The sequence below is a fragment of the Sphaeramia orbicularis genome, chromosome 17 (assembly GCF_902148855.1).
Source record: "Sphaeramia orbicularis chromosome 17, fSphaOr1.1, whole genome shotgun sequence".
Taxonomy (NCBI): Eukaryota; Metazoa; Chordata; class Actinopteri; order Kurtiformes; family Apogonidae; genus Sphaeramia; species Sphaeramia orbicularis.
Genome location: NC_043973.1, coordinates 14552270 through 14802849, shown reverse-complemented (window position 1 = coordinate 14802849; position 250580 = coordinate 14552270). Strand labels below are relative to the sequence as shown.

Here is a 250580-nt window from a genome sequence, read left to right as displayed (position 1 = left end):
GTTAACTGATATCAAACTAAAACAACAAAACCCATGAATATATTAGAAAACAGATGTAGAATAGCTGTCCACTGTAGTGACCAATATGCATGAAAAGGTTAAATCAATTTGATCAACTTTTATTTCATTAAGTATCAGCAAAGCACAATGCTGCCATGTTAGAAAAAAAGTATAACATGAAAAGTTTGTTGTTGTAACAATATACTTTCACATTATTACTTCACATTATAATATCACATCTAAGCCTTTTTACTTTATAACTACATCAATTTTTGTGTAAATGTTATAACAGTAACGTCATCATTTTACACCAAAATCAGTAGTAAATCGTCAAAAGAAAAGTCTCATAACGTTTTAAGTTTATGTCATAACTATAAAATAACCAGTTATAACATGAAATCTTAATTTTATAGCCGGAGTATCTTCCTGTTATATCACAAAAACATCTTGTATATATTATTACAATAATCTTCTCATGTTATAATGTTGTTTCAATCCATTCATAGTTTCCTGGCAGTAATGCACCTCCACGAACTGAAACCATCAACGTGTTCAGCCGAACGTGTTTGCGGTCTTTCATCTGCCATATATGCCATGTTAATGCCAGCAATGCAACGATAGTAGCAATGAACCCTGGTTCCTCAGTGAGACGGGCGTGAGTCGGCAGAGGATGGAAACTTTATCGTGAACTGACTCGGAGCTGAGGCTTTGGTCGCGTGTTTTGTAGCTGTAGCTCTGAAAGCTTTCATCCTGCTCATGTACCGGTGTTAGATATGCATTTGAGTAAGAGCTTCTTGAGAAAAAAAAAAAAAAATAACAAAAACACATTTTTTCTATATACGACAAATGATCATTCAAGGAATTTAATATTTTTTCATCAGCTTTGGTACACTGTAAATGATATTTCTTGAAATGGCTACACACACAAAGCACATCTTTCACTGACTACAAAGAAACACTTATATTTGGTGTCTATTAAGGTTTGAAGAATGAGAGACATACTAGAGAATAAATATTTTGAAATATATTCTTAGATATCTATATTTTTGGATTATGTAATTCTGATTTGGACTGTGCTTGAAACAAATCAGAAAGAGGCTTTGATGTGAACATGATCTTTAGACTTGCTCCACAGCTGCTTTGTACTCCACAGGGCGAGCAGTTCTTGAAACGCAAGCATTTTTACTAATCAGCTGCAGTGAGCTTCATCGTGATCAGCAACAAACTTTGTGGTTACAGTTGATCTCCATAAATGTAATCTTTTACGCATGATTATCAGGTGCATTCAAGAGGATGAAGCAAGCTCATGTACATGTGTTAATATTTACAGAGCTGAGTTTATATGTTAAATGCAGTCCCGGCTGCTTTGCATTTATAAAATATTAGAGAGGAGTTGTTTCTTTCTTTTGTTTTTTTTTTCTTGAATATAAGAATTTGTTTTGTCATTTTTTGAAAGATTCTGGTTTTTGTGAATAGAGGCAGTGTTAAAATTTGCACCACAAAAGATACACTTAGGTTTGGCGTGAACGTGCGACCGCAGAGATCCACCACAGATCGAACACTGATTCTGAAACGAAAGTGAACCATCTTACCACTGTATGTTACTCTGGTCGATCTCTGCGCTCGTTGGTTTTATTCGGCCGGGGCTCGTGTTTTTCGGGCAGGCGAGAACGCAAACTAAAAGGTAAAAACAAAAAAATGCGAGATCTAAAAAAAGGTACGGCGGTTGGATGATTTGTGATCACTCCTTTTTACGCAGATCTTTGTACATGAAAACAATGATGGCATTAGAAAGTGTTCTTTTATGGTGCCTGAGTATATTTTTTTTATTTTGGCTTTTTAAAAAAAAGCTGATAGATTTGTCTGTCCAAGTGTTGTTTATTTTTTGTTTGTTTGTTTGTTTATATCTGTTAATGATAACCTTACAGAGCCTATAAAGAAAAAAATAAGCTAGCTTGAATTTCTCCTCCATACAGAAAAAAAAAAAAAATACAAATGTTTACAATATGTAATTAACCAAATAGTAAATATGCGTTTGAGAATCAGTCTGTCTGTCCCTCAAAGTGGTTGTGGTAGATTGATTTATATTTCTTTTATTTCCTTTGTCATTTTAAACTTGAAAATGTTACGACTGCTTGTTCTGTTCCTGTCTTCTTGGCTTCTTCTTTTTTTTTTTTTTTCATCTTGAACAGTGCTCCCTCCATTTCAACAGTACTTCGACATAATTCATTTCTCTAAAGTTGAAACAGGCCTCTTCTTCTAAAAGGTTAAAGATCTGTATTTTTTTTTTTCCTGCTGACGCACCTCACACTGAGCCCTGTTTGCGCATGACTGAATCCTAACTTAAGACTCTCTTACGTCTTTTGCTGTTAAAATTCTCTACGACGTGGTAGATTTCAGAACTCTGCCATGTGTCTGTAGGTCACAGATCCGGTACACACTGTTTACTTCCAACTACTTGGTGGAAAAGTTTGGTACAGGCGTGGGTTTGGTTAAAAATGGAAAAAACTCAGTGGCATATCTACTTAATTTTGCACTACACAGCAAATGACTCAAATGAAATACTCAAATTAGTCTCATTTCGGTTATTGTTCAAAACCAGATGGTACCCACATCTGTCCTTCTGATTTCCTCTTAAAAAATAACAAGAAGTGCTGCGCTTTCATTTCCCTCTTCTTTTCCGTTTACAACTTTCTCAGAGATTTATTTCTTAATCCAGACTAGAGAATGGCACAGGATTGGATTTTCACTCACGTCCAAGTCAACTCATAAAAATCTTCCTTTTGCATCTGAATCGATTGAAAATCATTTCTCATCCCAATCCTGGAACAATGACTCCTTTCTGTTCTTGTTCCTGTGTTGATGGGATTATGTTTGGCTAAAAAGCGAGACTTTCATCTGCATTTCGTTGCAAATTAGTTAAATCTTCTTAATAAAGAAAATGCCATTTGTATTGGGCTGTTTAATATTAATTTCATGTTTATATAAAGACTAACAGATAGCAAAATAGGCATTATTGTGAAATCCATCTGAAAGAGGCTTGAAAACAGACTTAAATTCACAATAATGACAAACTTGCTGCACATAATCATACTTATTTTATGATCGCTTATTAAACTAATCAATCATTTGGCTAAAAACAAAAATATATGTATTAAAAGGTGATTTTTAGATTAGAAATGATCTCCTGAGCAAGGTTATTATCGGTAACGAAAACTAACGAAATGATGAAAACTAGAATTGAAAAAATATTTTCGTTAACTGAAATAAAAATAAATAAACACTATAATTAATAGAAAAAACTATAACTATCTGAAACTGTATCGTGTGCTTAAAAAACTAACTAAAACGTATAAAAATTATTGATACAATTCCCTTCGTTTTCATCTTTGTCAATGTTGGATTGATATGAAATCGATTTATTTCGCTCAAGCAGTTTTAGCTGGTGGCACCATACGACATTTCACAGTCCAACACTTCTCATCACTTGTTATTTAGAGTCGTCTTCTCATCCTAACGACATGGAAACGAAAGTTAAGAGAAAACAGTCCTGTACGGGAATTTATTTGAATATGACGGTGAGAAAGATAAAAGATATGAAAAAGCTAAACTAAAACTAAGCATTTAGAAAAAACAAAAACTAATAAAAACTAGCAAACCTGCTCAAAAAACTAATTAAAACTAACTGAATTAGAGGGAAAAAGTCAAAACTCAACTAAAACTAAACAATAATGAAAAATCCAAAACTATTATAACCTTGCTCCAGAGTCTATAATCAGAACTCTGACCAAGCAACAGATTGTCGTCGTCCTAAAATAATAGTCATTTTTTAACAATTTAAGAAAACACAAAATACTTAACTAGAATATTTGATGACTTTGGCGAAAAAAAAAAGGTCAAAAAATGACTCGGGTAGATATTTTAGGAAAGTGACAAAATCCCATTATTGATTCATCAGAGTTGAATGTTCGACAAAGCCATGCACCAGACTCATCCCACAGAATTCCTGCAAAATTCTCAGCCTCTAATCTGGATTTACACCTGAAACATTGTATTGTATTTTTCTCTGGTCTATTGTCGTTTCACATTTAAGAATCACTTCAGCAACGATTCTAAAACACATTTATCCGCCACCATAGGGCGGTGTCTTCTCTATTGCTCATCAAGTTGCTCAAGGAAGAAGGAAGCAAGAATTCGGTGTCTGTTAAAGCTTAGTCAGACTGTTGTATTTGTTAAAACAGTGAGTGGAAATGAAGGCGGCAGTCGAATAAAAAGCTACTCTACACCAAAGTGCAATTGAACTCAGAGGGAGCACTGTCGTTTCAGCCAGTAGAGGCCTGTTGGTTGTGGTTTTTGTCCGACCCCTATGCACGAAAAGATGGTTATTCCTCCTCCTCTCTTGTGTTATCCTCTCTCCGTTGGTCTGTCTTAATTCAGATGCAACATTTCTTTCTTCCTCTCATGTACAGCTTGCTTCAGAGTTGTGTTTGTCCTCAGACAGGTACTCTTTCATCTGTACGGTTCTTTAGGCTGATGCAATGATTTTAAAAGACAATAAAAGATATATAAAATGAAGTGTGTTGTCCCCTTTTTTTCATTTTAATGAGCTGTTCGTCATCTGATCCTCACATTTCCATGTCAGGAGGTCTGTAAATGTACAGTAGATGTCCTACTTATAACCCTGATGACTTGACATGAGTGGGGGAATAAAATGTACACTGCAAAAATCTAAATCTTACCGAGTGTATTTTTCTCATTTCTAGTCAAAATATGTCATCACACTTAAAATAAGATAATCACCTAAAGAGTAACTTGTGAGATATAAGACTATTTTTAGACAATAGATCTAGAGCACAGGTGTCAAACATGTCAAAATTTAAATTAAAAAAAATGACATTACACTGTGAAAATATTTACATTTACAAAACTATTATTACACAATAAAATGCAAATAAATACATAAATAAAAACAAAGATGAACAACCTGAAATGTGCAGTTTGAACCATATTCTGCCTGTTACTAAATGTTTCGTGCATTTATGGATCCACTGTGATCTGTAGTTGTGTTAATAATAATAATAATAATAATAATAATAATAATAATAATAAGAGATGGAATACTGTAGAATTTGTTCAAATTTCAGTTCCAAACTCCAAAATTTTAACAATATTCTGCCTGTTACCAAATTGTGTGTAATGTACATGTATAAATAATAAGTCGAGGCATAATATTGTTACAATTTCACTAATTTTTCAAATGAAATTTCTGTTTTTTCTGGTTATTCACATCTTTTTTGTAAAATGTAAATATGTTCAGAATTTATTTGGGGTTTTTTTGTACTAAAACAAAAAGAAAAACTTGGATTTGTCATTATTTATAGGTTTTAAGTCATTATTTTACTGGACTGGCCCGCTTGAGATCAAACTGGGCTAAATATGGTCCCTGAACCAAAATGAGTTTGACACCCCTGATCTAGAAAATCTTATTTCAAGAAATCTTAAGATAATTTTCACTTGTTTCATCAGCAGATTTTTTTTGCTTGAATGAAGCAAAAAAAATCTGCTGATGAAACAAGTGAAAATTATCTTAGTAAGATTTCTTGAAATAAGATTTTCAAGATCTGCTGTCTAAAAATAAGTTCTTATATTTCACTGAAAAGTTACTCTTTAGGTGGTTATGTCTTATTTTAAGTGTGATGAGATATTTTGACAAGAAATGAGAAAAATACACTTGGTAAGATTTAGATTTTTGCAGTGTAATTGTGCACATATATCGTAAAAAGTGCTTCAATTCACTTCATCATAAAGATTTTTTCTTAGTTATGCAGAAAATCAAGTACAATGTGTGTGTATTCTATCACCTCTGTAATGAAGTGGCTGGTTGATCCAACTTCTTCACTAACCTTTAACTGAGAACTTTTAAGGAACCTCTGCACATCTTCACTTCTTCAAAGTTCTTCTCTTGAATACAGTTCACAGTGAACCACAGATGTCTGTGGTTTATTCGGAGAAACACCACACCTTTTTTCTAGAGACTTTAATGAGTCATCTTCTCAGAGAATAAACAACATAAATCAGTTTCTATTTACAAAACATCATATTGTAATACTCATAAATGTGGAATTTGAAAACCAACTAAAACTCAAATCTGCCCCACTACCACAAACTTAGGTTCAAAATCCAAAATGGATCAGAAAAGTAAAATACAAAACAACATAACAAAATCAAGATAGAAAACAAGTTGTTTCTGGGAAATTAGTCTTATTATTGTTTTTCTAAAAGAAAAATAGTCTTGTATTTCATTAGAAAAGTAATGTTATTTTATTAAAATCTACAATAAGATGTTTCAGCTAATATTGAGAACCAGTATCTGTCTTAAACACTGGGTTCCTTAAATAGATATTAAAATTAAGATTTTAACAGTGACACCATTTGAAAAAATTCTGCATTTAACAATTTTAACCCTTTCATGCATAGTGTTCACTCCAGCGGACAGCTATTCTACAGCTGTTCTCTTGCATATTCATAGGTTTTGTTGTTTTAGTTCTGTATATTCTCTCTGTAGCACTTTGAGATTCTACTGAATGAAAAGTACTTTATAAATGCAATTATTATTATTATCATTATATCAGCCAACACAGTGGACACTTATGCATCATCCCATTCACTGCAATTCATACCATTTCTGTAACCTTGCTGTTCTTGATAAACCTGATCTGAAGAAATACATTTTAAATCAATTACAAATTGTTATTAGACTGTAATTAACACTTATTCAAAAAAAAATGTTTTTTTTTCACATATTATCTCCATGAAGTTAGTAATAACTAGTATTAGAGTATGTTAAAATGTGAGAAAACATCAGATTAGCTGCATGAAGAATGTTTTTGTTTCATAGTTTTTCTTCTTCCCACTCTTTTTCGAGTGTAGATGAATGATTTTGGAATTTTGAATTTGCATTTATTCTGTAAATGCTCGAAATAAACAAAAAATGAATGAATAGTTTTCACACAGCATATCACTTTCTGATGATGGGTTTTAAATCTGTGTTTCTTTGCTTCAAAAATTAAACACATGGTGTCCAGCTGAGCAGACGTGTTTGTAACTCCATGAAAAACAGGTTCATAAAAAAAAAAAAAAAAAAATTCAATTGCATTGTTTTTTTAATGCCTAAAGACGAATAAAAACACTCAAGAAAAAAAATCTCGACTCAGGTTCTCATAATTCATGCATGAAAAGGTTAATTCTGCTTAAAATACATGTTTTCATTGGTATTCAGGTAGAACAGGCTTCATTTTTTATTATTTTTTATTTTTTTGCTTTCTTTTTTTGTAATATTTGTACAGATACTGCTATACAGTACACATTTTTTATACTTCGACTTCATTAACTGTAAAAAAAAAAAAAAAAAAAAGCTCCTGTGCAGATAAATGTCCAAATGTATTTTTTCCAGACACAACATGTTTAATATTTGTCATACAGATCCACATATGTGTATTAACATTACTTGTCAGTGTTAACAGCAGTGTTATTTGCTATCTTAATAATAATAATAATAATAATAATAATAATAATAATAATAATAATAATAATACATTTTATTTATAGGCACCTTTCTTGGCACTTAAGGACACCGTACAGTAAAACAGTAAAACAGGAGAGTATAAAACAAGCAATAAAGCAGAGTAAAAAATAAAAGGCAGGTTAAACAAAAAATTGGACAATGCAGTTGTGTTCACAAAGAGAAAGAGGTCCCAAACAGATGCGTTTTGAGTCTGGATTTGACAAGAGGGAGTGAAGTGGTGGTTCTGAGGTCATCTTGGTTGTCCCTAACACAGATTAGACTTCTATTCACTAATAAATCAACTGACTGTGAAAAATTCTATTAAAATGCAGATAGCATTAGCATTTTATAACGTATTTTTCTGTTTCGCAGTAACTGAAATCAGGGTCCTGGACAGACCACATGTTTCTTTTGTTGGTCTCAGGCCCTGCATTAGTAGAAAATCAGAAAATGTCTTTTTTCTCCACAGTAACACTTTCACTCCACATTTCGTGCGTGCCGTACAACAACAATGAAACCCATAAGCACACATTCCTGTACTTTCCAGATAAAATACTAAATACTTAACTTATGATATCACACAACAAGAAGTCTATTTTGAACATGCTTTAGCTGCGACATTTTAAGCCAGATCAGACAGGGAAGTAGAATGAATCATTGTCCTGCAGGTTCTGTCTTTTGTGTCTCTTTCCTGATTTTTGGGGGAAAACAAAGATAGATCATGTGAGTGTCATCAGGTAAATGTGTGATAACTCTATGTGGTCATGTTGTGCTCAAGTGTTTGTCTTACAACACCTCTTTACACAAGACCTATAAAGTGTGGAACTGATCTGAGACATGTCAGCGCTTCGTAATTACCAAATGATCTGTGCCAATGAGATAACACAGGCCCTGAAAGAAAAACATCAAACTAGGCTGTGATTCACAGATAGTTCCAGTTGAATTTCCTCTTTACACAAAACAAGTTTCAGGTTTCACTAAGCATGTGTACCTTTTTGGCACCTCTGTATGCGCATGATATGCAAATTTGTACTGTAATATTATCCACTTCAGTAAAAATAACACATTAAGACTAAGAGGTTTGAATTCATATGATAAATAAGTAAAGATATGTGAAGATTATTGTGTATAAAATGTACTTTCAAGCATCAAAAGTAAAGTCTCATTGTGTAGAACAGCTCCTTTCAAATGTTATACTGGTACTTAACAGTGGTTCCTTCTCAAGATCCAAAAACTGTACCTCATCTGGACCCAAATTAACCCTTTCATGCATGAATTATGAGAACCTTAATTGAGATTTTTTTCTTGGGTGATTTTATTCCTCTTCAGACATTCAAAAACCAATGCGATTAATTGGATTTTTTTTTTTTATGAACCTATATTTCATGGATTTGCAAAAATGTCCACTCAGCCGGACATCATGTGTTTAATTTTTGAAGCAAAGAAACATGTATTTACTGATATACTGTGTAAAAACTATGAAATAAAAACATTTTAATCAGGCTAATTTGATGTTTTCTCTCATTTTTAACATACTCTAATAGTAATCATTACTTACTTCATGGAGATAATATGCAAAAAGGGGAAAAAAAAAAAAACAAAAAACTTTTGTTGTTAATTAGAGTCTAATAACAATAACAAGGAACTGATTTACACTCAGACATGGCAGATCAAGTTTATCAAGAACAGCAAAGTTACAGTAATGTTATCAATTGGAGTGTATGGGATGATGCAAAAGCGTCCGCTGTGTTGGCTGATATGGAACTAAAACAACAAAATCCATGAATATACAAGAGAACAGCTGTAGAATAACTGTCCACTGTAGTGACCACTATGCATGAAAGGGTTAACAAAATTATGTAATGAATGTTGTCATCTTGTTTTGTCTTTTACATCAGTTTTGTCTCCCATTACATTTTCATCTTTGTTTTCATAATTACTTTCATCAAAATCTAATACTGTTATCAGTTAAAAAAAAATATTAAAATGTAAAAGATGGCTTGCATCTCTCTCACCACTCCTACTCAAAATCATAAAATATACTGTAAGCTGTACATTGATCCATGAGTGTACAGTGTTATAGTTTTAGGGATTTGAATGAATAAAGTAGTGGGAACAAAAGTAATATTTTTTTCATAGGATGGCACTCCTGCTAGTGCACAGGTGTCAGACATGCGGCCTGGGGACCAAATCCGTCCCGCCAAACGGTCCAGTCTGGCCCTTGGGATGAATTTGTGAGACACAAAAATTACACTAAGATATTAACAATCCTTTTAGTTCAGGTTCCACATTCAGACCAATTCAATCTCAAGTGGGTCAGACCAGTAAAATACTATCATAATAACATAGAAATAATGACAACTCCAAATGTTTCTCTTTGTAAATGTAAGTATTTTCATGTATTTACACTAAAACAAAGTATAATTTTGCCAAAAAATGTGAATAACCTGAAATGTCTTTAGAGAAGTAAGTACAATTTTAACAATATTCTGCCTGTTACTCAATGTTTTGTGTATTTGTAGATCCACTGGGATCTGTAAGTTATAATACAATATAAAAAAAAAAAATCCTGTTGTTTTTACGGAAAAAAACTGGCAGCTGTGGTTTCCAGACCAATACTGTAAAAAAACACACCCATCTGTAAACATATTTATGGAGTAACATGTAGATCTAACATTTTAAACATGTAGATTTAACTAGACAGCACTTATTCAGTGCATTTTATACACCTCTGTGGTGTCCAAAGCCACCATAGGGTTCAGTGTTCAATTTAGGTTCAGTGTCTTCTGTGGACACTTGGACATTTGGACAGTCGGAGCCAGGATTCGAACCACCAACCCTTTGGTTATTGGACGAGCCACTCTACCAACTCTACCAACCCATTAATTTACAAGTTTAAAATGTTAAATTGTCAAATGTTTACTTTTTGATAACTTTTTTATTTAAGAAAAAAGCAAATAGGCCGTTATTTCAACATAATGGTCTTGCAATTTAAACGGCACCACATTATTTTTCAATTTACAGTTTTATTTTCTAAAAACAATGCAAATACATAATTTCTACATACAAATCTGGTTTTGTTCACATACTCTTTCTGTAAAAACTACAGCTATATTTGATTCAATCGTTAACACAAGACTCTTTTCAAATAAACAACTTTGCTTTGTATTGTCACAGTTTTTTTATGTTGCAATTTTACAACTTTTTGGTGTTAATTCTACAGTCATTTTTTACAGTGTATGCATGTGTAAATGATAAACTGAAGCATAATATTATTAAAATTACACTTATTTTTTTCAGTTTGTTCATGTTATTCACATCTTTTGAAAGGTTAGTTTGTAGATGTAAACCTTTTCCAAATGTAAATTACCTTTTTTCGCTCTAGAACATAGAGAAAAGTTTGGAGTAGATATTATTTATATATTATTATGTTATTATTTTACTGGTTCGGCCCACTTCAGATCAAATTTAGTTGTAATGTGGCCCCTGAACTAAAATGAGTTTGACACTTGTGTGCTAGTGAGTCAAGTCTTTCTGAACCACTTTCATTGACTGTCATTAAACATTAACCATTTGACGCTGGCAGTAGATGATCTGCAGGATGTTGACCTAAATCTGTAGCTTGTAAAAACATGAATAAACTTCATTATGTTAACTAATTTCTGCAGAATCAGCCTGTTTTACCTCTAATACACAGGTGTCAAACATGAGCCCTGGGGGCCAAAACCGGCCCGCCAAAGGTTCCAATCTGGCCCGTGGGAGGAATTTGCAAAGTGCAGAAGATATTAACAGTCAAGGGCGTCAAACTCAAAAATAATAGCATAATAACCTAGAAATAATGATTCCAAATTTTGTTCTTGGTTTAATGTGAAAAAAATAATATGACATTATGCCTATAAATAATAGCAGCACCTATTTTTTCTCTTTGATTTATTGTAAAGAACATTAAATTCTGATATCCTTGAACAATAAAACGTCAATAATCTGAACAAATATGAACAACCTGAAATGTCTAAAGAAAATAAGTGCAATTTTGACAATATTCTGCCTGTTTCATGTCTTGGTAGATCAGATCTGTAATGCACATGTATAAATCATAAGGTGAGGCATAATATTGATCAGATTTTTCTTATTATTATTTCTTCTTATTTTTCTTCAGAAATTTCTGTCTTTTCAGGTAATTCACATCATTTTTGTTTGGATAGTTTGTAAAATGTAAATGTTTTCATAATTTAATGTTATTTTTTGCATATAAAAAACTTGGAGTTGTCATTATTTCTGGGAAGTTCTGTTATTATTTGACTGGAGGTCAAATTGAGCTGAATGTGGCCCCTGAAAGAAAATGAGTTTGACACCCCTGATCTACAGGATGTTGACCTAAATCTGAAACTTGTGAAAACATGAATAAACCTCATTATGTTGACTAATTTCTGCAGAATCAGCCTGTTTTCCTTTAATAAACCCACAGTCCTCTCTGTGTGCCCCAGCTGTTCTACCTAGTTTTAGATGACGCAGTTCTGACAGCCAATCAGAAAACAGCCGGCGGATACAAGGAAGCATCGGCGCAGGATTAAAAGTTGCTGTGAACTCTGTTGTTTGCATCAGTTTTTTGTGGCTGTAAACTTCTCCTGTTGAGTTAAACTTGAGTCTGAAGATGAAGGTCCTTCTGCTGGTCGTCTTGACTGTTTGGTCCAACTTTGGGTGCGGTTTTTCGTATTCCTGCTCCCATTCTCCGTCTACATGGTGCTCATCTTTAAACTCAGCTATCGAGTGTGGGGTAAGAAAAGACAAGAAACTAGGAAAATAAACATGTTTAGTCTGCTTCACTGTCCTCTGTTACAACAATATGATATAGCTTTTATAAATATGTCTAGTCTGCTTCTGTGTGCTCTGTTACAACTATATAATATAGCATTTATAAATATGTTTAGTCTGGTTCACTGTGGTCTGTTACAACAATATAATATAGCTTTTAAGCTAGGTGTTGTCTGTCATTTTCAAATACTGTTTATAATACAGTTAAATACTCCTCCTCTGCACTGGCTGTTTGGATTTATTCTGGTTAATTTAGGTTATTTTAACCCTTTCATGCATACTGCTCACTACAGTGGACAGTTATTCTACAGCTGTTCTGTTGTATATTCATGGGTTTTGTTGTTTTAGTTCCATATCAGCCAACACAGTGGACACTAATGCATCATTCCAAACACTGACATTCATACCATTACTGTAAGTTTGCTGTTCTAGATAAAGCTAATCTGTAGTAACATGTTTGAGTGTGAATCAATTACTTGTTATTAAACTACAATTAAAAGTTTATTATTATTATTATTATTATTATTATTATTACAGTACAGTTCATTTCAATGTGCAAAATTTTAAACAAGTCAGACCCTTTTTGACCCTTCATGCTGCTAAGATGTTTTTACACTCCATGATTTTGTCTCATATTGAATAAACAAACCCATAGAATCACTTTTTTAAAAAGCCATAAAAAATATTTGATTAAAAAAAAAAAAAAACACATGAAATTTTCACCACTGCATTGTTTTAGATAAATAGAAATTTCTTAATTTTAATAATTTTGTGAATTTTAAAAATGCTTGCCAGATATATAAAGTCTTGCATGGACTTGCCCCTCCTCCCTTGGCAGATTTTATCAAATCCCGCTTGGTCAGTGGGATGGTCACCAGGGTTACAGCTCCAGGAGACTGTGAGGTGCTGCGCAGATGTGCTACTTTTGGTCAAACTACACTTTCAGTCACTGGAACTGAATATTGGAACAGTTTACCGCTCAACATAAGAGACTCACAGTCATACGCCTCCTTCAAATCACAACTTAAACATTGCATGAAGGAAAACCAAGCCTGCGACCATCAGTAGATTGTCCTCACTGTGTTGTTCTGTGTGTTGTTATAATGTTTTGCATTTTTGTCTACTGTCTTTTTATGATGTCTTTTATGATATTTTGCCTTTTTGTCAGCTGTCTTTCCTGTCACCTGCCTAGGGACTACAGATGGAAATTAGCACTGCTGCTGCAATCTGGCATATTTACAGCTACAATTGTTGTAGATGTTCATTAATATGCACTGTCCCTATTAAGTAAGTAAGTAAGTAAGTAAGTAAATAAATAAATAAATAAATATTATCTCCATGAAGTTAGTAATAACTAGTATTAGAGTTTGTTAAAATGTGACAAAATATCAGATTAGCAGCATTAAAAATGTTTTTATTTCATAGATTTCACACAATATATCAGTAAATACATGTTTCTTTGCTTCAAACATTAATTACATGGTGTCCAGCTGAGTGGACATTTTTGGAACTCCATGAAAAAAAGGTTCATATAAAATTTTCAACCGCATTGATTTTTTTTATTTCTAAAGACGAATAAAAACACTTACGAAAAAAAAAATCTTGATTAACTCTTTCATATATGAATTATAAGAACTAATCAAGATTTTTTTTTTTTTCCTGAGTGTTTTTATTCATCTTTAGACATGAAAAAAACAATGCGATTGAAAACTTTTTTAAGTACCTATTTTTCATGGAGTTACAAAAATGTCCACTCAGCTGGACACCGTGTGATTAATGTTTGAAGCAAAGAAACATATTTGACTGATACACTGAATGAAAACTATGAAATAAAAACATTTTTAATGCCGCTAATCTGATGCTTTCTCACATTTTAGCATACTCTAATACTAGTCACAACTCACTCCATGGAGATAATATGCAAAAAAAAAAAAAACTTTTTGTTTAAAAAAACAACTGTTAATTACAGTCTAATAATAATAACAAGCAACTGACTTACACTCAGACATGTTAGTGCAGATCAGGTTTATCAAGAACAGCAAAGTTACAGTAATGGTATGAATGTCAGTGTATGGGATGATGCATAAGTGTCCACTGTGTCGGCTGATATGGAACTAAAACAACAAAGTCCATGAATATATAACAGCTGGAGAATGGCTGTCCACTGTAGTGACCAGTATGCATGAAAGGGTTAAGTTCACTAAAGCACCTTTTACAATATGAGGGTTGAGAGGGGGAAATATGGAATTCTACTATCTTTTCTGGCTGTAGAAAGTCCACTCTGTGATGCAAACTTTGACCAATCAATCATGGGCGACTTCAGTCACGTAGGCGGGGCTAAATATTTGATTTGACAACTTTAACTGTCAATCACTAATCAATCACAGATTCCGTCAGATGTGACTCTACTGCACTACTCCTATCTTTACACAGAAATTTGGAAAAGTTTCCTCTCATTGCCACAGTAACATGGAACAATGACCTGTGGAGATGTTTGAGTCAATCCTTAGACCAGGGGTGTCAAACTCATTTTAGTTCAGGGGCCAGATTCAGCTAAATTTGATCTGAAGTGGGCCGGACCAGTAAAATAATAATAAATTAATTAGTTAAATACTGTCAACTCCAAACTTTCCTCTATGTTTTAGAGCAAAAAAAAGTGAATTTACATTAATTAATTACAGTAAGAATTTGATTTGTTGGGAGGAAAGGGATTAATTGACCAAATCGAATCTCTTAACCGAGATTCACTCACAGAGGAACCAGAGATGTGGTAACTCACAGGATCCGCTGCAATGGAAATCATCTGTTTATACAATTTCAAGTACATAGACGATATAACACAATGTGAGTCCTCTGATTCAAATGTGTCCTTTTGAGTGTGGTTAGGCTAGTCTGGCTCAAATGACTCAAGTGACTTGCACAACCCAAATCTTATCAATGGTTCAGAGTGATCCTTAAGTGATCCCATCACTAGTGAGGGGTCATCAATGGCTGGGCTTATGTGTACACCAGTATCAGGATATGGGGTTCACATGACACATGGAGGAACCTGGATACTCATATCCCAGTTTAAGTAAATATTAGTGTCCCCCTTACTCATAACTACTGCTGTATGTGCAGGTACCTGTGATGTTTACAACATAATGTGTTGATTTAATCTCTTCATTCCCACCAGATCGCTGTGATCCAGTTGCCACTTTGTATGAAATACATTAAAGTTTATACAATAAAACATTTGTTCATAAATGTGTTATAATAGAAACCAGTAAGCTGGCCCAGAGTGACTGAACATAGTGTAATTTTCCTCATGTTTGTGCACAAATCTACTGTGATTGTGTACAAAATGATAAGTCCAGAGCATGTAGTTTAAATCCATCATACACATTAATGCAGCAGTAATATGAATCCACAAACATTATATATCATAGCAAACATGGACCATTATACTGCACTATGACTTTTATTTGTAAGTAAAGTTTTAAATACAAAACTTGTACTTGTAGTACTTTTGCCAGTGTGGTAATAGTTCTTTAACTTTAGTATAAGATGTGAGGCTTCTTCCAGCACTGCTCAGTTTTTCTTTGTATTGGTGGTAGTATGTAGATAAGGCAAGATGAAAAGTGTATTGGCACAGTCATTTTTTTTATTGTACTGTACACTTATGTTTCAGTCAGAACACCAGATTTTTTCGGTATTGTTGTTCTACTTGGTCTGGTATTTAATTATTAATTGAGGAAGTTGTCACACTGCTGTGTAATTGATAGTACCTCCCTGGTTTTGGAAAGAACCTAGAAACTAAAACTTCCCTGTTGTCAAACCACATAGTTCGCACAGAGGTCTATTTACAAAGTAGAGGAGTAAGTTTGAGTGCCAGATATGTTCAGTGGCATTCTGGGGTTTTCCAGGTACCAGTACCTTTCTTTTTCCTTTTGCCTTTGTGCAGGTGTTGAAACAGTGCCTGGAGACTAACTTCACCAGGTCCCGTCAGACTGAAGACCCGGTCCATGTGGCGCTTTACTATGAGAGTCTGTGTCCTGGTTGCAGAAACTTTTTGGTTGGCATGCTTGTCCCCACCTGGATCATGCTGCAGGACATCATGGACGTTTCCCTGGTACCCTTTGGCAATGCAGTGGTAAGCAGTAATCCTAGTCTGGTACCCAATTATCCAAATGTCCATGAAGTATCCACTGATTTGTTTTTAACCTTAAGTCATTTGAGTTTTATTTATATATTCTCTTGTGGAGAATTTAATATTGATTGTTTTACTTGTATCTAGGATTGTTTAACTTCATTGTCTCATCTCACAGCTTTAAAATATAACTTCATACTTTGTCACTCCTTACTTTTGCGCAGAGCTGTACAGACGACTCATTCATATTGTCAGGACTCGCAGGTTCAGGTTTAGGTAATTTCTACAGGCTTTTTTCTTTGTTGAGTGTTGTGTCTAACTTAGATTGTCAAACTAAAGTACTTGAACTCTATGTAAGCTCTACATGAAGCTAGGTTAATCTGGCCTAAATGTCTCTACTTGACTCTATTAGTTTATTTTATTTCCTTGTTTACTCTGTACTTTGTTTTTAATACTTATGTGCATACCTGTTTCTAGAATAACACAATACTCGAAAGTGTGATTTGTCTCCATCTTTTTTGTGTGGTTCATGGGTAAATTAAATTGTCTCAAATGTTTAAAATGTCTTAAATGTCCTTCCTATCCTTTATGTTACTAATTAAACTAATTAAACCAAGTTATCCTGAGAAACTGTTTATCTATTTGGTTTTAGCTTTATATATTAGAGAAAAAGACTACGAGGAAGTATGGAGTTTGAACTTCACCGTCTAACGTCTTATGAAAGCTGTTTGCACTAAACATTGCACTAACACATTTGCACTAAATCTCTAAAAGCTCTGTACTCTTCGCTGGAGTTGGTTTTCTCTCAGAAATTTCAAAGAAAGTCTCAAATCATATATTTGGCTCAAGGAAGGAACATAACTTTCTGTCATTTGACAAATTCCATTTTAACAATGAAAAAAGCATCTGGCATTTTATAGGCAACAACAATGGCTAATGACATGTTTAAGTGACACATTTGAGTAATTTACTATGTTGTTTGTATCCTCCTAGGAAAAGTTTGACGGAAAGAAATATATTTTTGAGTGCCAGCATGGAGACGAGGAATGTTTGGGCAACATGATCGAGGTAAAGCTTCAACTATACAACAAACAACTGATGGATACTTTGTGGTTGTGGAAGCAACCTACGGTCACGGAAAGAGACCAACCTTGTTTTCTTCAATTTCCTTGATCATTTTAATGTTTGGTACAACTAAAGGTACACTGGTTTGGACAAATATAATGGTAACAAGAAAAATAGCACATAAGAGTTTAATTTAAGAGCTGATATCTGTCCATTTTCCATGGTTTTCTTGATAATAACCAAAATCACTTAAGTTCTTACATCAGTATCTATGGCATTGTACTGACAAAAACAGTGCTTTTAGGCATTCCATGTTTTCTTTTCTGTCTGTTTTAGTCACATGATACACACAGGAGTTAGTACTTGACTGAATAACCATTTTTTTAATGACTTTTGATGGTCTAATATTTTTTTTCCACAACTGTTAAGTGCTCAGTGAAATTTTGGATTCAACTTTTTTTCTTTTTTTTTTAGTTAATGTTTCTTAATTTTCATGTTCCTCGTAGGCCTGTTTAATGAACATGACTGAAGCAGCCCCTGAAATCATCTTCTGCATGGAATCTTCACCAAATGTCATCAAATCAGCTCAGGCTGTAAGAAACTCCTTGTCTGTGTGGCTGTGTTTGTTTCTTTTTCTGGAGTATTTCTATATTAATATTTGAGTCCATAACATTGTGTTGGTGTTTACAGTGTACGAGTGTCTACCATCCAGACCTGAGTTTTGACAGCGTGATGAAATGTGTGAAAGGAGATCTAGGAAATCAGCTGATGCATCAGAATGCCATGAAAACCAAAGCCCTGAACCCTCCCCACCAGTATGTGCCCTGGATCACCATTAATGGGGTAAGGTGTTTATTTGACTTTTTAGTTCCTCCTTGTAAAATTCCCTAAGCTGCTGCTGGTATATCATCACTTTCAATCATGATATGATCACTCTGACGTATCTGAATATGAAAGAAAGCTGTCACTGATGTGTGTGAAGCAATAACTTCATGTGATTCTAGAGCTATGCAAAAAGGTAAAAGGTGAAAATATCTTTCATGTCCATATGTGTTCTATTGCCAGACTACACACTGAAGTCAGGAATTATAATATTTTTGTTCAGTGCTTGACCATTAATCAATACCAAAGCAAAGTCATGCAAGAGAACCAAATGGAATGGTTAGAGTTGTATTAAAAAATAAGATGCAACTGATTCACATTATCTCTTAAACAGAGAACATCAAGAAAACATTCCACCTTAAAATCTGATAAAATAATGCGGTCATAAGAATAATTGCAGAAGAGATCATTTATTTACTGTTTTTTTAACCCTTTCATGCATAGTGGTCACTACAGTGGACAGCTGATCAAAGGTGTTTTCTTGTATTTTTATGGATTTGTTATTTTGTGCATCATCCCATACGCTGCAATTCATACCATCACTGTAACTTTGCTGTTCTAGATAAACCTGATCTGCAGAACATGTTTGAGCGTAAAAACAATTGCTAATTGTTACTAGACTGTATTAAACATTTTTGGGTTTTTTTTCTAAACAAAAAGTTGTTTAGCTATGGGTTTTCTGTCCACATTTGTGGACAAGAGTTTCACAACTTTATACAAAAAAAAAGAAAAGAAAACTGTCCACCACAAAGGACATTCCATAAAAATTTTAAAAACTGCATCTGACAAAACTGTTGCATCATGATGTTTCCAATATAGGCACTTATTTAAGAAAAAAACAAAAAAAGCTTGTACTTTGCTGACATTTCCTGGGTCTCAGGAGTTTAAAATGTTTTAATTTCAGTTTTCACACAGTATATCAGTAAATACATGTTTCTTTGCTTCTAAAATTCAATGCATGGTGTCCAGCTGAGTGAACATTTTTGTAACTCCATGCTTAAATAGATTTGTAAAAAATCCATCGTATTGTTATTATTATTTTTTTTTTTTTCATGACTTAAGAGGAATAAAAACACTCTGGAAAAAAAATCTTGATTAAGGTTCTTATAATTCATGCATGAAAGGGTTAATAAGCTATATGCAAGTCAAATTAAGCTCAGTCTAGTATCCAAATGGGCTTTAACATGGGCATAAAAACACTCAAAACATTAAAAACCCCAAAAGCAGTGCTCAAGTAAATCACATAAATGACATTTCTGATTAAACTTCATTAACCTTTGTCACAATTATGCATTATGTCAAAAAATGTTGAGATTTCTCATTTCCAGGGACATAAAGTTATGCATTTGCACATTATGAATGACAGATGTAAACTGGGTGCTATAATAATTTGTTGGCAGACACCAATAGTTATGAAAAATGGTGAAGGTATTACTGTTCATTTATATAATTTTTATTTTTTTAACCATGTATGTTAAAACTTAAAAATGGACTGTAGAACCCAATAATGTAATAACAACCAATAATGTAATAAATTTGCCATTTTTAAAATGTAATAGGCCAATAACGTAATAACTGGCCTTTAATGTAATGAAAGTCCTGAACCGATAATGTAATAGCTTTTGGCCACTAATGTTATTACTTATTACGTTATTGGCTAAGTTATTACATTTGCAAAGGATATTTTTTTACCGGGCCAATAATGTAATAACCAGCCAATAAGTTATAACGTTATTGGCCAAAAGTTATTACGTTATCAGTTCAGGACTTTTATTACGTTGTTGCCAGATATTACGTTATTGGCTTATTACATTTTAAAAATGACAAATTTATTACGTTATCGGTCTTTATTACATTATTGGTTGTTATTACATTATTGGCTTCTACATGGACAAATATGTACAAATCTGGATTTTGTCCAGTTGGTGGCCCATAGTTTTGCCAGTGAAACAAGCCCTTGGAACATATAAAAAAGCTTGTAATAAAACATGGAAAAAAGCATATTGACCTCCTGTTTCCTAATCTGAGGTGTTCAGCCTTTGAGGACTTGTTTATATTAACTTACAGGTTCACACGGAGGATCTCCAGAACAAAGCCATGGCTTCTCTGTACACTCTGGTGTGCAGCATGTATAAGGTACAGTCAGAGCTGCTCATTAACCCTGTCTGCTTTATTCTGCCTTTTAATGAAGTGACACAGCAACATTAAATGCAACACGTGATAATACTCTTCTGTTTTCGTAGTCTTGACATGTGATAAGATGTATTTTTTACAATAAGCCCAGTGGAGGAAGGTAGACTTATTCCTTCACATCTAATAACAACATTTATTTGCTTACTTATTTATTTGTTTAGGGTACCAAGCCTGAGGTGTGTGGTGGAGCCCAGAGACACTACAGAAGTTACTGCCGTAATGAGTGAAGGGGCAGAACCGCACTGACACCTGCCCTGTTCCAGGTGTGGCCATTAAATAAGGAACACTGAGGACTGTCAACAAACATGTTTTCAATATGTGGTTTCTAATCAGTTTTTATAAAGGGAAATTGTATTGATTGATTCATAAAATAAACTTGACAACAAAAACAAAACGATCAACTTTCTCAATAATGGTCATTACTGAAATGCTCTTTTGATAAATAACTAAATGCCTGCACTGTCCTTTAGATGGCGCCATATCTCATGACTATCTTTTTTCTCCATGTCATCAGTGATAAAACACATGCATCGAAGAGCAATTTATGCTTTCATTCAGTTTAGAAAGACAGCTGCTAATAAATGGAGCTATTTAATGATACCTTTTTGGTTCTAATTTCCACGATATTTGATGAAAAAAGATTAGATTAACCCTTTTATGCATGAATTTTGAGCACCTTAATCAAGATTTATTTTCTTGAGTGTTTTTATTCCTCTTTAGGCATAAAAAAAAAAAAACAGTGCGATTGAAAATTTTGTAATGAATCTATTTTTCATGGAGTTCCAAAAATGTTCACACAGCTTGACACCATGCATTTAATTTTTGAAGCAAAAAACAAACAAACAAACAAAAAAAACAAAACAAAACATGTATTTACTGATACATCATGTGAAAACTATGAAATAAAAAAAAAATTAATGCTACTAATCTGATGTTTTTTCACATTTTAACATACTCTAATTCTAGTCATTACTCACTTCATGGAGATAATATGCAAAAAAAAGAAAGAAAAGAAAACTCAAACCTGTTTTAAAAAAAAAAAAACACTGTTTAATAATAATAACAAGCAATTGATTTAGACTCAAACATGTTACTGCAGATCAGGTTTATCTAGAACAGCAAAGTTACAGTAATGGTGTGAATTGTAGTGTATGAGATGATGCATAAAAGTCCGCTGTGTTGGCTGATATGGAACTAAAACAATGAATCCGTGAATATACAAGAGAACAGCTGGAGAATAGCTGTCCACTGTAGTGACCACTATGCATGAAAGGGTTAAAAAAAGATTAACATTATATTCAGTGGTGGAGATGCTCAGTACACTTTTAATGAATAATTATACACACAATAGGGATGAGTAATAAAACAATAATTAAAATCAACTTTGAACAATTAAGTTATTGAATAAGGCTTCTAAAAAAACTAAATTCATTCAATACATGAGAAATAATGTGTCGGGGTTATAAAAGTGCTATTTAAAGGGAACAAGTTATTGTGAATAACTAATAAGTAAATGAAGTCTTGAAAGTTAATGTAAAAGAAAAGATGTTGTAAACCAGGGGTCTCAAACTCATTTTCTTTCAGGGGCCACATTCAGCCTGATTTGATCTCAAATGAGCCGAACCAGTAAAATAATGGCAGCATAACCTATAAATAATCACAACTTCAAATTTTTGTTTTTGTTTTAGTGCAAAAAGCCCCATTCAATTATGAAAATACTTACTTTTATAAACTATCCAAACAAAAAAGATGTGAATAACCTGAAAAAACTGAAATTTCTTAAGAAAACTAAGTGCAATTTTAACAATATTATGCCCCAACTTATTTATATATGTTCATTATGGATCGGATCTGCAAAGACACTAAACACTTAGTAACAGTAAGAAAATAGTTAAAATTGTGCTTAATTTTCTTTAGACATTTCAGGTTGTTCATATTTGTTCAGGTTATTCACATTTTATTGTTACAGGATAGTTTGTAAATGTAAACATTTTCATAATTTAATGTTATTTTGTGGACTAAAACAAAGAAAAATTTTAAGTTGTTAATTCAAGATTTTTTGTTTAATTCAAGATTTTTATGCTAAATTTAAGATTTTTTTTTTTTTGCTTAATTGAAGATTTTTTTTTTTTGGCTTAATTGAAGATTTTTTTTTTTTTTTTTTTTTTTTACTTAATTGAAGATTCTTTTTGCTTAATTCAACATTTTTTCCTTAATTTACGCAAATTTTATTTTATTTTTTTGCTTAATTCAATTCAAGACTGTGGAATTTTTGACTTGGCAAAAACATCCCACAGGCCGGATTAGAACCTCTGGCCAGGCTGCATGTTTGAGACCCCTGTTGTAAACTGTAGGGATAGATCAAACTGTTACACAGCATCTGAACCATATTCAGAAAATACTGCACTGCATGACGTTATTTATTGTATTATATGATATGATGGAAAGACATTATAGAAAATTATTAACAAAGGAAATGGAGCATTATAATCCTCTGAAGTGGAGTCGGTGTATATGACTTCTGTGCAGTGGAAGTGCAGGGTCACAGTATCTCTTTAAGGGTAATTACAGTGTTCTATACATACTCAAACCTACAGTCGTGGAAAAAATTCTTAGACCATCAAAAGTCATCATAAACAATGGTTATGCAATCAAGTACTGTTATAAAAGACTCATGTGCCTTCTGTATTGACTCATCAATCTCTCTGCTCAGTACCCTACCCATCAGCCACCACTGCAGAGGTGACTAAACAATAAGAAACAGGCAAAAAAATTATTAGACCATCACAAGTCATCAGCAACAATGGTTTTGACAAAGTTCAAGGTTTGAGTTGCATTTTAGTGACATTAAGGGCAAAAATTCAAGTTCTTGGTTATGGACTGAAAATACATCAGTTTAGGGTCAAATTTTCTCAGGAATCTGAAATCATTTATGCAAAATCTCTGCTTAAATTGGCTTCATCATTGACAGAGTAAGTCAAAATCTAATAAATTGGTGGGCAGTTTCAAAAAGGAATATGAAAATTTGGTTGTAAAAAAAACTTGATCTCCCTTTAGGAAAGTAAATGCACCTAAATAATATAAACTAATTGTCGCCCATGTAGGTGGGCATAATTGATTAAATTTTGGAGGCTAGATATTGAAAATTGAGTGAATGCAAGTTTTTTTTTTTTGTTTTTTTTTTTTACAATGGTATGTATTTTTTCACAAACTAAAAACTGACGGGGTTAGGGTTAATAAAAGTAATGATTTGACTTATCTAATATTAGAATATACTTAATTGTCAGGTAATGCTTTATTCACAACAGAAAAAGAAAGAGATTGGTGTCTAATACATACAGATTTATGATAATATCAACTCTACATAAAGAATTATAAGGCAAATTCTTACGTAGAAGCCAAAAAATCCAAACAAAATTGTCACAGGACGTCTTCTGAGGAACTGGCTGATATGATGTCATTGACTTTGAACTGAAATCACTGAAACTGATCCTCATTCAAAAGGCCAGACCATAAGCTCTTTTTCTAAGGTTAAAAGTAAGCAAGTTCAATGAAAATTTGCAAGCAGCAACAGGATTAATTTGGGTTTTCAAATTATTTGTCACTGAAAAAGGGTAATTTTTGATGTTATATTCTGAAACTACACAATTTTTCCAATAAATTCAACACAACACACAGCGTGAAAGGTATACATTTATTCCACAATATTTTTTCAAAATAATGTCAAAATAATGATACTCAAAGTTTCAACCTTGTCTTATGCAATCCAGTACTAACTCCTGTGTGTATCATGTGACTAAAACAGACAGAAAGAAAACATGAAATGCCTAAAAGCACTGTTTTTGTCAGTACAATGCCATAGCTGTTGATGGAAGAACTGAAGTGATTTTGGTTATTATTAAGAAAACCATGAAAAATGGATAGATTTCAGCTCTGAAATTAAACTGTTATGAGCTGTTTTTGTTATCATTATATTTGTCCAAACAAATGTACCTTTAGTTGTACCAGGAATTAAACCTTTCATGCACAGTAGTCACTGCAGTGGACAGTTATTCTCCAGCTGTTCTCTTGTATATTCATGGGTTTTGTTGTTTTAGTTCCATATCAGCCAACACAGAGGACACTTATGCACCATCCCATAAACTGACTTTCATACCATTACTGTAACTTTGCTGTTCTTGATAAACCTGATCTGTACTAACAAGTTTGAGTGGAAACCAGTTGCTAATTGTTATTAGACTGTAATTACCAGCTTGTTTGTTTTTTAAGCAAAAAGTTTTTTTTTTTTGTTTTTTTTTCATATTATCTCCATGAAGTGAGTAATAATTTGTATTAGGGTATGTTAACCCTTTCATGCATAGTGGTCACTCCGGTGGACATCTGTTCTCCAGCTGTTCTCTTGTATATTCATGGGTTTTGTTGTTTTAGTTCCATATCAGCCAACACAGTGGACACTTATGCACCATCCCATACACTGACATTCATACCATTACCGTAACTTTGCTGTTCTTGAGAAACCTATTATAGCAATTGCTAGTTGTTATTAGACTGCAATTAACATTTTCTAAAAAAAAAAAAAAAAAAAAAGTTTTTTTTTTGTATATTATCTACATGAAGTGAGTAATAACTAGTATTAGAGTATGATAAAATGTGAAAAAAACATCAGATTAGCAGCATTAAAAATGTTTTTATTTCATAGTTTTCACACAGTTTATCACTTTCTGATACTGCGTTCTAAATACATGTTTCTTTGCTTCAAAAATTAGACACACGGTGTCCAGCTGAATGGACATTTTTGTAACTCCGTGAAAAAAAGGTTAATTAGAAAAAAATTCAGTCACATTGTTTTTTCACACCTAAAGAGGAATAAAAACTCTCAAGAAAAAAAAAAACTTTTCTATAGTTCTCATAATTCATGCATGAAAGGGTTAAAATGTGAGCAAACATCTGATTAGCAGCATTAAAAATGTTTTTTATCTCATAGTTTTCCATGTCACTTTCTGATACAAGGTTTTAAATACATGTTTCTTTGCTTCAAAAATGAAATGCATGGTGTCCAGCTGAGTGGACATATTTGTAACTCCTTAAAAAAACTAAAACAAACCAAAAAACTTAATCACACTGGTTTTTTTTCATGCCTAAAGAGGAATAAAAACCCTCAGGAAAAATATCTTGACTAAGGTCCTCATAATTCATGCATGAAAGGGTTAAAATGAACGAGAAACTGAAGAAAACAAGGGTGGTCTAATAATTTTTTCCATGACTGTATCAGCGTATTCCGTAGCTGTATTTTTAATTTTTTATTTTTTTTTTTGTAAAAGTCAAGCATAGGTTTGTTATCCTGATCCAAATCTAAACCATGAGTCTGGCCTAACCAGATGGTCTGGTTGCAGGAGCCTCTGGTTCTCATTGCGATAGTCACACCTGAATAACAGCCTGTCATGCACACAGCTGCACCCCTTCAGCCTCTTCACCTTTTACCAGCTTTAGCCTCATTCTCAGCTCTAAATCTGATTTATTTATATTTTTCCAGAATACTAATTAACTGTGGGACACTGTAATCGGCTATTCACTAAGTAAAGGCCCTGTGGGAATGTAAAGATGTCACCTCAAGGATGCTCAGGATTTAGGTCTTTGTTGAAGAAATGACCACTAATGATGTTGAGGAGGTGTGGAAATGGTTGTTCTTGTGACACTGTGACAGGACAGTGAAGTATTTGTGTCACAGAGCACTTCATATCTGATAAATGTGGTTCCTGTATCCTCCTCCCTGGCATTTCCTTTGTAGTTGTTTTGTTCCCATGATACACAAGCTGAAAATATGAGAAGAAGTAGCTCCTCCAAATTTTTCATCTTCACAGAGGTAAGAATAATAAACAAACATTATACAAAGAAAATAGTAGTTTGTGAATAATTACACTAAAAGGCCTAAGATTCATGTGACTTAATGTTTTGCTTTATCTTTTTAGCCTTAAATAGACAAAAACTGCACAGCAACTAATATTACAGATCTTACATATTTACTAGTTGTCTAGAATCTACAGTTCGATAACATAAAACAGATATAAAAAATAATGCGGCTATTTATGCTAAAATGAGCAGATTGTGAATAGATTAAGCATTTAATTTACCTTTGGTTAATTATAATAGTTACTGTGAAGAAGAATATTGCATCTCTCAGCTAGAATCTCCCAAAAATTCAGGTGAAAATTCACAAAAGTCTATAAAATACTCTAAATTCAGAATTTTTGAAGTCAGGTAATACAGTTTATCAATAGAAAGTGTATTTTAAGCCTCAAAAATGTAAAAGTTTTGCTGGATTGAATTGAATTGTTTTGCTATCTTGAAAATTTTTATCTATTGTTGCCCATTAAATTAGAATAATTTGGTTTTCAGACAATTTATTCAAGAATAAATTACATCGTCACAATCATTTCATGAGAAGAGATAAAAAAAATATTTATTCGACCTTCATAGGCAGCTGTATATCTGCAGTTAACATGAATTTTAATCGTGGGAAAATGTGGGTTTTTCCATCTTTGAAACTATATTCAAAAACTGCATTTGTTTGTTAAAGAATTAAAAATATGACTAAGAAAGTAACTAAACTAACGGATAGTATTGTTGGAAATAACACTTTTTTTCTGTTTCTGTTTAACAAATGCCTTGGATTAATTTTATTTCAGTGACTATTTACATGAATGAATGTTAGTGATGTATCCTCAGGGCTTCTTAGGTGGACAAACTAATTTTGAAAAAAATTTGAAATGAAAACACATTAGAAGTAGCATTTTAACTGTAAAATGCGGTTTGTCATCTTTTCATGGTCATCAGATATGACCCACTTGGACGTTCAGAGGTTCCGTAGTGAACATGAAAACACTGTCATCTTCTACAACATTCATTCACCAGAAAAACCCATGGAATTTGATTAACGACAGTGGATGGAGACACTTGTTTTATGTTCAGTTAATGATATATTTTGATGAAAAAGTCACTTTTTCTTCAGTTTTCTCTATTTCTGATATAATAACCCCTCAACTTTGATCTGAGCTTTTTCGAACATCTACATCACAGGTGTCAAACATGCGGCCCGGGGGCCAAAAACAGCCCGCCAAAGGTTCCAATCTGGCCCGTGGGAGGAATTTGCAAAGTGCAGAAGATATTAACAGTCAAGGGCGTCAAACTCGAATATAATAGCAAAATAACCTATAAATAATGATTCCAAAAGTTCTTCTTGGTTTAATGTGAAAAAAATAATATGATATTATGCCGATAAATAATGGCAACACCCATTTTTTCTCTTTGATTTACTGCAAAGAACATTAAATTCTGATATCCTTTAAGAATAAAACAGCAATAACCTGAACTAATATGAACAACCTGAAATGTCTAAAGAAAAATAAGTGCAATTTTAACAATATTCTGCCTGTTTTGTGCCTTGGTAGATCTGATCTGTAATGCACATGTAGAAATCATAAGTTGAAGCAAAAATATTAATCACATTTTTTTTTAATTATTATTATTTCTTCTTATTTTTCTTCAGAAATTTCTGTCTTTTCAGGTGATTCACATTTTTTTTGTTTGGATAGTTTGTAAAATGCAAATGTTTTCATAATTTAATGTTATTTTTTACATATAAAAAATTTGGAGTTGTCATTATTTATAGGCTATTATGCTATTATTTGACTGGTCTGGCCCACTGGAGATCAAATTGGGCTGAATGTGGCCCCTGAAAGAAAATGAGTTTGACACCCCTGATCTACATGATCAGTGAATTAAATACAGGAAAACACATGAATTTCACTGTAAAAAAAAAACAAAAAAAAACAGAGAATAATATTATGATAAATGGTGATAAATCACTTAAAGAAAGGTTAAATAGAGGGGAACTGACACAAAAATAACACTGGGTCTTTATCCTCCTGAGACTCAGGAAATGCCAGGAAAGTACAAGTTTTAGCTTTTTTTCAATTAAATAATTGCCTGTATTGGAAACAGCATGATGTAACAGTTTTTTTCAGATGCATTTTTTTTTTTTTTTAATGGAATGTCCTTTGCGGTGGACAGTTTTTTTGTTTTGTTTTTTATAAAGCTGTGAAACTCTTGCCACAAATGTTGACAGAAAACCCTTAGCTAGGTCTTAGCACAGGAGTGTCAAACTCAGTTTAGTTCAGGGGCCACATTCAATCCAATATGATCTCCAGTGGGCCGGACCAGTAAAATAATAACAGTGAAAAAGTCAAATTAAATTATGATAATGTTACCATCTACAAAAATCGAAATAACATGAACAACTGGAAATGTCTTACGCAAAACAACTGCAATTTTAACAATATTCTGCCTCAGTTTATCATTTACAGATGTGCATTACAACTTACATTACAACTACAAACACACACAACATTTAATAACAGGCAGAATATTGGTAAAATTGCATTTACTTATCTTAAGACATTTCAGGTTTTTCACATTTTTTTGTAAAATAACATTTTTAATATAAACATTTTCATGTAATTTTGCTTTTTTACACTAAAACAAAGACAAAATTTGCTGTTTTCATTATTTATACGTTTAATATGTTAGTATTTTACTGGTTCTGACCTACTTGAGGCCTAATTGGTCCGTATGTGGAATCTGAATTAAAAATGATTTTGACATCCGCAATTATTGATATCTTCAGTGTAATTTTTGTATTTCACAAATCTATCCAACGGGCCAGATTGGATCCTTTGGTGGGCCGGATTTGGCCCCCGGGCCCCATGTTTGACACCTGTGTCTTAGCAGGTTAAGGGTTAGGATTTGTAGAAGTTGGTGAGTTAGTATATAATTATTACAAGGGAGCATTAGAAATCCTATTATATCACAGAGAATAATTCATTGATTAACACAGTGTTTCTCAAAAAGTGGGGCAGGCCCCCTCGGGGGGCTGTGAAGGCTTGCCGGGGGGGGGCATGGGATCATTCCTAGGTGTTTATTTTTTCTTCAGGTTAGAACATGTAGCAGGTGGAACTAATGTTGTAGTGTCGGAGCTCCCTGGACTCATTTTAGGGACGTACAACAAACAAATCTACTGCCATGGTGATCTGTCACTAGACTAGATAAAGAGTTTCGGTTTGGAGAGTGGACAAGGATTGGACTGGAAAAGAAAAATGTGCAATGTTTCTGTTTTTGCACAGTTTGTACAATTTGCACTTTGATGTTCTGAGATGTGCAACGTAAACGGGCTCATTGCAGCCACTGATATTGTTAATATTGTTCATCTTTGTTACCAAAATGTGTTTGTTGTTCTAAAAAAAAATTTACCGTCTTGTCATAGTTGTAAGATAATTACACATTTCCTATTTTTATTTTGAAAAATAATGTCTCAGGGAGCAGTCTTGTTGAGTTCATTTGCATTGCTCAATCAAAAATCTACGTTATTTTTAATTTACACAACAAATTATTTAGGGAAAAGCAAAAAGTATTCCTACAATACTGATGTTTCTTTCAATAAAAGTAATAATTGCACCACAGGTACAATGTTGTTGGGGTTGAGGGGGGCTTGGAGAATTTTCGTGCTCCAAAGGGGGGGCCCGACAGGAAAAGATTGAGAACCACTGGATTAACAGGAGATGGTGTATTGTCATAAAGGAGCCTAATGAATGAGGTTTGTGATTCACCGAACACTGGTCAGTCTGATGCAAAATGTTAAACAATAAAAGCCGTGTGTGTGTGTGTTGACAATTGTTTATGAGAAGGTGGCGTCTTTAGCAGATTGAGAGATAAGGTCACGGGATACAGCACAAAACAAGGACTCTTATCTGTTTCTCCTCAACACTGACGCTGAAGGAGAGACGCCCAAAGCGTTAAATCCCAAACACTGTCTCACTGTGAGAACCGTCTATTGTGTCCAAGGTGATAGTGTGTGGGTCTCAGGACCTGATATCAGATAAAAACTTCCAAAAATAAGGCCCGAGTGGGCTTTGTGAGGCTCGTCACATTTTTGGAAACGGCACAAAAACAGCCCTGTCTGGAGGTTACCTTTAGATCTCCTCAACCAGTGTTTTGTTTCACAGAACGGCTTTTTAAGAAAATGGAAAAAGGCTCAGATTGACCCCACGTTAGGGCTAATCTATACCTGTCTACTTTAGTTCATGTTATTAGTGACGCCTGCCTCATCACCTTCTATGAAAATGTGTTTGTTGATGGTTGTTATTTGATATAATGTGAATAATTTTTTTTTTTTTTTTTTTTTTGTCATTTACCACTTCAGTAAGATGCACCCACTATTCTTGCATCATGTTCTGTTTGAGTACTTCTCTCAAATTCTTGCAATATTAGCCAGAAATGTGTTTTTTGAGGTTGCAAGGATGTTGATCTTTGGCTATTGGGTACCAGATATATAAACTACCCTATATGAAGAAAAATCTCCCTTTAAACTTCAAAGAATTATTGATGTTTATAAGCTATATGGACAAAAATATTGGGACGCATCATGTCTACAGCTCGTAAGATGTCCTCTTCATGCTGATTGGAGACAGATACATCAATATTTCCTTAAAGTTTAATGGGAGATGTGAAGAAAGTAGATGGTTAGCTGTGGTAGAAAATTATTATTTACACCAAAAATATGTTAGAAATTTACAGGGAGAACCATTAACCCTTTCATGCATGGCGGTCACTACAGTGGACAGTTATTTTACAGCTGTTATATTGTATATTCATGGGTTTTGTTGTTTTAGTTCCATATCAGACAACACAGTGGACTCTTATGCATCCTCCCATACACTGACATTCAGACCATTACTGAAACTTTGCTGTTTTTGATCAACCTGATCTGCAGAAACATGTTTGAGTGTAAATCAATTGTCATTTGTTAGACAAAACAGTTTTTTTTTTTTTGCATATTATCTCCATGAAGTGAGTAATAACTAGCATTAGAATATGTTAAAATGTGAGAAAACATCAGATTAGCAGCATTAAAAATGTTATTATTTCATTGTTACCTCCGCCAAGGAGGTTATGTTTTTGCCAGGGTTTGTTTGTTTGTTTGTTTGTTTGTTTGTCTGTCTGTTTGTCTGTCCGTTAGTGTGCAACATAACTCAAAAAGTTATGGACAGATTTTGATGAAATTTTCAGGGTTTGTTGGAAATGGGATAAGGAAGAAATGATTAAATTTTGGTGGTGATCGGGGGTGGGGGGGCCCACGGGGGGGCCCATTTCCAACAAACCCTGAAAATTTCATCAAAATCTGTCCATAACTTTTTGAGTTATGTTGCACACTAACGGACAGACAAACAGACAGACAAACAAACAAACAAACCCTGGCAAAAACATAACCTCCTTGGCGTGGGGGGGCCCACGGGGGGGGCCACTGATCAGCCTTGGCGGAGGTCTGTGCTCTCCGAGTGCTTCTAGTTTTTATATCACTTTCTGATATTGGGTTTTAAACATGTTTCTTTACTTCAAAAAAGAAATGCGTGGACATTTTCGTAACTCCATTAAAAAAAAAAAAAAAACTTGTTCGCATTGTTTTTTCATCCCTAAGGAGGAATAAAAACACTCAAGACAACAAATCTTGACTAAAGTTCTCATAATTCATGCATGAAAGGGTTAAAATCATAGTCACGGATAAAAAAACAAAACAAAACAAAATCAATCAATGAAGTAAAAAAACATGTCTGAGGCATTTTGGAAACAAAGATAATTTAAATAAAACTAACCAATGCAATGATATTTATTAGGGGTGTCCGATATTGGCTGTTTTGCCAAAAACCGATATGCCGATATTGTCCAACGCTTAATTTCCGATTCCGATATCTACCAATACCGCTGCCGATATATGTGGAATATTAAACTAATTTTAGGTAACACATCACATTTCTCCTGTCATGGAATTAACACATCATGCCTAATTTTATTGCGATGCCCCATTGGATGCATTCTCAAATGCAACAAGGCTTTCAAAATGTAAACTCTGTCTGTGCAAAGAATACATACTTCAACTTAAGTTGTGGAAAAAATGCCATATTTATTTATTTTCTCTCCCTCCCTCCATTTGTCTGTTACAGTGTGGCAACTCTACTGTACAATTTTGAAAACTGCACATTTCTTTCAGCTACAAACAATGCGTCATTTACGCGTCAGTTAAATGCTGGCAAAATCAAGGCATTATTTTATTGGTTTTAATGATAGGCAAACAAACCGATAACGATATTCACTGATATTACATTTTTATGCCTATTATTTATCAGAATATAAAACTATATTGTGACGTTTATCATTATTGTTTTGTATCCCAGACCCCTGTTAGAAAAGAAACACCTGAATTCAACGTGTCCAAAGACTTTTGTCCATATAGTGTATCTGTATATATAATATAATCTACACATCTTTGAGACCATTTGCCCCATCAAAAAAAAAAAAAAAAAAAAAAAAATTCTCATTGTACTTTTACCTAAGTAGGATTTTTCATGCATGATAATTACTTTTTATTCAGCAGGTGCAGTAGAAAAGATCATTTTTGCTCACTTTCTCTCCTCTTTTTACCCTCCTCATTTCCTCATTAACCTGATTAAATTTACCTGTGCACTCCTCATTTAAAGGCTGCACACAATCTTATTTAGTTTTTTTATGTTTGTATGAGATAACTCTTGTGGTAAGTGGATTCTCTCTAGTTTTTAGTTTAAGCTTTAGGTATTTCAATTACAGTCATAGTTCAATGAATTCACTTGACAGGTTTATTATGGTTTGACCGATATCCCCTTAAAAATCACACATGCTCTTAAGTTCTGACAAAACAAACTTTCTTTGGTGGACTAAAGTTGAAGTTTCTTAGCTTTTTCCCCTTTATCCTGATGATGATCAACATTTAATTCCCACTTCCTTGTTAACGCCACTGCAAAACCAAAAACAACATATTCCACTCCGTCTGCTGTACAATCACTGCGTAAATGGAAAACTACCCAGTCCTTAAAAACATTCTTCTAATCAATATGAGCTGAAAGATTAGAGCCGTTTTTCTTGAGCCAAGTAAGCAAAGTGTGCAATCTGTACGCCTTAAGGAGCGTGCAGATTCAAGTTCATGGCATCACAGAATTTGGCAAGTGGACCTTGAGGAGATTGATTTTTTACAGTTGTCTGAACACTTAAATACTAACAGTGATTCCTAAACCACTTTCTCTGAGACCGTCAACTCTTGTAGCCAATGAATTTGCCTAGTGTGTAAACTGAATGTACCTCTGCAGCAGAACTCTGAACATGACCTGTCTGCTTTGCTCTATGCCAGAGGTGTCAAACTCATTTTAGTTCAGGGGCCACACACAGCCTAACAGAATCTAAAGTGGGCCAGACCAGTAAAGTAGTATAAATAATAGGATAATAACTTTTAAATAAATAATGTCAATGCCAAACTTTTTGCTGTGTTTTTGAGTGAAAAAAGTAAAATTCCATAATGAAAATGTTTACATCTTGGAACTGTAATTGAACATAACTTGAACAAATATGGACAACCTGAAAATTCTTAAGAAAAATAAGTGCTATGTTAACAATATCATGTCTTAGTTTATCATTTATAAATGTGCATCGTAGCTTACAGATCACAGTGGAACTACAAATACACAAAACATTTAATAACAGGTAGAATATTGGTAAAATTCCACATACTTCTCTTAAGACAGTTCAAGTTCATATTTGTTCAGGTTATTCACATTTTTTGTAAAAAAAAAAACCCAAAACAAAACAAAACTTGTCTGTAAATGTACTTTTTTTACACTAAAACAAGAAGGAAAATTTGCGGTTTTCATTATCGATAGGTTATTATGATAGTATTTTACTGGTCTGACCCACTTTAGATTGAATTGACCTACAATGATTTTAACATCCTTGATTGTTAATATCTTCAGTGTAATTTTTGCATTTCATAAATTCATTCCACGGGCCGGATTGGACCCTTTGGTGGGCCGGTTTTGGCCCTTGGGCCGCATGTTTGACACCTGTGCACTACGCAATTGAAGAATCATTTGTTTCCAAATTGACAGTCTGTACCTGTAGCCTTATGTGACATTTAGCCTGATCCTTTTCCCCTGTAGCATAAATGTTTTCCCTTTGAGATGATAAATACCCCCGCCCCCCCCCAGACTCCTGTATGTGCTAGTATGACGTCATTGCAAACTGCATATGTAGAAATAAAATATGTTTTCACTGGTATCAGTGCCCAGCTGGTTGTCTTGAATATGGTTAGCCTCATGGCATAATTGCCTTAACTCTGTGTAACTTTACTCTCCTAACACTGCTGATTTATTACCCCACCACCCAAAGGGGAGGCAAGAGGTATAGTTTTTGGTTCGGTTTGTTTGTTTGTTTGTTTGTTTGTTTGTTAACACTCTAGCATCAAAACTATTTGTTGAATTCATACCAAATTGGGTTTATAGATTTCCAGTGACCTGGAATAGATCTGATTTCATTTTGGGAACAGTGGATCAAATTTCTAATTTTTAATGAATTTTTAACCCTTTCATGCACAGCGATCACTACAGTAGACAGTTATTCTACAGCTGTTCTCTTGTATATTCATGGGTTTTGTTGTTTTAGTTACATATCAACCAACACAGTGGACACTTATGCACCATCCCATAATACACTGCAATTCATACCATTACTGTAACTTAGCAGTTCTTGAGAAACCTGATCTGTAGCAACACTCAACATATTTGAGAGTAAATCAGTTGCTAATTGTTATTAGACTATAATTAACAAGGGGTTTTTTTTGTTTGTTTTTTTTAAACAAGAAGTTGTTGTGTTTTGTTGTTTTTCGCATGTTATTTGAGTGCGTAATAACTACTATTATAGTATGTTAAAATTTGAGAAAACATCAGATTAGCAACATTAAAAAAAAAACATTTATTTCATAGTTTTCACACAGTATGACAGTAAATACATGTTTCTTTGCTTCAAAAATTAAACGCATGGTGTTCAGCTGAGTGGACATTTTTGGAACTCCATGAAAAATAGGTTCATAAAAAAAATTTCAGTCACATAGTTTTTTTCCTAAAGAGGAATAAAAACACTCAGGAAAAAAATCTTAATTAAGGTTGTCATAATTTATGCATGAAAGGGTTAAGTCTTTTTTTCTCCCATTTTCTTATAATGGGCAAAACTTCAAATGTCTGTTGCAGCAAAACTGTTGGTTGCATTCATACTAAATTGGGTTTATAGATTGCCAGTGACCCAGAAAAGGTGTCATTATGTTTTGGGAAAAGTGTGTCAAAGTTCTGATTTTTTATGAATTTTTAAAATATTTTTTCATCTCCCTTTTACTTATAATGGGCAAAATTTCAAATATCTATAAAAATCATAATTTTTTTTTTATTTTTCAATTTATTTCAAACTTGGCACATATATTGAGGCAATTGATATGCTGACATCAGCACATGCATAGACATGATGACATCAGCTGGATTGATGCCAAAGTAAGCTACAGTACATGTAAGGGGCGGGGTCTGTTGTGCCTGGAACCACTTGTTTTCTGCAGATATAATTTGGCCAAAAATATCACTTAGATAATTATGTTACATAGCCAACAATATCTTTTTTGTTGTTCTGTGCTGGTGCAAAAATGTCTATTTATTGTGTTTGGTGAGTTTTTCAACAGGTGTGAGATGTTCTATACTAAGGTTTTGTGGTTGGTGTGAAGGGTTTTGCAAAAAATGTCATGTAGTTTTAGATTAAACCTATGAGCAAACAGAAAACTAATGTACACTCTTGTTTGTTTCCACACCCAGAGACAGTGGGACAGTCCATATGAGAACTCCAGCAATGAGGATGGTAAAGACTGTGACATCCGCTGTGCTGTAAAGAGGCTCTTCTCCGGGACCCTGCAGCTTCCCAGGCTCTCCTGCAGACCCTCAGTGCAGGATGGACCTCAGCAGCCCACCTGGACCTCTTCGGCCCCCAGCATTAAACCCTCCAGAAGCCTCGGGACCCTGACCAGCTGCATCTCCAAAGCCCTGTGAGTCAGTGGTTCTAGTATTTAAACTGTAAGAAGCGCAGATATCAAAATGTCTCAGTTTTCTAGAAGTCGGACGCTCCTTTGAAAAGATTGTACATCAGAGCAGTTCATCTTATTTAACTAGTTCTAAGTTGGTGACTTTACATAACCCTAATATTATTTATCCTTCATCCTCAGCTTCATTTCCTTTTAGCTCAGTTATGTAGAATTACTAAAAACTTATTAAAACTAATTTAAAAAATGTAATATTTGTTTGAAGAAAGAGTAAAAAGAAGTAAAAAAGTAAATCTGTCAATAAATGAATACTTATCATTTTTATATATAACTGTATTTGAGTGTCAAAATATGGAAAAGATATAAAAAGCAAAACTAGAGCTGCACTGTAAAAAATGACTGTAGAATTAACACCAAAAAGTTGTAAAATTGCAACATAAAAAAACTGTAATTGACAATACAATGCAAAACCGTTTATCTGAAAAGGTTTTTGGGTCAATGATTAAATCAAATATAGCTGTAGTTTTTACAGGAAGAGTATGTGAACAAAACCAGATTTGTATGTAGAAATTATGTATTTGTATTGTTTTTAGAAAATAAAACTGTAAATTGAAAAACATTGTGGTGCCGTTTAAACTGCAAGACCATAATGTTGAAATAACGGTTTATTTGGGTTTTTTTTCTCTTTTTTTTTTCTCAATAAAAAAGTTATATACAAAAGTAATCATTTGACAATATAACATTTTAAATTAGTAAATTAATGGGTTGGTGGAGTTGGTAGAGCGGCTCATCTTATAACCAAAGGGTTGGTGGTTTGAATCCTGGCTCAGACTGTTCATAGGTCAAAGTGTCGATGGAAGACACTGAACCCTAAACTGCTCCTAGTTGGACCTGGTGGTTTTGGAAAGTGCGTTGGACCCCATGAAGGTGTAGAAAATGGGCGAAATAAGTGCAGTCCACTTACCATTTAAATGCAGTGTTAAATCTACATGTTTAAAATGTTAAATCTACATGTTACTCCATAAATATGTTTACAGTTGGATGTGTTTTTTACAGTATTGTTCTGGAAACCACAGCTACCAGTTTTTTCCCGCAAAAACAACAGGATTTTTTTTTTTTTACAGTGTGTTTAAATTTCTTATAAACGAAAAAAAAAAAAAAGGCTCATAACCAGGGCCGGACTGAGACTCATTTTCAGCCCTGGAGTTTCATACCTCAGACCGGCCCACTTTAGATCCCGACCGATTATTATTAAAATCATGCAATTCTAACCTTACATGTTAGGTCTACACACTGTTCTGCAAAGCCTTCTAATTCAGTGTATTTTCTAAAATATTTCCAATTCAGCGCAAGTAAAGGTTGCTTCACAATGTGGATTTATTTCAACAGTGAGTGCACATTGACATCTCCAACATTATTATTCCTCACAACACAACAATAACAAAATCTATATTTTTTTTCTTATAAGTGTTAACATTTTTCAAACCTTTAAAATGTTTGAAATGAAATTAAAGTATAAAAATATTAAAAATTAAAAAAATAAATAAATAAATTAAGCTTGCTGCACTTTCTAATAACTATTATTTTGGTATCCTCTGCAACAAAAGATTTCCATCACAACTTACTTGCGGTTTGTTCCATCGATGCTATTGAAAACTTTTGGTACAGTGATATTAGGGGTTTGATGAGGATGATAAGAAAAAAATATGTGTATCCTGTGACTGAGGGTGAGCAAAGCAATCAAAGCTAACAACAGACTCCTCTTCATCTGTGTCATTTGTGCCTAGTGGTTCAGGGTTGTGCTGCTGAGCTGCTCCTCTGTCATCAGTAGACTCTGCTCTCCCTTTCACTCTTCCTCCAGTTTCTCTAGACTCGCCTGCACCTGGATCACAATAAAAAATAATATCTACAGACATTTTGACTTACTGAACCAGTTCAGATCTTTACACTGGCTAAATATGCAGGCTTATTTAATATGACTTTATACTATTGCCTTTCAGTTGTGGGCTTTGTGTATTTACTGTCTCACTTTTAATAATAAAAATTAAAATAGGTCAGGACTATGGTTTGGGTCTAGAAAGTGGTTTTACGGGAACTAATGCTTGTTCACACAGTCTGTTCTAACAGCTCACCTTTTCCTTCCATCCTGACAGGAACAATCCCCTCATCACTACTGGCTCCTGGCTCTGCTTCTGACACTACAGCACAGTTTAAAAATGCTCAGAATTCTCAGCACAAATCTTCTTATTTTGCAAAGCCTTGGTGTCAGTTTCATTCATGTAGTGCTGAATCCTGGAGCATCTCAGAGCACCTTTCATACTGAACAGGCCTACACCATACTCTTCATTGGAGCCTATTTCTTCTAATCCTCTTCCCTCTCTGAGCAGTCCTACCTGCCCACTCTGGACTTGTGGGCTCATGGCAGGTGCTGGATCTGGTTTCTGAATCTGAGAAGCTACAAGACAAAGTTTCCCACTTTCGTGGCGTCGCATCATACTATTATTTAAATGACATAACGTTATGTTCCACGTCACAATGCCACACAATTCACTGACTCGATAATTAACTAACTTGAAAGGTGGTTTACCCGGTTCATCGTCCTTATTAGTTGTTTCCAACCGGGAAGTCGTTTTTGTGAAAAAGTTGCAGATTTTGTCACATTTGGCTGCGTTTGCTTCCAGAGCTTTCCTCTTTGTAATTCTTGCCTTCTCCACACCACCTTTGCTCTTTCTGTTATCCATGTTTCAAACAGCAAACACAGCTGACCATCGACATAGCCTACAGAGCACAGATCGTAAAAGCTCCACAGCTACAGTATAGAGCTACTAACCGTATGCAAGGAGATGTTACGCCAGGTCACGGTGTGTCCGCAAAAAAAAAACAGGAAGAAAACAAACAGTTTACTAGTAGAGGGGGTGGGGCCCAGGAACAGCAGCTGCAGATTACGTGGTCAACTCAGTGCTATGACTGAACACCGGCCCCCCAAAAATAAATAAATAAAATATTAAATACATATTTAAAGTGAACTCCGGCCCTCATGGCCCAAATATTATACCGGCCCACCGGGAATTGTCCCGGTCCTCCTGATTAGCCAGTCCGGGCCTGCTCATAACCTTTGGGTAGTTTCATATACATTCAGTTTATCGATTTATTTGGTGCTGAAAGAACACCTTACAGTGGTTTGGAAAACACTGATATGAATATGTGCCAAACATACATTTACAACAGTTACTTCCCCAAATGAAAGCCATAAAATATGACAGAAGGGTAAATCATTCTTATATATTGGGTCAGCGAGGATAATAAGTAGCAAATTTATCTACAGGACAATATGTAAATGCAACTCTGGATGCCTGAGAGTCTTAATGCATCATATTTTTATATTTGTTACCTGATGTCTGATATTAAAGCCCAAATTAGTGCATAAAAATCCAGCACAATAGAGGAAGTGTTTGACGCTGAAAAATTGTAAGTGAGGAACCCTGAAGCCCTTTGAATAAGCTCCATATTTGTGGTCAGTAACTAAAGTCTGAATACATTCCTGTTTCATGTGCGGTCACTTTACATGTAAGTTTTGAGCTCTTATTTGTTGATGTCTAAGTGCCTAATTTATCTAGAAAGCTTCTTTTTGCTTCTTGAGCATATGATCCATCTAAGTGTGCTGCTTTAGGCTCTCCCAGACTCCCATGCTCTCCCCTCTGTCGCGCTGCTGAACAATTATCGCCCAAAGAGATCAAACAAACAAGGCTCTTATGATTGTTTCCACAACAACATTCAAGCTGCTGTTGCAAAAACTTTTATTTTTTTATGACTCCTTAAACAGTTATAGTATTTGTAGGTCTGGGTACATATGAGTCTTTTCAGTCCTCTTTGACTTCTAAGAAATGCAGACAGGCCTGTTGGACTACGAGAAGGAATAATAAACTGCTCCGTATTTCCACAGCTCAACTTATTTTCTTTGTATTATGAGGTCTGAAGACAGTGCTTTTTTCATATTCTGCAAATAAAGGCTCTATTTTTATTTAGAATTTGGAGACATTTTGTCTGTATGGAGGATAAGCAAACTTTATTTATATTTAAACTAGTGAAAACTCTATAAACTTCATTCTAAAGATGAATATCTGAATAGAGGCAGTAATTTATCCTAGATTATCCAGTGAAAGCTTGCAGCTCTGTACAGTGAGACTGAAAAAACACATAATTTTCTGATACATTGGTTATCAGTAGAAATTTATAGTATAAGGAAGCCACCTATTGACCATAGATATTTATGGTCTGTAGTTTGGCTAAAATTTGCTTAGAGGTCTTATTTATGTCTTTGTCCATAAGAAATCAATATAAGTGAATCCTCAAAGGAACTTTGTGTTGGTAAATGCAAGTTATGCAAATGTACAGGATTTCAGTTCTGTTGCAACATGTTGATGCTCATATGAACTATGTTTTCAGGTCAAAAATGTCCAATTTCATCACAATTAATGCTATATTTTCATGTCACAAATGGCCAAGTTATATTTTAACTGAATTTACCTGAAAAACAAATATTCTATTCTTTTAGATTCCCCAGTTTTTCTTACAAGATTCTATCCTACATATGACATGTTTTATTTTTACAGGTTCAATATGGAGTATGGTGCTGATCCATCCTGCTTATGTTACGCCAATACATACATTAAGAATGTCACACGTCACTTTTTAAATCAACTTTTCTAATAATAAGCATTTTTATCAAGAAATAACAATTCTATATTGTTATTTACTCTTTAGTATGATGATAAACTATACAATAAATAATTCTGATCCTAGTTTTTGCACAGGGATCATTTGTGGAAACGGTGACATGGCTGCCGAGCATCAGTATGATGGGATCTGTAACAACCATGTCACATCCGTCCACTGCCACATTTTGTGTTTTTGTGTCAGCTGTTATTGTTTTAGATCCACAATACTAACATTTATGAATAAGAGAATTAGCAATAATAAGTCTATAAGTTTATTCCTAATAAAGTACTGGTACTGACCAGAGCATCATGGGTAATGTCACGTCCGTCCACCAGCAAAAGTTTTCACATACACGTGCTATTCAAAATCCAATATTTCTGAAAATATAACTTCCACTGTCAAATAATATCAGTAGTCTGAGCACAAATGTATTAGCATTATTTCAACACAGTTCTATGCATTTCTTACAACTTTTTTTTTTTTTTTTTTTTTTTTTTACAATAATGGCATTTTTGGCAAAAATTACATTTTGGTGGTGATCCGGCCTAGGGCAAGCCCCCACCCCCCCACCCCCGATCACCACCAAAATGTAATCATTTCTTCCTTGTACCAGTATCAACATTTCCTGAAAATTTCATGAAAATCCGTCCATAACTTTTTGAGTTATCTTGCTAACAAACAAACAAACAAACACGCAAACACACACGCAAACAAACATGCATGCACGCACGCAAACACACGAAGCAAAGCGATCACAATACCTCCTGGCGAAGGTAGTTAAAGCTGTAAATGCATTACACAACAGAATGAAACTAGGTCCATTTTGGAGGTGGATTCATCATGTCCTAGGCTCAAACGGGAGGATGTGAACCACTGGAAAACAGGTTCATCCTTTGTGATTATTAGACTCATTTATTCAGTCCGTGTTTATATACCAGTGGGCATAAAGCATCACTGCCAAAGACATGACTCCTGCAATGGTGATGAACTTAAAAGCCTCTCATTGTGTTCCTCTCTGGGAGGAAAGCCATGTGCTTCCCTGTTTACAAGTTGGTAGTACAGTTTTGATGCAGTGCCAGAGAAATAGTTTAGAGTAGCATTTAAAGCCAGAGGTTGTTAAAACCTGAGTGGTTTCACAGGAATCTAAACAAAAATGACTTGAATTGATATAATGAATTTCTCTTATATGCATTTATAAAACTAATAGTAAATTCCTCTGATTGTATTCATGAGAGGTATCACTGTATGGCTTATTTCCATATATGGCTGTGTTGGGAGGCAGAAACCACACTGTGATCCTGAGACTTATGTCAGCTTAAAGACGTTGATGGCGAATGACGTCAACAGGGTACTTTTGAAACATGATAGGTCACAAATCACTACTTATCCTGTTATTTTAATCAGTAATTTAACCATTATTTTGTCCAGCTTGGACACTCAGGTAATGCAAAGCTCTCCCTAGGCTTCTAGTCCACAAACATCTGCAAATAATGACTGTTTTTTTTTTTTTTGTCCAGTGGTTCTACTGGTCAGGTTTATAGACTATTGTGGTGGTAACAAAGGTTCTATGTTACATCCAAAGATGCTGGAAACAAAAAGAGAGGTTTTAATACAATCCACAGTGAAGTGTATTTTGGTAAAATAGTAATTTCACACACAGCACACAAGACAGAAATAGGTATGAAAAAAGGTAAAGTGGTAGCTCTTGTATACACATACATACAGTACTGGAACTGTGTCAGTAAGGCAGTGGTTCCCAACCTTTTTTGGCTCCTGACACCATTTTAACATCACTAATTTCTGGCTTTTTGATAAAATTAATTTAGTTCTGATCATGTAATAGTTTGCAAAACTATGTTGTAAATAAATATTAATTTTAGATGACATTTAGTCTATATAATGTATATTATTATGGAAGGAGGCAGAAAAGCCAGGTGTAGATTACTGCATAAAGTGAGAATTTTATTTTCCTTGGTCAGGATATGTACAGTCAGTTCAGCTTGGATTTACAAGGCTGACAATTAATACTGAACAAACAAGAACTCAAACTATGAATTATGAAAGAGCTGCAGCATCTGAAACTGACCACAATGAATATTTGAAAGATAAACAGTACCACAGTGTTTCAGTTTCAGCTTCAGAGTTTGTCATGTTTTTTATGTATTGTGATTGTCTCTCTCAACCCACCATGTATATATATATATATATATATATATATATATATATATATATATATATATATATATATATAATTATTATTATTATTATTATTTTTTATTTTTTTTTATCAGTTACTATAAATTTCAGGCGACCCCATTTGAATTCCAGGCTTGGGGTCCCAACCCCAAGGCTGAAAAACACTGCAATAAGGTGTGTATTAGAGGGACAATATCTGACATGAATAGTCACACATTGTCCTTGGCTGGAGTAATGTAACCTAAGTTGATGTTTCTAACAAGAGCAATGTTTGACTACTTGTCCACTATCAAATCAACTACAATTGATGTAAAAAAAAAAACCAAAAAAACAATCTGTTTGTAGCTTAAATTCAACTATTTCTGGTTGCTTACTTCCTATGACAGTATATCTTTGACTTGGGGTCCAAAAAAGGACATCATCAGGACCACATCTCGAGCTGTGGAAAACATTTATCATTATTTTACAGATCAAATACTTAATGGAGAAAATCGCTTACAGCTTAATCAGCAATGAAGATCAAATCAATTGCATTCATGTTTCTAAATAAATATTTTAAACTGAGTAGCTGAGCTGAAAAGTCCCAACATTCAATAATGTTGTCTGTAACCTCATAACACTGAATACTTCTTATCAAATTTATAGTAAACTGTCAGTGAGACTTTCTGCTTTTCCGTGGAAAACACTGAATTTCCAGCTCTAATTGATTCAGGCAGCATGTTGTGACAAACACTGTGATTGAGAAGGAAAATTTCTTAGTATCAGCAATGGATTGTATTTTTATTATCGTTATATAACTTGCTATTTCACAGCACAGAATTGTATTGGTCCAACTGCAGAAAATATTGTGAGCTGTGATTAGTCAACCTCTGTGAATGAGTGAAATTGTTAGCCGTACATCTATGGTGTGAACATCAGTTCTGCCAGAACGCTATGTGCATTATTTGTCAAAGCCCAGCCAACATTTCTTCTCCACCAAAACTCGATGAACTCCATCATGCCCTCTGCAGAACCTGCAGGCCACCGCAGGAATGTACCCTCTGTTCTTGCTTCACTGGATCAGACTTGGATTTGGGCAACCCTTACCTCCGTCTATCACCCACATGACTGCAAAGATGATGTGCTTCAGGGCCAGAATTGGTTTTGGTCCAGGATTATCCATAGTGGGTGCTATTACTTGATCCTAGATACTTGAAAGTAGACTTGGTGATTAAACAGGACAAATTTGCTTCATATATTAGAAACACAGTAAAGCTTGTTCATAAAGTTTGTGAATATAATAGAAAAAACTGCCATTTTTGTCTTCAGTTTATTAATAATATGGACAAAAAGCAGCATTCAGGTTTTTGCCGACATCGGAACAGCAGAGCGTTGAGTATTACAGTAGGTTTGGAAATGCATTTCAGCCATGTTATACATAAAAAAAGTGTCATAACCAAATTTTTTGCTCATCCCCAAACTGTTGAGGGAAGCATTAGACTTCTTGGCTGTTAAAACCACTGTGTCCAATACTTACTTTCTAACTGTGATGGATGTCTTTCTGTTCCTGGGAAATCACCCCTGATGCCCTTCTAAGCCAGACTGATGTGAGCTGTGGTGGCAGACCTAAGCCTGGATAGTCCAGTTGGTTAATGTAAAACTGAAACAGTGAGAATGGGTTCAAACACGGTCAAATGCACTACGAAGACTGACTCTAAACAGGATGTCTGTAGAAAACCTCACAGTACAAAGTCACTTGACCAATAAAAAATTAAGTTCAGCTTTAAAGTTTCAACTTGTAGAATGAAGATTCAGAAGTAACTCCTATCAACAGCGGGGGGCAGTATTTTACCAGACAGTAATGTGACCAACATGTTAATGCTGAGTAATATTCTACAGCAGGGGTGTCAAACTCATTTTAGTTCAGGGGCCACATTAAGCCAAATTTGATCTGCAGTGGAATGAACCAGTGAAATAATAACATAATAGCATAAATAATGACAACTCCAAACTTTCCTCTATGTTTTAGAGCAAAAAAAGTAAAATTATGCAATGATAATGTTTGCATTTACCAACTATCCTTTAAAACAATGTGAATAACATGAACAAACGGAAATTTATTAAGAAAACTAAGTGCAATTTTAACAATATTCTGCCTCAGTTTATCATTTAAACATGTAAATTACAACTTACATATCACAGTGGATCAACAAATGCACAAAACATTTAATAACAGGTAGAATATTGTTAAAATTACACTTCAGACATTTCAAAATGTTCATATTTGTTGAGGTTATTCGTGTTTTTGTGAAAAGTTAGTTTGTTTTAGTGTAAATACAGTAAAATGACATGAAAAGGTTTACATTTAAAAAGGGAAAAATGTGGAGTTGTGAGTATTTATAGGTTATTATGATAGTATTTTAGTGATCCGACCCACTGCAGATTGAATTGGTCTGTATGTGGAACCTGAACTAAAATGATTAACATCTTCAGTGTAATTTTTGCATTTCACAAATTCATCCCAGGGGCCAGACTGGACCCTTTGGCGGGCCGGATTTGGCCCCCAGGCTGCATGTTTGACACCTGTGTTCTACAGTTTGTATATTAAGCTCTTTTAGTCTGAGATATAATTCTTATACATGAAAATTAAACAAAAACATGAAGCATCCACAGTCTGGACCTGGATGATATGGTTTTTGTTGCTTCATATTTGACGCCTTTGACAGACTGTCAGAAGTTATTACAACACTTAAAAACCTCAGTATTTTAATCACCTTTTGCTCTGCTTAGGCACAAGTCTGACTTAAGTTCATATATCTGGAGGTAACTTGCAGGTCATCTGTTCAAACTGGTGCAGGGTCATGGAAGTCATCACATGATAATGACAGATTACATCCGGTTTTGTACACAGACGCTGAAGTCCTTGAGACCTTTTCTGTTGATGGACATTGATATAAACAATCTGGACTTCCATTCGACCTTTAAATTACATTATAATTTGAATGACGTCATGTTTCTCCTTCTCCTACAAACACATGCGTGCATTCCCTCCAGAATACATACAGTGCAGTATCTATTTATTTCAAACCATAAAAATCTTGTAACCAAAGAATCTTTCTTCCTTGTGCTCCCTACCATCTGTTGGTCATAGGTTCAGCCCTATGTCAGATGTTCCAGCTCCCTAGGTTATTTGAGCTGCTCTAGACAGCACCGGTGTTTAGCTGTGAGTCCTTAATCACAGGAGGACCTTTTCTTACTCTCCAGTGATAAACAAAGATCGGGCGGGGGGTGAAGATGATGCCTCTGGTCACAGATAGAGAGCGCCATCGTGACAGCACCCATGCTCTCTATAGCTTTTATCTACCTCTGCTTTTTATAGTCTGAGGCCCTTCATGTGACTCTTCCTGATACACTTGGAGCATGTGAAAGGCAAAGCGGCAGTCTCTGAGGAAATAGGCAACTTCACAACAAATGGCACCCTAGGGAACGGAGGAAAAGCCTGAGTATGCAAAGTCAGAGTGAGAGTAAAAGAAAGCGGAGCTGGAGGGCCGAGCCAGGCTACGGCTTAATGTTTATACACTGGAGGAACTTAGAGGAAGTAATTATGGGGCGCAGTTTGAAGTTGATGAACAATATGCTCTGTAGGATTAGGAGTGAAGCAAAGAAGAGGGGGGGGGGCAAAGGGGTTAGAGAGGCAGAAGGTGATCAGTCACGCTTCTCCTCCCTGTAAATCAGACGTCCATATTTAGTTGAAGAGAGGGAAGGCCTAGCAGTAATGTAAACAAAGCACTGGGAGAGGGAGGGAGGCAGGGAGAGTACATCCACTAACATTTGAGTCTATTGCCCAGCAGTCACTCAGAATGCTCTATAGAGACCAGAAATGGAAGGAAAAGGGTCATCAGCTTGAAAATAATATATAGTGTTGAACTGCGGAAGCGGTTTTAGCTTTCTATGCGGATTTCTAAAACAGTTTCATTCGGGTTTAACATGGATCGGGCCTAGATTTTGTTGGAATATGAAGTGAGAATTAGACCAAAGGCAGTAGCTTCACCTGGATTTGGAGAATCAGGACAGTTACAGAGACCGAAGAACCCCTGGCCATAGGTCATGTCACCTCTAAATCCCATCTGAGGTTTCTTTGAAGTCGCCTAACATCTACCTGTCAGCCTACCATCATCTGTAACCATCATGAGCGCGCTGTCGTCCGAAAGCTCAGAAGAGGAGCAGTCTGATGTGGAGGAGAGGCGACGGGACCCAAAGGTGACCAGGCTGCCCATCATCCAGCTCATGCCCAGGTCAAAAACAGGATCTCCAGCAGGATCCCCAAAGCATTCGCCCAGGGATTCCCCACGCGCGTCTCCTCGAAATTCGCCGCTGCTCTTCAGGAAGCTGCTGATGAATCGCAGCATCAACCTCCAGAGGCGCCGCTTCACCTTAGCCCACACACCCAGGTAGAAAATTAAAAAAAAAAAAAAAACACAAGGGAAAGATGAGAGTGAATGAAGGATGTGAATGTGGAGGGAAAATATGGAGCTTTTCTTGACATTTAAAGCAGCATTTTTAATTCAAATAGCTCTGTCATTTCAAAAAAAAAAAAAAAAAAAGTACAGCTTTGACATTGCCTCTTGGCTGTAACTGTTACTGTTACTCAACTGCAGATACATTGAGTTTATTTTTGTGCAAGTTTCAGCCTTCCACACCATCACACAATGCCTGTCCTGAAGCTAATGTTCAGAAATGTAACTTGACCACAAAATGCTGAACTACTGCTGCGTTTCAGATAATTCTACCATATCTACCATCACAAAATCAACCTTTGTTTCCAGAAAAGTGAAATTCCCATAATGTGAGAATTTCATAAACGTACCAGCTGATATTGACTTTTACTCAATTTCTCTTTGTACTTGTGTGGTTACGACTTTTAATTATACACAGCTGCAAAATACATGTGATTCGCAACATACCCCAAGTGGTTTTTACTGAAAAGCATTTTCAGATTTACACATGCATTAAGTCCTAATCCTTATTTTCCTACAGGTGTGAGTGTTTTTCCAAACCTTTTGTTCCTCAGCTCAGCAGTTTAATCTCAGTAAACACACAGCTCAGCGACATCCCTGTCCTGGCTGGATGAGCAGTTTGTTGTTCCACTTGGTTGTCAAGCACATGCTTTAATCTGTCAGCGATAAATATCCTTTTTTTTTTATTACCCATGTGACAATTGAGTACACCTTGTTTGTCCATACCAGCTTGTTTTCTGCGACACTGTTCATCTCTTGCCATTTTAACTCCTCAAATAATCTCAGACTTTAAAACCGTTGTTTAACGTTGCCGCGCTCATAAATCTTGTTTGCGAAAAGAGCAGCTGTGTTTCAGTCTGCAGGCTCCACTCTTGTACTTTATAATAGCTTTAGTTTTATGGGCTGTTGCTGCTTCAGGCTCAGCCCCATCAAGTTGCAAATGCAAATTAAACATTTACTTGTTTAACCATGTCAAGATGTGAGCTGTGTGATCAGTTAATCCACACTTGACCTTAAATAGAGTACAACCAGGGCTGTACACGGGGCATATTTGTCTTCTTTTGATTGGAGGAGACAGTGGCGTTTCCTGTTTGGTTTGTTAAACACGCCTCCAAGTCTCTTCACAAGGAGAGGTTGTTGTGGAAATTTGCTAAGTAACACCAGTTTTATACAGTAGACATAGCCTCAGCCGTATAAACTTACACTATTACAAGGTGACTCTAACTAGTTGCAGTGATGACATCCACCTCTGTTATATAAAATCAAAAACCTTTAAAGAAACTTAAACCTTACTTTAATTGGCAACAAATAAGAATTAAACATTTATAAAGGATCCAGTCCCTACTTGGAGATTTATGATGTTTACAAGTTCATTCACCTCTATAAACATCTAGTGGAGGTCGGGAGTTCTTTTTGGAGGTTTACTGTAACACTCCAGCTGATCTGCTTCATAAATTTCAGTGTCTGTTGAAAATCTAAATACTTGATGGCAGTCAGGATGAGACTCAATTTGGAAAGTCAAATGCTTACAGTCCAGCAGATATTCAACATGTCAGAGCTTTAATATTGTACAGGTTCGGGACCGGGGTCATCTGAAGTGTTCCCTCTGTCGGGTACATGCAGTGTCCCATAATGTCAGAGCTGAAATAAATGGACGGAGGTGATTTATCGCAGGATGGCAGGCAAGGAGCAGGAATTAAACAAACTGGGGGTCTAGCGGAAAATAAATGTCGCTGCAGCTCAAATATAGAACACACCCTGCCAGTTATTTTCACTTAGTGTCAAAGTTGAGTAAGAATCTTTTTCCATTCCAGACAATGTCAAATAGATTTTTTTAAAAAGTGAAAACCATTTCATCAGTTTGTTTTCGTTAGTCTTTCCTGCGTTGACAGTTTGTCTTCCATTATGTCTCTTATTAAAACAGTCGTCCGGACACAAACACTAATCATCGCTTTATTTAAAAGTATCTCACCTCATCTGGGATGTTAAACGTTTAAGTGCATAGAATGTTTCTTTCCATTTTCTCTGTTGTCTTTTTTTTTTTTAACCCTTTCATGCACGAATTATGAGAACCTTAATCAAATTTTTTTCCTGAGTGTTTTTATTCCTCTTTAGGCATGAAAAAACACAATGTGATTGAAAAATTCCTTCTGAAAAATAAATAAAATAAAAATAATTTTAAAAAATACATAAAAAATAAAAAAATTCTTATGAACCTATTTTTTTTTTTTTTATGAAGTTGCAAAAATGTCCACTCAGCTGGACACCACATGTTTAATTTTTGACGCACAGAAACATATATTTACTGATAAATTGTGTGAAAACTTTGGTGAGGGCTTGTGATTCTGGGTGTTTATGCTCAGGAGAGATCTACATAATGTTACCAATTCATGTCAGAAAAGATATGTAGTGTCTTAAAACTTTAATAAAGACATGTGTAAAAAAAAAAAAAAAAAAAAAAAAAAGAACAACAAAATCCATGAATATACAAGAGAACAGCTGTAGAACAGCTGTCCACTGGAGTGACCACTGTGCATGAAAGGGTTAACAAAATAGTACTTGTAGTGAAACTGGAAGCACACTGCGCCCTAAATGAGTTCATATGAGCTTTAGAAAACAAAAGAAAAGAGGTGAAATGATGGAATATTATCATGGTTTTATCTAGATTTACATTCAGGATTATGATTATTGTGGACAATATTGGTATGTTGGTTCTATTTAGTGTTCAAAGAGAACACACCAAGCATGCATGACTCTGAAATATGTTATTTTTTCTAACTCAAACATTAATTTAACCCAAAAAGACCCAAACGGCCACTGGCAACCAAAACCAACTACTGATCAAAACTGTTTAATACCTGTTGATCCACTAATCCTGTCAATACATGTAAATAATTGGTGTAAAATGCCGTTTCTCATCTTTTCATGGTCATCAGATATGACCCAGCTGGACGTTCAGAGGCTCCGTAGTGAACGTGGAAACACCGTCATCTTCCACATCATTGATTCACCAGTAAAACCCATGGAGTTGGATCAATGACAGTGGATGGACACACTGGGTTTATGTTCAGTTAATGATAGATTTCACTGAAAAAGTCACTATTTCTTCAGTTTTCTGTTTTGATATGATAACCTTTGAATTTACTCTGAGCTTTAATGAACATCAACATGATCAGTGAATTAAATATAGGAAAATACAGGATTTACACTGAAAAAACTCAAACTACAGAGGATAATATTACAATAAATGGTGATGCATCATTTAAGAAAGGATAAATATAAAGAAAAAATCATTTGGGAACTGACACAAAAGTACCATTGGGTGTTTATGGGTTAAACTAGCATCTAAAGTAAATGTACTGCCTTTCATTTTGCATATTTTCCAGTGCCTCTATGTTTACCATAAGCAAACCACAACCAAACACAAAGGGTTTGCATGTCAACAGACTTTTATAATACTAAAATTTTACAGGCTGACATTGCTGTTAGATCAGAGTAACCATGCAGCTCTAATTAGAAAATAGCATATCAGATAATTGTAAAACATGTTTTGTATTTGAAATCATCCAGATGTAGCAGTACTGTCATCTACAGCAACTATATCCCAGACTGAATGTATCACATTAAGATCAGACTCTCAAAGGGAAAAAACCAAACCAAACATGAAATAAAAATGTAAAAAATTCAATTTGGCTGTGAGTGAAATAATAAAACATGCTTAAAACGACACATACACATTATTATACTATTGTTTTTGTTTTTGTTTTTTTTAATCTTTATGAACATTCTTATCTTTTTTTTTTCCTTCTTGCTCCCAAACTCTGGAATCAAGCTTTGGCAATTAATACATTGATAATAATCACATCAATAAATCAATCTTTCAAGCAAAAAATGAAAAGACTAGTGATTAAAATGAATTGTATTTGTAGTGGGGATCCAGTGCTGACTCATACTTCACATTCTGCTTTAACCAGTTTACTCTAAACTACTGAAACATACCACTGGTCAACAACAAATTTATTGTTTAAGTTTTTTGAGCTGATTTAGGATAATTTTGGTGTGCTGAATCCAAAAATCACATTAATTTTGCTCAATCAGGTCAACTTTCTGAACTATGCAACATATTGGCTTTTTAACATTTTTGCTTACATTTATGGGCATTTTCACATCATATGATACAAAATTCTTTCATATTTCTTGCAATAAACGAGTTCTGAAGATTTTACTTTTGCCAATTTATGATAAATGTTTTTTTTAATATTACAGGTGAATGAAATGGCTTCGACTAGAAGATCTTGCAAAAATAAGCCCGACGTATTCTGCTACATCTGTGCTGAATACACCATTGTACCTAACAGGAATCAAGTCACAAGTTTCATAAAGTGTGCTTACCAATCTTATTTTGGTATTAATTATTATATTTTGTGAGAAGATCAAATTTTTCAAAATCAAATTAGCAAAAAAAAACCTGACCTGATTGAGAAAAACAGATGTCATTTTTGGATTTAGCGGTGCAAAATGGTCCTAATTCAGTTGAAAAAACCTAGACAACTTGCAAAAAACATTTTTGTAACCCAGTGTAATGCAATGAATAATAATAAATATATGTCAGTTGAATTAACAAATTATAAAGATAGAAAATTAAGATGAAGTTTGTGAAATAATGCATGGTCAGTCAATGCATTACTGCTGTCAGTCGTGAAAACTGTTAAACTGTACTTACAGTATTCTGCCACTAGAGGCTGCTGTGTTGTGTAACTTGGTCACAAAGCATCAGACAGATGTCACTGTGGTAACAAGAACCATCTTTAACTGAATCTGATAAAAAAAAAAGTTCAAATAAATATAATCAGAGGCTGTTTAGGAGTAGTCATTATACATTTATAGCAGCCTGAAAGGTCTGATAGCTTTTTTGAATAAATGTGTGTAAAAGTAGGTTTAGGATTTGGAAAACAGCATTTTCATTAAAACTCAAAACCACTGACGTGCCCACATTACAGTTGCATAGGTTTATGATGAAAATTACAAAATAATACGATAAAAAGAAAAAAAACTCAAAGTAGATAAAATACTACATAGAAAAATTCATGGAATTGGTGGAAATTGTGTTTGTATCGTAAATGAACATGTACAATAAAGTTATGTATACGAAAGCAACAGTCACAGAAGAACTGCAATGATTAAAAAAACATAAAACACAAAGGATGAGATGTAAAAACAGGTAAATTGAAACTTAAAGTGGAGCAATGCGAAACAGAAAAGCAACATCAAAATTAAAAACAATCAGACTCATAAAAAGTAAAAAAAAAAAAAAATTTTACTAGATGATACCAAAACCTAGCATGTGTTGTAACAGATGCCGTACATTTCCCGTCTGCACCTCCCTCACATGATGAAAAATGAGATGTTTCCATTCTTCTCTAATCATGTATTCCCTGCAGTATTTTCATAGTCACGTCTTTGACAGCATCAAATATTTATTCAACACCAAAAAGGATATTGTGTGAATCCAATGGATTATATCGTGGCAGGAGAAGAGACGGCTCAATATTAAAAAGGAAAATTGAGTCAACTTTTTTTTTTTTTTTTTTTTTTTTAAAGCTGTATACATGTGATATTGAAGTATTGATTGGTTGGTACAGTAGTGTTGCTGTTGCTGCTGCTGGCATGAAGCTGAACCGGAGCTGATCACACGCTCATTGACATGGAAAAAAAACGTTCTTGTATTTGCCAGATGTGGGAAATAACAATCGCAAATACTCCAGTTTTGGACTTACGTGGAGTTTTCAGCATTTGTTGCTTTAGTATTTCTCTGACCACTTCACCTACCCCTACATTTTAATATAACTATGTATATATTCCATCCCCTTGAACTTTCCAAATAGTCGCTTTGATTTAGTTTTAATGCATTAGAGGGAAATAATCAATTATGTTTTCATGATTTTCCACTTTTCAAACACATTGACTGTTTTAACTAAATAGATATGTCAATAACACATTGAAAATGATGATCCCTTATTTCCAATGGTGCATATCATAAATGGACTGAGATGAAACAGACGATACAGGGAGACCGGACCAGAGAAAAGACGACAAGTTTTATCGCAGACATTAAACCAGTGGTTTTCAACCTTTTTTGGCTCATAACCCCATTTTAACATCACAAATTTCTGGCAACCCCAGACATTCAAAACAGAGACATTTTTTTGGGCTAAAATTAATTTGTTTTGATCATGTAATAGTTTGCTATACTATGTTGCAAATAAAGGTTAATTTTAGGCAACATTTAGGCTATATAACAGTGTTCTTCAACCTTGGGGTCGGGACCCCATGTGGGGTCGCCTGGAATTCAAATGGGGTCACCTGAAATTTCTAGTAATTGTTAAAAAATTAAAACTTACTAATACAAATTTAAATTATATAGCCTAAATATTGCCTAAAATTAATGCTTATTTCCAACATATTATAGCAAACTATTACATGATCAAAAACAAATTAATTTTAGCAAATAAAATGTCTCCATTTTGAATGTCTGGGGTCGCCTGAAATTTCTAATAATTTATTTTTAAAAAAATTGAAAAATTAAAACTTACTAATAAAAATTTACATTATATAGCCTAAATGTTGCCTAAAATTAATATTTATTTGCAACATAGTATAGCAAACTATATTATACAGGCCGGACTGGAATCTTTGGCGGGACGGTTTTGGCCCCCGGGCCACATGTTTGACACCTGTGGGTTAAACTGAGAAAAATAATTCAAGACATTGTATCTAAAATGCATCATATATTGCTTTTCCTTTCTTGAATTAGAAAAAAAAGTCACTTCATTGGACAACTTTTTTTTTTTTTTTTTTTTTTAGAAGAATATCCTCTTGCATCCCATCAATGCAAGTTTCACAGATTTACTTTAACCCTTTCATGCATACTGGTCACTACAGTGGACAGTTATTCTCCAGCTGTTCTCTTGTATATTCATGGGTTTTGTTGTTTTAGTTTCATATCAACCAACACAGTGGACACTTATGCATCATCTCATACACTACAATTCATACCATTACTGTAACTTTGCTGTTCTTGATAAAACTGATCTGCACTAACATGTTTGAGTGTAAATCACTTGTTATTTGTTAGACACAAAGGGTTTTTTTTGCATGTTATCTCCATGAAGTGAGTAATAGCTAGCATTAGAATATGTTAAAATGGGAGAAAACATCAGATTTGCAGCATTAAAAATGTTTTTATTTCATTGTTTTCATATTACTTTCTTACAGAACAGGATTAGGGCCACTGGACTTTAATCTCAGAATTCTGGCTATTTTCTCAGAATTCTGACTTTTTTTTCATAATAATAATAAAAAACATACATATATTGGACCTTATTTTAATTTATTGTATTTTTTTCCTGTTGCCCTAATCCTCTTCTGTACTTTCTGATATTGGGTTTTAAACACATGTTTCTTTACTTCAAAGATTAAATGCATGGACATTTTTGTAACTCCATAAAAAAAAAAAAAAAAAATCGATCACATTTTTTTTTTTTCATGTCTAAGGAAGAATAAAAACACTCAAGAAAAAAAATCTTTACTAACATTCTCATAATTCATGCATGAAAGGGTTAAAAAAAAAAAAAAAAAGAACCACCCCAAAAAAACACTGTCCACTGCAAAGGATATTTAATTAAAAAAAAAAGGTAAACAAAAAAATAAAGGGATCTGAAAACCGTTGCATTATGCTGTTTCCAGTCTAGACAATTATTTTATATAAAAAATCCAAAACTTTTACTTTCCTGGCGGTCTCAGGAGGTTAAAATTTTAAATTTTTTCTTGAATCAGTATGTTTATTCTTTTGTTTTTTATTATGATCTGTACTTTAGCACCGACTGTATACTTGTGCCACCTCTTCTTGCTCCCATTTGTCTAATTTTGTTTTTTAACCCCCTTTGACTTCACCTCCCCAGCCTTGTTCACTTTCTCATGCTGCATCTGTCATTCCCTCCGTCATGTTACTCGCTCCCTCTCTCACTCGACCACCCACCACCCACCACCCCACCCCACCCCTTCACCCTCCCTCCCTCCTCCCGTTCACTCTCCGGGGAGATAGTGTTGTTGTTTGTTGTTTTAAGCCTGAGTTTGGTCCCACCACTCTCAGGAGAGAACAGAAGAGAGAGCAAGAAGTCTGTTATGGCCCGCTGACAGGGAATACATGGGACGGCCCACTCCAGGGAGCATCTGATGGGATTATAACACTTTTTTTTTTTTTTTTCTTTTCTTCCTCCCCTCACTCTTTCCAGCTCACTTTTTTTCCCCCTCACTAAGAATAACTCTGCTCAGTGTGGTTTTAGCATCACAAGGGCAACCCTATGTTCAAATGGACAGCTCTTTGTCAGGGTTATTGGACCTGATTTTTAACAAATATCTGGCTTTCACTGAGGAATCCAGTTAGTTCGCAGCTCATTTGGAAGAATTCGACCCTTTCCTTTTGACGAGCACGGATAGTTGGGAAGACAAAAAAAAAAAAAAAAAAAGCAGAGGAGAAAGAAGTGTTTATCTTGGCACGACAGTGGTGAGGAATTAGTCCCAGATGAGCACTGACAGCTGACACCATCCTCAATTTCATTTGATTTGATCCGGGCTCCATACGTCCAATGTCGGTGAGATGATGTGCAAACTCTCCAACAGCACAGACTCTTTGCCTTTTTAGGCTGTTCACACATGTGCACATAAAGTTGAAGCTTTTTCTTTTCTTTTTTTTATAATTCTTTTTTCTGAAAACGACTGGGCATATCCTTAACACCCGGACCAGAAGCTGAACTACAGTGTGACTGAATTTCCACTTTGACGCTCTTTGATTTTGCACTGAACTGGAACAATTTCCAGCTAAAACATCTGATCTAAAACGCAGACTGGATCTCAGCAGGCCTGACAGTGGTTTGAAGACCAGTGACTCACTGTTGCACCGCTGTGATTCACTCCTGCTTCAACCAGGTGCAGTTGATGAGACTTGTTTTTTTTTTTTTTTTTTTGCTGTTTTGCATCTGCGCTCTGTTTTGCATTTGTTTTCCTGCATCATTCCAGTCAGAGTGGACCTGTCTGTGTTTCTAGTGGCCTCAGAACTTTTTAAAGGATTCACTCAACTTTCCTTTCTGATTCATGACAGCATGGAGGTTCTGGTCACGCCACAGAGGTTCTCTTTGTCCATCCGTCCCTTTTCAGAGCTGCTGTTTTGATGCTTCTCTGAACTCAAACTCTTTTTTGAACCTGTCTGTGACATGATGAACAAAGATTCTCGACACTCAAGGAAGATGCACGGCAACTTCTCCACCCGCAGGCACTCGTGCATTGGGTACGTATCCAAGAGTGTTGAAAGCTTTGATTGTTGGAACTTGTCGTTGAACACAGTGTGTGTGTTTGTAGAGGTTAACCCTGGTATCTGCATGTGCCTGGCACTGATGAATCGGTGGGAAATGCTGCTGCTTTGTCACTGTGTTTGCAGTAGTATTGTGTTGCTGTTTATAGCATTTTTATGACTCAGCATCTGCTGAATTCTGGGGAGCTGTTTTGTAGACATGTTTCATCAGTCTAGTCTCGTTTAGTTCCGCAGAAAACCCATGCAAATCCATCTGTTTGATACTCATACTCAATTCTTCCTCATGCTGCTGCTTTCTGAATGATGAAAAGGTGATCTGATGGTGAGATTTTTTTTTTTATGTCATTGTATTGGGTGATGTGGATGTGGCAGTGGGCCTCCGGGTGGCTTTGTGGATCAATGGCTTTATCCACTGATGTCCCTCCTTGGCATCTGTGGACTCGGGCCAGCGTTAGTTTGGCACATTATGACTTATCATGTGGCTCACAATGGTCTGGTTTTGTAACAGGAATGAAAAAAATATATATCAGCGTGGTGTGGAGAGGAGATCTAATCTTGTGTTTTCTGTCTTGTCCTCTAGGAAACAAAACAATGTGTCAAGTGAACTAATTTCAAACAGTTTAATCACACTCTCGTCAGTGTTACTGCATTGTCCACACACTGATGAGCCTAATTGTCTTAAACATAGCTGTAACATGATACAACTGTGCAATCAGGAAAAACTAAATCTACTACAGCTGTCATGAGATCCCTTCAGGACACACTGTTATGCAACTAGAGACTAAAAAGACTCTGTACATAAAAAACACAAATACACACAGATGGTTAGTATACACACAGGACATCATAAAGTTCTATCTTTTGCAATAAATTATGTATCTGCATTAATTTATAGAATGCTATTGGTCTCCTAATGCAGAAACGGGAGAGCAGCTGTGGCTACAGTTTGTGAACTCTGGGCATAAGGCATGTGCCTTGTCATCCGAACTCCTCCAGCCGTGAGCCTGTTTGGATCATATGAGGAGATCAAAGCAGCAGATTTTAGACCACAGCCAGAAATACTGAAGTAAGGAAGGAGAACAGAACAAGCCTCTATTCTTACTACCTGATTTGTACATTGAGATTCCTGGCTGAGAAACCGTACTGAACTGGAGTCAGTGATGGGAGCATCAGATCAAAGTGAAGTTCAACTCTTGTTTTTCATTTTCAGCACCAGACAAAACAAGGACCTATTGAATAATGATGGGGAAAACATACCACCCATGTGCACTCGTAAGAAGTACTAATACCACAATGAAAATACTTAGCGGCTAAAATTTGCTTAGAGGTCTTATTTATGTCTTTGTGCATAAGAAATCAATATAAGTGAATCCCCAAAGGAACTTTGTGTTGGTAAATGCAAGTTATGCAAATTTACAGGATTTCAGTTCTGTTGCCACATGTTGTTGGTCATATGAACTATGTTTTCAGGTCAAAAATGTCCAATTTCATCTCAATTAATGCTATATTTTCATGTCACAAATGGCCAAGTTATATTTGAACTGAATTTACCTGAAAAACAAATATTCTATTCTTTTAGATTCCCCAATTTTTCTTACAAGATTCTATCCTACATATCACATGTTTTATTTTTAGAGGTTGCAATATGGAGTATGGTGCTGATCCATCCTGCTTATGTTACGCCAATACATACATTAAGAATGTCACGTGTCACTTTTTAAATCAACAGTTTTCTAATAATAAGCATTTTTATAAAGAAATAATTCTATATTGTTATTTGCTCTTTAATATGATGATAAACTATACAATAAATAATTCTGATCCTAGTTTTTGCACAGGGATCATTTGTGGAAACGGTGACATGGCTGCCGAGCATCAGTATGATGGGATCTGTAACAACCATGTCACATCCGTCCACTGACACATTTTGTGTTTTTGTGTCAGCTGTTATTGTTTTAGATCCACAATACTAACATTTATGAATAAGAGGAGAATTAGCAATAGTAAGTATATAAGTTTATTCCTAATAAAGTACTGGTACTGACCAGATCATCATGGGTAATGTCACGTCCGTCCACCAGCAAAAGTTTTCACATACACGTGCTATTCAAAATCCAATATTTCTGAAAATATAGCTTCCACTGTCAAATAATATCAGTAGTCTGTGCACAAATGTATTAGCATTATTTCAACACAGTTCTATGCATTTCTTACAACTTTTTTTTTTTTTTGACAAAAATGGCCACTCATTTGACCCCCTAAGTAAATTTTAGCCGTAAGAGTAAAAGTTTAACTGTGCGAGCAAAATGTACACTACCTTTATTTCAGATTAAATATAGAGGTAAAGGCCTCATATGGAACATAAATAAGTAGATGAAAACAATATACAATGGAACAAAAGGCAATTCAGTAAAATGATAAAACCTTTAGAATTATTGCCGCCATCCAATGTAAAACAAATAACTCCGCTAAAGCATTTTTTTTGTTTGTTTTTTTTTTTTACTGCTGTAGACGTTTCGCTCAAGTGAATTCAACTGTATTTTCTGTACTATTTAGTATAATCAACAACAATAAATCTTTCTATAAAATTATCTTTAGTGTCACTGTCTTGGGAGAGCTCTAAAAAGAATAAAACCCATAAAATCAGATAAACAGCCTGTTTTTGACTTTGTGACAATAAATTTTCCAGCAAATCAAAGATTAGCTGGTCGATAATTTTTTTTTGAAATGATCTGCCTCAGAGGTTAAAAGTACTAAATCTTGCGTATTTTGATAAGACGAACTGGAAAACAAATGACAAAAGTACAATTTATCTAATGTTTTCAGTGTGTATGATAAAGTGTTATTACGCTATATATTAGTTTACGTACATTTATACAATAGATTTATAGATGTTCCCGTATTAAGAACCTGTAAAGTGAATGTATTGTAATGTACAGACAGTGTTTTGAGGCAGATCTGTCAAGGCAAGGCAGGTTTATTTATATAGCACATTTCATGTACAAGACAATTCAAAGTACTTTACGTAAAACATTAAAAGCATTACAGCAGAGACACTTCTTCAAGAACATGGAGGGAACATTGCTGAAAAAATATAATTCGATTTTTCACAACTCCTAAAATTACAGCTAAATGTGTCCAGAGTTCAACCTTGTTGGAGAGAATGTGGACATATCAATGTAAATCATGCATATGTCTTTTGGCCATGTCCTACACTTGCATCATTCTTGGATAATGTATATTCAACAATTGTTAAGATATTGGGTTTTGCAATTCCTAAAACATGTTTGGTGATGTATTTTGGATGTATTATTGGTAATAATGTAAGAAAAAATGATAGATATTTGTTTAAAATACTATTAGAAGCCTGTAAAAAGGCTATTACCAAAAAAATGGTGCAGATTAGAACCACCTACAACTTACGACTGGATACACACTGTGATTGGAATATTTGAGATGGAGATTCTGACCCATAGACTGAAACTGAAGAAGAACAGTGTCATGATAAATGGAAGACATGGACAATTTTCACTTCAGTGTCACACCACTGAAAACAATTGTTAGTCACAAGATTTACTGTAGTCTATGTGTCCCATATGTCCCCCATGTTTGTCTTGTTTTGTAATGTACATAAAATAAACAATAAAAATAAAGTTTAAAAAAAAAAAAAAAGCATTACACTATAGAACACAGGTGTCAAACATGCATCCTGGGGGCCAAATCCAGCCCGCCAGAGGGTCCAGTCCGGCCCTTGGGATGAATTTGTGAAATACAAACATTACACTAAGATAATAACAATCCTTTTAGTTCAGGTTCCACATTCAGACCAATTCAATCTCAAGTGGGCAGGATTCAGTAAAATACTATCATAATAACATAGGAATAATGACAACTCCTAATGTTTCTGTGTGGAATGTGGAAATGATAAACTGAGGCATAATATTGTTAAAATTACACTTATTTTTTCAGTTTGTTCATCTTATTCACATCCTTTGAAAGGATAATTTGTAGATGTAAACATTTTCATCATGTAAATTTACTTTTTTCGCTTGAAAATATAGAGAAAATTTTGGAGTTGACATTATTTATATATTCTTATTTTATTATTTTACTGGTTTGGCTCACTGCAGATCAAATTTAGCGGAATGTGGCCCCTGAACTAAAATGAGTTTAACACCCCTGGCATAGAAGCAATGGGCATGAAAAAAAAAAAGCACCAAAAAAAACAAAACAAAACAAAAAACTGATAAATGGTAGCTTTGAGACAAATATTCCTTTTGAATAAAACCTATTCTCTCATTAATTCTTGAATTTCACATTTTCACCCAAAGCTGTATCTTGGAAACTACAGATAACCAGCATTTTTGACTGGTGAATTTATTCAACCAATAACAACACTTAATCCCTCTAAAGCAGGGGTGTCAAATTCATCAGGGGCCATATTTAGCCCAATTTGATCTCAAGCGGGCCAGACCAGTAAAATAATGACTTAATAACCTATAAATAATGACAAATCCAAGTTTTCTTTTTGTTTTAGTACAAAAAAACACCAATTAAATTATGCAAATATTTACATTTTACAAAAAACGATGTGAATAACCTGAAAAAACAGAACTTTCATCTGAAAATTAGTGCAATTTTAACAAAATTATACCTTAACGTATTATTTATACATGTACATTCACACACAATGTTACGTAAACATTTGGTAACAGGCAGAATATTGTTAAGTTGGGAGTATTTATAGGTTATTATGACCCACCTGAGATTGAATTGCTCTGAATGTGGAACCTGAACTAAAAGGATTGTCAGTATTTTAGTGTCATTTTTGCATCTCACAAATTCATCCCAAGGGCCGGACTGGAACCTTTGGCGGGCTGGATTTGGCCCCCGGGTCACATGTTTGATACCTGTGTTCCAAAGTGCTCAAAATCAGCACATTTGGAGACAGGAGGATGAAAAACTCAAATATGAAAAGTAACTAAAGCTATAATGGAGGAAAAAGTGAGTTGTTAAGTCGAATAAAATACCTAACTCCATTCTCTCCCAGCTAACACTGGTAGAAGGAATGGTTACATTCTCTTTAGGCAACACACACTCAGACAAAGCGTCCTCTTGTAATCCAGATGCATCCATCACAATAGAGACGGCTCTTATCCTGAATTGCACTAAACAGTACCAGGGCACCATTCATCCCAGACTGTACCAAACAAAGACCAAACTCCTCAGGGAGGCTTTTTTCTGGTGTGAGACGTGTAAACACAGTCTCACTGCTTTAAGATGAACAGGCCCGGGACCGGTTGACTCTTGTATCATGAGAAGATAACTGGTGCTACACTTCCATCAGACAGTTGGAGACGAGCCTGGTCCAGTGTGTATCTGTGAGCTGAAGGAGAGAATGATGAGGAGAGGGAGGGAGGCCGAGTGGAAAAGAGAGATAATTTAGACAAAGTGTGTGAGGGGCGCAGACGAGAGGGCGGTGAAGAGGCGATAGAGGGGATGCGGGTTGAGATAGGGCTGCTTTTAGTGCAGAGATAATGACCCAGGGCTGAACTAAGAGACTGGAAAGAGGAGGGGGTGGGGTGGGTGTGGGTGTGGGGTGGGGGGGGTCTACAGGGAATTAAAACATGTTTGTAAAGGAAAGAAAGGAAAATGTGACTGAAAAAATAACCAAAAACAAACAAGTGTCAAGTGAGGCCGCTCAACCAAAGGGCACCAGTGTCAATGTCAGAGGTCCCAATATAGCCAACACCACCCCCGCCCCCTCTTCCCCCAAATGCACCCACCCAGATTAGTCAATAGGGCCTGTGTGGCTGTGGCGGGCTGGGTGCTCTGTGCGTCACTGCTGTACTCCATATTTTCAGCATGACTGATTTCCCCAATCGCCTGCAGAGCCTCATCGATTGGTGAGGCCGGCAGCAGCCTGGGACCAGGCTAACGCTGCCCAAATTCAAGCCCAACAGCTCTACTGTATTTACCAGGAAGTGTAGGAGCAGATGCATCTTTAACCTTTCAGCAGAGATGAGGGGTTTACTCATGTTTTGTTTGTGCGTAACACTGTAACTGCATGTGCAACTTATATGTGTGGTAATCACAGTATCATTAGATTACAAGAGATGGCTTATGTTTTGGATTATTTACTCAGAAATGTTAAAGATAATTCTAATTTCCCATTAACTCTTAAAAATAAAGGTATATGCACTGTAGTCTGCATGTTTAGTCTACATATTTAAGTTGTATTTTCATTTCATGTAGTGGGCAAACTACATTTTTGCTCAAATTTTAGAAATTGTAAAACGGCTAAAATTTGCTTACAGGTCTTATTTCTGTCTTTGTGCATAAGAAATCAATATAAGTGAATCCCCAAAGGAACTTTGTGTTGGTAAATGCAAGTTATGCAAATTTACAGGATTTCAGTTCTGTTGTAACATGCTGATGCTCATATGAACTATGTTTTCAGCTCAAAAATGTCCAGTTTCATCACAATTAATGCTATATTTTCATGTCACAAATGGCCAAGTTATATTTTAACTGAATTTACCTGAAAAACAAATATTCTATTCTTTTAGATTCCCCAGTTTTTCTTACAAGATTCTATCCTACATATCACATGTTTTATTTTTACAGGTTGCAATATGGAGTATGGTGCTGATCCATCCTGCTTATGTTACGCCAATACATACATTAAGAATGTCACACGTCACTTTTTAAATCAACAGTTTTCTAATAATAAGCATTTTTATAAAGAAATAATTCTATATTGTTATTTGCTCTTTAGTATGATGATAAACTATACAATAAATAATTCTGATCCTAGTTTTTGCACAGGGATCATTTGTGGAAACGGTGACATGGCTGCCGAGCATCAGTATGATGGGATCTGTAACAACCATGTCACATCCGTCCACTGCCACATTTTGTGTTTTTGTGTCAGCTGTTATTGTTTTAGATCCACAATACTAACATTTATGAATAAGAGGATAATTAGCAATAGTAAGTATATAAGTTTATTCCTAATAAAGTACTGGTACTGACCAGATCATCATGGGTAATGTCACGTCCGTCCACCAGCAAAAGTTTTCACATACACGTGCTATTCAAAATCCAATATTTCTGAAAATATAGCTTCCACTGTCAAATAATATCAGTAGTCTGAGCACAAATGTATTAGCATTATTTCAACACAGTTCTATGCATTTCTTACAACTTTTTTTTTTTTTTGACAAAAATGGCCACTCATTTGACCCCCTAAGTAAATTTTAGCCGTTAAAGATATCAGTAATTTCCCATAAACCCTTTAAACAAAAGGTATTTGGACTATAGTCTGGATGCAATTTGTATTTTTTTTTCATGCTGTGGGAAAATAGTGGATGCAAACTACATTTTCTGCTCACATTTTAGAAATTGTAAAAATTTAATATATTGTCATATTTTAACGATGAAAAATCTATTTTAATCTCTCTTTAGTCATTTATCCTCTGACTTCATGCAGTGGAAATTTAAGAGTCAAGGAAAATTTGGGTCTTTCTTGACAAAACATCTATTTTTTCACTGTTTTTCATATATTTGTAGCTTGAAAATATTGTTAAACATTCAGTAACTGCAGTTTTATGTCAGTTTTGCTTTCATATATGATACGCTGTTATATGCAATAATTAAGGTTATGTAGAAGAAATCCAAAGAGTGCATTAAAAAAGTAGGGGCTATTTTTAGAGCCACTTTAGTTCTCACAGGACGATGACACAACAAACATGTATTGATTTTAAGCATATATTACATTGCTGTAGTTTAAATTCTAAATTAAAAGTATATATAGTTGTTCAGATAAGTTTAACCTCAACATCTACAACAGTCACATACATACTGATGGAACAGTGTAAATAATAATAATAAAAAAGATAATTTTACAGCACAATGACGACTATTAATCTCTATTTTAAGTGCATTTTTAGTGTCAGTTTTAAAAATATATTAACTTTAATAAAGGATCTGAGTACTTCCTCCTCTGTCCACATTGTTGCAGCTTAAATACATCAGGATCTGTCAGTTCTCAGTTTGACCACTAGAGGGAGAAACTGTCTAAGTTTTGCAGGGACACAGTCAGAACAGTGACAGGAACACAGTGGACTGTAGCTGTGGAAAACAGAACAGCAGCAGTTTTTTTAATTATATTTAAGCTGTTGGAAAAGGTCATTGGATGTTGTAGATTGTGTAGTGGTGTAGCTTTATAGTAAAATGATGTTTTTGAAGCAGCTCATCCAGTTTCACATTGTACAGATACACGCTTGTGTTCATTTTGTGAAGTTTTAACACGACAATCTGAGCTTCTGTTTGCTTTTATTGATACATCTGTTCATTTTTTTAATCAACTAAATGCATGTATTTTATTCATTTTGTCCATCCATCAGAATCCATTTTACTCTGAGTTATTAACTGTTGTAATTTAGTCTGAATTTGATTCAATTTGGTTTCACTCTACACTCAGAATTCACTTTACACATGGGAGACGTGCACAATTTTTGTTAGATACTGCATAGGAAAATGGAAGAATTAAACTGTTTAATTAAATGCACCTTTCTAACATTAACCCTCCGGTATCCCGTCCAGTAAGGCCCTTACCAAGCACCAAGTGTGCCTTTTTCGCATACTTGTGGAATAATGTCAAATAAAATTTTCATTCAGTTTGTTTTAATTCTTTTACACTTTTTTCTATTTCATCAACTTGAACCATAAATAAAAATACTAAATACTCAATAATTTTCACATTTTTTAACCCTTGAAATGCTGTGTTTGTAATGTAAACAAATATTTTTTAATGCAAAAAACACAATTTTTTTTTTTTTTTCAAAATACTACATAAAAATTGGATCACATATTATTTAATTTTTGCAGCCTGGCATATGTCAATGATTAACTCCAACACTGGTTAATTTGCATTATTATTTTTGGTGTTAGGTCGAATGTTCAAAAATACTGGCATTCGTCACCAAGTGTGCGTAAAATGCACACCTATAAATCAAGCTATTAAATATTATATATTGATTTATTTTTCTGCTCTAATTTGATTTTATTTTTGGTAAATCAAGGTCAGCCCTAATCATACATATCAAATGGAAGAAATAGTGCGTTTTAGGCACACTTGGGAGACAGATGCTAGTCTTGTAATTTTCTTTTGTTTACAATGTGCACATTTTAGTTGGTGGCCAGAATTTTAAAGATCATGCAAAAATGAACAACTTTTGAATTCTAACCTTATTTAAATTGTGAAAAATAATACGAAGTTTTTTAAAACGAAGTGCAAAGTGTGCCTAAAAGGCGCACCCGGATACCAAAGGGTTAATATAATGACTTTTAACGGTTTCTTTTTAGTTTATAGATGAACTATGCAGTAAATTCCAGCTGACATCACCTCCAGTAATTCAGTTTAATTCAGGTTTAGTATAAAACATTAACATGATCTTTTAAGCATAATATTTTTATCTTACGTTAGAGGAATTTTATGCAAACATGAAGTAATAGTTTTATTGTTATTTATTTGCTCCATTCTTTCCAATATTTATTAACACAAGATAAAACATTTGAGTTTTATGTTCTATTTTTTATTCAGTATTTTATTTTGTTCTTCATATTTTTGACATCTTACTATTTTCTTAAGTTGAGTGAAACTAGATGCTTTATAAATTAAGACACTGAATTACACAATAACATGTACAGTATAATGAAAACAAACATAAGAGTCACAACACAGACAATATAGTGCAGCTGTTTTTGTCTTTTTTTGTGACAGCCATGAATCTATTAATGATTAGTTTGGGCTGAATTTACCCTTTAGTGCTTTTACAGTTGGCAGCAGCGTCAACATGTGATGCACAGTGAGTCTAAGTTTGATTATTCTTAATGTCTGTGGTCGAGAGATTCAAGGAATGGAAGTGGTTTACCAGTTATTTCTCTCTTGATTTGTGTTGTGAATCTGAGAGGGTGTTGACACGTCTGATAAGGTTTTATAAAACCTTGAATTTCTTGAACTGCTCTAGAAACAAGTGTCTCAGTACTTTTATAAAACAAGCCTGTCCTTTTAGATAATTCTTCTGTGATTTTTATTGATTTTATCAAGGTTCTAAATTTTCAATAAATCCAATGAAGCTGTTAACACTTAAGAATAGTGACCTGTTGCTTCATCTGATATTAAGTTACTATAGTTTAACTTCAGCCGACATTTATTATTATTATTATTATTATTATTATTATTATTATTATTAATAATAATAATAATAATAATAATAATAATAATAATAATAATAATAATAATAATATGAATTTTGACAGCCCTACCTTTTTCATACAAAAACCAAGAGAAAAATTTGGAGTTGTCATTATCTATAGGTTATTATGATAGTATTTTAGTGTTCTGACCCACTTTAGAGGGAATTGTGCTGTATGTGGCCACTGAACTATACTGACTTTGACCCCTTGATTGTTAATTTCTCAGTGAAATTTTTGTATTTCATAAATTCATCCCATGAGCCAGATTGGACCCTTTAAGCCAGGGGTGTCAAACATGTGGCCTGGGGGCCAAATGTGGCCCGCCAAAGGGTCCAGTCCAGCCCTTGGGATGTTTTTGCAAAGTCAAAAATTCCTGTCTTGAATTGCATTAAGAAAAAAAAAAAACGAATTAGCTTGAATTAAGCAAAAAAAAAAAAAAAAAAAAATCTTCAATTAAGCAAAAAAACCCCCAAAATCTTAGATTTAGCAAAAAATCTTGAATTAAGCAAAAAATCTTGAATTTACAACTTCATATTTGTTTCTTTGTTTTATTGCAAAAAATAACATTACATTTTGAAAATATTTACATTTACAAACTATCCTGTAACAATAAAATGTGAATAACCTGAACAAATATGAACAACCTGAAATGTCTAAAGAAAATTAAACACAATTTTAAGTATTTTCTGCCTGCTCCTCAGTGTTTAGTGTCTTTGTAGATCTGATCCATAATGCATGTGTAGAAATGATAAGTTGAGGCAGAATATTGTTAAAAATTGCACTCATTTTTCTCAAGAAATTTCAGTTTTTTCAGGTTATTCACATCTTTTTTGTTGGATAGTTGATAAAAGTAAATATTTTCATAATTTAATGGGTTTTTTTTTTTCTTTACCCTAAAACAAAGACAAAAATTTGGAATTGTCATTATTTATATATTATTATGTTATTGTTTTTTTACTGGTCCGGCCCACTGGAGACCAAATTTAGCTGAATGTGGCCCCTGAACTAAACTGAGTTTGACATCCCTGCTTTAAGCCGTATGTTTGACACCCCTTTTGTGGAGGATGATGGTGTTTCTATGTGCACTACAGAGCCTCCAAACATAAAAAACCTCACCTGTTGTCAATAAAAGCTGAAAATCTGCATTTTACCTGAATTATTTACATACATTGATTGGATTAATGGTGCAAAAGTTACTAATCAGTGGATACTTTGGTTGCTGGTGGCTTAGTATTAAATCCTTTTATAAGGCAGTTGTATTGTGAAGTAGTACCAGGCTTTACTTGGCTTTGGTGATGTGTTTACATAGTAACGTGCACACGGGGCCAGCCTTTAATAAATAATAAATAAATATACAGGGTGGGGAAACAAAATTTACAATATTTTGAGGCAGAGATTGAAAGACAGTGTATGACCAATTAGTTTATTGAAAGTCATGAGAATTTATTTGCCACAAGAAAATGTACATAATAGAAAATGTTTTTATTCTATGTGTCCTCCTTCTTTCTCAATAACTGCCTTCACACGCTTCCTGAAACTTGCGCAAGTGTTCCTCAAATATTCGGGTGACAACTTCTCCCATTCTTCTTTAATAGTATCTTCCAGACTTTCTCGTAATAGTTTTGCTCATAGTCATTCTCTTCTTTCCATTATAAACAGTCTTTATGGACACTCCAACTATTTTTGAAATCTCCTTTGGTGTGACGAGTGCATTCAGCAAATCACACACTCTTTGACGTTTGCTTTCCTGATTACTCATATGGGCAAAAGTTTCTGAAAAGGTATGGATAATAGTGTTAGGTATGATTATGACATCAATATATGTTTGGTTTCAAAAGAATTGACGTAGTGCCTGCTGAGAAAAAACAACTAAATGTTCATTGTCAATTTTGCTTCCCCACCCTGTACTTAAATAAATATTCAATTTTTTTTTTTTTTGCGTAACTCAAGGAAAAAAATCTGGAATTAAGCAAAAAAATCCAATTTGATCAGCCACAGGGAACGGAGACTGATGCACTCTCAAAAATAGAGGTACCAGCTTGTACTTAAAAGGGTACAAATGCTTGTCGCTGGGGGTGTACTTTTTTGAGAGACATTTCTGTACCCTTTCAAAATGGTCTATTTTTGTAAATTAAGTACTTTACATAGAAAGAAAACTCTCATATAGTTGATAATGCCATGATGTTTAAAGTTTGAACCGGTGGCCTAATTGAGAAAAAAAAAACAAACAAAAAAAAAACAGCATAGGCAGCTACGACATCAAGACATGGAGGTGTGAATGACAACTTGATGAAACAGAGATTATGGCAATAATCAGAGGTTCTAATGAGCTAAATAAATTATTAGGCTATTATCATTGAGCTAATTGGGCTATTAAATTAAAACACAAATTATTATTAAATATAATATAGAGTAATGACAGTATGATATATAATAAATAATGCGCTAAGGCTAAGGTTTAACTATAATTAGTCCTACTGTTCAGTTCTCCTAGCCTATAGCCTTTTCTCATGGTCTACACACAGTTTTGAATGCTGCAGGGTACCTTATAGTACACATTTGTACTTTACATAACTTTGGACCCTTTTTCATAGTCTAAAGGTGCAATTCTGGCCTCCTAAAGACCAATATTGTACTTTTGAGAGAACATTCTTGAAAAATGTACTTATAGGTACATAAATGTTCTGATCTCGTACCTCTATTTTTGAGAGTGTGAGATCATCAAAGACACACCACACACATGCACAAACAGAAAGAACCCCCCGTTTTCTATGCTCTTGTTTGTTTGTGTGAACCCTCAGTGCAAAAATCCAAATTTTACCAAGTGTATTTTTCTCATTTCTAGTCAAAATATCTCATCACACTTAAAATAAGACATAATGACCTAAAGAGTGACTTGTAAGTGAGACATAAGAACTTATTTTTAGACAATAGTTCTTGAATCTTATTTCAAGAAAACTTACCAAGATAATTTCACTTGTTCCATTGGAATTGTTTTTTTTTTTGTTTTTTGCTTAATTCCAGATTTTTTTCCCTTGAATTAACCATTTCATGCATGAATTATGAGAACCTTAATCAAGATTTTTTTTCCTGAGTGTTTTTATCCCTCTTTAGGCATAAAAATAACAATTCTATTGATTTTTTTTTTAGCCTATTTTTTATGGAGTTACAAAAATGTCCACTCAGCTGGACACCATGCGTTTAGTTTTAGAACCAAAGAAACTTGCATTTACTGATATACTGTGTGAAAACTATGAAATAAAAACATTTTTAATGCTGCTAATCTGATGTTTTCTCACATTTTAACATACCTGCATGGAGATAATATGCAAAAAAAAACCCTGTTAATTACAGTCTAATAACAATAAGCAGTTTTTTTTTACTCTCAAACATCTTACTGCAGTTCAGGTTTATCTAGAACAGCAAAGTTACAGTAATGGTATGAATTAGAGTGTATGGGATCCACTGTGTTGGCTGATACGGAACTAAAACCACAAAATCCATGAATATACAAGAGAACACTTCTGAACAGCTGTCCACTGGAGTGACCAGTGTGCATGAAGGGGTTAAGCAAAAAAATCTTGAATTAGGCAAAAAAAAAAAAAAAAATCTTGAATTAAGCCAACAGATCTTGAATTACCTGAATTACTTATATATATTAATAGGATTAATGGTGCAAAAGTTACTAATCAGTAGATGCTTTGGTTGCCGGTGGCTTAGTGTTAAATCCTTTAGTAATTCAGTCATATTGTAAAGTGGTACCAGGCTTTACTTGGCCTTGGTGAATTGGATTTTTTTGCTTAATTCCAGATTTTTTTCCCTTGAATTAACCATTTCATGCATGAATTATGAGAACCTTAATCAAGATTTTTTTTCCTGAGTGTTTTTATCCCTCTTTAGGCATAAAAATAACAATTCTATTGATTTTTTTTTAGCCTATTTTTTATGGAGTTACAAAAATGTCCACTCAGCTGGACACCATGCGTTTAGTTTTAGAACCAAAGAAACTTGTATTTACTGATATACTGTGTGAAAACTATGAAATAAAAACATTTTTAATGCTGCTAATCTGATGTTTTCTCACATTTTAACATACCTGCATGGAGATAATATGCAAAAAAAACCCTGTTAATTACAGTCTAATAACAATAAGCAGTTTTTTTTTTACTCTCAAACATCTTACTGCAGTTCAGGTTTATCTAGAACAGCAAAGTTACAGTAATGGTATGAATTAGAGTGTATGGGATCCACTGTGTTGGCTGATACGGAACTAAAACCACAAAATCCATGAATATACAAGAGAACACTTCTGAACAGCTGTCCACTGGAGTGACCAGTGTGCATGAAGGGGTTAAGCAAAAAAATCTTGAATTAGGCAAAAAAAAAAAAAAAATCTTGAATTAAGCCAACAGATCTTGAATTACCTGAATTACTTATATATATTAATAGGATTAATGGTGCAAAAGTTACTAATCAGTAGATGCTTTGGTTGCCGGTGGCTTAGTGTTAAATCCTTTAGTAATTCAGTCGTATTGTAAAGTGGTACCAGGCTTTACTTGGCCTTGGTGATGTGTTTACATAGTAACGTGCACACGGGGCCAGCCTTAAATATGTCCGGTGTATTTTTGTAAACTACCTCAGCTGATGTGACCGGACACTTGGTGGTCTCCTGTTTTTCCCTCCAACACCTCCACCTCCCTGCTGCCACCTGCTGCACACAGGCCCGTACACATGAAGGCTGACTTTTGGATCCAACCTGTACCTCTGAGTGTAACCCTGTACGTCTGTGTGCGTTTGTAGACTCCGGGCCTCTCTGGACTGGCGTGTGCACATTTGCATGTGTGCGTACAAGTCTGTCATCCACCCAATCCCCAAATCAGACGTGCCCCAAACCCCGTCGTCATGCTACAGATGGCGGCCTAATGAATCATGAGGTGACACACTGATAGCCTCTATGCTCTGTAACATGAGGTTTGACATCACAGACTCGGTTAAATATAGGCTGTAGCAGCAGCCGCTCAACGCCACCTGGTGTGGCCGCTTTGTTACCTACAGTTTACATGACACTGGCACTGTGGGCAAATCTGTCTGAGCTGGTTTACATTTATTCTGCAGGTTCACCAAAATGTAGTCTGAAACTGACCAAAATAGCACACATGTATAGACTAAATAAGCTTTTTTTTGCGTCTTTAATCGTAAAAGTATCTATACTTTGATTCAAATATGTATTTTTTTCACTCATTGTATGGAGCACTTTGATGAACATTTTTATCAACCCATAAAGACCCAGAGCTACTTTTGTGGCAGTTTCCAAGTCAAAATCTCTCTTTGTTTAACCTTTCTAAAGTGACTTATCACCATTTATTATAATATTATCTTCTGCATTTTGCTCTTTTTCAGTGAAAAGCAGGTATTTTCCAATATTTCATTTACTGATCATGTACATGCTCATAAAATCTCAGATTTAAGTTTAGGGTTATTGTATCAGAAACCAAGAAAACTGAAGAAAAAGTGACTTTTTCAACAACATATATCACTAACTGCACATAAACCAAGTGTGTCCATCCACTGTCATTGATCCAACTCCATGGGTTTTACTGGTGAATCAATGATGTAGAAGATGATGATGTTTCCACAGTAACTACAGAGCCTCTTAACGTCCAAATGGATCATATCTGATGACCATGAAAAGATGATAAACGGCATTTTACACCAATTATTTACATGGATTGATAGGATTAGTGGATCAACAGGTATTAAACAGTTTTGATCAGTAGTTGGTTTTGGTTGCCAGTGGCTGTTTGGGTCTTTTTGGGTTAAATTAATGTTTGAGTTGGAAAAAAATAACATATTTCAGAGTCATCCATGCTTGGTGTGTTCTCTTTGAACACTAAATAGAATCAGCATACCAATATTGTCCAAAATAATCATAATCCTGAATGCAAATCTAGATAAAACCATGATAATATTCCATCATTTCACCTCTTTTCTTTTGTTTTCTAAAGCTCATATGGACGCATTTAGGGTGCGGTGTGCTTCCAGTTTCACTACAAGGGTTTTACTGGTGAATCAATGTGGTAGAAGATGACAGTGTTTCCACGTTCACTACTGAGCCTCTGAATGTCCAAATGGGTCATATCTGATGACGATGAAAAGATGACAAACTGCATTTTACACCAGTTATTTACATGGATTGATAGGATTAGTGGATCAACAGATATTAAACAGTTTACATCAGTATATGATTGTGGTCAGTGGTGGCTATTTCGGTCTTTATGGGTTAAACCCTTCCAGTAATACTTTTGCTGTGACTTCCAAATGAAATTTTCTTACATTTAACCTCCTCTAAGTGATTTATCACAATAATCTCCTTGGCATTTTGCATTTTTCAGTGAAAATCAGGTATTTTCTTAGATATAATTTACTGTCCAAGTAGATGTGCATAAAAACTCTGAGTAAATTCAAAGGTTATTATATCAAAACAGAGAAAACTGAAGAAAAAGAGGCTTTTTTTTCAGCAAAATACATCATTATCTGAACATAAAAACAAGTGTCTACAACCACTCTCGTGCCAAAAATGTTTTTTCTTCATGACTCAGTGTTGCAGAGGATGACGGTGTTTCCATGTTCACTACAGAGCCTCTGAACATCCAAATGGGTCATATCTGATAACCATGGAAAAGATAACAAACTGTATTTTACCTGAATTATTTAGTTGCATTGATAGGATTAGTGGTTGAGAAGTGACCCTCAGCAAAATATGTCATTAAATGAATGTAAAAACTGTCTACACCCACAGTCATTTGTCGAATTACATTAGTTTTTCTGGTGAATAGTGTTGTAGAGAAAGTTTCAACATTTTTACCTGAATTATTCGCATGCATTGATGGAATTAGTGGTTCAAGAGTTATTAAGCATCTCAGATCAGTATATGGTTTAGGTCTTTGAGGGTCAAAACATAACCTAAATAATGTTCAGTTTGAGTACTATAACTGTACTGAAATGTGAGGTTAAATTTCTGAAACGCAGTGTTATATGTTGAGTGTCCAGTGTTTACTGTTCACTTGAGGAGCAGAGAAGGCTTCCATGTTTTACTTCCACACAGGCGCAACACTCACAACACAATGCAACAGTAAGAGTTTAATGAGTCAAGACAATAAAACAGTTGTTCTGTTCATTTTAGAAAACGGTCCTGGTTCACTTTAGATGCACCTGCTGACTGTCTTCACTGTGGAGGACATTTGTATTTGTACATTAATGAGGTGGTGCATGTACAGGGTGGGGAAGCAAAATTTACAATGAACATTTAGTTGTTTTTTCTCAGCAGGCACTACGTCAATTGTTTTGAAACCAAACATATACTGATGTCATAATCATACCTAACACTATTATCCATACCTTTTCAGAAACTTTTGCCCATATGAGTAATCAGGAAAGCAAACGTCAAAGAGTGTGTGATTTGCTGAATGCACTCGTCACACCAAAGGAGATTTCAAAAATAGTTGGAGTGTCCATAAAGACTGTTTATAATGGAAAGAAGAGAATGACTATGAGCAAAACTATTACGAGAAAGTCTGGAAGTGGAGGAAGCAACAAAAAACGTACCAAAGCTTTTATTAAAGCTCTCAAATCCAAAATCCTAAAGGATCCAACCAAATCCATGAGAAAAATGGCAACTGAACTTGAGGTAGACAACAAGACCGTTAGAAATGCAGTAAAATATGATTTGAAGTTAAAATCTTACACAAGAACACCAAAACACTTGTTGACAACAGCAACAAATCCAACTTTAGCAATTTTTGGGAATCATGTTTATGGCTGCCTTCTAGCCCAGATCTAAACCCTCTGGATTCTGCTGTTTGGGGCGTTTTAGAACATGCTACCAATAGAACATCACACAGCAATGTCGACTTTCTTAAAGATACTATTAAAGAAGAATGGGAGAAGTTGTCACCCGAATATTTGAGGAACACTCGCGCAAGTTTCAGGAAGCGTGTGAAGGCAGTTATTGAGAAAGAAGGACACATAGAATAAAAACATTTTCTATTATGTCAATTTTCTTGTGGCAAATAAATTCTCATGACTTTCAATAAACTAATTGGTCATACACTGTCTTTCAATCCCTGCCTCAAAATATTGTAAATTTTGCTTCCCCACCCTGTACTTATACATGTATGTATGCATGTATATAGGGATGTAAGGATTACCGGTATAACGATAAACTGTGGTAAAATTGCAGACGGTTAGTATTACCGTTTAAATTCTAATTATCATGATAACCGTGTTTGATTACTGCACTTTAAGGGGAAAAAACCCTATGTAAAGATCTGCTTTTATGTCAAATATTTGAGTATAGTTTTTATTTATTACAATTTTGATTTTCTATACCTAATATTTGGAACCAATATTCACTTTTAAAGTCTTTGAAAAGGTTCGTTAAGCATCTGTGTGTTATTTATGCAATAAAGTATATACATTTTTCAAATCGGATTGTATATTTTTTTGTGTTTTATGGCCTTTTATGTTGATATAGTAGGTTAAAGTGAAAAAAATAATAGGCAGATGAGACAGATGAAGTTGTGCTGAAAAAAAAAGATACTAAACATGGGTATAGTAAACATTTGTTTATTTAGTATATAAAGACAAAGTCAAAAGTACTGAAAAACGGCCAAAATAGGCTCAGACCACTAAGGGTTAATACTTGAGTGTTTCTGCCAACAGACAGTACATTTTGCCCATTATTTTATTTTTTTTTATTTTATTTTTTTTTTTTTAATACAACTTGGTTAAATTATTTCAGTGTGTGTATAAGTTCTTTTTGAAAATTTTGAGCACAATTTCAATAACACCACAAAAATAATGATAACCGTGATAATTTTGGTCACAATAACCGTGATATGAAATTTTCATATCGTTACATCCCTATATGTATGTATGCATTTATTTATGTATTTATTTACTTAGCCACAATAATATAAGTACATCAAACTTCAGTGTGTAGCCTGAACAGAATGGACTATCAGTGTCATTTTCCGTCTTACATAATGAACATTTCTTCTCTGAGCTCTTGGATTCCAGATGCAAAACACGACAGAAAAAATATTTTAAATAAACACATATTTTTTATGAGCTTTTATTTCATTTTAAAATATACTGAGGTACAGCATAGGACTCATTATGCAAAACATTGCATGCAACTCAGGTGACAATAAAATCTTAATAACTGGAGAAAAAGGAAAAGAAACATAGATAAACACCAGTGATAAAGAAACAGAAGACAAGTCAATAAAAATAAAACCATCAGCCTGAAACTGGAGCAGAGGAATCAACTAAGGCATCAGTAAAATATAATCAATTTTAAATCCCCTTAAGCATAAAAAAACTGAAATGGGTTTCAGCTTACTCTCCGTACTTTTACTGTAGTCACATGACACTGGTCGACTGACTGACTTTCCTGTTTCCTGTTCAGAATCATCCTTGAGGTATGACCTTTTTCTACCTTAATGTGGAAAATGTTAAATGTAGTGAGTCAAAAAATTAAGTCTAATTTTTGATGCTCTAGATTCTTGGCTGAAAAAAGGCAAAGCTTTAGAAAATGCATGTTATGTGTTTGTTGGCTTAAACCAGGGGTCTCAAACTCATTTCCTTTTAGGGGCCACATTCAGCCCAATTTGATTTCAAGTGGATCGGACCAATAAAATAAAAGCATAATAACCTATAAATAATAACAGCTCAAATTTTTTGTCTTTGCTTTAGTGTAAAAAAAAACCCCTTTAAATTATGAAAATACTTACTTTTATAAACTATCCAAAAAAAAGGTGTGATTAACCTGAAAAAACTGAAATTTCTTAAGAAAAATAAGCACAATTTTAACAATATTATTCCTCAACTTATCATTTCTACATGTGCATTATGGATCAGATCTACAAAGACACTAAACATTTAGTAACAGGCAGAAAATTGTTAAAATTGTCCTTAAGTTTTTGGTTTTTTTTTTAGACATTTCAGGTTGTTTATATTTGTTCAGGTTTTTCCACATTATTGTTACAGGATGGTTTATAAATGTAAAGATTTTCATAATTTAATGTTATTTTTTGCACTAAAACAAAGACAAAAATTTGAAGTTGTCATTATAGGCATAATGCATTTTTTCACATCAAACTGAGAAGAAAATATGGAGTCATTATTATTTGTAGGTTATTATGCTGGTATTTTACTGTAGATCAGGGATGTCAAACTCATGTTAGTTCAGGGGCCACACACAACCCAATATAACCTGCAGTTGGTCGGATGATTAAAATAATAACACAATAATACAAAAATAATATCAATTTCAAAATTTGTATGTCTAATTTCTGTGTTTTAGAGTGAAAAAAGTAAAATTATATTATCAAAATTTTTACATCCTTTAAAAAAATGTGGAAATAATGAACAACCATGACCAAAATGAAATTTATTAAGAAAAAAAGTGCAATTTTAACAATTTATGCCAGTATGTGGCCTCAGCTTCTCATTTTCACATGTTCATTACAACTTTCAGATCGCAGTGGATCTACAAATACACAAAACATTTAATAGACAGGAATATTGATACAATTACATTTAATTCTCTTAAGACATTTCAGGTTGTTCATGTTCAGGTTTTTCACAGTTTTTGTAAAAGGCTAGTATGTAAATGTTAACATTTTCGTGTAATTTCACTTTTTCTTACACTAAAACAAAGAGAAAAATTTGTGGTTTTCATTATTTATGGTTTATTATGATAGTATTTTACTGGTCTGACCCACTTTAGATGGAGTTGACCTAAAATTATTTTTGACATCCTTGATTGTTAATATCCTGGGTTCGATTCCAACACCAATCGATGGGGGGTGGGACCTTTCTGTGTGGAGTTTGCATGTTCTCCCTGTGTCTGCGTGGGTTCTCTCCGGGTACTCCGGCTTCCTCCCACCATCCAAAGACATGCGCTAATAGCTTAATTGGTTAATCTAAATTGCCCATAGGTGCGAATGTGAGAGTGATTGTTTGTCCCTATATGTTCAGCCCTGCGATGAACTGGCGACTTGTCCAGGGTATACCCCGCCTTCGCCCCTATGTAGCTGGGATAGGCTCCAAGCGACCCCCGTGACCCTAGTGAGGATAAAGCGGGTTCAGAAAATGAATGAATGAATGAATGAATGAATGATGGTTAATATCATGACTGTAATTTTTGCGTTTCACTAATCCATCCCGCGGGTCGTATTGGACCCCGGGCCAGATGTTTGACACCCCTGCTGTAGATCATACTGGTCTGTATGTGGAACCTGAACGAAAATGAGTCCGACAGCCTTGACTGTGGAATTTTTGCACTTTGCAAATTCATCCCACTGGCCGGACTGGAACCTTTGGCAGGCTGCATTTGGCCCCCGGGCCGCATGTTTGAGACCCCTGGCTTAACCCATAAAGACCCAGTGCTAGTTTTATGGCAGTTCCCAAATTAATTTCTCTCTATTTAACCTTTCTTAAGTGATTTATCACTATTTATTGTAATATTTTTTTTATCTTTATTTAGCTGTTTTTTGTGTAAATCATGTATTTTCCTATATTTAATTGAGTAATCATGTAAATGTTCATAAAACCTCAGATTAAAGTTGAGGGTTATTTTATTAGAAACAGAGAAAACTGAAGAAAAAGTGACTTTTTCAATAAAATCTATCATTAACCTATAAAGACATCAAACATCCACCATCTACCAAAATTATCTATTGATGTAATAATAATAATAATAGTAATACATTGGTTTTATATAGTGCTTTCTAAGTACTCAAAGACGCTTGTAAGGTTTGTAAGATTTAATTCCTGTTGATCTACTTATCCTATTATAAATAATTGGTGTAAAATGCAATTAACTTTTCATGGTCATCACATATGACCCATTTGGATGTTCAGAGGCTCCGTAGTTACCGTGGAAACAGTCATCTTCTACAACATTGATTCACCAGTAAAACCCATGGAGTTGGATCAATGACAGTGGATGGACACACTCGGTTTGTGTTCAGTTAATGACAGATTTTGCTGAAAAAGTCACTTTTTCTTCACTTTTCTCTATTATTGATATAATAACCCTCAACTTTAATCTGAGCTTTTATGAACATCTACATGATCAGTAAATTAAATGTTGGAAAATACCTGATTTTCACTGAAAAAAAAAACACAAAATACAGAAGATAATTTCACAATAAATGGTGATAAACCGCTTAAGGATGGTTAAATATAGAGAAAAATTAATTTTGGAACGGACGCAAATGTCACACTGGGTCCTTATGGGTTAAACTGAAGGACACGGTTCTGTCTTCAGGATCGATTACCTCTTAGTACAAGTACAGTTATTAGTTTTTTTTCCAAATGAAATCACAAATGTAAAGCTTAATCCAACCGTCCTTGTGTACTAGAGAATGTCAGCCCCTTCCCCTTGTTGGGCAACATTACTCCGTCTTGGGTTCATTGTACCTTTTCTATGTTTCTGACAAACATAATTGGTTTTGGCGGACAGTGTGGTGGAGATTAAGGGGTGTCAGCTGGCTTTAGAGACGCAGTGTGTCCGCTGACAGGCAACAGTCTGACACACAGCGCTCCTCGCCGACTTCAAAACAGCTTGTTATCCAGGAATGCTCGCCATGTCTCCATGTAGCCAACACATGATGTCATGAGGCCCCGTTGCAAATAATGGGCTATTAAAGCCACAACTGAGGGGTTAGCCAGATTTTATGATGCCTCGCTGCTTTATGCCTTTTAAAGATTACCTTTCTACACCACCTCAGCTTTGGCGTACGGTGCTTTAGAGCAGATATGAAGAGCAGAACCCAACATTTTCATGCCTGTCTTCCTTCAAACACACGGTTTTCCACCAAGGTGATGCAGATGCAGATACATGGAGCACTGTCAGATCCTCTGGTACACCGCCAGCTGATGAGTGTGTGTATGTGTGTGAACATGTCCACTTTAGATAACAATGAATCTCTTCAACCATTTTTTTGTTTTTTACACTTTTTTTCTCTAACTGCACATGAAAACAATTTTCCCATCATAAAAGCGTATCAGTAGTGCTATAAAGTTTGAAGAAAAACATTCATTCATCAGGTTTGCATCCCAACTCTGGGGATAAATTCACCAATTTTACAAGTTTAAGGTCAGATCACATGCTAATATTTGCACAATTACACAATATTTACACACCAATGTAATGTATAAAGCAAAGAATAACTTACTGCCGGGCAATATTCAAGAAATGTTTTGTGAAAGAGAGGGAGGCTATGATTTAAGAGGAAAGTTAAATTTAAAGATTCATAAAGTACGCACTATGTTAAAAAGTTTCTGTATCACCATCTGTGGAGTAAAATTGTGGAACAAATTGTGTGTGGAGATAAAACAAATATCAAACATAATTCAGTTTAAAAAAGATATTTTAAAAAAATGATTCTTGAGAGGTACAGTATTTATTAATGACAATGAGGCCTGTTTGTTTATGGATGATGTTGTATTGATAAATCTGCTGTAATTATTTAAGAAAATGGTTGAATTTTTGAGTCTGTTTGTATGACTGTACTGCCATGATCATATTGTTGTGTGTGAGTCAGTTACTGCATTATGTATTTGTTGTGGTTTGATGCTAAAATTAGGAAAATATTATTGTTCGATTCTTGTATAAAGTTAGTGATCAAGGTGTAAAAGCACTGAGGGGTAGGATTTTATAAGTTTATACTTGTTCCTACTCCTTTTCGACCATGCAAAATTCAGACTTGTATGCGCTTGAAGATAGATTCTGTCCATTTAAGTGTTTTATTTTGTTCTATCTTGTTTTATTTTGTTTCTTTGCATGTTCGAAATAAATAAATAAATAAATCAAAAAACAGTATTATGCACAAAGTGAAGGTAGAGCCAGAAAGTTGAACAAATCATGGCTGCAGAAGCATTTACTTAAAATCAGATGATGACAGTACTGACTGGGACTCTGCTCCTACACTTGCATCATCCTGTTGAAATCAGAAACCTGCTGGTCGGATGTCGAGTGCTTTGTAAAGTAGCTCAGGCTGCAGAAAACCCCAGTACAGAGCTGTATTGTACTGTGGGTCTGTTCAGTTTGACTGTGTGCACCTCTTCAGATTTCCTTAAATGGTATTTTAGTTCCACTACTGCAGTCACAGAATTTTTCGATTATATTAAAGGATTATATACTCTGAGCACAAACACACCAGTTAGAAGCTATCAGGATCGCAACCAATGTAAATATGGAGTTGGAAAACCAAGCCATGTGAAAAAAAAGGAAGTCAGGAACTTTTTTCATGTACAGAAACATGATTTGGACGTGCACAGTGATGCAACATCTGTACTTTCATAAAAGGTTCATTTTATAGATGCACATTCAGCTGCTTTTTCATTTTCTCCTATTGTCATCGCTCAGTTTAATGTGTAATTCCACAGTGATGAGGTGGTGCTATTGATTGACTTGCCTGTTTAATTGAACCATGTCAAACTGCAGATTGTAACTTGAACTGCAGATCCATTTATGGACATGTTTTTGCATATAGAACGTGGATGGATATCGACTGGTCGATTACTTGGATATGGGACGTTCTACCAAATTAGGGCAAACTGCTGTTCCGCAATAAAGCATTTCATAATTATCTGAAACCCAAAGTAACCGTCATGAGAGAGAAGCAACTTCATTTTGTTATTAACTACAATGATAATAAAACTTCCTTATCCTTAATTTTTGGGATAGCTGTAAGTTTAGTGTATATAAAATCATCATATAATAGGATCCATTTGTTCCATTTGACAGTTAATGGCTGTCCTGAACCTTAACCCCGAAATTTCAACTTATGAAAGTGATACTGAAACTGTTGTCATCCTTTTTCCATTGCCTAATAATCATGAAATTGATCCAAATTTACTTTAACCCTTTCATGCATAGTGTTCACTCCAGTGGACAGTTAATTCTCCAGCTGTTCTCTTGTATATTCACAGGTTTTGTTGTTTTAGTTGCATAATCAGCCAACACAGTGGACACTGATACACCATCCAATACACTGACATTCAGACCATTACTGTAACTTTGCTGTTCTTGATAAATCTGATCTGCAGTAATATGTTTGAATTTAAATCAATTGTTAATTGTTAGATTTTAATGAACAGTTTTGTTTTTTTTTTTTAATGTTTGGGTTTTTTTGTTGTGTGCATATTATCTCCATGAACTAGGAAGATTATTACTGTTGTTAATAATTTAAGGAGAAGGAGTGGGATTTTATAAGTTATGCTTCTTCTCACTCTTTTTCGAATATGTATTATATGTCTTATGCTTAAATGTTTTGTTTATTTATTTTCTTCTGTTTTGACAGTCATATTCAAAATTAATACATCAAGCAATCAAATCAATCCGGTGAGTCATAACTAGTATTAGAGTGTGTTAAAATGTGAGAAAACATCAGATTAGCAGCATTAAAAATGTTTTTATTTCATTGTTTTCATATCACTGTCTGATATTGGGTTTTAAATACATATTTCTGTGCTTGAAGAATAAATGCATGATGTAGCCAGGTGGACATTTTTGTAAATCCATGAAAAAAAAAACCCTCAATTGCACTGTTTTTTCATACCTAATGAGGAGTAAAAAACACTCAAGAAAAGATATTGACAAAGGTTCTAATAATTCATGCATGAAAGGGTTAATATTTATTTGTACATCCATTTATTTTTAAATATTCATAAGTCACTGTGCTAGTGTCTTAATAGTTTTTATACTGTCTTTATGTTTATATTTTTTATACTTTTATACTGCTTATATCTTTGACTTTTATTTGATTGTATCTTTTAACTTAATCCTAATCCTTTAATCCTATATTACTTAAAGTGTACAAATGGTCTATCTATCTATCTATCTATCTATCTATCTATCTATCTATCTATCTATCTATCTATCTATCTATCTATCTATCTATCTATCTATCTATCTATCTATCTATCTATCTATCTATCTATCTATCTATCTATCTATCTATCTATCTATCTATCTATCTATCTATCTATCTATCTATCTATTTTTTTTTACATCTTAAAACTGACTTTATCCAAGGTCCTATATTTTTTTTTGTCACATCTCAGCATCCCTCTCTCATGGCTCATGTTGAATAGTCCTGCATATCCAGTTCTGTCTCCACAACTAACACTCTTCACCCTGGCATCATTGAATCACTCTGGAATAGGGGTGAAAGTTATCCGGGTAGTTTTTTTAAAAAAATTTTTATTGCCCTTTAGCAGCGCTGAGCACAGGATGCTATGGCAGTGCATTTGGACGCTGTAGAGCAGGGGTGTCGAACTCATTTTTTTGTTCAGGGTCCACATTCAGTCCAATATGATCTCAAGTGGGCCGGAGCAGTAATATAATACCAGTGAAAAAAGTAAAATTATATTATGAAAATGTTTACATCTACAACGTTTCCTTAAAAATCTGAATAACATAAACAACCTGAAATGTCTTAAGAAAAACAAGTGCAATTTTACCAGTATTCTGCCTCAGTTTATCAGTTTTTCATTTACACATGTGCATTACAACTTACATTATTATTACAAATGCACAAAACATTTAGTAACAGGCCAAATATTGGTAAAATTGCATGCACTTCTCTTAAGACGTTTCAGATTGTTCATATTTGTTCAGGTTATTCACATTTTTGTAAAAGGATAGTTTGTTAATATAAACATTTTCATGTAATTTTACTTTTTTTATACTATAACAAAGATAAAATCTGGTGTTTTCATTATTTATAGGTTATTATGATAATATTTTACTAGTCTGACCCAATTGAGATCTAATTGTTCTGTATGTAGAACCTGAATTAAAATGATTTTTATACCATTGATTGTTAATATTTTCAGTGCATTTCATCCTACGGGCCGGATTGGACCCTTTGGCGGGCCAGATTTGGCCCCCGGGCCTTATGTTTGACACCGGTGCTGTAGAGGCTCTGAGTACCTCCTTCAGCACCAGACTTTTACACCCCAAGAAGTAGCGATACCACAGATACATACTAGATCTTTCACTCATTTATAGCTTTTCTACCCATTTTTTCTCTGCACTTGCTTGTTGTATGCTGCTGCTGTTAACCCTCCGGTATCCCATCTAGCTAGGCCCTTACCAAGCACCAAGTGGGCCATTTTGGCACACTTGTGGAATAATGTCAAAAAAATTTTCATACAGTTTGTTTTTAATTCTTTTACATTTTTTTCTATTTCATCAACTTGAGCCGTAAATAAAAATACCAAATACTGAATAACTGTCACACTTTTTAACCCTTTAAATGCTGTGTTTGTAATGTAAACAAACCATTTTTTGGATGCAAAAAACACAAAAAATTAATTTTTTTCAATATACTACATAAAAAGTGGATCACATATTATTTGATTTTTTTTTCATCCTGGCATATGTCAATGATTAACAGCAACATTGGTTAAGTTGCATTATTATTTTTGGCGCTAGGTCACATGTTCAAAAATACTAGTATCTGTCACCAAGTGTGCGTAAAATGCACACCTATAAATCAAACTATTAAATATTATATATTGATTTATTTTTCTGTTCTACTTTGATTTTATTTTTGTAAATCAAGGTCAGCCCTAATCATACATATCAAATGGAAGAAATAGTGCATTTTAGGCACACTTGGCAGACAGATGCTAGTCTTGTAATTTTCTTTTGTTTACAATGTGCACATTTTAGTTGGTGGCCAGAATTTTAAAGATCATGCAAAAATGAACAACTTTTGAATTCTAACCTTATTTAAATTGTGAAAAATAATATGAAGTTTTGTAACACAAAGTAAGTGCAAAGTGTGCCTAAAAGGCGCACCTGGATACTGGAGGGTTAACTGTGAAATTAGCCCATGGCAGGATAAATAAAGTCATAACTTATCTAGCAAAATAGTGTCAGGAGAAAGTTGTTTTAGTGGAACATTTGCTCATGAGGAACTGCTGTATGGTGTGAAAATGATTAATTCTACCCAAACAAAAATGGCAAGAAAAAAAAAAAAAAAAAAAAAAAAAAAAGGGTGTGTACTTTCAAAACAGAAAAAGCGTCCTAATACTACACTACAGAAATAATCATCTTATTTTATATTTTATTTTCCAGTGATCACATGCTGAGTAGGGGAATTCCCTTTGCCTTTAAGTCTGTAAATGAAGATTACACACAGACTTTCACAGTTAAAAGTCTGCTGTGTGAGATTTTAAAAGGATTTAAGAGGATCTAGTTGTAGATGTGACGTATTACAATGTGATCTGTGTAGAACTGTGTGAACACTACCTTAGAATGAATTGTTATATGTCACGTCCACAATTTATCCTGTTTTTGCAGTAGCTTAAAACAGACTTCAGTTTAGAGTTAGTGGCCCCTAACGTTGAATTACTGTGCATTACTGTCGCCATGATTATAAATATCCACTCAACTAAAAGGCCCAGAGCATATGAAACAAACACTGGCTCTAGAAAGGTCTCATTTTTGCAGCCACTGTTGAAAGGTTTGGAAGGAGTCAGGTTGTCAGAGTTCACCTCTAGACCTCACTAAATATCACACGCTGAAGCTTCACGCAAACATTTTTAGTCATTGCTGCAGACAAATGTCTCGGCTAACATCTGTAACAGAGATTAAAAACTACACAAATTATCACCACTGACAATCATGACTAGGCTGACTCACAATGCAGGCATGAGAGGGAGGCACTGACATGAAAGTGTGACAATATGATGAAACATGGGGACAAGTGGGAAAGCACCCGGTCTTATAATGTCTCACGAGGACATTTGTCTTTATTTTAGTGCTGCTTTACATTGAAATAGTTCTGGAGTGTGAAATGAAAGTGCAGACAGGACTGAACTGAAGAGTGATGTTCATGAATGGATGTAATTATATAGCAAACATGTCTGAAAAATGCCTATATATAGCATTTACAAAGGCTTCCCTCGAGTCTCTTACAACAGTATGAGCTCTACATTGCCCCATTTTTGACAGTATGTTCTAGTGTTAAATTATATTCAATTACTTTTACTAACCTACGCTGTAAAAAATGACGGTAGAATTAACACCAAAAAGTTGTAAAATTGCAACAACAAAAAAACTGTGACAATACGATGCAAAGTTGTTTATCTGAAAAGATTTTTGTGTCAATGATTAAATCAAATATAGCTGTAGTTTTTACAGGAAGAGTATGTGAACAAAACCAGATTTGTATGTACAAATGATGTGTTTCTATTGTTTTTAGAAAATAAAACTGAATTGAAAACATTGTGGTGCTGTTTAAATTGCAAGACCATAATGTTGAAATAACAGCATATTTGCTTTTTTTCTCTTTTTTTTTTTTTTTTTAAATAAAAAAGTTATATAAAAAAGTAAACATTCACAATTTAACATTTTAAATTTGTAAATTAATGGGTTGGTAGAGTTGGTAGAGCGGCTTGTCCAATAATCAAAGGGTTGGTGGTTAGAATCCTGGCTCCGACTATCCATATGTTAAAGTGTCCATGGAAGACACTGAACCTTAAACTGGTCCCAGTTGGACCTGGTGGTTTTGGAAAGAGCTTTGAGCACCATGAAGGTGTAGAAAATGTGCTAAATAAGTGCAGTCCACTTACCAGTTAAATCTACATGTTTAAACTGTTAAATCTACATGTTACTCCATAAATATATTTACAGTTGGATATGTTTTTTACAGTATTGTTCTGGAAACCACAGCTGCCGTTTTTTTTTTTCATAAAAACAACAGGATTTTTTTTACAGTGTACTATCAATGTGAAAATAATGATGAGTCTAGGGTTCCTAGTGCTGTTTTTTTTTTTTTTTTTTTTTTCCTTTTCAATAAAATGAACTGTATTTTTAACAGTTCTTGGGCAGCGCTAAGCACAAGATGCAAAATAACGTCATTAGCAAAGTTGTTTCTGGATCGTGCACAATGAAGAAACATTCTGTGGTGCTAAAATGACTGAATCCCTAGAAAAGAAAACGTCACAAAGACTGATGTATTTCACAAAACTTGCAGTTTTCAGCCTGTACTTGCAGCTCAGAGGTTCTTATGCTGCAAGGGGAGCAACAACCCTGCTACTGAACGACTGAAATATTCACTTTATTCCAGTGTAGCCAGACTAGTATGTGTTTATTTTAGTGCTGTCAAACAATTAAAATGTTTGATCAGATTAGCAAGGTTATCATAGTTTTGGATTTTTCATTATAGTTTAGTTTTATTTAGTTTTGACTTTTTTCTCTCTAATTCAGTTAGTTTTAATTCGTTTTTAGAGCAGGTTTGCTAGTTTTTATTAGTTTTAATTTTTTTCTAAATGCTTCGTTGTATTTTAGTTTTAGTATTAATTTTAGTTTTGTCGTATCTTTTCTCTTCTTCACCATCATATTCAAATAAATCCCAGACAGGACTCTGCTGCTTTCTCCCAACTTTAGTCTCCATGTTTCCAGGTAGAGTGGGGACCAGAAGACGACTGGAAACCACAAGTGATGAGAAGTGACGGACCGTGAAGTGTCGTATGGTGCTGCTAGCTAAAATTGCTAGTGAAATAAATCGATTTCGAATCAATCCGACATTAACAAAGAGGAAAACTAAGGGAATTTTATCCATAATTTTTATCCGTTTTAGTTAGTTTTGTAAACACACAATACAGTTTCAGTTAGTTATCATTTTTTCTTTTAATTATTGTTTTTATTTATTTAAGTTAACAAAAATGTTTTTTCAATTCTAGTTTTCGTCATTTTGTTAGTTTTCGTTAACGATAATAACCTTGCAGATTAGTCACAGGTTTGCTGTGGATTAATTTTGATGAATTATGATTAAATATTCATTTTAATCTATATTGATTGAGTTTAATTTTGCATGAGCAGACAGACTCAAGAAAGAAGGGAATTTATATGCACTTAATGTGTTCGTTGTTAGCCGAAGTGCTAGCAGAATCCCCAACTAACGTATGCTTCATGTTAATGTAGTATTTTAAGCTGGAAGTGCTTTGGTGAAAGAAAACTCCTTCCTGCAGAGTGTGTATAATACTTTATGTCGTTTGACTGTTCCATCTTGGGTTTTGTTTGTACTCTACTTTCCCATCCAGAGGGCCAACGTGCTGTTTAACGTCTTCCATCTTTATGGGTTAGTTCCGCTGCCTGTCACTACTGGATCAACTGTCCATTTGTTCATGCATGACGTTAAATCTACTTGGACAAACTGCCTGAAATGTGATGGCAGAGACGTTCAGAGCAGTGGCGGCTGCTTGTCTTTCAGAGAGGGGAAGCTCATTGTCAGCTTACATAAAAAAATGTCAAGTTATTTAAACATAAATTCAGCCCTCCGTTCCTTTTTAAGAAAATGGTCAGTGACCTTATCGTACCAAGTAAACAAGAAAATGCTGAAATTATGTTAAATTGAAACAAGGTAGTACAATGAGTGTGTTTTATTTACAGTGCAAGAAATGAACAAGTAATTTCGTAGTGGTTTCTCTCTCCATTTCACAGCAGAATGTGCGACGGTATTAAACTGAACTCTGTCAAGTGAAGGAGTAGATCTGAAAATAGCTGTCAATCAAACGGGATTCAGCCTTTCAACTGAGTCAATCAGCATGTGTAATCCTGGCGTCCAGTCCAGCCGAGCTCCGCCCACAGCTCCATTCACCCCCAGAGATGCCGAGCGTCCAGGGGCAGGACAATATCATGGCACTCATCCAATTACCGTCCAGTTTTGAGGCAATGAAAAAAACTGTTCCACTCAGTCCCATTGAAGTGCATGGACACTGAGCGTCTACGGGCAAATGCACTGAGCAGAGATCGTATGAGAAAACAGCGCAACGGGAATGTATGAGAAGTGAACAACACTGAGTCTGTTGATTTGTGATAAAGCTGATTCTGAACGAACTCGTCTGTGAGATGAACGTGTTCTAACACATTTGTAGTCAATAAAATGTCAACACAACCGTACATATTTGACCATTTAATTTTCGTAATTTTAGGGGAAGCCGGGTTTCCCTTGCAGTCTATGAGAAATCGCCACTGGTTCAGAGTCATTCTGTGCTGCAGATGGGTTAAATGCGTTAAAATTTTTAATCAGATTAATCATGATGATGGATTAATCCATGTTAATGTGTTCATTTTGACAGCCCTAGTGTATGTTAATCAATAACATCCCTGATAAGGATATAACATAAGCTTAAGATGAACTGAGAATGGTTTACTAAAGAAAATGGTAAATAGAAAAATATAATCTTGCTAAACATTTACATACTTAAATATTGTAAGACATCAGTGAAGTAAGGAACCCCCCCCTTCAGTTTCCTCAAACATCCTCTCGATATTCATCCAAAAGCCCAGACATGGACTCGGTCTCTGGGAACATAGTTTGCAGAGTCGCGCCAGTCGTCTCATTTTGCTGATCTCTTGTCAAATATTTCCTGTTTAAGTTTTCATACGAAGAACACAGAAGTTCAAGCAGCTTGGGTTTCATATTTACTTTTCACATTTCTTGCCTTCAAAAATACACTGCCCCTGGCCATGGGTGACCTTGCATATTGGTGCCTAAGCCTGTGCGTGAGTACATACTGTATACGGGTAAGTGTGTGTTTGTTCATGTTCTCAGCAGCCTGTGTCCCGAGAGCTACTTACTATAATACCCTGTCATACTCATCCGGTCATCAATCTCTACCTGACACAGATGGGATGTGTCTGCCACTGCTGCTCACTCTGTTTGGAGGTGATAATACTCTACATGATATTAAAAACATGTCTGAATTTTATTTCCAACAGCTCTATTTGTGACACAAATCACAATACAGACATAAAATAAAACTAAGGACAAAGATCCACACATTATTGTTCCACTCCTACATAATATTTAACCCTTCAATGTAGACTGTTTTTCAAATTTTGTTTTTTCAGATTATGTTAATTTGTGGAACATGGTCGGCTCCTTTATGAACGTTTTTTTGTTTTTGTTTAAAGTAGTGGAGAAACATGTGTACCATATAGTGTTAAATACTCCAGAACGCCTACAAATGTAGAGGTAAAAATATTGTATATACTCACAAAGACCTGAGACAGTAGAGAAAATAAACTCTGACAGGGTGCCATCCACATGTACAGCTGAGATAATGACAGGCTGGAAGATTATGGTTTATTATGGCACAAAAAGCTCAACCAAATACAAGTCATGAATCCTAACTTTAACAATTTTTGTCTCAAGATGCCAATTTCTAATGTTGTTTCGAGTACGCAGTGGACTGAAATCTAATATGGGCTTTAAAAATGAATTTAAACATGCATTAAATGAAGTGTATGACATGGAAGGATTAAAAAAGACACTGCTTTTAAGGAGGAAAATACTACTTTTGAGCATTACAAGCTTATTATGAGACACAACTTCACAATGCTGGTAAAAAATAGTTAAGAATAAGTGAATCTGGCGACCTTAACCTCCTAAGACCCAGAAAATGTCAGCAAAGTACAAGCTTTTTTTGTTTTTTATTAAACAAGTGCCTGTATTGGAAACTTCATGATGCAACTGTTTTTTCAGACGCAGTTTTTAAATTTTTATGTAATGTCCTTTATGGTGGACAGTTTTCTTTTCTTTTTTTTTTGTATAAAGTTGTGAAACTCTTGTCCACAAATGTGGACAGAAAACCCATAGCTGGGTCTTAGGAGGTTAAGAATAGTTAAGTTAATATTCAGGGACTTAAATGTAAATGTTATTAGCTATGAACTCACTTGTTCCATTGGTTGAATCTTTTTGCATAAAAAAAAATCATGTATTAATTCAGTTTTACTTCTTTTGGAGTGCCATTTTTTCTAGTGTGTAGCAGATTTTTTTTTTTTTTTGATCAAGGTCCTTTTTTTATTTTCAGTTTTCAAGTCAACAAAAAGAAGCATACAACTTAAACATGAAATTATTATATTCAATTCCCATCCACCTGCCCTCCCACCCATCCCACCCACCCTAAGTAATGGACCTTGGATAAATTTATCTACAGCCAGATATAATACACATACATAAAGAAATATACAAAGCCCCTTCAAACACATACATGTTGAGACACATATATACATACATACATATATATGTACACATATGCACATACGTAAGTTCACATACACTTAAATAAATAAATAAATAAGGAGAAAGACGATTAAAAATAAATAAAGTAAAAATAAATAAATATGACAAAGCCAAAAGGTACACAAATATTTAAGTTACCTAGATATGTTAGTAGCTTCCATACCTTCTGCAAAGCTGTGTGTAGCAGATTTTAACAGAATTTTCATGCTTGTACAGGGGTTGGACAAAATAATGGAAACACCTTCACCTCAAGATGATAATGCCCCAATCCATACAGCTAGAATTGTTAAAGAATGGCATGAGGAACTTTCTAATGAAGTTGAGCATCTCGTATGGCCGGCACAGTCCCCAGACCTCAACATTATTGAGCATTTATGGTCAGTTTTAGAGATTCAAGTAAGACGTCGATTTCCACCGCCATCGTCTCTAAAAGAGTTGGAGGGTATTCTAACTGAAGAATGGCTTAAAATTCCTTAGGAAACAATTCACAAGTTGTATGAATCAACACCTCGGAGAATTGAGGCTGTAATTGCCGCAAAAGGCGGACCTACACCATATTAAATTATATTTTGTTGATTTTTTTAAGGTGTTTCCATTATTTTGTCCAACCCCTGTATATTGATTAGAACTCGTTCCTTGTTAGTTTTTGTATTTTGTGCATTAGCATAACCTGAGCTGTTGACTGAGGAGCCTGTACATGTGAGGACTGCTGGTCTGGATCTTCACATATGGTGGCATTTAATTGCAGTTTCCAATCTAACATTGCTTTATTTCTGCTGGATTTTCACAAATGATGCACCTAATGTGATCTGTCCAGGATGGTGCACACCTTCACACCACTTAATGCAACAATGACTCTGTGCCTAAAGGGAGTGTGTTGTAATAGGACTGTGCTTTTTTTAGAGCAGGAAAGGGTTAAACAAGCTAAACCATTTGGGGAAGGCAGGAACCATGCTGGCTCCAATCCCGCCCCCTTTCTCAGCTCTGACCTCACTCTGAAACTTGTTCCCCCTTGTGTATGATACACACAGACACTTGCTGGGTCACATGCCTACACACACGCCTGCTCACTGACGCACACGCTCAGTTGATCACACTCACACACACATATGCATACACACGCACACACATGTACACATAGGTGTTGTTCAGATCTGTGCACATTCTATGGGGGCACCAGGGCTAAAAGAAAACACATACACACACAGAGCACGGGGCTGCTGTGACAGACTGGAGCAGGAGAGCAAGTTTGTCCAAGGAAAGGAAAGGAAAGGAAAGGAAAGGAAAGGAAAGGTCTGTTTGCTCTGTGATTAAAGGTATAGCAGCCAGAGGGGAGAGGAGGAAGCTGAGAGGGAAAGGAGAGAGAGCAGACAGACAGACAGAGAGGCGAAGGGGCAGCTATGTTGCGCCACATTTAGACCCAGAGCAAAAGAGTACAAGAGAGAGCGATTAAAGGAGCTCTGCTGAGAGTGATGAAAGGCTTTTTCTACTGCCTGCACTGAAGAGTGTGCACTGCAGCTCTCGCAAGAGGAATCCAGGTGCTCAGGAAGGACTACACTTCCAAATCCATCCAAGGGAGAAAGGCAGATTTTCCACAGGGCGTACATGGATTGCATTTCCACGCTCCTCCCGGCTTCTCTGTGGAGCCGCCGGTCCTAGAGCTGGTGTCCGGTCCTGCGAGGTGGTAATGAGAACTCCTGGGAAGCCGTGGAGAAGCCGACAGCCTGACAGAGCCAGACAGACGAGGAAGCGGGCCGGGTTTTACAGGGATGAAAGCGGCCCCAAGCTGAGGAGAACCAAGAGAGGGAGAACAGCGGAGCGGCCGAGAAGAGGAGGGTGAGGACGAGTTGTTAAAGAGTAGAAAAAAGATGAGTGTGCCGACGAACTGTGGGTTCTGTTACTCTGTGGAGCGGAGTATCACTGTGCGGAGTGGGAACATATGGGGATCACCGTGCGCTGTCAACAGGCCTATTGACATCATACAGAAACGCAGGCGGTAATTAAGAGCCATCTCATTTGTTCTCGCTCAGTCTTTTTGTCTTTCTGTCTCCTTTCATCTCAGTGTGGAATGTCTATCAACAGCATCACAGCATGAAGTCAGTGTCTATGACGAAATAAGGTCATCACTCTTAAAAATATAGCTTTTATTCTGACGTCACTCTGGTTTTTGTGTCTCCTGCAGCAATTTTAGATTTTTTTTTTTTAGACGTTTTAAGTATATGTTCAGATGTTAATTTATTTAACCTTTTCATGCATAGCGTTCACCACAGTGGACATCTATTCTACAGCTGTTCTCTTATATATTAATGGGTTTTGTTGTTTTAGTTCCATATCAGCCAACACAGTGGACACTTATGCATCATCCCATACACTACAATTCATACAAATACTGTAACTTTGACATTGTAACTGAGATAAACCTGATCTGCAGTAACATGTTTGAGTGGAAATCAATTACTAGTTGTTATTAGACTGTAATTAACAGTTTTCTTAGACAAAACTTTTTTTTTTTTTGCATATTATCTCCATGAAGTGAGTAATAACTAGTATTATAGGGTGTGATAAAAAATCAGATTAGCTGCATTAAAACTGCTTGTATTTCATAGTTTCCACAAAGTATATCACTTACACTTACATGTTTCTTTGCTTCAAAAATTAATTACGCATGGTGTCCAACTGAGTGGACGTTTTTGTAACAATAAAAAAATAGATTCATTTAAAAAAATTCAATCACATTATTTTTTCATGCCTAAATAGGAATAAAAACACTGAGGAAAAAAATCTTGACTAAGGTTCTCATAATTCATGCATCAAAGGGTTAAGTAAATCTACTGTCACCAGCCTGTTAGCAGATTTGACAGTCTGGATGTCTGACTAATGGACAGTTATTCAGGCGGAATATAGGTTTGGTTTTTAATTTAGTGTAAAACTGGTTCAAATGCAGTGTTTTACAGTGTGGGCCATCATTTATATGGAAGTAATAGTACTACGTAGTTGAAAAATTAATAACACTTGGAAGAAGGATATTTTCTTTTGCATGAAATGTTGAATCCTACTAAGCACAACCTCTGTCAGGCCTCAGAAAACATCATTAAAAGACTGAGAATGTAAATGTCTCTGCTGCAAATGCAGGTTAAACTGCAGCAAAACTAGTGAGTTAATAGGTTTTAGACAAACACAAATTATTTACCATCATCATTAAAGCTTCTGGTTGTTTCCACAAATACTTGAAATTCACTTGCATGAGTTAGATGCAGAATTTTTCTTCTTCTGGTAAAGCAGTGCATTTATTACACACATCATGAATCAATCAACTTTCCTCAGGATGGATTTTCTTTATATTCCTCCTCAGACTCAGCTAATTCAGGTTTATTTAGGTCTTTTGCATTAACTTAAGTTCCCCTCTGGCATTTTATCTTAACTGAGCTGCTGTCTTGGTGTAGGAGATCACATCATTTTTTGTTGTGTGGCTCATGACAATGTTTTTTTTTTTTTTTTTAAACTCCATAACAGACATGATTTCAAGAGCAAAGTAAAATGTCACTGAATCTCTTAGCTCTAATTTTACTTAAGTATTCAAAGATCTTGTGCTATAGTTACAATAGCAATTCAATGCTTCCATCCTTACATAGTTTAGCAGTAGATTTCCTGCGCTGTGATTTAACTCTTTGTCTTTTGTAACTGGATGTCTGACGTTTGTGTACTGCATAATCATTTTTATCTGCAATATTTACAGAAACATTCCTTTGTCCTTATCAGTTTGCCCTTATCAGTTGTTTTTGTTTCATATCTGCATGTACAATTTTTTTTTATTATTTTTTTTTATCACATTTCCTTTTGTTGGACTGGGCACTGGTCCAATCAAAATGTCAAACTCCATGAAAATAATAGCTTTTGAGTATTTTTAAGGATTTAAATAGACATAGTATCCAATGAACTTGACTTCAAATAAGCACCAACTAACAAAATGTTCATGTGAAGTTTGACAGTTTATGAAAGCAGTTCGTAATATACTAGACATGGTTGTGTGATTAATATTGCGTGATGCGTATCAGTACAAATGTTCTCATAGGAAAAGTCCCCCTTTAGTTTTGTAGTTTCACATATAATCCTCGATGCCACAGGGGAGACTGTGAGGGAGGACTCTAGAGATAAAGTTATGTTTACATTCTGCTCCTCTGTCCTTTCTCATGCTGGATATATGTTTATCAGATTTAATGTAAAACAGTTGTGAGGGGGCATCGAAAGGGGACTCATCATTTTTCCTTAATTAATTTTTATAAGACGTTGCTTCTGTTCTTTAAGTCCAGGGGTAATGAGAAAAGCATGGAGATGTCACTTTCATACTTAGCACCGCTCAGATTACTTCCACCTGTGGACATAAAACTGTCTGAAAAGCAGTCCTGACATTTTTCCTGCTTCATCTGTCTTTGTTAAACACACTCGGTTAATATGGTGAGTCAGACAGAGGCAGCGAGCAGGGAGCTTTATTTGGGTCGGGGTATTGATCCTCCCCGCGCTCTGATGATCACAGTCTGTTACGGCTAAACCACAGGTTTGTTCAGTGGAGAAATAGTACAGAGAAATTGGAGGGAGATCATCAAACATCTGTTAATATCACAGTGAACAAGAAGACATTTTTAATATTTATAAAAGTAGAGGGTTTTCTATTTGAGGGTATTTTGACCATAAAACTTATCCCTATTTACATTAAAATATCTAAAAATGACCTGTTACAATTTGATGACTTGTTCTCATAGCAAATATTTTGAATGTTCAAATTCAGGACTGGCAGAGAAATTGTTACTGATGTGCCCTTGAGCGAGGCACTTAACAAACCCATTTGCCAGTCAGGTACCTAACATGGCAGCCCACTGTTCCTAGTCTGCAGTGTGTGGTATGTTCCTGCATGTTCAGTTAATGATGGGTTAAATACAGAGGTTCATTTTGGTGTGTGCTGCATGCCCAAATATAAAATATATACTGACAAATAAAGGTTATTCTTCATTTCATTGTCATCTGATAATGGTGTTGTACCCTTGTTGGAGGGAAACCTGATCAAGAAAAACCAGATAACACATCAGAGGTCTACAATGTGACAGAATCATACTTTTGGTTGGACAGCGTTTTTTAAAAACTCATTGTATCTCCTTAGGGAAATTCATGCTGCGTTCCAGGCAACCCGTAACTCGTGTTTTTCCAACTTCTCTGGAAAAGAAATCTGGTACCTGCTGAACTGAAGAAAAGGGAGGGTACCAGATGGGTAATCTAGGATAAAATGTTCTCCAGTGAAAGCCCTGAGTGCATATCTTTGAAATAAGACTAGGCAATAAAGAAATCTGCAAAAATGTGTGATTTTACCCATTTTTCAGTGTCAAATGACCTTGATCTTGTCTAAAATCATGTGACCTTGACCTGTACATGATTTGAAACCTTCATAAACGACAGTAGCATCCCCCAAAACCTCTAATATGACATTTGCATGAGCAAATATGGCATAACTAACCGACAAATGCATGATTTTCCATTGAAAAATGGGCTTTCTGCACTCGGCTGACGGGCACCCTAAAGATGGCAGTAGGGGGAGTCTAAAACTTTACGGATTGGACCGAAATTTTTTTTTGGAGTTACTAATATATAAGAGATTAACTGGTAAAATTAAGAGCTTGATCGGAAAAGAAGTCCAAAAAATGGGACGCCCTATTCCACTGGTGAGAATGCACTGAAATGGCAGTCAAACCCATGACTTGCCACCCGTGAACTCGTACTAGATCGATTTACTCCCAGTTCTGAGCTCTGACGTCACGTAGCCCATGAAACAACAATGGCGGCCCCCATAGATGCGGTGTTTATGCAAATTGTTTATTAAAACAAGGTATTGCTCTGACATTATTTATCTGCAAATGTTCTACATAATCAGCAGCTACTCTAGCCTTAGCTAGTTTTCAGTCCATTGAGTGCAAGAATAAATTAATACAAAATACGTAACCAAATATACAAATAACATAACTTAAAAGGTATAACAGCCTCTCTTGCCTTATGGCCATTTTTACTCCTCTGTTTCCCTCAAATAAGCAAAAAATAAGCACCTTTGATGATAGAAATGATTGTAAATGAGCATAACGAGCGGTCCGCCATTCTGGTTTGTTTACATCTAGCTACCACAATTCCTTGTGCTCGGGCAGTTTGGTGTGACTTTCCTGGAACATTATGAAGTCATGAGTTGTGGTTTGAAATTGTGACTTATGGGCTCAAAAACCGGCTTGGAATGCAGCATCAGTCTCTGTGTTTTACCCATCTAGTACACAAACACAGTACCTAGCATTAGCATTAGCATGTAGCCCATTAGGAGCAGTCAGCTACCACTGAAGGCACTTATTGACTAAAGATCTTCATCAGTACCTTGGTTTAAAGGTGCTGGAAACTTTCGTGACCAATTTTTCATCAACTCTGTAAAACCTCAGTCATAGCCTACGTATCATGAATCTGTAAGTCTTTCTGTGATTACTCACCTGAATCTCTTGCATTATAGTGAACAATTTCGTAGTACCATCCACCATAAACAGACCATATGTTTACAAACAGAGCCGGGAGGTAACTCGGGCATCTTCAGAATTTTGTCGCTCCGTGCACTGTGGGAAATGCCGGTTTGCTCCGCTGTCTGGCAGCTGCTACAGACATGAGGCGGAAACGGCAAGAGCTCCCTTCTCTCTATGCATATTCCTCCAGCTGTTTCCGCATTCAGCCGTTTCCGCGTGTGTTTTTTTCATCCATATAACAGCATATGGTCGTGCTGCCGCTGCCACTGTCAGGCAGCGGCGGGAGCCTTCACTTCCCACAATGCACGTCGCGACAAAATTCTGAAGATGACTCTGTAAACATATGGTTTGTTTATGGTGGATGGCACTTCAAAACTGTTCACCGTAATGCAAAAGATTCAGGTGAGTAATCACAGAAAGACCTATAGATTTGTGATACTTAGGCTATGACTAAGGTTTTACAGATTTGATGAAAAATTGGTCACGAAAGTCTCCCGCATCTTTAAGGCACTGACTGGAAAATGAATCTACATATACCTGTTTTTAAAGAAACAGGCAAACTCAATCAGGGAATTGAACCTGTGAGCGAGCTGTGAGGTAGAAGCACTAACCACTACACTACCACACATATTATTTATATCATGAGTAGAGGCTAATTGATTATTTCAGTATTGATCTAGTTTACAACGATCTGTGACCCCACTCATCACCTAATGTTAACGCTGTAAGAGTTGAATTCATGGGGGAAAAAATACTAGAACCTGAAAATATTTCCTTTTGCAATTCTTTCCTCTCAGTCCAAAATGGAAGATGTAGTAGAGGCGAGTCTGACGGAAGCTTAACAGTGACTGGTTACTACAGCTGTCAATCACTACCTATCTGAAAACAACACACCTGTGATTAGTTGATTTTCTATGGCCCAAAAACAGTCCAAGAAAGCAGGTAAAATTCTTTTTTCTCTCAGAATGAAAGTGAAATATGTAATTTTTTTGCTAAAGCTGCAACAGTAATCTAAGTATTCACATATTAAATCAAACAGTGTTATCCATTATTACTACTGGCATTTTATGATGTGAATGTGCGTCACTAAATGTAATATAAATCAGACTTTAAAACTTTATTTTATCTGGAAACGTGAGTCATGTTCGACTCCTATCGGCAGCAGCAGCGAAAACAACTGATCCAATCCTCCTAGACGTCACAAATTACTTTTGTTTTTGATTTAGAGACCCCATAACAGCAGAAATTACATACTAGGCATTTAAACTCTAAAGCTTGTGCAATGCTTCAGACCTTCTGTGTCTTTTCTCCCGTCTTTCTCTTCATGAAGAGAAATAAACTGGCATCCAAAAAGCTGATGTAAGTGCTAACGTATGAAGTCCAGAGCTCCTCTTGTGAATATAAAAAAACGATCTGCGTGACTGCATCCTCATATTTAGGAATGAAGAAAGCTGATGACTTGAACCTGTAGGAGGAGGAAGGGTATAAATCTACAGAGTTTGACATCAGACACTGAACACGCTGCCTCGCATGCCTCTGATGTGTGATTTAAAGTCCAATTATCTCAGTAAACCACAGAAGACAATATTCAGATAACAGCAGCCCCTTCTCCATAGATGGATATGTAGCAAGGTGATGCATGTCTTTTAAGTGTCTGTGTGTGCAACAGGTACCGTACAAATTGAAGTGTCAAATACATCTGCTCTTAATACACTCCATACTTTTGTTTTTAGTCTCTAGATGAAATACCAACTGGTGGGTGTTGGTTTTTCTTTTCAATTCGGGGCTTAAATGTAACGCAGATAAGATTCCCTCTGCATTCCTTGGACAGAAACGGATTTGATGCGTTACACTGTGTTCATTTGTTCTTTAATTTCAGTTTTATGATACTGAAATCCAGGTTTTGGCTTTGAAAGCATGTCTGTAGGATACATTAACCCAATGTTTTTCAACCTTGGGGTCGGGACCCAAGTGGGGTCACCTGGAATTCAAATGGGGTCACCTGAAATTTCAAATAATTGATTAAAAAAGAAGACAAAAAATAAATAAATAAATAAAGTGGCAAGGATCAACGTTATTACAATGCAAACTTTGGTGCTGCTGGTGGATATACACCCCAGGTGAGCCTCTAAATAAGACCCTCTTTCCTCCTCATTTCAGTTTAACCCCTTGAACACTGTTTTCAGACGTTTGTGGTGCAAGGTTTTATCAGTTTGAGAACGAATAGACTTTGCCAACCAACTTAAAAAGGGGATTGGGAGCAGTTAATGCAGTGTTTTTGAACCTTGGGGTCGGGACCCCACGTGGGGTCGCCTAGAATTTCTAGTAATTGATAAAAAATGTAAAAAAAAAAAATGTAAAACTTAGTTGTAAAAAATTTACATTATATAGACTAAATGTCATCTAAAATTAATGTTTATTTGCAACATATTATAGCAAACTATTACATGATCAAAAACAAATACATTTTAGCAAAAAAAAGTCTCCATTTTGAATGTCTGGGGTCACCAGAAATTTGTGATGTTAAAATGGGGTCACGAGACAAAAAAAGTTGGGAACCACTGCATTAACCCGTAAAGACCTACATCTACAATTACATTTAACCTTTTTTTTTAGTGATTTAGCACCATTTATTATAATATTTTCCTCTGCATTTTATATTTTTCATTGAAAACGGGGTATTTTCCTATATTTAATTTACTGATAACGCAGATAAGAAGTGCAAATTCAAAGGTTATTTTGCGAAACAAATTTTAAAAATTCAGTACTGTGCCAAAGTCTTGGGCCATATTTACCTTTGTTGTTTTTGCAGGGTTGAAATGATCATACATATTTATTTCTCATTCTCTTTTCTTCAGATACAACTAGAAAGTACAGGAAATATGTGCACAGCCTTAAAAGACACACAAAAAACTCAACGAAATAGGTTCTAAAGATTGAAGTCAGTATTTAGTGTGAAACATCTGACATGTGCTGAATGAAACCTGTTATAAAACATCAGAAAAATAATGCAATAAATCTCATATTGTCTGAACAATCAATACAAATACTAAGTACAGCCGCTTTGGTCTATAGAAGCTGTTTGTGTCTCTGAAACTTGGTTTTGCTGCTGTACGTACTACAGGGTGTCCCATTAGTCTCCATACATAGGAAAAATAAACGTTTCTTGACATAAACCATTTTTATTTATATAATATGCTCTATATGACTGCCATTTTGTCGGGAACACACTTCCAATGCATGTCCTCCACTGCTGAAGAACTATAAAGAAGAAATATAAAGAAATACATGTTAGAACCATATGTATTATGTCTCCTATGTATGGAGACTTATGGGACACCCTGTACACATATATCCACATTGTATCTTAATACAGAGACTGAGTAATGCATTTGTGTGGTCATTCGAACTTTACTAAACCAACAAAGATAAAAGTGGCCTAAGACTTTTGCACAGTACGATATTTAACGAAAATGAAACTGGAATCTGCAATCAATGCCATTTGTCAAACTACATTGGTTTTATTAATGAATTTTGCACAAGATGACAGGGTTTCCATGTTCACTGCAGAACCTCTGAATGTCCAAATGGGTCATATCTGATGACCATGAAAAGCTGAGCATTTTACTTGATGTATTTACATGATTTGATAAGATTAATGTTTCAAAAGCTGTTAAACATTTTAGATCAGTAGGTGTTTTCGGTTGCTAGTGGCTGTTTAGGTATTTTTCATGCACAACTTCTACTCATAATGGGATTTTTCTTGAATATATCAGAACAGATGCTTTAGCAGACAAATACATGTAAAGTATTTTCTCTAAAAGTACTGTTCTGGTCCCTCTGGCTGATATTAGACCTCATTAGATTATTATTGACGCATCATCGTTATCACAGCATGTTACTGATGAAACTGGAGCTGGTTTGGACTGTTGTATCTAGTTTTATTTACAGGAACATCAAATAAATCTTAGGGCTGTTCCCGTGATTAACTGGAGAAGAAGAAAAGATCTGATGCACATCTGTTTTTAGTTATTTTAACTTTAATCTTTGATTTTTGCTTATATTGGACCATTTGAACATATGCCGTATTGAAGTGAAACCATGTGATAAATTCAGAGGGAAAACCCACTATTTGTTGGAGTTGTTAACAACTCATACACAGCAAAAATGTGATCGGACAATAAACATTTTCATCAAGAAAGCAACTTAATTACTATATAAAATACTGGTAGAAATGGATTACATACAGCATGACCTAAACACCGTGAGTGGTTGTGGAAAATAATTTGTTGTGTAGCTGGAAACACTTATCCAACGGCCTCGTTCAGATTTTTGTTTACTTGAGAAAAAGTAAAAAGAAAATGTAATGTGAGCCACACCTTACACAACTGTTTAACTAAAATCAACAATTAACTGTAATCTAAAGTCTTCTTTTATCATCCACTGCTTAAGATCTTCATCTGTCAGACAAATGAATGTGGAATAAAAAGTATATTTGCATTTTAACCCCCTCAGACCAAAAACGCCCGGTGATCTAAATGTTTAATGACCCTTAATCCTATCAATACATTTCAGTAATTTAGGTGAAAACCCTTGCAGTTTGATAAATGACACTTGTTTTTTTTTACATTCAGTCACATGCATTTAGCTGAAAACCACTTTTTTCTTCGGTTTTCTGCTTTGATATAGCAATCTTTGAATCTTCTCTGAGCTTTTATCACCATCTACATAATCAGTAAATTAAATAAATGAAAATAACATAGTAGGCTGGTCAACGATTTTAGATTAAATATCATCATTTTTACTGTCACTGTTAAAGGAACACTGAAAATGAGTTTATCTGTTCTGTTTAGCAGTAGATTCTTAAAGTGCAAAAAGACAATATATAAAACTGTCACATAAACATTGTAGTAAAAATATATACGGAAAAATACTGACAATATACAAAAGGTGCTAAATTGACTAAATCTTACATACTTTATTATCATGAATTGGAAAAAAAATGACATGCTGGTTAGCTGATATTTTCAATGTATATGATAAAGAAGTGTTATTACACACACACACACACACACACACACACACACATACTGTACATATACATATATATGTGTGTGCGTGTTCGTGTGTTTATGTACATTTATACAATAGATTTCTAAATCTTCCACCAGAAAAAGCCTGTAAAATGAATATATTGTGATGTGTAGACAGTGTTTTGAAGTAGATCTGGTAGCTCTGAGATAAACATCCCTTTTGAATAAAACCAAATCTCTCATTATTTCTCACAATTTCACATTTTGATCCAAGACATTTTTACATTTTTGACTTTTGTTTTCATGATAATGAAAAATTAAAAGTTTGGTGAAGTTTCGCTATTTTTATTCTGGAGGCATTTTATTTGTAGACCTGTGGAAAATGCAAAGGGCAGAGGATAATATTAGAATAAATGGAAAGATTAAATATACAAGTCACCATAAAAATAGCTAAAGGTCTTCAAGGGTTAAGACATAAAATGGTATTAAATATAAACGCTTCACATCATTGCACTTGGGGAGTCTTTAATTGTATGTATAAAAAAAGTTCTTGATATTAAAAGTACATTAATAAAATGTACAGGAGTACAGATGTGAGGAGTACAAGCTGGTTTCTCTGCTTTTAGAATTAAACGCTCCATTAGTCTGAGCCATGTAACTTCTCTGTGGCTCTTAAACTGTTTATAGCCTGCTTTGTGTCCACAGGCTATTGATTTAATTTCCCTCAACGCTGGCTGCAGACCGCCGAGTGCAAAATGAAGTGGCAATGACATGGAGCATTATGCAAGTCATGACAGCCAGGAACGGGATGGAAAAATCCCTCGGAGCCTGTAGATGATTTCTAAATGAACCACTGACAGCAAATACAAGTAATGTACTAGTATGAGCTTTGTTGGGTGTTTGGGAGTGAAGCAGTTTGATTTATACTCCGAGTAATTTAATATGAATTAAGAGTCTTACGGAGATGTCAGTTTTGGCAGGTTGTTTGAGAGTGAGGTAACAGTTTGCATTTTTTTTAGAAACTTAATGCTCTCCCCTGTCAGTTCAACATGACAGAAGAGGAGAGGAAATCTTTATTTGCACGATTTATCAAAATCTCAATGTGTGAATATTGGACTCGGTTGATATTTCTGATGCCAAATCCTGCTGAGATGCTTTTTCATTTTTGTCCGTAAAGTCTTATCTTCGCGTTGGGTTCGTGCCTGGAGTCGATTATTATCCAAATCTGCCCGGTCAGTGCATTCAGGATCAATTTATCTGTGATTTTAGTTTCATTCGTGAACCTCTTCATTTGCAGAAACGATGGAGTTCAACGTTCACTCGTCCTGGCAAAGACTGGCAGACGTGACAGCCAGAAGACATTTTGTTATAATGAATGTGTCTGAAAGTGTTTCTTAAATCATCAGTGGCTCCTAATGATGGTCTGGACCACAAGGAGCATTATGGACCTTCACTTAAATACCTCAGATGGTGTAGGGGTCCAGATCTCACACAGTTTACACATTTTCATTAGTTTTTTTTTTTTTTTACATAATCTTTCAAGGTGAATTTTGGTTTTAGTTTTAATAATTAGTTTTTTATCATGTGGAACTGAATAGATTCAGTTTAGTTTCTGTTTAGTTTAATTTTCAAGCCTGTTCATCAAATATGCAGATGTGAAACCTCTCCCAGACTAAACAGCTGGTCTTCGGTTTAGGTTCAGATGAAACTGAACCAAAATTTGGTCCATGTGTGGTGGGAAACTCCATTTGATCATTTCGACTTTTAGACTAATTACATTATAGCTATCATGGAAAAAATAACAAATTAAGATGAGATTAAATTAACCCATAAAGACCCAGTGTGACTTTTGTGAAAGTTCCCAAATGACTTTTTGTCCATATTCAACATTTATCACCATATATCATAACATTATCCTCTATATTTAGCATTTTTTCAGTGAAAATCAGGTATTTTCCTATATTTAATTTACTGATTATGTACTTTAATCATCATGATGAGATTACATTTGAGGGTTATTCTATCAAAAACAGGGAAAACTTAAGAAAAAATGTACTTTTTCAACAAATATATGATTCATCGAACATAAAACAAGTGTCTCCATCCACTGTCATTGATCGAACTCCATGGGTTTTACTGGTGAATCAATGTTGTAGAAGATGACAGTGTTTCCATGGTAACTACAGAGCCTCTGAACGTCCAAATGGGTCATATCTGATGACCATGAAAAGATAACAAATTGCATTTTACACCAATTATTTACATGTATTGATAGGATTAAAGGATCAACAGGTATTAAACAGTTTAGATCAGTGGATGGTTTTGGTCGACAGTGGCTGTTTGGGTCTTTATGGGTTAAGACGCTGACATCAGACTAAGAAAACTGACACAACGCACATAAATGATGACAGCATCAGAATCTGAATACTTTAACAATCCCTGTTAGACATTAGGTTTGTTACAGTTGCTCTAGTCATGATCAGATCCGAAATATAAAATATCTACATGCAAAAAAATTACATTAGAGTAGAACAAATATGACAAATATAAAAAAAATAATATAAAAAATAAATATAAACTGAAAGGTAGTTAAAATGGTTGTCCATCCAGTGCAGAAATTATAGCAGATTCAGTAAAAATGTTTGCAGTGTAAAATCAAAACTACCAGGCTAAACATAATGCTGTATAATCTGAAAATTCGCTATGGTTTTAGTTTTAGTCTTAATTTGCAAACACTAAAGATCGCTGCATGAATTTATGATGCCAAATAAAATGAACAGATCAGTTTGTGTAACTGCTTGGTCTAAAATGTCAGTGCTTTACACAATCCAAAGTCTGTTTGTTTGATATAAAATAGGAAAACCCATACAATACTCAAATTTAAGAGGCAGAAATCAGAAGCTTAGGACTTTTTTTCCCTTTATTTTTACTCACAGCGATTAACAAAATGGTAATTAAATTAGGATCTGGTAATGAATCCAATGACTAATTACAGTTGTAGTCCCATAGTGTGCACTGTTAGCTTGACCCACATTACTGAAAAAAATATAAAAATACAGTACAATTTAAAATAGAGTATTGCATGTACTTTACAGTTGAGTTTAACTTTATTTGAGGTAATTATTTTTCTCTTGTTAGTTTTATTTAGTTTGTAATAACCCTGTGTTGGTACAGAAACACTACTTATTACTTTACAATAATCACTGGCTCATATTTTGACTTTGACTTAGTGTTGTATGGTTTTATTCCAGACACAAGTGAATAGAAATGTATATTGCAATAATTGCCCACAAAGTGCCAAAAAAGTATCATAAGATGTGGATTTTGTTTTTGGATTTGCCGTCAGGACACTGTGACCTTACCTTACAACATGAAATAAGAGGATGACATTTTGAGTCTCTGTGAGCCAAAATTTTGACGACATAATTCAGACCATGTGTGTTCCTCTCTTACTCAAATGGCCCGGCAAACATTCCTCATTTCTTCTGTCAGTACGTGAATGACACTGTTGGCCACAGAAAACATAAACACCCCACTAAGATCAGTTATCATTGTTTTTAGAAGGAATAAGCTGGTGCATTTTTGGTATGGAAACATCACAACTTGATGTACAATGCACACAACTGATTTGTCATGAAATCCACTAGAAAAAGATTCGATATGAAGTTGAAAGTGACAATAACAAATTATTTCACAGATATTTACCGGAATATTTGTCAGAATCACAAAATGTTTTAACTGGATTATTCTGATAAAACTTTTACATAGAATAGAATAGAATACAATACAATACAATACAATACAATACAATAGAACTAAATAGAATAGAATAGAATAGAATAGAATGCAATGCCATGCAATACAATACAATACAATACAATAGAACACAATACAATACAATACAATACAATACAATAGAACTAAATAGAACAGAATAGAATAGAATACAATACAATACAATACAATACAATACAATACAATACAATGCAATACAATAGAACTACATAGAATAGAATAGAATAGAATAGAATAGAATAGAATAGAATAGAATACAATACAATACAATACAATGCAATACAATGGAACTAAATAGAATACAATACAAAACAATACAACTAAATAGAATAGAATACAATACAATACAATACAATGCAATAGAATAGAATAGAATAGAATAGAATAGAATAGAATAGAATAGAATAGAATAGAATAGAATAGAAGTACAAAGTGCAAAAAGAAAAACTGTATATAAAAACTATCACAAAAAATTATACTGAAGATATATACTGAAAAATACTGAATATACACAAAAATATAAAGAAATGCTGAAAATATACAAAAGGGCAGATCTATATCACAGATAAGAGAAATATATGCAACATATAAAGCATGGGTTGGCAATCTTTGCAATCTAAAGAGCCATTTTAGGACAGAAAAAAACAAAAGAAAACTGTCTGGAGCCAAAAGATACCCTTATACCTTTCCTCAAACTGGTGACCATTTAAGAAGCTCTTTGGAATTAGTTTGTACAGAATATGTGGAGAATAAATCAAAGTTTCAGTGCATTTACAGAACTATAAAGAAATGACAAAACTAAAGAAAACAGTGACATTTGTCATTATTTTTGATTTCATGCAAAAATCAACTGGTAAGTGAAAGCTTTCTTTGCAATGGAGAATGCAGATAAATGCCTTCAGGGTTAGAAAATTAAAATATAGTCTACTTTTGCTACTATTACTATTTTTTAACTCATTTAGTGAAGAGTCTACATTTTTACAACTGCAAAACATCAGAATCACTTTATTGCTATGTCAAAATGTGTACAAAAGATGTGTTTATTTATTTCCATATGGTTTTTGACAAAGCTGCATTGAGCCAAGGCCCCGAAACCCCAGGTTGCCTACCCCTGGTATAAAGGATATATGGAAGGCAATAAAGTATATATACAAGATAAAACTAAAAACAAGGTGTGTAAGCCATGAATATGTCATTTAGATTGACATTCAGCAGCAATTAGGGTGTTATAGTCTCTTAATTTAATTTCAGATGACCATTATTTGTCATACAGACAATTATATGTATTATATAACAAGGCTCATAATATTAAAATAGTTCACACACATTATGAAGAAGCAGTTTTTGACAATGAACTTTCCAACCTGTATGTAAAAAGTACATTTCGGCTAAAATTTGCTTAGAGGTCTTATTTATGTCTTTGTGCATAAGAAATCAATCTAAGTGAATCCCCAAAGGAACTTTGTGTTGGTAAATGCAAGTTATACAAATTTACCGGATTTCACTTCTGTTGCAACATGTTGATGGTCATATGAACTATGTTTTCAGGTCAAAAATGTCCAATTTCATCACAATTAATGCTATATTATCATGTCACAAATGGCCAAGTTATATTTTAACTGAATTTACCTGAAAAAAAAAATCTATTCTTTTAGATTCCCCAATTTTTCTTACAAGATTCTATCCTACATATCACATGTTTTATTTTGACAGGTTGCAATATGGAGTATGGTGCTGATCCATCCTGTTTATGTTACGCCAATACATACATTAAGAATGTCACATGTCACTTTTTAAATCAAAAGTTTTCTAATGATAAGCATTAAAAAAAAAAAAAAAAATCTATATTGTTATTTGCTCTTTAATATGATGATAAACTATACAATAAATAATTCTGATCCTAGTTTTTGCACAGGGATCATTTGTGGAAACGGTGACATGGCTGCCGAGCATCAGTATGATGGGATCTGTAACAACCATGTCACATCCGTCCACTGCCACATTTTGTATTTTTGTGTCAGCTGTTATTGTTTTAGATCCACAATACTAACATTTATGAATAAGAGGAGAATTAGCAATAGTAAGTATATAAGTTTATTCCTAATAAAGTACTGGTACTGACCAGATCATCATGGGTAATGTCACGTCCGTCCACCAGCAAAAGTTTTCACATACACGTGCTATTCAAAATCCAATATTTCTGAAAATATAGCTTCCACTGTCAAATAATATCAGTAGTCTGTGCACAAATGTATTAGCATTATTTCAACACAGTTCTATGCATGTCTTACAACTTTTTTCTTTTGACAAAAATGGCCACTCATCTGACCCCCTAAGTAAATTTTTTGCCCTATTTTCCTTTTACAGTTATTTTAATATCAGTAGATGCTAATTAAAATGCAATCAGGTGAGTAGAAGTTAAACGTCTCTATGAACAGTCGTCTCCAGTCTCCACTCGGATTTCATGAAACTAAATGAGCACCAGTTGAACCGCAAATGGTGGAAAATGACGTGGAAGCAGTGGTGGGAATGTATTCCTTTCATCCAGCCTTTTTTTTTATAGAATGTGAATAGAAATGATTGTGATTGTGCAAAGTGATCACAGTCAATAGTAGTAATAAGGTGATTACTGGAGAACTGTGACAGTTCCACTAGCAGATAAAGCAACTTTGAACTATTGTCATTGTCTGGTTCCCAAAATTAGCTGGACAGCAAGTTACAACTGTCTGAAATGGTCAGTTCAACATTTTCCTCATGACATAGCTGTATATGAGTGTTGAATAATCTCCTACTACTTCCCAGTTTATTTCCCAACGGATGTCTGAAAGCCGTAACATGATCAGTATGAGGCAGAAATGGTAACAATCCCTTCAATGAGATGAAACCACAGACATCACTCAGGCCGGAGTCTGAACTCTGTTCTTCGTTTTCACTCACTTTCACTCATATTCTCTTCTTGCCTTTCCCTTTTTCTTTGCCGTCATATGATCCTGGAGGAGAACTTACAGCTCATAGTGTGTGTTTTATTACACAAGCACTACTATTTCTATGGTTTATTACACAATATATTAATTGTACATGCCTTATAGCAGACTTTCATACTTTGTCTGCCTTTAAGATGTATTTTATATATTCAAGTATTCAGTTTCAGCTTAGATCAGGGGTGTTCTACGTGGGCCAAGCCCGGACCAGCCCGCCAAAGAGTCCAGTCAGGCCTGTGGGATGAATTTGCAAAATGCAAAAATTACTCTGAAGATATTAACAGTCAACAGTGTCAAACTTGTTTTAGTTCCGGTTCCACATACAGACCAATGTGATCCAATGTAAAATAATAGCATAATAACCTATAAATAATGATAAGTCCAACATTTCCTCTTGGTTTAAAGCAGTGGTTCCCAACCTTTTTTGTCTCGTGACCCCATTTTAACATCATAAATTTCTGGCGACCCCAGATATTCAAAACGGAGACTTTTTTATTTTGCTAAAATTAATTTGTTTTTGATCATGTAATACTTTGCTATACTATGTTGCAAATAAACGTTCATTTTAGACGATATTTAGTCTATATAATGTATATTATTATGGACGGAGGCAGAAAAGCCAGGTGTAGATTACTGCACAAAGTGAGAATTTGATTTTCCTTGGTCAGGATATGTACAGTCAGTCCAGCTTGTATTTACAAGGCGGACAATTAATACTGAACAAACAAGAACTCAAACTATGAATTATGAAAGAGCTGCAGCATCTGAAACCGACCACAATGAACATTTGACAGATAAACAGTACCACAGTGTTTCAGTTTCAGCTTCACAGTTTGTCATGTCTTTTATGGATTGTGATTGTCTCTGTCAACTCAAGATATATTTTTTATTAGTAATTTTATTTTTATCAATTACTGGAAATTTCAGGCGACCCCATTTGAATTCCAGGCGACCCCAAGGTTGAAAAACAAAACCTGAAATAATGAAAAATAAGTGCAATTTTAACAATATGATGCCTGTTACTAAATGTTTGGCGTATTTGTAGATCCACTGTGATCTGTAAGTTGTGTTAATAAGCTGAGACATAATATTGATTCAAGATTCAAGACGTTTATTGTCATATAAACAGCAGTACTGAGCAATGAAATTCTTACTTTGCGAGTTCCCTTCACACGACTAATGTAAACAGTTAAGCTAAACCTAAAATAAAATAAAGGAAATAATCTGTACAGTTAAAACAATTTAAACTGAGCTAAAACACAATATAGGAAATAAAACTGTACACTGAGCAAGGAAAGAAGGAAACTGATGAAACTGTACTTAATATTCTTAATAATTACAGGTTGTACACAGGTGTTGATGTTATTCACATTTTTATAATGTAATAAAGAAAAATCATACTATTACAAGGAGAAAAAAAGTTGTGATTATTTATAGGTTATTATATTATTATTTTAGTGATCTGTACGTGCCCCCTGAACTAAAATTAATTTTTTCTCCCTGGTTTAGATAATCTTGAATGTGTGTGGGAGGGAAATACATATTGTACAATATATAGTGTAAGTAATTAACCTGACACTATTCTGCAGTTTGTCTCACTCTGACAAAGATGAACAGTTGTACTCACACCTCAGCAATACTTTTACAGTGAATGATTTGTTATGTGAGTGTAACTTTTCTGCAAGAATTTCCCAACAGTTTGATTGCACTAAAATACTTGGAATTGTTGCTGCTGATAAGGGCTGGAAACAAAACGTTTTACCGTTGCTTTCAGGAAAAACAGTTAAAGCAAATGTTTCTCTTTGGCCGTGCTGCATAGATTCTCGAACGTTGACTTTTTGTGTCCTGCCACCGAAAAGAAGCACGTCGACAGTTTCCATTGTTTTCCCTGCTCATGATACTGTGATACCGTATCAATCGATGGCTGATTATGAGCCTCTTTACACTGTTGAGCACATCAGAGCTCAGACGTCACAAAGGCTTTGTGTTTTCCAGAGGAAAGTTTTGAGGAAAGGGTTTGGCTCGGTGATGCTGATTACGGTCGTCAGAGCGAGAGCACAGAGACAGCGAGGATACGGCTCACATCTAATAATAAATGCACACCTTCTGCAGACTCTCTACTGCTGGCATTTGATTTACAACAAATAAACACACTTCTGAGGTCAGCGGTGGATGGATTATGTTCTACACTTTGGTCTGTTCAATGCTAATAGTGTCTGTCTGATCATTTTCCTTCTAAAAATCAAATTCAACCTCACACAAACCAACAATTACAACTTAGTATTTTCTTTTTTCTTTTACCTTTAGTAATGGAAGCTAACAAATATCCTCTTAAATTCATCGTCTTTGTTAAAATGATCAACTCCTGTATCATCATCATCATCAAGGAAACCATTAGTTTCCTATTTCCTATTGCAATCACATCCTGTCCACAAAAAAACAATCAACAGGAGAAACAATACAGTGGGTTTCACCTCACTTGTCCCATTATGTACCCCATAATTCTGTTCAGCGCTGAGTTTTATAAAAAGGTCAGCGAAATGATGCAGTGTTCCTGCCTTTCTCTTGTCAACTGAACCGCCACCTGCCTGTTTCTTAACAATGGACATACATCTATAGTTGTGTAGTATTTTTGTACTTGAACACACAGGCTGCATTAAGGAAACCTCACAGGCACAGCTTTGTAAAATGTCAGCCAGACCTTAATGTTAAAATGTTACTCACATAACTTTAACCACTGCAGATGAATGTCGTTAAAGTGTCTGCAAAGAACTGCAAAATGTACTTAAATTAGGAAATTCATAGTTCATTACTCCAAAGCACGTTGGCTGTATTTCTATGGTACAGTGACAGCTGTTAGTTTGTAAATATTATAAATATTGCTGTTATTTTCTTAACTTGTCCATTCCCACTGGATCGTCGGCAGTTCAGTCACCATTTTGCATTAAATCCCTTAGTTTATACAGGGTGGGGAAGCAAAATTTACAATGAACATTTAGTTGTTTTTTCTCAGCAGGCACTACGTCAATTGTTTTGAAACCAAACATATATTGATGTCGTAATCATACCTAACACTATTATCCATACCTTTTCAGAAACTTTTGCCCATATGAGTAATCAGGAAAGCAAACGTCAAAGAGTGTGTGATTTGCTGAATGCACTCGTCACACCAAAGGAGATTTCAAAAATAGTTGGAGTGTCCATAAAGACTGTTTATAATGGAAAGAAGAGAATGACTATGAGCAAAACTATTACGAGAAAGTCTGGAAAATACTATTAAAGAAGAATGGGAGAAGTTGTCACCCGAATATTTGAGGAACACTTGCACAAGTTTCAGGAAGCGTGTGAAGGCAGTTATTGAGAAAGAAGGAGGACACATAGAATAAAAACATTTTCTATTATGTCAATTTTCTTGTGGCAAATAAATTCTCATGACTTTCAATAAACTAATTGGTCATACACTGTCTTACAATCCCTGCCTCAAAATATTGTAAATTTTGCTTCCCCACCCTGCACATTAAAACTTCTGTCACAATACACATGCTATACATTTTTTCAGGGTTCCCGCTGGATCTTAAAAAGTCTTAAAAGTCTTGAATTTACAAATCTGCATTTAACCCTTTCAAGCATACTGGTCACTACAGTGGACAGCTATTCTAGAGCTGTTCTCTTGTATATTCATGGGATTTGTTGTTCTTTTTGTTTTTTGGGGGGTTTTTTTGTTATTTTTTTACACATATCTTTATTAAAGTTTTAAGACACTACATATCTTTTCTGACATGAATTGGTAACATTATGGAGATCTCTCCTGAGCATAAACCCCCAGAATCACAAGCGTTACCCATAGTTTTCACAGTTTATCAGTAAATACATGTTTCTTTGCTTCAAAAATTAAAGGCATGGTGTCCAGCTGAGTGGACATTTTTGCAACTTCATGAAAAATAGGTTCATAGGAATTTTTTTTTTTTCGTTAGTATTTTTTTTATGTATTTTTTAAATTTTCAAATTAGTCTTATTTTATTTTTTTATTTTTCAGAAGAAAATTTTCAATCACATTGTTTTTTTCATGCCAAAAGAGGAATAAAAACACAGGAAAAAATTTTGATTAAGGTTCTCATAAGTCTTTAAAAGGTATTCAATTTGATATGGTAGGTCTTCAGTTATGTTGCCATAAACTTGTTGGCTGTGTTGTGTTTAAATGTGTCTGTTAAATGTTCAAACTGCAAAGACTGTAGCTTTGGTCGCCTCAGTTCCATCCGTTCCAACCTGATAATTTATACTGAAATTAGGATTACAATTATCGTTAACTTTGCAGCCCCCAGTGAGGAATGACTTAGAACAATGGGAATCAAGGCATTGGAGTAAATAAATACATTTTACTAAATTTTAGGTGTCACAAATTTTTGCCAGTATGGCTACGAAATAGGCTTTAAATTCTGTTCTAAATAATCTTAAAAAGGTGTTAAAAAGGCTTAAATTTAACTCGTAGAAACCTGTAGGAACCCTGCTTTTTACAAAGCTTAGATTCTCTGCAGTCTAAGTTTATTTTACAGTATTCCTGAGCACTAGAACATACAGTAGTGGAAAAAAGTTTTTGGACATCCCATGCATTTGACATATGTTGCATTAAGAATCACTATAAAGTAACTGACCTCTGCCAAGTTTTGTTCCATTCTCCAAACCCACATGCTTCCTCCTGCATGCGCACTGTTCCGTTGAGGTCAAAACTGGATGTTTTAAATAGATAATGAGACACTTCCAGGGTATGACATGTTGAAACTGTCAAAAAAATGTTGTAGTTAAGATTAAACTAATAACAAACTGCATTTGTTTGTGTCTGTCTGATGCAGCCACACCCTTTGAAAGACAAAAAAGATTTTCCCACCAATATTTCATGATAATATTTGAGTTATATAAAGTTCTAAGGGAGTCTGAAAACTTTTTCTCCACTACTGTATTTCGTGAAAGAACCGCCTTGTTAGCGATCAAAGCTAATCGGGTGAGTGTATGAGCTCAGGTTGTATTTTATCCTCATACTGTTTTCTGAATCTAGAGGTTATTACCTTTCGAATGTGGCCTTTTGGTTCTTTAGTTCTAAGCTCTGGAACTTGGTGTGGTAAATTGACAAACATCAAGGTCAAGTTTATTTCTATAGCACATTTACCACTACCTTAAACTGCCCAAAGTGCTGTATAAAGATATAGGTAAAAATATAAAATATGATAAAACTAGTAGAAATATACAGAGATATAAGATATACTAAACCTGATCAAAACAGATAATTGAATAAACAGAATCTAAAAACCCAACCAGAAGATAAAACAAATAAAAGTCACACACTTGTATTAAAAGCCAGTGCAAGTCTTTAAAAGAGATGTGAAATACTCAATGAACTGTGCACATGTGATATGTTAATTATTAATACAAATTAGGTGGGAAGGAAAATATTAAATGCATCCAGAGGTTGAAGATATGTCCTTAATGTTCCTTTTTTTTTTTTTTTTTTTTGTGGGGTGGGGGGTGGGGGGGGGTGGGGGTTGATGTTTTCCTGCCATTTATTGTGAATTAGAATAACTCTATTGAATTATAATGGTCAATTCATGAGCTGCAGTAAATTGTGAAAGACTGGAGTCAGCCGTGCAGCTGTTAAATAGTGTATAAAATCGTGGTGATCAGGTTGAGGAGTGGCCATAAGCTTTGATGTCACAGGAAAACGGAGGAAAGCCAACACAAACAAACAGGGTGGTTCTCCCACTGTGCCACAGAAGCCACAGCACTAACAGAAAAAACATCCACACAGCTTTCATCTTACGACAGCTGGGACTCGTGACTAAATGCAATTTACATAAAAAAATTCATTAGAAGTTTTAATGAAGTACATAGTAAAAGTTGTCATTATGCAGGAAAGCATCTTATGTTTTGGATTCATTAATGTATGTTTTACTGCTGAGCTCATTTTAAGTATTTGATTATTTGTTGGAAAGAAATGCATTTTTCTGTAAGTTCACTGTAGTGTCATTCTCCTGTAAGAACTATCCAATCCAATCCAACTTTATTTGTAAAGCAATTTTAAAATAACTGCAGTGGACCAAAGTGCTGTACAGAAGAACAATTAAAACCAAAACAGAAGAATAAAATACAGAATAGATTTAAAGACATAGAAACTGTACAAAAACGAAAAAAGTGCTATACAGAAGAATAAATAAAACCCAAATAAAAGAATAAAATACAAGAATAGATTAAAAAGCCATGCAATAAAAAAAAAAAAATATATATATATATATATATGTATGTATGTATGTATGTATGTATATATCTGACATCCAACTTTTCATTATGTCAAAAAAACAGGCCTGTGTTCAGTTTTGACAGTGCATTTTTTCCACTAAACCCAGGGTTTACATAGCAGAGTTTTCAACCCTTAAAGCAGTGGTTCCCAACCTTTTCTGGCTCGTGACCCCATTTTAACTTCACAAATTTCTGGCGACCCCAGACATTCAAAACAGACACATTTTTTTTTTGCTAAAATTAATTTGTTTTTGATCATTTGATCACTTAATAGTTTGCTCTACTATGTTGTAAATAAACGTTAATTTTAGACAACAGTCTATATAATGTATATTATTATGGACGGAGACAGAAAAGCCAGGTGTAGATTACTGCACACAGTGAGAACTTTATTTTCCTTGGTCAGGACATGTACAGTCAGTCCAGCTTGTATTTACAAGGCTGACAATTAATACTGAACAAACAAGAACTCAAACTATGAATTATGAAAGAGCTGCAGCATCTGAAACCGACCACAATGAACATTTGACAGATAAACAGAACCACAGTGCTTCAGTTTCAGCTTCACAGTTCGTCATGTCTCTCTCAATTCACCATATATTTTTTATAAATAAGTTTTGTTTTTGATCAATTTCTAGAAATTTCAGGCGACCCCACGTAGAGTCCCAACCCCAAGGTTGAAAAACACTGCCCTAAAGGAACACTTACTCTTCATGGAAGAGTAATGGAAAAAAGTCAACAGAAAACTTACAAAAGCTGTTGGAGAAATATGGTAGAGGATGAGCGAATGCAAACTTTGGAGCAGAAGTATAAAGAGGTAGAAAGTTGAAGTACTTGCGATGTAGAAATAGTCAAATGGGTACTTGTAAATGCAGTATTGTTGTAAAACTACATTCCACCAAAGACAGGATTAAACGCTCAACACTAATGACGTCTGTTCTCTTTTTTTCCACTTGTGAAGTTCATTGTTGGTTCACATTATTACAAGTTTAGTTTCAGGGTGTGGACTGAGTTTTTTCGCGTCATTAAGTCAAACCTTATAGTTTCTCGCAGGATATTTGTCATGCAAATTCAGCTTAGGCACGTACAGTTTTTACACCTTTACATGCAGTTGGTTTTAAATTTTGTGTTTAATTCATAGGCCGGTGATCGTAGATGATTCCAAATGACGACGAAACCTGACGCAAATACTGAATGACTTGCATGTAATGGTGCTTGCTCTCTGGCTTTTAAATGCCTTTAGAATAAATGGCCGGGCCGGTTCTGCAAGTCTGTGCTGGTGTAACTAATTCTACCTCTGGCTGTGTCACTGCAAAAGCCTGGGAATGATGAATGAAGGTTCAGATGACAGCTTGCCCTCGTTTACAGGCCCATCTCCTCTCTCCCCACCTCCCTCTCTCCGCCGCTGCCCTGTAGCTTCTGTATTTTAATGCTCCCCAGATGGGATTGACGTTGCTGTGACAGGCAGTGACGCAGGCGGGGTGTTGAGTATCAGGACCACTGACAGCCTCCCATCAATCACGCGTCTTACCAGCTAGCCACTTAAATAACAAACGCTCCAACACACCCCTTCTTTTGACACTTTTTTTCTTTTGTAAAGGGCTTTATGGAGTCGAGGAGCGTTGGCTCTGGTTTGGTCTTTAGACTGCAAAGACTAATCAGGTGTGTGTATACAGTGTGTGCATGTCTGGATGCCTCTGAGGCCAACGTGTGAATGCACCGGCCAAATTAGCATGGATCTGTTTAACCAAGTCCAATCCTAATTAAGTGACGTCTTTCAGCTCGCTTGCTGTCCTCTGTAATGGATTCTTTTACCCTCAGGTTTACAGTGTTGTCATCTGTCATTTTATAAACATCTACTGCTTAAAAGAATAATTGTGACTGCTCTGCAACTCAGCGCTAACATTAGTCCTTTAGTCTAATTTCTACAGTGTACTTTATATCAAATCCTGTCGTCGGGATATGAAAAAATACATGAGATTTCACTACATGACTCAAATAGCGGTAGGTTCTTAGATGGTGCCAAAGGCATCCCAACTAGTTTTTTGCTCTGGGTGTCATTCAGACTCGGCTTTGCACTTGTCCTGCAGAGCTTTGATGTCGATTTAAGTGATCAGACAAGTTATTTGTGTTGCCTCGTGTTGTGGCAACAATCATAAGACACGTTTGACAAAGCAGTTTTAGCAGTCATTATCCGTTCTGACCCACACAGCTGATGTGTCTTGTCTTTTTTGCAACAAAATCTTTTCTTCCTGTTTGTCATTTTCAGGCTGTGGTTGATAAATAGCTCAGCAAAGTCCAAGAATTATTGTGATTGTTCATTGTGTTGAGGCTGCATGTCACTAAATAGGGACGGTTTAAATCACTTAATGTAAAAAAGCTTAATGTAGTGCAGGGGTGTCAAACTCCTTTTAGTTCAGGGGCCACATTCAGCTAAATTTGATCTGAAGTGGGCCAAACCAGTAAAATAACATAACATATGTAACATAATAATACATAAAAAATGTCAACTCCAAACTTTTCCCTATGTTTCAGAGCAAAAAAAGTACATTTACAATATGAAAAGGTTTACATCTACAAACTATCCTTTCAAGAGACGTGAATAAAATGAACAAACTGAAATAAATAAGAGTAATTTTAACAATATTCTGCCTCAGTTTATCATTTACACATGTTCATCATAACTTACAGACACACAAATCATTAAATAAAAGACAGAATATTGTTAAAATTGAACTTACTTCTCTTAAGACATTTCAGGTTGTTATTCACATTTTTTTTGCAAAATTATACTTTGTTTTAGTGTAAATACATGAAAATATTTACATTTTGAAAGTGAAAAATATGGAGTTGTCATTATTAATATGTTATTGTGATCGTATTTTACTGGTCCCGCCCACTTTAGGTTGAATTGTTCTGAATGTGGAACCTGAACTTAAAGGATTGTTAATATCTTAGTGTAATTTTTGCATTTGACAAATTCATCCCAAGGGCCGGACTGGACCCTTTGGCGGGCCAGATTTGGCCCCCGGGCCGCATGTTTGACATCTGTGATGTAGTGTTATGCCCGAAAACTGCGATCAGTCATCACCAAATTTCGTGTGGGCTTTTCTAGTCATGCCTACTTTCACTTCTCCAAAAATCTAAACGATAGCCCTTCTTTTATAGATGCTGTTTGCATTTAAAGTTTTCCTCTCCATAGGCACACATTATAGAGAAAAAGCGTATCATAGCTTATTGTCCAAAAACAGTCATCAGTCAACCCCATATTATGCATCAGCATTTCTAGTCATGCCTACTTTCACTTCTCCAAAAATGAAAATGATAGCCCTTCTTTTATGGATGCTATATGCATTAAAACTTTTCCTCTCCATAGGCACACGTTATACAGCGTTATTTAAAAAAGAATGAACCGATTTCATTACAGAATACTTTAATAAGGAAAAGCAATAGAAAACTCCAGCCAAGTCACAAGTATTCGACTCACAATCAACTTTTATTTCCTGTCTTACAAGTGTTCAATGTGGCCACCACCTGCAGCACAGACAACATCAATATGATAAGAGAACTCCTCCCAGACGTATATCAACATGTCACAATCCACTGAGTCGATTGCTGTTGTTATTCGATGTTTAAGGTCATCGAGGCGGCCATTCAAAACTTAGAAAACTCCTCTTTCAAATGGTCGCTGACTCATTCCATGACGATGCTTGAGACCTGAAGCAATGCGTCATGAAATCAGTTCATTCTTTTTGAATAACCCTCTAGAGAAAAAGCGTATCATAGCTTCATGTCCAAAAACAGTGATCAGTCATCACCAAATTATCCATGGACATCTCTAGTCATGTCCACTTTCACCTCTCCAAATATCAAAACAAAAAACCCAATATTATGGATGCTGCCTGACTGACTGATCACTGTTTTTGGACATTAAGCTACGTTCAGCTTTTTCTCTATAATGTACGCCTATGGACAGGAAATAGTTTAACGTAGACAGCATCCATAAATCTGTGGTTTTAGCTTACGGGCTGATAGGCTGTAAGCTATTGTCGTCATGAAGCGTCCAGCAGCAGCGGCGTCTGTCGTCGTTGTCGTCTGTCGTCGTCTGTCGTCGTCTGTCGTCGTCTGTCGTCGTCTGTCGTCGTCTGTCGTCCGTTACAAAACTTTCAATTGTCTTCTTCCCCGAAACTACAATTCCGATTGACTTCAAACTTGTGATACAGCTTCTTTATGATGATGTCAACAAAAGTTAGTGAAATTATTTGGATCCGGATCTGATTCTGGATTTGGTGTGACTTTGAAAAATGTCCCCATTATAAGAGATAGGAAGTGGACCGATGCAATAACTCAGTAAATATAAACGATATCCAGTGTAAATTTCTACAGTCCAGCCCTGATGGGGAGATGACCAAAACATAATGGCCACATGCTGATCAGGATCTTCTTCTGGATCCGGGAACTTACGGAAAATTTAACATGGGCTCTTATGGGGAAAAAAATTAAATTGTTTTCTTCTCCGAAACTACTGTTCTGATTGACTTCAAACTTGGTGTACAGCTTCTTTATGATGATGTCAACACAAGGTATTGAAATTATTTCAATCCGGATCTGATTCTGGATTTGGTGCCACTTTGAAAAATTTCCCCATTATAACAGATAGGAAGTGGATTGATCCAATAAATCAGTATCAATGATATCAAGTTGGAATTTGAATTTTTTACAGATCTGATTGGAATATGACCAAAACATGGGCTATTTCTTTAATATAATAAATACACATAACTGGGTGATAATAAATGTCATCTGGATACATTTCCCAAAGCTTTTCATTTGGCTGGTAAGCTACAGGGCCATTGGTCCCATTTTTGTTTTGATTTTTGGAAAGGTGAAAGTAGACATGACTAGAAATGTCCACACAAAATTTGGTGATGACTGATCGCAGTTTTTGGGCATTAAGCTACGTTAAGCTTTCTTACATTAAGCGTTTTAGACTGTCCCCATTAAATAGCAACAATTTGTGTACTGAAAAATCCTTAACTCTTTAAAACCTGACATGTCATCTCTGACTCACCCTGCACATATGCAGTTTGGATGGCTGTAACTCTTTTACTGTTTGTGCAACTGGAAAAATTCCAACAACTTCTGAAATCTGAGACATTGCGCTTTATAGGTTTTATTGGGTCATTATGATAATTTCACTCATGCTTGTACTAGAAGCTGGCGAAGAAGCAATTTTAGCAGTATTATAACATGCACTAAACTGTAAATGACTACTAGATTTTGAAATTTCAAAGTGCTCTAGTAAAACGGGCAAAAGGACTCACTCACAATATATTTTCTAACCTTTTTATAATCAAAATAAGAAAAAAAGCTCAGATTAGGTTTAGCCTTAGGGTTTAAAGGGTTAAAGCCACAGTAAATGCTAATCGGTCAGACTTGTTGGTTAGTTATAAAATGACTGATGTTTCTTTTTTTATATTAAGCAGCAAAATGATTGAGTTAATTTGCTTTACTTGACATTGCATGTAGCATAATGTGACGACTGCACATGCTTGCATTGCAGTAACAGCTTTGAAAGAATATTTTGCAGCCACACTCTTCCTTGCCCTGTTGCAAATGCATAGCAAAGAGAGGAAATAATTATGTATAGTTTATAATATGATTTTGTTGATAATGATGTATGGTTAATGGAATATATTTGGGCTGGAATTTTAACTTTGCCGGTAATTTTGTCTAAAACGGGTGTCAAACTCATTTTAGTTCAGGGGCCGCATTCAGCTAAATTTGATCTGAAGTGGGCCGGACCAGTAAAATAATAACATAATAATGTATAAATAATGTCAACTCCAAACTTTTCTCTATGTTTAAGAGTGAAAAAAGTAAAATTATATGATGAGAAGGTTTACATCTACAAACTATCCTTTCAGACAATGTGAATAATATGAACAAGCTGAAAAAATAAGAGTAATTTTAACAATATTATGCCTCAGTTTATTGTTTACACATGTACATTATAACTTACAGATCACAGTGGATCTACAAATACACAAAAACATTTAGTAATATATTTCAGGTTGTTCATATTTGTTCAAGTTATTCAGATTTTTCGTGAAATTATACTTTGTTACATGAAAATATTTACATTTACAAAGAGAACAATTTGGAGTTGTCATTATTTATATGTTATTATGATAGTATTTTACTGGTCCGGCCCACTTAAGATTGAATTGGTCTGAATGTGGAACCTGAACTAAAAGGCTTATTAATATCTTAGTGTAATTTTTGCATTTCACAAATTCTTTCAAAGGGCCGGATTGGACCCTTTGGTGGGCCGGATTTGGCACGTATGTTTGACACCTGTGGTCTAAAAGCTGGGTTTTTCAGCCTTTATTTTGTCAGATCTTTTCTTTAGTATATTTACTATTTTGCTTGCATGTACAGAGAAAAGGCACAGGTTGACGACCATAAAGAAGAGTCTTTGATAGACATTAAAAAGTCTAGGATAGACACTGAAGTTCTTGTGACCAAAGTTTAGGGATTTGTAAATGTTGAAGCTTGAACAGACTTGAATAAATTGCAAAAACCGATCAGGTCTCCACTTTTAATATTGGAATGCTAGTCTAAGCATTCCACTTTCCTGGAGAGTCAGATTCAGAAATTGTTTTTGGAGTTTTACCCATACAGAGTTAATGTAATGTATTCAGAACATCTCCAAATCCAAAAATACAACCATATGACAAAGCTGAGGAATTGGTGTATCTTCTAAGCTTTCTTTAAAATCCCTTGAATATTGAATCATTCTGCTATTCTTTTTTTTTTTTTTTTTTAATTGAAGTGGTGATATTTCCATATCCATGCTGGTCTCCACTTGCAGTTTCATCATTGTCCAGCAGAGGGCCTCTGTCCTCAGACCCTCTCCACCAAACACAAATAGTATCATCATTCACCAACAAGTTTATCTGATAAAATTCTCAACACAATCCCACTCAACAGGATTATTTTAAAACCTTTCCTTTCTGTTGTCTTTATTTTTGTCACTTGTGGCTGAGAAATGCAGTGTGGGAGGGTGTCAGTGATGGAGAGAAGGTGGGCGGGTGTAACTGTTGGCATGTGAAAAAAACCAAGACAATGGATCAGTTTTATAAAGATCAGCCATCCAAACAGCCACGGGGCTTCTGTGGGAGCTTCCTGTCCAGACGACATGCACACTAAGCCTGAACGCTGAACTTTGACCTCTTAAAAACACAGAATGCCTGACTGACACATTTAGTAAAGATTTTTGTAAAACGGTATGCTGAACAGTATACAATGGAAGAATCTGGTTACACACCAGGATGTAGTTGAAAGTTCACAGCATCGAAAAATGGCAAATAATACAGGCATCAGCTCTGCAGCAGAGTACGAAATATCACTGAGATTTAAGATTTCATGTTTAGTATTGTTTTAATGAGCAAAGGCATTGATTAATGGGTTTATTTTTACATATTTTAATCATTTTTAGGTTGGATGTTTACAACCTGAGTAAATGCCGTCAAACTGTTCAATTCATGTTAATGTTCTTTACAGAAATTTCATGTAAAATAGTGGCTAACTGCATTAACAAAGTATCAATAATGGTATATTTTCACTTTCTTAGAGAATCCAAATTTGACATGCATTTCCTGTATTTATTCAGTTCTCACTTCAAAATGGATTTATTTGCATGTAAATCTATTCAACTCACACAAGGAGCCCTCTAAAATGACTTAAAATACTATATACCAAAAAGCAGCTGCACTAATGTACATTTTATTGCCTGTGAACAGAAAGTAACTGCTTACTTCAGTGCAGAGGTGATGGATAGGGTTAAACCTTTCCTCACCCTCAGGAAAAATCAATCTCTAGATTTTATTGGATTTCTACTGGAAATCTATTTTTTTAAAACCCACTCCTAGTTTACAGCCTTTAAACATCCTTGAAGCTTCTGGAAATTGATGTAACTGATGTGGAAAAGTTAAGAGTGGCTAATTGTTATTATTAGGAACCGGCCGTCGGCTGTAGCTTCAGTTTGGGCTCCGTTCAGAAACAATGTCCTTTTTGTCTGGTGTTTTGGGAAAGGTAGGCTAAGAATGTAAAAAAAAAAAAAAAAAAAAAAGAAAAAAAAGACACTTACGCAAGTCTAGGTTCTCGTTTGGAGGAATTTCCAACATTTCAAGGTACCTTTTTAGATTTGACTGTTATTACCTTATAGAAGATAATCCTTTATTAGTCCCACAACCAGGATATTTGCAGGACCATGTAGCTGTTAAAATGTCCTTGAAGGAGACAAGTTCTGACTCCCAGAGATGAACAGATTCAGATGTAGTAAGTCCAAAATCATCTTAAGACAATGTTAGAACTGGTAAAGGGAGGCAACTGGTCCGAAATTACCCCCACACACAGCAAATAGTGTATTGTCATAACCTATAACAGGGTGCTTGTGCAGGTCTTGATAGTCTTAAAAAGTATAGAATCTTGAAATAGTGTTTTTCAGACCTTGAGAAGTCTAGAATTTTGTGTGAAAATCTTATTAAAGTATGGAAAAAAGTTTCTCTCATAGTTGAATTTTAGAGTATGCTCAAAGGCACATAATCTTGTAAGATAAGAAACACATGAGAAAAGCATATAAAGCTGGATCTAAAATAATTCTAGTGAAACTTGTTGGTGTGATATCCATGCACTTTTGGCATTTTCATATGTTTTGAAAAAGTTTCTGTCAGTAAAACATGATTTACTGCGAATTAAGCATTCATTCATTCATACATTTATTAAAATGAACTTTTCTACTACACACAACAGGTACAATCTCAACCAAAAAAGTAGACACGCAAGTATGAAAGTACATAAAGTCAAGTTCTTGGGGGGAAAAATAGCAGTTTTGAAAAAGTCTGAAAAACATCTGTAATTTTTATTTGGATAAAGAGCAAACACCCTGCTATAATGATGAACCCCATGTTCTCCACAACCAGTATAAAAATCAAGACTAAAAAAACATCACTCTGAATGTGAAACAACGAGTAGAGGTTCATTTTGTGGAGTTTTGCTGCAGAGGCGCTGAAGCTCTTCATAAAAGTAGCTTTAAAAATAAGATTATGTGGATGTTTTGTAAGTTCACCTAAAGACATCGGCCAAAAAAAGCCGAAGCTCGGACACCAGTGTATCTTTGAGCCGCATAATATCTCCAAAATGGTACTAGCATGGTTTAAGGCAAGGGTCTCAAACATGCGGCCCAGGGCCAAACGCAACCTGCCAAAGGTTCCAATGCGGCCCGTGGGATGAATTTGTAAAATGCAAAATTCCACAGTCAAGGCTGTGGAACTCATTTTAGTTTAGGTTCCACATACAGACCAATATGATCTCAAGGAAAATAATAACAGCAGAATAACCTACGAAAAATATTAACTCCATATTTTCTTCTCAGTTTGATGTGAAAAAATAATATTACACCATGCCTATAAATAATGACAACTTCAAATTTTTGTCTTTATTTTAGTGCAAAAAATAACATTAAATTATGAAAATATTTACATTTACAAACTAACCTGTAACAATAAAATGTGAATAACCTGAACAAATATGAACAACCTGAAATGTCTAAAGAAAATGAAGCACAATTTTAGCAATTTTCTGCCTGTTACTAAATGTTTAGTGTCTTTGTACAGGGGTTGGACAAAATAATGGAAACACCTTAAAAAAATCAACAAAATATAATTTAATATGGTGTAGGTCCGCCTTTTGCGGCAATTACAGCCTCAATTCTCCGAGGTATTGATTCATACAACTTGTGAATTGTTTCCAAAGGAATTTTAAGCCATTCTTCAGTTAGAATACCCTCCAACTCTTTTAGAGACGATGGCGGTGGAAATCGACGTCTTACTTGAATCTCTAAAACTGACCATAAATGCTCAATAATGTTGAGGTCTGGGGACTGTGCCGGCCATACGAGATGCTCAACTTCATTAGAAAGTTCCTCATGCCATTCTTTAACAATTCTAGCTGTATGGATTGGGGCATTATCATCTTGAGGTGAAGGTGTTTCCATTAATTTGTCCAACCCCTGTAGATCTGATCCATAATGCACATGTAGAAATGATAAGTTGAGGCAGAATATTGTTAAAATTTCACTTATTTTTCTGAAGAAATTTCTTTTTTTTTTCAGGTTATTCACATCTTTTTTTGTTTAGATAGTTTATAAAAAGTAAGTATTTTCATAATTTAATAACAAAGACCAAGATTTGGAGTTGTCATTATTTATAGGTTATTATGCTAGTATTTTACTGGTCTTACCCACTTGAGATCAAATCGAGCTGAATGTGGCCCCTGAAAGAACATGAGTTTGAGACCCCTGGTTAAAGGCCTACAAATAAACATTGTGGAGTTGCCCAACATAAAAGCCCTGGCCTTAACCCAGCAGAACATTTAAGATCTGAACTGAAAGTAGTTGAATCAACATAGTGTTTGGGCTAAATGAGCTAAGAAAATAGTATAATTGAAGTGTTGGAATGCATTTACTGGAGGTATATGTGAACTTTCAACCTCAGCTGATGGTATGTGTATGTTATTTGTGGGGGAAAACTCTGCAGTATTGTGTCTGGGTGTTGGAAGTAAAAAAATAAATAGCCCATTGTTGTCATAAATAAATAAAACTGGACCAACTTCACTTCCCAGCACTGCTCTCACAGCTGAGATGAGAGAAAACTGAAAGTGAAAAAGCAGCGAGGGAAAGACGTGGGCGATATTTTGATCCGTGATCTAATTTTAGCTCGGCTTCTGCTTCAAATAGCAACGTCTCCATAAATATTCATGAATGGAGGGACGAATCTGCTGCTCTGTGATGCAGAGGGAGAATGAGGAAGAGAGGGAAAGGGAGGGGAGAGCTCTGAATTGTACCTGAAAGCCTATTTTTAGCTTCATCGCCGCCTCTATTCCCCATGCTTGGGAAGGCTAAATTTAGCTGCATAGAGACAGAAGCGTAGCGTGGAAACAAAAATAGAAACAAGTTTATGGTCGGAGCACGGAGGAACAGCCAGTGGTGTAGCATCATTAGGGAGGACAGAATGAGATGGAGATGTTTAAAAGGAAAAATAAACACTGGGCGGAAGCTACATGTGTAATTACTGGAAAGGATGATGTGTATTCTTTAATGATTGAGCTATTGACTTAATACTGTGAGTGTGGGGAGTCACGATGCACATTTGCACACTAATAATAGCTTCGATGACTGATTTTTCTAATGGGAAATGACAAATCTACACCAGATGGACACAAAATACCTTGAAAACTATGAGATCTTCTGGTTTGTGACTCAGAATAAAGTGTACTCTTTATCCATTCGGTCTCTTTTGCCCTATTTTATCTTGTCAGTGCTCTCTCCACTCACCCCACTGTCTCCACTCTACTCCTCGGCTAAATGTGGTGCAGTCAGTGTGTCTGAATCTGTCACATGAATGGGGGGGACTGGGGGGCTTCTTTTCGCTGGCGGTTACGTAATAGCCAGTAACACACCAACCTCCTGTACTCATGCACCACATTAGGAGGGAGGGGCACACTAGAGGAGGCAGGAGAATAAGGAATGAATGGGATGTGTGGATGCTGCAGCTAGTGCATTCCTACTATTAGGACTGCAGCAGTAAATAGTTTGTTTAATAACCCTTTCATGCATGAATTATGAGAGCGTTATTATGAGTGTTTCTATTCCTCCAGGCATTTAAAAAAACAAAGTGGTTTAATTTTTTTATGAACCTATTTTAGACTTAGACTTTATGGTCGTTCAGATATACAAGCTTATACAGAAAGAAATGTTGTTGCATTTGCTCGCTACAGTATAAAATAACAGAATAAAAATATAGAATATAGACAGTATAAATGTAAAATATGTACACAGTGCAATACAGGCCGTGCAAAAGGCAAAAAAACAGTGCATTTTTCATGGAGTTGTAAAAATGTCCACTCAGCTGGACACCATGGATTTAACCCTTTCATGCATAGTGGTCACTACAGTGGACAGTTATTCTACAGCTGTTCTCTTATATATTCATGGGTTTAGTTGTTTTAGTTCCATATCAACCAACACAGTGGACACTTACGCATCATCTCATAAACTGCAATTCATACCATTACTATAACTTTGCTGTTCTTGATTGGTTCTTGAGTGGAAATCAATTGTTAATTGTTATTTTTTGGCATATTATCTCCATGAAGTGAGAAATAACTAGTATTAGAATATGTTAAAATGTGAGAAAACATCAGATTAGCTGCATTAAACATGGTTTCATTTCACTGTTTTCATATCACTTTATTATATTGGGTTTTAAATACATGTTTCTTTGCTTCAAGAACAAAATTCATGGTGTAGCTGAGCGGACATTTTTGTAAATCTATAAAAAAAAAACTCAATCTCATTGTTTTTTTCATGCCTAAATAGGAATAAAAACACTCAAAAAAAAAAATAAAATAAAATAAAACTCAACTAAGGTTCTCATAATTCATGCATGAAAGGGTTAATTTTTGAAGCAAAGAAACATATTTACTGATAAACTGTGTGAAAACCGTGGAAGAAAAACATTTTTAATGCAACTAATCTGATGTTTTCTCACATTTTAACATACACTAATACTAGTCATTACTCACTTCATGGAGATAATATGCAAAAAAAAAAAAAAAACCCAACTTTTTGTTAAAAAAAAAAGAAAAAAAAAAAAGGTGTGTTAATTCCAGTCTAGTAACAATAACAAGCAACTGATTTACACTTGAACATGTCACTGCAGATCAGGTTTATGAAGAACTGCAAAGTTACAGTAACAGTATGAATGTCAGTGGATGGGATGGTGCATGGGCGTCCTCTGTGTTGACCTTAGCTGTACACCTTAAAAGATTTTGTCATTATCTCAGCCAAAGTGTATGCACATTTTTGTAGTTGGACAATGTAAGAATAGATTTTGGCCTACAACAATGTTAAAAAAAATATGGATTCATTCAGTTAATTTCAACATGTTCCTTATGTTTTGTGACAAAGCCACAGGGAGCCATAGAGAGAGGCTGAGGAGCCACATTTGGCCCAGGAGCCATAGGTTGCAGACCCCTGATTTAGGAATTACAACCATCACTGTCCAAATACATATGGATCTGACTGAACCCTCATTATTAATGTGCATTGTTGCTGTAATGTACACTGGGAGAAAATACTAGATTTGAATCTTAATTGAGGTTTTCCCCAAGGATGACTCAAATACTTGACTCTCAGGGTACACACCATGTTCCACATTTGGTGACATTACTCTTGTACTACTAGGACAGGAATAGTCCACCATGACATGGATGGATTAGCTGAAATTAACCTTAGATTAGCATTTCTGTGCCTTTTAATGAAGATCTGTCAAGTTAACTCATAAAGACCCAGTGCTGCTTTTGCGGCATTTCTCATTTCTTCATTTTTCTCTCTATTTAACCTTTCTTAAGTGATTTATCACCATTTATTATAATATTATCCTCTGTATTTTGTATTTCTGCAATAAAAAGCAGGTATTTTTACTGATTATGTAGATGTTCGTAAAAACTCAGATTAAAGGTAACTGTCATAATATCAGAAACAAAGAAAAATTAAGAAAACTTCACTTTTTCAATAAAATTCATCATTAACTGAACATAAACCAAGTGTCTCCATGCACTTTCATTCATCCAACTCATGGGTTTTACTGGTGAATCAATGTTGTAGAAGATGATGGTGTTTCTATGTTCACTATGGAGCCTCTGAACGTCCAAATGGGTCATACCTGATGACCATGAAAAGATGATAAACTGTATTTTAAACCGGGCGACACGGTGGTGCAGTGGTTAGCACTCGTGCCTCACAGTAAGAAGGTCCTGGGTTCGATTCCAACACCAGTCGATGGGGGGTGGGACCTTTCTGTGTGGAGTTTGCATGTTCTCCCTGGTTTCTCTCCGGGTACTCCGGCTTCCTCCCACCATCCAAAGACATGTACAAATAGGTTAATTGGTTAATCTAAATTGCCCATAGGTGTGAATGTGAGAGTGATTGTTTGTCTCTATATGTTCAGCCCTGTGATGAACTGGCGACTTGTCCAGGGTGTACCCCACCTTCGCCCCTATGTAGCTGGGATAGGCTCCAAGCGACCCCCGTGACCCTAGTGAGGATAAAGCAGGTTCAGATAATGAATGAATGAATGAATGAATGTATTTTAAACCAATTATTTACATGGATTGATAGGTCCAATGGATCAGAAGTCATTAAAAAGTTTATATTGGTAGATGATTTTGGTCACCAGTGGTTATTTGGGTTAATAAAAGGCATTGAGTTTATTTTTGTTGAGGTGGGGGGTCAATATAATGACGCATGCTTTCCGTGAGAAGCATGTTGTCTTCAGACTTGTTTTCAAACCTACGCTTGACAGGTTGGCAGGTTTACAACTGTGAGGCTGGAAACGTAGTCTTTGGTGTTAATTAGTTTCATTTGTAAGTAATGTGTTGTGAACAGACGCACTACAGTATATTTATTGGAGACCTTGGCCTACAAACCTAAACTAACAACACATAGATGAGATGCGTCATACTGTTTTATATTTTTAACAGACTCTCTATGGATGACGCTGCTGTGTTCATACAGTTCCAGATTCTGCTCATCTTCGGTTTCAGATATTTTTATTTTTAGATAGAATTTCCCCTGCTGTATTTATTTGACAAAGATCGTATGTGTGTCTTAGCGTCTCCTCGTCCAAAATCCTCCACGTTTCTACAAATGGTTGTTTTTGCTAAAGCCTGAATTTCTCCTCTGGATTTTCTCAGACTGTTTAGAAAAGGAGACGCGTTGCCAAACGAAGCTGTAGGCTGACGGAGTCTCTTCGTGTCAGCAGAGGGGTTGTGGGAAAATAGAGATGTGGATCAACGCAGAAACGTGCCCAGACTGTAAAGGACTCTGTCGTGCCTGTATTTGGTGTTTTTTCTGTGTAGCTGTGTCGTGTTTGATCAGAAGGAACTCCTCCTCACCTGAACACCAGGCTATTTTTAGACACACTCACATGACCCCACGTCAATACTCTGATGCTAATTTTATACCTCGCTGTTCACTCGCAGTCCTTCAGTAAACACATTGTGGTGTGTTCTTCCACCCAATTCACCTGCAAGAATTGAGCCATACATGCTATACACCTTTGGATGTTGTGCATGTGATGCCATCATTATGTTGTAACCAGTCAGATACATACAGACACGGGTTTGTCTTCTAGAGTTGGACATTGTCCTCTATTAGATTTAATGATGCTGTGTTTCTGAGGTGAATGAAGCAGTTTCTAAGGGAATATTTATCTTAAAGAGACATTCACTATCTACCCTCTGCTCTCAACCTACAGTTTATGGAATCAAATTTATTTATTACCCTCTGGTCAAACAAATTCTGATGCAGTGCTGATGTTTTTTGTTGACTTTTTTTTTTACTCTTTGTGGTTTGACCATATACACCCTCCTAAATGTCGCTCTAAAGCTCTTATTCTTATTGCTGATACCGGTTTGTAACATTTACACTCCCTACTTCCTGCAGGAAATAAATGGCTGAATGTTTTCACACAGTGAGAGCCTGTGATATTTTTAAGCTGTTTTTTATAGAATATCTTTTTCTCCTGTTCATTGTTACTGCAACAGTTCCAGTTTCTCAGCTTGAAATAGAATGGCATCACTTTTCTGTGTGATATTGGAAAAACGTCACTTAGGGACTGGAATAGCAGTGTTTGGACAGAATTAAACACACAATGATTGGGGGGGGGTTTAGGGGAGTGTCTCTGCATAGAAACTGAACTTTATACCTTACTTTACTTTAGAATTTTACACAGGTTTAAATGCAGCAAACTCAGAAACAGGACAGGGTTGTGACTGGCTTCATTGTCAGCCAAGAAATGAGTTAAATGGTTTAATTTCAGAGGAGTACTGTTGACAAAGTACCCATTTATAATCATTATCCTTTTTGTAGCCACCATATCCTATATCTAATGCTACTTAACATTTTGTAATATATCATCCCATTCTGTGTTCTCCTGTTTCTCACTCATGTCAGTCATGAGATACACATTACAGCAGTGTTTTTCAACCTTAAGTCAGTACCCCATGTGGGGTCGCTTGGAATTCAAATAGGGTCACCTGAAATTTCTAGTAATTGATAAAAAAAAAAAAAAAAAAAAAAAAAAAAAACTTACTAATAAAAAATATATTATGAGTTGAGAGAGACAATCTCAATACATAAAAGACATGACAAACTGCGAAGCTGAAACTGAAGCACTGTGGTTCTGTTTATCTGTCAAATGTTCATTGTGGTCGGTTTCAGATGCTGCAGCTCTTTCATAATTCATAGTTTGAGTTCTTGTTTGTTCAGTATTAATTGTCAGCCTTGTAAATCCAAGCTGGACTGACTGTACATATCCTGACCAAGAAAAATAAAATTTTCACTTTGTGCAGTAATCTACACCTGGCTTTTCTGCCTCCAACCATGATAATATACATTATATAGACTAAATGCCATTTGAAATTAAGGTTTATGTGCAACATAGTATAGCAAACTATTACATGATCAAAAAGAAATTAATTTTAGCACAAAAAAGGTCTCTGTTTCAAATGTCTGGGGTCGCCAGAAATTTGTGAAGTTAAAATGGGGTCATGAGTCAAAAAAGTTTGGGAACCTCTGCATTACAGCGATGCTGAAGTTATATATTGTCCAGCTTTGTCTTTTTAAATCTTCCAGAAAGAGTTAATTTGACATAGTTTGACTAGTAGTTTATAGGTAATTTGCTGAGATGTCTGAAAACAGGGCAATATACTTCATTTTGCATGTGACCTGTCCTTTGACCTGGATGTGTTGTTGCTTTCATTTCCTTTCCATCTTTAATTTGACTCTTTCTCTCACTTTCTCAGTCACTAAAAAACATAACAGACTTTTTCTCTTCTCACCCGTCCCTCTTCAGTTTCGATGTGGAGAATGGGTTGTCGGTGGGGCGCAGTCCCCTGGATGCCCAGGCCAGCCCTGGCTCCGGTCTGGTCATACAGGCCAACTTCCCTCACAGTCAGCGGCGGGAATCCTTCCTCTACCGCTCGGACTCGGACTTCGACCTGTCGCCCAAAGGTCCTTCCAGAAACTCCTCCACTGCCAGCGACCTGTAAGTTCACTTCCATCACAGCTCAAAAACACTGGTGACATGATACCTGGAGATTCATGGCATCATCTGTGCTGGATGCATTGACCCTCAAGTCATCAGTTTATACATATTCAGTTTATTGACCGTTTTTCTAAAGTTGAGCAGTTCATTTCAGTTTACATTTCTGAACACCATGGATCAATAAAACCTCAGCAATATGTACATCCATAAAAGTCATTGCATAGCTGTAAATAAAAGGAATTTCATATGAGTAGTGTGTAAGCATTTGTGGTTTACACATTAAAATACGTACCCATGGTTTGCATAATATTCTGGTGACTGGTTTGCATATGCTATACAAATCCACTCTGGATATCCTCAGTTCCTCCATGAACAAAGTGTACGACACCTTGTCACATTAACTTTCGCGATTTCTCAAATTTTGCAAAGTGTTATTGTTTTTTTCTAATTTTTTTGAGGCTCATTTGTTTTTTATTATACTTTGAGTCAAGAAATGGCTCCTTTTTTTTTTTTTTTTTTTTTTTTTTTTAATGAAAAGCTGCTGTAAATGGTCTTTATGTTTTGTTTGTTTTTTTGCAATTCCTACAACAGGGTCTTCATGTGAAGGGTCTTTTGGATTCTTCCATCTTGTTGCTTTACATTTCTTTTTTTTTGGAATTCAAGTTTTTATTGGAGTTTTCACTTGGTACATGACAATCATACAATGTTGCTTAATGTTAACAAACAGGGTTTTTATACATAAATAAAAAGTACCAAAAATGCTACAAAGCATGGAAGTTCTTAAAAATAAATAAATAAATACATACATACATACATACATACATACATAAAAATAGATAGATAAATAAATACTAGAGGGAAATAGTTCAGCAGTCATCCTCCTGACTGGGAGTCATAGTGATGTAAGACCAGAACGGCTCCCAAACTGGTGCTGTGGTTCCATCCCTATTGTTAAACGTATGAAGCATACATTCATATGAAGCAGTCTTTGTCATCATGTTTACCCATTCTTTAAACTGTGGTGCTTTTGGGGTTTTCCAGTGTTTAAGAATAACCCTCACTGCCAATGAGACCCCAACCATAATAACAGAAAATTTCCCGTTTGATACGGTAGCAATCTGTCCTTTTTCACCCAGTAAACACAGCCTTGGACAGAGTGGTACGATTCCGTCCAACCAGTTACTTAGAGCAGTGGTTCCCAACCATTGTGCCACAGCACATAAGTGTGCCGTGAGAAATCATCAGGTGTGCTGTGGAAGATTATCCAATTTCCCCTGATTGGTACTTTAAGTAAACAGCAATCTCTACAGTTCCCACTATCTGAGGAGGGCGTGGAACATTATCAGAGATGCAACCCACCCTGGCTTTCCACTTTTTGAACTTTTACCCTCTGGCAGACGTTTCCAGACACTAAAGGCCAGCACAAACCGTTTAAAAAACAGCTTTTATCCCAGGGCCATAATTGCACTGAATACTGCTGGACATTAATTAATTGTGTGGAATGCTGAATGTTTGTCCAGAGTATATGATGATGTTTTATGTGTCTTTTATATTTCTAGTAACACTCTTTTTTATGCTGCTTTTTTTTTCTTTTTTTTTTTTTAGATATTTATGCCATCAGGGTTTTTCTTTTATATTTTAGTTTTTTTACTCTTTTATATACATTATTTATACTTTTTTTATGGCACCAAGGACGATTGCACTTTTTTAAAATTTCATTGTACCTGTACAATGACAATAAAGACATTCTATTCTATTCTATTCTATTCTATTCTATTCTATTCTATATAGATACATACGAGTGCAATGATCCATTTAACAACAACAGTCTCCTGTTTCCCTTTGCAAAGTGAAAATGAAAGTGAATCAGGCCTGATGTGGTGCATTCTGTTGATAAAACCCCCCTCACTAGTGATGCACAGATCAGTGGGTTACCCGCAGGGCCCACGGATCAAGTTGGAGTGGGGTTTTTTTGCCTCTATTGTACTGTTATATGATGGACCTCAATCCATAAGCCAGGGGTTCGTCTGGGGGGTCGCTGACCTACCCCCCTCAGCTTTCTCATTAAAAACGCCCCACATCTTTCTTCAATTCCTGCAAGAATATCAGCTTTGTGTTCAACTAAACAGGCCCTAGGTTTCGCATTGAGTAAGTAAATTGAGACTAGATTTGCATTATATTTTAGTAAATATACTTTTTGTGACATTTATTTGGGGGTGTGCCTTGTGATTTTTCTACTGTAAAATATGTGCCGTGGCTCAAAAAGGTTGGGAAACACTGACTTAGAGTATGTACAACGACCATCCAGAAACCTTTGATGATTGGAAGTTCCTAGAAACAGTGTATCAGAGTACCATTATCATTTTGACATTTCCAACACAATGAGTAATTCATCAGACCTAATCTATTCAATCTTACAATGGTCCAAAAATATCTTTGTATTATCTTATATTGTATAAATTTGCCTTTACCTTCCCTTAAAAATTTCCCACATTGTGACAATTGCTTTACATTTCTGCAGAACTTCAGTCCTATCGTGGCTGTATTTGGGACACATTTAATGCGTTACTTGCCCCTTTCTTTTCCCTTCAAACAGCTGAGGCAGTTTAATAACACTGTGCATTGCTTGGGTCCCCCTTCCCTGATGTCTAAGCACCGTTAAATCTGTAAAGTTAGCAGTCACAGGTCTCCTCATCTATTCTCTGTTTTTGAAGGGAAGAAAGCTTGAAGCACTGGGAAGTCAACTGGTTGTCATCTCGGTGAGAAGCACAAAATGAAACAGAAATAAGATTAAAAAAAAAACCCACTGACTCTGTCCCCTGAAGTCCTCCTGTGTTCCCCTCAGATGGTTCCATGGCCATCTCCCACCTCCCTCCTAACAAACAAGACTAAATACTATATCAGACACTTTGTTTTTCACCTGTGAACCAAAACACCCCGTTCTTTTTTTTTTTTTTGCATGTTAATCAGAGACAGCCAAGTATAATAACAGTTTGTGTAGTTCTTGTGTTCCAGCTCATACTTGTTATCACCCACCCTTCCACCCACCCAGTCTGTTTCCTCACAACCCTACTATACGTCATGCATGACCAGTTTATTTTTTGGTTATAAGTGTCCTGCTGGCGAAAAACAAAAATTCTACAGATTACAACAACTGGTAACACTTTACAATAGCAGTACATTAGCAGAAGTCAATGCAGTAAAAAATATTAAGTAAGTCATTTCAGGATTTTGAGTTCTCAATTCTGATTGGTCAAAGATGCCATTCAGTCTTTTTTCTATTTAACCCTTTCATGCACAGTGGTCACTACAGTGGGCAGTTATTCTGTTCTCTTGTATATTCATGGATTTTGTTGTTTTAGTTCCATATCAGCCAACACAGTGGACACTAATGCATCATCCCATACACTGATATTCATACCATTACTGTAACTTTCCTGTTCTTTTATCTAAATCAATTGCTAATTGTTATTAGACTGTAACTAACAGAGTTTTTTTTTTTTTTTTGCATATTAGCTGAGTGAGTAATAACTAGTATTATAGTAAGTTCAAATGTGAGAAAACATCAGATTAGCAGCATTAACCTCCTGAGACCCAGGAAAGTGAAAATTTTAGCTTTTTTCCATTAAACAATTGTCTTGATTGGAAACCGCAAAATGCAACTTTTTTTTTTTTTTGCCCAGATACATTTTTTTTAAATTATTTTTGTTTATTTATTTATTTTAATGGAATGTCCTTTACAATGGACAGCATTTTTGAAGTAAAATTGTCACACTTTTGTCCCCTACAAGGACAAAAATGCATTGCTGGGTCTCAGGAGGTTAAAAATGTTTGGTTTTTTTTCATAGTTTTCACACAGTATGTCAGTAAATGCATGTTTCTTTGCTTCAAAAATTAAACGCATGGTGTTTAGCTGAGTGGACATTTTTGTAACTTCATGAAAAATAGGTTCATAAAAAAAAAAAAAAAAAAAAAAAAAAAAAAAAAAATCAATCACATTGTTTTTTTTCCATGTCTAAAGAGGAATAAAAACACTCAGGAAAAAAATCTTGATTAAGGTTCTTATAATTCATGCATGAAAGGGTTAAACAAACCATTATAATGTAATGACTTTGCAACTGCAGACACTAACCAAGTGGCATCCTCCAGAACTGAAGAATACCTACATGAATCTTCCAGAAACTGCAGTTCCTTGAATGGTCACTTTGACTGATGGATGATTGTGTGAAAACATCCATCTTTACAGCAGAAATGAACACTTTTATGGCCTGTTTTATAGTCAGTTTTATCCTTTTGTTAATTAACCGTCCATAACAAATGTAGACAGCGAGTTTGATAAGATAGGATAAGATAAGATAAGATAAGATAAGATGAGATAAGATAAGATGAGATAAGAGTGGAAAAGACAGGCAGAACATTTAAGAGTAAAATAGGAATATAAAAGAGTATCCACTAAATAGTGGATAAAATTTTAATTTAATTTTAATAATAAAATATATTTAATATATTTAATATATTTATTTTATTTTATAAAATATATTTTTATATTATATTATATATTATATATTATATATTATATATTATTATATTATATAATATTTTTAATAATTTAATTTTAATTTTACTAAAAGTAATTTAAATAAATTACTTTTTGCACTGTACACTTCTACAAAAATATATATATATGACATACAGTATAAATATTATAGCACACTACAATTATTATTGTCTTGAATAAATGAAATATATGTGACATGATATAACAAACATATAACATTTATAGCCTGTTTTATAGTTAGTTTTATCCTTTTGTTAATTTCCCTGATAAGATAAGATAAGATAAGATAAGATAAGATAAGATAAGATAAGATAAGATAAGATAAGATAAGAGTCCAAAAGACAGGCAGAACATTTAAGAGTAAAATAGGAATATAAAAGAGTATCCACTATTTAAATTACTTTGTGCACTGTTCACTTCTACAAAAAATATATATGACATACAGTATAAATATTATAGCACACTACAATTAATATTGTCTCGAATAAATGAAATATATATGACATGATATAACAACACAGAGCAGACATTAGAGGATCCAGTTATGAAAGGGAATGATACTTGGTTACAATCAATGTATTAGTACAGGGGTGTCAAACTTATTTTAGTTCAGGGGTCACATTCAGCTAAATTTGATCTGAAGTGGGCTGAACCAGTAAAATAATAACATAATAATATATAAATTATGTCAACTGCAAACTTTTCTCTGTGTTTCAGAGCAAAAAAAGTTCATTTACATTATGAACAGATTTACATCTACAAACTATCCTTTCAAAAGATGTGAATAACATGAACAAACTGAAAAAAATAAGTGTAATTCTAACAATATTCTGCCTCAGTTTATCATTTACACATGTACATTATAACTTACAGATCACAGTGGATCTACAAATACACAAAACATTTAGTAACAGGCAGAATATTGTTAAAATTGTACTTACTTCTCTTAAGACATTTCAGGTTGTTCATATTTGTTCAGGTTATTCACATTTTTTTTTGCGAAATTATACTTCGTTTTAGTGTAAATACATGAAAATATTTACATTTACAAAGACAAAATTTTGGAGATGTCATTATTTATAGGTTATTATAATGGTATTTCAATGGTCCTGCCCACTTGAGATTCAATTAGTCTGAATGTGGAACCTGAACTAAAAGGCTTGTTAATATCTTCAGTGTAATTTTTGCATTTCACAAATTCATCCCAAGGGTCGGACTGAACCGTTTGGCAGGCCAGATTTGGCCCCCGGGCCGCATGTTTGACACCTGTGTATTAGTACTTGTGAAAATTACTGGTTTCATTACTAAATGTAAAGCGCTTTGGGTGTCTAGAAAAGCGCTATATAAATCCAATCCATTATTATTATTATTATTATTATTATTATTATTATTATTATTATTATTATTATTATTATTATTATTATTATTATTATTAAATTTCCTTGTAATAGAGTCCAACATCACTGTCTGGGTTTATGAACATCTTGCTGTGCATTATTCCATTAGCTATAAATTACTAGCTTAACATGAGAATATTAATAAATGACACATCAGTTACTTATTAGCAAATGTTAATGTGTGTTTATTGGAAAGTGTTACTGAATAATTACCACTATCTGCTCATTAGGTGAATGGTTGCACAAACTGTTCAACCACTTCATCAGAAAGTACAAATTTTTCACATTCAGGTTTTTGTTTTGTTTTTTTAACCAACAACCATTGTGTTGTAACTTTAATACCATGTATTATCTCTGTTGAGTGATTTTAATGCATTTCCTTTGTAATGTGCTCTAATTTGCAGACATACAGAAGACATGATTGTCACACCATTTGCACAGGTGAGTCCTCTGAAAACTTGGGAGGTAATTTGATATCTTTTTGCAATCGGAAAATGGGCCAGATGGTGTCAAATCACCATAAAATCCTATTCACTTGTCAGCTGAAGTCTATAATACACTCCAGATGGTATGAGACAGGGCTTTAAGGCTTCACCGGAACAGCCCTCGAGTATAATACTGGCCCTGCGACAAGATCAGGCATCCCACTGGCCTCTCCTGCCTCTTGCGTGGGATGTGCGTCACACTTGTGCTCATTTTACAGTGAAAGAAGCGGCGAATCCAACACTGCTGGATCATGCTGGCTGATAAGACTCCTACATGAGTTAGCCCAGGACACCGGATACTCTGTGGGCTTTCACTGTGTGCTGAGTCAGTGTTTGGCTGCAGATGGAGTGACAGACATGACATAGAGAGGTGTCAGTGATGCCATCCAAACATGAGACAGGGAGAGGGGATGCCTCTGCGTGGCACTTTAACTAGAAAGATGAAAGCCTCAGTATCTGCTTTCAAAGGCTCTTCAGGAATTTCTTCTGAGAAATCCCTAGTCTGGTTAAAGATGAATTAAAAGAAATATTCGAGTCTGTAGTTTCACCGCATCACACATCTGACATCTACATCACATCACAGCTCAAGTTGTACACTCCGTATCTTTGGTTTTGCAGGTCCTTGCCAGCCTGAGGACAGTCCGGAGTAATTTTGCCGTCATAACTGGACAGCAAGATCGCCCAGCCAGCAAGTAGGTTTTTAGAAAGTCACTAATGTCAAATCATCCCTGATGTTCACAGAGACTCCTTCACTCACTCACACACTGCAGTTATTATTGCCTTGACATGTTCATTAGTTAGTTTTTCAATTAAGTATGACACATGCATTAATAGGTATTTCATTTGAGTAGCTAACTAGCTTTTTTTTTTTTTTTTTTTTTTTTTTTTGTAATTCTATGAGAAAAGTCTTCATTTATGAAGTGTTGTGTCAATTCAATATTGGTTTTTACATTACATATTTTTTGATCAAAATGTCATTTCATTGAAATATGAAAAACTCAGAATTGATACTATGAATTGAACCACTTAACTGGTCCATTAGTAAAAAGAATATTAAATTAACATTACATTTAAAATTTACTCTCTATTTAAGCAGAGGCAGACTAAACTTATAAATATGAAAAAATGGAAATACCCATCTCTGGATCCAGTGAATGTTAGGGTAAAGTTAAGCTAATTTGACCTGCAGTTCTATGTCATTATTTTTAAATTGTACATTTTGTTTAATTTAATATTTACTGCTTGTTTTGCTCTTGGATTTCTTTAACTGTAATAACCCTGGGTTTTTGTCAGGACACGATCCTCAGGCAGCAACCCACCATCCATGTGCAAGACCAGCCTCGCAGGTCAGTACTGGTATTATTTACTAAATAATCCCATTTGGAGAGAGTCTGCAATGACATTAACATGATTGAATTTGTGAATCATGTAACTAATGGGTTTGTAGTATGATGTCACAGAATTAAATGTCATTCACAAATCATCAAATCTTATTATTTGCTCCAGTTTAAATAAAACTTTTTCAGCTTGAGATGTGAGAGACATTAACAGACTGTTGGACTGGTAATGAAGCCATCAGTCTCATAATGCCTCTTTATTTATTTTCATTACAGAGGAGCCTCACCAGCAGCTGGCAATAGAGACTCTGGATGAGCTCGACTGGTGTCTAGAACAACTAGAGACGCTGAAAACTAGACACTCTGTCAGTGAGATGGCGTCCAACAAGGTAAATATGTGGATGGTCTATAATCCCTGTTTTCTACCTCTGGGAAAGGGTTAAAACTATACAAAGCTACACAGTACAATAGCAGTACCCTTGTACGTTGATCAGCCATAACTCTCTGACCACTGACAGGTGAAGTGGTAATAATATTGTTTTTTTCATTACACTGGTACCTTTCACTGTGTTGGATATATTAGGCAGCAAGTGAACATTTAGTCCTTGATGCTGATGTGTCTGAAGCAGCAAAATATTCAACATAAGGAACTAAGTGACTCTGACCAGGTCCATATTGTAACTAGGGCTGTGTATCGGCAAGAATCTGGCGATACAATACAAATCACAATACTAGGATCACGATACGATATATCATGATACTGTTAACAAAGCAATATTTTTTTATTTTGTTTCTTTTTTTAAAAGATTATTTCCTGAAAAAAATTATAGTGCAGCATTTGGATAAATAAAGTTTTAACATGCAGCTTTACCAGTACAAAAAAAACACACAAATAAATAAATAAATAATGTTTTACAGACATTACAGTTTGAGTTCTTGCTTAAATGTTCGTATTTTATTGTGAAAAGAATCCATAGAGTTCAGTCCCTGAATCATCCAACATCAGAACATTATTTTTGTGCATTCCCAATAAAAAAAAAAACAAATATTTGCCTCTTTCAGACAGTAATAAGTGCTTTTGGGATGCATGAATTATCCCTTATTTATTACTTCACAATAATAAGGTTCATATGGATATTCTTGGTATCTATGGACATTTAAAGACCTCACAGAATCTATTCCCATTGTCTAAAATATTGTATCTATTACTATGCCTGAGTAAACTGTAACAAACTAAAAGAGAAATTAGAATTTTTTTATCCTCGCCTGTTTTTTTTCGGCTGGATTGACGATGATATGCATAAATTAATTGTTCGTGTTGGAGATTTTTAATAGCGTATATTGCACCACACAAAGATTAAAAATCATGTTTGAACATTAAAGTTTGCACTAAAATACACTTTTGATGTACTTTTATTAACATTAGGGTCTAAACTTTGAGCAAAAGTTGAAAAAAACATCCATTGTCCTGATTTGTTATATTTTTATAGTAGATGAATATTAATATAATTTTTTAGGCCTGCGGGCGGGTCGATAGGGCTAAAGGGGTTTTAATATCAATGCAGTATCTTGAAGTGAAATATTGCGATATATTGCGTTACCAATATTTTCTTACACACCTGATTGTAACGGTGATGACTGGGTCAGAGCATCTCCACAACTGCAGGTTTTGTTGGGTGTTCCTGGTCTACAGTGGTTAGTACTGACCAAAAATGGACTAAGGAAGGATATCCCAATCTCACGACAACTGAATCAATCATCTGTGGGAGGCTGGAAGGCTGGAAGACTTGAAGTCGAAACGAGTTGATTTGTTTTTTAAGGTCTATATATGACCATACCATGAGAATAAAAGCATTTTAATGCTTAAAGAGAGTGCCTCGGAGTTTTCTTCCTGTTTGTCATCTACTTTATGAACCCCTTTTTCCAAAGAGCACCTCGAACTAACTCTTTTTTTGGTCCTAGAGCAGGGGTGGCCAACTCATTTTCTTCTGGGGGCCACATTCAGTCCAATTTAATCTGAAGTGGGTTGGACCAGTAAAATAATAGCATGATAGCCAATAAATAATGACAACTCCAAATAGTTTTAATGCAAAAAATAACAGTCAGTTATGCCAGTATTTACATTTGAAAACTATCCAAACAAAAAGGTTGTGAATAATCTGAAAAAATGAAATTTGTAAAGAAATATAAGTACAATTTTATCAATATTCTGCCTCAATTTATCATTTATAGGCTACATGTGCATTACAGATCAGATCTACGAAGGCACAAAACATTTAATAACAGGCAGAATATTGTTCAAATTTCACTTAATTTTCTTCAGGCATTTCAGGTTGTTCATATTTGTTCAGGTTATTCACATTTTATTGTTAAGGAATACTTTCTTAATGTAAATATTTTCATAATTTAATGTTTTTTTGCACTAAATCAAAGAGAAAAAAATTGGCGTTGTCATTATGTTATTATGATATTATTTTTGAGTTTGATGCCCTAACTTGCACTTTGCCAAATCATCCCACGGGCCGGATTGGATCCTTTGGTGGGCTGGTTTTGGCCCCCGGGCCGCATGTTTGACACCTGTGTCCTAGAAGCATTCCTTCCCGTGATTTTTTCATCTGTGGGAGGTGTTGGATAAATAAACTAGAAGCACTCGGAGAGCGCAGACCTCCGCCAAGGCTGATCAGTGGCCCCCCCCGTGGGCCCCCCCACCCCCGATCACCACCAAAATTTAATCATTTCTTCCTTATCCCATTTCCTACAAACCCTGAAAATTTCATCAAAATCTGTCCATAACTTTTTGAGTTATGTTGCACACTAACGGACAGACAAACAAACAGACAGACAAACAAACCCTGGCAAAAACATAACCTCCTTGGCGGAGGTAATCAGATTGATGGAGGTCCACCTATCTACTTCCAGGACTTCAGGGATCTGCTGCTAACGTCTACCACAGCAGACCTTCAGAGGTGTGGTGGAGTCTAGGCCTCGGGACTTACACAATATTAGACAGGTCACAATGTTCTGCTCCCATAGATGCTCGATGGGTTGAGATGTAGTTGTTTTTTAGATACTTTTGGTAGGTTCTAACCACTTTACCCAGGGAATGAACAGGATCTGGAGATGCTCTGACCCAGTGATGTATCTCTTGTCAAAGTTATTCTGATTCCTTCTCTTGAACATTTTTGCTGTTTGTAACACATCCACTACAAGTACTAAATGTTCACTTGCTGCCTAATATATCCACCCACTGACAGGTCCCATTATAAAGAGATAATCAAAATTAATCCCACTTTGCCTGGCAGTGGTCAGAATGTTCTGGCTCATCCATGTATATGGTGCTTGTACTTTAACCAATACTGCTATAATAAAATTCATACTTAGTGGCAAGAAACAAAGAACAAAAACCATCCCAATGCAGTAGTATAGTGGCAGAAAATGGCACTAACATGCTTTGAAATTGTTGATCCAAAGTCCGTTTAGTTTCCTCACATGACTCAACATTTCTTCGTCCTGCTGCTGAAAAGAAAAAGAACAAGAAAGTTGTAGATTTAATGCCTTTGCACTTGGGCTTTGACAATATTCAGAGATATTAAAACCAACTGAATACATGACCTGGACCTGTTGTGGGTCCCGAGCCCTATTGCCATGTCCTGACTAGACATGACACCTGGGACCGGTCTACATCTGGACTGGTCCTATTCCGCTGGTCTCTCTCTCCTGGTCTGCAACAAAAATTATGAACGAAATAAACAAAAGACCCAAAAATAGAGAAAATTATCAGCAAAAATACACAGTGATGAGCAAGATACTCAATAAAATGAACCACAATTTCCAAATGACCCGATTAAATGTGTCACCTGGCTGCTGGTGTTGCACAGCTTTTGCCTGGTCCGTCCTGGGTCATCTGATAGCAATACTGCTATAATAAAATTCATACTTAGTGGCAAGAAACAAAGAACAAAAACTATCCCAATGCAGTAGTATAGTGGCAGAAAATGGCACTAACATGCTTCCAATTGTTGATCCAAAGTCCAATTTGTCTCCTCACATGACTCAACATTTCTTCATCCTGCTGCTGAAAAGAAAAAGAACAAGAAAGTTGTAGGTTAAATCCCTTTGTGACATGTGTCACAGCATAGATAGATTCACCACACTAAGGTTCATATTAACAGGTCATATTTTCAGTATATTCAGTATATTCACAGGTAGTACATTCACTCCAACCTGTGTTGTGATTTACATTCAATGACCCTGAACTCAATGAACCTGCCTCATCAAACCCAATGATTCTGGACTCTACAGTAAATTAGGGTTTGACTATTAATTTCTGGATCTGATACATGGCATTTTTCCAGTTATCTATGTTTATTTATTCAATATCTCCTATCTGGTTCCATTCAGGATACTATGAATGTTGGTTCCTTCCAAGGAACACGCCTGCTTCCACAGTTTGGAGTGAAATCTAATCAAGGATTTGTCATTGATGCACAACAGACCATGATATTACTCCACCCAGCTTCACATTTTGACATTGTTTGGTTTATGATTTATCCTGTGTTTAAGTCTGCATTTGTTGCACATTCTGTTCTCCACTTGTTTCTCAGTTGTTTTGTCCTGTTTTCAACCTGTAGAATATGGCATGGGAACAGCAATTCACACTTCATTTTATGGGAATACCTAGTTTTTTTTTTTTTGTTCCAACTGAAAACAAAGTGGTTTCAAGCCAGTATGTTTTTGGTTGAAAAGCCAAATTCCTCTTTAACAATCACCACCATGTGCATAAAATCTGAACTTTAAAGATCAGTATAAACACATGCATCCACTATTCTTGCATCATAATTTAAAATCCCTGGTTTGAGTCAAAGATGTATCACAGCAACCTTGACCTCTGCTCACAAATTTAATCCATTTTTTTTTCTTGAGTCCAAGAGAATGTTTGCACCAAATTTGAGGAAATTCATTCAGGGCGTTCCGAAAGTATTGGGTTTTCAGACTTAATAGGGACCAGGCAAACATTCTTATAGAGATACATGAGCACATCAAAAATGTACTTTCCCCACTCAAAACAGCACAATGGGCACTTAATTTATCACAGTTGTGGAAGCATCATCACTGCTATCTAACAACATAAATGTACACACACGGTCAATGAAAACTTTGAGACCATATTTTTTGACATAAGTTTTATTTTGAAACCCTAAACTGGAATTTTTTCATATGAATCATTTGTTTAGGATATTGGCATACAGAAACAAAAATCTAAAGTTTCAAGAATAACTTCAAAACAAAAAAACTTAACAAAAGAAAACGGCACCTGCCAAACACAAAGTCGCAACAGTCAATACAGGGTATGGCCTCCGTTTGCTTCGATGCAGGCAGCGATCCGTTGGTACATGGTTCGGACTAGGCGTCGGATGGTGTCCTGCGGAATCCTGGTTTCTGATTGTGGGTTGGGAACAGCCCATACATAGGCCTAGCTATATCACTGTAGCTCAAACCGGCCTCCACCATACCCAGTGCCTGGAGACGTTGTTCACATGATAGGTGTGGCATGATGCCGTTCACTGGACTAACAATGGTGGCCTTTTTTTGGGCCTTTATATAGGCCTTCCAAACCAATCCTCAAATTGTGCAGATACCCACTGGGTATTGCTCAATGTGTGTTTGGTCCACTTTTGCAAAGAGACCAACCCATGTGCACTGAACCGTGACAACATGACAACTCATCATTATCTCAACTACCCAAGCACTAAGTCATCAGTCAATCCGCAATGAATAATTACAACCCCCCTACAAGTAGAAATATGCATACATTTCTACCTCAAAGTTTCTATTGACTGTCAGTATACAAGAAAACAATACCTAAGAGTTGGCTCTAAAATCAGTTGCATCATTACTAATAATTACTGCATCACCGTACATACATTTAAGAGCTGCAAAATAAATTGAAAATGAAATTCATCCTCTTTCTAAATATCATCTCCTCCTTTCCTTCACTGATGTTTCCATGCATTTGTTTCCATTACAGTAGCTGCTTTGTCTTACTTCCCAAAATCCTAAAATCAAATCAATTTAATCAAATTGTTTCCATTTTGAGGTGAACTGCATCCCCATTGTTTTTATTAGAGCCTATAATGAACCCATAAGACATGTTAATAATTTTCATCAGCGTCTCATTAAGGGATGGTCGAATTTGGGTGCGTGCAGATGTTTTCCACCCAAATTAAATGTACGACAAAAAGCCATGTGTGTGCAAGTGCAGTTAGCCTTTACAGACCCTGAATACATCTGAAAGCTCAGTAATACAGAGAATCAGTCAGCGTTGATGAAAACATGAATAGAATCTGCCATCCATCAGCGGATACGAGAGGAGCTTATTCCATGAATGAGCTTCATGCATGCAAGTAAAGACAAGACAGACACACCCTTCCCCCACTCATGTGCAGAAAAATGTGAATGAGCTAGTGGGAAGTGGAGATAAAACGGCATCCCCCCCATCCATCCGTCCACCGTGGATCCTTCTCCTCCTCTTCCCCCACCTCTTCTTTCCTCAGACTGGACGCATGGCACTCGGTGATTCCACGATCAGACCGCCCACACGACATCCACGTGCTCTTCATACTAACAACACACAAACACACTTCTCCATCCCATATATATATATATATTATATACATTGCCAGGCTTGGCCTCCATCACATACAGTAGAATACCCGCCTGGATACATTACCCTGTGCTCACGTGGCTCTGGCCAGAGTTTCATGGGAGGCATCCCCACCACCACCACCACCACCCTCCGCCCCATTACTGCAGATCAGTCAATGAGCAGCTTCAGTCAGTGGAAAGAATATCTGTGATGGGAACAAAAGCAAACACATAGGAGGCCAAAGTAACATTAATTCCACATCACTGACAACCTTGTTTTTGTTTAAAGTACATCAGGGTTACCCGAAAGCAAAGTGTTCTTGAGGAACAACGAGATCTCTGCGTGCTTTTTAGATAGCTAGACACCTGGTAAGCAAAAAATATTATCTATGTGGCACCTCTTAAAACCAGTGTCACAAACTGATTTTACAAAGTGAAGCATTATGATGACATGCACTGTAGATGTAAAAAAAAACCAAAAAAAACATCAAGATCCATTTTCAGCTATGATTTGAAGCCCGTCTCTCTGGGGTGGAATACTCCCTGACCTAGAGCAACAAATGAGTAATAATTCATCCACTCAGGAAACATCAGCTGTCAAATAGCTGACAATAATAAAGACAAATACAGCATTAGATACAATACACTACAGAATGAATAAGTAATGCATTATGCTAAAAATAAAACTGAAAAATCAAAACATGATAACACTAAATGCACTGCAAATGTTAATGTTTGCAGAACTGCTATTTGCAAGATGCATCCTTTGATAGATTTTCTTTATGCAGCACGACAAAAACAAGTCAAAGAGGTGAACATCAGACAACACATTCTGATATCAATATTTGTTGTCAATATTTCTGGAATTACCATTGCTCATTTCACACCATTAGATATGGAATTACCGCTGTGTTGTGTCCATCTGTTGTTTATCTGTTGTTTCTTAGCTATGTTTAAGAATTATATGAAACAGAAATTTAGTGTTTTCATAAGCAGTCATCAGAAATCTGTAAGTAAATCTAGAGCAGAATAAACTGGGAATGATCCTAATTTAATGATAAAACAGATAGCATAGAAACATGAGCAGAGTATAACTTGTTTATTTGTACTCTGTATTATTTGTTCACTATAGATGTGTACTAACAAGAATGTCAGGTACATTATGATACAGGGTTTGCAGATCCTTATTATATGTTGGATATGCATGAAATAAAAGTGAGATCTGAATCTACATTTGTTGCACACACTGCCAGTAGGGGTTTACAGGACATAAAATGAACCACTGCCACATGTTTTCATCGACATTATTAAATGTGCATTGTTTTTAGAATTCATACAATATCACAAAACACATTATTGTGATCCTGAATACCATTTTCTTACACCACTAGTACAGTGTGATGAACCAGTAACATTGCTATCATATTTTAACATGGCCTCCCAGATAGCAAAATCATTATGGCTTAAATCTGGCCCAAAACTGGTATGCCATTTTGGCAAAGTTCTGGGCAGATGTATGGGCCCTAAATGGCCCAAAATAGGCAAGCCAAAATCAAACCAGAAGGAAGCCAAAATTCACCCAAAAGTAATTGTGGACTTCCAAAATATAGCGATGATTGTCCCAGAAAAGCCCCAAATCCCCATAATCCAGCCAAAAAGTAGCCAAAACTGACCCAAAGAGAGGCCAAAATTCGTGTTGATCATGCTTTTAAAATGCAGTGGGGTTTTCTTCTGGGTAGAAATTGCCACTCTTTGTGCAGTGTTTTGGCTCTACAGAAATATGCCAAAACACAACCAAAACACATCCATATATGGAATAAGATGTTACTGCTCTTTAGTCAGTCTTCTGCTTTGCCATAAACATGCCATACCATCCCTATACTTGATCCCGCTCTTTGCCCAGTCTTTTGGTTAACCAGACATATGCCAGAACTCAGCCATATATTGCTGGTGCCCCCATATCTATTATGGATAACCTTAATCATACCACAGTTAAGCCTAAAGGTTTTCATAATGCCAAAAGAAAGCCAAAAATGTCAAATGTATGCCATAATACTACCAAAATATTTGCTATCTGGGCTGTGTTTTGCCTGCCAGGCAGTTGTTGTAATTTTACGTCAAAATATTTTGGGTTATCTCCACTGTCACATTCATAGTAACAGTTGATGTACTCGCAGTCGTGGTACATGATGTACTGCTTTTATTTTTGGCTACATGAATGAAATCCCCCTCCCCATCTCGAGTCCATTCAAAGTATTTCCTTCATATCTTCTTCAAACTTGGTGCACATGGTGTACCTCACAACCTCCGCCCCCGACACACTCGGCTCCACCCACTTTGTGCATCTCCCAGCCAATGAGCAGCCACTGTCTCTCCATGCCTCTGCTGCAGCAGGCACTGGATTTGCTGCTATTCTTAGATATTTTCAGTAGAAGGCGGGGATTAGAGTTCCTCGTTCTGCCTCTGTTTACACTCAGCAGAGCAGGCAGTAACAGAGTAAATGAGGGAGAGTCAGAGGAGCGAGGGAGTGCAGCTGCTCTGCCTTGCATCCTCGCATCCCACAGTGATGTTTCCACTGTCGTCCTCTTCCGTGGACCTCGACGGCATTTTTCCCCCTCCAGTTCAGCTCGTACCCATCCAGACCTGTACCCAGTGGACTGTCTGCTTGCAGTGGATTTTGCTCAGGCAAGCAGCATAGGAGCACAAAGTGTCCAGACTGTCCTTCTTTGGAGAGCAGACTGAAAGCCCAGCTCTCTCACTCAGTTTTATTTTGCACTCATGCTTCATTTTACGCTGAGATGCCAGAAGTGAATTATTTCATCTCTGTGTCGTGGATGTTCATTCAGGTAAGGAGGCAAAGGGATGAACTGAGTGAGGAGATGAGATGCTCGTGGTTCACATGTTGCTTCTTTTATGAATGAGTGTTGATCTATTCCCCTGCTGCTACAGACAATGGACTTTGCTTAAAACTCTGTGCAATCTTAAATTAGATTTGTGGTTTGTTAACTCAATAAATATGATCCACATGCATAATGTGTGCAGGCTTGTGAGTAAAGTGAGCCATGCGCTACCCTCTGTCCAATCACCAGCCTCTGCATTGCCTGTGACGTGAAACTCACTCACAAGCACAAGCACATGCAAATGCATGCCTTAGAAATGGAGTATAGTATTTGATAGTGATGCCATTCTGGGTATGTGGGTTTGTAGGTGTGCTTTTTCTTCAGAATGATCATTGTGATTAGATTTGAGATGATGTCTTTTTGATGCATTTTGTTGCTGTTGCAGAAAAGTGAGGTAGTAAGTAAATGTAGTGCTCAATCTATTCAGGAGTTTCATTCACAAATGCTTGAATTCCATTAAAGAACTGCAAGAATCTCACATTAAATGGCTCTAATGTCAGTACTGAGTCTTCTTAATGTATGTGTTGGATCATACAAATAGATAGTCATTTAATTGTGTTCTGGATCCAACACCCTGACCTCAGTGGCTGTTTATCATTGATCTAATCAGGGGTCAGTTTCAGACAGTCTGACTCAGGCTTAGATCTCACTAACTTCAGATAGACATCAAAATGTGTCGGTTCTAAAGTAAGACTAACTAAACTAACAAACACGGCAAGCCACTCGGCTCAGATCACTGCAGCAAACATTGTTATCATCAGGAAGACTTAATTTACTGATGGTGAAAGAGAAACGGTTATAGTTGCTGTTTGTGTGATCTTTAAAATATTTCCCTTATTTCTTGTTCCACAATTATGAAACCACAAACCACCAATTATGAAATGTCTTCTCCTTTTTATTAGCTGGTCTGCCTGTTTAGTATAACTGACTGTTACCACGGTAACAAAGGTAGCATTTCCAACTTGTGTGCTGCCAAAAGAGAAACTGTTAAACTTGCTGTAAACTGAGTAAGAATACTGAATGACATCTAATATAAAGCAGGGGAATCAATGGCATTGAGGAAGCATATATCAATAATCACTTCTCATACAAACACCTTTCATGACAATTCTTTACTGTGTACCGATGAGAAATGAACAGATGTTTGTTTTTCAGACCTTTTGAGTGGTTCAGTTTTCACGTTTTTCTGATGCATGTATGTTTGCGTTCCTCTACAGTTCAAGAGGATGCTGAACCGAGAGCTCACTCAGCTGTCAGAAACCAGCCGTTCAGGGAACCAGGTGTCAGAGTTCATCTCTAGCACCTTCCTAGGTAAAACACCTCAACTTTGTGCAATAAACATGATGCAAAGGAGCAGATTCTATACGAAGGAACTGTCATTTATCTTTAAAGTAGGGCTGAGACCTGAAAAAACTAACAAAATTACAACATGATTATGTGCGATATCTATTTCTGTCAATATAACCACCCTTATTACACACAGTTCACTCTACATTAACCATTTCATGCACAGTGGTCACTACAGTGGACAGCTATTCAAAGTTGTTCTCTTGTATATTCATGGATTTTGTTGTTTTAGGTCCATATCAGCCAACACATTGGGCGCTCATACATCATCCCATACACTGCAATTGATATCATTACTGTAACTTTGCTGTTCTTGATAAAAATTGATCTGCAGTAACATGTTTGAGTGTAAAGTAATTGCTTATTATTTTTATTAGACTGTAATTAACACCAAAATGTTTTTTTTTCCCATATTATCTCCATGGAGTAATGACTAGTATTAGGGTACGTTAAAATGTGACAAAACATCAGATTAGCAGCATGAAAAATATTTTTATTACATAGTTTTCACACAGCATATTAGTAAATACATGTTTCTTTGCTTCAAAAATTAAATGCATGGTGTCCAGCTGAGTGGACTTTTTTGCAGCTCCGTGAAAAATAGATTCATAAAAAAAATTTCAAACACATTGTTTTTTAAATCCAGTCCAATCCAACTTTATTTGTAAAGCACAGTGGATTAAAGTACTGTACAGAAAAATAATAACAGAGTAAAATACAAGAATAGATGAAAAGACATAGAACAACTGTAAAAAATAAATAAATAACAATAATAAAATAAAATAGATAGATAGGTATAAATACAGAAGAATACATAAAACCTAAAAAAAAGAATAAAATACAAGAATAGATTAAAAACATTTTTTTAAAAAAAAAGCTGTACAATTAATGCTAAATTTAAGAGGAATAAAAACACTCAGTAAAAAAATCTTGATTAAGGTTCTCATAATTCATGCATGAAAGGGTTAAAGTAATTTTTAATCTGATCAGTGCTTAGGAGGTTAGATAAAATTAAAATGTTTGAGAACAACTGGATATTTAGATGTTTTCTTTCTTCATCTGACAGAGAAACAACATGACATGGACATCATGTCTCCACCCACCAAAGAGAAGGACAAGAAGAAGCGTCCCATGTTCCAGATCAGCGGTGTGAAGAAGCCGACCCACAGCCCTAGCCTCGCCCCCTCCACAATCCCACGCTTTGGGGTCAACACCACCCAGGAGGGACTTCTGGCCAAGGTACGAGGACTGGTTCATAATGAGTCTCCCCAGGTTTTCCCCCCCGATAGCTTCATGTTATAAAACTCTAAATATGATCTCTTGTCCAATGGCAGGAGTTGGAGGACATAAACAGATGGGGAATCGATATCTTTAAAGTCTCTGAATATTCTGGGAATCGGGCACTGACGGTCACCATGTACACTATTTTTCAGGTAAGTTTTTAAATGTTTATTTCAATGAGTGTTTAAACCAGGGGTGTCAAACTCCTTTTCTTTCAGGGGCCACATTCAGCCCAATTTGATTTCTAGAGGGCCGGACCAGTAAAATAATAGCATAATAGCCTATAAATAATGACAACTCCAAATTTTTTAGTACAAAAAAATAACATTAAATAATGAAATTATTTCTATCCAAAACAAAAAGGATGTGAATAACTGGAAAAAACTGAAATTTCTGAAGAAAAATAAGTACAATTTTATCACTATTATGCCTCAACTTGATTTATACGTGTGCACTACAGATCAGATCTATCAAGCCACAAAACAGGCAGAATATTGTTAAAATTGCACTTATTTTTCTTTAGACATTCCAGGTTGTTCATATTTGTTCAGGTTATTGACACTTTATTGTTAAAGGATATCAGAATTTAATGTTCTTTGCAATAAATCAAAGACAAAAAATTGGTGTTGCCATTACTTACAGGCATAATGTCATATTATTTTTTTCACATTAAACCAAGAAGAAAATTTGGAGTCATTATTTCTAGGTTATTATGCTATTATTTTTGAATTTGATGCCCTTGACTGTTAATATTTTCAGGGTAATTTTTGTATTTTGCACTTTGTAAATTCATCTCTTTGGCGGGCTGGTTTTGGCCCCCAGGCCGCATGTTTGGCACCTGTGGTTTAAACAGTGTAGCTGCCTTTATGACAAAGGAATGAATGGGAAAATGAGCAATTGTAGAATTTGTTGTTGTATATATAAAATCGCTAACTAACATATAAAACTGATCTTAATCTGTTTGTTGGAACATGTAATTATGCATATGTCATAATACTTTTAAAGAAATCTGCAAAAATAAAAGCATTTTATGTGGGTTGCATTTTATTTAATAGGGGTAAATTTTATCTGTGTGCAATTATAAGTATAAATATGCACGTTTCTTTATATAGAGGATGTGCTGTGTAATTCTAGGAAAAACATTACCTGGGAAACTCACTTTTATTAAAATGCTGTGATGTACAGTTTAGCTGCAGATAAGTTTTACTCAACCATTCTGGTGTTGATAAATGACTGACCTTTCCTGTAATTAACCTTCTACTTTGTGCTTTTCTATGCTGCTGCAGGAACGAGATCTGCTGAAGTCCTTTAAAATTCCACCAGACACATTTATTACCTTCATGATGACTTTAGAGGATCATTATCATGCTGATGTAGCTTACCACAACAACATCCACGCTGCAGACGTGGTCCAGTCCACACATGTGTTGCTGTCTACACCTGCACTAGAGGTAGATGATGACTTTAATACTAAATTATAGCAGAAAAGTCAAATGTGTACATATGCTTACATCCCTTTTTGTGTCGTTGAAGGCTGTGTTTACTGATCTGGAGATCCTCGCTGCCCTGTTCGCCAGCGCCATCCATGATGTGGATCACCCCGGAGTTTCCAATCAGTTTCTCATCAACACCAGTGAGTTAAAAAGGGATTATGTGAATCTTCATGCGTGTTGAGTATGGATGAGTTATCTGCACCTATGTCAGTAGAAATTGGTTTCTTCACCTATTTTTGCAAAAGTAGAAACTTTGTACCTGTATTTTTTTCAGACTCGGAGCTTGCCCTCATGTACAATGACTCGTCGGTGCTGGAGAATCATCACCTGGCTGTTGGCTTTAAGCTCCTGCAGGAAGAAAACTGTGATATTTTCCAGAATCTCACCAAAAAACAGAAACAGTCGCTGCGCAAAATGGTCATCGACATGGTAAGACACCACACAGATTTGACGATTTACTTTGACAATTTGACGATATTCTTATTTCTCCTCAGGTTATGAGTTTATGAGTAAACATGTTTAAAATGTTCTACCTCCAGGTACTGGCCACAGATATGTCTAAACACATGAACCTACTAGCAGACCTGAAAACCATGGTGGAGACCAAGAAAGTCACCAGTCTAGGAGTCCTACTGCTGGATAATTATTCAGACCGCATACAGGTTGGTTAAATTCATATTTCATACTATTCATACATTCCAACCCAATATGGAACGAATGAATGCAAAAGCTATATTTACTCAATAGCATTTAACTCAGCTGTATACTGTACTTCTACCGACCACATCTCCAGTATTGTACTTTTGACTACAATGGCAGCTTTAGTTACTTTTCAGATTATTTTTTTCCACTTCCTGTCTAGTGAAAGTCTCCAAAAATGTTATTTATGTTTGTGATTTCGGTTCAAGTAGGTAAAATGAGCTCAACCTTAAATATCTACAGCAGTAACATGATTGCAGCACTAATGCTAAACCAAAAATAACATATATTTACACACACACACCACCCCGAAGGGGAGGCAAGGGGTATTTTTTATGGTTCAGTTTGTTTGTTGGCTTTGTTTGTTTGTTTGATTGTTAACACTCTAGCAGTAAAACTATTGGTTGAATTCATACAAAATTGGGTTTATAGATTGCCAGTGACCCAGAATAGGTCTGATTACATTTTGGAAAAATAGGTCAAAGTTTCTATTTTTTATGAATTTTTTTGTCCCCCTTTACTTATAATGAGCGAAATTCCAAATGTCTGTAGCAGCAAAACTATTAGATGAATTCATACCAAATTGGGTTTATAGATTGCCATTGACCCAGAATACATGTTGTTACATTTTGGGAAATATTGGTCAAAGTTCCCATTTTTTATGAATTTTAAATCTTTTTTTTTTTTTTTTTCTCACATTTACTTATAATGGGAGAAAAAAAAACTTCAATTTTGTTTCAATTTACTTCAAACTTGGCACATATATAGAGGCAGTTGATATGCTGACATCACCACATGCATAGACATGATGACATCAGCTGGACTGATGTCAAAATAAGTTACAATACATGCGAGGGGCGGGGTTTGTTGTGTATGGCACCACTTGTTTTTCTTAATTTCATTGTACACACAATGACAAAAAAGGCTTTTCTATTCTATTCTATTCTATTCTATTCTGTTCTATTCTAAAATGCTGATAGGAGTACCTTTTGTACATTTTTCCAAAACTTTAAGTTGTTGATTGGACTACTTGCTTACATGGAGTATTTTCAGTGTGCTATTATCAAAGTAAAGGATGTGAATATTTGTTTCACCAGTTCATTTGTGTTTCCTGCCTCTAGGTCCTTCAGAACATGGTTCACTGTGCAGATCTGAGTAACCCCACTAAACCCCTGGAGCTGTACCGGCAGTGGACGGACCGCATCATGGTGGAGTTCTTTACTCAGGGGGACAGAGAGCGGGACAAGGGCATGGAGATCAGCCCCATGTGTGACAAACACAACGCCTCCATAGAGAAGAACCAGGTACACACTTTGTACAGCTGTGACCAAAGGGTATACATGCATTTATCTGACTGAGACTTTTTTTCAGTTTCAGACTAACTTGAATTAAAGGTGTTCTAGTTCAGTAAATTTTTGCTAGTCCAATTTGTCCTAGGTTTTTGTATGAAATGAATTAACGAAGATGAATTTTTTTTCATGAGCCTAATTTAGTACTTTTTTCACACTAAGTTCTCATTTTGTTAACAATAGGTTTTGTGTGATGTTGGATTAATATTACAAATCATGCACAAAAGGGGGTAACCCAGAATAATGTGAATAGTGTTAAGACTGTTTCTAATGATAACTCTGTGTTTCTTCTTCCAAGGTGGGTTTTATCGACTACATCGTTCATCCTCTTTGGGAGACGTGGGCCGATCTTGTCCACCCAGACGCTCAGGAGATACTGGACACACTGGAGGATAACAGAGAGTGGTACCAGAGCATGATCCCTCACAGCCCCTCACCAAACCCAGAAGGCCACAAGGAGGCGGCTCTTTCCGGTGAAGCCTCTGCACTCACCGGGGGAGGAAACTCCACTTCAGCCGACAAGTTCCAGTTTGAGCTAACCTTGGAAGAAGAAGGCGAGTTTGATACAGAGAGTCCGCCTGAAGAAGAGGAACTCTCCAGAACTGATTCGACTCACCTGCTTCCAAACATGCTCAGTGCTGATGCAGGCAGGACGTTTTCTTTAGACTTTGACCAACAAATGGCAGAAGATGGCGAAACGGTGCGAGAAGGCGTTTCTGAGGTAGCACCCTTCAGAATGGGCACATAGCATTAAGTCAGAAGTTGTTTCCTTTTGGCCTTTTTTTGTTTCTTCTTGATTTCGGTGCCTCATCCTCCGTCACACCCCTTCTTCCACTCCCAACCAAACACCACCACCTCTGGTTTCTGTGGACAGGATGAGTGGAATATGGGAGTGCATGTGGATGTGGAAGGGTGTTAAAGTCTGCAATTTTACACAGCAGTCACTTGCACTGGAGAGAGACAAACAGACTGAGCCACTGTTCCAGAAGAGGAGAGGAAACCTAGTTTCTGACCAGTCCCCTGTACTCTGTGTCTCAGTCAGACAACTGTGGATAAAACTCTACAGGGACAATGAGAAGTTTAAGAAGAACTTCTCCTTTTACCAGCCAACCTAAGGTCTACTGCAGTATAACTAATGACAGAACTGTCTTCCTCTTTAAGAGTATTCGTGAAGGAAGTACGAGAGTGAACGATGACGCAGGCTTCTTAGAAACCTTGCCAAATTCTGCAGGGACAATGCAGATATGCCTGCCGTTTTTAGGCTTTTTATTTGTTTTTTGTTGTTTTGTCATCTTTTATTTAGTTCATGCATAGTAAAGCAGTACATGAAGATACAGTATAAGCATAGCCGATGCAATTTAAGACACACAACTGCAGAAATGAACGGGGATGGAGCTATGCATGATTTTTATGCAGGAGATTTTACATGTAGCAGACATTTTCAGTGACTTGGTCGCTATTATTTGAAATGAAGCACTGCTTTCCAGTGGTGTTTCACAGTCCATTCAAGATCTTAATTATTCAGTAGTGCATAATACTATTTTGGGGTTCATTTTTATCTTTATTCTCCCAAACTACTATATTCTGAGCAACTAAACTGAGCAAGGGTCAGTATAGTGTTGGTGAAATTCATTCAAAGCAGCGTGGACTGTGCACATGGTGCCCCCTAGTGTTGACAAGAGAAACTGCAGCTCTGTCACAGGAGGGCAATGATAATAAATACATAACATTAAACATGTATTTACTTGCAAGACTACCCAAAATATCAGTTAAAATTTAGTTGCTTCTTTTCTTTTTATTCAAACTCAATACTTTTTCTTTATGTTTTGGCACCCTTTTTATCAGTTTGCCTTCGAGTTTAGCACTTTAGAGTTTTGTTCATAGCTGGCCCTCATTGTGTTTTAAGGGCTTGAGCCAAAACATGAACACATTGGAGGAAGTTGACTGAAGAGAGTTTGTTGTTGGCTGTCAGGCTACCAGCACAGACGTGTAAACACCTCATGTAAATACATGAACACAACCAGACAGCTATGAATAATACTAATCACTAAAACCTCATTACTCAGGGTTCCTACAAGATATGGGGGAAAAAATAGCAAAATGGGTGGAGAAATGCTTGTTTCCAGACTACTGACTCAAAAACAAACTGATCACACAAGCAGTTTTGGCAGCAATGTTTCCCACTTTGATCGGATGAATCACAAGACCTGACAGCAAATAATGAACCTGCACAAAATCAGAATGTAACATCCATGTTCATAGCTGGACATAGTACACAAATATGTAGCTGTTTGTTCTTAAATATGGTCTAAAATTATGCAATGGAACGTGTGTAGGAACCCTGGTCATTATAGTAGTCAAACAGCTTCAAGTACAGTTTTTAGTAACTTACACTTGGATAAATAACTGAACAGATAAAAGATTAGAGGAGTTGGAAAGAAGGATGTTAGCATCAGTGTAACTGTAAAAACCCAGGAGGTTACCCAGAGACACCATCCTGTGCCAAATTTTTTTCATCTTTTTCCTCTCGTTGATCAATATTTCACTCTTCACAGGGACATAGTCAATGACAAAACAAGTGCCAAGCAAGCATGACACAACCCGTACTGTAATTTCCATTTTGCCACTGGCTACTTTCCATCAGTGACTGATAAAGTTGGTTGATTGTAGCACCCTGTGTGCCAATCTGACCCTACAGTGTCTGTTTCTTTTTTAATAACTCTTGCTATAGCAGTAACTGAAACTGATATTGTCTTAAAACAGTGATGTGTTTGTGTGTGACTGAATGACTGGGGTGATTTTTTTTTTTTTTTTTGGTTTTGACGTACGTATTTGCTAAGAAAAACCAAAGCACTTTGTATTGTACTTTTACAGTCCTGCACTTCCAGTACAGTTGAATACGGTGGCTGTTTCACTGTCTTTCTATTGGCGTACGAGCTTTGTGGTTGATTTCAGTTAAAACAGGCTGGACCACTACAGCTCTTGCACTGCAAAAAAGAAACCTTACCCAAGTTGTAAAAGCCTTGTTTCTGGCAGTCTTCTCAAGAATGTTTTTAATTAGAAAAGTAATCTCATTTTGATAAAAATATACCTAACTTTGTCATAAGATATCAGCTAGCACTGAGCTAGATTTGACAAATAACACGCTAAAACAGCGGTTTAATATCCCAGCAGAGGAATAAGATCATTTTCCTTATTATAAGAGACCATTCGCACGATATGTCAAGTTACCAATATGTAGTCTCTTAAATGACTGCTTTCATTGCTTTTAATAAGCACAATTTACTTAAATTATGGCATTTTCTTTTTGGCTCTATTGCAATTGTTCCATGGCTTCCCTTTTATTCTAATAGCCAAACAAAGTTAAGACAATTTGGTTTTATTTAAGAATATCTGTTATCTGTTTCTTTCTAGTCGGACTGTTTTTGCAGTGTAAAGGTTGGACGTTGGAGTAGTTTTTTGTTTCTTTTTTTATAATTGACTGTACAGAACTGTTTTGTTGAAATGCATGACATTGGCTGCAAGATCCAAACAATATGAAGAGTATATACAGTACTTGGCCTGTGGAGAAACGTGTTTATTTTATTACAAAAAAAACTGAGTAAATTGTTTTATTGTGTGAACGTAATTTTTTTTTTTTTTTTTGACGCCTTATTTTCAACCTTGGGATTTTCTTTGGTCATACATGTGTTCACTGACATGCTGGAGTCAAACATGTGCAATCCTTTCTGTAGCCCAAACACTCAAGGATGCCTTCAACACTAAGGACTATTTACCAACAACTTAACCAGCACAAAATGCAAAGATTCAGTCTGTTTTAGGCGCGTCACTAAGTCTTTTGTTTTTGTACATTCTCCTCATCGTGCTTCATGTACAGTTTATTTATTATTTCTATGTTATCTGTCTGATCGGAACACTAGGCTTTTTTTTTTTTTTTTATTAGTCTGATGTGTAGTACTTGTGTAGTTTGATATGTGAGAAAGTCTAATGGGACAGATTTCAACATTACTCAGCTTTTTTTCCTCTTCATTTCTTCATGTCTGCAGATAACACAGGCAAAAATATTCTTTCACTCTTTTTTTGCTGTAAAAATAGTCAACTCACACATTTCTGTCTTGGTTGTCAGAAGCATCTTTCCTTGCTTTCGTGTTTCCACTGATCAGGTCATCTGTCTTTTCTTTGTTTTCACGAGTCATAGTGGTGATGATATAGTCATACAGCGTCAACAGTCATTATGGATCAGTATTTCTTTTCTTAGATTTTCTAAATATGGGTCAAGACTCTGCAGCTTTGACAATCTAAACTCTGCTGTTTAACTGTGGGTGTTTGCCCTCTATCCAACTAGAACTGTATGCCTTGCCAATAAAGGAAAAACTCTTCACTCCTTCATGTCTTTCTCTGTTTTTATGACAATCCTTAAGATGTATTTTTTTAATTTAAATATGACATCTAATAACAAGTCACAGATGATGCAAAGAACAATCTGATCATGTTTATTACAACCAATACTGGAACTGCAGCAAATATTTAATCCTGAACTCTTCCCAAGTAAACCATAATTATTATGGCGTTTAAAAATGTATCTAAACTTGTTTTCTTTACCTTATTCAAACTCCAAAAAGACCATGTTTTGTTATTTGACCACTTGTCATTTTCTGCAAATAAATGCTGCAAATCATACAGTTTTTAATCACAGTATAAGAGAAATGTTGGCAGGATTTTCTAGAATAAATGTATACTTTTACAAAAATAAATAGTGAAACTACTGGTCTCAACTTTTTTCAGGCACAGTAAAATACTATGATCCAATAATATACATGGCATATTTAATATGTCCTGTTTTTTGTACCTGAACATTATGTTTAATGAATTTTCCCACAGGAATGTCACTCACTTAGCCTAATGTGGTTTACAAAATACATTTAAGTCTAATTAAGGTTCACTTTAAATCACTGTGCCCTGAAATGTGTAAATACTGTACGCTGACAAAACATTTTGTTTTCTACAGATTTTTAAATTAGAAGTGTTTTGTTTACAGTATTGTACAGGAAGTTTTTTTTAGAGTAAGTTTTTTAGCAGTTTTTTAGAGTATATACCACAGGTGTGAAACATGCAGCCCGGGGGCCAAATCCGGCCCACCAAACGGTCCAGTCCGGCCCGTGAGATGAATTTGTGAAATGCAAAAATTACACTAAGATATTAACAGTCCTTTTAGTTCAGGTTCCACATTCAGACCAATTCAATCTCAAGTGGGTCAGATCAGTAAAATAATATGATAATAACATATAAATAATGACAACTCCAAATGTTTCTCTGTGTAAATGTAAGTATTTTCATGTATTTACACTAAAACAAAGTATAATTTTGCCAAAAAATGTGAATAACCTGAAATCTCTTTAGAGAAGTAAGTACACTTTTAACAATATTCTGCCTGTTACTCAATGTTTTGTGTATTTGTAGATCCATTGTGATCTGTAAGTTATAATGTACCTGTGTAAATGATAAACTGAGGCATAATATTGTTAAAATTACTCTTATTTTTTCAGTTTGTTCATGTTATTCACATCTTTTGAAAGGATAGTTTGTTAATGTCAACCTTTTTCTAATGTAAATTACCTTTTTTTGCTCTAGGACAAAGGGAAAAGTTTAGAGTTGACATTATTTATATATTATTATGTTGTTATTTTACTGGTTTGGCCCACTTCAGATCAAATTTAGCTGAATCTGGCCCCTGAACTAAAATGAGTTTGACACCCCTGGTATATACAAAACTTAATATCAATGGTAATCTGGCTATTAACCTGCCTATTATGTTTTGTCTTGTTGTGCTCTATCTATCTATCTATCTATCTATCTATCTATCTATCTATCTATCTATCTATCTATCTATCTATCTATCTATCTATCTATCTATCTATCTATCTATCTAATTTTATTTTATTATTTATTTATTTATTTATTTATCTTACAGTTGTTCTATGTCTTTTCATCTATTCTTGTATTTTACACTGTTATTATTAAGATATATATATATATATATATATATATATATATATATATATATATATATATATATATATATATATATATACATATATATATATACATATTTTTTTAATTTTATTTTTTTTATTTATTATGTTTTGTCTTCTTGTACTCTATCTATCTATCTATCTATCTATCTATCTATCTATCTATCTATCTATCTATCTATCTATCTATCTATCTATCTATCTATCTATCTATCTAATTTTATTATTTATTTATTTATTTATTTATCTTACAGTTGTTCTATGTCTTTTCATCTATTCTTGAATTTTACACTGTTATTATTAATATATATATATATATATATATATATATATATATATATATATATATATATATATATATTTCATTTTATTTTTTTATTTATTATGTTTTGTCTTCTTGTACTCTATCTATCTATCTATCTATCTATCTATCTATCTATCTATCTATCTATCTATCTGTACGTTTAACAATTCATACAATGAGAGGGGGCGGGGTTCTGAGTGGCTGCTCTTCTCTGATTGGTCGATATTCCTGCCTATCATTCTTACACCATGTTTGTACCCGCTTACGCCGGAGCTGTCAATCAAGAGGCGCAGGAGCTACTGCAGGTGCAGAGTAGTGCACTGAGGCTAGCCACCGCAGCGAAGCCGAGGATAAAACACACACTGCAAGGTAAACACTGCGCCTATTTGCTACTATGGGGGCTGAGTAAAGCGTGAGAAAAGCAACAGATAGCATATGTGTAATTTATTGCTTATCGGATGCTGATTTTGATTGAAATTTTAATCGTAAATAAGGAAGAGTAACCTTCATTTGACATAGCTGGGATGCTTAGCTAGCTCCTGCTGCCACTAGTAAATACTGATAACGGTTTTAATGTGCAAGCGTTAAAGGTAGAATTATCACATATGTATTAAAATGTTTTCTTTACCAAACGCTCAATTGATGGTTGCTTTACAACATGTCGCCTTCTATCGTGTTCGTTTCTATTCGCTTCCAGCTAATGGTCCGCTTCAGTCAGATCAGTGTAAGCTAACGGTGGATAAGCTCGGATCCATGATGATGTGTTTGGGTCCCTTCAATCAGAGACATGTTGTGTTCAAAGACAGTCACACTACAGGCGTTGACAGCTTATATGTTTTCGTATATGTGTGTGTAAATTCACTGTGGCCCACCATGCAAATGTTGACTAACCATATGGTCATTCATAATTGGCCGGAGGTTCTCTGCCCTCCCTGGATGGGAAGGGATCGGCAGTTTAACCGATGCTTAGCCCGTTAAGCCCCGGTACTTCCGTCCTCTTATCTCGCGTTGGTGTGTATTCCACGTCTGGACAGTATTATTGACATGAAGAGGTGGAGAGCAGTCAGGTATTGACATTACCTCCAGGCTAAACGACTTCAGCATCTGAAGTTGTGAGAGTCTGTGTTTTATCTGTTCAGCAGCAGATACTGGCTTTTAACTCTTACCAAAGGCTGTTTTTTGGATGTTGTTTATTTACAGCAGGGGTGTCAAACTCATTTTAGTTCAGGGGCCAGATTCAGCTAAATTTGATCTGAAATGGGCTAAACCAGTAAAATAACAACATAATAATATATAAATAATGTCAACTCCAAACTTTTCTCTATGTTTTGGAGCGAAAAAAGTTAATTTACATTATGAACAGGTTTACATCTACAAACTATCCTTTCAAAAGATGTGAATAACATGAACAAACTGAAAAAAATAAGTGTGATTTTAACAATATTCTGCCTCAGTTTATCGTTAACACATGTTCATTATAATGTACAGATGACAGTGGATCAACAAATATGCAAAAACATTGAGTAACAGGTGGAATATTGTTAAAATTGTACTTGCTTCTCTTAAGACATTTCAGGTTATTCAAATTTTTGGCAAAATTATACTTTGTTTTAGTGTAAATACATGAAAATATTTACATTTACAAAGAGAAACATTTGGAGTTGTCATTATTTATATGTTATTATCATAGTATTTTACTGGTCCCGCCCACTTGAGATTGAATTGGTCTGAATGTGGAACCGGAACTAAAAGGATTGTTAATATCTTAGTGTAATTTTTGCATTTCACAAATTCATCCCAAGGGACGGACTGGACCCTTTGGTAGGCTGGATTTGGCCCCCGGGCCGCATGTTTGACACCTGTGATTTACAGCAAGAAAATGGGACCAGATTCATTAAAGACGACAGTTTACAAACATAAAGTCTGGCTTATGTTAACCCTCAAAGTATTAAACAGTTTTCTACATTTAACTTCTTTCTTAAGTGATTTATCACCATTAAAGTATTTCCTTACATTTCAGAATAGAATAGAATAGCCTTTTTGTCATTGTGCACATGATTTCACATGATCGCACAATGCAGTCAGTGTAGGATAACCCAGATGTACACATAAACACTCAATATAATACAATAAATAAAATATCAACAAAGAAATGCATAACGGCTAAAATTTGCTTAGAGGTCTTATTTATGTCTTTGTGCATGAGAAATCAATATAAGTGAATCCCCAAAGGAACTTTGTGTTGGTAAATGCAAGTTAAGCAAATTTACAGGATTTCAGTTATGTTGCACAATGTTGATGGTCATATGAAGTATGTTTTCAGGTCAAAAATGTCCAATTTCATCACAATTAATGCTATTTTTTTCATGTCACAAATGGCCAAGTTATATTTTAACTGAATTTACCTGAAAAACAAATATTCTATTCTTTTAGATTCCCCAGTTTTTCTTACCAGATTATATACTACATATCACATGTTTTATTTTTACAGGTTGCAATATGGAGTATGGTGCTGATCCATCCTGTTTATGTTACGCAAATACATACATTAAAAATGTCACACATCACTTTGTAAATCAACAGTTTTCTAATAATAAGCATTTTTATAAAGAAATAACAATTTTATATTGTTATTTACTCTTTAGTATGATGATAAACTATACAATAAATAATTCTGATCCTAGTTTTTGCACAGGGATCATTTGTGGAAACGGTGACATGGCTGCCGAGCATCAGTACAATGGGATCTGTAACAACCATGTCACATCCGTCCACTGCCACATTTTGTGTTTTTGTGTCAGCTGTTATTGTTTTAGATCCACAATACTAACATTTATGAATAAGAGGAGAATTAGCAGTAGTAAGTCTATAAGTTTATTACTAATAAAGTACTGGTACTGACCAGAGCATCATGAGTAATGTCACGTCCATCCACTGTCATGTCCGTCCACCAGCAAAAGTTTTCACATACACGTGCTATTCAAAATCCAATATTTCTGAAAATATAGCTTCCACTGTCAAATAATATCAGTAGTCTGTGCACAAATGTATTAGCATTATTTCAACACAGTTCTATGCATTTCTTACAACTTTTTTGACAAAAGCGGCCACTCATTTGACCCCCTAAGTAAATTTTAGCCAGTAAGTAAAGTGAAATATTAAAAGCATGCAAAAAAACTGTCCATATTATTGCACATCACACAGTCCCATGATTACACCGGTCTGAGTAAAATACCTCCAGAATAAAAGTAGTGAAACTTTACCAAGTTTGAGTCACTGATGAGGCCACAAGCTGAAACACCTTGGTCTAAATTAAGAGAGGAGAAAAAGTTGTTCTGTATGGCAAGTGTGACAAGAAAAATAGTGAAATTTGTGTGAAAGTGTTCAGATTGCGCTTAGATGTAACCTGGCTTGCATTACATCAAAATCACCAAAATCAATAGTGAGTTAAAAATATTTCTTTGGAAACAAAATGAATGGAAGCTATAAGAAATGAATTGGACAAGTTTTGGTACACATAGAACACTTTCTACAACTTTCTGAGCAATTATAATGCATGAGGACAATGCACACATGGACAAAATGATGATGAAATAAACAGAACTTCTTTTCTTCTCTTGCAAATGATGTGTATCATTCTTCTGGATTCAAGAGAGATCTAAAAGTTCAGATTCAAATATTATTTTAGTTATGTTTTAGCTTAATTTCCAAGTTTGGAAATGACTCTTAAAATAAACCAATATAAGAATGTAGGTTACTTTAGGTTACTGATAGAAATGCTAAAATATCCACATTATGTATTACTTTTTTAACAGTGTGACTAGTAATCTGTAACCTGCTCCGTTTCATAAGGAACTTTCACAACACTTCTCCTAATAGTCACATCACAGTAGTGGATGGAAATGGACAGAAATGGACATTTTCTTTTGCTACTTTTTTTCAGTTTAAAGTTGTGATAGATTTATTAAAAAATTTGACTGAAAGATAATGTTTTAATTAAACCCTGTGCGAATTGTCACATCTTAAGCAGTCAGGTAAACCTGAGCTCCGTTTATGTAGAAAGTCATAAGATTACATCAGACTACAACAGTGTGAGCTGCGTGTCAATGCCAGTATCTGTGTGACCATATTCACCACATAACCACAGAAACGGAACATGAATTCTGCACTGCATAATAAGTAGAATTGTTAATATTCAGTAATGCATAATTCAGTTATGATGTCCAATGTCATGATGCATTTTTGAGTCAAGAAATTTCAGATACTGAGCAACTTAACTTGGCAACAACCAAACTTAACATTGTACTTAGTCTGTGACAACTAATACAGGATGTCTCTGTAGTGACATGTTTCCTGAGTGACATATAGGCTAGTATTGAGCATGAGTCCAGGCCCAAAATTAGCTTTGTTGGTTTAGTACAGTTAGAATGACCACTTATTAGCATTTCTCAGTCTCTGTATTAACATCCAATCTGGATATAGCCAATGTGAAGTATGTAGAGCAGTAAAAACAAGTTTCAATGGACAAACCCAGCTTCTATAAACCAAAGTGGTCATATTTAGTGTGACCTCCCTTTGGACTTAACATGTCTTTAACCCTTTTGTTCAGACAATATGAGATTTATTACATTAATTTTTCTGCAGTTTTATACCAGGTTTCATTCAACACATGTCAGGTGCTTCTAATTGTTTTTGCTGCTTCCTGTCATGGGGTCAGGGGTCACATAAAATAGTCACTTGAACCTTTAGAACACATTTAGTTCATTTTTTTGTGTGTCTTTTAAGGCTGTACACACATTTCCTGTATTTTCTTGTTGTATCTAAAAAATATATATATAATGAGAAATAAATATGTATGGACATTTCAACCCTGAAAAGACTTTTTAAAAACTGTTTTAGTACTGTATATGCATCTCACACTGTTTCCTTAGTCATGTCTTCATGGTTTTATATTCCTTATTCATCACACATCTCTTTGGGAACCTCTGCTAAAAAAAAGTGTTTCAAAGAATGTTTCTACAGTCAACTGAGTGTTTGATGTCACCAGAGTTTCACATCATGTCTGTGTCTAAGGCATTCGTTTCTGTTGATGTGGCTACATTGTGGTTTGTGAATCAATTGATGTTTTCTTTGTTTTACAATGAAATGCAATATGGTGATGTGATACACAAAATAATTGCCTAACTACATGTGATTCTGTCATATGTTCTAACTCCCAAACCAAGCAGGTAATATTTTATAAAATGACCTTTGTCACTATTTTGCTTTGTGACTGACAAATGTTGATCTTTGTCTTTGTATAGATGGCGTCTGCAAATGCCACATATGGACAGAAAGAGTCCACGGACCAGAACTTTGATTATATGTTTAAAATCCTCATTATTGGCAACAGCAGCGTAGGAAAGACTTCCTTCCTTTTCCGCTATGCAGATGACTCCTTCACACCAGCTTTTGTCAGTACAGTGGGCATCGACTTTAAAGTGAAGACCATCTACAGGAACGACAAGAGGATAAAGCTTCAGATCTGGGTGAGGAAGTGGATTCACGTGTGTATTACATGAAGATGTGCTAGGTATTAGGGCTGGGTATAATTTTAAAAAAAGAAAATACTGGCCTTTTTGTGATGTTTTTTTCTTCCATGGTATTACAAAGAAAGCTGCAAATCACCAATACAGTCAAAATCTTCAATATAAACATATTTACCACAGTTTGGTTTAACTTATTTGTTTTGTCTCCTCAGTTTAATACTTTATCACTGTAGCATTTTCTAAAATCAGTTCTACAGCATAAAAATAATTATATTTTCCACAGCTTTAAATTCTCTGAAAATGTAATCTCAGAAAATAAGAGTGTATTAAATCCATACAGGGGTTGGACAAAATAATGGAAACACCTTGACCTCAAGATGATAATGCCCCAATCCATACAGCTAGAATTGTTAAAGAATGGCATGAGGAACATTCTAATGAAGTTGAGCATCTCGTATGGCCGGCACAGTCCCCAGACCTCAACATTATTGAGCATTTATGGTCAGTTTTAGAGATTCAAGTAAGACGTCGATTTCCACCGCCATCGTCTCTAAAAGAGTTGGAGGGTATTCTAACTGAAGAATGGCTTAAAATTCCTTTGGAAACAATTCACAAGTTGTATGAATCAATACCTCGGAGAATTGAGGCTGTAATTGCCGCAAAAGGCGGACCTACACCATATTAAATTATATTTTGTTGATTTTTTTTAAGGTGTTTCCATTATTTTGTCCAACCCCTGTATTTATGTCTGTAGTGGCTTTACCTTTAGCCACTACCTCGGTGTGGAAGGGTTCAACCTGTTGTATTTTTGACGCGTCCATGAATGAATGTCCGGCTGTTTTTTTTTCGTCTTTGGATTATTCATTAGCATTAAGCCCAAGAGCTCATTATAGTTAACAATTTTCGTTCCATATACTTTTTACAAATAAACAAAATAGGCTCCTTAACATAAAAGAAAACACTGAAAACGCCAACCAACTCAATCCACTTGTCTCACAGTCAGAAAATTGTTTGGGGCTGTCCTCACACACACACACACTGCACCTCACACACCAGGTATATGTAAGTTTGCCACACCCATACCAACACCCATGATAAATTGCACCTGTGACAGTCATCACAGCCACACCCACTAAACAATTATTAAATTAAGGTCAAAATAAAAAAGAGGAATTAACAAACAAATATGTATTTTGGCTCCAACAACGTCCATTGTACAATTTATTAGGTGCTACCAAAACCTTTCTACCTTTCTAATACAAATTTTTGCTCTATAAAATGTGAATTCATGTGTAGTTTTCAGCCTCATATCTAGGTTATTGAATAAATTTAAGTCGGTTTAGAGTCTTAGAGGAGTAAATTGTGCAGCCCTGTTTTACTCAGATGCTTCTACTGAAGCAAAATGACACAAAACACAAGGTCTTTTATGCTATTATAAGAAATGTCCAAATATTTTAGGTTAACTGAAACTGCCAGGAGGCCTCAGACTCTGGTGCTTTGGAAATAAAATGTTTGTTTTTTCATCTTAATTTAGACACCAAATATATTGTTGCAAGCACGCTGTGTGTACGAATGCTGATGAGATTCACTCCTTAGCTATTGACATTCTGTGGCAAATAAGGCTTTTTTCTAAACTTGATAGTATCTGTTGGTGCCATTAAAGTATCAAAGTGCATTACTCAACCTGACAGAACTAAAAAGCCAAAGTTATTTAATTGAGGTATTTTTTTTTGTTCTTTCTCCTCCTCCCCATCTGCGACTCCGATATCACGTCTCTAATGCTTTCCAGCTGTTGAACAGACCCCTCCAGTCCACAGAATCACTTCATCTGCTTTGTAATGGTAATACCCTTGAAGTGTACTTAACATGAGCCATAAAGGCTGACCCTGGGTCCAACTGCTTATTACATGTGACACCAGAGGAATACCTAATGCTCTTGGGAGTTTAAAACAAGGCAATCAGAGGCACACGTACTGACATAAATTTTTTGCAGGTGCTGTTGCTGGGTGACAACTGTCTTTATAGAAGGACAAACATTACAAGCATACTGCAGGGTTTTCCTCTGTTCTACATGGGTGTTACATCATGTAACTCTGAGACTGACATAACAGCAGTGTGCACTTAATATCAGATTGTAAAATTAGATGCTTTTACTCGTGTAACGTTAAATATAAACCGCACAACAAATCTGATCTGATGTGTGTTGCATTTGTACAGGACACTGCTGGTCAGGAGCGCTACAGGACAATCACCACAGCGTACTACAGGGGGGCCATGGGCTTCATCCTCATGTATGACATCACCAATGAGGAGTCCTTCAACGCTGTGCAAGACTGGTGAGGAACGACTGACAACTGTGTTTTCACATGTGTGTGTCTGTTCACTGAGGCTAGATTGAATGAGCCTGCTGTAATTGGCTGTTAACATTTATAGAGCTGCAACATTCATCACGGGACAATTACATCAGCAGAAAGATGTGCTGTGCAAAACACTCAATATTTGTATTTTTTGTAATGGTTAAAGTTAATATATGTGGAGTTAAAAAATACACAGTTCACTAATCAGTAAATATACTCAAACTTAAACATTGTCCACAATAATACGGTGTACAAAACGGTGCAAAAGTCCTAGGCCAACACTAGGTTTGTTGGTTTAACCCTTTCATGCATGAATTATGAGACCCTTAATCAAAATTTTTTTTCCTGAGTGTTTTTATTCCTCTTTAGGCATGAAAAAAAAACATGCCCAAAGAAAATTTTCTTATGAACCTATTTTTCATGGAGTTGCAAAAATGTCCGTTCAGCTGGACACCAGGTGTTTAATTTCTGAAGCAAGGAAACATGTATTTACTGATATATTGTGTGAAAACTATGAAATAAAAAACATTTTTAATGCTTATTTTTGGTAATTCATTTATCAGACAGGGGTAGTTGTTTGTTTACTCTCTTTACTAGTTTGTCTGATAAATGAATTACCTACAATAATTATATGTGGAAGACAGTATGAACCTTTACCAGACATTTATTTTTAATGCTGCTACTCTGAGGTTTTCTCACATTTTAACTCTCTAATACCAGTCATTACTCACTTCATGGAGATAATATGCAAAAAAACAAAAAAACCCACAAATTTTTACAAAAACTACAAACTAATAACAACAATTGATTTACACTTAAACATCTTACTCTAGATCAGGTTTATCAAGAACAGCAAAGTTACAGTAATGGTATGAATTGCAGTGTATGGGATGATGCATGTGCAAGTGTCCACTGTGTTGGCTGATATGGAACTGAAACAATAAAATCCATGAATATATAAGAGAACAGCTGTAGAATAGCTGTCCACTGTGGTGACCACTATGCTTGAAAGGGTTAATAAAGTTCTAATCACCGCACATGTGCATTTCTCAGTCTCTGTATCAAGATCTAATCAAGATATATGAGCACTATGAACACCAGGGCGATACGGTGGTGTAGTGGATAGCACTCGTGCCTCACACAAAGGTCCTGGGTTCGATTCCAACACCAATCAATGGGGTTCTCTCCGGCTTCCTTCCACCATCCAAAGACATGCGCTGATAGGTTAATTGGTTAATTTAAATTGCCCATAGGTGTGAGAGTGATTGGTTGTTTGTTTCTTTATTTCAGCCCTGTGATGAACTGGTGACATGTCCAGGGTGTACCCCGCCTTCACCACATAAGTAGCTAGGATAGGGATAGGCTGCAGCGAGTTCAGCGGGTTCAGATAATGAATGAATGAATGAATGTACAGCAGTAAAAACAGCTTCTATAAAGCAAGGACATAGTATTTATTGTGACTTCCCTTTTATGCTTTTGTTCAGACAACATTCATTTTCTGACGTTTCATACCAGGTTTCATTCACACACATGTCAGGTGTTTCCAACAGTTTGTCATGGGGTCAGGGGTCACACTAAACAGTGACTTTAGCCCAGGGGTGGGCAATCCCGGTCCTCGAGGGCCAGTATCCTGCACATTTTAGATGTTTCCCTCTTCCAACACACCTGGTTCACATGATAAGCCTGTCATCAAGCTCTGCCGAAGCCTGATAATGACCTTCAGGTGTGCTGGAAGAGGGAAACATCTAAAACATGCAGGATACCGGCCCTCGAGAACCAGGACTGCCCACCCCTACTTTAACCTATAGAACACATTTAGTTCCCTTTTTTGTGTGTCTTTAAGACTGCACATATTTCCTGTATTTTCTTGTTGTATCTGAAGAAAAATGAGAGATGAATATGTATGTTCATTTCAACCCTGCAAAAACAACAAAATTAAAGGTGGCCTAAGACTTTTACACAGTACCGTACAGCAATATATGATTTTCTCAACAAAGTAAGAACTAAGAAAAGGTTTGTGACATTTTCTGCCAGTTACAGTTCACATGATGCTCTGTGCCTTGAATGTGTTTGTTATGGCTGTAGTTCTAACACATTAATATCAGTAATGTTTATTGTAATATTGGCAACCTTGTTAAATGCTGTCCGTATTTATTACCCCAGACATACTAAATTCGTTTAGGTGTGCTGGAACTATTTGTCAATCAGCAGTAAAACAGTTTTACAACATATTAATCAAGCAGCTCATCCAAGTCTACAACTGACCCGTTTATTTAGTGTGGACATTTAGTTATTGTGCAACCTTCAAATGCCCAGAACATCACCATCGTCATCGTAAGAGTGCAACAACCAATCACAAAAGCCTCCCTTGGCTGATTCAATATACCACAAACTGTTCAGTAACACATTGTAATTGTGCATCTGTATGATAAACCTGTATCTTATTTATATCTTCACGTGGGATATGATCACATTTTATTATCCGGGGTGCAATCGAAGCAGTTTTATGGCTTGTTGTTCATGGGTCCATCTATGTTTGAACATGATGAACATGTACTGATGTGACTGATAAAGAAGGGATTAGAGTTTGGTGCTTCTGGCTTAAGAATTAACCAAATGACATTCAGTTTTTCTCATTATAATAGATGGATACTTCTGTTTGTGCAGGGTTTGCATCCCCTTTTGGAATGCATTTCATTGACAGCTGAATTTATGCGCTCCAAGTTCCACTGACTTATCATTCCTATAAATGAGGCCAACGGGTGCACCGACATGAAGGCCTCTGGCACAAAAACGCCTTTGCCAGATTGTAGTTCAACATTATCCAGCAGTGCTTTGCATGGGTTCACTGAATACATGCAAGAACACATTCCTGGTCGATTACACGGAGACTGTATTTCTACTGTGTAGCCTCAGATCGTTTACCTTTCTCAGCTTTATTAACTTATTGTGCAGGGTTAGATAGTGATCATCACTGTTCACCCATGGACCACTTATGGCCTTGAAAAGCCTCCTATCCAGCTTGTGCAATATTGATAAATTCACAAAATGTGAGAATGATTTAAAAACAAAAACAAATTTCAGGTGTTTAGAATGTATTGCATTTTTCCTTCCAATGTTGAAACAATCCCAAAAACAAATGAGATGCAAGTAATAAGGAATGATTTACTGACTCCAGATATGTGCCAGTTCTAAAGGCTGTAAATATATTATGTGTCATCTTATTATTAGGGAGTAACCACAAAACCCATCCTGCTGCAGGAGAAACACATAACACCTGCATCTGCAAAGAATAGCAGAAGCTGTAACAAATCTGGTCTTTATGAACAGAATGAGGACAAATACATGACTCATTTACAGAATTTTATAGGTTTTATTTATATCAGTTTATTTACTGAACTTTAAAATAGCATGGCAAAATAAAATGTTCAGTAGTTCAACATAAACCTGTTAGTGGAATGTTAATAATAATTAAATACATATTCATTGTGAATATTATAACTGAGGCATTTCCTACCACTGGTGCTTTATTTTTAGTTTTCGTGAAGTAATCCACAGAGAATCACGTGCCAGGGCTGCTGTTTTGTCAACAGTATTATTATTGATGTTGTACATATATGTCATATAGTTTTGGATTAAGTTTTGTCTTGAGATCATATGGTGACAGAAAAAAATCATCCATAACACTAGAAAAAGTTAAGATTCAAGGTTGTTTTAACCATATTGTCCAGCCCTAAATGTAAGACTCTACTTTGATTTCTGAATAAATAAATTATATAATGGCATTGAACATGACTTGAAACCTGTCTGGTCACCTTATTGCACTGTAGGCGAGTTATATCTCAATATTTGACAAGTAAACTGAAGTTAAATTTCCATCCACAAAATGCAGACAACTTGTTTTTTTGTTACTGCATCAGTGTTATCAATAGACTCATTCACCATTCACACCCTAGTGAAACTTACTTGTTTGACTTGTTTCTTTACAAACAGGTCGACTCAGATCAAGACGTACTCGTGGGACAACGCTCAGGTCCTCTTGGTGGGCAACAAGTGTGACATGGAGGATGAGCGAGTGGTGGCAGCAGAGCGAGGCCGACAGCTCTCAGACCAGCTGGGTATGTCCCAGTACTAATGTTTAACATTGTTTCTGTGGATCATATGGTAAAATGACATTTCATCAGTAGCAAAAAGAAAGTTGTTCAATAAAATGCATGTTTCTTTGAAATGGATTAAATGTAAATTGTGATGAAAACAAGTAACCAAAGCAAAAAGTTTGCAGCGCAAAGCCCAACATTACTTACTTATTTATAGTTTTCACATCTTTTTTTTTTTTATTTATGTTTTTACATAATTCATTCAATCTAACAATAAGATAAGATAGTTTCTTGTCATGTTCCATTTTTCACATTATAATTAAGAAAAGGGAGTAAGGGGAGGAAAAAGGTACATTTAAGTACCTTAAGTACACTGATGAAAGTAATATATAGTAGTAATTATCCACAAATATAGACCAAACTGACGATGTTGAAAACTAAGGTATTTATGGTACAAGATGTAAATGGGAGAGAGAGAAATAAGAATCTGAAAATGAAGTAAACATGTTTTTGTAACATGCATTCAACAACATACACCATACATAATTAGGGAGATGAGGGGTGATTGCAAACATGTACACTTAACTTAAATAAAATGTAAAAAACAACAAAAAAATCCCAAGGAAGGAACAGTTGCTTGGCTAAATGAAGAGGATTCATTAGCTAAATCATTCTTGATTCCACAAGCACTAGTAATATCTGCGAGTAATATAAGTCAATAATTTGCACACAGCTCCAGCACATTCATAATAATCACTGGAAAATATTGGCATTGCTTTGTAATCCAAGCTGCGGTAGCTACATGACAGGGCACGGGTTGCCAAAACAGGAGTAGACATGCAAATCCAGCTGTAGTAATGTACCAACATGCCGCTTCACCTCCAAACATCAATATAACCCATTAAACACACACACCAACTCTGAACATACCATACCGCATTCACAGCTTTGTGTGAGCCAGGTGGAATATTAAACATTATCAAAGGATGCAGTGCAGGCTCTTTCAGGCAACTCATTTAATAACAATAGGATGGATTAGTTCAAGATATATTGTGTAATTAAGAAGCTGACTTGTAAGAATTTGGCAAATTATTATTTTTGTGGTGTTGTAGAGAGTCTCGTGTGAAAGATAAAGGTTTAAACAGCACCATTCAGACACACAAAAATTCTTTTGTAACTCACTTTTTTTTTTTTCTTTTCACCCATTAAACATTTTCCAGTGATACAACAGGATATAATTATAAGAAAATCTATCAATAAAAATATGAAAAATCAAATGTTAATTAAAAAAAACAAGAAAAAACAGCAACTAAAAAAAAACCCCACATATTCACAAAAAAACAAACAAACCAGCAGAAAACAAAAAAATTACAAAAACATTAGAGTACTGTCAATTTTTTTATACAGGATTTGTTGTTACAGTATAACTCTTTCCAGGTGAAATAAGTCCTGTTCAGGACAATAAGATATTTATCATAATACATTGTGGTATCGTGCGCAAAAATTCTTAATAATTAATAAGTGTTTAATAGAAAGTAGGACATTAAAAACTGGAAATTATAGTTTTACCTGTAAAATTGTATACCTTTCTCATCTGGCCTGTATTAGAGATTAGATTTTATTCTGATGAATGTTGTAGGTATTTGTCTCCGCCCAGTTTGTGTTCAATGATTTCCAGTTGAACATGAATCAGGTCTTAGTCCAGGCGGCCCCCGACCGTAGCCTCACTGTGTCCTGACATGACGAGATAAATGGATTAACCGGATAAGCGTCACACCGAAATGATAAGCTTACTCTCAACCCCCCCCCCCCGCCTCTGTCACCCCCCCTGGCAGGTTTCGAGTACTTCGAAGCGAGCGCTAAAGACAACATCAACGTGAAGCAGACCTTCGAGCGCCTGGTGGACATCATCTGTGAGCGGATGTCGGAGAGTCTGGACAACAACGACCCGACCGTCACCGGAGCCAAACAAGGGCCACAGCTCACCGAACAGCCGCAGAGGTCCCATCAGGATTGTGCTTGTTAAACATCAACACTAACGCACAATCACTGTCCACCGTCCTAAAATCTCAGTTTATCTATCTCTTCTTTTCTTTCTCATACAGAGACACACAGGTGTATACGTACAAACACTGCCATACAGAGATACACGATGCACCCCTGTCACTAAACCCACTCTGCTGTTGTCAGATTCACATCTTCTGAAAACTTCTGTTCATTACAGTTTTGTCATATGTCAGAGGGGTGAAGAACATGTATACCAGGTAGTTTTTCCTGTCATACTCGTGTACTGTACACACAACACTATAACTTCACAGAATAATATAGTTACACAGTAAGCCCCATTTTCACGGGTCTGTTATTACTTTGGAATGTTTGTAATTTGTAAAGGAAAAGTTACTTACCTATCATATTCTACCAGACAAAGAGGTTATTTGATCATATCAGTCCTGTTTGAGATCTACATGTGATTTCATGTGATTCTTGTAAGGTTTTTTGGTTTCTCAGCGCCTTTATTTTGCCTCTTTTTCCTGTTGAGGATTACTGAGGCCGCCTTGGGAATTCTGAGAGTTGGAGACTCATGGCAGCATCCAGTAAACAACTTTGAACTACAATTACTATTCAACATCTAAAGCTATTATACGGTAGCCTTTTAATTGCAACTTTTGGCTGTACTCTGCAAATATGCTGCACATAACGCAGCCATGAGGCGTATTTTGTAATAAATTTCACCTGAAGTCCATTGGTAATACCCGTCCTGTGTGAATAGGGCTTTAACTGATCTTTCCGTCTATAAGTCGGGGTTAAACTCCTCTCCTCCAGCCCCATGTCCCACTTGGCACCAACGCCTCAAACATGAATGCATTCAGATAATTTTAATTGTTTGCTTTAGTCTCACGTGTGTTGCTGTGATAGAGTTGCTGGGTGTGGTTTTGAGCATGTGAAATCACCTGTCCTTCCCAGTGTCGTGACTGAGCATATGATCCGAGTTCCAAAGCAAAGGAGGGATTTTAGGAATAAAAAGAGCAGAGTATGTTTGATTTGCACGTGTTTGTGTACTTACATGGGGTTTGGGTTTTGTGTTTGTGGTGGGAGACAGTTGTTCGTTAACATTAGCAGCGTTTCTAAGCTAACAGTAACTGTGGTTCCATAAAATGCCAATGGAATTAGAAGTTACAACAAAGTAAATGCGTTACCATAAATGGGTACAGTTGTTATCACTATCGCTTCACAACAAGAAGGTCCTGGGTTCAATTCCAGCACCAGTTGCGTGGGTCTTTCTGCATGGAGTTTGCATGTTCTCTTCAGGTTTTCCAGCTTCCTCTAAAGACATGCACCTTATTAGATTAACTGTTCAATCTAAATCACCCATTGGTGTAAATGTCAGAGTAAATGGTATAAATGTAGCTGGGATAGGCTCCAGTACCCCTGTGATCCTCACGAGGATTAAACGGCTCAGAAAATGGATGAGTGGGTTTGAAGGAAGTAAAATAAGCTGTGCAGTATCATCATCCTGTTGCGACATAGGCCACATTATACACACGGCTATAATAAGCAGAACAGAAGGTGAAGATTTTTTTTTCTTTTTTGTCAGACAAATGGATAAGAGGTTGATTTTTTTTTTGTTTTTTTACCTTGACATGTTTTAAATCAACTTTTTTTTCCATCTGACAAAAAATAAAAATAAATCTTAAGAAATTCAGAGAACAGTAAGAACCTAATCGGACTAGAATAGAAGGTGTGTTCGGTTGCTGTTGTCAACCTCAAACAGCCATAGTATATTTCGCGGTAAGGAAGATTTGGGAGTTATGGACAGATTAGTAAAATAAATGTTTAAGCATCTTACAGGAATATCATAGACAGCAGCTAATCAGTAATGTGAGATAAATGATTAGAAATGTGAAAAAGAAGGATCCCACTTAAAAATATGCCTCAAATGTGTTTAAGGAAATGCAGTTATGGTTACTGCTGAAACAGAAGAGACCCAATAAGGAGCTGAGGAGCACTTGTGGAGAAATGACTCCTCATTTTTATTAAAGGTGTTATCGTAGCTGTAGGCCTATGAAACCGTTTTCAGCTTAGAAACGAGTTCGCTGATGTAACCACTTCCCTCCCAGCGCAAAACAAAACCAAACACACTTCATTCAACACATTATCACATTCCAGTTTTACATATTGAACCTTTAACTTCACTTTCCCCATTTTTTTAAGCATTCTTAAATTAATTTTAAGCGAGAATTCTCTGTGGAAGGCGATGCTTTTTACTTTGGTCTATATTTAGAAGCTGCGTGTAGTCCTTAAAGGCCACCAGATTTTAGATTTTTAATTTTTTTTTTTTTAACTTTTGTTATGATTTTTTAACAGATATAATATTAATAATAATAATAAGGGATGTCGTTTACAACATGGAAGAAGAGTGTATAAATGTTTAAACTGAGAAGAGCACATTTTAAAATGCATATATAATATTATATAAATATATGATCAACATAAACCATATCAATGATTCGCTGAATTCCTACCTGTGCTTTAGTGAGAGGTGCATGTCGATGTTTCTTGATGGTTGACTGAACGGTTATTTATACGAGCTGTCGTCTGAACTTAAACCCCATTAGTCCCACGATTTCAGAGTTCAAAGTGGGTCCAAGGATTTCACATTAAACCTGTGGAACTTTGTCATTGTGTTCACTATCATTCACAGAATACAGTGTGCAACATGCAGTCACTAGAAAGGCATGTGATTCAGCGTGAGCACTGATACACCACAGGGCTGCAGCCTCCATCCACACTGTCGATGGTTGATGATATTTTCACTTTTGGTTTTGAGGGAACACAATGTTTTAAGCATGTTAAATGTCAAATAGTGAACAGAATTCTCTCATGTTAAGGTTAGGGATGTGTCTGCTTGTGTTCTAAACCTCCTGTAAGTCATGCATTCGAGGTGCTCTGAGGCATGCAACATATTTTAACACCTAAGTTATTAAAAAAAAAAAAAAAACAAGCTTCTAATTTATTTTATATTATTTATATAAATTATCTTTGAGTGTTCTTCCTAGATTATGCATTGCGATCTGCACTCTACTTTTTAAAGAGATGTTCAGTAGTATTCAGAACGTCCCTGCTTTACAGTCAAAGTGTATGTTTACAGCGAACTGAAAGCTTCACTCCTCGACAAGAAAGTAAAACATTCCAGCGTCCGAGCCTCTTATCACATCCACACGACTTCGGTGGGAAGTTTGTTTGTCTTTTGATATCAGTTATGTAACTCCTAAAACTCTGTTGTGTAAAGCAGACTGTTCTTAACAGAGCAATACTAGCCCTCTCCGTCCACGCCCAAATATTAGCAACGTACAGCCCTGCTGAAGGTTTGTAACTCTAACAGACTGTTAGTGGGTGTGAGATTGTACAGTGTGTATAAAGGCTTTAGGCAGTCATGCTCAATGTTCTTTCCAAAGAGATCTTACCATTAAATAAAAGCCAAATAGAGTTATTGTTGAACAAACCTGACTAACCTGCCCGGTAGTGTTTTCCTGTTCTGCTCAGTAGCCACAAAAATGGAAATGTTGTTCGGAAAGCAAACTGAATACTCTGAACACTTCATTTAAAAAAAGGACTTTTACTGCATCGGTTCACTTTTGATTGTTTAATTTTTGTTACTTTATTTATTGCATTTTGCTACAGTTGTAAACTTGCTGATGACTTAGGAACACGAATCAAACCTGTCCGTCTTTGTCATAATAACCCTGACTGTAAATAGGACTTTTCTGCCCGTTGGGTATTAGTTGTGTGAATTGTGCTGTAATTCTATAATGCCAGATTTGCTAAAATAAGGGATCAATCAATAAAATCTGAAAGCTGGAGTTTTGTGTCGGTGTAAACATTATTCCCAGATATTATTGATACGTCGGAGGTATCTGGTGTGTAGTTAAATAAACACTCCAATACAGTGTGGCGGTATGTGTGTTTTGCGTCACCGTTAATATTTAAGTAAATTTACATTGGTGTTCATTTTTAGTCTTTCAATATTGATTTTCAAGGTTGTTTTTATCACAAGTGCATTAGTAGTTTTCTTTTTTCTTTGAGAAGTTGCCACTTGTTTCTCTTTAGTTTTAGTGATAGAAATGTACAGATATTATGAGTAAACTATAAATCTACTGAAGCTGAAAAATGTAGAATGAAACTGTTGTCAAATATAATTTACAAAACCAGTTTTTTTCTCTGCCATAACGAGGTTTACAGGCAGCAACCAAACCACTTTGAACACTACCTAAACTGAAAAGTAAAATCTGCATTTTGGAATCTGTTTATTTATGATCAAGTTTTTGCACATGTGATTTTGGTCTGTGTATTGACAGGAGTAGTATCTTGTAGCTGAATCTTCCATAGACTTGATAAAAAACATGCTGAAATCCAACTAAGCTATTGAACACCTAGGTTTGCATTGGTGTCTAGATGTTTTTCAGGTTTCAGGTTTTCAGAAACTTCTATTTTATTTGATGAAATTATTTTAATTAATTTGGAATAAATTTAGTTCACTCTAATAATCTACAACTCAGATGCAAATATTGCACTCTTTACCCCACTGCATTTGTCTTGAGGCTTTAGTTCACAGGTGTCAAACATGAGGCCCTGGGGCCAAATCGTGCCTACCAGAGGGTCCCTTGGGATGAATTTGTGAAATGCAAAAATAGATATTAAGAAATTAATAATCATTTTAGTTCAGGGTCCACATGCAGACCAATTCAATCTCCAGTGGGTCAGACCAGTAAAATACTATCATAATAATCTATAAATACTCACAACTCCACATTTTTCTCTTTGTAAATGTAAATATTTTCATGTATTTACACTCAAACAAAGTATGATTTCACAAAAATGTGAATAATCTGAACAAATGTGAAGAACCTGAAATGTCTTAAGAAAAATAAGTGCAATTATAGCAATATTCTGCCTGATACTAAATGTGTGTATTTGTAGATCCACTGTGAGCTGTACGTTATAATGAACATGTGGAAATGATAAACGGAGGCAGAATAATGTTCAAATTACACTTATTTTTAACAGTTTGTCCAAGTAATTCACATTGCTTGAAAGGACAGTTTGCAGATGCAAACATTTTCATTGTTTAATTTTACTTTTTTTTCCATTGTAAAATATAGAGAAGAGTTTGGAGTTGACACTATTTATATATTATTATGTTATTATTTTACTAGTTTGGCCCACTTCAGATCAAATTTAGTTGAATGTAGCCCCTGAACTAAAATGAGTTTGACATCCCTGCTTTAGTTGGTTCTAAGATGATTTTTTTTTTTTTGTGGAAAATACAACCATAACCTCCTGAGACCCAGGAAATGTCAGCTAAGTACAAGCTTTTTTTGTTTTTTTATTAAATAAGTGTCGGAAACATCATGATGCGACAGTTTTTCCTGATGCAGTTTTTAAAAATTTTTATGGGATGTCCTTTATGGTGGACAGTTTTCTTTTTTTTTTTTTTGTATAAAGTTGTGAAACTCTTGTACACAAATATGGACAGAAAACCCATAGCTGGGTCTTAGGAGGTTAAAAATGTGACACATTGTTAAAAATAATCCAGTAGCTTCCAATCCTTTGTCTTCTGATGTCCTCCAAAAATCAGTAGTTTCCCCCACTCTAAATTTATTACATTGTTTAAATTCAGTAAATGTGCAAGTCATTTAAGACATTACCAAAAATCAAGTATTACAGAAGTCCTAAATCTCAATTTTATTTTTTTTTTAGCAGAACCTCAGAACCTTTCCTCTGTTAATAATGTGATGAGCACATTTATCCAGTATATTTGTATAAAAATGGAAATAAACGTATTAAAATGGACACCGCCTGCAGCAGTTGTAACAGAATCGTGCTGCGTCACTGATGCTTTTCTATTAATAATCTAAAAACATGTCATAAGGAACCAATGATTAGTTTTACTGAAAACACTTTAACCCTTTCATGCATGAATTATGAGAGCCTTAATCAAGATTTTTTGCCCGAGTGTTTTTATTCCTTTTTAGGCATGAAAAAACAATGTTATCGTAATTTTATTTTTTTATGAACCTATGTTTTTTACAGATTAACAAAAATATCCACTCAGCTGGACACCATGCATTTAATTTTTGAAGCAAAGAAACATGCATTTACTATCATACTGTGTGAAAACTATTAAAAAAAAAAAAAAATTAATGTTACTAATCTGATGTTTTCTCATATTTTAACAGTCTAATAGTAGTTATTACTCACTCAAATAATATGCAAAAAACAACAAAACACAACTTTTTTTTTTTTTTTTCAACTGTTAATTACAGTCTTATAACAATTAGCAATTGATTTACACTCAAATATGTTGCTACAGATCAGGTTTCTCAAGAGCTGCAAAGTTACAGTAATGGTATGAATTGCAGTGTATTATGGGATGGTGCGTAAGTATCCACTGTGTTGGTTGATATGCAACTAAAACAACAAAATCCATGAATATACAGGAGAACAGCTATAGAGTAACGGTCCTATGCATGAAAGAATTAACTTCATTTGCTTCTAATGCTTACGTTTACTAGTATTTTTCATGCAGGATACATGTATTTACTTGCAAAAGCACATTCTGTTTTAGTGTTTTAACTCAAATGAATACCTGTTGCGCCACTCTTCATGTGATGTTGAAGTGGTTGTTCTGATATGTTTACACTGAGCTGTAATGTGCCCACCAGAGGGCATAATTCAGCAAAAATGTGTGTTTTCTGCTCTGAGTAGTTTGACCATCTATGGTTTGGTTTAGCCTCTGTACTGCATTATACATACACCCACAGTCAACAAAACAAGACAAATGCACCATAAAACTGAGTGAAACCTCCATCCTTGTATAAAGCCACAAAACACAAGAGCTGTAGTAACGTAGTGAATTTAATAAATGTCAGGTAGAGACTTGTAAGTCCATTACACATGGATACATAGGTTTCTCAGCATGTACACATACATTCATGGAAGTTTGGTGACTGACAGTCTACACAGCAGCCACCACAGTAAAGAAACAACGGTTACTGTAAAGCTACAAGACATGCAGTGTTCATTTTTTTGCAAAAAACAAAGGAGAAACAACAAGAAATAAGACCATATGTAAAATAACAAATGTTTTCAGTAAATAAAATATATATATTTGTCATTGCTAAGTGCTTGTAAACAAGTAAGGCGTTATATTACACAGTGGATGCCAGCACTTGGTGTGACACCCAGGGGTTTGGTTGCACTCTGTTGAGATTGTCCAGCTTACACACACAGTTAAATGCTATCGAACACCAGTCCACTGGATAGCAAATGCTACATGGCTTCCCAAAGTTTGAGGGCAGTAAAGTCAGTTTGAGTCTGTTTGTTTGCTGCATGTGATAATAAGACCGGCAGACTGTCAGGATCAGCTGCAGCTCAGACCTGCTGCTGTTAACCCAGGGGTGTCAAACAGGGGTGTCACATTCAGCTAAATTTGATCCGAAGTGGGCTGAACCAGTAAAATAGTAACATAATATAATATATAAATAATGTCAACTCCAAACTTTTTCTCTATATTTTACAGTGAAAAAAGTAAAATTAAACAATGAAAATGTTTACATCTACAAAGTGTCCTTTCGAACAATGTGAATTACTTGAACAAACTGAAAGGATAAGTGTAATTTGAACAATATTCTGCCTCAGTTTATCATTTCCACATGTTATATTACATTATAATGTACAGATCACAGTGGATCTACAAACACATTTAGTATCAGGCAGAATGTTGTTAAAATTGCACTTATTTTCCTTAAGACATGTCAGGTTCTTCACATTTGTTCAGATTATTCACATTTTTGGTGAAATTATACTTTGTTTTAGTGTAAATACATAAAAATAGTTACATTTACAAAGAGAAAAATGTGGAGTTGGGAGTATTTAGAGATTATTATGATAGCATTTTACTGGTCTGACCCACTGGAGATTGAATTGCTCTGCATGTGGAACCTGAACTGAAATGATTGTTAATTTCTTAATATCTATTTTTGCATTTGACAAATTCATCCCAAGGGCCAGACTGGACCTGGATTTGGCTGCATGTTTGACACCTGTGTGTTAACCTGTTACTTTCCAGTTGAAATGCAGCTTCTGTCAAAGGCCTGTGGAAGTGACAATACAGTCTTTTTTTTTTTTTTTTTTCTGGAGGACGTGTTTCCCCATGGCCTCTGTTAACAGTCTGTGCATCCCCAGAGCTGGGACACTTCCATCCCCTTCTCCATCTCCATCTCCATCAGCAGCACCATCATGGACTTCAATAAGCCTGCACCTGGTTTGGTAAAAGCTGGCACCCACTGCTCACATGGTTCATCACCTTCTGCTTCAGCTGGGCCACTTGTTCCCTGAGCACACTGGCGGTGGAGGCCAGCTCGGTGTTTTGCGTCTTCAGGGTTTTGACTTTGTCCTCCAGCCTGGAGATGCGCTCCAGTTTCCTCTTGCGGCATTTGGACGCGGCTATTCGGTTCCGCAGTTTTTTCCTCTCCGCTTTGATGCGCTCCTGGTTGTCCATGTCTATAGGGGACAGAGGGGGGCTGTCCCCGAAGCTCTGCATGTCCGGTACGGTTTGCGGCTCGTCTTTAACCGAGCCGGCGGACTGGAGGCGGGACAGGGCTGCAGCAGCGGCGGCCGCCTGTTGCTGCGCCAGATGGGCCGGAGGCGGAGGGAAGGGGATGGTGTCCGTGGAGTAGTTGATGTTGGTGGCGGTGCCTCCGAGCGGACTGGACGCGTATCCGTTCAGGGTCGTGTACACCGGTAGATCGGACGCTTGGAGCCCGGTTGAACCCACCGCGTTGGATCCGAGCAGCTCCAGCCGGTCCACGGACACGCAGCCGGCCTCGCTCAGCTGGTTCTGCTTGTGGAGGTCCTCCAGAGCTTTGACGAAACCTTCCGCGAATTCCTGCTCGTCGCTGGCGGATTTCGGATAGAGGAACTGGGAAGTGGCGTTGGCGGTGGTGACCAAGCCGTTGGACTGGATGATCAGACGCTCCAAGTCTGGGGAGGTTAGTTTAAGGAGTCCAAGGTCCGGGGAGTTGAGGAGTCCATCTGTTTCTCGGAGGGGGTTTGCTTTGAGATCGGAGTTCTGCTCGTCTAAGTTCAGGTTAATTTCCTTCTTCATCATTGTGCCCTGGGAATAGATGCTGTAGACCCTCGGAGTGTTGACCACGGTGCCTGGGTAGAGGGTTGTTTCCATTCTACACCCTCACATGAGGGAGTGGAGCTTTACGCACTGTCCAACGCACTCATCCAAACGCGCGGAAATCATGTGATCCTTCTGTTTAACGCGTCCTGTTTTTTTTTTTTTTTTTTTCTTCTGAGATCCCCCCTGTTCTTGTTGTCTCAAACCTTTAATCGATCACTTCGTCTGATGAGGGAGTTCTTGGTGTCTTGTTCCCTCTGCGCGCCGATGATATTGTCTTTTCCCGATGGCACGACTGCTATGCGCACAGCCAGACCTCGCTCGCTTTCTAGCCCTAAAAATTCCATTATGTCACTCCAGAGCGCTGAGATTGGCCCAAAATGACGTTGGTTTCCGGTTCAATTTGAATAAGGGGCCGAGCCGGTCTTTATTGCCATGGAGACTTTAGGTAAACTACAAACAGTGCAATGCATTGTGGTTTGATGTCATAGCATAAATAAGCTCAGGGTCGCTAAAAGAGAGCAGAGACTGGGCGGGGAAGGTGTAAGAGGCGAGGGCCAGGGAAAGGAAGAACAGAAGAACAGGCCTGACAGTAATAACCCTTCATCTTACACTCTATCACAATAGAATAGAATAGAATAGAATAGAATAGAATAGAATAGAATAGAATAGAATAGATCTGTGTAGAATGTGCTGAAGTATTATCTCCAAAGCCACACTTCTTATTCACCCTCTCGCTTTTAGAACCAAACAGACTGCATGGAGTGATGAGGTGTTTTAATGCCTCTAAAGTGTTCTGAAAGTGTTTCTGGGGAAACTCTGCATCAACAAGAAAAGGGAAGGAAACAGTGACCATAGAATGAGGAAACCAACTTTTTTTTTTTTTTTTTGAAGATTGAAAGTACCACATGGAAAAGTTACATGTCTGCACAAATAGAACCATCATGCTTCAAAGTATTAATAGAAGAACATGTGCTTAAGTACACATTTGCAACTTTATGTTTATAATTCACCTCATCTCACAGGCTATAGTGTACATTTTATTTTTGCTTGAACTGCTTTCCAGATACAGTTTTTCATCCCTTTCCTGTCTTTGAAAGCCACGTATCTTCAAATTCACTGAATATTTGTGATAAACTGAAGGATGAACTGTTCCTTAGGGGTTGGGTTGGAAAGAAGATTGAAAGTACTGCGTGGAAAAGTTACATGTCTGCACAAATAGAACCATCATGCCTCACAGTAGTAATAGAAGTACATGTGCTTAAGTACACATTTGCATTTGACTTGAATATATCAGTTTTATGCAACTTTATATTTATCATTCACCTCATCTCACAGGCTATAGTATACACTTTATTTTAGCTTTAGTAGCTTCCCAGATCCCCTTCCTGTCTTTGAAAACCACATATCTTCAAATTCATTGATTATTTGTGATAAACTGAAGGATGAACTGTTCCTTAAGGGGTTCGGTTGAGAAGAAGATTGAAAGTACCGCGTGGAAAAGTTACATGTCTGCACAAATAGAACCATCATGCTCCAAAGTATTAGTAGAAGTACATGTGCTTAAGTACACATTTGCATTTGACTTGAATATATCAGTTTTATGCAACTTTATGTTTATAATTCACCTCATCTCACAGGCTATAGTAAACATTTTATTTTCGCTTGAATTGCTTTCCAGATACAGTTTTTCATCCCTTTCCTGTCTTTGAAAGCCACGTATCTTCAAATTCACTGAATATTTGTGATAAACTGAAGGATGAACTGTTCCTTAGGGGTTGGGTTGGAAAGAAGATTGAAAGTACTGCGTGGAAAAGTTACATGTCTGCACAAATAGAACCATCATGCCTCACAGTAGTAATAGAAGTACATGTGCTTAAGTACACATTTGCATTTGACTTGAATATATCAGTTTTATGCAACTTTATATTTATCATTCACCTCATCTCACAGGCTATAGTATACACTTTATTTTAGCTTTAGTAGCTTCCCAGATCCCCTTCCTGTCTTTGAAAACCACATATCTTCAAATTCATTGATTATTTGTGATAAACTGAAGGATGAACTGTTCCTTAAGGGGTTCGGTTGAGAAGAAGATTGAAAGTACCGCGTGGAAAAGTTACATGTCTGCACAAATAGAACCATCATGCTCCAAAGTATTAGTAGAAGTACATGTGCTTAAGTACACATTTGCATTTGACTTGAATATATCAGTTTTATGCAACTTTATGTTTATAATTCACCTCATCTCACAGGCTATAGTAAACATTTTATTTTCGCTTGAATTGCTTTCCAGATACAGTTTTTCATCCCCTTCCTGTCTTTGAAAACCACGTATCTTCAAATTCACTGAATATTTGTGATAAACTGAAGGATGAACTGTTCCTTTAGGGGTTGGGTTCAGAAGAAGACTGAAAGTACCGCATGGAAAAGTTACATGTCTGCACAAATAGAACCATCATGCTCCAAAGTATTAGTAGAAGTACATGTGCTTAAGTACACATTTGCATTTGACTTGAATATGTCAGTTTTATGCAACTTTATATTTATCATTCACTTTATCTCACAGGTTATAGTATACATTTTATTTTAGCTTGAGTTGCTTTCCAGATACAGTTTTTCATCCCTTTCCTGTCTTTGAAAACCACGTATCTTCAAATTCATTGAATATTTGTGATAAACTGAAGGATGAACTGTCCCTTTAGGGGTTGGGTTGGGAAAATTCTCCTCAATCTTAAGCTAAATAAATTCCTTTAAAAGCCTCCTGGATTTACCAGAAAATGCACAAAGCTGACAACAAGCCTGTTTGAAAAGTTGACTTTTTAAAGATACATGGTTGTCATAGAACATTGCTATGAACATAATGTTTTAGAACAGGGGTGTCAAACTCATTTTAGTTCAGGGGCCACATTCAGCTAAATTTGATCTGAAATGGGCTGAACCAGTGAAATAATAATATAATAATATATAAATAATGTCAACTCCAAACTTTTCTCTATGTTTTAGAGCGAAAAAAGTTAATTTACATTATGAACAGGTTTACATCTATAAACTATGCTTTCAAAAGATGTGAATAACAAGAACAAACTGAAAAAGTAAGTGTAACTTTAACAATATTCTGTCTCAGTTTATCGTTTACACATGTGCATTAGAACTTACAGATCACAGTGAATCTACAAACACTTGAAACATTTCACAACAGGCAGAATATTGTTAAAATTATACTGACTTCTCTCAAGACATCTCAGGTTATTCGCATTTTTTGCAAAATTATACTTTATTTTAATGTAAATGCATGAAAATATTTACATTTACAAAGAGAAAAAAATGGAGTTGTCATTATTTCTATGTTATCATGATAGCATTTTACTGGTTTGACCCACTTGAGATTGAATTAGTCTGAATGTGGAACCTGAACTAAAAGGATTGTTAATGTCTTAGTGTAATTTTTGCATTTCACAAATTCATCCCGCAGGCCGGATTGGACCCTTTGGCGGGCCGGATTTTGCCCCGAGCCACATGTTTGACACCTGTATTTTAGAATTTAATTTATTGCTTAAACTACCAGTACTATACTATGATCAAATGAGCTCAACCTGTACAATATACAACACAAAAACTGAAATATTCACATAATTGCAGCTGCAAAAACATCATATACTGTATGATAGTGAAACACTTACAGGGATGTTTTAATGCACAAAAGCTATGTTTATTCTCATACTTTAACTACATGTTGTTGATAATATTCACACACTTTTACCTAATTTAGGTTTTGAAAGGTGACTATTTTACTGTGTGTATTATATTGTAAAAGCACACATTTTAGTAGAACAATGGAGCCAAACTGTGTAGCTTTTATGCATAAAAATGACTGTATATATGGATTTTAATGACACAACAGTCAGTGAAGTGGACACTACAAGTAAAAGCCCTAAAATTTCATTAAACCTTTAATGAAACTCAAAAAATGTTTTGAAGGGGAGGACTCATTTAAAATATATAATTGATAAAAGCAAAACAGGTCAATTTCCAAGTAGAATGTGATGCAATTTCAAAGAAATAAAATGTCCAAAGGATTAAAAAGAAGCAAGAAGAATAAAATACCATAGTTTTAGGACAGTGCATTATGAATTTATATTACTCGAGTATCTGAAGGACTGGGTGCGGATGATTATTGAGGACCGGTGATGGAAACTACTGTAGAGTTTTGTTATTCCGCCCATACACAGCGAGGACGTCAGCAGACTGCCTGCATCAGCACCACTGAACAGAGAGGGCATCATTAGTTTCCATGGCAACACTGACATAGCGAGTGACGCAGGCGAGACAGAGAGTGAAAGGTGAATGGGTTTCAGGAGGAGGAGGAGGAAACACTGTTAGTGACTGCAGTGCAGGTTGTGTAGGTGGTCAGCGGAGGCGTTAAAGTGTGTGTTTGCATATGAGGATAGAGATACAGTTCAGAGACAGAATCCGAGTGGGTTTGTATCCTCAGGGGAACAAACATGAATAAAACACCGTTCACCTCATAATATTCTTCCAGGAAGAAAAAAAAAAAAAATCTCCACCCTATGGAGAACATATTTTCTCCTCCATGCCAGTTCAGAGCCACATAGGATGCAGTGTCCAGAATGTGTGAGTCATTTCACAACCCAGGGGTGTGGACACCAGAGTGCACAGAGAAAGAAAAAAGGGCTAGTCCTGTTGGGCGGTATTAGATTAGCTTTGCATTCATGACAACAAACTGAGAAGGCTTGTCCTCCAAAGGTAATGGAGTCTGTCAGCAGGGGTGTTATACTCACTTAAGGCTCAGACGTTTTCATTCACGTTGGCTAAATGCCTTAAAACTATTTTGTTTTTTTTACATTTCTGAACATTTTATTCCAGTGTCTGTTCCCTCTGTCAGGTCAGCTCACTGGACTATTTTATACTGATGATGTGAATTTCATAATAATAGCACTGAGATGTGTTTAACCCTTTATAGAACACTCATAGAAACACTCTGAAATTCAAAGTTTCAACCTTAGTGTGGTATTGGAGGACAGAACAAGACTTAATTACTTTTGTGAGATTTTTCTCATTTTTTTACTGTCATGTGGAAAATCAAGGTCAGTGAAGTTACCGTATTTGGTTCCATTCCCGTAAGAAGCAAAAAAAAAAAGAATTGAAAAAGTATATATAGAAATACAGGAAAAACACAAGTATTGTTGAAGGAACATGAATTTTGAAACATTAGAACAGTGGTTCCCAACCTTTTTTGGCTCGTGACCCCATTTTAACATCACAAATTTCTGGTGACCCCACACATTCAAAAATGAGACATTTTTTGTGGCTAAAATTAATTTGTTTTTGATCGTGTAATAGTTTGCTATACTATGTTGCAAATAAACACTAATTTTAGACAACATTTAGACTATATAATGTAAATTTTTATTAGTAATTTTTTATTTTTTTTTTTTTTTTTTTAATAAATTATTAGAAATTTCAGGCGACCCCAGACATTCAAAACGGAGACATTTTATTTGCTAAAATTAATTTGGTTTTGATTATGTAATAGTTTGCTATAATATGTTGCAAATAAATGTTAATTTTAGGCAACATTTAGGCTATATAATGTAAATTTTTATTAGTAAGTTTTAATTTTTTATCAATTACTAGAAATTTCAGTCGACCCCATTTGAATTCCAGGCGACCCCACGTGAGGTCCTGACCCCAAGGTTGAAAATCACTGCATTAGAACATCACTTTTAGAACATTAGACCAACATAAGTGCTGATCCAGACCCCTGTCCACATCTACATTATCCCTTTGAACATCATTCCTTACATTAGTACCATTACTTCATGGTACCTAACAAAGCAGGTCCACTCACTGTTCATGCAGAGGTGGACCTTACAGACCCTGTAGACCACACTGGACCTGAGATTGTTGACTCACTGTCCTCACTGTAACTGTTGCTGTCATTGTCTTGTAATGTGTGTGGAAATGACCAAAAATAGTCACTTAACCCAATAAACTGTTATTTTGGGCTTTCATTTGTTTACCACATTCTCAGAGGGTCGAAGTTCACATGCGCTTTGTTGAAGGTTCAGTGTGTACTGTATAGTGACATCTAATGGTACAGCTGCAGATTACAACCCCTTGAGTCACTTCCTCAGGCTAAACCCTCCAGGGAAATGACAGTACGGTAACATTAACACTGCATGCAAAAGAGGCCCAAATCTGACTTTTTTGTCTATATGTGACCCATATCTGAATTTTTTTCTTTCATATACAATTCTAAATGTTATATATACTACCGGTCAAAAGTTTTAGAACACCCCAATTTTTTCAGTTTTGTACTGAAATTCAAGCAGTTCAAGTCCAATGAACAGCTTGAAATGGTACAAAGGTAAGCGGTGAAATGCCAGAGGTTCAAAAAAAAAAAAAAAAAGGTAAGGTTAAACAAAACTGAAAAATAATGTGAATTTCAGAATTATACAAAAAGGCAAACAAGAAATGGGTTAACAACTTAAAGCAGTTCTGCAGCAATGGAGGTTGATCAAGCCTCGAAAGTTGGTGCTACCGAGAAAAGACTTCCAGTTGGAGGTTTGATCAGTCCAGGTTTTGACTGGTAGTGTATATCTGATGTTTTGCAATGCAATTTCAGTCTGAATGGTCACGTCACATTCTCATCCAATCCATATTTCCTTCTGTAAACACAGTGTGCTGTGTGTGACGTCACATCTGCTTCAGTGCATGCGGGTCACTTCAGGATCATAGACTGTTCACACATGAGTCTAATGATCACTACTGAGCATTGTTATGACCCAGAGTCGTAATTTATGTTTATACAGGGTGACACAAAAAAACGGGAACTTTTTAACAATCCAATAAAACCAAGAGTGATGGAAGAAAAATATTTTATTTATAGTAATTGAAACTTTAAAACATGCCATTTAAGAAACAATGATGGAATTTTCATTTTTTTTAAATTACAGGGTGACCCAAAAAAACGGGAATTTTTGAAGTGCGTATTGGCAGACATGAGCAAGTGGCAACACTACGAGACAGTGACCTTGAGCAAGTAAACACACCCCCATTTTAGTAACCACTGGAGGCTGTGCGAGAATTGTTCGGTAACCGTATGATCTCAAGATTCGGTAACGTTCCCTGGCCCCCTAGATCGCCAGATTTGTCCGTTTGTGATTTTTTCTTGTGGGGCTATCTCAAGAGTAAAGTGTACACGACTTGACCAAGAACTGTGGATGAGTTAAAACAGAGAATTCAGGATGAAATTCACAGTATCCCAGCTGAGATGTTGCAGCGGTCAATGAGGAATCTCAACAGCAGATTTCAAGAATGCATTCGTACAGGAGGACGCCATCTACAGGAAGTAATTTTTTAAAAATGAAAATTCCATCATTGTTTCTTTTTTTTTTTTTTTTTTTTTTTCATCATTGTTTCTTAAATGGCATGTTTTAAGGTTTCAATTACTATGAATAAAATATTTTTCTTCCATCACTCTTGGTTTTATTGGATTGTTAAAAAGTTCCCGTTTTTTTGTGTCACCCTGCATGTGTTCTGATATAGGGTTGTATTTTCCCCCCAGTCCTGCAGGGGTGCTGTGCCTTTTTGTTGTTTTTTTTGTTTCCCATGCAGGAGGAAGCTGATTGGTGGCGCCAGATTAACCCACCTTTAAAAATGACCCTGGATGCAGCAGCTTAGTCTCTCTCTAGTCTCTGCCCAGTTCCCATCAGAGATCCTGTGTGTTCTTGGTGGCCAGCAATTGTGTTTTACATTTGTGTCTGTAGTAGTTTGTGTTGTAAATAGATGTATGTAGTATTTTTGAGTCAGTCTGAATTTCTGGTTGGCTCTTGTGTTACCTCTGCCAAGGAGGTTATGTTTTTGCCGGCGTTGATTTGTCTGTCTGTCTGTCCGTGTGCAAGATAACTCAAAAAGTTATGGACGGATTTGGATGAAAATGTCAGAAAATGTTGATACTGCCACAAGGAACAAATGATTAACCCTTTCATGCATAGTGGTCACTACAGTGGACAGTTACTCTACAGCTTTACTCTTGTATATTTATGGGTTTTGTTGTTTTAGTTCCATATCAACCAACACAGTGGACACTTATACATCATCTCATAAATTGCATTTCATACCATTATTGTAACTTTACTGTTCTTGATTGGTTTATGAGTGGAAATCAATTGTTAATATTTATTTTTTGCATATTATCTCCATGAAGTGAGTAATAACTAGTATTAGAATATGTTAAAATGTGAGAAACATCAGATTAGCTGCATTAAACATGGTTTCATTTCACTGTTTTCATATCACTTTATGATATTGGGTTTTAAATACATGTTTCTTTGCTTCAAGAACAAAATTCATGGTGTAGCTGAGTGGACATCTTTGTAACTGTATGAAAAACAGGTTGATTTAAAAAAAAAAAAAAAAAATCAATCACATTGTTTTTTTTCATGCCTAAAGAGGAATAAAAACACTCAGGGAAAAAAAAATCTTGATTAAGGTTCTCATAATTCATGCATGAAAATGTTAAGTTTTGGTGGTGATCGGGGAGGGGGGGCTCTGATCTGCCTTGGTGGAGGTCTGTGCTTTCCAGGTGCTTTTCTAGTTTTAACATGTTTCTCCTATTTTTTGGTTAAGGGAGTTTAAGTTACTTTATTGTATTTTTATTTCTTGAATTTATTTTGGAGTAGGAAATTTTGTTTGGCTTTGAAGATGACTTGTTGTTGCTTTAGCTGAGCCCTCCCTGAACCCCTTTTTGAGTTATTTAAAAATAAATACATTTTGAAAGGTTTTGGTCTGGCATTGTGCTTGGGAGTTGGGAGAGGACAAAGGGAGCCCATTATGTGTGTCCTGGTTAACCCCTAGGCCGGGATGTAACAGCATTAAGACCTACAGAGAGAAACATAGCCTATGGGTTTAGTTAGAAAGTGGAGTAAATGACCTGTATTTTCAGATTCAGAGAACATCTTTAGTGGTGAAGCTGCAGATTGAAACTACTGATCCATCCCTAAAATAAATAAATATTAAATACGAAAGAAAACAAACACGTCTTGGCCTGGTTTCAGACACATTTTTCATTGTGTACTAAGCTAACATCAGCTAGTGTCTTACCTTTGAAAAGGGATAACCATTAGAAGGATGTGGTGGAACAACAAAATCTGTTTGTGTACACACAGGAGACGAGTGTTCATGTATTATCCAAGCTGAAGATAAATGCTGTGGTCATTTGTCTCTCATTTTGCCATATTTTAGAGATTTTCTGACCCATTTTCATCCTTAATCAAGTGGTTAAACCTAAGTAAACCATAACCATACCATTACCATAACAATGACAAAGCCTAAATACAACAGATACATTGTACAGGGTGTCCCATAAGTCTACATTCATAGGAAAAATAAACGTTTCTTGACATAAACCATTTTTATTTATATAATATGCTCCATATAACTGCCATTTTGTCGGGAACACATTTCAATGCGTGTCCTCCACTGCTGAAGGACTATAAAGAAGAAATATAAAGAAATACATGTTAGAACCATATGTGTTATGTCTCCTATGTATGGAGACTTATGGGACACCCTGTAGTTTGTTTTTTGTTTTGTTTTTTTGATCTGGGGTAATTTGCACATATACAATATTGGATGTTTGGGTCTGATCAGAAATACACTCATGCTATCATTTTGTAGTGAGGACATGTTACCTTCCCCTACTGTGGCCTGGAACAAATGTGAAAAGTCCTGTTTGTTTGTTATGGCCTGGGCATTTTAGTTAAAGGGATATTAACCCTTTCATGCATGGTGGTCACTACAGTGGACAGCTGTTCAAAGGTGTTCTCTTGTATATTTGTGGATTTTGTTGTTTTAGTTCCATATCAGCCGACACAGTGGACGCTTATGCATCATCCCATATACTGCAATTATTATTATTAATAATAATAATAATAATAATAATAATAATAATAATAATGGATTAGATTTCTATAGTCCTTTTCAAGGCACCCAAAGCACTTTACATTATTGATCCAGTATTCATTTGCTCTCACATTCACACTCTGGTGGTGGTAAACTGTGTTTGGTATCCACAGATGCCCTGGGGCAGACTGATGGAAGCATGGCTGCCAATTTGTGACAAACGGCCCCTCTGACCACCACCAAACATTCACACCGTGGCAAGGTGGGTGAAGCGTCTTTTGCCCAAGGACACAATGTCACATGACTGGGACAGAGCAGGGTTCGAACCGCCAACCCTTTAGTTATTGAACGACCCACTCTACCTTCTGAGCCATGGCCGTCCCTGTTGAAACCATCACTGTAACTTTGCTGTTCTAGATAAACCTGATCTGCAGTAACATGTCTGAGTGTGAAAAAAATACTTATTGTTATTAGACTGTAATTAACAGTTTGTCTTTTTTTACACAAAAAGATTTTGTGTTTAATTTGCGTATTATCTCCATGAAGTGAGTAATAAGAAGTATTAGAGTATGTTAAAATATGAGAAAACATCAGATTAGCAGGACTAAAAAGGTTATTATTTCATAGTTTTCGCACAGTATACCAGTAAATACATGTTTCTTTGCTTTTAAAATGAAGCGCATGGTGTCCAGCTGAGTGGACATTTTTGTACCACTATGAAAAATAGGTTCATAAAAAAATTCATTTGCGTTGTTTTTTTTTTTTCATGCCTAAAGAGGAATAAAAACACTCAGGAAAAAAATCTTGATTAAGGTTTTCATAATTCATGCATGAAAGGCTTAACTTTGGTCCAAAGTAATCTAATGATAACATTAGTAAGCAGTGGTGACACCGAAGTCCTGTCTGAGCTACTATAGCAACGTGGTGGACGAAAAACAGCTGATTCTAAGATAACAACAACACAACTATTCTTATTTTCAGTGTACATACTAGAAAAAAATGTAATTATGAAAACATGTCTTACTGACTGAAACTTTACAACTACAGTAATCACAAACACAAGCACTGTGCTAAAATGAGTGAAGATAATTACAGAGGAAATATATTGCAAATAGTGAAAAAAAAAAAAAACCAGTCTGAATGCATTTATCCATGCTGTTCGTAAACTCCTGACCTCAGCTGCACAATGTCTCCTTCCTTAGCCATAGGAGTGTCCTCTGACTTTAATCCTCACGGGAAATGCATGTTCATGAACACTTAAACTACCACAGAACATACATTCACAACTGGCTGCTGCCCAGTAAAACCACTGAGCAGTTACTGGAGGTTCAATACTCAACAGTCCTCATTCAGGGAAAAGACGTTACTTGGTTATGCGTCTAAGCTGCCCGTTTCCTTCACCTCTAATCTTTGGATGCAGAACAGATGCTTGGTTTTATTTTCTGAACACATGTGGCTTGAATTAGTTTCTACTGCATTAAACACTTGGATTAAAAGGTTTGTTCCTTTCTGCCCTGTTTCCACTGGGAATTGTCTTCTAATGCTCGATGAAGAAAGGCTTTTTATTTTTTTTCACTTTGTGCTGCTCATCAGTCAGTAAATTGCAGTTTTACTTTCTTTGATCAGAACCTGGAGTTGCATATCCCAAACCTCATCCATCTGTTGTAGATCATAATATTAACCCTTTCATGCATGAATTATAAGAACTGTAGTCAATATTTTTTTTCTTGAGTGATTTTATTCCTCTTTAGGCATGAAAAAAACAATGCAATTGAAATGTTTTTTTATTAACCTTAGCCTGACTTACAAAAATGGACACCATGCATTTAATTTTTGAAGCAAAGAAACATGTATTTAAAACTCATCATCAGAAAGTGATAGACTGAGTGAAAACTATGAAATAAAAAGATTTTTAATGCTGCTAATCTGATGTTTTCTCACATTTCTCAACATACTCTAATACTAGTCATTACTCACTTCATGATAATATGCAAAAAAAAAAAACTTTTTGTTTAAGAAAACTTTTAATTACAGTGTAATAACTAAACTAAAAGATATTACTGCAGATCAGGTTTATCAAGAACAGCAAAGTTACAGTAATGCAGTGTTCTTCAACCTTGGGATTGGAACCCCACGTGGGGTCGTCTGGAATTCAAATGGGGTCGCCTGAAATTTCTAGTAATCTATAAAAAAATAAATAAAATTACTTACTACTAAAAAATATTTTTAATGATTTAGCATATGTTTCATTATAATTAAAACACCACACAGTTTTCCTAAAAAACAAAAAAAAATATCCAGTTCAAATAAAATGCAGGATGTAATAACTGAGAGGGCATATCGAGGTTTCAAAAACTGTTTGAATTTTTCCATTTGCACAAACAATGAAAGAGTTACAACCACATGGGGTTGCCTCAAATTTCTAGTAATTGACAAATATAATAATAAGAATAAAAAAATAAATGAATAAATAAAATAAAATAAAAAAAATAAATAATAATAATAATAATAATAATAATAATAATAATAATAATAATAAAGCATTTTTAATGATTCAATATATATTTCATTCTAATTAAAACACCACACATTTTTCCTAATAAAAATCAAGTTCAAATAAAATGCAGGATATGATATCTGAGAGGGCATATCTTGATTGAACTGATCATGTGACCGCACGCGTTACTACACTTCAACCTGCCCGGACACAGTCACAGTCAGAAAACTGGACCAAACAGAGAACGGAAAAATTTCTTGGCCCACCTAAGACATCTCCAAGAGAAACTGAGAAGCAGACACCAAAAAGGTGCATTATATACATTATATAGCCTAAATGTCATCTAAAATTAACATTTATTTGCAACATAGTATAGCAAACATGATCAAAACAAATTAGTTTTAGCAAAAAAAAAAAAAAAAGTCTCCGTTTTGAATGTCTGGGGTCACCAGAAATTTGTGATGTTAAAATGGGGTTAGGAGCCAAAAAAAGGTTGGGAACCACTGCAGTAATGTTATGAATTGCAGTGTTTGGGATGATGCATTTAAGCGTCCATGGTGTTGGCTGATGTCCAATTAAAACTACAAAACCCATGAATATAAGAGAACAGCTGTAGAATGTAGGTCCACTGTAGTGACCACTATGCATGAAAGGGTTAATACACTGCGTATTGTTTTCACTCAATATCCATTTTTCAAAAATGCTTAAATGTAATTTCCCTCAGCTTATTCAAAACCAAAATAATCGATCTTATTTGCAAATGGTTGCACAAACCATGTCAGAGATGAAAAGTGAATATTCCAAGCATCTATTTGTGCAGCAGCAGCATGTCAAACACCACATAGAAAGAGCTGATAAGCATTTTAGAACGAACGGAGCAGAGCATTTTGCTGATTTAAGTAATATGAAATAATCAATCAGCCTCTTTTTACACTCAAGAGATCTCTGAAGGGTGAACTTGATTTGCAATGATATAAAATCCTACAGAAATGTAACAACAAAAACAGAAAAAGATCAATTTAACAAATAAAAAAGATTAAAATAAATAAACACGAAGTAAATAAAAGCACAGTTATACAAGACAGTTACAAGTCGATGATTCAGATGCACTGACAATAAATTGTGATAAAACAGCTGATTCCAGATGTCATTTACATAATTACATCAACTTTTCTGATAGATAAAACACATGGTGCAAAGAGACAAGTAAAGAATCTGTGAACACTGGAAAAGAAAAGGGGAAGATGTGCTGAAAATATGGTTATAGGAGGATGACTGAGGGTTTTACTGCATTTGTGTATTTTATTTTTATGCTCAGGGCCATGTATATTGAATTTTTCTTTCGCTGGCAGCAATAAAAAAGCTTTTACTACTGAAATTAATTTTCAGTTTTCAAGTGCAAATGACTCATTCACTTTCACATTGATAAAAATACACACATTTAACCAGTAAACTGAGTGATTTACAGTAAAAGGAAACAGAATGTGGAAAACACATGGTATGTTTTTGCCAGTAGAAGTGAAACGTAATGCAATTTTTACACCATCCGCTGTTGTATTTTGAGGTTGAGTTATGATTGTGTTCCTGTGAAAGAGAAAATGTCAAAACGTGAAGTGTTTTGGAAGAAGGATATGATATTGATTCAGGTTTGCTATAATTAGATTTTTTTTTTTTTTTTTTTGCATTTTTAATTGTACAGTAAAGATGATATTTTATTCCATTCATTCATTCATTTACCTGTCATTTACTCAGCAGTGACTCAATCAGCGTATCTTTCTGGAAAAAAAAAAAGCAGAGGACTTTTTTCTTGAACCGAGTTTGTTTTACTTCCAAAACATGAATGTGAATTATGATCCATCATGATAAAACATAAGTTCATGGTCTCTGATAAATTAAATTGATATTTTTCTTGATTGTAGTCATTAGTTTGCTGATATTCAAGGGCAGACAATGTGACCTGCAATTAAAAAGATATGCAAGATAGAACACAATGCATTGCCACAAAGTAGATTTATTATAATTTTGAGCAGAAACATTTAGACAAGTGAGTGGTGTGGGTTTGTTAATGTCTCAAAAAAAATAAAAAAAAATCTATTGTGATGTACTAGTGTGGTTTTCTGTTGCAGTGGTTCCTAAGACTACAAAAAAAAAAAAAAAAAAAAAAAAAAGGTCTTCTCTGGGCCCAAATTTACAGAAATACATTTTGAATTCTCATTAATGCTTCTCGACATTCCACTGATTTATCACCACTTACTATAATATTATCCTCTGTGCTTTGCATTATTCAGGGAAAATCAAGTATTTTCTTATTTTGAATTTACTGACCACATAGATGTTCATAAAAGCTCAGAGTAAATTCAAATGTTATTTTATCCAAACAGAGAAAATGTGATATTTTCTGCAAAATATATCATAAACTGAACATAAAAACAAGCATCTACAACCACTGTTGTTTATCCAACTACATGGGTTTGATTGGTGAGTGAATGCTGCAGAAAACAATGATTTTTTATTTTTTTTTCTCCACTGCACATTTTTTGAGTTGTACCTCTTGCCTTAAATGTTTATACACTTTTTTGTACAAAAGCTTTTTTGCTTTTTTATACTCTGTTTTAGTTGTGGTTTTTTTAGAGCTTGTTTATTATTTTGTACAGGGACAGTATAGTTTAAAAAAAAAAACGGAGTAAAATTCTTTGTATTCTTTTGAAGATACTTGGCAAATAAAGGTGATTCTGATGTCCATGTTCACTACAGAGCCTCTGAACATCCAAATAGGTTATATCTGATGATGATTAAAAGGTAAGAGACTGCATTTTATATGAATTATTTAACTATATTGATAAGATTAATGGTTGAAAAGTTATTGGACATTTATATCAGTGGATACTTTTGGTCTCTGGAGCCTGTTTAGGTTTTTGGGTTATGAAATGCCACTTATTCACTTCTTACATTTTTAAAGGAATCAGTGCATGTGTCTTTTGTCAGGTTTTTGACTCACATTACTTCAGGGGCGCTCCATAATGTGCGACTCGAGTGGCTTATCAATGTGTGTGAGTTTTTTTGGAGTTAGTTCATGGGCCAAGACCAGATATTTGGGATATTGGTACCACCCAAGGGGGTAAGTTCTAGTGATGCATTTTGAAATGGCCTTCATCTATAGATAATATTTTGCTAGGATAGCCATTCCAGAGTAGAGGCTTAGTCCTAGCTATCAGCCATTGAATAAACCCACTGTAAGGGACAAAATCAGAGGTCATAAAACGTCATTTGAATGTATAGAATGTTAATACCAACACAGGTCCACCACATTCATGGCCAGTTCTTTGTTGTTATCAAAGATCTGAGCTACATATAAATCAAAATAAACAGTTTAGACAGTAGATAAGTGCATACTGCAGCATTACACATATAGCAGTCTTGTTGATGAATAGTCTCTCCTCTAAGCTAAGTTTAATTAAGGTTAAGTGAAGTAAGGTGGTAAAGTAAATGTGAGAGAAAGTCCTTAAGGTTAGGAGAAAATGTAAAACGTATATCATAGTTTTGCAGTTACATTATGAGCATAATTAACCCATAAAGACCCAAATATACGCATGCAACCAAAAGCATCTACTGATCGAAACTGTTTAATACTGATTGATCCAATAGTTCTATCAATACATGTAAATAATTGGCATAAAATACAGTTCTTCATCTTTTCATGGTCATCAGATATGACCCATTTGGACGTTCAGAGGCTCCTTAGTTACCATGGAAACACCTTCATCTTCTACAACATTGATTCACCAGTCAAACCCATGGAGTTGGATCAATGACAGTGGATGGACACACTGGGTTTACGTGCAGTTAATGAGAGATTGGACAGAAAGAGTCACTATTCCTCAAGTTCCATGATGATTAAAGTACATGATTCATAAAATAGGGAGATAAATATTTATTATTAATAATATTTTCTGGAGAGGGGGTGGGATTAAATAAGTTGCACTTCTTCCCAACCCTTTTCGGGGATGTAAATGAAACTATTGTGCTGTTCTTCTATCTAAGATTGTGTGAGATTATAATTGTTGATGTTTGTATTATTATTTATGTTTTGCTTGTTGCATATATGTTAAATTTCATTGCATGTTCGGAATAAAACACTAAATCAAATCAAAATAAAGGAAGACTCTGGTGCTAAAAGTACCAAAGTCACATTTTTGGACAATTCAAGTTGAGCATATAAACATGATGTATTTGTTTGGCTAAGTCCACCCTCTAAATATTTTTTAACACTTTTTTTTGTGATATCAGTACAGGGTGAGTCAGAAAAAACGCTCTTTCCATTTAAAGAAATTGTACTGCTAAAACGGAAACACTGATTTTCCTTTTGACCATACAGTCATATTGATGTGGTTATTGAGCATGTCTGGTGATGTAGTCATAGATTTATAGCATTGCATAAGAGAGAGAAGGTCCATTGTTTATTGGGCACTGAAATACCTGCCAACACAATGTATGCCACAGTGAACAAACTTGAAATTGACAACAATTACAGGAGTCGGGGCTTTGCTTTCACACTCAGGACATAGGCCTACATGACTGTTCCACAAACTCTTCAGGAACTCCGAAATCGCATCACGGCTGAAATCCAAGCCCTACGACGAACACGAATGGTGAGAAGAGCTGTGTTAGAGATGCGACAACGAGCACAGATTTGCATCAATCTGAATGGTAGCCAGGTTGAAGGTCGTGCCGGACGACTTCGTTGAGACAAAACATTTTGATGGCGAGTAAACATGCTGTAATGGTTGACAATTTCAATTTCATTCACGGTGGCATAAACTGTGTTGGCAGATATTTCGGTGCACAATAAACAATGGACATTCCCTCTGTTATGCTATGCCATAAATCAGTGATTCAATTGCCAGACATGCTCAATGACCACATCAATATGACTGTATGATCAAAAGAAAAATAAGCATTTCCATTTCAGTGGTACAATTTCTTTAAATGAAAAGAGCGTTTTTTCTGACTCACCCTGTACTTTTAGCACCAGGGTCTTCAAATACAGGAAAATACCTGATTTTCACAGAAAAAAATGCAAATCACAGAGGATAAAATCATGATAAATGGTGATAAATCACTTAAGAAAGGTTAAATAGAAAGAAAATTTTATTTGGGAACTGTGAAAAATGGCACCACAAAGGTTTTGCCCCCTTTGGTTATACCACTACCTGGCCTGGCCTATGGACTGAGTGTTGCTGGAGTGCTAGTGAGTTGGGTCATTCACTCAGTACACAAATATGAGGCCTGTTGCAGAGTCATTTTTATTAAATGCATTTATTCATTGTTGCTTCCAATGATCTTGTATTCTTACACTGATTTATTTATGTTTATCACATTGCACTTTGGATGTGGACTGATGTCTGTGGTAAACTGCAAATGAATTACCCATATGAGATAAATAAAGTTTTCTGAATCTGAATCACATTTGCACACAAGAAGAAAATCCTGATGCCTTTACAAGTCACACTAGTCTATCTTTTTTTTTTTTTTTCCAGAACTACATGTGATGACCTGTTGTGGAAGATCATACTTCCAACCACTAGATGGCACCATATTCCATCCAGGTTTGGTGTCCTGCTCCATCATCTCAGCCTCTAACCTGAAGAAGACAGCGGCAAACACAGACAATCCTGGAGGACTTGTTTTGGGGGATTTTTTTTAACCCTTTATTTCAGATCTATGACAAATCCTGCCTTAACTACCAAGGATAATGGCCACTAAGAATAAAGTCATTGTAACAGGTGAGATATTTCTACTGGAAACAGACTTGTTTCTGTTATAATACTGTACATTTTTTACACCTGTCTCTGAGCTACACATTTAATATTAATAATAACATGTAATAACGATGCATGTGTTTTTATTCTAACAGCTTATGGCACAGGTTTTAAAGATATTAAAGTGTACCTGCAGAAATGTGAATAACTGTAAATCAGATCATCTGTGTCTATATTAAAAATCATGTGACCAAAATTAAAAATTAACTCAATGCAACCTTTAGACTTTGACATAACAACTGTATTCACATCCATCCTTATCACTTATCTCCTGACAGATAAGCATCCTCATTCACTGTACCTACTGTTATCATTCCTGCAGTTAAAAACCATGCTTGATCCTCATTTACTTTATGTTATTTGCAGGGTTTGAGCCTTTTGGTGAGCACACAGTGAACTCCAGCTGGGTGGCCGTCCAGGTAATCACTAACCTGCATATTTACAAAGGGAGATGCAGCTGTAAAATCACATGTTCTGATAAAATTCGTCTCAGCACATTCATCAGGCTATGTCACATTGTACATCCAAAAATACATATATGAGTATAAAATGAATTTTAGCAATAAAAATAAGTAAGTCCTTTTAAATTTGAATATCGGCTAAAATTTGCTTAGAGGTCTTATTTATGTCTTTGTGCATAAGAAATCAATCTAAGTGAATCCCCAAAGGAACTTTGTGTTGGTAAATGCAAGTTATGCAAATTTACAGGATTTCAGTTCTGTTGCAACATGCTGATGGTCATATGAACTATGTTTTCAGCTCAAAAATGTCCAATTTCATCACAATTAATGCTATATTTTCATGTCACAAATGGGTCAAGTTATATTTGAACTGAATTTACCTGAAAAACAAATGTTCTATTCTTTTAGATTCCCCAATTTTTCTATTCTACATATCACATGTTTTATTTTTACAGGTTGCAATATGGAGTATGGTGCTGATCTATCCTGCCTATGTTACGCCAATACATACATTAAGAATGTCACACGTCACTTTTTAAATCAACAGTTTTCTAATAATAAGCATTTTTATCAAGAAATAACAATTCCATATTGTTATCTACTCTTTAGTATGATGATAAACTATACAATAAATAATTCTGATCCTAGTTTTTGCACAGGGATCATTTGTGGAAACGGTGACATGGCTGCCGAGCATCGGTATGATGGGATCCGTAACAACCATGTCACATCCGTCCACTGACACATTTAGTGTTTTTGTGTCAGCTGTTATTGTTTTAGATCCACAATACTAACATTTATAAATAAGAGGATAATTAGCAATAGTAAGTCTATAAGTTTATTACTAATAAAGTACTGGTACTGACCAGATCATCATGGGTAATGTCACATCCGTCCACCAGCAAAAGTTTTCACATACACGTGCTATTCAAAATCCAATATTTCTGAAAATATAGCTTCCACTGTCAAATAATATCAGTAGTCTGAGCACAAATGTATTAGCATTATTTCAACACAGTTCTATGCATTTCTTACAACTTTTTTTTTTTTTTCTTTGACAAAAATGGCCACTCATTTGACCCCGTAAGTAAATTTTAGCCGATGTATGAATATAAAATGAAATTAAGCAATAAAAGTAAGTCCTTTTACATTTGTATATACAGTTCTCTGCACAAGTCTTTTGCAGGGTTGTAATGGGGGTGTGTCTTAATTTCTAACGAGAAATGTGCAGGAAATATGTGTAAAGCATTGAAACACACACATTAAAACAGAAACCAGAACTAAGCATCTTCTGCGGGTAAAGTCAGTATTTAATGTGACCTCCATTTGGATTCAGTATATCTTCATCTCTCTCAGGTCGAATGTCTGGATGTTTTCTTAAATGATCTTGTGTTATATTACACACTTTCAGACATGGTCTTTTATGCTTTTTTCTGTCCTGATTATCCTATGTGGCTTCTACAATCTTCATATTTTTTTCTGAAATGCATGACCACACATACACATTCTCAGTTTTTGTAGTAATATATGTTCAAGTGAAGTATACAGCAAATATGTAATCAGTGTTAAAAACAAATGCATGAAGGTGTATGATATAACAATTTTTTTTTTTAATCAATTTTTTTTATTTGTTTTCATTGTGCATCTCAGAAGTACAATACAAAAGAAAACAAAACAAAAAAAAAATCACATTTTATAACACAAGATTCTGTGACACACAAAGTATAAACCCCACCCCCCCAGAACCAGTGGCGACCACCATACTAACCCAGTCTGGATCTCAGAATACGAAAACCAACTAATAAAGACAAATACATGTATATAGATGAAAGAGGATAGAATTTACAGATATAAACAGAACAGTGATCGGGAAAGTCGTAGACAATTATGTTGCACTCTTTCTTTAACCATAAAATAAACACCATCCCACATATTAAGCGTTTTTCGACTGGCTGCATGCATCCAGGCCACTGACCTCTCCATCATAACTATATCTAGAAAACAATTGATCCGTTGTTGCCGTGATAAAGTATGAGCCGGCTGCCATCTCAATGCCAGCATTTTCTTGGCAGCAGTGAGAGCAGCCCATAATATACGCCTTTGCTGAAGAGAAAGTTCAAAGGTGGAGTCATCATTAAGCAGAAGTAAAGATGGTGATAATCTCCAGCATATCACTCAAAGTGACAGAGATTTGCTTCCAAAAATCATACACATCAGGACACTCCCAATACATATGATAACATAAGATTATTGAAGAAAACATCCAGACAGTCAACCCAAGAGAGTTGAAGATTTACTGAATCCAAATGGAAGTCACACTAAATACAGAATTTGTTTCTGATATATTTTTGTGTGTGTTTCAATGCTGTGCATATATTTCCTGCATATTTCTCAACAGAAGTAAAGACACACAGCCATTAAAATTCTACAACAAGAACAAAGCTAAAAGCTGCTTAAGACTTTTGCACAGAACTGTATACAAATTTGACTTTAAAATTATTCTTGACGACATTTCAGTCCAGGGTACAGACAGAGATTCTAATATTTTTGCTATATTAATTCAATATGCATACCTTTGTAATATCTGCCTCTGCCAAACTTGAGGTGCTGTAAAAATACATTCCCGCATAATGTCTGGCAGTGACTGAATGTAACCATATTTAAAAAACAATTTTTAAAAAAAGCATTTTTTTAATATCTTTATAGGAAGATTATTGAGTAGATGTGCCTCATTTAAAGCTTAGCTATATTAAATGTACTGTAAAAACACACCCCTACATGATTTCTGACAGCAAATGGTAGACTTTAATGCTAAATAGCCGCTATACTGACTCTTTCCTGTTTTGATGCACTGTATATGGTCGCGGAAAAAATTATTAGACCATCAGAAGTCATCAAAAACAATCGTTATGCAATCAAGTACTAACTCCTGTGTGTATCATGTGACTAAAACAGACAGAAAAGAAAACATGGAATGCCTAAAAGCACTGTTTTAGGCAGTACAATGCCATAGATATTGATGTAAGAACTGAAGTGATTTTGGTTATTATCAAGAAAACATGGAAAATGGATAGATATCAGCTCTGAAATTAAACTCTTATGAGCTATTTTTGTTGTTATCATTATATTTGTCCAAACAAATGTACCTTTAGTTGTACCAGGCATTAAAATAAACAAGAAATTGAAGAATACAGATGGTCTAAAAATGCAGAAAATACGTTTTATTTCACAGTTCTTTTAGTACAGTATCTTTGCGAGTTTGCTCCCTCGTGGTTAAAACATAACCATGTGTGCAAAAGTAACAGCAAAACACCAGTAATAACAAATTCCATTGTGTGTCAGGAGGTATTTGTTCTAACTGCTGAGGGTTCTCTTGGTAAATGTTTAATGTGTGTCCTCAGGAACTGGAGCGATTAGGACTGGGTGAGGAGATAGACCTTCATGTGTGTGAGGTTCCTGTTGAATATCAGGCTGTTCAAAATCTGCTGCCTTCCATGTGGAAAGAGCACCAGCCTCAGGTAATAAAAAATATACAGTATCACATATCATAAATGAGGCTAAACTTCACACTCACTGTAAAAAATATCCTGTTGTTTTTACAGAAAAAAACTGGCAGCTGTGGTTTCCAGAACAATACTGTAAAAAACACATCCAACTGTAAACATATTTACGGAGTAACATGTAGATTTAACATTTTAAACATGTAGATTTAACACTGGATTTAAATGGCAAATGGACTGCACTTATTCAGTGCATTTTATAAACCTTTATGGTGTCCAAAGCCACCAGGTCAATTTAGGTTCAGTATCTTCCATGGACACTTTGACATATGTACAGTCTGAGCCAGGAGTCGAACCACCAACCCTTTGGTTATTGGACGACCCGCTCTACCAACTCTACCAACCCATTCATTTACAAATTTAAAATGTTAAATTGTTAAATGTTTACTTTTTTGTAACTTTTTTATACATATATATATATAAAAAAGCAAATATGCCATTATTTCAACATTATGGTTTTGCAATTTAAACGGCACCACATTGTATTTCAATTTACAGTTTTATTTTCTAAAAACAATAGAAATACATAATTTCTACACACAAATCTGGTTTTGTTGACATACTCTTCCTGTAAAAACTACAGCTGTATTTGATTCAATCGTTAACACAAAAATCCTTTCAAATAAACAACTTTGCATTGTATTGTCACTTACAGTTTTTTTATGTTGCAATTTTACAACTTTTTGGTGTTAATTCTACAGTCATTTTTTACAGCGCTCTTACCACTACTCTGCTTCTGTGTTGTCATCAGTTAGTCGTCCACGTCGGTGTTTCTGGATTAGCCAAAAAGGTCACTCTGGAGCAGTGCGGCCACAACAAGGGCTACAAACGTCTGGACAACTGTAATTTCTGCCCAGCTTCAAGTTGTTGCATGGAGAATGGTCCAGACTGCATCAGCTCAGTGTTGGACATGGAGACAGTCTGCAAAAGAGTCCGTGAGTCTGGCATCGATGTGGCTGTGACTGTATCAAAGGATGCAGGGAGGTAAAGCACTGAATTCATGCTTATTCTACATAAGGGGTGTCAAACTCATCTTAGTTCAAGGGCCATATTTAGCCCAACACAATCTCAAGTGGGCCGGACCAGTAAAATAATAACATAATAACCTATAAATAATGACAATTACAAGCTTTTCTCTATGTTTTAGAGTGAAAAATTTTAAATTACATAATGAAATGTTTTTAAATCTGCAATCTATCCTTTAAAAAATGTGAATAACATGAACAACCTGAAATTTCTGGAGAAAAATAAGTGCAATTTTAACAATATTATGTCTCAGTGTATCATCTACACATGTGCATTACAATTTACAGATCCCAGTGGATCTACAAATGCACAAAACATTTAATAAAAGGCAGAATATTGGTTAAATTACACTTATTTGTCTTAAGACATTTAAGGTTGTTCATGTTATTCACATTTTATTGTGAACGGATAGTTTGTAAGTGTAAATATTTTCAATTATTTTAATTTTTTTTTTTTTTTACAGGAAAACAAAAAGAAAAAATTGGAGTTGTCATTATTTATGGGTTATAATGATAGTATTTTACTGGTCCAACCTGCTTGAGATCAATTTTAGCTGAATGTGGACCCTGAGCTAAAATGACTTTGAAACCATTGACTGTTAATATCTTCAGTGTAATTTTTGCTCTTTGTAAATTCATCTCACGGGCCGGATTGGACCCTTTGACGGGCTGGTTTTGGCCCCTGGCCCGTATGTTTGACACCTCTGTTCTAAATGATCATATTTTTCCTTTCTTCTGTTATATTATAGTGCTCTACAATTTCTTAGAAAATATCTGCTTCAGACATTATATGTGCTAAATCTTACATACTTGAATAAGATGAATCAGACAACAAATTAGAAAAGTGCTGGTTAGTTCATGTTTTCATATATATAGTGGTGTGTTATTACACATATATGTTGGTTTATGTACATTTATACAATAGATTTATAAATGTTCCACTAGAAAGAACCTGAAAATTTAATGTACTGTAATGTGCAGACACTGTTTTGAGGTAGATCTGGTAGCTCTGAGACAAACATTCCTTTTGTTTTGAATAAAACCCATTCTCTCATTAATTCTCAGAATTTCACATTTTGGCCCAAGACTGTATCTTAGAAACTACAACGAACTAACACTTTTGACTTAATTTTTCTTTATTAGTGACTTAGATTAGGTCAAGTTTAACTACTTTTCTTCTGGAAGCAGTTTACTTAAAGACCAATGTTATAATATATACAGCAATTACGCTAGATCAAGGTTATAATAGTTTTGGATTTTTCATTATGTTTAGTTTTATTTAGTTTTGACTTTTTTTTCTCTAATTCAGTTAGTTTTAATTCGTTGTCAGAGCAGGTTTGCTAGTTTTTATTAGTTTTCGTTATTTTCTAAATGCTTAGTTTTAGTTTAGTTTTAGTTTTTTTTATATCTTTTCTCTTCTTCTCCATCGTATTCAAATAAACCCCAGACAGGACTCTGCTGCTTTCTCCCAACTTTAGTCTCATGTTTCCAGGTAGAGTGGGAACGAGAAGATGACTCTAAACCATAAGTGATGAGAAGTGATGGACTGTTGAATATCATATGGTGCCAGCAGCTAAAATTGCTTGAGGGAAATAAATCGATTTTATATCAATCCGACATTGACAAAGACGAAAACGAGGGGAGTTTTATCCACAATTTTTATACGTTTTAGTTAGTTTTGTAAACACACAATACAGTTTCAGTTAGCTATCGTTTTTTTCTTTTAATTATAGTTTTTATTTATTTCAGTTAACAAAAATGTTTTTAGAATTCTAGTTTTCGTCAATTTGTTAGTTTTCGTTAATGATCATAACCTTGCACTAGATACAGTGTTTTGAAGTTACTATGAAAACACGGTTCTAAACTACAGCAAAATACTGAAGAAAAATCCAAAATAGAGAAATATAGTGAGCCTTTGTAGAAAATAAATTAGATTTCAAATTGCAGCAACCTACTCTACCAGTTTTGTTAGGAGATCTTCCTGATGATTTGGCAATAAATGAGAAATAACTTCTAAAAATCTTTGGTGCTGCAGCAAAAAAAACAATCACTTGAAAAATGGCTTCAACTTGATCCACCTGTGCTGGAGGACTAGTTGAAAATTGTTGATGAAATTCACAAAATGGAGAAATTAACATTTATGCAGAGGCTGCAAGCTGAACTTTATGTTATAAGGTGGGGCGAATGGATTCATTTTTCTAAAGAGAATTAATGTGTGGTTTGTCTCATCGTCCTGTGAAGTGTTGTGTGAACTGCTGCTCTAAAAATTAGAATGTGTAACTTGATTGCTGTTTCATAACTGTAGCCTGAATTATCCTTTCCATTAGATTAGGACTATTGTCTATTGTCGATTGTTGTTTGTTATGTTCTGTATAACAAAATATAAGTAACTAATAAAAACTAAGTGTCAAAAAAAAGAAAATATATTAGAATTAGTTTGTAATAAATTATCTGATTGACAGTGGACCTGTGACGTAAAATTCTAAGAAGGTTTAAAAGACAAAAAAGTCATATACCAGCAAGAAATGTCAGTTGAGTTTACTGCAAAATTTCAGATTTCAGTGTTTTTCATGATTAGTTTAGAAAATTTATGGGAAATTTCCTACAGATCAACAGTCAAAAGGGTAATATTTAACTTGCACCTTTAAAAAAAAAAAAAAAAGCCTGTCTTATTTGTTATTGTTGCAACATTTCACTTGTATAGTCTTAAACAGTTTGAAGAGCTTTTTTTATTTTTATTCTTTATTTTTTTTTAAATTTACTTCCAGTGCATTTTTATTATTTTTGTTTCACCGCATTTTTATTTCACTACCACACAGAACACAATTCTTCCAATTAATATAATACATATTGTGGTAATAAATAATTTGCTTTAAATAAACTACTGACATCCAAATACTGCACTAATTTCTATTTTCATGTTGGAAATACAGAAATGACTATTGTTTATGTCTTACAATACATTCAGAACAGACAGAGGTATTTAGTATTTCACAGTTGACTCACAGGTTTTGCCACGAAATTCTTGGTTTCACCTTTTTAAAAGTGTAAATATAATAATAAAAAGCTGATAACGTCTTTCTACCTTTGGCTTCCTGTCAGGTATCTGTGTGACTACACCTACTACACGTCTCTGTACCTGGGCCAGGGTCGATCCGCCTTCATCCACGTGCCTCCGTTAGGAAAACCCTACAGCAGTCAGGACCTGGGTCGAGCCCTTCAGGCCATCGTCCAGGAAATGATGAAACTGCCGGAGCTGAAAAACACTGAAGAGGGCCCCGAACACAATGAGCACTGCAATCACACACATTAACACCACCATGATAAATAACTAAGGAACAAGTGGACTTGAATACGGGGCTTAAATATTTATAAAACCTGTGAGTTTTTAATAAGTGAAGACAATGGATTACTTACTCCAGAAAATAATGGCATGAATTTAATACTAGTGGTGCAAAACAGGGAGTTGTTGTGTCTGAAATGGGTGTTTTTAATAGAAATCCTCCGTGTTGTTGTAGTTCATAACACGCAGAAGGTTGCAAGTCTATTTTGGACAACACACTGATTTCAAAATGTGGTTATTGTAGATTTAATCAGACATCAGCTTCACAGATAGACTTTGACCAAGGCTGACTTCAGATGGATACCGACCTAAATGTATCTGTGGCACAAAGCAACAGTTCTTGACTAAAAAGGATTGAGTTAATCTACACATTTTTCCACATCAAAAAACATGGCCAATTGTAGTTATCTCCACCCAAAGAACTTTTATTTTCAGGACAACTTTATCAATTAACAGGACTTTTTTACTGGTACAAGTCAGTATTGACGAAGAGATTTTAGAAAAAAAATAAAAAATACTGCTCCTTATTTTTGCAGATCTTGGCTTTTAGCTATGTAGCTCAGAAAGGAGGAAAAGGTGTTGGGTCATTCCATATGAAATCAACAGATTTTAAGAAAATTTCCCACCTGACCCTCTCAGATTTTTCTAAATTTTTACATACTTCTAGTACATTATATATGATGGGAAAATCCAAAATTTCAAGACTTAATTTTAAATAGTTCCAAAGTTATGACCATTTGAAGTAGGTAGGGGATACCCTAAGATTGCGACCAAAATTAAGACTTGAAATTTTCGGCTATTTTCAGGCTTCTATAACTTCTGAACAACAAGAGCTAGAGGTCTTAAAAGTAAAAGACACCCTGTGAAAGTACAGGAATTGCCCTAAATTTTGACACCAAGCACAACTTGCTTCTATAAATCCTTCTATGTTAAATGTTCAAATTAAATATGGACGTTTTCACCCCCATATTTTAGCCATAAACGGCTAAAATATGGGATTTATAGAAGCAAGTTGTGCTTGGTGTCAAAATTTAGGGCAATTCCTGTACTTTCACACGGTGTCTTTTATTTTGTGACACTACCTATCCCACAGGCTGATATTGACCTTTGAATCCGAAGGTCGGATAGATATTTTTGATTTTCAGCTGTTCATATATCATACATAACATAACATAGGACCTTCATTTTACACAGATCCATTCCCTAAGTAGCCAAGTTATAGCACATAAAATTTCTAATGAATATGATGATTAGTTTTTGTGTAATGAGTGGCCAAAAGTAGCATTGTAGAAGTTTGCGATGGATAAAATTTAAACTTTGTCATTCTCTGTAACATGCAATTATAAATTTTAAGTAAATATTTTCACATTTCTTAGGACTATAGACTCCTGTGAAATGATTCTGAAAATATCAGACCTCTAGCTCTTGTTGTTCAGAAGTTATAAAAGCCTGAAAATAGCCGAAAATTTCAAGTCGCAATTTTAGGGTACCCCCTACCTACTACAAATGGTCATAACTTTGGAACTATTTACAATTAAGCCTTGAAATTTTGGATTTTTCCATCATATATAATGCTCTATAAGTATGTAAAAATTTAGAAAAATCTGAGAGGGTCAGGTGGGGACCATTTGATGAAATTAAATGGAATGACCCTATTGTATGTCAAATAAATAAATGCAGTTTGTCTTGGAAATTTGAGATATGTAACCTTCAATTAATTTTTTCTCAATTCAAGATTTATTGTTGAAGCCTGGCCTATACCTATAGTCAGGCTCAGAATAGTTATCTTTGACTAAACAACTCCTCAAACACTTAAAATGAGTGCTTACTGCTGTCTTTTCTCTTCTCATTTAGTCCCATAATATTAAATCACAAACACGCCACTTTTTAAGGCTTATATTTTGTTGCCACTAGTCACAGTAACTGACTGCTACCATAGCAACAGAGGTCTCATCCCAATGAGGGGATGTTAATATTTTCGGCCTAACGTCTTTATATTTGTGAACCTGTCTGATCAGAACAATCTAAACCACCTTCCTGAAACCGACTCTTGGGTCTCTGGGTCAAGTGTGTGTCTGCAGTGCATGGGGGGGGGGGGGGGGTCATAAATTATGTTTGTCATGTTTTAGATCTTCCATAGGACTGTGAAGAGGGAAATTACGTAAAACAGTAATAAATGCAGACACACGGTTACATTTACCTTCTTCTATTTACTTTTAGTGTCATGTACCCTCCCTTTCAGCTGTTCACTCCACTATAGTCTATGCTCTTGTGTCACTGAAAACCTCTATGTATGTTTCTTAAATTTGCTGTCATTCCTTTGCTTCCACTGTATTTACACTAGAGAAATGTAATCTCTGTAAAATGTCTTACATGCAAAGTAATCATTTATCTCAGGGACTATGTTGCACAAACAATCAGTATTTGCAGTTTGATTATTATTATTATTATTATAATTATTTTTGTGTGTGTCCTGTGAACTGTATATACTTACTGTATCCTTACAAGGCAAAGACAGCTCAAAGCTCTGTATGATTAAAGCTGTGATTAAAACATGTTAAGACACTTTTTAATTATATTCCACCGTCAATATCCAACATTCCAGCATCTGTCAACAGGAATGTTAGCATTTGGAAGAATACACTTTGTTTATTAATTTATTTATTTATTCATAAATAGTAATAAATATGGATGCTACAAATATATGATAATCTTGCAGACTATCATACATTACTGTCGAAAAAAAAAACAGTATGTAATGTGGTAAATGAGTTCTGATTTACACATTAACAGCACTACAAAATACACATTAATGCAGAAGAAATATGAATCCAAACATCATATAAATACATTCATTCACTCATTCTCCTACCATTAAATTTCACGCCAGTTCCATAAGAAACTTACAAAAAAATCCAGTTTGAGTATGACAAAAATTATGTTTTGACAAATGGCTATAATATTTGGAGAATTAAGTATATTATGATAATAAAACTATTACGTTTTGAGGAGGTAATTATTAAGGTGTAATAAGGCTACCCTATGAAAAAATAAGAATGAAGTTGTAACATTTCCAATCAATCAGTCAATCTTTATTTACATAGCGCTCTTCATTCATTGAGGATGTAGCACAAAGTGCTTTGCATATAAGTTTAAAAATCAGTAAAATTGTGAGAGTTAAGGAAAATTTTGAGGACAAAGTTAAAATATTGTGAGAACAAATTTGTAATATTTTGAGGACTCAAAATTTACCAGAATAAGCTTACAATAGTTTGAGAAAAAGCAAAAATATTATAAGAAAAAAATAAATATTTCAAGAAAAAGGTGTTTTTTAAGGACAGAGTTGCCTATCAGGACCATGGTGAGGATGTAAAGTCAATGTTTTACAAAGTCAGAATATTATGGGGGGGGGGGGGGGGGGTTTCTGTTGTTTTTTTTTTTTACTTATTTCTCTGCATAATATAACTTGATTCTCGTTAATTTTAAGACACCATTATAGCCTAATTATGGGTTATTTACACATATACAGTACACAAAACAAAGAAGAACGGCTATTTATTGACATGTACTTTAACACATGAATATTTTCTTTTAAGGATTCATAAATGTGCGTGTGTAATATTATTATATCATCCCATACCCAGAGTTGATACTACATCTGTATATTTATATAGTAATATCCTACTGCTTTGTACTTCCAGTTGGATGCAATCTATTTTTTTTAGAAAAATAAAAATTTTAGGAAAAGAGGGCCATGCTGAGGATAAAAAGCCAATATTTTATAACCCATAAAGACCCGAACATCCGTCACTGACCAAAATCATCTACTGATCTAAAACATTGAATCCAAGTTGATCTACTAATTCTATCAATACATGTAAATAATTGGTGTAAAATGCAGTTTGTCATCTTTTCATGGTCATCAGATATGACCCATTTGGACGTTCAGAGGCTCCGTAGTTACCGTGGAAACACTGTCATCTTCTACAACATTGATTCACCAGTAAAACCCATGGAGTTTGATTAATGACAGTGGATGGACACACTTGGTTTATGTTCAGTAAATAACATATTTTACTGAAAAAGCCACTTTTCTGCAGTTTTCTCTGTTTTAGATACAATAACCCTCAATTTTAATCTAAGCTTTAATGAACATCTACATGATCAGTAAATTAAAAACAAAAAAATACCTGATTTACACTGATAAAATACAAAATACAGAGGATAATATTATAAATAAATGGTGATAAATCACTTAAGAAAAGTTAGATATAGGGAAAATTTCATTTGGGAACTGCCATAAATGTAGTTCTGGGTTTTTATGGGATAAAGTCATGGTGTTAAGTCATATTTTGACCTCTTGTTCAATATGAACAACCTGATTCTTGTAATATTATGATTTTATTCTGGTTTTTTTTGTTTTTGTTTTTTTTTTTCTTAAATGTGGCCCATAATGTCTCTGGAAGCAAACCATTGACATATATTTTGGGAATGCCCTGTGATTCGACCCCTCTGGAAGAAGGTTAATAAAGCTTTGCAAAATATATTTAAATTTGACTTACCCTTGCAATTCCCCACATTATTTCTAGGGAATGCTGATTTTAGCAGAGGGCGATCTGATGAATATTTGTTTAATATTTTGATAGTGGCCTACAAAAAAGCACTCACAAAATGATGATTGCTTCCTGAACCCCCCAGCACACAGGAATGGAGGGATATAGTGAATGACATTTATTTAATGCAGTGGTTCCCAACCTTTTTTGCCTTGTGACCCCATTTTAACATCACAAATCTCTGGCGACCCCAGACATTCAAAACAGAGACATTTTTTTTGCCTAAAATTAATTTGTTATTGATTATGTAATAGTTTGCTATACTACGTCGCAAATAAGTGTTAATTTTAGATCAAATTTAGTCTATATAATGTATATTATTATGGATGGAGGCAGAAAAGCCAGGTGTAGATTACTGCACAAAGTGAGAATTTTATTTTCCTTGGTCAGGATATGTACAGACAGTCTTGTATTTACAAGGCTGACAATTAATACTGAACAAACGATAACTCAAACTCCGAATTATGAAAGAGCTGCAGCATCTTAAACCGACCACAATGAACATTTGAAAGATAAACAGTACCACAGTGCTTCAGTTTCAGCTTCACAGTTTGTCATGTTTTTTTATGTATTGGGATTGTCTCTCTCAACTCACCATATATTTTTTTATCAGTAAGCTTCTTCTTTTTTTTTTTTTTATCAATTACCCCACCCTAAGGTTGAAAAATACTGATTTAATGGAAAGGATTACTTTTTCTCTTCATCTTAAGAAAACTGCTTTTTTTTTTTTTTTTTTAAACTTTGGACCAAATGGGTCATGTATCTTTAGCCTTTACAACCAGATTTTGTGGAAGCCTGAACTGTAACTTTGACTTTACCTTATTCTCATTGTTTCGGCATTTATTATAGTTTTTAACCTCATCTAACCCCTCTCCCTGATTTTTTTGGTCAATTTGTACACATATTTTCTCTCCCAATATGTATATAGTTATTAAAATTCATAAAATATGTGCATGGCAGTTGGTCCAAAACTGCTCTTGATATTATACATGTTATGCTCTGCAATATAAACTGCTGTTCCAAAATGAACCCTTTCATGCATAGTGGTCACTACATTGGACAGTTATTCTCCAGCTGTTCTCTTGTACATTCATGGGTTTAGTTGTTTTAATTCCATGTTCTCCTGAGACCCAGCAATGCATTTTTGTCCTCTGTAGGGGACTAAAGTTTGACAGTTTTAATTAAAAAAAAAAAAAAAAAATGCTGAACATTGCAAAGGACATTCCATTAAGAAATAAATAAATGAAAATAATTTTAAAAATGTATCTGAAAAAAAACTGTTGCATTATGCAGTTTCCAATCAAGATGACTGTTTAATGTAAAAAAGCTAAAAATGTTCACTTTACTGGATCTCAGGAGGATATCAACCAAAACAGTGGACGCTGGTGCATCATCTACACTGACATTCAGACCATTAATGTAACTTTGCTGTTCTTGATCAACCTGAGCTGCGCTAACATTTTTGAATGTTAATCAACTGCTAATTTTCTCACACAATTTTTTTTCTTTCGTATTATCTCCAAAACTAGTATTAGAATATGATAAAATGTGAGAAAACGTCAGGTTAGCTGCATTAAAAATGTTTTTATTTCATAGTTTTAACACAGTATATCAGTTTATGATTATGGGTTTTAAATGTATATTTCTTAGCTTCAAAAAAAAATTATTTTTTTTTCATACTTTATTTACAAAATATTGTATACACATAGACCAGAACATGGCATGGAGGAAAAAAAAAAAAACACAACAAAACGTAATGCTTGAGGTGAGGCAGGAAGAAATTAAATACAATTACATAAATAGGTAAGTAAATTTAAAAAATTAATAATAATAAAATAAAAAAAATAAAATAAAAAATAAAAGTAAAGGAATAAACGAGAAGAAAGAAAAATTAATTAATTAATTAATTAATTAAAAATAAATGAATTACAACTTAAATTCGTTACATAAGGCTTTAGTCTTCACAGCTTTAGGGTTGGTGCAAAAGTTGAGTGTGTCTAAATAGGATAGCTTCAAAAATTAAATGTATGCTGTCCAGCTAAGTTGACATTTTTGTAACTCCATGAAAAATAGGTTCATAAAAATAATTCTATTGCATTGTTGTTGTTGTTGTTTTTTTTGTTTGTTTTTTTTGTTTTTTCATGCCTAAAGAGGAATAAAAACACTCAGGAAAAAAAATCTCGACCAAGGTTCTCATAATTCATGCATCAAAGGGTTAAAAAAAGAAAAAAAAAAAAAAAGGGAAAAAAAAAGTGCCTTAAAATAATATGACCAAAGCGGAAACATCCTTCAGACCAGTTCCATTCCCTGACGTCTCCTTGTCTCCTTTCCTTGCGGCAGGCTTAGGTGATAGGAGGAAGGATAGGAGGATACGAGCATAGCGGGGGAGGAAGGAAACGGTACGCAGCCGCAGTCGAGGTTCTCCATATATCTGGCTCACCACCAGTGTTTGTCATTTTATCATCAACACTCAGCCTTCGTTTATCATTTTTCTTTCTGGAAAAAAGCAGCAGTTTGCGGGATATTTGTCCGAAGAAGGTAAAATACCGTAAAGGGAACGGCAGAAACATGAGTGTTGAGGCGTACGGGCCGAGCTCGCAGACCCTAACGTTCCTGGACACCGAAGAAGCCGAGCTGCTGGGAGCGGACACCCAGGGCTCCGAGTACGATTTCACCGATTTTACCCTGCCGAGCCAGACCCAGACACAAGGCCAGACTCAGAGCCAGCTGGACGGACAGGTGTGTTGGCTTACGCGTCTCAGTTTGGTGCTTAAAATGCTTCCTGTTGTGTTGACAAAATGTGAATCAGTTAGCTAGCTAACAGTGTCGGGCGCTACCTCCGGTTAGCATGATGACGCCTTCCATCTATTACCATGCTGTTATCCCGCTAATTGGCTAGTCTGCTAGCTAACTTGCTGATACAGTTTTGCTAGCTATCAGCATGTTATCACAGCCAGACTATTAATATATAGAGTTTATTTCAAGACGCACTATACAATGTGGTGTTGTAGCACAGCTCGTACATCTGTATTTCCCTGCATTATCAACAAGATGTGCTAAGTACTTAATATAATATCCATACTGACAACAACAACAATCACTAAGCTCAGGTTCACAGATTGGACAGAGGTGGTAGAACAGCAAAAAAAAACTAGCTACTCTTCCATATAAAAACAAGTACAGGTTAAAAAAACAAAAAACAAACAAAAAACTCTTAATAGTACATCACAGTAATGCCATTGTAGTTAATTATTAACTGTCAGACAAACAGTGTCAGTTAATTGTATTTTTATTGCATAGAAAAAAAGTTCAAATATTATGAAAATGTAACATATATTGACTACAAATTGGACACATTTGACCTAAGCTGTATATGCAAAGCCTGTTATTAAAATGCACAAACAACTGACACTCAATTAATGTGAAAATATAATTGAATTATTACACTACTCGTAGTTTATTCAGATAAATGGAGAGGGTTATCACAGCCAGTCTATTAATATGTAGACTTTATTTTAAGACGCACTATACAATCTGGTGTCGTAGCACAGCTCGTAGATCTGTATTTCCCTGCATAATCAACAAGATGTGCTAAGTACTTAATATAATATCCATACTGACAACAATAACAATCATTAAGGTCAGGTTCACAGATTGGACAGAGGTGGTAGAACAGCAAAAAAAAACTAGCTACTCTTCCTTATAAAAACAAGTACAGGTTAAAAAAACACTCCTCTTAATAGTACATCACAGTAATGACATTGAGGTTAATTATTAACTGTCAGACAAACAATGGCAGTTAATTGTATTTTTATTGTATGGAAAAAAAGTTCAAATGTTATGAAAATGTAACCTATATTGACAAAAAATTGGACACATTTGACCTAAGCTGTATATGCAAAGCCTGTTATTAAAATGTACAAACAACTGATACTGAATTAATGTGAAAATATAATTGAATTATTACACTACTCCTAGTTTATCCAGATAAATGGAGAGGGTTATCACAGCCAGTCTGTCAATATGTAGACTTTATTTCAAGATGCACTATACAGTCTGGTGTTGTAGCACAGCTCGTACATCTGTATTTCCCGTCATTATCAACAAGATATGCTAAGGACTTAATATAATATTCATACTGACAACAATAATAATCATTAAGGTCAAGTTCACAGATTGGACAGAGGTGGTAGAACAGCAAAAAAACTAGCTACTCTTCCTTATAAAAACAAGTACAGGTTAAAAAACAAAAACTCCTCCTAATAGTACATCACAGTAATAACATTGTAGTTAATTATTAACTGTCAGACAAACAGTGGCAGTTAATTGTATTTTTATTGCATAGAGAAAAAGTTCAAATATTTTGAAAATGTAGCATATATTGACTAAAAATTGGACACATTTGACCTAAGCTGTATATGCAAAGCCTGTTATTAAAATACACAAACTGATACTGAATTAATGTGAAAATATAATTGAATTATTACAGTACTCGCAGTTTATTCAGATAAATGGAGAGGGTTATCACAGCCAGTCTATCAATATGTAGACTTTATTTTAAGACGCACTATACAATCTGGTGTTGTAGCACAGCTCGTACATCTGTATTTCCCTGCATAATCAACAAGGTGTACTTAGTACTTAATATAATATCCATACTGACAACAATAACAATCACTAAGGTCAGGTTCACAGGTTGGACAGAGGTGGTAGAACAGCAAAAAAAAAACTAGCTACTCTTCCTTATAAAAACAAGTACAGGTTAAAAAACAAAAACTCCTCCTAATAGTACATCACAGTAATGACATTGTAGTTAATTATTAACTGTCAGACAAACAATGGCAGTTAATTGTATTTTTATTGTATGGGAAAAAAGTTCAAATGTTATGAAAATGTAACCTATATTGACAAAAAATTGGACACATTTGACCTAAGCTGTATATGCAAAGCCTGTTATTAAAATATACAAACAACTGATACTGAATTAATGTGGAAAATATAATTGAATTATTGCACTACTCCTAGTTTATTCAGATAAATGGAGAGGGTTATCACAATTATGTTAAACAATAACCAGCAGTAATATTTGTAATACTTGTGACAGCATTACACGAGTTAAAGTGTTTTTTCCTTTCAAAAAGCAGATATAAGTAAAATTAGTTAGAAGCAGGACTGTCACAATAATGTCACTGTAGCTGACTTTAAACTGTCGCACAAATCATTGCAGTTAATTGTATAGATAAATGTCCTGATGTTATGAGAATAAAGTTCTAATATTTTGGGATGAAATTAAGATATTACAGAAAGAAAGTTTTAATATTTCCTATATTACTAGAAAAAATGTTTTGAGAGAAAAAAAAAAGTCAAAACACATGTGAAACATAATATTACTATTGCTATTGTTTGTTTTTATCAAGGTGTAATGGAGTTACACTAATGTATAAATAAGAATCAAGTAGCAGCCTTTTAAGAAAAGTCCTAATATTAAAAGAAGAATTAAGCAATAACCATTACAAGTCTTGTAATACTGTAAAACTCTTTACATGAATAAATGTGAACTCAGGAGTCATAATTTACCAGAATAAAAATGTGATGTAAGTAAAATTTTCCACAAAAATTTCTAATTTGAGCAAGAAGTCAAAAACAAAAATCAAACTATGTTCATATTTTATTTTTGTGAGGCTGTAGATGTACTAGGACTATACCGAGTAAACATAAGAGTCATGCTCCAGATTTCAAGAAAAGTCATAAATCCTGTAAATACGATTTATCATCCCATACTCAATATCTCTGTATATTTATACATTAATGTCCTACTGCTTTCCACTTCTGGTTAGATACAGTCTGTATTTCAGTGCCTTGTACTTGTGACATGTGACAATGACATTAAAGTTGAATCTAATCTAATGTCATGGATAAAAATGGGATATAATTGACATAAACTGAATGTACAAAGCTTGTTATTAAATATACAAACAAACAAAAGATACTGAAAGTAATGTGAAATAGTGGTGGAAATAATACATTTCTCTTAGTTTATCCAGATGCATGGAAATGATCACAATTATGTATAATACTTACAGATAGTAATACTTGTGATAGGACTACACAAGTTAACATGTAAGTAAAAATGCTCACTTTAGTAATACTTGAGAAGTAGTTGAAATAGTAAGTAAAACCTTAACCAAAGAATTAGAAAATGATTTAACATTACCACCTTTTTCCCACATTTTTTTTTTTTTTTTTTTGTAACTCATTATGAGGAAAAAAGTGATTCCAGCTTCTTACTGCTGAATATTTTCTGTTTTCTTCTGACTTTTTGACAATAAACTAAATGTATTGGACCAAACAAGACATTTGATGATATCACTTGGCTTTTTATGAGAATATTGTCCTTGTCAGAACAGAAGTAATTTCTCTTTTTTGTCTTTAGTGCAGATGAAGTGTTCAATATTAGCTTTAATACTTGTATGGCTACATGAGGATATAGTGGCAGAAAGCATAAGTAGTAATGTGTGTATGAACTGGGGCTGCACAGTTTGGTGAAAAAAGCTATGTTGCGATTATTTTAACCAATATTGCAATTGTGATTTGATACTACGTGCTTGGTGAGTTAAGAACAATGCACAGATATTTATTATGAAATTTTAAGTCAAAATGCAAACATTGACTAGCATTAAAAAAGTTGAAAAGGCTTGAAAAAGTAAAAAGATTACCATCATTTTTCTTTCTTTATTTTTTACACAGTGCCTATCTCTGTTCAATGTCACTTGATCCAATATGTCACTATACAGCAAAGATTGTTTTTTCTGCAAATTGACTATACAAAATTCCATTTAATTACATGCTGATATTGCAATTATAATTGTGATTACATAAGTTATGCAGTTGTATTAAGTTGCATGATATACGATATGTTAAACTTATTGGTAGGACTATATGATGATATTCATTGAGTGATGATACACTGTCACACACCAAATGACACTCTTTAAGGTGATGTGTTTTTTTTTGTTTTGTTTTGGGGGGGGGGGGGTTTGTCATTGCCTTCTGCTACATGGTATGCAGGGTTCGCACATGGTCTTAAGTCATGTTGTCATAAATTTGGCTGTATTGTTACCTCCGCCAGGAGGTATTGTGATCGCTTTGCTTTGTGTGCGTGCGTGCGTGTTTGTTTGTTTGTTAGCAAGATAATTCAAAAAGTTATGGACGGATTTTCATGAAATTTTCAGGAAATGTTGATACTGGCACAAGGAAGAAATGATTAAATTTTGGTGGTGATCGGGGGGTAGAGGGCAGATCTGTCTTGGCAGAGGTCTGCACTCTCCAAGTGCTTTTCTTGTTTTTAAATGTGTCCGGTAAATGTCCAAACTAGAAAGAAAGTAACAGTCGACTCAGTTCCACTCGTTCTAACCCGATAATTTATATGGAATTTAGGAACCAATTATCGCAAACTTTGCAGAAATGATCACAGAACATTCAGTTCTCTATACAGTATGTATGTAATATTTAATCTCTGCTGATGTAAATTAATAAATTTTCCTAAATTCTAAGAGTCCCCAATTTTTGCCAGTATTGCAGTGAAATAGGCTGTGAAATGGGCATTAAATTCTGTTCTAAGTAGTCTTGAAAAGGTCTTAAAAAGTCTTAAATTTAATTTGTAGAAATGTGTTGGAACCCTGGGCAGGCAGGAAATGTGCAATACAGCAACACAAACTAATACACACAAATGAAGAAAATAACCCAGAAAATAGTAATTCTGAATAGAATTTGTTTGAAAGTTCCAAATAAAATGAAACACTCAGTTTATTTAAATCCAGGTTAAAGACCCACCTGTTCTCAGCTGCATTTAAATAGAGTTTTTATTCATCAGTTCAGATCTGCACTATTCCTTTTAAGCTAAAAGTTTTTATCTGTTTTATCTGCTTGTCTCATTTATCTGTTTATCTGTTTTATCTATTTATCTGATTTTTGTTTGTTTGTTTTTCTCATGCCTTCTGCTGTAATGCTTTTAATGTTTTATGTAAAGCACTTTGAATTGTCTTGTACATGAAATATGCTATGTAAATAAACCTGCCTTGCCTTGCCTAAAATAACAAAAATAGTTTCTTAACTAAATTTACCAGTGTTGTCTTGTATTATTCCATTACTTTGATATGAAATTACATATATTATCATGCAGGATTTTAAATATCACTCACCCCTGTTTAATTGGATTTAACACAACCAACATACTCACTGCTTGGTATCAGGATTGTTCTCTGATGCACTGACTTCAGATCAGTGGAGCCCGCTGTGCCGTGTGCTTTTAACTCATTTGTAAATATTAGCTGCCGGCGCTGTTGGAACAGAGTCATGTGGAGGCGTGTGTCTGTGATAGGATAACAGCAGACCTTGGACCAGCTCATCACCTGCATTTTACTGGAATGTGTATAAAATGTAGAAAATAATAAATAAATAAAAACAGCATGATAAGTCGGTCCAGATGTTCAGAGTAAAAGCAGTGATTTTTTTTTCTCTTGAAACCCATTCAGTCTGGTGCAGTTTAAGTATTTTGGCAAGTACAGTTTGCGTAAAAAAAAAAGTAACATAACTCACATATTTGTAATAGGTTAAATGCACATCACTATTACAGACCTGTGTAAACTATAACCATGTGGAGTATAAGCAATTTCTTAACCTAGGTATAAACTTGATGACTAGCTGGAACATTTTAACATGGGACACAACGCATTTTAATGATCTGATTTTAGTCGGTAGGAGCACAAACCTAAAAAAATGAGTCAGTCCACTGCACACCACAACACAGTTTACAAATGGACATTGTGTAGTGCTAGTCAAATAGCCAGTGGCCGTCTTCCTCCGTTTGCTTTATTTGTTAGATAAACTCTATTCAGAAAACATGACTGGGGCTACTGTTCATTAAGATGCCCCCTTCCTTTGCAAACACATGTGTACACAAACTGATAATAATAATATAGTAGATAAAAATGAAAACATTATAGGAAACGATAATAGCAAAAGAAAAAACTTTAGCAAAAGAAAAAAATGCTAGTTTCATTGCTGACCCAGTACATTTGAAGCTCCCACTGTTATTGCTTAGTTTATGTCCTTATATTCTATATGTTTTATAGACACTGACTCTTGTGCCAATATTGAAGCAGCTTCTCTCCTGTGGCAGTTGTCAAGTATCATACCTTTACGAAAACTGAATGTCCACAGCATCAATTATGTATGGAATCTTTGCTGTCTAACCTTTATTTTTTTATTACATTCACTTGGGTATAGCCTGGGAAAACAACACACTTCGTTGCAGTTCACTCAGGCTTACTACGTCAAGAACATGCACTACTACAGTACGTTCTATATGATTTCAACATACTGGTTTGTTGGTTGTAAGAAAATTCCAGAATGTTACCATACGTAACTTTTTACTCTTACTCAGAAGATAACTTAGTAATGCAGGGATACCACATCCATTCAGTGTACTTTTACCACAAACAGTTTTGCCCACCTCTTCTCGTTTTGTGTATTTATGTCTCTCATGTAACATTGAGTTCAATAGTTGACGGTGACACTTACGGAGATAAAAACACCTTTATGAAGATGACTGGTCATGATCTAAGACTGCCATTGTTACACAGAGCGGGCCTGACTCTGTCAAGTTGGACCAGATCAGTTGCCTTTTTAAAATTAAACAAAAAAAAAAAAAAAAGACTTGACAGTCTTTAACAGTGTCCTCAGCTTCAGGCTCTAAGAACATTGTGTGATGATAAAAAGTTACTGAACTTTCATTTAACAATTGAACTAAATATCAGTGTAAATGTCTTAAATATGAGCCTGTCTTTACAGATTAATGGCCCAGATGGAGTCCTTCAGAATGGAGATGACCCTGTGGTAAAGGCCAGTCAGCTGCTGGCAGAGTTGAACTTTGAGGAGGATGAGGAGGACACCTACTACACCAAAGACCTACCTGTGCATGCCTGCAGGTAATGGATCAGGCTAATGTAACAGTGCAGTGACTATTATCATAAAAAAAAGGATTTTTATTATGCAGGAAATGGTTGTTCTTTTACACATGATCAATAAAATTGGAGTCATTGTTGCAGTTTATCTAATGTTAAGAAATTACTTTTCCAGTTTTATTCACACATGGTTTGTTGAGCCGTTCCTTTTTTTCCCTTTTACTAATTTTGACTTCACTCTGGTTTAGTTACTGTGGGATTCATGATCCAGCCTGTGTGGTCTACTGCAACACCAGCAAGAAGTGGTTTTGTAACGGCCGTGGAAACACATCCGGCAGGTAAGATTCAGTGACTTATCTCTTTTTTATTGACCTTCTCAGGTGACATAATTACCTCAATGAAGGCAGAGGGAATCCTTTCACAGCTACAGTATTGTCAAGGCAGGAGTGAAGTGTACTTAACTTTAATAATGAGTGTCCATTGTGTTGAGAAAATAGATATTGTCTGGTTTTGGAGTTTAAAGCATACTCTTAAGAAACCCTAAGGAAAATTTGCAGAAGTTGAAGTTGCAAGTAGTTGCTATCATAGTCGGGCTTATCATTTGTATCATGTCTTTAAATGGGGTGATACAGAAAAACTACTTTTAAATCCCATTTTAATGATCTCATGGTGAAGGTATTTTTATTCATAGAAGCTTTTTGGTGAATATTTATTTTTAATTAAATGTATTTATTTATTGGCATCGTTCCTCTGCATATCACAAGACATATACCACAGGTTGAGAGACAATGAATTTACAGTATTTTATCTTCTAATCACTTAAACACAGCTACAACCACTTCCTCTCCTTGAACTGACACTATTTCTTTTCACTGGAGCGAGTGTAACATGTACTCATACCTCATTTTAGTCCTGTTGCTAAGGACACAGCAGTAGTGTACAATACATTCACCAATGATGACTTTTTCTCAAGGTTGTTTTTTTTATAATTTAAGCCATATTGTAAACCACCTGGTGAGGGCAAAGTCCAAGGAGGTGACCCTTCATAAAGATGGCCCGCTAGGGGAAACTGTCCTGGAATGTTACAACTGTGGCTGCCGCAACGTCTTCCTGCTCGGTTTCATCCCAGCGAAGGCGGACTCAGTCGTGGTGTTACTGTGCAGGTAAGGTGACTTTCATATTAGCGGGGCTATTAACAAGATTGCAGTGTTGTTGAGTAATAAACTGACATTTGTGCGTTGAATGTACCACAGGCAGCCATGTGCCAGCCAGAGCAGCCTGAAGGACATCAACTGGGACAGCTCACAGTGGCAGCCTCTCATCCAGGACCGCTGCTTCCTGTCCTGGCTGGTCAAAATCCCGTCAGAACAGGAGCAGCTCAGGGCTCGTCAGATCACTGCCCAGCAGATCAACAAACTCGAAGAACTCTGGAAGGTATTTCCCATCACATCTGCCCCTATAAGCACCTGACACTGTGTTATGTGAATATTCTAAAGCCACATAACATGAATTTGGGTTACATCTTATCTCAAGCTGCCAGATGTACTCAGACGGTCAGGTCAGATGCAAATATCCCTACAGCTGAGCTAGTTTTTCTTTGCAGTTTCAGCATCGTTGCCTGTTTTTAATTTACCATTTTTTTGTTATTTCCTGATGTATTAAAATCTTGCAGACATGCAGATTTTCCTTAATAAATCTAAAATTATGAATGTTAGGCCTAAAAATTTTTAAATCGTTTAGAACTTGTCTTAAAACTGGTTGGATTATCAGGTTAACGTTACTTTTTGCTCTTCTCCTCATATCTCCATTACATATATCTATTTGTCCTCATTTTGTTTCTAGAGCATAACTTAAAACACATTCAATATTTTCTCCACTAAACCTATTAGAATTTATTTGTTGGGCTGATGCCTTTCAGTGTTTGGGAATCTGTAAACCATGAAGGGGCGCTATATTAAATGTAACAGTTATTTGTTGAGGTGGTGCCCTTTGTTGTTCTGTCTTTCTATCTGTCTATTTTTTTACACTGCTGACTGATTCAGGGCACTATTTTCTGTCACTACTCAACTCACCTGAACATGAAGTCAGTGAAACTAAGTGAATGTCAGAAACAAGTTAACTTTTTTTTTGGTTTTGTTGGAGCCTGGGGATGTGGCAGTGTCTGATAGCTCTGTCTAAAATTGCGTATCTACAAAATACATATTTTGAAAAAAATGGTATTCATCACAGTGAGCTGATGATAAAACTGCACCATGTTCCCGGTTGTGATTTTTGGTTCCGTAAATAAACAGCCACATTATTGAGTACCTGCTCCTCCTTTTAATCAACTCTTTATTTTGATTTTTTTTGTATTTTGATTCAGTTTAAGACCCTTATCTAATATTGATAAGTGCAAGAACAAGATCTGGCTTAACATTTGGTTGAATTATAATGCATTAAAACCTGCAGAAATCCTGAGAGATTAGTTGTATTTGGTTTTTTGGGGGTTTTTTTTTGGGGGGGGGGGGGGGGGGGGTTTGCATCTTTATCCATGTTTTTTGTGTATTTCCTCCCCAGGAAAATCCCACTGCAACCTTGGAAGACTTGGAGAAGCCTGGTGTGGATGAAGAGCCTCAGCATGTCCTCCTGCGCTATGAGGATGCCTACCAGTACCAGAACATCTTTGGTCCTCTTGTGAAGCTGGAGGCAGACTACGATAAGAAACTCAAAGAGTCCCAGGTCATATAGACTAGAAAAAGTCTTTAAATGTAGAGACATAATTGTTGAACATTTGAGTAAAGTCTGCAATATTCATTGAATTTATTTTCAATCCATAAATTAGTTGACTAATCCTTATCATATTTTTTTTTATAGTTGTATTATCATTTTTAATTGTGTAAACCATTAATAATTCATTGTAAATTCTTCTTTACAGACTCAGGACAACATTACGGTCAGATGGGACTTGGGACTGAATAAGAAAAGAATTGCTTATTTCACACTTCCCAAGACTGACTCAGGTAACTGTTTATATTTCTCACTTATTTTCAGTCGTTTTTTTTTTTTTACGTTCCATTTTATCTTCTGTAGTCCTGTGATGTAAATTAAAAGTCATTGATGTATATATGTCATTTTGACACACATTTACATTCAGCTCTATCTTTTTCTAATTATTGTTGTTTTTTTATGTTTTTTATTGATGGTTTTTGTACTCAATGAAGTGTATAAACAGAATGATCATTTTTGTGTTTAACTCCAGACATGAGACTGATGCAGGGAGATGAAATCTGCCTCCGGTACAAAGGAGACCTGGCTCCTCCATGGAAAGGCATTGGACATGTCATCAAAGTTCCTGACAGTATCCTTGCAACTGTTAAAATGAAATCAGATGTCACCTGTATTATTATTCACACATGATTATTTTTGTTTTATGCTTTCCACAAACCTGCTCTAATTGAAATATGGATCTTTACTAACATCTTGTGGCTGATTTGAGAAACTACAACAACATCAACACAAGCATTTTCATCCAGTCTCCAGAGGAATGGGTAAAGCAAGTTCTATATTTAGGTTCTCCTCATGAGACTGATACAGTTCTGTTAGAATCCAGGCTGCATGCTGGTATTTAGAAGAAACCACCCACAGAACAAAACAGCTTGAGACAAAATCAGAATACAAAACAATTCTAACGTTTACTGGTTCTTAATTAGTTTTATCCTGAAGTCATATCGCTGAAAATATATGCAAAGTAAACCCCAGTAATAACGACGTTATGATTAGTTTTACATTTTTCAACCCTAAATGAACAAATACTGTAAAAATAAGTTGCTCATAGTCTTTGTTTTGGCTTTTTTCATGTTCAAGGCTGTTTCTGTTTGGACTTTGAAATCCTTCAGTTCAATTTAATATAAAATAAATTTTATTATCACTAATAAAATTGAGTATTTCGGCATGAAGACAGCAGATAATGCACTTATAAGGATCAGTTTGACCCAGACAGATGGCACCGCTATTGTCACTCAGTTTTTGAGACTTTTAATGCCTCTGTTCAGTATTTCAGTGTTATGTACAGTATGTTCCCCTTCCTTGACTCACTGTCACAGATTATGGTGATGAGATTGCCATAGAGCTCAGAAGCAGTGCAGGGGCCCCGGTGGAGATCCCACACAACTTTCAGGTCGACTTTGTGTGGAAATCCACTTCCTTTGACAGGTATTCACAGGACACAAACTCTTGTCTGTTATGATACCAGATGTTAATAAACTTTTCTTTTTTTGAGTAGCGTCAAGTGCTTCAACTCTGTAAATTGTAGTCTGTGCTGTGTTTCCAGTAATGATTACTATTGAAGCAGTTCATTGACAAAGTTAGTAAATATATTTTCAATAATAATATGTTCTGATAACGTTGAACAGTGGATCTTGGAAAGTCTCAGAACATTCTATAATATTTCTAGATTTTTTTTTCTCTGTTGTGTAGGATGCAGAGTGCCCTGAAGACCTTTGCAGTCGATGAAACCTCAGTATCAGGTTACATCTACCACAAACTGCTTGGACATGAGGTAGAAGACGTGGTCATTAAGTGTCAGCTGCCCAAACGCTTCACAGCTCAAGGGCTGCCAGACCTTAACCACTCGCAGGTATGTTAAAAAGAGGTGAAAGTTTTCGGTCAGGCTATGTATGATTTGGTCATTTGATTAGATTTTTTTTTCCCACACAAATTGATAAGATAAAATATTACTTGATTTTTCTCACTGTGGGGAAATTTCACATTTTAACAGCAGCAACATACGACATGCAAGTGCAGAGAAAAGGCAGGTAGAAAAACAAAAAACGAGTGAAAAATGAAATGTAAAGAGAAAAATAAGAAATTTGATTTTCATACAAATATTTATTTAAATTTTGAATCAAAATTAATAAATAAAAAAAAACGAACAAAATACAATAGGGCCTTGCTTCAAGGCAAGGCCTCTCACTATGTGAGAGGACCTTACCTTTTGGCTCGGTCCCTAATAAATAAATAAATAAATAAATTTATTTGTTTGCTTGCACCTGATGGTATTTAGGTAAAGATTTATGTCATTGTACCTTTAGGAGTTGACCAGATCTTGTTCTCCCTGGTCTCATGTGAATTCACTTTATATTAATGTAGGTGTATGCAGTGAAGACCGTGTTGCAGCGTCCCCTCAGTCTGATCCAGGGTCCTCCGGGCACAGGGAAGACCGTAACCTCTGCCACTATCGTGTACCATTTGGCACGACAGGGCAATGGGTATGATTTTTTTTGGTTGCTGTTTTGTCTATTTAATTGTTGCTATTGAAAGGTGACTTTTAACCCTGATACCCTTATCTTCCCACTATTCATAATTAAATACCGTATTGTGGCAGCAGCAAATGGAAAAGAAATGTTCTTTTTGTAAGGTTTTTGGGTCCCTAACAGCTGCCTCATGACTGTAACTTGTGTTTGTCCAGGCCAGTGCTTGTGTGCGCTCCCAGTAACATCGCAGTTGACCAGCTGACAGAGAAGATCCATCAGACAGGACTGAAAGTGGTGAGACTGTGCGCCAAGAGTAGGGAGGCCATCGACTCACCTGTATCCTTCTTGGCTCTGCACAACCAGACCCGAAACATGGACAGGTGACACATAATACTCCCTTAACAGTTACATTTTCAGGATTGTTATTTATGACTGAACTTGTTTTCACAAATTATCATAAAGCTGAGAGGTTTGTGCACATTACTAATGATAAAGTATGTCCAAATGATTTGTACCTACAGCATGCCTGAGCTTCAGAAGCTCCAGCAGCTGAAGGATGAGACTGGAGAGCTGTCCTCCTCAGACGAGAAACGCTACAGGGCTCTGAGACGCACTGCTGAGAGGGAGCTTTTAATGGTATATTTCACTGAACTTACTCTTGGAAATATAGAACACATCAACTCATTGAGGCCAGGTGAAAAAGAACGTGACGTTTAATTTCTTCAATATCTTTACTGTGCTGTCCAGAATGCTGATGTGATCTGCTGTACCTGTGTCGGGGCCGGCGACCCTCGTTTGGCCAAGATGCAGTTCCGCTCCATTCTGATCGATGAGAGCACTCAGGCCACCGAACCAGAGTGCATGGTTCCTGTTGTTCTGGGAGCCAAACAGGTAAATAGGTCGCATAATTGGAGCTTTCATTTTGTTGTCAAGTATATTGCAGAGGTGGATAATCCCAGGTTCATCAAGTCAAAGTCCTACCCATATATTTGTTCCAACCATTCATTAAACCAGCCCATTTTGATGAGCACAAATCCTCATCCATGTAGATGGGATAATTAGTGGAATCACCGGTGTTAAGTGAACAGGTTGACTTTGACTTGATAAACCTGGGACCTCTGGTATATTGCATATAGTATAATAGTGGTGGTAAAGCTACTTGTGCCATGTTCTACTCTGTTATGTCTTTATTTATTCAAGGAGACACTGTACTTTGTTTTTTTCAGGGCATCGTGCAGCATGTTTCTTTAGACATTCTTGAAGCCAATATGGATCTGTCAAAATTACTTTGTTTTCTGTAGTTGATCCTGGTGGGCGACCACTGCCAGCTTGGCCCTGTGGTGATGTGTAAGAAGGCAGCCAAAGCAGGTCTATCTCAGTCTCTTTTTGAACGTCTGGTCGTTCTTGGGATCCGGCCAATCCGTTTGCAGGTCCAGTACCGCATGCACCCAGCCCTCAGTGCCTTTCCCTCCAACATCTTTTATGAGGGCTCTCTGCAGAACGGAGTCACTGCCGGTATGATGAGAAACTTCTTGGAATCTAATTTTGTTAATTGCATTTCCTTACTATTTCACTTTTTGGTTAATCCTTTGAAATGTTTGTGTCTTTCACCAAGTATCAGTGTTATTAATACATCTAAAGTGTCTGGAAAGAACACATGGAACTAGTGCTGCCACTAATGACTAATTTTCTAACAATTAATCTTTCAACTAATTTTTCGATTAGTCGACTAATCTAAGAGAGTAATTTAAAAACAATGAAGTGTTTGTTATTTTGTTGTGTCTGTTTTATTTTGAATAGAACTCAAGGGCCAAAACATGAAATGTCACCTGTATCATGACAAATGTAAACAATATAAATAATAATATAAATAATTACCAAACAAAAAATTACAAAGGGGGGGCTGGGAGAGGCAGGATGAATGGGTGCGCACAGATCTGCGGAATGGGGGGGTGGGAGTGAACCGCAAGAGCGAGGGAATGAAACTCAAGACGCTTATAGCTTATAAGACGGGGGTCTCTCTCTCTCTCTCTGTCTCTCTCTCTCTGTCTGTCTCTCTCTCTCGCTCTCTCTCTCTCTCTGTCTGTCTCTGTCTGTCTGTCTCTCTCTCTCTCTCTCTTACTCTCTCTCTCTCTCTCTCTCTTTGGTACTGCAGGCGCCAATGCCAGCATGGATTCCCTTGGTGCCGTGACCAAAAATAAATAAGTAAACTAAGTCGACTAAAAAAATTGCTGTCGGTTTATTTTCATGGTCAATTACATCAACTAAGTCAACTAATCGTGGCAGCACTACATGGAACGTAGTTGCCCTCATATTTCTTGGTGGTTACTTTGTATGCATCCATATGAACAATATAGTTTGTCATGGACACAGCTGTAGAAGAAGAAAATTAAACCAATGCAAGAATAGCTCAGTCAATGCACTGTGCTTTCCATCATCTATGTGTGATATGCAATTTTTTTTTTCCCACTCCACAGGGGATCGTGTGAAAAAAGGCTTTGATTTCCAGTGGCCACAGCCCGACAAACCCATGTTCTTTTATGTCACACAAGGCCAAGAGGAAATAGCCAGCTCCGGAACATCCTATCTGAACAGGTTACAACTTTTGTGATATTATGTCGACTATGTGTTTGCCCTTCACTGTCTGCACAGCAGTTTGTGTAAACCCACTTTCTGTTTCATGTCTATAAATACATGTCCTGTCATATTAATGTAGGACGGAGGCGGCTAATGTAGAGAAAATCACCACAAGGCTGCTGAAGGCTGGAGCGAAACCTGATCAGATTGGTATCATCACCCCCTATGAGGGGCAGAGGTCCTATCTGGTCCAGTACATGCAGTTCAGTGGCTCCCTGCACACCAAGCTCTACCAGGTACAATGGAATATGCTTTTGCAGATAATTTTTTTGTTGTGTGTATTGTGCACCTTACTGTGTATCAGAACCTTTTAAATACATCAACAGCTCATGTCTTTTTTGTAATGTTCCACTTACCCACCATGGTTTAATGCAAAACCACTTTGTAACAGCACTAAGGATTATAGCTTTAAAAACATTCCTGAATAATGCATACCCAATGTATTCCTCTCACAAAATCATTATGTGTGTGATTTTTTTTTCCCTGTGTAGGAGGTTGAAATTGCCAGTGTTGATGCTTTCCAAGGCAGAGAGAAGGACTTTATCATCCTGTCCTGTGTGAGAGCCAATGAGCACCAGGGTATTGGCTTCCTTAATGATCCCAGACGTCTCAATGTGGCGCTAACCAGGGCAAGGTAAAATAACACCTGTTCAATTTACATTATGGCTTCCTGTGATTAACAAATGGACTCCACTGTCGTGTTACAACTGGGTGACACTGTTGGTGGAGCAGATCACAGCCACTCTACACACCCCTCTAGACGTACTGAAAGTCGTTTCAGAAACTTCCCAGAAATGCACAGAACCGCTCACGTAGTGGAACATAGGGCAGATGAAGGTTATCATTAGGGAGTTAGTTAACATGGAGCTCCAGATAGCTCAGCTTAGAGACTTGACAGATGACAAAATGTCAGTTACCATACTGACAGTTTATTCTACATAAATCAACGCTGACCATACCTGTCTGTCATGCTTAAGTAGAACATGAAAAGAATAACCTGCACCCACTTGTTACCATAGAATTCTCATGTGGACATTGTGCATTCTAAATCACATTTAACATAACTAAATCAATAATGAACACAGTATTGAAATAGAGTTATAATTTTGGGGTTGAATATATTTTCAGCAGCTAAAACAGCTGTAAGTATTTCATCTGTGTTATTTATTATAAGACCTACATGGGTTTTATTGATGTGTTACAGACAAAATGAATATAGCAGACACAAAAAAGGCAAAAACATTTACCTGCGTTGCCTAGTTCCACTTCCGAGCAATACATACAATTCCAGTGTGTCGTAAATCCATACAAAGGTTGAAAAATAACACATTGCAGCCTGTGATGGATCCCTTACCTACCACAACCTTGTGTTAGTTTTTGTTATTTCATGAGTTTTTGTTTCTTAAGTTGCAGTTAATAATTACATCACACAGTTTAGTTTAAGTATTTTATTTAAACATGCTAATTTGGGTGCACACATATTAGTTGATGTTTGAATTATTTACTTACATTTGTTCTTCAGTTCCCAGACAAAAGACTAGACTAAAGGGCTTGGCCATCATTTAAGGAGTGGGAAGGAACTACTACCACAAGACTGGGGGGGGGCCGCACTGTTTGTTGCTTTGTGTTAATTTAGTTGCTTAAATTCTTGGTTTAAATCACATTTATTTCACACAGTATTTTGTGTCTAGTTATGATCATTTGTTTTTTATGTTATTTTGGCTAAGTTAACGGTTTGGTTTAATTTCATAGTGTAATGCCTCCCCCTTGTGTTTGATTTGGGTTAGTCCCTTTCCATTTAAGCCCACCTTTGTTGATTGTCTGGTTAGGTCAGTTTTTGTTCTGTTGCAGTTATGGTTTAGTTGACCTCAGTTGGGCTCATCTTTGTTCATTTTGTTAATTGACAGTTTTTGGAGCTTGCGTTAACATTTTTCTAACTTTATTAAATAATCATTTTTCCTAATTTTACCACCTTTGTCCTGGTCCTTATGTTTGGTCCTCTACACAGCCGTAACACAACACAGCCATCCTTCAATGTAACGGAGATACTAATGGTTCTATAACTACTTGTCCTATACTGTCCTAAACAATACCTAACTTAACTTTCATAATCTTTTGCTGTAATCACATAGGTATGGTGTGATCATTGTGGGGAACCCTAAGGCTCTGTCTAAACAGCCTCTGTGGAACCACCTGTTGAACTATTATAAGGAGCAGAAGGTCCTGGTTGAAGGTCCTCTCAACAACCTGAGGGAGAGCCTCATGCAATTCAGCAAACCCCGCAAGCTGGTCAACACCATCAACCCCGTAAGTCTGAGGTTTTTTTGTTTGTCTTTTTTTGGTCACAAACGGCTTATAAACTGCTGAAGTAAGGGTTTCTTAAGTGGGTCATGAGTGTCGTTTTTCTGGTGGGGCATGTGAAGGATATGCACTTTAAGTTTTACCTAGACATGTTATTTGAAGGGTAATAAATCATTGTGGCTGTAATATATAATGCCCTAAAAGCATTCCCTGAAAAAAGCTTTACCTCTGTTTTTTTTTTTTTTTTTTTTTTTTAATAGGGAGGTAGATTCATGAGCACAGCCATGTATGATGCCAGAGAAGCCCTTATTCCTGGATCTGCTTACGATCGCAGCAGCAACGGTGAGGAATCTTTTATACAAATCTCTCATTTTAATACCAGTATTGCTCCCTGGGATGTTTGTGCACTGATTTTGCAAGTTTATAATCAAGAACTTCAATTAAACCATGGTATTTCAAACTGAAAAACAGGAATCATAATGTCACGTGTCACAGTAAGCTCTGCACACTAAAGTAAGATTAATCTGCTCTCGTCTCCAGGCCGTACATCCAACATGTATTTCCAAACACACGACCAGATCGGTATGATTGGCACTGGCCCAAATCCAATGACTTCCATGAACATCCCGATCCCCTTCAACCTCGTGATGCCGCCCATACCTCCGCCTGGGTACATGGGACAAGTCAACGGGCCCACAGCAGGTGAGAACAACAAACAACAATGCATTATGTATAATAAATACTGCATGTAAAAAGTAATGTATTTATATCTACCTGTAAATTAGTATAATAAACAATCTGAAGGAAATGTATAATAACTTTCCCCTCATGTTATAATGAATTGTTACATATTATGGTTGTTATTACAAAATAGAGACAGCAGCTCTCGCAACTACATTTTGAATGGGTGTACTCTATATGTTTGTCTTTTTGGGGAGCTTTGTCAAAAGACCATTGCAATTGTCAACCCTGCTAAGAAAAAAAAAAAAAAAGAAGTGTGATTATACAGTTAACTTTTTAGTCCCAGACTTTGACTATACTTGTAAGAATGGCTGTTTACTAATTAAAAATATTGATGTAATTATGTAATGAAGTGAAAATATATTCCATTTCAGTGAATATTACACAGTGCGATGAGCTACCTTTGTTACTGTTCTGTTTGTCCTGTAAAGTTTCTGTTTCTCAGAACTATGATATGTGATTTGACTTTGTTTCAGGTCGCGGTGGAGGTATGAAAGGAAAGACAGGAAGTGGAGGAGGAGGCGGAGGTCGAGGTGGTCGTCAAAGAAATCGTGGCAACATGGGAAGCGGCGGGAATGGAGCGGACCGTGGACAGCATGGAGGCCACATGAGCGGCAGTCAGGCCAGTCAGGACCTGGGCTCCCAGTCCTTCTCCCAGGGGCCGCTGACCCAGGGCTACATCAACATGAGTCAGCCGTCACAGATGAGCCAGCCTGGCCTCTCCCAACCAGAGCTGTCACAGGTTTGTTCACTGAAACATTACCTGTTTCAAAGGAATTGAGGGCTTTCTAAAGAGCTGAGTGCTGTTTGTAGTCTGCTCCTGCATACCGGCCCTGTTTATCCATTTGTCCTCTTCAGTTACAAGGTTATTTAGTCAGTTTTAATGTAATCATACTGACGGGAAAAAATGTTATCAAATTACAGTTTTCTAGTCAGAATCACTTCTCTAAACTGAATTTTACTACAGTCAGAGGCACTGTTTCTACTTAATTTTAAAACATTTTTGGGCTTTCCAGATATTAGTGGATAGAGGAGGCATTGCCATTCATACTTGTGTCTATCACTCGTCTGTAAAGAATCCTCTCAGCCTTTTGTTTTCACATTTTGTCAAAGGACCCTGTGCAATTACTGTCACAGGGTGAATCTCACATGGGCTTATAAAAAACAGTCCATAAACTAATAAACAGGGACAGATTATTCCAACTCTTCAGACTCTGTCAGAATTTCCTCATTCAACCACACAACTATAATATCCTGCATTAACAAAGTATTTTCCCATTTTCTCGTGTACGGATCAGGACACATTAGCATTCACACAACCAAATATACGTGGTCAAACATGCACATTCAGCAAGTGTTTTGCATTATTCATTTCAAATGCACCTTGGTGGTTGTTTGTACTTCTATTTAGTGCTGTCTTAGATCCCGGGACACATTTTAAAGCCAAGGACATAGTTTGACAGTAATGAGTGTGGAGTACTGTTGTGATATTTACACTGCCTGGTTGAAGTTTATGTGTTAAGGACTTTTCAGCTTCATTGGTGAAAACTTTGTTGCCTAATTAATAAAGTAACCCAACAGTAACAGGTTCTATTACATTTTTAACATAGAAATCTGTCCGTCGTAACACTACTGCTCTTCATCGTATTCTGTCTGGTTGGACTTGAATAGTAACTATTGATTTGTCTTTCTGTTCGTCTATTACAGGACAGTTACCTGGGAGACGAGTTCAAGTCCCAGATTGATGTGGCTTTGTCCCAGGACTCCACCTACCAGGGGGAGCGGGCCTACCAACACGGTGGTGTAACTGGACTGTCCCAGTACTAGACTGTAAGCAACACCACAAAAACTTAAGCTGAACTGGATGACTCACGAGTATTTCCTCAAACAGGTATTAATATGTACATGTTATTTGTCTTCCAGGTTTCTGGAAAGGAGCTAGGCTTGTTTATGCTTAGTTCAATGGAATTTTAATCTGGGTAATAACAAAAAAGAACAAACATGGATACCCGTTTTCCACTGCTACAACCGAAGCACCACTGTGTGAAAGTAACAGGAGAGAGACCGTGAGAAACCAACCAATCACAAGAGTGAGAGCAAAAAAATGGGAGTAGAGCTGGACAGGAAGAGAGCAAGACAGCGGGAGACTGGAGGAGCGAAGGTGCTGCCGCTCGCACACGAAGACAAGGCGAAGGTGAAAGCTGTCGTCGTCGGAGCAGGGCAGTTGGCGAGGCGAGACCTTCGACAGGTCGAGGAGGGCGGAAGGTCCACGCGATTCTGCAGGTGGAAAAGGGGTGGGGGGGTTGGGCGGCTGTGTCACCTTGTCCCTCATGTGCCCCCACCGAACCCTCGAGGATCTCCAGGAGGATGGTTGGGAATCTTGCTCCAAAAGCTGAGAAGGATGGAGAAGAGGTGTCTCACACAAATGTCCTCCAAGATAACTCAACAGGACGTCTTCTGTGACTTGGAGAGAGAGAAAACAAAAAAGGGGACACAACTCTTGAAGCAGTTGACAACTTTTTTAAACTCAAAGCTTGAACTGAGGCTCGTGCATCTGATCACATCTAAGCATCTAGGAGTAAAGAGAGTCAAAACACTGGCTATTCAAGTGAACTCAAGTGTCTGTGGTTTTGTGCCTCAAAGAATTTACATGAAATTTGAGGATTATGCAGCCACGGACTATTTGCTTTTCTTTCTCAGCTTTGAGTTGGAAAGTTTTCTGAATAAAAGCTGTTTTCATTGAGGTTTTCAGCGATAAGTGAAAGCTAGCATAGTCGGCCGTCTTTGGAGGAGGTCTTTCTCAAGGTGGTCTGCAAAGTGGTGGAATTAGCTCTTAAAAATATACAAGTTAAGGAAAAACATGTTTGTCTCCAGATCTAAGGAGGTCGGCTCCAAAGATCTGCGCTTAGCGAGACAATATTGTTTTTGGTTCTTCTAAATGTATCTGTGCTTGTGCGAAAAGAGTGAAAAGACGTGCATCTTAACCAGTTTATAACTGACTGAAGCTGTCATTCTTTGAACATTTGGAAAACCGCATTCCTGATTCACTGCTGACCCCGACTCACTAAAGCTAGCAGAGCATATAATGCAAAATGCATCAAATAAGCCAAATCAAGAGGGTAGTACTCCACAAAGACAGCTGCCTGAGAGTCACGCGTTGGTAAAACATGCATACGATGAGTTTCTTTATGTACAGTCGAAGCACCAGTTTATCACTGTGAGGTGAAGCAGGCTGTGGTTACATGGACGATATTTCCTCAACCTGAATGATTATGAGATTCACTGTTTACATGACTGATGTATGTTTACACATCCCGGAGCTTTTAAAGCCTCAGTTAGCAGAAATTTTAATGGTGTCACTGGGTAACAATTCCATTTTATCCTCTGAGAGTAAACTTGATTTATGAACCTCCTCTTGGCTTTGTTTTTAGAAGCGGAGGGATGGATAAGCAGGTGATTGATGGTTCTTTTTTGGTTTTACTATTTTTACATGAGGAGTAGCTGTGTTTTCACCACCTGCTGTTTTCTAAATCCTCCCTACTAAAGTTTTATCTGTAGACGGTTACGATATTCACAAAATGGTTCATCCATCTGTGAATCGTCTAAATGGCCAGAAATATAATGAAAGAAGCAGGTTTTGTTTTCTTGGTCCGTGGTCCTATTCATCTTGTAGGAACAACCCTTTGATCTAATGTTACCTGCACAAAAAGAACATATTATCTCCAGAAAGAAACAATTAGATTAATGACCAGGTATGATAATTGTGTATCATTATGTTCCTGTTGACTGAACTGACAAGGCTCACATTACCTCTCTAAACCCTATTGATAATTCCTTCCCGTTGGGTCAGTGACCTTAGTTCGAAGTGGTAACGTGAGGTATTTTTCTTCTGAATATTAGTGGAATATTACGCTCCATGTAAACCCAGCAAATGGTGTAAGAATGAGCTTGAGTTCCTGTTGTGAAGTGCTCACTACACAGGATAGTAAAAGCTAAAGTGCTGTGTAAAACAGACTTTCACCACATTCCATTGAGGTGAAAGATCCTGGGAAATGCATTCTGAAACGTCTGCTGATTAGAAATTCAGAGGTGACGCTGTATTTGGCTTAAAATAGCTTTAATTACCTACACAAAATGTCATGAATGTTAATATTTATTTATGAAGGACTAGTCTGGTGAATACCTACATTTCTTCCCCATAGTATTCTGTTTGTACGTTGTGTCTGGACATCTGGAAGTTTTAGAATAGAGAAGAGTGAAACTGACAATAGAAGTAGTGAATCTGATAAAAATACCTATGTCAGCCTTGTGTTTAACTTTCAAGGTGGATGTGTTGTAAATCTTACCAACACTACTGATGCAGCTCGATCTATCTTGTTTTGTAGTATAACCCATATAAAATTTAATGTTCATGTCATTTAAGTGCATATGTTGAAAAATCTTAAAACTGCTGTAAAGTAGTGTAGTAAGTGCTCTGTCCAAAGCAGCCAAATACCAGTAATATATTAAGACTAGGTTCAGCTTCAAGCATCTCTTTAAATCCATAGACTGTCGGTGTGAGTGAATTTCCATCATCTCTAATGTCTGTCATCATTAGCCACATGTTCACGTTTAGTACAGTATGCATAAAAAAAAATAGAACTATTTCCTTACCAACAGTTTTTGCATGTTCTATGACTTCAAGGGTAGTTTTTGAGTTGTATTTTTCTCTTTTCTGTATTTTTTTTTTGCGTATATAATCTTAATTTGGCTTCATTTGCTGTTTGAAACTGAACTGAAAACCAAGCTGAAGTTTTGTGTTTGCCACATTTTGTTGTTGTGCCCGCTATTTGATGTTGGTAGTTTATTATTAAAGCTTATCCTCACAGAGTCCTCCTGTTAATATTAATAATAATTAAAGTTTGTTTCTTTTTCTCAAGCCATCTGACTTGATTGGTTTTATTTTCCTTAAGTGCTGGAAACTAAAAGCATCTACTTATTTAAAATGTTTGATCCTATCAATCCATGTCAATTATTCAGGTAAAAAACAGTTTCTCTTATCAGATATGACCCATTTGGATGTTCAGAGGCTCTGTAGTGAACATGGAAACACTCATTTTTGGCAACAGATTCACTTATAAATCTCATGTAGTTTCACAAAAGACGGTTGTATATGCTTGTTTTTACATTCAATTAATTCTATTTTTAGCTTTAAAAATGTCACTTTTTCATGAACATCTTCATGAGAAGATTCAGTTTCAATTGCCATGAAGAAAGGGGTCAGAGATGAAAAATATATCAGTTTATTACAGTTCTTTATAATCAAGCCTCATTCCAAAACAAGGACATCTTAAAGTTTTTCTTCATGAGACGTCATTGAAAAGTCCTTGTTTGTCCATTTACACAAACTGTTACTTCCAATGACATTTCATATAAACAAATGAAATTAAACACTTGTGTAACTTTACCCTTAAATACATAAACAGCCACCATTAAACAAAAACATCTACTGATCTAAAATGTTTAATAAGTGTTGAACCACTACTTCTATCAATACATGTAAATAATTGAGGTAAAATGCAGTTTCTCAGCTTTTCATCGTTAACAGATATGACCCATTTGGACGTTCTGAGACTCCATAGTGAAAAGTATAGATGCCTGTTTTTATATACAGTTAATGATATATTTTGCTTCAGTGTTCTCTGTTTTGAACAGCTATATAAACAGATTCAAAACTTAAGTAAAAGAAAATACCTGATTTTTGCTGGAAAAATGCAGAGGATAACATTATAATAAATTGTGATAAATCACTCAGCAAAGGTTAAATGTTGAGAAAAATGCATGTGGAAGTCACCACAAAAATAGTTCTAGGTCCTTAAGGGTTATGTTGTTAAAGTGGTTTAGTCTCAATTAGATTAGTCTAATGCAAGTGAGACTGTTGGACAAAAATAAACACTGGATTATTTTAAGCCTCAAGGGCTGGCAACACTACACCCAGGCCAATGTAAAACTACAGGACCGCAAAAGTCTGAGGCCACCTTTAACTACATGAACCTAATATCTATTCAGTGGCGATTTCTCATAGACTGCAAGGGAGGCCCGGCTTCCCCTAAAATTACGAAAATTAAAAGGTTAAATATGTTCGGTTGTGTTGACATTTTATTGACTCCAAATGTGTTAGAACACGTTCATCTTAAAGATGAGTTCGTTCAAATCAGCTTTATCACAAATCAACGGACGCGATGTTGTTCACTTCTCCTCCATTCCCGTGTCTCTGTTTTCTCATCCATCTCTGCTCAGTGCATTTGTCCGTTGACTGCGGGCGTCTGTGGGCTTCAATGGGACTGAGTGGAACAGTTTTTTTCATTGCCTCAAAACTGGACGGTAATTGGATAAATGCCACGATGTTGTCCCGCCCCCGGACGCCGGACGTCTCTAGGGGTGAATGGAGCTGTGGGCGGAGCTCGGCCGGGCTGGACGCCAGAATCCCACGTGCTGATTGGAGGATCAGTCAAAGTCTGAATCCCGTTTGATTGACAGCTGTTTTCAGATCTACTCCTTCACTGACACAGTTCAGTTTAATACAGTCACACATTCTGCTGTGAAAGAGAGAGAGAAACCACTACGAAATTACTCGTTCATTTATTGCACTGTAAATAAAACACACTCATTGTACTTCCATGTTTCAATTTAACATAATTTCAGCGTTTTCTTGGTTCGGTTTCATAATTTAATCATTTCTTGTACGAGTTTAATATCGTTTTGTAGATAGTTAAATCAATCAAACTGTCGGCTAGGTCGGAGTGAAAGAAGCATCTGTAGTTTAAAAAGGCTGAAGTCTTACACCCACAACACAATGGGCCAAGGCAATCTGAGCAGAGAGGACACTGGTCCAGTCTCTGGAAGAGACGCCTACTTGGTACGATAAGGTCACTGAGCATTTTCTTAAAAAGGAACGGAGGGCCGAATGTATGTTTAAATAACTTGACTTTTTTTTTTTATGTAAGCCGACAATGAGCTTCCCCTGTCTGAAAGAGGAGCAGCCGCCACTGGATAGCACATATTCTTCATTTACTGCTTCTAACATCTTATTTTGAAAACCGGAAGTCAGACTGCCTGTTCGCCGGTTCGGGACCGTTTGAATGCATTTACTGTAATGCTTAGGATGCGCGGGTGTGCTAATGTTAGTGTCCGCTGTTTTGACCACGGAAAAACGAACGTCCGCTGGCTTGACCGCAGTCGGATGGGAGCATGCGCACAATTCTTACAGGGTACAAAAAATGATGTCACACCGGACTACACTCTCCACTAGTTGGGATAACACCACCAGTAGCCGAGCTACAACCACAGCTAGCCGGGACAGCACCACGCCGAGCCGGGAGATAATCACAGCTACACGGGATAATACCACCGCCAACCGGGTTATAAACACCGCAAACCGGGAATACATCGCCGTTAGCCGGGATTGAACCATTGCTAGCCGGGACAACATCACCGCCAGCCGGGCTACAACCACAGCTAGTGTTAGCTAAAATACCCCCGAAGAAAAGAGCAGAAGCTAACAGGAGGATGAGTCTGTATCACTCGCACAGGTAAGTGGACTGCTTCAAAAGTAAAAGGAAATGTTTGATCAACTGCTAACACAAAAGAAAGACATTTTTCGGGGATTTATCAACACAGTTATGGGTAAAGCAAACACTACAACGGATAATTTACAAGGGAGCTGTAGCAGTTAAAAATAGGACCAAAGGCCCTGTAGCTTATCGGCCCAATTAAAAACTTTGGGAAATGTATCCAGATGCCATTTATTATCACCCAGTTCTGTGTATTTATTATATTACAGAAATAGCCCATGTTTTGCTCATATTCCAATCAGATCTGTAAAAAATTCAAATTCCAATTTGATATCATTGAAACTTACTGATTTATTGTATTAATCCACTTCCTATCTGTTATAATAGGAAAATTTTTCAAAGTCACACCAAATCCAGAATCAGATCTGGATCGAACTAATTTCAATACCTTGTGTTGACATCATCATACAGAAGCTGTATACCAACTTTGAAGTCAATCAGAACTGTAGTTTGGGAGAAACAGACGATTGAAATGTTTTCCCCTTAAGAGCCCATGTTAAATTTTCCGTAAGTTCCCGGATCCAGAAGAAGATCCTGATCCGCATGTGGACATTATGTTTTGGTCATCTCCCCATCAGGGCTGGACTGTAGAAATTTACACTGGATATCATTTATATTTACTGAGTTATTGCATCGATCCACTTCCTATCTCCTATAATGGGGAAATTTTTCAAAGTCGCACCAAATCCAGAATCAGATCCTGATCCAAATAATTTCACTAACTTTTGTTGACATCATCATAAAGAAGCTGTATACCAAGTTTGAAGTCAATCGGAATTGTAGTTTTGGAGAAGAAGATGATTGAAATTTTGGTAACTGATGACAGACGACGATGGACACCCCATGACGACAATAGCTTACAGCCTGTCGGCCGGTAAGCTAAGAGTCGGTCTGCAATTTACACAGAAGGATGTGGATGATACAAAGACGCAGTTGGGCAATCCAAAACAACAGAATAACACCATCTAGACAGACTTGTTCAAGGTATGTGACAGTATGCTGGTCGTGTCTGATAAAATAGAGTATCTGGAGTCTCAGTCCAGGAGAAACAACCTGATGATAGATGGCGTTACAGAGTCACCTGGAGAAAGCTGGACGGACACAGAACTAAAAGTGAAAAAGCTTTGAAGTGAGAAGTTCCAGTTCCAGAAGGATGTTGAGATGGAGAGGGCTCACCGTGCTGGAAAACCTAAAGGAGACGGACCAAGGCCCGTTGTAGTCCGACTTCAGAAGTTCAAGGATAAATCCGAGATACTACAGAGAGCCAAATGCCTCCGAGGTACGAAAATCTATATTAACGAGGACCACACAGATGCTGTTTAGATAAAAAGAAGAGAACTAATGCCAAAGCCAAAAAAACACTGGACTACATTGAAACTACAATGGATCCACATCTAGAGATGGATCCTGATAATAACTTTCTTTCTACCATAGCAACAGATTGCAATTATTTCACCCAAGAGCAGTATGAAAATGATATCAAATCAGTAGATAAGTATTCAATAATATATTTTAACAGCAGAAGTATGTATAAAAATTTTAATTCCATCAAAGAATATTTGCAACAACACTCATCCATTCAGTTTCATTGTCATTTCAGAAACCTGGGTTAACACTGATAAAGGTATTGACTTTTGTCTAGATGATTATGAATTAAGATATATGAACAGAAAACAGAAAATGGGGGGTGGGGCCGGGCTATATATTCATAAATCAATAAAATGTATGGTCTTAACAGAGATGACATTAGAAATAGATGAAACAATGGAATGTGTGACTGTAGAGATCCACAATGAAAAGAAGAAAAATGTAATTCTAAGCTGTGTATATCGATTACTTGGTTCAAGTATTGAACTTTTCAGTGAATGGATGGAGAAACAATTTTCTCCTGTAAAAGAAACTAAACTAAAAACTATAGATGACTTCTTGGACATAATGTACAGTATGTCCCTTTATCCATCAATAACTAAACCAAACAGAATAACATCACACAGTGCCACAATTCTGGACAATATCTACTCTCACTATCACTCTGTTTGACTGTGACATAAAGAAAAGTAAAGAAGACATGAAAATTATCTGTAAACCAATAAGAACTGAAGAAACGATCAATGCCTTTAACAACAGTCTAATGCTCCAGGATTGGAGTACAGTCTACAGGGAATCAGACGTGGAGAGTCCATATGGTAATTTCTTAGATGTATTTATTTCTCTGTATAACACACACTGCCCTGCCAAAGAACTCTGCATAAAGAAAAAGAAAATAAAAACACTCATGGCTTATTAAAGAAATAATAAATGCTTGTAAAAAGAAAAATAATCTCCATAAATCGTTCATTAAGTTAAAAACTAAAGAAGCAGAACAAAGATATAAGACTTACTGAAATAAATTAACAAACATAATCAGAACTATCAAAAAGCAATATTATAATAAATTATTATATGAAAGTAAGAATAATATAAAAGGAACTTGGGATATATTGAGCAACTTAATTAAACAAGGACCTACTAAAGCAACATATTCTGACTACTTTATTGATAAAAATAGTGTAGATCACAGCATGAATAACATAGTCAACTGTTTTAATAGTTTTTTTGTAAATGTGTGCCTGGAGTTGGCTGCAGATATTCCCAACCAAGGTAATGAAACCATTAAAAGGAATCCATATTCAATTTTTCTGTGTGCAACAAATGAGCAGGAGGTGATAAACACTGTTCTAAAGTGCAAAAGTAAGCTATCCACTGACTGTCATGATATTGACTTGATTGTTAAAAGAGTCATAAATAACTTTGCAAAACCTCTAACCCATATCTGTAACTTATCATTCCATTCAGGTCGTTTCCCAAATAAAATGAAAATAGCAAAAGTCATTCCACTGTACAAAAATGAGAGTAAACACAGCTACACAATGTACAGATTTTCCAGGTCATATGAAATCTGGAGTTTGTAGACATTCGTGGAGGGGGCATGTCTACGATGTCCAGATTTTGTACAAACGCATCGTTTTTAAGAATCTTTGTGACCTAGGTATTAGCGCTCTTTCCTTGAAAATGACAACATCCGGTCTCAGAAAATGAAAAAGACAGGCATTTTTGGTCCATTTTTCCATTTCTGTCAGGTAATAACTTTCTTTTTTGTTACTAGAAAGAGAAAACGAACATCTAAGAAGTAACAATAAATGAACAGCATTATGGTTCTTTGAAGCACCGACACCAGCGCCACCACCTGGAGCTCCTACAGTATAGAGGGTCTGCACATACATCACTTCTCCCCCGGGCCACGCCCCCTAAGTCAGACTGAGTGTCTTAAACCAACCTGCTCAACATGACAGAGTATAGCAGTAAACACAGCCAGAGAAAAGGGAAAATGTGAAATCTGAAATTAAATGAAGGACAGTTGGACTGGACGTGGATCTGTACAAGCGACCAAAGAACAAGTGGTCCATGAACACTGACATGTGGACAGAAATGGAGTACCCGGACATACAGGGTGGAGGGGATTGGCGCTATTTTTACATGAAGCAAATATACATGGTTTCATCATGAGTGACAACCAGGCTCCAAAACTAGGGCCCAGAACCGGCTGATCCAAAGTGCATTTCCAGTAGACCGTGGACTGACCCCAGTGAATATATGCATGATCTACTGGGACTGAGGAGATTTACTGAGTCTAGTTCAGATCAAGTACTTTATCCAACACAGATACTACTGTGGACCAGCAGGGCACCACTGGATTCTGGGAAATTAGCAGATTTAAACCACCTATTTTTAAATTGCGACATTATTCTTGTAATATTATAGTTTTATTGTTGGAATATGACGACTTTAATCTCATAAACGAATGACATTTTTATGAGTTCTTTTTGTAACTACAACTTTATTGTCATAACATTGTGATTTTTTTTTTTTTGTATTCGACTTTATTATCATAAAATTACGGGTTTTGTATCGATGTTTTATGACTTTATACTCGTAGTCACAAGTGTTTTTATTTTCTTATGTGGTCCTACTACTCCGTCATAGCTTTATGCTCCACTACCCCCGTTTTTGAAAAACTAGGTTAGCCTCAGTTTAAGTCAGTTTACTAATCATGTAGGAGCACAAGGTTCAGAGTCACAAAATGAAGACAAAAACCATGAAAGATCTGGTCATGAAACCAAGAGCTTTACAAAGAAGAAACGTTAGCCAAAACAATACGTCATTTAAGGTATAATTTTACCCAAAAATACAGCATCAAT

General features: G+C 35.6%; 6 protein-coding genes across 10 annotated transcripts; 5 read left to right on the top strand and 1 right to left on the bottom strand.

Moving 5' to 3' along the window:
* Nucleotides 1-12114: 12114 nt before the first annotated feature.
* ifi30a (IFI30 lysosomal thiol reductase a) lies at nt 12115-21042 on the top strand. Its single transcript, XM_030161459.1, has 7 exons — nt 12115-12341; nt 16323-16511; nt 17502-17576; nt 18080-18166; nt 18264-18416; nt 20523-20591; nt 20810-21042. Exons 1-7 carry the CDS (start codon nt 12219-12221, stop codon nt 20873-20875), a joined length of 762 nt encoding a protein of 253 aa, XP_030017319.1. The 5' UTR covers nt 12115-12218; the 3' UTR covers nt 20876-21042.
* A 5357-nt stretch (nt 21043-26399) lies between these two features.
* pde4ca (phosphodiesterase 4C, cAMP-specific a) lies at nt 26400-161487 on the top strand. 5 transcript variants are annotated; one of them, XM_030160808.1, is made up of 17 exons: nt 26400-26511; nt 36413-36639; nt 133418-133609; nt 136324-136368; nt 139969-140005; nt 140668-140741; nt 141343-141395; nt 141663-141775; nt 152149-152242; nt 153345-153517; nt 153613-153711; nt 154846-155010; nt 155093-155192; nt 155327-155481; nt 155592-155714; nt 156873-157055; nt 157399-161487. In XM_030160808.1, exons 1-17 carry the CDS (start codon nt 26470-26472, stop codon nt 157846-157848), a joined length of 2325 nt encoding a protein of 774 aa, XP_030016668.1. In that variant the 5' UTR covers nt 26400-26469; the 3' UTR covers nt 157849-161487. The 5 variants fall into 5 exon arrangements, with proteins under 5 accessions (XP_030016668.1, XP_030016669.1, XP_030016672.1 ...); XM_030160809.1 differs by lacking the exon at nt 136324-136368; XM_030160812.1 differs by lacking the exons at nt 26400-26511; nt 36413-36639 and adding an exon at nt 56185-57390.
* A 2207-nt stretch (nt 161488-163694) lies between these two features.
* On the top strand, nt 163695-181279 carry LOC115436833 (ras-related protein Rab-3A-like). The gene is made up of 6 exons (XM_030159791.1): nt 163695-163805; nt 168740-168964; nt 171182-171300; nt 175315-175439; nt 177254-178985; nt 179158-181279. The coding sequence occupies exons 2-5, from the start codon at nt 168740-168742 to the stop codon at nt 177442-177444; spliced, it is 660 nt and encodes a 219-aa protein (XP_030015651.1). The 5' UTR covers nt 163695-163805; the 3' UTR covers nt 177445-178985; nt 179158-181279.
* A 4245-nt stretch (nt 181280-185524) lies between these two features.
* LOC115437942 (transcription factor jun-D-like) lies at nt 185525-186966 on the bottom strand. The gene has a single exon (XM_030161344.1). The coding sequence runs from the start codon at nt 186658-186660 to the stop codon at nt 185725-185727; it is 936 nt and encodes a 311-aa protein (XP_030017204.1). The 5' UTR covers nt 186661-186966; the 3' UTR covers nt 185525-185724.
* Nucleotides 186967-204635: 17669 nt separating this feature from the next.
* Nucleotides 204636-213759, top strand: pgpep1 (pyroglutamyl-peptidase I). The gene is made up of 5 exons (XM_030161396.1): nt 204636-204816; nt 205219-205271; nt 208715-208831; nt 209625-209857; nt 213001-213759. Exons 1-5 carry the CDS (start codon nt 204786-204788, stop codon nt 213209-213211), a joined length of 645 nt encoding a protein of 214 aa, XP_030017256.1. The 5' UTR covers nt 204636-204785; the 3' UTR covers nt 213212-213759.
* Nucleotides 213760-220234: 6475 nt separating this feature from the next.
* Nucleotides 220235-243649, top strand: LOC115437075 (regulator of nonsense transcripts 1-like). Its single transcript, XM_030160165.1, has 24 exons — nt 220235-220593; nt 227707-227843; nt 228068-228157; nt 228815-228982; nt 229073-229253; nt 230376-230537; nt 230734-230818; nt 231058-231156; nt 231902-232010; nt 232275-232434; nt 232947-233065; nt 233266-233430; nt 233572-233686; nt 233798-233941; nt 234352-234565; nt 235528-235645; nt 235767-235923; nt 236179-236321; nt 237820-237994; nt 238249-238330; nt 238529-238690; nt 239206-239471; nt 240437-240559; nt 240653-243649. Exons 1-23 carry the CDS (start codon nt 220423-220425, stop codon nt 240554-240556), a joined length of 3342 nt encoding a protein of 1113 aa, XP_030016025.1. The 5' UTR covers nt 220235-220422; the 3' UTR covers nt 240557-240559; nt 240653-243649.
* The last annotated feature ends 6931 nt before the right edge of the window (nt 243650-250580 follow it).

Bases quoted from the DNA above. Each gene is read 5' to 3' on its own strand.
- LOC115437075 (XM_030160165.1), top strand. From the start codon at position 220,423: ATGAGTGTTGAGGCGTACGGGCCGAGCTCGCAGACCCTAACGTTCCTG. The intron at 232,011-232,274 runs GTATTCACAGGA...TCTGTTGTGTAG, and splicing joins AAATCCACTTCCTTTGACAG to GATGCAGAGTGCCCTGAAGA. The intron at 233,687-233,797 runs GTATATTTCACT...TGTGCTGTCCAG, and splicing joins CTGAGAGGGAGCTTTTAATG to AATGCTGATGTGATCTGCTG.
- LOC115437942 (XM_030161344.1), bottom strand. From the start codon at position 186,660: ATGGAAACAACCCTCTACCCAGGCACCGTGGTCAACACTCCGAGGGTC.
- pde4ca (XM_030160808.1), top strand. From the start codon at position 26,470: ATGAGAAGAAGTAGCTCCTCCAAATTTTTCATCTTCACAGAG. The intron at 136,369-139,968 runs GTGAGAAGCACA...TCTAATTTGCAG, and splicing joins GTCAACTGGTTGTCATCTCG to ACATACAGAAGACATGATTG. The intron at 140,006-140,667 runs GTGAGTCCTCTG...TTGGTTTTGCAG, and splicing joins TTGTCACACCATTTGCACAG to GTCCTTGCCAGCCTGAGGAC.
- ifi30a (XM_030161459.1), top strand. From the start codon at position 12,219: ATGAAGGTCCTTCTGCTGGTCGTCTTGACTGTTTGGTCCAACTTTGGG. The intron at 16,512-17,501 runs GTAAGCAGTAAT...GTATCCTCCTAG, and splicing joins TACCCTTTGGCAATGCAGTG to GAAAAGTTTGACGGAAAGAA. The intron at 18,167-18,263 runs GTAAGAAACTCC...TGGTGTTTACAG, and splicing joins TCATCAAATCAGCTCAGGCT to TGTACGAGTGTCTACCATCC.
- pgpep1 (XM_030161396.1), top strand. From the start codon at position 204,786: ATGGCCACTAAGAATAAAGTCATTGTAACAG. The intron at 204,817-205,218 runs GTGAGATATTTC...TGTTATTTGCAG, and splicing joins GAATAAAGTCATTGTAACAG to GGTTTGAGCCTTTTGGTGAG. The intron at 205,272-208,714 runs GTAATCACTAAC...GTGTGTCCTCAG, and splicing joins CCAGCTGGGTGGCCGTCCAG to GAACTGGAGCGATTAGGACT.
- LOC115436833 (XM_030159791.1), top strand. From the start codon at position 168,740: ATGGCGTCTGCAAATGCCACATATGGACAGAAAGAGTCCACGGACCAG. The intron at 171,301-175,314 runs GTGAGGAACGAC...CTTTACAAACAG, and splicing joins TTCAACGCTGTGCAAGACTG to GTCGACTCAGATCAAGACGT. The intron at 175,440-177,253 runs GTATGTCCCAGT...CCCCCCTGGCAG, and splicing joins ACAGCTCTCAGACCAGCTGG to GTTTCGAGTACTTCGAAGCG.